The sequence below is a fragment of the Simochromis diagramma genome, unplaced genomic scaffold (assembly GCF_900408965.1).
Source record: "Simochromis diagramma unplaced genomic scaffold, fSimDia1.1 OVJJ01000603.1, whole genome shotgun sequence".
NCBI classification, from domain to species: domain Eukaryota; kingdom Metazoa; phylum Chordata; class Actinopteri; order Cichliformes; family Cichlidae; genus Simochromis; species Simochromis diagramma.
Window position 1 is genome coordinate 10,996,814 of NW_024387414.1, and position 265,255 is coordinate 11,262,068.

Here is a 265,255-nt window from a genome sequence, read left to right on the forward strand (position 1 = left end):
ATGTGCGTGGGTGTGTGAACGCGCACGGACACACTCACGCACGAGAGTGTTGCTGCTGGCATAAAAAAACATCTTATCTGTGAAAGTAAACTTTTCAGTGGCCAATAAAAATAGATATATAGTTTTGTGTTGAGATTTTAGATTTTTTTTTTATTACAATGTGAAAATTTACTGTTACATGATTGTGTTATTTTTTAAAATTCTTTTAGAGGATTATAAAAAGCGCACTTTTAGCTTTAGCCTTGGTGAGCTGCTGCCACTGGTGCCTACATCTTTATAATGCTCTACTTTAAGTGACTTCCTGAAGGAAGGGTTTTTCCTATGTAAGTGGGTAAAGGGAGCATCCACAAGGAAATACATTAAATACTCAGAGTGAACTGTTTTCTTCTATGGTCTAAGGTGTTGAATGTAGACTTTAGGGATTTCTTGCTTTCTACAGGGAGTGCAGAATTATTAGGCAAATGAGTATTTTGTCCACATCATCCTCTTCATGCATGTTGTCTTCATCCAAGCTGTATAGGCTCGAAAGCCTACTACCAATTAAGCATATTAGGTGATGTGCATCTCTGTAATGAGAAGGGGTGTGGTCTAATGACATCAACACCCTAAATCAGGTGTGCATAATTATTAGGCAACGTCCTTTCCTTTGGCAAAATGGGTCAAAAGAAGGACTTGACAGGCACAGAAAAGTCAAAAATAGTGAGACATCTTGCAGAGGGATGCAGCAGTCTCAAAATTGCAAAGCTTCTGAAGCGTGATCATCGAACAATCAAGCGTTTCATTCAAGATAGCCAACAGGGTCGCAAGAAGCGTGTGGAAAAACCAAGGAGCAAAATAACTGCCCATGAACTGAGAAAAGTCAAGCGTGCAGCTGCCAAGATGCCACTTGCCACCAGTTTGGCCATATTTCAGAGCTGCAACATCACTGGAGTGCCCAAAAGCACAAGGTGTGCAATACTCAGAGACATGGCCAAGGTAAGAAAGGCTGAAAGACGACCACCACTGAACAAGACACACAAGCTGAAACGTCAAGACTGGGCCAAGAAATATCTCAAGACTGATTTTTCTAAGGTTTTATGGACTGATGAAATGAGAGTGAGTCTTGATGGGCCAGATGGATGGGCCCGTGGCTGGATTGGTAAAGGGCAGAGAGCTCCAGTCCGACTCAGACGCCAGCAAGGTGGAGGTGGAGTACTGGTTTGGGCTGGTATCATCAAAGATGAGCTTGTGGGGCCTTTTCGGGTTGAGGATGGAGTCAAGCTCAACTCCCAGTCCTACTGCCAGTTTCTGGAAGACACCTTCTTCAAGCAGTGGTACAGGAAGAAGTCTGCATCCTTCAAGAAAAACATGATTTTCATGCATTACAATGCTCCATCACACGCGTCCAAGTACTCCACAGCGTGGCTGGCAAGAAAGGGTATAAAAGAAGAAAAACTAATGACATGGCCACCTTGTTCACCTGATCTGAACCCCATTGAGAACCTGTGGTCCATCATCAAATGTGAGATTTACAAGGAGGGAAAACAGTACACCTCTCTGAACAGTGTCTGGGAGGCTGTGGTTGCTGCTGCACGCAATGTTGATGGTGAACAGATCAAAACACTGACAGAATCCATGGATGGCAGGCTTTTGAGTGTCCTTGCAAAGAAAGGTGGCTATATTGGTCGCTGATTTGTTTTTGTTTTGTTTTTGAATGTCAGAAATGTATATTTGTGAATGTGGAGATGTTATATTGGTTTCACTGGTAAAAATAAATAATTGAAATGGGTATATATTTGTTTTTTGTTAAGTTGCCTAATAATTATGCACAGTAATAGTCACCTGCACACACAGATATCCCCCTAAAATAACTAAAACTAAAAACAAACTAAAAACTACTTCCAAAAACATTCAGCTTTGATATTAATGAGTTTTTTGGGTTCATTGAGAACATGGTTGTTGTTCAATAATAAAATTATTCCTCAAAAATACAACTTGCCTAATAATTCTGCACTCCCTGTATGTAGTAACTTCTGTTTGATTCATCATGCGCTCGTCTGTGTTCTTGCCCATCCTGTTTCCCATCTCTAATCAGTTGTTTGTCATTACATCTTTTATGCTTCTCTGTGTTTGTTCCCCACATCCTGTTTGCCTCCAGTATAATCTGAACTATTGTTCAAGCACCTTTTGTACTTGATATTGTAATTACAGATTCACTCTTTTGTTATGATAGTGTGCATGGTACAACTTGCGTTTGGGTCCTTTGGCAGCAGCTCTTGAGATTTCCTGTACAGATAACAAAGATACAGTTTGTATATTTCAGTGCTTCATACTTGTGTTTTTAATGCCAGAAAATATACACTAAAATTACATCTATACAGTGTTTTTTGCATTAGACTTTACCTTTATATCAGTCACGCCGATCCCTCATTTTTATTGAAATCATCTTGTGAGCTTCAATAGTAATTAAAAAAGTACATTTAGCAGCTGTTTTACATTTTTAATCACTTGAGGTTTCCATATAAAAACTTATCAGCCATGAGGACTCATAACAAATCAATCACATGTTCATAAACACATGGCAGGAATAACTTTTTGGCCTGCAGCAATCTGTCGCACAAAAGAAGTATGAGATCCGTTTCGGTGCCACCCCGATGTAAGTAATGGTCTCAGCCTCGCCACCTCTATAAAAACTGTTTGGCTCTGCCACTGAGTGCAGCTTGTCTAGTAATAAACTTTACCCTCACACTTGTATTTATGGAAATCACACAATCACATATAGTCAATTTGGGATAATAAATTTTACGTTATTGTAGTTACTAAAACATTTTCAGATGCATATTTCCAAAACTGATGATGAGTAACATCATTAATAATAGGTTGCAACATTTGTTTTGGAGCAAATCTCTTTATTAAATCAGGTGCTTTTGTTTCTTGCAGAGCCAAAGTGTTATGGCATTGTCATGATTGGCTTTTTCTGTATTTTAGTAATGGAGTTTCTTCTGTCTCCATTTGTTTCCTCAATGGCTGTTCAGAAGGAAAAGGGCCTCATTACTCCTATAACGTGAGGTATCAAATACATACTGGTCAGCAGTTAAACCCACAGTAAATGCACAGTACCATTTTAATAGCACACATACGCACACATTTACAGAGAACAGAGACAAATGTTGCACAACACCGTTACCCCAGAGGTTCTCTGACTAGGGATGAGAGTTGAATTTACGAGCCTCGATCAGTTTCTCAAAAATACAACTAGTCCTCTGCGTCCCTGCAACCAACAAACAAACACACACACACACACACACAAAACCTTTGTTTCTTTCGCACACTCTTTTGTCCTTTTACCAACTCTACATTCAATGCAGCACACTCATAACTGCGAAAGGGAGAGGGCATGTATGTATGCATGTGTTTATGTGTAGCTTTGTGTTTTCATGTGTCAGTGTGTTTATTTGTCTTTGTCTGTGCTGTGATTGTGATGGTGTGCTTGGAGACATTGTTAGCCCCAACAGAGAATTGCTGCCGTGTGTTTCAGCTCAAGGTCTCAGCCTCCGTCTCCGGCTGTGGTCTCAGCTCCTTCCAGCTGCTCCTGAAAGCTCCACTCTGCCTGAATGAGCTGCTAACCTTGGCACCAAATCAATATCAGCCAAACTCTTTGAAGAATCACAGATGGAACTGGCCTCACTGCTCTGTGCTTTCGGTAGTGTGTGATCAGTGTGTGTGTGTCTGTAATTGCTGCCAGCCTCCCTTTCCTGCTTGGCCTGCGTCCAGAGAGCAGCGTGATGGTGGAGTATCTGCTCTCATTCATGATGGAGGGTGAGTTTTAAAGTTGGCTAAAATCCACCCACAACCCCCCATCAGTGGCACCCACAATGGTTACAATTCATGTTTTCATAAGTTTATTTATTTTATTGAATTCTTCAGTTATGCAAATCCAAAATAAGGCGGTTCTTTCTTTAATCCTTGCAGCTGCCTTTGTCCTTGGCGTAAACGTACACTCCCACACGCATGCTTCCTGTAACCCGGCCTGGTATCATCTGATCTGGGTGTTGCTGTAGCTGATCGATGGTTGTGTTGAAATATCTCAGGGTGTGATGGGAGGCTGCATTCACACAGGCACAGAAACATATCAATAACCTGAACTCTCTGATCCATCATCTGTGTCTCTAAATACAATTAAATAGCTTCTTTTACACAAATGCACTCTGTACACAAGCTAACACCTAAAAACAAATAGATACATGCTTGAATAGATTTTACAGCTGATCTACTGCAGCAATGCCGGCACTGGGATGGCAAAACACACAAAACAGACACCTGATATGACAATGTGCAGAAACTCCTTTATGGTTTTCCTCACTAAGGCATAAAGGAAAGCAACGTTTCCAATTAATGGGAGGAGAGTGTGTTAATTTTTAGATTAAGTGTGTTTTCTTTGCTGCCAGCGTGGTTTTTACACAATAGTTTTGAATATGACGATATCTGAATTACATGCAAGGATTCCTTATCACAAAGAAGGTCTGCATATGAGAAAATGTGCAGAATTTGTGAATATGAAGCATCGTCTTTATATTTCTTGATAAGAGTGTGATATTCATTAAGTCCAGCCTACTAGAAAAAATGTTTCTGAATTGCTCTTATGCTGCTCTGTGAATAACTTAAGTTAGCAGCTATTACAAGGCCAATATTTGCACAGAGCAGCAGCCTGGAAAATGAATCCTTTGTTGCGCATCTCATTTAATCAGTTGCATGAATCTTCAGTGTTTAAATGAGGAGTCACTTATTGTGGCTTTGAGTCCAGTGTTACCCTGGAACAAGGTAAATCAGAAAGTCCTTCAGAAACAGAAAAGAATAGAGGACACTTGGGCACTTTTCACTCATCAGAGGGCAAATTGGTCCGTCTTCTGACTGCAGTCTGTTGATGGGAAGGACAGCCACACAATAACAAATATATTGTGATTCTGATTGTATTCTGCCATCATTTTTCTTTGTCTCCTTCTTTCTGCTCTCCTCTCTCATTTTTTCCCCTTTTCTCCTGTCCTCATTATTTATCTTTACTCTATTCTATTACCCCCCCTCCCCCAGTTCGTATGCCTTCCTGCCTTCTCGTATTGATTTTCATTTATAGGTTTTCATCCTTTTCACTCCCATTTCTCAGCACTGATGGCACCTTGCAGCTTGCCTCTCACTCTGCCTCTTCCCTCACCTCTCCACGAGTAAATGCCTTTCACGTTCTCTTGCCGTTCTTTTGTTATAATATCAGATACTTCTGGGCTTTTCAATACAGAGAGGGCAGGCTGCCACAAAGAGCATGCACCACAGGTGAACAAGTCTTGGTAGTCTTATGCTATTCAAAAGCCACAAAGGTCACCCACTTTCCTTATACATTAATGAAAAGAAGTTGGTATGGATCCAGAAAGCTTTCAGAGAAAAAAAGGTGCCACTAGCTATCAAAAGATTTATTATAGAATATATTCACTGCAGTATAGTCTGCTCCATGGATGTTGATGTTACTCATATCAAATGTTGGCTGTGAGTTATGAGCCAGGAGACGGATTGGCTCAATAAATACATTGTTAGGAAGCACTGTGCCCGCGTTGTGTATTCTGTAATCACAGAAAGGTGCCACAAGGGAAAAAGTAAACAAAAGTGGGACTTGTCATACTGTTCCCCAGCTTCTGGGACTGGTTATTAAACAAACCAGATTTCCAGATAATAATTTGCAAAAAAAAACAAAAAAACAAAAACATATATAAAATGAATATATTCATAGCCTAAATCACTGATGTTTACTCATAGAAGACAAATCTCTTAAGTGTTCGCTTATTTCAACTAGGACACATGTTCTAACATAATCAGGTTATGTTTCACATTCAGGATTAACATAATCAATGCAGGAACAATTCTAAAATTAAGGGACAACAAGAATTAGGAACATTGCAAAGCTGACATAATTAAAGAGAGCTTTAAATGGGTTGACTTCACATGTTTTTACAGTGCCTGCAAGTTGTTTCCGTGGTCCAAAGACATGTCTTTTAAGTTCATTATTGATTCCAAATTCGTCATAGGTGTGGGTGTGAGAGTGATTCTCTGTCTTTTGGTGAGTGTGAGCCGTCCTGCTGGTGTTAGCTGGATATTCTGATATTCTCCATCTGTCACAGCCTTTCTAGATTAGCGATTAAGGGTACAAATGATGTTCACTGAGAATGTTCACCAGCATAGTGTCCAACATGAAGGTGCTAGAGTTGACAGCTAAAACAGACTGAAACTAGTTACATGTAGTTAGACACATATATACCGGGGCATTTTTGCTATTTCACCAGTTTACCAAAACATTCAAGTCACAGTTAATAGTATCTGTAGTATTTCCACTAAAAGGGACTCATTTTCCATAGAGTTCAGAATTCAGTCATTTTCATTGGATTCTTCTCCTGAAAACAGGAATACAAAGAAAAGAAAATACTTTCCAAACCTCAAACTTTCCCTTTTTTTGTATTTATACATAGATATTTTTTAGGTTATAACATATTTAACACCAAAGACAAGAAACCTTGTTAAATCAGTTGCATCACACCTCAAACAACTTTAGATTCCTAGCATAGTGTGAATAACAGTCATTAAAAATACCAGATAGCATCCTCATCCGGACTTCAAGACTACAGAATACTGTTTGTCCCGTGTATTACATCCATGCTGAAAGTACATAAGAAGACAAAAATCTACAAAGCAAACATTGTTTACCCAATTAGATGGATGGCTCTGTGATTGTGTGTAAACTGGACTCCATGTTTGTTTTGACTCTCCAACCAACGAGGAGAAGCCTGAGTATCAATGGAGCGAAATGTCAACTAAGAAGAGCGATAACGAGATGGCGTCGGAAATGTATGCCCTTACTCTCTTGCGCCTTACACAAACATGCTTATATCGATGTTGGTTATTAATTGACCAGACAAAGAGTCATCCAAGGAAACGGGCTGTTTTTCTCTGATAACAGACACAACCTCTAATTCTGAAAGACTCTTTGTAGTTAAAGAAATCAAACTGAGGATGATTCTTCTTTAAAATAACAACTAAATTCTTTATTAATACAAATAAATGAAAAAAATGACTTTAAGGAGTGAGAATAATGCTTAATGTCTAACATTTTCCGTTAAGAAAACAGTCTAATGCTAGCTAGTTATTATCTTTTTAAAATTATGAAGCCAATCAGAAATATTAAGATATTCCAAAACATTTCACTACAAAAAAAAACAACACAACAACAACAACTGCTGCTATATTTAATTTATCGCATTCAAAATGAGCTCACATAAGACTGATAAATGCAAAGTTTTGCTGATCTTCTGCTAAGTCCAAACTTGTATTTGTCTTTGACTGTTGCAGCCCTGAAAACAAAAACAATAATTGCAAAGCTATTAGCAGTCACTTGTCAATCCCCAATATCACCCGTCAGCACAACTGTAATGAAATCTGTCAGTGCCAGATAAAACTCTCAGTGTGTCACAGTATACCACCATTATAAATCTGGTGTCTGTGATACATTTTATTTCGACCAGTAATGAACCAAGTGTATCGACTGAGGGTAACCAATTACATTTAATGTGGTGGAAAACCTTGGAAGTGTCTAAAAAAAGTTGTTGAGAGAGGAGTGAGGCGTGCAAGGCGTACAGTGATGTCTACATTCTGCAGGAGTACAGTGACAGTACAGTAACTTTTCCTTCTAACAGTGAACAGCAGCAATGTGACAAACTGATTGGTAGGTTTGTGCATTAGAGATCTGAAAACTAATGGAGAACTCACTCTTTTTTTATTCCTTTTACAAGAACAAAGGCACGAGGACAACAACTATCATGAAATGACACTTTCACCAACCAATAAAAACCCAATGAAAATATTCTGGAGAGACAAGAAAGGTAGGACAAGTTTGGAAGTGATCTGATCAGATGCCTAAATTTAGATGGCTAAATTGTGATTAAAACAAAATAATGTTTAATTCAAAAGACTATCACTAAAGCTAGATCAAAGTTTGCTGTCAAAATTAACATTGCTGTGGAGGAATACAATATCAAGCATGCTTCAATACTCTTTGTGTGGTCACTCCCACTGCCACAAGGGGGAGAAAAATGTTTTGCACTGCAGGGTTAATAATAAAGCTAAAATGCAAATTTAAGAAAGGAAACATCCCCTTCCACTGCTCCAGCTCCTACATTTGAACTTATTGGATATTGGAAATGCTACTGCCTGCATTGATACTGAATGTCAATTGCAAGTCATTTAATGATCTGATGCTAATGGAATTGCCAAGAAAAACTCAGTTTGGGGGATTTAAATGCAAGATCATGTGCAACCTTGATACAAATACATTTTCTAAGGTGTCTTTTGAAGTTTGAAGAGTCACAGTTCTGATATAGAATGTGAAGAATTCATGTCCTCTCTGCTGACATATGGCATGAATATGATTACTTTCAAACAGAGAGCTTCTCCTTTCCCTTTTGCCCCCCTGCAGGTCCTCACCTGTGGCACTACTTTGCTATTTTCCTCTTACTGATTGAAAAAATCTAAAAGTGTTCAGTAAAACAGGGGTCTTTGCCCCTGTAGCCTGGCATTACCAAGAGTCGTATTATCCTCAGTAGTAGCTCTGAAACACACACACACACACACACACACACACACACACACAAACAATGGCACATCGATCACACATCACTACATTCTGACATCCTGAGGCCGCCCGTACATACACACACACACACACAGACCTACACATACACCTACCCACACACACACATACACTTACACACACACAGTCACAACAAAAACATTGATTTGCCCCCCTCCCCTCCTTCTGCAGAAAAAGACTGCCAATCTTCACCAGGCTGTAATTTTATGGCACAACAAAATGAAAGGGTAATTTTAGCAGGATAGTGAGGGAGAGGCACAATCGGAGATAAAGGGACAAAGTTTGGTGTCTGAAAGGCCGGTGATGATGATAGCAGCCGTGCAGCGAGAGAGAAAGGAGAGAGAGAAAGGCCGTTTGACAAGGCTGACAGCCTCACGCCTCGCTACCCAGCTCAGCACAGAAAGACAGGCGCTAAAACACTGCAATTTAGATAGTTTACTGGCCATTGTCAAAACACTAGCACAATCTGTGGAGGGTTTAACGGGTTTAAAGTCACTCAGTGGGACCCCCCCCCCCAACTCTACTTATTACTTTCCAATGCTGTCTTCTGTATACCTATGCTGAGCATACTGAATAGTCGACCTGCTGACTCTCTCGCTGCAATGTAAATTTGAGTTTCAATGAAAAACTTCAAATTAGTAATAACATATGTATAACTATATTAAATTATGATTCGCTGTTACTGATCTACTATGGATATTTTTCTTTGCTCTTTATTTAGAAATTATTTATCACAGCGCAAAGATGGAGACAAACAATACACTATGAAGTTTAAAGTCACTTTTTCATCTGCCCTACCCTTGGCTAATAAATATAGTCTTTGAAAACCACAAGAGAACATTATGCCAGAATTGGTACCGTAGTATATGAGTGTGTCCAGAGGATTTCATTGTGATTAGTCACCGCTGCCTCTTCTTCCTCGCTTTGTCCTCCTTTTGGGCCAGATGGTATCAGTTTATTGTGTAGCACTGATGAAGACAAGCCATGCCTTTTATTCAGTTCGAAGGAAGGCCAGTATAGATTGATATTGATAACTTCAAACGGAGGCTTTGGTCTGTGGTTTGCAGAGTGGAAGATGTCCAGCAATTTCCACTTTTTCCCCATCCTTACAGACAGGAAGCAGTGCTGTATCTCTGTTAATAAATACTCTGACAAGTCAAGGAGTCTCTGACAATTAGTGTTAGTTAATGTTGAACAGTTATTTTGCTCCTCAGCACCATCACTTTGGATTTGAAAGCAGTTGGTGTAATTGAAATGCTGACTTTCAGGTTTAATTCAAGCATTTAAACAAAAACAATATTGCAATTATTATTTGGGAAGAGATTTTCACATGCTACTTCATAGAGATGGGAATTGTAAAGAATTTGGCAATTCCAATTTGGTTGTCGATATCAGTTATTGATTCTCACTGGGCTTTCACTGGCAGTACATAACGTAATTTATCCCATGAGAAAGTAATTAATTATACTACTCATAACATTACTTTGGGGTTCCTCCCTGAAAAGACATGAAACACACTGTCTCACAATTACCAGTTAACAATATAAACCTGAGGCTACTGTACCCACACACCAACACAAATTCCCATGCTAATAAGAACACACATAATCGTCTTCTTAGTATTTAGGTATGAACACACAGCAAAGGTGAAAACTAAGACAAAGAGGCTTCAAAGTGATCACCACAGTGATTCCACTTTAGAAATTTCAAGAGGTAAAAACAGAGGCTGCAGCCCGACTGCTCATCAGTTTGTTACCTGTTGAAGTTCAAGCTCTGGCTGCTGGGTTTGGGTCGGCATTCACTCAACTTTATTATCACTCTGGGTTCTTGGCTAGCTTGGCATTAGCACGTTGTCTGTGCAGATGCTTGCAAAGACCTGAAGTTGTGTTGGCAACATACTGCGGTTGTTTCTGTTCTGGATGCAGTTTCCACTTTACCATCATGCTTTCATCCTTTTGTGCAATAAAAAGAAAAGTAATGTCCATATCCAGGCTGTAGGCAGCACCACTATTTTCCTCCTCAGGCACAGCTGATTGTAGTGCAAATGGAGCAGATAAATCAATCTACTGGGAAGTTCTCGATTCCCGTCCGCTTGGTCCATTTTTTTGAGACTCAAAATTGTTTGTAATCAGTCTATGCCTGAAGTCTGCAGTACTATTCAGAACTAATTCTGCTACCTAGCAGATATATCCTCAATACCACCCACTCCAGCTGTACATGATGACTTCCTTCCGCTGCAGTAACACCTGCTTTGACCTGTATTGAGTTTTCATTTCAAAAAAAAAGTTACCAAATGCAGATTCAACACTTTAACACATATGAAGAAAACAGTTCTCCTCTGCCCATGAAACACTGATTTGTACAAATACTTTAAAGCAAACTTTGAAAATAGAGGTGCTTTGGGGGGGGTGACGGGGGGGCCACGTGTAATTCCAAAATTCTTGATTTAATATTTTTGCTAAAGTCCTTGAATTAAAACTCTAAGTCTACAATTCAATCACACCGTGATTGATTTTTTTTTTTAATCCTCTCACCATTATACTGATTTGCAGATACAAAACTATGAACCTTATTGTTGTAAATGGAGCATGTCTTTTTTAGGTTAAGTTCTTTACTTGTATCAATTAATTTTGATGTGAGATTACACAAAAAGTTGCAGTAGTGAACACTGGCTTAGAACCAGAGCTTGTACACCAACAGCAAGCCTTAATAAGATTTAATCTGGCCCAAGAGCCAAACAGGAGAGAAATGCAAGACTAGGCCTGTACAATTAACTCAGTTTTAATCTCAATCATGAATTTGGCTTCGAACAATTAAATGAATATGTGTCAGTAATGTTTAAAACGTGTGCTTCACTAATAACAAAAGCAATCACAGCTGTGCAGCTTGACATTTCCTTGACTATTATGGACAAGAAACACTAAAGACAAACACAACAAAGAATTTAAATGTGTGGCACAGCAGAAGGTGAAGAGCTTCTCCTCCAAGTGAATTATCAGCCATTGTTTGGAAATACTCCAGATTAAGCTCAAGTGACGTTCACAGTGAAAGAATCATATGCAAATAGGGCTGTAGAGCTGTGTGTGGACTGACTCTCGAATAAGGAAGACCAATTTTATTTTGATATAAGGTTAAGTTTGTTTGCAGAAATGTTACACAATGTGGATGTGAAAGCAAAGCAGTGTTATGTTTCCATGACAGGACAATAAAAATATTTTTTCACTAAAATCAATTCATAATTGTGATCTCAATATTGATCAAAATAATCATGATCATGGTCATAATAGCCCTTCAAAGATAGATAGATAGATAGATAGATAGATAGATAGATAGATAGATAGATAGATAGATAGAACATTTGGGGGAGGGGGCACAGTTTAGAGGTCGTAACCTTGAGTATTGATCAGGTTTTGCCATTTCCATGGTGACTGGAGGCCCTCTCTCTGACCTGCTGGAGTACATCAGACCTGAGATCCATAACGCCTGTTTGTTCTCTCTTTTACTCTCTCTTCCTCCCTCTCTCTCCTTCTCTGTCTCATGCACATACTGAGACACACCTACACAGAGGTGCAAACACACTCATCAGCTCACACATACACACGTATGCACACACACATGCACACAGCTGCTCATCCAAGCACAGGAAGAAACTGAATTAAACCTTAAAAAACAATCTGAGCCTGCAGAGAGGACAATTCATCATGATCTGTGTGTGTCAGAGGTGTGTGTGTGTGTGTGTGTGTGTGTGTGTGTGTGTGTGTGTGTGTGTGTGTGTGTGTGTGTGTGTGTGTGTGTGTGTGTGTTGCTGTTGCATGGAAGGGGGGATTGTGGAGTTGGTACAACGGGGTAACTGCAACGCTCGAGCCCCTGACCAGTAGTCCACAAACTCACACACAAGCAGTGCTCACTTCACAACACTGATCTTTAAACACTCATCCACATTCCAGCCAAGGTCAGCTAGACTGTAAATGAAGCTACATATCTGGCCAGGATTTGAGTGAGTCAGAGAAAGAAGCTGAGCCAGTGAGAGAGAGAGTGAAATGAAAGACAGAAGTAGAAAATGAGAAATGAGAAGAACATATGACACATATAGTGGACGCATGTTAGAAACTGGTTTATTTAACACAACCCCAACTTTTTCTTCACTCTCACTTAATGGATATTTAATGCATTCTACCAATTTACAGTAGTGGTCTTGTTCCTTTGTTTAGCATTAAAAGATGAACTCATGCCTTGTTTTTTGCTTTTTCTTCTTTAGCATTTGCTCCATTGGCTCTCTCTTGTAAGTTCCTCTGAATGGACTTGTCTTTTTCTGATTTGTTGCACTCACTGTGTGTGTGTCACTACAGGAGGCAACTAAAACAGAAGAAGGGCTTTGAGTTTGTCCCATAGGCTAGCAGGGGCCCGCAGAGCTGAGAGGCTGCCTCTTTGTGAGGAAATGATTTTCTCGGTGCTGAGGAGGACACTCCAAATCATCTCCAGCAATCTCAGTAATGGCCCTGAGACGCCGCTGCCTTTGTCCTGTAATGGTGACAGATGACTGGCTGGGCAGACGGGGGCCATCCAGATGCCTAGCAAAAACCTCCACGCGCGTACACACACAAACACTTGCATAAATTGCCACTCCACCAGCAGCCGGTGTGATTGCGGGTAATTGTCTCTTCTCGGGCTGTGGTGTTAGTGGTTATCCTTAACGATCACTCACAAAGAGGAGTTCCAACTATCTGTCCTTTCAAAGGAAAGATGATTCCACTTTACAGAGTCACGCCTGAGCACCCCAGCAGAGCTGCCTTCAAATATAAGACCTATGACAATACAGCTTTTAATGTTAGTGGATTAAAAGTGTTTGGACTTGTTCACAGAACAGATGACATGTTGGTTATGTCAGCTAACACAAATGTGCATAAATTATTGTCAAGTCTACTGCAGAACAATGCTATTACAACATCATTTATTTCTGAGGTGTCAAACATAAAGCTTGTGGATGAGAACCAACCTCCTGGATGGTTTTATAGAAAACAAAAATTGCACAGGAGGGGCTGATCAGAAGTTTAGGACCACATACCTTTAAAAGGCCAAATCTGTGCAAAAATGTGGATTCATTGTCATTTTCTGTCAGGTAGTCAGACGGTCATTTCGTTCTGATGGCAAAGGCAAAAAAAACTTTCCCTTTATGAACGTAGTCGGGTTGTTGAACTGCATAAGCAGTTATTTGTAATTTCTTAAATGATCCTGAAGGTTATGGAACAAAACGTTCAAGTCGAAGACCCAACAAATTTTCACCAGCACTAAGCCGGAGGATCCAATTGGCTGTTGATCAAGACACTGGATGATCCTCAATGCAAATTAAGGCCGCTACTGGTGCCGACTGCAGCCGCATAACCATCAGACAGCATCTGAGACTGAAGGGCTTCAAAAACAAAAACCTTCTTCAAAGGCACTTCAAGAGAGCACCAAACATGGGACATTGAAAGGCGATAGAAAGCTTTATTCTCTGATGAGAAAAACAAATGTAACCTTGATTGTCCTGATGGTTTCCAAGTTTACAGGCATGACAAGCAGATCCCACCGGAGATGTTTTCTACGTGCCACATTGAAACAGTCTGGGTCAGTCTGGTCTGGGGTACTTTTTCCTTCAGTGGAAAAATGGAGCTTCAGGAGGTGCAGGGGTGTCAACGGGCCACTGCCTATGTCCAGATGTTGCAGAGAGCATCTGTCATGACTGAGGGCCCTCGTCTGTGTGGTAGCAACTGGGTTTTTCACCATGCCCAAAGGACAAGGGACTTCTTCCAATAAGAACAGCAGAATAACATCACTCTTTTGGGCCATCCTGCATGTTCACCTGATCTAATCCAATTGAGAACCCTTGGGGATGGATGGCAAAGGGAGTTTACAAAACTAGACAACAGTTCCAGACAGTAGATGCACTTCGTGCAGCCGTCTTCACCACTTGGAGAAATGTTCCAACGAATCATGGAAACGCTTGTAATCAAGCATGCCTCAAGGAATTTTTGAAGCGATCAACAATAATGGTGGAGCTACTCATTACTGAGTTCATGTTAGGAACTGTTCTGGGAGGGGGGGTTAAGGGGTTTTTTTTGGAGGTGTGGTCCAAAACTTTTGATCAGCTGTTTCAGTTTAAGCATTGTTTTCAATAAATTGCATGCTCAAAAAAATGTTTTGTCTCCCTCCCATTTCTTCTTGTTGCAGGTTGAAGGTCTACTTGGAACCTGGTTAAGATCCAACCATGCAAAATATGATTTTTTTTTTTGTTGCCATTTTTCAAGTGGCCTTAAGCTTTTGATTGGGATTGTATAAGACCCATTTTGTATTTTTTAGTTTTAATTCAGTGGAATCTCTTTTTTGTGTTTCAACAGCTGGAAAGACCCCAGTTTGCATGCTATTACATGCTTTTTTGAGTAAAATACGTTGGAGAGAAAAAGTTACAAGAGTCACTGGTAAAAACCTGCATGGTACAACAAGAAAATTCAAAGCTGAAACAGATTAAAAATACCTTTAAAACCTCTTTCATTTGTATGTTTTAAAAGTTTACCTGTTCAAGTTTGGTGTTAAAAGTGCATTGCATTAACTACACCTTATGCATCGCTGAATCAAAAAGAAGACCAAACCTTTTTGTTCTGGTATCACTGTTTGGGAATCCTCCGACTTTCAGCAGGATGTGAAAGGACAATTTTCGATCACAGGGGTTGAGAACATGAATTAAATGGTTTGATGTGACCTAAAGTTCGACTTTTAGCCAAACAAGTCTCAAACACATGTTAGTGACAGAATCAATGGGTGTAAATGGAGAAAGCCTGTTGTCTTGTTCCATGCCTGGTAAAGAAGAGGTGTGAGATGTTCTGTTGCAGTCCCAGTGGTCTGGGGTGTTTGCTTCACTTTAACTTGTTTGAGAGCTACCATATCTCTACTATGTAAAGTGTAGGAATGATCCAGTTAAAGTATTCAGAAACTATCCATCAGGGTTTGAGGTGTTGATGTATTTCTCATTGACTGGGCAGTTTTTGTGCTTTCTTTGTCAAAGTGGGACGACTTTAATCTAAGGACAAAGGAGCTAACAAGACTTTCTTCAGAATGTGGATGTAATAAGAGGCTTCACCGTTGTTTTGAAATGTCAGTCATGTAAAACTATTCTAGCAGAGTGAAAGAATAAAAATATGGAGCTGGAAATGTGCAGAATGCACTGAGTACTATTGGGACAGAAAACATCATTTTAATGAGGGCCTCTATTAAGTTGTTTCAGACCCTCATTTAAATTGTTTTCCGTCTCAATATTGCAGCTATGAGGATAATGAAGAGTGGAAAGGCAGTTAGTCCAGATGTAATACCAGTGGAGGTATGGAGATGTCTAGGAGAGAAGACAGTGGACTTTTTGATAGGACTGTTTAATGTAATTCTTGAGAGTGAGAGTATGGAGGGCAGCCTGAGGAATGGAGCAGCGTACTGGTACTGATTTTCAAGAACAAGGATGATTTGCAGAACTGTACTATAGATGGATAAAAGTGATAAGCCATACCATGAAGATATGGGAAAGAGTTGTTGAAACTAGGTTAAGAATAGAGGTGAAAATCAATGAGTGGTATGGCTTTATGCTGAGAAAGAGCACTACAGCTACAATATTTGCTTTGAGAGCGTTGATGTTATAGTATAGAAAAGTCAGGAGGAGCTGCACTGTGTATTGATGGATCTAGAGAAAGGTATGAAATGGTGTGAAGAGAGGAACTATGATACTGCATTAGGAAGTCATGAGCGGCAAAGGAGTTTGTGAGTACTTCATAGTCATAGGACCCTATAGTGTGTCCTGGGTGTCCTGTAGTGACAATGGCGATGAAACCTTTGGGTCCTGTGGGTTGCACTGTTGTGCTTCCATAGATTCAGGTTGTTACCCTCAGTACAATGGATACTCTGTTAACTTGGGAACTTTTTAAAATATTGTCAGGTTGCTAGAGTTAGGATGCTTTAGGACAATTTATTTTATTATAGCTGAATTATTTTGAGGTTTCTTTTACAAATTCATGCCACTTTTTTTTGCACTTCCTGCTGTTCTCACTCAAAGTTTGGCAACATGAAGGGAGATACATCATCGGTCTGACAACAAATACTATCTTAAAGTTTAAAGGTATGTTTTTACTTAATTTTACCATTGAGTCTGTGGCAGTACATGAAATTCATTGATTTTTACAAACAACACACTAAGAAAAACATTCCTTTCTTAATAAAAAATAAATTGCAATTTTATTTCACAGACGACGGACGTTATTGGCGTTCTGGTGTAGGTTAATTTGTGTATCTGCATGATGCTTTGCAAGGTTAGTTAGGGTCCGAACATGTAAAAACACTGAAGCGTTTTATGTATCATCATCAGCAGAATGTGCAGACTCTTATTTGCAGAATCTAGCTCCATTTCAAAACAAACTATCCCTAACTGCTTACCCAGGTTATTTCTTTAAACATGAGAACAAAGTGTGGGAAACACTCTTACTCTGAGCAGTTCTTTGCATTGTGTCTTGCTGTTGGAGTCCTGCTGCCATGTGGAGGTGTGCTTGGTCTGGTTGCATGAATCGTTTCCCAGCATAATACTGAAATATAATGAAATGATCAATGTTATTCACCTATCAGTGGTTTTAATATTGTTGCTGATCGGTGTAAATTTAGTACTCATTAGCAGAATAGACCACCATCTTGCCATCTTAAAACTGCTCCAGCCTTTTTTCATTGATCTTTCATTCCAGAGCTGCAGAATCCTATTAGTGTATGTCACCAATAAAAATCAGTAGGCAGAGGATATATTCAATGGCCTTTCCTCATTAGGAGATGCCCACCAGCAGGCCTCAGGGCAGATCAAAAGGGCTGGTCTGAATATCGCCTTCAGGAATAAAGATGTTTTTTTTCTTTAAAATCAACTCCAATCCTCATGTTTCACTGCGTGAGGCATGCAGAAGTAAAACTGTGTGAGGTTTAACAGACAGAGTGTCCTCTGGGTCTGAGTTTGGCTGTTTGTCTTCCTGCCTTTCAGAGGTGTAGTCTTTATGGCCTACGAAGCTATCTCCAACTGGTGAAATAATAATTTGCACTTTCTATTGTTCAGATGGGTACAAAATAAAGAAAAATACAAAAACTAACATGTGGGATTTAGATGCTTCTTTAATGGGGAAAAGGGGCTCAATGGAAGGCTGATTAGTTTGATGCGAGCCTTATTCTATGACATTATGCTTCCTATCGATTTTCCTAAAAAGTCTGTCTAATGGCTCATGACCAGTAGACACAAACACAAAAGTGACCAAGTGAGCAAACCAATCAGTAAACAGTGAAAAAAGCCCCTGTTTGCGATAAGGATAAGGATATACACATAAAGATAGACACGAGGATAACCCAGGTCTGATAGTGCCGTTGTATCGCATAACCGTACTCAAGACCACACACTTTTAAATAAAATGTCTTTTTATTGGAAAACTTTAGTCCTGTGATATGCTGAGCTGTTAAAAAGTAGAATAATATGATACAATATTTTAGATGTATCATGCAGTCCTAAGTGTTGCTTTAACCTTCCTGGAAAACTGAGCTGAATAAGAGCCTTCTCAAGAGAACGCTTACTGTAGAAATGCCTGGATTAACTGCACTTACAGTATGTAGTAAGGCTGTGTGAATGTTTGTGCGTGTGTGTGTGTGTGGCAGGCCATGCGTAAGGCAGCCGAAAGTGGTCGGAGCCAAATTGCTTTATCGTTTGTGGATGAATTGAATAAAGTCATATCTGGCTTTTTGGAATGTTACCACAGGGTTCAGGAAAATTGGTTAGTGGAGCAATCTCGCTGAAATTTCCAAGATCCTGTTACACACTCACGAGGCACTCAGTGAGGACGGTTACAGAAAAATACCTGATGGGTTTGGACAAAGGCAACTTCACTCAAAATCTTCATCATCTTTTACCCAAAAACATAGCTCAAGAGTCCAAGTCAAGGCAATTTGAAGAAAAGAAAAAAGCTGGTGTGTGAAACACCAGTGGTACAGATAGGAAAAATAAAGTTTGTTTTGTTTTGTTCAGTAGATCACAGAGGGGTAAGATTCATTAAGATTCCAATATTGTTCTTTATTATCGATAATAAAAGGCACAAGTGTGTACAAAGAAGAAAAAATTGCTTTTGTGACATTCATTCATCATTAACTGTGGCTGGAGGATAAGATAATGGTGCTTACAAAAGGGGAAAACACACTCTATCCGGTTGTTCAGTCTGACGTCACTAGCCGTGTCTGGGTCTAAACTCCGCTGCAGGTTCATATATCAAACGATCACTATGGCATTACTGAGAGTTGAAAAACTGTCTAAAGTCTTTCATCCTTAATAAAATGATCAGCGTTCTGCTCTACCAGGTGTAACAATTGAGTTTAACATCCAGGCACCCATGAAAACGGAATTTATGACATTTAACGGAGTTAGAAGTTAGCAGGGAGTTAGCTCGCTAGCTTCTATCTAAATACAATATAGCATGTCCTGACTGCGGGGTTTTGGAAACAAATTAAAACGTACAGCTCTGCTATCACTTCCAGCATAAATGAAGACAGAAAACTAAACAGCAGTGACGTTTGTAGGGTTACTGAAGTTTGGCTAGCTGGTATATAATGATGTGCTACGTGACCGCTAGCGACACAGTTATGTTAGCATAATATAAACAAGCTAACTTATTTTCCACTCGATAAAAGTTAACGTGAGTGTTCTCGGTGGTCAGGAACAAATGTAATCACATGGCAGGATGCTGTAAAAGGACCAAACTTCAGCCAGGAGAACAACTGAGATAATCCATCCACAATACGAGGTTAGTCATTCATATACTGCTGCATGGGCTGGGCTGTAGTTACATCCTAAGGTTTTAAAAACTGAGCTTAAATAAATGATTAGTGGTAATAAAAGCCGAGGGAGGTCAACAGTGATCACTGACTGTTTTAGGAGCTTTTTGAGATCAAATAGAAGAAAATACATAACATTAAACATGTTAACAACACAAAAGCCATATTAAACACAGACTACTTTAGACCCGGAAGTAGAATTCGTCGCGTCATCACTGAACAACCGGATAACTTAAATCTCATCACTTTTCTGCAAGATGTTGTCTTTCAAGATGTTACCTTTGTAAATATATGATACATTTTCAGTCTTTAAATTCTGGGGATTTGTTTAGATTGTACCCTGCCTCTCACCCTATGGCAGCTGGGATAGGCTGCCTCGCATGATCCTAAATTGGATGTACTCAGATGAAATTCTGGGGCAGTTATTGGTGAATTCCACAATTTATATCAAAGCATTTTGAATTTATCACTACTTTGATTTAGAGCTTTGACTGAGCTCTTCTTTGTGCATTCTAGTCAGGCTAAAATGAGAAAAGCTGAATATATTATCATTAAATTGAACATTTTAAAAACTATTTTCACATAATCCTAAACATCAGACTCTCCTGTTGTGAAGCTGTATTAGCACACAAAGTCACCAGCGACTTCATTAGAACTACCTGTTAAACTGTTTATTAATGCAAACATCTAATTAGCCAATTGTATGCCAGAAATTCAATGCTGGTATGTAGAACTGGTGAAGACCACCTGCTTAAGTTCAAATTGAGCATTTGAGTGGCAAAGGAACTCATATAAATACTTTAGTGTAGTTTGTTGTGATAGAGAAGTATTATCTTGGCACACTTTGGGCCGCTTTGCACCAAATGAGCATCATTTAAACACCACAGTCTACCTGAGTTGCTGACCATGTCCTTGCCCTTATAGCCACATCAACCCTTAATCTGATGGCTGCTTCCACCATGTCACAAAGTTCAGATCATGTCTTTTCACCTGTGTCTCATGTGCAGTGGTTGTGTGAGTGAATACAATACAGTGAATTTTGGAGCCATCAGTATAGAGTTTTTGATGTGTTTGAGGAATATGGGTAAGTTCAAATCTAGCCACAGATTAAGGTGATCAAATGTAGCATACTCCAATTCTAGGTTCTAGAAGACCCATAGGTATTATGAAACATAGTAAGAGGAACAGACGAGTAAGTGGGAGGTGCCATTCAGGTGCAGTAGGCTTATTCACAAGGTGGTGCTCAGCCAGAGAGACTCATTGGCGACATAATTGGAAGTTCAATAACTCCTTAATGTTTTTTTGCACATGCCACAGTATGTTTCTGTGTTCTAAAGAAAAGCTGAAGCAAATACATTTCCAGACAGTCAAATGATTTGTGATAGATGAAAAGCCGATTACTTTGATCTGGATTTTTTTTGTCCCCCACAGGGATGTCATAAGATTTTATTATAACTGAAGTGTAACTGAAGTGCTGCTTGATATACTGCTTTATATTTATTGTATGAACTGAAATTAGAGCATTTTGTCAAGAGGCACAAACCTGTAAGTGCCTGGATTGTGTTGACATTCTGGTATTTCTTATTTCTATATTGCTGTGTTTGAGTCTAATTGTTCCCTTTGTCCCTGAAGCACTAATCCTAGTTAATTATTTTAAATTAATGTTTCCTTTTTTAGATAATGTGATCTGTATTCCTGGTTCTTCTGCCTTTCTTCAGGGCTTCCCAGTAGCAACCTGAGCTGACTAAGCGCAGAGTGGCGTGGGATGGCACTTGTCTTTTTAGTGGAATGATGTGCAGTGATATTTGGGTAGGATAACTTATGATGAGTGGAGAAGTCAATACTTTTCCAACCTCTGGCTCCTCCTGTTGTTTATCAGAACTGCTTGTATGCTGCATACCCTGACTACTACTTTTTCTTAAATGAAATCTATAACTATTTTCCTAGGTAGTAGTTTTTAGACTATACTAGCAAATTAAATGTACACGGGGTGACTAAGATCCCAAAATCAAACTGCTAAGAGGCCCAAAGGGTTCTCTCTTACCTTTACCACTTTCAATTGTTTTGTTTTTTTTGTTTTTTTTTATTTTATTCGTGAACATTTCTATCACAAAGTGGTGATCAACACATCAGTTTGTCATGTCCTTAATTATGGTGCAAAAGTTTAGACAATAGTGAAGAGAGCATGTGCATGCTGCATCTGTTTGCCCTCAGTATGTAGTTGTGTATATTTGTGTGTGGATGTGTGTGTTCATCTTTGCAACGTGGGGCAATTTGATAAATGGCACCAAAGTAGAATAGACTGGTGTTCAGATGGCTTCAGCCTTGTAAAGATGTGACAAATGACGGAGCAGAAAGTATTGATTCCAATCTCTCTGGTGCAGTGTTTCACTGTGAAGGCTGCGCACTTGCAGACACACACATACTCACACTATACATACAAACATGGCTGGGAAGAAGCACAAGGACGGTGCACATGCAATGAAAGAATTATGTGTGCATCTGTGCGTGCATATGTGTGTATGAAAGTATGTCTGTGTGGGAATTAAAGGACACGGATTTCAAAAAAAGACTGTACGTGTTTGTGTGCTGGTGACATAAATAATGTGCTGTACCTTGTTGGTTTGTGCTAGCTGTGGTCTTCGAGCATGTGTAAGTGTGTGTGTGTCTTTCTTTGACCATATGTGTGTTTCTATTGTTAGTTGTTAGTGTTTGGATGCCAGCAGGAGTCCCTGGTCACACACATTAAAGTCTCATCTCACTGTGTTTTAAACCAGCTGTGTTTCTCCACGCTGTCAAGAACATTCAGTGGCCCGGTTGATATCTCTGAGTGTGTGTGCGTGTGTGTCAGCTGTGTGTCAGGGCCATGGACGTGTGCGTGCCATTTTAGCATGATCACATAAGAGGGCAGAGGTCAAAAACAGCTAACCAGAAGTAGAGAGGAAGGGGAGGTAAGGAGCTCATCAGAGGGAAGGGAAGACCAGGAAATAATTAAACAGAAGGGAAGAGGAGGATAGCTGGTCACATTTCCTCAACAGACAGATAGCATTCTTGGAAGGGCAGGAATGGAGACCCAATGTCCCCTTTTTTGTCTGTTACATGAAGTCACACATTAATTATTCAATCAACAGTGTCCTGTGGTTGATTTAAAAACAACCTCCTAGCCTTTCACTTGCCACAAAGAGTCCCCAGAGTCACAGTCAGTGGATTGTTGCTTTGGCGCAGCAGTGGTATGGATATGTGGATAGATAGCTGTGTTAAAGCTTAGTAGTTATTAAAAATGCATAGCCAACAAAATGCCAAAGAACATATGCAACATTACAGGAAACAGGCACCTCTCTGTTACTGCAACGCGCACTGCAACCCTGAATTTGAGATTTGCTGTTTCAGCAAAAGCAGATGTGCTGTACAAGTAGAGTGATGTGATAGTGATCTTGAGTAATTTCTATTGGAAGCACTTCAAATATTGTTGGATTAGAAGAAACCAAGTGAAAATACCTAGAGCTGGAAAATTAAGCTTCCACTTTATTATCCTAATATGGACACTTTTACTTCCAAACCAACATGGTGTAGGCCGAAATGCTGAACCTGAAGCTTTAAACACAGTCACAGGTTTTGCATCAATGTTTCATTTGCAATCAGTGGAAGACACAAGAAATCATTTATTTAGGGGCGATCGTGGCTCAAGATTTGGGAGTTCGCCTTTTAATCGGAAGGTTGCCAGCCTCGCCTCTGTCAGTGCGCCCCAGGGTGGCTGTGGCTGCAATGTAGCTTGCCATCACCAATGGGTGGATGACTGGTTGTGTAAAGCGCTTTGGGGTCCTTAGGGACTAGAAAAGCGCTATACAAATACAGGCCATTTAAATAATGGGAAGTAATGACTGGATTTTTACAGATTTTGCACTGCCGGCCAGTTAAACAGAGAGCAAATAACTTTTGATCTTATTTTTTAAAAATAATCATTACATTTTATTGACTCTGGGTAAGGATGATTATATTGTATCACTGTCCATGACTGCGTAAATACATAAAATTGGAAAATTTGAAAATATTCACCAATCAGAGACTCAAGCAAAGAAAAACAAAAGAGCTTTTGCATTATGGTCGATTGTTTTAGGCTATCTTGTTCCGGCAGTTCACAGACTATTTTAAGGGTTGTACAATTTATGCATGCAGCATTGATTTAGCGAGACAGATAGAGATAGATAGATAGATCAAAACAGTCTTACAGCAGTTTGTGAAGCAGTCACGAAATGTCATCTATTGATTTGTGTTCAGGGACACAAAATCCTTTTTTTTTTCAGTGACTGCCACAAAGTCTCAGGGCAGTTTGTGAAATACTCTCAAAATTACATATATTGTGTATATAACATTTTCATTTGCTATTTATTTTTACATTTTCACTTGCCACCTAGTTCGGTTTGAGCAAAAAATTATTTTCTTAGGTTTACAATTACCGTTGCCTGTTCATTTAGAAGTTGGGCTGACTGTGCAGTGCACCTGAATACTCAAGTCTTTAGATGTTTTTGTTTGTTTGTTAAATGTGGAACTATATGCCATCTCAGCTAAGAAATGTGACACCCCTTACTTTCTCAGCAGTGATCTCCATGCTTAATTTCACCTCATTGTTGCCAAATTTGACTTGTAGTTGCACTTTAGCAACTTGGAAAGAAATGTTTGACATTTTGCTATGAAAATTAAAAATGCAGTGATATATTTTAAAACATGTACAAAAATGCACAGAAATATATGTAAAGCAAAAACTAAATCCTAGCAAACTTTCAAAAGTCAATATTTAGTTCGACCAACTAGTTTATTCTTCATCACAGCCTTAACTTTACCTTTTTTGTACTTTCTTGAAGTACTCTTCAGGAATAGCTCTCTGCTTCATGAAGGACTTTCAAAGCTCTTCTTTGGATGTTGGCTTTTTTGTTCCATTGTCTCTCAAGATGATCCCAGACTGCTTTAATAATGTTGAAATCTGGGCTCTGAGGAGGTTAGTCCCTGACTGATTGTGTTGCATTGTGTATTTTTCTATCCAGGTATGCTTTCACTGCACTGATCGTGTGTTTGGGGATCACTGAAATGCTAAAATGGAGATTTAAACCTTGAAGGATTTAAACATTTACTGATGCACATCTCTCCTCCCACCATACTGACAGATGAAAATATCAAATTTGGTCTAATGGATCACTTTATAAGACCTGTTACCTGTTACCATTCATTTTCAGTCCAGTTCTTGTGTTGGCATACGTCAACCTTTTCTTCCTGTGCCCCTCCTTAAAAATGGCTTCCTGGCAGCCAACCTTCTTATAAAACCATTCTAACCAAGCTCCAGCAAACAGTAGATTAGATCAACTAAGGAGCTTGATGGATCTCGAAGAACTATTGCTCAAGACCACTTTAAAAAATTACAAGAAAGTCTATTTCCATCTATTTATGCCTGAAACCATATGAAAACAGTATTTGTTGAGTGCTAACACTTGTACATACACAAACGCACACTAACACAATCATTACTGTCAGTCAGGGGGGAGAGCATTCAGCAGGGGGTCAGTGCAGAGGTCAAAGGCATTCAGAGGACCAAACACCACCCTCCTCCTCCTCCTCCTCCTCACCTCCTCCACCCCTGCAGCAACGCCTCCATCATCCTCCCTTACTCCCAATCAAGCCCTTCACTCTTACCTCTCCCCTTCCAGTCTAAGATGTGTGTGTGCGGCACCCAGACATCCTCTCCCTGATACGCCTGCTCCTGAAGCTGCTGTAAGGGAGCATTACTTCCGACCTCTGACCTGGGGAGAATTGACTCTTCACCAGGCCTTGCAGGGTCGCTCACCCCTGACCCTTGAGGGCGTCTAGTCAAAGCCAGCCAATCACAATTCTCTTTGATTCACTTTCTGACCCTCTGCTCTGGGCGGAAAAGGTTGGGCTCGTAAGCATGGGGGGAGCTGGCCATAAAAAGCATACCACCCTGCTGTGATGGAGCATATGTTGTAGCGTCTGCCTATCATGGCAGATCTGTAGGGTTTCTGTCACAGCAAGCGTCAGCTCCAGTATGTGCATGTACGCCTGTGTGTACTAAACAGGATCATAATGTACTAAGTAGTACGAGCTGAAAAGTACATTTAGAGGACAGGCTGCTGGACTAACCACAGCTTTGTCTAGTATTAGAAATGCAGCAAAAGTCCAATATTTGTATATATTTCAGGCAGAACCATAGAGTACATTCGGGTAAGGATGAATATCCATGTCCTTTAGCCTCCTGCTGCTCTGGTGAGGTCTTGGACAATGAAGTTTACTGGAAAGTGATGGAGAATTCTTACGGTCATGACCATTGGTGTAATCTAATGACTGTTCTCTCACAGCAGGGAGGAGGAGGATGGGAGATAGTAAAGGCTGTGGAAGTAGTGGACAGGAGGGAAGGAGATGACGGGGGGATGGTCAGGAGGGATGGAAGATGCTGTTTAAAAGCAAGGTGGGGGTCTGTCCTCAGGACTGGCTGTCTGGTGTTGACCTCTATTCAATCAAATCAGATAAGCAGCTCTCAGTCAGTCAAAAGCACTGTCTTTGTCATGTGCCACCAGAAGCATAATTCAGATTCAGATTCATTCCGGTGTGTTTGCGTGTTGATAATGTTTAAATTATCCTCTACTTTTTAAGTGAGATACTTTTTGTCGTGTATGTGTGATGAACTTTGATCTGCTTCTGCTGCTTAAGTCAAATTGCCAAGAATGCAATAAAATAAATATGAAATATGAAATCATAGTCAAGATTTTCTGTGTCAATATTTTGTTATTATATATTTGTTTATTTTAATCATTTGTAGCGTATGGTGCATGTGTCTGTGTGGTTAGCCTACTGACCTCCAAGGATTTATGGGATGCAAGTGTGAAAGCTTTGTCACAGAGATATATCTTCAGGACCCATTGTGTTAATGCAGTTTGTGTTGGGTTGGCCTCGCTCCCTCTTCCTTATTCTGTGTGTGTGTGTGTGTGTGTGTGTGTGTGTGTGTGTGTGTGTGTGTGTGTGTGTGTGTGTGTGTGTGTGTGTGTGTGACAGGGACTAATTCCATTAGTGGTCTAGTGCTACGGGAGATGAGCAGGGATTGACAGAGCTGCAGTCGTAATGAATTGGCTCTGGCAGCATCACTCAGCCTATAAGTTCGCTCTCTTTCTCTCCTCCCATTCCTCCCTTCCTCCCCCACTTCTCTCTCTCTTAGTAACACTTTCATTCCGCTGCCTCTCAATAAACACACCCTTGTTAGGGCCTCGCTCCCTAATCACAGCTCTTCATTACAGCCACATTCTCTTAAATAGCTGGTTTCATTACAGCTGCTGTGTGTGCAAAACCCCATCCTGCATTTGCCAATTTCCTCTTTGTATGAGTCCCAGGCCGCGCTCAAAATCCACTAATTATTCCATAGTCATCATACCGTATTTATATAAGGGCATTGTAAGATTTTACCTTTAAAGATTTTTTTGCCATTTGACTAAAGTTTGCCACGTTGATTACATAATCATAGGTGTTGCCCAAAAGTTTGTGATTGGCCTCAATCACATAGGTCAAAACTGGCTAGGGAATATGAGTATTCTCTGGCCATTTGCAAGTGATTGCTTGAAATTACTGTGAAATCAAAAGCCCCAGTTGGTCATTTTATTGGTATTTTATTGAGCAAAAGGACGAGAAGCACAGTGATAATGTAAACTACATCCAGAACAGAAACAACTCCATTATTCTTCTAACACACCTTCAGCTCTTCACAAGCACCTGCACAGACAGCATGCTAACGCTAAGCTTGCCAATAGTGGTGTGCGGATCGATATTGAAATATCGATTCTTCCGATACCAGTAATTTATGCTCTAGAATCGATTCTCATATTAAAATATCAATATTTTAGTACTTTGGGGTAAATTTGTAGTTTATCATTAACAGGATCACAGCGGAAAGAAACTATATCATTCGGATCATCTATATTGGAAGGAACTACTTCCTCTTACGCCTTTCATAGTCATATGCGAAATACGGCCGTATAAATGTGTCGCAGCTCCTTGGCGTGCACACGCACAACAATGGCTGAGCGTAAACAGAGTCATGCGTGGACGTATTTTACCTCCACAAACAGCCGAGACGCAGTTTGCGATACATGTGGCAAGACAGTGAGGTGTTGTGGCAACACCACTAACCTTGTCAAACACCTCAGAGTAAATCATATCACAGAATATGACGAGCGTATGTTGAGGCGAACTGAAGAGGAGTAGAGGGACAGGTGCTGCTAGGGCGAGACAGACGTCTCTCACGCAGTCCTTTAGTGCTGCAGGCAGGCAACGTGTTCAAATAGGCACAACTTCAAGTTTTTTTTATTTCTATATGATAATTCTGCATTATTAAGCAATAAGAACAAGTAGTCTGATGTCCTGTAATCATTATGAAGCTATATTATTATTACAATTACATAATAAAATTATATATGAAATATAATAAAACAGTTTTTGTACAAAGTAATAATAATACATTTTATTTATAGGTGCCTTTCAGACCCAAGGTCACCTTACAGTAGCATGTAAACAATACCATAAAAACATAAGAAAAATGTGTGTGTGTGTATATGGCCTAAGACAGATCAGGTGTATGCAATTCTAAACAGATGGGTTTTGAGACGTGATTTAAAAGTGGTGAGACAGTGTGTGGTCCGTAGAGCAAGTGGAAGTGCATTCCAAAGTCTCGGGGCAGAACAACTAAAGGCTCTGAGTCCCATGGTAGTCAGGCGAGCAGGTGGAACTGACAGAAGGGAAGCTGAAGAAGAGCGGAGTGTACGAGGGGGTGAGTATGTATGGAGAAGATCGGATAGATATGGAGGAGCAAAGTTATGAAGCGCTTTGAAAGTGAGAAGCAGGATCTTGAAATTGACACGGAGGTGAATTGGGAGCCAATGCAGCTGTTTAAGAACAGGTGTTATATGTTCAGTGGATCTAGTTCTGGAAATAATACAAGCAGCTGTATTTTGAACCAACTGCAGTTTATGGAGGGATTTATGAGGTAAACCATAGAGAAGAGAATTACAGTAATCCAGACGAGATGTGACAAGAGCATTGACAAGTATGGTGGTACTGTGTCGTGTGAGTGAGGGACGAAGACGGTTAATATTACGGAGATGAAAGTAGGAAGACCGAGTGATATTATTTATATGTGCTGTGAAGGACAGAGTGCTATCGAGAATGACACCAAGACTCTTAACCTGAGGGGAGGGTGTGACAACAGTTATCAATGGATAACGAAAGACTGGTTGGAACTGTAGTCAGTTTTGATCTGGTGCCTATTAAAAGGAATTCTGTTTTATTGCCATTAAGTTTAAGAAAGTGGTGAGGAAACCAGACCTTGATTTCACTTAAACAGTCAGAAATGGATGTGGCTGGGAGAGTAGCTGTGGGTTTGGAGGATAGGTAGAGCTGGGTGTCATCTGCGTAGCAGTGAAACTGGATGTTATGCTTCCTAAAAATATTACCTAGGGGTAGGAGATGGATGATAAAAAGTAAAGGACCCAGGTCAGAGCCTTGGGGTACACCGGAATTAACTGGAGTAGATACTGATCTGTGAGGGAGTAACTGAACAAACTGTGAGCGGCCAGAGAGATGAGAAGTAAACCAGGCGAGTACTGTACCATTGATGCCAATAGATGCTAATCTGTGAAGGAGGATGCGGTGGGAGATACAGAATCAGCTGCAAGCAAAAGATCATTGGTGATTTTTACTAGGGCTGTTTCTGTACTGTGACATGAACGGAAGCCGGACTGAAACGGTTCGTACAAGTTATTTCCAATGAGATGATGATGAACCTGTGCAGCCACTATCTTTTCAAGAATTTTTGCTAGGAAAGGGAGATTTGAAATTGGCCTGAAATTATTTAGATTGGAGGGATCTGAACCATTTTTTTTTTCAGTATTGGAGTTATTATTGCAGTTTTAAGAGAAGAAGGAACAGAACCAGATATAAGAGAGGAGTGTACGATATTAGCAATCAGTGGGGCAAGAGACGGGAATGAGAGTTTAACAAGATTTGTAGGCAGTGGATCAAGTTTACGTGATGATGACTTTAAGTTAGTAATTATGGAAGATAGCTGAGTTATTGTGGGAAGTTCAAAATTGGATAGAGAGGATGACAGCTGAGAAGGACAAAAAATGCAGATAGAACAATTGACCATTTCACAGTACGAGGGCAATTGTTGATGAAGATTCTCAATCTTGGTGTTAAAAAAAAAATCCATAAATTTGTTGTAAACGGTGGCAGAGTGTGTATGTATGGCAAAGGTATCTGGGGGTTTAACAATATTATGCAATGTAGAAAACAAAGTGCGAGTGTTTCCTTCAGCAGATTCAATAACAGAGGTGTAGTAAGCAGATTTAGCAGGATGAATAGCTTCTTTATAGTGTTGTATATGACTGAGATACATGTCCTTGTGAATAGTAAGTCCTGTTTTCCTGGGGAGACGTTCTAGGCGGCGTCCAGTAGCTTTAAGTTGGCGAAGTTCAGATGAGTACCATGGCGCAGAGCGAGAGAAAGAAACTGTTCGAGTTTTTTGGGGAGCCAAGGTATCTAAGAGGTTGATAAGTTCATTGTTATAGTGAGATACCAGGTCGTCTATGGAAGCTGAGGCATCAGTGGTAAGTAAGTTATTAATGCCATGGGAAAGAGCTGATAGATCAATGCCCCTAATATTTCTAAAAGTAATTGAGCGGTTTTGTTTATTTTTGTATAGTGGGAGACTAGCATTGAATAAAACTAATTTATGGTCTGAAAAAGGCATGTCCAAAACAGCACAATTCTTAGGGGTGACACCAATACAGCAAACAAGATCCGAAATGTGTCCTTTGGAGTGTGTGGGAAAGTATCAGTATCGGATCAGTATCGGATCAGTATCGTCGATACCGCCCTGAATTTTACTTGGTATTGGATCGGAAAGGAAATCAGTGGTATCGCACATCACTACTTGCAAAGAGCCCAGAGTGATGTTAAAGCCGCGTGAATGCCGACCCGAGCCCAGCAGCCAGACCCTAAACTTAAACAGGTAACAAACAGATGAGCAGTCAGGCTGCAGCCTCTTCTCTGTGGGACTATAGCTTCAGGTTTATGTTGTTAACTGATGACTATGAGACAATGCAGTTCACATCATTTTATGAAGAAACACAAAAAGAAATGTAATGAGTAGTATAACTAATTACTATCTCCTGGGGTTAATTAAGTACCCTACTGCACTACACTACAGGAAATTGGTCTGTGTAAAATGTGTAATACATTACTTTTTTGAGTAATGACCTCAGCACTTATGGTAAAAATGGTAGATGGACTGGTTCTTAAATAGCGTTTTTTACTTTGTCTGAGCACTCAAAGCACTTTATGCAACTTGCCTCATTCACACCAGCACTTTTCCCTGTGCTTTTTCTGTGTAAGTGCCTTCTATCTAACGTTCACACACATTCATACTCTGATTGATGCATCAGAGAGCAACTTGGGGTTAGTATCCTGCCCAATTCGCCAAATCACCAACCTTCCGATTAGAAGATGACCTGCTCTACCTTCTCCATCACAACAAAGAAAGGAAACACCTCCAACATCCACAAACATTTGACCACACAGTGTGCAATGAATTTGCAAGAATGTAACATCTTTGAAATGTTGCTTAGCGATGGTGGTGAGAAGCCAATGCCAATCTCAAGAGAATCGATGAAGGAATCTGAACCACTAAATTCCAATATTACTAAATGCAATTTTCCTGATGCAACATAGTATTTTATTATATTTTATATAATATGTTATTCTATTTTATCTTATTCTATTCTATTCTACTCTATTCTATTCTATTGTTTTGAATCATCCCTTAGTTCTAGACTGTTTTTTCACCACTCTGCATTTAATCTTTTGTTAGTATTAATCTCTGGCTCTCTACCAAAGCGTTCTTAGTCCTTCCTCCTCTCACCCCCAACCACTCATGATAGCTCCAAGAGCCTGGTTCTGCTGGAGGTTTCTTCCTGTTAAAAAGGAGTTTTTCCTTCCTACTGTCGCCAAAGTGCTTGCTCATAGGGGGTCATATAATTGTTGGGGTTTTCTCTGTATTATTGTAAGGTCTTTACCTTACAATATAAAGTGCCTTGAGGCAACTGTTGTTGTTATTTAGTGCTATATAAATGAATTTGAATTGAAAGTGTGAAATTTGGGTGTAAAGGGATAAACAATGCTGTGTTGAAAACCTCAGATTGTTCTGTTCAGCTGTATTCTTCATGATTTTTTCTTCAAACACTTGCCGAGCATTCATTAAGCAATGCTCCCACTGTGAAAAGGACACCATAACATTTAAAGTAAGAGATGTGCCCTTTGAAACATGCTACCTTGAAGGCAGATGGTTTATGTTGCCTGTTTGGTTCACACATTTTTGAGTTTTTCTGCTTGTCAGTATTTAGTTACCAAGTTACCAAGCATGTAAACTATGGGAAACTGCAGCAATCTGCTAGCAACCAAGCTAATCCCCTGTAGGGTTTTGGTGCAGCATCCTCCTTGAGACTGATTCTAGCCAGCAACAGCCGAGAAGCTCCAGCAACCACTTTCCAACAAGTCAAGGAAAAGCGTATTTTTTTAGATCCTGTACTCTCTGGCAGATTTTGCAATCAGAATTATGATCTGAAATCACTGTCGTGCCAAACACACTTTGCTTTTCCAAGGTCAGCTCCATAAATTCTCTACAGGCTCCTCTTGTTCAGGGTTTATCTGTTCATGTCTTCATTTGTATTCGTGTTATCTAAACTTATTACATTGTATGTGGTCTAAAGTATGACAATGTATAAGACAAGACAGGCAGGAGAGGGGAAGAGGGGGTAGGTATATTAAAAGGACAGAGTAGAAATAGAAATGTATCTCCAACTGAAATGAAATCAACAATCTTCTTGTTGGGTGTGTGTGTGTGTGTGTGTGTGTGTGTGTGTGTGTGTGTGTGTGTGTGTGTGTGTGTGTGTGTGTGAGAGAGAGAGAGAGAGAGAGAAAGAAAGAGAGAGTGAGTGTTGTGAGTCAGTGTGTATGTGTCTTTGTCACAAAATGTATGTGAAAGTGATAGGAGGTTAGGAAGCCTCAATAACACCCCCCAGGAGCCAGAGACAGGCAGAGAAGGATTCAGGAGAACCAGGCTATTCGCAGCCTCCCAAGAGTACCTTTGATATCTGTGCACCCATCCCAGCAGGAGAAGGAGAAGGAGGGAGGCCCTAGATGGGGAGCCCACAGCCAACGGGTGGAAGTCCCAGAGAACCAGAGGCGACGGGCAGCTGACTCTGTAGAGGCCAGGCGCTGTGGTGTCAGCCTCCCTGGGATCCAGGCGCCCCAAAGTACCCTCAGATGACAATTCAGTGCCTTTATCAAAACTCAAATATGTCTTAGAAGAATTATTTGTTTCATCCCCCCCTAGCAGAATCAATGCCATGCTGCATTAAAAGTGGCCCAATACCTTTCTAAAAGATCATGATTTTTTTTTTCTTAGAGTTATCACCTGCCTGTATATCTGAGTTCTAGCTCACCTTCCTATCCCAACCAAAACAACACCAACATCACTAACCCCGAGCCTTCCAAATTCCTCACATGAATAATGCATTGTACAGTTGCTCTTGTTTGAAGTTATTCAGCAGAGAGATGGACAGAGTACTGAAAGCCTCCAGGTAACATCACTGACCTTTAAGTGGAGAAAGTAACTGCTCCTGTAGTGGGGGAACCCTACTGGTTGTTACAGAGCCAGCCAACCCAGTGACAAAGGAAACCAAGGTGACGGGGGGCTCTGAAAGGGCACACAATGTCGATACAGGAGGAGGAGTGGTCTTCTGGACCCCCACCAGCATAAAGAAGATGAACACACTTGGGTTCTGCAGGTCTTTATCTGAAAGTCTTGAATTGTTGCCCTTTGTGTGCATTGTGCTGTGATTGAATGTGATCCCATGTCCTGATCACCAGGTCTGAATGAACTTCACGCCTGATGACACTTGACACAGATGGTACTTTTCTTTTGGCAAAGTGTCTTGTGCCATCCAGGGAGTTCTCAGAGTAATTGGTGAGATTGTTTAGCTGGCTAACCACACAGACACAAATGCAGATGAAAGGAACCAGTGAATCCCGCATCCCATTCAAGCCTCCTAAATCAACATCTATCGTGTCCAATAGGACAGATGTTGGTTAAAGGTGCTTTCTTACTCTTTCCTATTCAATTTACATTAGTAAATGGTGTTTCCTAATAGTAGAGGAAACATGGATGTTCAAACTTCCATATTTTAAGGTATTATATTAACTGTTTGTCCATATGTATATAGTATATGCTTTTGTCACTCAGTTTAGTGAGTGGCAGGTTTCAAATTTAATTATGTAACACTATGGACCCTAATATGACATGCACATCTAACTGTAAAGCAAGAGAGAATAAACCAACTTTTCTTCTATGCTACAACTTAAACTAGCAGTAGAGTGTATTGGACTGTGCAGGGTTTAAATGCACAGGACATATGCACTTTTATCAGTGAAGTTAAATTGAATCAGTTCAGGTACTTTGTGCATTATTTTTATAGAGAATACACAAAAAACACATTAATGCGTTTTATATTTTTTGAAAATACAGGTTGTTCTTCTTTTTGTCTGTCAGTGCTTTTGACTGGACCCATCCTCTGTTACTTCTTGATGTTAGCCTTTCTTCTGATCTTGTCATTTATTCTTTTATAAGGACATTGATTCTGTAGGTCATGTCTGCTGACCAGTTCCCTCCCCCCCCTCGGAGAACTCTTTCATGTTCGCAGCAGTAAACTGACGTCTTCTCTGGCCACCAGCAGTCAGCTTCCATAATGCATACATCACAGAAGCATGCACATGCACATAGAAACACATATAGGTGCAAATAGTGAAGTCACAGGTTCTCTCTTGCAGTATAAACATAAAGACAAACACAACTTCAGCATTTTAATACACCTCAACATTCCGACACATCCCAGAGACTTTTCTGCTTTCTATGGTACAAATTCATTGTGGTTGTTGTGTACATATTATCCAGTTCCAAGTTATTCTCTTTGGACCTAATCATAACAAGCTGTACGGCTTCAGAATTATACAACTTTGCAGGCCATCTCTTTTATTTTGCTTTTTACATTGATTATCCAGAGTATGTGTTGCCTTTTACGTAATGTATGCTGATATATAATTTCTTGAAAATGAGTATTGAGATGGAAAGAATGAAATGAATATTAGACTGAACTGTTACACTGTACTTTGCTTTCAGCTCATCATTAATGCTTTCCTGAAGGCACTTCTAAGATGAGGGTTATATTCAGTTACGCATGTGGAAAGTTGTAACTGCAATGTGTAGCAATCATTAGATCTTTGAAGTCTGCTTGAAGTCTTACTGAAGGACATGTGCATAGTTGGTGCATTTTAGTATAATGTCTTTGTAAATAAAACATGCTTAGAAAATTCAGAGGCACATGGATATTTGCACAGAGCTAACCACCTCAGGGGAAAATATGCTCTTGGGAACCATGCCTTTTAAGGGTTTCAGAAAATCAAATGTGAATTCTCTCCATTTAAAGTTGAAGTGAGTAGATGCACTGATATGATGGCACCTCTGTAATTAATTGTACGCCATAATAGTTAGCTAATGGTTCAATTAGCTAACAGTATATTTTTGTAAAACAATGTTCATTATTAATAACTAATTTTGTATTTCTTCCACTATTTGTTCAAAGGTAATTCATTGCATAATTATCTCCTTACATTTGTATTTATTCTTTGCTGCACTCCTGTGTTGAACTGATAGTGTGTCCCTACTGATGGGGAATTCAAGCAAACAGTTCAAATTGTAACTGGCCATTCATTCTGGTATTAATTTAGTATATAATCTACTGTTTGCTGTTTATGCTCCTGCAGCAGAAATATTCTGCAGGGTGTCGAATACATTTAATTGCAAAAGCCCTTTTTAGCTGTTATTGTGAAACAGTCACAGGAAGTGTGATCTATATTAATGAGTTGTCGGTTCAAATTCGCCATCTGACTGAGGCCTTTCTGTGGGGAGTTTGCATGTTTTCCCACTGTCTCTATGGTTTCTCCCTGGGAACTCTGGCTTCCTCCCACAGTCCAAACACATGATACTTGTAGGGTTGCGCTAATTGGTGATTCTAAATTGACCATATGTGTGAATGTGAGTGTGAATGGTTGTCTGTCTCTCTATGCTGACCCTGTGATAGACTGGCAGCCTGTCCAGGGTGTACGCTGGCTCTTGCCCTGTGGCAGCTGGGATACACTCCAGCACCCCTGCGATCCTGAATTTGGTATGTGGGAGAAAACATGGATGGATGGACTCTAAAATTATTCATGTAAAAGAGCGAGAAGGATTGAATAAGAAGACTAGCCACTACCCACATCCTTAATTTCTATATGATATTCTAATGCTGAAACACCATTTATTACAAAGCAGAGGTGAGGTAAAACCAGAAAGTCAATGCCAAATACACTTTTCCTTTGACTAGTGATTTTTTTTTTTTTTGCCCATAGCAATACATAAATGTTTCCAGAGGTGTTTTGTATTGCTCTCTATGCACTTCGGGTGTCTAATAAAAGTGATGATTTATGCTAATTATTTGCGGGCTTGGATGCTAAACTTTACTTGCATTTCCATGTACACCCTCTGCTATGACGTGAAGCACCAAGAGTCCAGGAAGTAAGAGCAGTGGGAGAGAGTGAAGACTCTTCCTGGACATTGTATCACTGTGCACTAATTGTCTCTTTAACTATACTTTCCGGTGGTGGAGCAGGTGTAGAGAAGGGAGCCTCGAAGCTGATGGTCTTCCAGCAGGTCCATATATGAAGTACCTTGTTAAGCTAAGGTGGTCGATAGTGTCGGCAGTGTTTGTGTGTCCTCATTAGCTGCAGGATGTCCCTCAGTAGGCGAGGGGAGGTAAGGAGGCCCTCATCGATGATGAGGTTGTGAATGTGTGTGTGAGCATTTGTGTGTGTGAACCATCACATTGATCGATCCCACTCATAATCTCCCATGACCCCCTAGGCAGCAAGAATTACACCAGTGGGCAGTGTGTTTGGTGTGTGTGTGTTTGTGTGGCTGAGCAAGTAGGGGGTGGGGGTCTCCATAATTACAGCAGATGGAGATAGTATCTGAGGGACCTATGCACAAGGGAAGCTGAGTGAGGGCAAGTGGATTAACTCAAGAGAAAGAAGATGAGTGAAGATGGTTCTCGTGTACTCAACTCTCCTCTGCAGCTAGACAACATGCTCCTCTCAAAAAGACTGGTCCATATGAATCCTTTAAATCCAATATCATTGGACCATTAGTGTATAAAACATCAGCAGCTTTGTTCTATCAACAGTGCAGTTTTTGGTGTGATGCAGGAAAGCGTGGACTGGAGCTATAATGTTTTGGGAGAATTTGCCAGCTGGACTGCACTATGATGTTGTTTTGAGCTTATCCTGTTTTCCTTGCTTTGGCACTTTGCTGATATGTAGTCATCAAATGTTGTAATGCATGCACTACAGGACGAAATATACTAAGAGTAGCTGATGTAAACAGCATTCAACATATAGGTTTTGGAATTAAATTAAATAACACCTCATTCTCATCATTCCAGTCTGAGAACAAACAGGGGATCTTTTTCACAAATGATATTTACACAATTTTTTTAACAAGGCGTGATCAAATAGTTCCACCCTTAAAATGCAGGTGTAGTAAATTTTGGAACATATCTCATTCTGGGTTGTCTCCTTGTGCACGTCTGCACCACATCCAGCTCTCCGGCTGTCATAAGATTCCTCATTTCTTGCACCTGCATCCACAATCTTTCCATGGGCCTCAAATTTGTGCAGAGAAAAATTAAAAATTTTGTTTCAAACTAACCTAAAAAAAATCAAGCTTATCAGTGCTGATAACAGCTAGGTCTCCTACTATGACCAAGAAGACAGTGGCAGAGCCTGCAGAGTCAAGGACCAACAAATGAGCATGTTTTTCTCTTATTTTCTTTTCTTTTAAATATTCCAGGATTTGGCATTGTGACTTTGTCCCCCAGGGTCACACTTTCAACATGGAGATCTACAGAAACATCTGTGGCCATCTAAGGAAGAAAATTCAGCAAAAAACAACAAAAGCCTCAATGTGCAGAATGTGCTCCCACATACTGTGTTTTGAAAATGGGAGACTTTAATTTTTAGCCACATTAACATGATCTTTACTCACCACCCACCTAACATTCAAGCTGTGGTACGCTTGATTTAAAGCAGATATATGGTTGTGCGCTTGTGTCCGTATTTGCCTACAAACAGCTTTGCAGACTGACGGCTTCATGCTGTAGCTGTTTGCTCTCTCGTCTCTGCTCTTTGTGAGCGCTGCCTCGCAAACAAATCTGTGGGCAAGTCTTGATTGTGCTGCTGTTGATCTTTCACTCAGCCACAGAAAAGAGCCAAGTTCTAACACACAAAAACATGCAGTGAAATGAGCTTTAAAAACAACAAGAACTGCCAACTGCAGCCACTGTCCGTCCTTTTCGTGCTGTTCTTTTTAATCATTCATGTTTTTTCCCCGTCCTGTCCACTTTTCAGTTAATTGGTATTCGACCTACGCACAGAATCGTCCACTCTGAGCTGCCTGTTGGGTTTTTTTGTGAGGTTTTTTATACATTCAAGCATATTTGTATGGGTTGCATACCCCTCTAGGTTCTGCGTAGGGGAAAATCTACACTAATGAACACATGCTCACTACTATAAATCCCTCATCAGTCCCAGAGAGCTGTGTGGGTCAAAACAACAATAATTACAATCCAAAATCTTTCACCTATGGTGGAGGAGCATCAAGTGTGCTGCACTGCACCTTCTCTGGTTCTAGGGGCTTACTTAAATTAATCACATGACAATCACACCAAGAATAATACATAGAACAAAAAATAAATTTAATTATGCTTTTTCAGATTCACAGCATTAACAACGGCAAATTATAATTTTCAGGCAAGAGAAATCAAATCATTATTCTTATGAAAGAGACAGAAAAAAGGTTCAAGCTCACAAAGTTGGCTTTATTATGGTTCATTTTTTATGAGACAGGCGCAACATCTCTTCTCTTTCAGTCCTTCAGCCCTAACTGTTAATTTTCTTGGGGAGGAAAGAGGTTGGAGTTATATGAAGGCTGTCATATGAGTCGGCTGATACATCAAACACGATGACCTTACCCCTGGTGACAGTCAGGACAGGACAGTGTGTGGGTATCATAGTGTGTTTTTGTGTTGGTGTGAATGTTCATATGCGCGTCCTGATTTTTTAGATTATTTGGCTTGTTTTCCTGCATCACAGGTCATCGTCTTCCTTTTCTGGGCTAGCACATTACGTAGAGGGAATATGCAAATCAGGATGCATGAAACGGTAAGCGAAACGAAGAAGGTGTGGATGCACTAAGGGATCTCCTCAGGTATAGGATTACATAGGTTCAAGATTATTATTGATTTGCTCATAGAGCTGTCAGTCTCTGCTCAGCTACCGTTTGCAGGGTGACTGACAGGGACGGGGTTGGGTGGCCCACAGCCAACCAGGAGGAACCACTCTGCTGGATGGGCAGGAAAGATGGAGGGAGATTGAGAGAAGGATAACACAGAGGGATAAGGGTAATTGATGATTGTTTCAGCAACGGAGAGGGAGGAGGGAGAGCAGAACAGGGGGCAAGAGAAACCTACACAGAGAAAGAGAGTGAGGCTGATGAATAGGAGATGGAGGAGAAATGACTGAGGGCAGAGAAAGGTAGGTGATGAGACAGACAAACTGGGAGAATTTGGTCTGCAAAGAGGAACGAGCACTACAAATATTTTCTAGAATTTTTAACTTAACAGTGAGGAAATGTATGTTTTGTGAAGGTTGAGACTTTTTTAGGGCTAAAGTTATGATAACATTCAACATATTTTAATAGTTAAAAGTGGGCCATCAGATGCATTTTGTCACTATATGTGTTTTTATACGTTAAAAAACACATATGTACACCGATTAGTTACTTCAATTTGTCTAGCATCACTCACAAGCTCTCCATAGTATGTAGGATCTCTATAGTTTGTTAGCAGGGTTACTCAAAAGGTTATTGACAAATTTGTATGAAAGTGTTACCAGATGTAGCTGCTGCTGTGGATCCAGGATTTGTTGGAAGCTTTCTCTACTGTTGGAAGATTTCACATCAAATCTTCATAAAAGAAGGCATCAAATAAAAATAAGAACATGTTAGGCACAATACTCAAGAGAATATCACAAACTCATCAGTGAATCAGTTCAATTCAGAAAATAATCAATTCCTTCAATGCATGGTGTGGAGAGGTGCTGACTATCAGACTGCTTTTGTTTTTAGTTTTGATTGTGCTGTTGAGCCCCATGAAAATCAGACAGTGTGAACACTACTCAAGCAAGCCTTAATAAGCAGTGCTGGGCAAAGGCCTTTTACACAGCAGTCAAAGCTGCTTTTTCATGTATCTTCACAGTACATGATGGTTACAAAACAGAAATCTGTAAAAAGGAAAAGAAATTAACAAGTCTCAAAGAAATGTGCAAATAAATTTGTTTTTCTAGAGTGTATATATTTGGGAGCAAAGCAGAATGTCAGACATTTCAGTGTTGCTTGTTGGGAAGGTTGAAATTTCCTTTTAGTCTCCAAAACTGCAAAACATATATATATTCCTCATGGCAGACAGCCTGCCACTTCTTCAGCTCAAGAAATGAAGACTAATTACCTTTCCAGTCAACACGACATTGTTTTTCTAGGCTTTTATTTTAATGACTACTCACAAGCAGAGAGGTTAGACACATCCTGAGCAAAGACGCAAAGGTTGTAATTGTGGACTCAAAGGAAATGAACAAAAAAAACTACCCTGGACAAATTTCCTCTTATCCTCTAATGACAAATTATTACACGCCTTGCACATCTACAGGTGGTTGTTATGGCTAGTTGGTATACCTGCCATATTACCACCACTCTCCAAGTTTTGACAGTTTTAATGTTAAAGAGTTTTTCTCTTTTTGTTGCCTAAATCTAACCACAGAAAAGAGGATTGAGTCCTTTTTACACCCCTATCACTGCCTGCAACTACAAAGCTTCTTTGATTTGGCCTGTTTTGGTTAATAAACCTTAATTTAACTGCATAAAACAGACAAGTCTACAGACAAAGTTCAGTGCAGTTCAGTTCATATAGGGCCAATTCCTAACAGTCACGTCAAGGAGCTTTAGATTTAAAGGTAAAGACCCTGGGATATTAGAGAAAAGCCTCAACAATCACACAATGCCCTATGACCAAGAAGAAAACACAAACTAAAGGCACTGGGTAGTAAAATGCATGGCAAGTGAAAAGGCAGAGTGAAAAAGAAGTCCACCAACAGGCTAAAGTAGCAGCACCACTAAGAGATGGCTCAGGATCACCTTATTCCAACCCAAACTACGGGTTTTATTGTGGCGGGCGTGGTGGGCGTGGCACAGGTTCGGAGAGGCTGAATCACCTGAGCTGCATCAGCTCCGCATGCCTCCCCTGCCTATAAGAGCAAACCAGGTCCTGAAGGATGTTGTTGGTGGTGTGTATGTTTGACTGGCAGCTGAAAAGCTGCAGCCATGTTGGAACAGCAACCATTAGAGAATAAAAGACAATGCTGAAAAGCATCAAAAGGTTTTGGCTGTGTGATGTTTACATTTATCAAAAAGGAAATTTTTGAATTCTGATCTTATAAGCTGAGAGTGTGGCTGTCTCCTGAATCCAAAATGAGACCTGTTTTTACAGCAGTGGGCGCTGATAGCTGAAGGCTCTGTGTCCCATTCGATTTTTAGAAATTCTCCGAACAACAACAGTGTCTGCAGTCTTAGGTCCTTCGGAGTCTGCAGGACTCTGTTAAGGACATTCTATGACACTGTGGTAGCATCTGCTCTTTTCTATGCAGTGGCCTGCTGGGGGAGTGGATGCATGGACAGGGACAGGAGCAGGTTTGACAAACTGGTGCGGAGGTCTAGCTCCGTGCTGGGATGTCCCCTGGAGTCTGTGGAGGTGGTAAAGCTGACATCCATCATGAACAACCCACATCACCCACTGCATGAGTATGTGAGTGGGCTGAGCAGCTCCTTTAGTCAGAGACTGAAACACCCTCGCTGCAGGAAGGAGCGCTTTCGCAGATCATTCATCCCACAGCAGTTAGACTCTATAACTCCTCAATCACGATGTCATAAGTCACTGGACACTGTGAACATCCACGGTCACCACTTCATGCATAATGGACCTTCCATGTGTATGGACATGTGCAGGTATATATGTATGTATATGTATACATATGTATATTTAGTAGGGGTGCAACAATACTCGTATCAATATTGAACCGTTCATACAGTGCTTTCGGTTCGGTACGCATATGTATCGAACAATACAAAATTTTTTATTTATTTTATCAACTTTTCTTCTGACGATGTCTGTGTTGAGCGCTCAATGGATCTGCGTTCGACTACTCCGCCTAGGCTGTACTGTCGAGTGCAGATCCACTGAGAGCAGCACAAGCTAGCAAGACAGAAGCTAAGCTCGTTGCAACATGGCAAATTGAACCTCCCCCACCCTCATTCAGATCTGGCGTTTGGAACTATTTTGGTTTTCATGTGAAGCATGACCCTGAAGGTAATCGCGTCATGGACAAAAGTAAAACAGTATGTCGGATGTGCTACGCAATGCTCAATTGATGGGAACTAGTGCGTTAGCGCAGTTAGCTCGTTAATGTGTTGACGCCGTCCAGCCCCACGCACGGGGCGATTCGCGGTAGCTCGTTAACGGAGATTTGCGCGTTATGGCGTTAACGTCATTTTAACGAGATTAACGCTGACAGCACTAGTGGGAACACAACGAATATGACTGCACATTTACGCCGACATCACCCTAGTGCAAAGACAAGTGGAAGCAGACAAAAACAACAAGCACGCATGCTACAAACTTTACCCGAGTCATTTAGACAGCCGTTAGCACATGATTCTCTTATGGGGACCTGATATGTTTAATATGCTGCTGAGAGTATACCCCAGAAGAAGCATATAGTATAGCTTTTATTTTGGAAAGAGCCATTTCTCTGTAATAAACTCTCTTTTCCAAAGATGAGTGATTCCTCGATCAGATAGATTTATTTTTTTTTATTATTATTTTGTTGTTTTAGCAACATTAAATTTAAAAACTGTACTTTTTAGTTAAAATATATATTTATAATTTTAATAAATGACAAATTAAAAAGGCATGAATATTTTTTGTATCGAAAAAATATCGAACCGTGACACCAAAGTATCGAACCGAACCGTGAATTTTGTGTATCGTTGCACCCCTAATATTTAGTGTGTACATGTGTTTGTGTTTGTGTGTACATGTCTATAAATAGGAATAGTAGTGGTACAATAGTTATGTCAAGCTATATAGTTTATGTCTTCCATATTTCCAACCATATCCATAATCACATACTGTGTATGCTACCATTGTATATAGTCTATTATCTTACTTCTTTTCACTGATTGTACTTATTTGTATTTTTGTATTTCCTTCTGATATCTGTACCTGAGCTGAGGTGACGCAAAAACTTCCCCATTGTGGGATCAATAAAGTCTTCTCTTCTCTTATCTTCTCTTATTTTTATCTTAGAAGTGCTCTGTTGGGATAATGTGATACTATGAGGTCCTTTAGATCTATGATGGGACATGATTGGTTGCAGTGACGTTGGATTAAAAGCAGCATAATTAACCTAAACTGAGAAAGTAAATTAGACCTGTGCAATTTTACAGTGTTTTTGTTTGTTTATTTGTTTTTAACAAAAACAGCAGGAATTTTGATATTATATCAGGAAAGTACAGGTTGAATTATTACCTGGGTAGGTAGATTGTATGATGCCGTTTTCAGGCTGATAGCACATCCTGGACCCATTGTGAATGCATAACTATGGAATTTCAATCAGCCTTGTAAGAGTATCATTTCTAACAACAAATACTATTCTGCTGTTGGGGAGTGGTTCGCAAAAGATTTATGCAGAGCTGCAAAATGCAAAGACAACAAGCTCTCAGACATTTAAACTGCAAAACAAACAAAGAAGTCTAGCGAAAACATTAGCCCATAAACATTACAGTGAGAGAGACGGCTCACCCAGACAAGGTGGGATTGTTGGTGCCAGACAGTGTGGTTATTCCATCTTAGAAAACAGACGCTCTAACTGGATTTTCATGCACTAAAGTGTCTAGATCTCTAATAAAATAAATAAATAAACAAATAGCGGCAATTCTGGCATTTTTATTATATACATTTGTGGATGTTGGACAGACAGCATTATTTACATTTCATACATTGGTGTTGTTTTCTAAAGTGCAAATGCAAGCATAAAAGGATCGGTACAGGTATGAAATATTGAGAGGAATGACAGCTACATCTACTCTAGAGATACTTGGTGCGTAAATCTAGTTTGTGTGATGCCTCCTGTGTCTCATCTTGCCTGCTCGCAGCACTTTAATCAACCCCCACCTACAAACATGCATACATAGAAATTCCAAGATAGATAGATAAACAGATAGATAGATTACATGTTTCTTTTTCATATGCTCGCCTTCATCTACTTCAACACTCAGTCTCTTTGTATCTCTTTATTTCACTCGCTTTTTCACAGTGGTTCCCTAAGACTGCAGATGCAGGCGCAAACAGTCACTCTGACATTGTTAGACGTTGCACTTTAGAAAGCCAGATGATTCATGTTTTTTATTTGAGCACCATAAAACAATAAAGCATGATTGCTGCGCCTGCTCCTGCTGCAGCTTCCTGCCGCTTTACAAGACGGAGACCAATAAATGACAGCGTTGATTTCTGCCCACACTTTGCTCTTTACCACGTAAAATTATCCATATCCATCTATAGAGACACAGTGAAAAAGGCTTTTAATAAAACACTGACATATGTGTTACACTAATGAGCCTTGATAAACATGCCAGTGCCACATGGGAAGTGGGAAGAAAATGCTTCCACATAACGTGTAGTTGCACAGAACGAAACATATTTCAGGTTGGCCGACATGGAATTAGAACTTAATGTAATGTGTTTATTGTAAAGCATGAATTTTCCATGAACTGCTCAATAAACAGTAATTAAGTAAGCTGCACATTGCAAGTAAACACTGGAAGTAGAAAAAGCTGAAAACAACGGACCAGAAGTGGGAAGGTGGGCAGATTTGAGTGTTTCCTCTCAGAAAGCTGTCTTTTTGTGTACAAATGCATGCGCTAGCACTGTTAGTATATTTTCATGTGATGATCTCGTCCTTGTTTCCCTCCCCTTGAGGAGAGGTATTCCTACTCAGTCTTATAAATGAGAGCCTGATCCCAGTCCCAACTCATCACATACAACCTATTGAGTGGTCACACTTTAGCATTATTTGCAAGATTTGGGCGTTATCTTGCAAACAAATGCATTTTTACCAAAGCTAGTAACTTATGAGGGAGTGACCGAAAATAAGTCGTCAAAGTAAAACTGGATGCAAGTAACAGTCTCTGGGCTGATGGTCCTGTTGCCACTTGAACCTCTCCTCTTCATGAACAGTTTGTGGCTCTTTTAAAGACGAGGGTTTGGCTCTGTGCTGTTAACGATTGCTCCTGTATCACAGCACAGACACCAAAGGATACCTTGTGCATACCTCTGAAACAATGTTTTAGTGCACATGTAGAATGGCTTTAACAGGGTCATACATATAAATCATGTTTGTAATTAAAGAAAGAAATCCACTGTAAAGAGTATGAGATAAAAAAGGTTTTTGAGGAACTGTGAAGTGGTCAAAGCTACTATAGTGGATCTTCAGCAACAAAAAAATGAACACAATAAGTCCCCTTTAAATCTCATTCACACACATGCTTTATTCAGAAGCATCCTTGGCAGTCCCTATAGCACTAAGTCTTATTGAGTTTACTTCTGTACCAGAGTAGCTTCCTTTTCACCACTCTACCCTCAAGGACTGACTAATGGGTGTGCTACAGCTTTTTCCTTCTCATCATAGCATCTGGAGGTTTTTCAGACAGCCATTGGCTGTTTGGTTTCTTTTTCAGTTAAAATTATGTACAGAGAGTCCTGGTCTCTAAGCCTACAAACTTTTAAACTTCTTTCATTTTCAAAGGTGGTGGGGACAGGGCTCTTGGGAACTTTTGTTGCTCAAAGTTTTTGCACAACACCACGCTCACCCCCAAAATCTGCTGGGAGTTCTTGGCTTGGGCTTTGCTGTGTTGGGTCATCTCTTTCATGCAGGAATGCAAGTCCACTGGATTAAACTTCCTGCAGCTGGACTCAAGTTTTTTGACAGACTGATCCAATAACGCATGCATGAAGTATCGCTGTAATAAATGTTTAAAATACTTTTTGTCTTTTTTTGCTATTTTGATGTTTTTTGAGTCATTTCTTCAACATAATAATATGGTTTTTTTTCTTAAGTTAAGCTGTTTTATACATATAACTGTTTTCTCCAGGTTTTGACTTTCCTTCTCCAGCACACATTATTTACAGGCAGATGGTGGCTGTCTGCCACACCTCAAGGTGCTTGTGTCAATGCCAAGCACATGCACCACACACACACACATACAGACACACACTAAAGCATCGCTAGCCTTGATACACACACAACTAACAGCGTGTCCCTGTCCCCTTGTCACGCCACCCCTGGCCCCACCTCACTCTGTCCCCCTGGCCTGCCACTTCACCAGCACCTCCCTCCCTCCTCCGTGTGTGTGTGTGTGTGTGTGTGTGTGTGTGTGTGTGTGTGTGTGTGTGTGTGTGTGTGTGTGTGTGTGCTGATATACTGTTTGCCTCAGTATGTGGCTTAATGTGTGTGTATTGGACCGTGAGTGCACACACGTCTCCTTTTCCTATCTGAAATATGGCTGTGTCTGGCCGCCTGTATATCTTGACTTGTTCCTTCAGTAGAAAACCTTGGTCGCTGCTGATGGAAGAAGTACCACCACAAATAGCTCAGAGAAGCATCTCTAACAGGTCACTGCCAAAATGAAGGCGGCATTCACTTTATGACATGCTTTCATGCACCCCTGATCAATTACTCAGACAAGGAAGATGCCGTATCTAACTATAAAAGGTTGTGTTTGTCACAAGGATGAAAACATTAAATCTAATAACTAGTGAATACCCAGTGTGGTTATTATGTCTTTGGAGAGCTCCTGTCTTTTTGGGCTGTAGTCCAAGCCCTGGTGTGTCAGTTGGTATTTTATCATAATGACAATAAATAATATGATATAGTAATTATATTCTTCTAAAACTCAGTTAAAAGCCAATTCAGAGATAAAATGATCTAATATGAATGTCTGTTTTTGGCTAATCCAGTATAGCTGAATAAGATATGAAAATAAATGTCAAATCAGGGTACTGAAAAAGTCAGTTAATCCAATTTATAAAAAAGTCCTGCACATAGGACATTTCCTACTGATGCAATAACTTGAAATTAGTATGCTCAGTGCATGAAATTTGCATTATTTTCTCTAAGCTAACAAACACTCAGGCACTGCTGAAGGACTAAAACCAGAGCTGACCACCAGAAGCAACCATGCTGTAAAGGGTTTCGTGCATTTTAGCATAAAAGGAATTTTTCTGTCTACTTCCCCATATGGAAAAGATATAAAGATATATATAAATCTTATAAAGTTTGTATCTGTCTTGTGTGAAACTTGTATGAAAAGCATATAAGAGTGAAAACAGATATAAGATCCCTTGAAAAATTATATAAATGAAACTTGTATGTTTTGAATACTTACAAAAACAATATATGAAAGTGGCCACTTTCATGAGTAAATCATATAAGCCTTATATGATTCACTATATGAAGTAGGCCACATCTCATGCAAGACTTTTATAAGTTTTTTTATTTCTCCTCCATATGGGTCCAGTCTAAATTGGATTGAGTGTCATTGTGTATTTTCCCAATTTGTTGCAGCGCTAATATATAACACAAACTATAGACCCATTTTGTCAGGGATACAATCTCCATTGTTTTTGTTGTAGATAGTTTTAGTGTTAATGTGCATTTGGGGGCGTTGCACCCCAGAACCTTCAAAGGTTTTCAGGGTTATCCCCGTCTGAATGGTATGTTGGGAACAGGCTCCTGTATGTGATGTGACTAACTGTTGACGTCTCAGAAAGTGCTCAAACGTCCTGGTAAAGGCTCTGAGTTTCCAAGTATCATTATCCTGAGGTTATTATTTAAATGCAAAGTCAATGAGATTACACTTAACCAATGACAAGGTGTGATCGAGATATTTAGAAGGTGCAAACTGCTGGTTACACTCAGGAAGAGGAAGTCCAAATTAGACTTTTCCGGAAAACATCTAAAAAAAAACAAGCTGATGAAAACAAGATTAGCTTCTACCAGAATGAGGGTAAACAAAAAACAGCTAATGATTCGAAGCGTGTCACATGTTCTGCTAAACATGGTGGAGACAATGTTGTGTTATAGGAATGAATGGCTCCCACTGGAACCGGGTACCTAGTGTTTATTGATGATGTGATTGCTGATATAAGTTGCAGAATGAATTCTGAAGTGTTAAGGACAATACTCTCTATTTAGAGTATGCTGCAAATGCTGCAAAGAAAGAACTTCACAGTGGAAATGGATAATGATTCAAAGCATACTACAAAGCCAACACAAGAGTGTTGGCTTTGAAAGAAAAGGGATATTATTCAATAGCCAAGCCAATCGCCTGATCTCAACTTAATAGAGTATGTTTTCAGTTATTAGATTCAAAGCTGAACGGAGAAAGACTCACAAGCACAACTGAAGGTAGCTGCGGTAAAGGTCCAGCAAAGGAAATACAGCATTTGGTAATGTCCATTAATTCTAGATTTAAAATATCGCTATATTTAACATTCTGTTAGTTTATCCATTTTTTTTAAGGCTCTGGAAATGGGGGATCATATTATATAGATTTTTAAAAAAATACACTGAAATCTGCAGTGATGGAGTGTCTCAGTTCAGTTTATTGAATTCCAACAGTTTAATCAAATTCAGTTTTGTTTACATAGCACCAAATCACAAGACAATCGCTTCAATGGTGAAATATGTTCAAGGATTCAAAAACACAAGACTTGTCAAATATTTTCATGGACATTGACAAATTGGCTCATTCTGTAACAGTATTTCAGACATTTCTTTGGATATTGGATAAAATACCCTTTTCCTACTCTTCCATCACTGACATAAACTGAAATTCAGAATCATTCAAACTCCCCACAGCAGCTGATCTTTATGAAGGACTAAACACTTTTCAACTCCCTCTGCAGCCTACACAGAGGGTGACTGACCTTTGCAAAGATTTTAGATGAACATTGAACGTCCTCTCTGTGACTGTAGTTTCCTCCAGGTGCTACATCTTCCTTCTATACACAGGTTAAGTGAGCTGAAAACTGACTCAAATTAAAGTGCAAGCTCAAAACCGTGTGAAAGTGTGTGTTTGTTTGGGAGAAAGCCTGCCTGTGCCAGAGAGATCTATTGGAATTTTCAAAAATAACTTTAGGAAATGAAAAAAATAAATAATTTTCTTAGAAATTATTAAAAACATGTGTATGTTCTGTCATAAAAAGTGAACTACAGCCTTCAAAGTAGTTATGTGGTTCAGATATCTCTGTTACAAGACCTTAATTCTTTCTGTCTTGAGCTCTATCAGACTGCAATAACACGTGACAACTGGCTCATCCTGCTTTAAAACAGTTTCACAGCAGCAAGGGATTGACTTTCACTTCACTCCTTGTATGCACCATTCCCTCATTAATGCCACCACAGCTTGCCAGGGCTTTGTTCAAGAGCACTTAACAGGTCACTGAGTGTTAACATCTAATGACAGCATTGCACAGTAATCTTTAATGTGTCACACCGGCACCTCCAGTAGCACAATGATGACTTGAGGATGATTGTAGAGGATTATGTAGAAAATGGATCCACTCAGGTAAAGTCCCCTCCAATCTCTCATTCTCTGCTCCAAGTGGCCAACAGCCTCATTGCTTGATGAAATCAATTATCAGTTTCCCTCACTCAGATCACAGTCTTAACGCCGATGGTGAAAGACTGAAAGACTCGCGTCTGTGAAGATTCCAAACAAGCAGAATCAAGGAACAATGAATTATTCCATTAGGAGGAAGAGAGTGGGATGTGTGGGATGTGTTTAATGAAATGCAGGCGCTCACAATGCTCACACACACACACATGGGGGTTGCCAAGATATCGAACCAAAGAGGGCTCAAATACCTCCCATGGCTGCCTCAGAAATAGGATGCCCCAATCAGCCTCGGGCAATTCTCTATGCATGTTTGAGTCTGACATTTGTTTGTGTTTGACACTTGATACCATCTGTGTATGCATGTCTTGCATACATGTTCATGCTTTTATCAGCTTGTATATTATATTTTAGAGGCACATAAAATAATTAGATGTTTTTTGCATCTTTGTGCGCAGTGAAAGGATCTGAGGTTTGTTTTTTGCTTTTCTATTTTTTGAGTGTTATTCCAATTTAGAAGTGCTAGAGGGAGCTCTCCTCCATTTTACCCACAGACAAAAGTCAAGGACTCCCCCACAACCACACCACCCACCCCTCCTCCAGTCACCCAACAGGGCCAGAAGGCCAAGGCCAGTCCAGCCCTTCAGCCTCAGAGATGGACTTGGACGCCCCGGGGGACCACAGGGAGACCTGCTGGGACCTGAGCCGTGGTCAGCCACAGGGTGAGACAAAGAGTGAGGATGCTGAATGCAATCTGACCCTGTCACTCACTCGGAGAGGCAGGGAGAGAAAGTGGAGAGAGGGTAAAAGTAAAAAGTAGGAAAACAGTGAGAGAAAGATGGGGGGAAATCACACAAAGATAGAGAGCAAGACAGAGGTCCTGCCAGGGCTGAACGGATCCATCAATACAGTGAAATGAAAGAAAAGAAAAGATTCAGGCCAGGAATTATTTTGGGTCAGTACAAAAAAGCCTCGCCACTTTGCAGATTGGGTGTTTAGTGTAAAAACCCAAGGTCTAAAGCACGGCTGTAGTCTGGGCGCTGAAAAGCCATTCTCTGAATTCTGTTCTTTAAATGGGGAGAAATATTGATCTGGCTCAGCTGGCCCTGTAGTGCTCCGTGTGCATGTGTGTATATGTGTGTGTGTGTGTATATGTGTGTGTGTGTGTGTGAGGCTTTGTCTTTTAGGACCCAGTGGGGGTGGCGGTGGGGTGTTACCATGGATACGGCCTCACCCCCCCACCACCACCAACACCCTCCACCATCTCCACACACACTCACACGTACACACATCTTCTTTAAGGCCGCTGGTCAAAAGATGTTGAAATTTCTTAAGGCGTATCGGGATGTGTCACACTCCTGGACGTCCAGATAAGGATAAAAACTGCTCCCCCAAGGCTACACGAGCATCGAGGTCCAAGGAAACAGACAATCACAGTGGGGAAAAAAAATAATAATAATAAAAAACCTGCAGAACACTAATGTGCAACACAGACTCATCGCTCATCATTTCCTTTCAATTTAACCTCTTTGTCTCTTCCACCCTCTAAACACTCCTTCTTCTCTCATGAACGCACACACTCACACCATTTTGTGCTCCGGCCATCATATCCTGCAATCTTCTTATAGATCTACACATTTATGCGAACTTAGATGCACGCACTAACACACACCGCCATATAGCAGGCAGGTCCGGATAGTTGGTGCATACAAATGCAGCTCAGACACACACCTGTCTCGTGAGAAAAAGACATGAGAAGAGGAGATCAGAGTGGTTTAGTGCCAGGTAACTGATATAAATACCCCTCATTACTATGGTGACATGAGCTTTTTCTCTCCTCTGGCAAAATAACATCATTAGTAGCACTCACACGCTTGCACACATGCAGTGGCAGCAACAAACACGACACACCTGCAGATAAACAAAAACACACACCTTAACGGGGGGGGAAAAAAACCCTGTTGATTTTTAGGCAGGTAAAAAAAATATGGATACATGCAGGAAAAAAAAGACAACACAAGGTACACAAATGCAAATACATGTACACAAATGGATAAATATGAAGCTCGACACTCTTTTTCTCCTAAATGATGATGTTGATAATGATAGATAGCGGAGGGTTTCATAGGGTCGTTATAAGGCAGGAAGTCACAGCGCTAGCCTGCACAGGAAGATCAATACACCCAGGGTCAGTTACAATATTTAGGGTCACATGACTCCAGGACCAAAATAAATCAGGATGTGAAATATTGTTGGGGTGGCTGCCGGGATGGGGCTGCGAATGAAATAAGTATGAGCGAGACGAAGGAAGAAATGAAAGGTGAGAGATATCAGGAGCGTAAAAAAGTGAGAGACAGAAAATAAAAATACAGAATTTGGACAACACATTCTGTATTTTCATGATTTTACTTGAGGTTTGGGTGTAAGGGGGGATCATTTTAAACGCACTATATGAACAACTATTCATTATTAATACGCTAAAAAAGAGTGCATACAACATGCATGCTTCTTAATTTCATCTGCTGCGGTTGTTCTCTCCCTCTATCTAGATGTTAGTGGGTATTACTTCTGTGGAGAGACTATTTAATAAGTCATAAATAATATTATGTTTACTTGAACAGTAAACATAATATTATTTCTGAGACCATTTTAAGCAAGCTACTTACTACAGGAGCGTATTTCTCGCAGAAAACCCTTTAATAGTGGAGCACATGGAATCAGATTACACTGATTAGATTAGATGTTGCGTATTAATTTCTCTGATGAGCACATTCAGTGTTTTGCTGAGTAATGCCGTTGCTGTCCAAATGGAGAGTGCAAGACAGCAGAAGGGAAGACAGATGAACAACAAAGACAGCAATTGTATTTCCTCTTTATAATAAAGCTTTTAAACTTTTAGCTGATTCAAACATCCCCCTCTTCTGTCTCTGCGCTGCTGGAGGAAGGGGTGCGGAGAGAGTGATAGATGGACCCGCAGATACATTGTTTAAGGCAAAAGCTGAAGCAGAGAAAGCTGCTGTTTAGCTCGTATCTGTTAAGACTGTTTACAGATGCTGCGCTTCCCATTTGTCATTGACTGATTGTCGATTCACTGCCCGCGCAAAATTATATCAATTTCTCTTTGGCATGCAACGCCGTGGCTGTGCACAAAAACATTGATCAGCTTATAATAGACTCTCCTATATGCTCATACATGCGTTTGTATGCAGGCATGTGTTTCTGTTTGCGTGTGTGCTTGCCTAATTAATTGAGGATTTCTGGATCTATTCAAGAAAAGCTGACCTCTGACCTCCTTAACAAGTAGCAGCTCCGCCCCCCTCTGGCCCCGAGTCTCTCAATCTCACACTGTGTTAAAGGAAATTAGTCACACACTTAACCACACACACCCTGCCCATTGTTAAGTGACTCCTAAAGTGTGTCAAAGAGGTTTCATGGTTGCTTTAAACAGCTCTCGTCTCCCTTCCAGGCAGCAGGCACGCTCAGGTTCAACACATAAACTCTCCAGCACACTACAGATGAGGCACTCAACCTTGGCCCATGACCCTTTATTTAAATCATGCTACATGCAAATAAGAGGCTTCATAAATTGCATATAAATTCTATGTATTGTTTTTTTGTAGTATAATCTTCTTGGTGTCCTCCAAACTGAATCATGGTTATCTCAGACAAGGCCTGAGATTTCATGATGTGGAATCTGGGGATTTACAGTCTAATGAAAGATATCTGCTGGGTGCATTTGATCTGACTCCTGTCAATGTCCTGACCTAAAGGAATAACTTACTGTAGCACGCAGCTAGCTGATTTCAGATAATGATATTGTGATAATGAAGGCTGCTCCAAGAGACGCAGATTTTACTTCTTGAAAACCACCAAAATTCAAATTCAAATTCAAATTCAAATTCAAATTTTATTTGTCACGTACACAGTCATACACAGTACGATATGTAGTGAAATGCTTGGACAACTGCTCGTGACCTAAAGAAAACAAAAAAGGAAAAGGCTATGAAAAGGCTATGAATTCCAAATTCCAAAGTAATCATCACAGAAGTTGGAAATTATGCGCTGTAATGTAACTAAATTATTTCAGCCTTCCCCAAAAACATCCCGTGTTGTATTAAAATGTGTTCTTAATAATTTGGCACTCTAGCTTAGCTCACAATCTTGTCCAGCCCTTTAAAACATCAGTTTGGGGAAGTAAAATTTGGGGAAGCTGAAATTCAGTAATAAAAAAATGGCAGTGCATGTCAGTGATTGTTATTATTTTTTTCATAATAAATCTTGAGACCCAGTAAACAGAATTCTGTGGAACAAATATTCTTCTGTTTTCTCAGTCAGATGAAATAAAACGCAGGAGAATAATGCATTCATCATATTTATTTAACATAATATTCAAAAGTGATCAACGCGTTCAGCTAAATCAACACGCCGTCTGTGTGTGCACGGTCCCACACATAAATCTATGATTGTGTGAATTTCTGATAGCCACACACAGATGATCCCGGTGATTGAAAGTGTCTGCCGATTATTGATTTCCCGCAGAGAAGTTGCTAAAAGTCTCGCAGCTAATCCTGGCGGGCTGAACACGCTGTAGATAATGACGTGTAATGAGCTAATGACTTGCTGAAATATTTAGTAGCGCCTCAATAAGGTTGCACTATTAGAGGTGGAAGAGGTCATTAGAGGACCGTCTGAGGGACAGCCCTTCGATTAGTAACACCCAGGGTCTTTGTCTCTGTTGGTCCTCAGAGCTGCGCATACACACAGGCAGGTACGTGCGTGATTAAAAGCATACACACCTACATACATACACAACACGCTAAAAAAGAAGAGACGAAAAAGCATGGCTGTTAGGAGTTAGACCATTGATCGGTCAGCTTTTAAGAGAGTGACCTTTTGCAGAGGGCCCTACTGGCCTTGATAAATCTGATCTGGGGGCCATCTGTGTCTGGGTGGGAGCAGCCTCTTTAGGATGGGACCCCAGAGAGGAGAGAAGAGGAGAGGAAAAGGAATGCAAAGGAGGACTGGAGCAGAAAGAATAGAAGGAAAAGAAAAGACAGGAGAAGACGGGCTATGTTAGAGTGGAAAGGTCAAAGGGAGAAGAAAAGCAAGGAGAGGAGAGAAGCAGAAGGGATAAGAAAATAAAGTAGATGAGAGGACAGTCAGGAAAGAAAAGTGGAAGACATGAAAAAAGGAAATTGAGATAAAGCAGATATTTGTTAGAGACAGTTAACAAGTTGCTGCACGGTGATTATAAATCTGACAGTCCACACAGCTGCCCCGCAGTTTATAAAGGCTGTGCAGAAAGCCATCTAACAGCCTATCAATGCAAACAACTTAATTGCACAATGACTATTGACAATAGCTTTAAACATCCCAGAGTTCAGAGCAGGCTAATAGAGATCAGTTTGTCTAAGTTGCCACTTTCTAATGCTTAAATTGCAGCCCAGTGGTTTCTAAATACAAAGACTGAAATGCCGTGAGTGCAAATGAATGTACTGTTAGTCCAAAACGATACAGCCATCACACTTCTCACACACACATGATGCTTTACCGATGTGTTTCTGTTGAAACTGAAAATTAGATTTAAGGAATTTTAAATGTTTTTGTAATTAATGATTGAAAACAGCTTGATTTAGTTTCAGCCAGTTATGTTACTGCTCCAGTTGTCGGATCAATCTGATATTAGCAGAAATCAGTTTTTGTTCGAACTTTTGAGTTTGATTTGGATAACAGCAAGATGCGTTTGATCCAGGTACAGCTGCAATGCAGGTCATTTCCAACTGCTGCACTTGTGCAACTATGCAGGATTTTTACGGCATAGAAATGGTTTTTAAATTCTATATTTGTGCACATCAGTGTCTGGTATTAGCTGATGTTAATTTATAGCAATTGGGTGGCATTTATAAAGAGAAAAATACATGAAGTATCAAGCACGCTTGCTCTTTTGTAGTTAAAGAAATTGCTTTGCAAAACACATGTGTTTGCTTTCTTTCTCAAAGTCAAAAAGACTGAAGGATACCAGAAGACCTTCTAAGTGGGAGACCACCCACTCTCAGTTATTCTGCTTACAATGGGGGCAAAGGCAACATAGTCCACAATGAATGTGGCTTTTTACAGCTCTAGGCCAATAAAAAAAAAACATTAGAGGGTGATTTTTGTCCTTTTTGCAATTTTAATTATGCTTCAAATTGGGAAGAGACATTAATTACTGTAGTTCCGTTTCTAAATTTTTTGAAACCTTTCTGTAAATATCACACTCTCTTAGCCAATCATCCAATCATTTTAATTTCACACTTCAAAAAAAACAGCAGCAATCACCAGCTTGCTGCTGATACACACAAGTAAGTTTCTGGTTTTCAACAGCTGACAACACTCTTCTTTTGTTCCTACTCTTTGGAAATGAGTGCAATCAAGGGAGTATGTGCTGTTGTACACCCATAATCAATGAGTCAGCATGCATTAGCATAATGCATTTTGTGGGAGGAATCAACTACACTTTATAAGAAAAACCAAAGGATATTTTGAATTTCTGTTCTGACATAACTAATACTGGCAAAAATGGAAATGAAAATGATTGTTGAAGCAAGCCTAAATACTTTATCAATTCACTCCTGTTCATTGAGAAAACATAGCCACGGAGACAGGGGAACAAGCAAGTGCACTCTTAGTCCTAAACCCAGATAACTGGTGAATGTTTTGTCAAGAAAGACATCCAGCGTAAAATCTATGCCAAATCAAACATGCAGATTTCCATATCTGACTGGCTGAGATCTATTCATTGAGGACTGTGTGCTTTTTGGTGAACTGCAACCAGTGTCAGTGTAATGGCATCAATAGGAAGTGATATTAAACTAGACCCTATTATCGTTTGTTGCTTATCAGCATAAAGACTTGATGCACACTTGCTTTTTTTCTTTCTTTTTTTTTTGTCTAAAGGCATCACATTTAGATGACAACTACTTGTCATGGAAGTGTTTAATTTTTGTTCTAATCACAACTAAAAACCAAAGTGGAAAAAGAAAAGTTACACACTCTTTTGCACATTCAGTTTTTCCTCTTTGGTTTATGGTAAGATTAAACCAACAAACAAGCAACTTTTCTACTCTTTGTTCTTGCTTATGTTAATTTTGAAAGGGCATGTCAGAGTATTAGCCATCTTCGCATCAGCGCCTCAGCAATAAAGCAAATAAGCTATAAACAAGTTGGCTATTGTTTTTAGAGCTGTGAGATCTGCTATGCATGAACCTACATGAGAAAAAGTTCATTTGAGGGAGGAATTCAACAGAAACAGTATTTGATCTGACTATCTCTTTTATTTAACTTCAACATTTCTCCTGATGTGTGTGGAGCTCAGCAACTATCTGCCTCTCAGTCATTTGCACATCAAAGCCATGTGTACTGTAGATAAGAAATGCACACATGCTTAACAAACACACACAAACTTTAACCTCACCTGCTGCAGTACTACCATGTTAACTACTGACAAAACCAACATGCTCCTTACAAACTAACCACTCCTACTGCACCCTCAAAATGTAACCTTAACACACACACACTCACAAACACACACACACACACACACACACATGCTCACACACACCATTACTCTTTCTTTCTCTCTATCTGCTACATTTAATTCCCTTTGGAAAAGACAGGTGCAAACGTTGATTGAGCCTGAGCCAGATTTAGCCCCAGCTCTCAGTGTGCGTCCAGCTGTACTCTCCAACCCACTGAGATCGATGTCCAGCCAGCCAGGCAGCCAGCAGGCAGGCAGCCAGGCAAGCAGCCAGTCAACCAGGCTGCACCCAGCGGGCAGAGGGGGCCTACGGCTTCCCCTCAGCCCCAGATACAGCCGCGCTTCACTGGGCTCATTGGGCAGACCACAGCGGGGCATCGCGCAGTGCCAAGCCCAATCACTGCACCACTGATGCAGGATGTGCTGCAGGCAGGACTGGGAGGGGACCCCAAAAGCCTGCTGGACTTCCACCCATTTTCCCTTTACAGCTCCCGCTAACACCACCTTTCCTCCACGCACTCCTCCCCTCTTCCTGCAACCTCCTCTACACCTACACCTCTATTGAACCCTTGCTCCCTCCTCCTCCTCTCCTTTTCTTTCCTCGCTCCATCCATCTTGGAGCTACTTTGATTCGGGTCTCTCTCTTTTCCATCCTCCATCCTCCCTGCCCCAGCCGTTCTCCAGCCAACCACAGTTTCCTATTGATTTATTGATTGCTGTCTGCCTGTGGGAGAGCGGCCACAGTCTCCCTCTGCTCTCCCCTGCATGGATTTGTCTTCCCTTTCCCCTCCTTTCTTCTCCCTCTCTCTCTCTTCCTTCACCCTCTCCATCTCACCGTCGATGCAGCAGCTCTGAAACATGAATTAGAGAAAGCAGGGGAGTCCAATTTACCAGGAGAAATCGGATTCATCTTCTCCTGTGCTCATTTCTTCTTTCTCTCCCTCACTCTCTTTGGCTTATACCTGTCTTTCTCCTTCATTTTCTTCTGTGTATTTGCTTTTCTCTGTCCATTTTATCTGTTGTGTTTTCACTCTAATTCTCCCGCAGGTGAACGTTAATGACAAGACACTTGGCACAGTCATTTAAGATGCTTTGCGCTATGGTTAAACAATGATAAGATATGTTTTACATTTAATTCAGTAGTTTTAAGGAAGTCAAAATATTCCTACTAATTCTCCAGCCTCACTAAATGTCTACTTTATATATTGTTGCAGGTGTTCAGCTTTCGGAGGAGGTCAGAGAGAGGAAAAATAAGATTCAAGACAAATTATTATGCATCCTGTTTTACACAGTTTCATCCCATAAAGTAATATTGACTGATACGGCTTTTTTCCCCCATACACAGGCTTTCCACATTCATATATGTATTTTTTTGCACCATAAAAAGTACCAGTCTTGCTCCCTCTTTGTTTCAGGTCCACTGCTGCCAGCATCTTGTGTGCAGTTGCAGAGTGCTGTAACTCTAATTATCACTCATAAGGCACCACAGCACCCTGTATTACATGGGCTTGTGCTCCAAGCTGAGGAGAAGCTTATACCACACTGTCCCACTGAAATGCAGGTTAGTGCCGGTCACTGAGAGCAACATCTGATTATCTGACCTCTCGGGTCAACTCGCAGCTCTCAGGGTTTGGAACAATAGGATCAGTTGTAATGGATGGACAGAAAGATGGGGAGAAAGAAAGAGTATGAGAGGGAAAAGAACCCCCATTTTATCCAATTTAAGCTCTAATGTCAGTCATAGAGTGCATAATTTTTATATAGTTTAATAGGTCTCCCGGTAACATGCACATAGTACACAAGAGATGGAAAGTTAGCAAAAAGCACATACTTTTACTAGGGCATCAAACTGAAAGTGCGAGTTCACCCAAAATACAAAAAAAAAAAAACATTTTTTCTCACATTCTTGTGGTCATGCAGATAGCTTTTCTTTTGTTTGCCCTGTTTTCAAAGATTTTTGCCTCCTCCGCAATACAGTGGAGGTTACTAGAATTCCATTTGTTCAGATCAACAGCAATATGCCAACAACAATGCCCCTTTATTATTACCAAACATCATCATCCACGGTTTTTATTTGAACTATTTTCTTTTGAAGTAATGATCCTTGTGAAAATGACATGTTCTTAAAGGAAAACTATCTGCGCAGTTTAAGGAAAAGTCACAACATTTGTTAGTTTGACAGTGTTGTACTTTGTGTAGCTAGTTCTATTTTATGCATTTATTACATGCATAGGGGGAAAAACAACACCTTAAAACTTTTTTTGATGGGTGCACACATACAGGATAAGAGATTTGCCTCTTTTCCATAAACTGCAAAGCCAGGGCTGCGACTTGCATTTGAGTACATTGACTTATTGCTCTTTTTTTTTTTCTGAATACTTTCCAGCTCTGCTGCAGCTGCCAAAGTTGCCTAAGCTTGCTCCTCCTGCCAGAGAAAACTCTCTGGAAATGATGTTTCACATCCAGGAACAGAACTCTATATATAAGGGCAAAATCCCATATGGGATGAGAGTTGTGAGCAGGGAGGAAGGGAAGGGGTTGATGGTGGTTGACAGCAGCTCTTCAAGAAAAGACTACATCTCTGATTATTGCACCGGTGCAGGACACTCTTTGTATTGATAAAATCCATACTCCTGAGATACGTACATCTGTGTGCGACAGGGAGCGTGAGATTAGTTTCCTGACTGGAACCTAGTTAATTCCACGGAGGAAAAGGCACTCCGCACCTGAGGCCCTGGAAGACGAGGAACACAGACAAGCCGACTGCACAGGGAAGGCAACTTATACGCACACTGTAGACACATAGAAACAAATGACCGTACGCGTAAATACGCACCGTCACACACTTCTCACGCACGTGACACTAGTGCATACACACTAACACGCAACATGCACGTTCCCCCGGCCTGACGCCACCACCCCGGCAGGAGCAGAGTGGGGATTTAGGTGTCTGCAGGCCAGAGAGTGGCAGCACAAGGACAGACGTCTCCCTGGCTGTCTGGCTGCCGACAGGTCTGCTCGATCAATATGCTGACTCTCTCTCTTCCTCCTTCTCTTCCCTCCTACCCTCTTTCCCTTTTTTTGTCTTTTCCTCAATCTTCATCTCGTTTGCTTTCTTTCCTCATTATCCAATCCATCCTTCCCTATGTTTTCTTTCTTTTTAAACATTTCCCCTCCTTCTCATTAGATGTTTTTTCTCTCTCAGCTGTTTTTCTGATCACTACCTATTGACCGCTATAACCCCCAACCCTTTAGTGTTGCTCCTTACGCACACCTAATCGTGCTCAACCTAACCTTCTCCTCCTGTACCTCTCTTAGCTGTTCATCACTCACTTTCCATCATGCCAGGGAGAATAAGCAGGAGTGTGTTTTTAACACACTCAAGGCCTTCTGCCACCTGAGCCAAAGCACCTTGCACAATGCAAATCTATTACTGGAGAAATTATCGACCATAATCTCCATCAGCAGAGCTATACAAATGAACACACTAAAATAAATGTAAAGGGTTGAGCATGCCACTCTGACATTGAAAAACATAAAGTGCACTTTAAAATGTAAAAAAATAGCTCTGTTAAGAAAGGTCTCAACACAGCATTGGTCTTCTCAGGAGCTCAGCAAGAACAGGACACACAATTGTGAAAGTGTCTTTTATATTCAGCCACGCATTCTTCATTTCCACTCCTCTTAAATGCAAGTTTCTCTAATGTGTCTTTCAATCTTTATTTAAGCATGTAGTCCCATTGAGATCAAGAGCATCTTCTTCAATAGAGCTTTGAAGGATAAAAGGAGGACTAAAATGTTAGAGTCCAAAAAAAGGGATATGAGAATTTACAAACTGTGGAGGATCAGACCAGACAGCTTTTAACACTTTCATTCATTCATAGTGGTGAACAGGGGCCTATTCAGAGTTCAGTTTGAACATGAATGTAGTTTATTTGTTTTGTCAAACTTGTTTTAACAAATTTTCACATATATGTTAGCCAAAGCTGTTATTTTGTTTCTCTTTGCAGATTGATATAACTAACGAGACATGTTATCATTTTACTTCTCACTGACACTCAGAGGCAGTCACTGTTCACTGAGTGTCAACCGAGAACAGCAGCGTACAGCCCGTGTGCATGTGCGCGTTTGTGTGCGTGTGTTCTTGGGTTTTCGGGGGGCTATTATGTGCAGTTTGGTGTCTGTGATGGTTTTTTGGGCATGACCTCACCCACCGAGGAGTGCTCACACGTCTCTAATCTCTTTTAGATGGCATGCCTCTCTTTCCCATCATGCGTTTTTTCCTTGTGGCCCCTGGGTAATAAATCTAATGCTCTAAACTTCTACTACATCTCATTGCCATTTCTCCCCCGCCAAAAAAGGGAAACTCTGCGCTTTATGTTCTCTTGAACTTCGTTACGCTGTGCCAGAAAGGAATGATTTCACAGGAAAATGTATATATCGGCTTTGATTTTTGTCTACTTTCTCGCAATATGGGCCTGCTCTAGTGGAATAAAAATTGATTTTTTTAAGCTTTTTGTGCATTAGCTTTTAAATTTGAGATTGTATTTGCAGAACCTGTTTGTGATCAATGAGAGAAATCAAGATTTATAGCCGTGATGTAATATACAAGGAACAGCAGCATCTGCCTGCATGAGATGAGTATAACATCCTGTTTTGACAGTGTGCCTTGGTTCTGTACAGTATCTATCTATCTATCTATCTATCTATCTATCTATCTATCTATCTATCTATCTATCTATCTATCTATCTATGCTCTTATAACTGCAGCTGAACATCAGTTCATCACATCATCATCCCATTTTTTGCTTTGTGCTGAAATTATCTTCACCAGTGGCATCTATCTACTGTGCCTTATCAGTTTTGCTGTCAATATATCTGTAGTCCCGGTTCTAAAAGGTATGATTGCTTAAATTTGCACAGTCAAATAATACGTGATGAAGAGCTTGAAGATTAATACTAAATTTTTGTTATTTTCCTTCACTTAAAGGCAGGATAGATGTAAAATATCAACTTAACTATTATTTCAAACATCTTTATCAGTATCATCCCAGAATTTTATAGCGTTTGCACCCCTACTTAAGACTTTCCTTTGGCCTTGAGGAGCTAAAAGAGATAAAAGCAGTGAATCCATTTCCTCTCATGTCCTCCTAATTACTCCTCTTCATCATCATCTTCATCGCCTGCCTCTTTATTTATGTGAAAGCCTCTTTAATGACTAGGTTTGATGTCCTGGCTGCCTGTCTCCAACTTTGGAGAGCTTCCTTGAAGACTAGCAAGTGGCCTTTCATAAATACACATACAAATACTGTAAGCTTCCCACCCCACCCCTACACACACACGCGCGCGCACACTGCCCTTGCTCCAGACTGTCCATTGTGTGTATCTGCAGCCTTGAAGAATCTTGAGGAGTGTCTTAAAAGCATGAAGAGGTTCTAAGAGGGGCACACAAACCAACACACACTCTAATGGCCTCACATTAGCTGACAGCACCAGGGGATAGACACACACACACACACACACACTTCACAGGGTTCTTTCGTCTATGCAGTCTTTTAAGAGAAGAGGGCAGTTTTTGGGTCCCCCTAAAGACTCCCAAACAGAATAATCTACTTTTTAGTTATGTTTGGAGGGAAAGTCAAAAATCTGTGAATCTCTGAAGCCTTTATGGTCAGTGGCTCTGAACAAGCGTATGAATGCTGGATGATTTAAATCAGAACAAAATAAAAATCAAATGGACAGCACATAAGTCTGTCAGCATTCCAAAGTAGATTCAGTAAGGTGCTATTTTATGACAAATTATTTGCATTGTTTAATTCAAATACTTCAAAGCTTTTAAAAATGTTTTGCTTCATGACTTCTTCAACTTATGAGCAACAACTATGAAGAATTCTTTTTCCCCCCATGCACTTCAATAAACTTACTTCTGCATTCTTTCAAACTCAGACAAGTGACAGTGTTTACGTGACAAACAGAGGCTAATAACAAAGTTCCTTCACCTTCTTCCAAAGTGTTTGCACAAAAGGATAAAATCAGAAGAAATTAAAGCTCCAGGAACATTTTGACTGGCGCATTTTGGCTCATGCCATGACCCCAACAAAGGCCTCAAGCCAAAATATGTTATTCAAGCAACATCACTGTTCTTTGAGTGTCTTTTCATTTATCTGTATTTGTTTCTAATTGATCAATATTTGTTCTCTATTGTTTTCTCGTTTTTAACCGATTGTAAAGCACTTTGGTCAACTCTGTTGTTTTTAAATGTGCCATACTATTCTGTAATGCAGGTAAGTCATCTGTGAAAAGTGAAAAGATGTGGGTAAGGTGAAAGCATTGGGAATATTTTTGTCTGATGTAAAGGAATCAGACAGAGTGAGAACACATATAGATGTTGTTGCACACTCAGTCTTGTCATTGTGGATGTGCTGTGGGGGGCCAGGCTTTTCCAAAGAACTTCACTGCACTTATCAGCTGAATCGTACTGATATTCTTTTACAACGATAAGAGAAATTAAACCAGGATTCAGTCTGAGAATTTCAGAAATTTCTGATCTTCTGGGATTTTTCCACACAACAGTCTCTGGGGATACAGAGGTGTGAGAAAAAGAACATATCTAGTGACCCTCAGTTCTCTTGCTGAAAATGCCTTGTTGATATCATGGCCATTTAAAGAAGTCCCCCATTATCCTGTCAATAATTAATAACTGTTAGTTATTCATTTTACAGTTGAAAAACATGGGGTTAGTCATCTTCTCCCAGGTCTCCACTTATTTAAATTTCTTGACAAATGTCCATCTGATTATAGAAACCTGCAAAGGTGGTTAGAGGTCTATAATGATATCCTTTTGATCTAGCAGGACTGAGCATGAAAAGACTATTCTAGACAGGCTGAGTCTTCCTGACTTGATCATGTGGAAGGTTTTAAAACTCTGTTAAAAAAAAACATAAATAAATAAATTCCTATGTAGGGAAAGTGTTCAGTAGCTTAAAAAACTGCTGAGAATTTGGGGATTTCATCAAGCAGTACATAATATCATTAAAAGATTCAGATAATCTAGAGAAATATCTGTAAGCAAACAACAAGGCCAAAAACCATAATCAGGCAGCACTGCAGCAACAATAGTCACAAATAAAAATCACAGCATGGGGTTAGAAATCCTTCTGAAAATCAATGTCATCAAACGCAGTCTGTTGCAGTTATAACAAATACAAACGAGATCCTGAAACACCCCCCTCTTCTCTGTGCCCAAACTCACTTCAGATGGACTGAAAGCAAGTGGAGAAACTACCCCGTGGTATAATTAAACTTTTTCTTCTTCGGCTAGTTTCTTTAGGGGTCACCACAGCAGATCATCTGTCTTGATCTCACCCTGTCTGCTCAGCTATACCAACACTCTGCATGTCCTCCTTCACTACTTCTATTCATTTTGAGGTCTTCCCTCTTTTCCTCTCAGCAACATCCTTTCTCCAATAAAATCCAACCTGAGCTGTACCTGTGATGTGCTCATTTCTAAACTTGGTCACTCCAAGTGAAAATCTTAATATCTTCAAATCTGGTTGAAGGTTGAAGCTTGGCTTCCAGTATTTTTGTCAGTGCCACTGTCTCGAACTAAACATACATTTAAACTCACCTTTAGCGTCTCTGGTGCTTTCCACCCATCTCCCTTTCACGTGTATTCTGTTTTTCTTCAACTGACTTTGATTCTCTCCAGAGGATACCTCCCCTCCCCAGACTCTAGGGGGGGCAGATATATCCATATATTAGGTCATATATTAGTGTCGGTACTGGTCTCAGATCAATATTAGAATACATACTTTAGTTTGTTTCTTTTCTGTAAGTTTGATACTTTGCTCATGTTCATCAGACAGGTGACATGTCTGTGTAAACTCTCCTCATGAAGGTATTTATATTAAATACCTTTTTAAGGTATTTGATATATGAACACTATTCATTTAATACTGTATATTTAAACGTTAAAGGTTTTGTCACGGTCGGCTGTGTGGCAGTGAAGGCAGAACCCAGAGACAAAGGGTGAACTAAAGAAGACTGCTTTATTTTTGGACTTAAAAATGCAAACACTCTGGCTAAAACTAGGAAGCTTCCAGATTACAAGGGAAACACAGAACTCACGTGAACAACACAACACAGATATACACTGGAGGGCATTAAGGCAGAGTGGACACAACTGGGAACCCAGCTGAATAGAATCAGACTGACAAGAGAGGGGAAGCAAAACTGAACATAACACAAACAAGACATGAGACTCTCAGAATAAAAAAGGAATTGACACATACAAACACAATGAGACTAAGATAAAGACAGGTGAACTTGACAGTAGGACTGGGGATAAACCAAATGGAGACATGGCAGACTGGGGAGACAAGGGGGCGAAACAGAGAAAGATAAACAACATAGGGACATAAGAGAAAACACAGGGACAGTACTACAAATGTATTAACCTGACAAGACAGGGACACAGACAGTCACAAAGATGGAACAGAGAGAGTACCATTTAGAAACTCCTGGATATTGTTCTGTTTGGATTAGACTAGCTACCAACATTTCTGTTTTTTTGATAAAACTTGGCATATTTGCTCATACCTGCAATAATTTAAATTTAATGTTAAGAAGTATTCTACATATTTTATTTTAAAATATTGCATAATTTGACTCTATACCATTCAGAAACTGTCACTAGTTGTCTTTTGCAATTTGTAGTTTTGGGGACTTTGCAGGAATGCTGGACTTCTTTTTCATATTTTAACTAACCAATACTTAGATTTTTTTTTACAGATTCTGATTAATGTTGATAGTGATAAAGAGGAGTGAAAATTTCAGGTTTTTCTGATTAATAATCTTTAAGATATTCCTGTTCAAAGACTGCTGAGATTTCAATGTTTGGAGAGAAAAAGAAAAGCCTGAAACTGGATAGATTTTTCAAAATATATGTATATATCGTGAAAAGTATTTGATATACAAAGCTAAAAATTCACAGCAATCACAAGGTTTCTACCATACATTTTTGATGCAAATTGGAAACGGTCAAGCAAAAGGTTTGGTTGAAGTTCAGATGGAATGAACCAGTAATTTTTGAAACCAGGGTGCATGCCTAAATATAATGACTTCTATGACACACTCTCGTGCCATCTTAATATGAGTGGCTAATTTTAAGCTCATTTTAGCTACTACTATCACATAGATATACAGTCCCGATCAAAAATTTAAGACCACTTGAAAAAGTTTTTGCATGGTTGAATCTTAACAAGGTTCAAAGTAAAGCTTAAACATGCAACAAGAAGAAATGGGAGGGTGACAAAACATTTTTGAGCATGCAAAAAACGACACTTAAGCTGAAACAGCTGATCAAAAGTTTAGGACAACACCTCCAAAAAGAAAAAAACCCAGAAATCCCCAAAACAGAAATCAAAGTTCCAAACATGAACACAGTAATGAGTAGCTCCATCATTATTGTTGATCACTTCAAAAATTTGTTGCGATATGCTTGATGCAAGCGTTTCCATGAGGTGAGTGGGAACAATTCTCCCAGTGTTGAAGATGGCCACGCAAAGGGCATCTACTGTCTGGAACTTGTAACAGCCACTATGGTGTGGTGTCCCTTTAAGACACCCAAGTCGAGGGTTGATGGTGTCATCAGTTTGTGCCACTGCTCTGCTCTCTCTCTCTGTGATTGTGTGGACATGTGCTTGCACGCTAGTGCATGAGGAGGGACGGATTTTATGTTTTACCTCTCCAGACACCTTTGTTTGCAACGTTATGGGTTGTACGAACACTGTGCGCTATGTTTGTTAAGCTGCAGCTGTTGAACCGGGCTTATATGGTTGATGAAGAGAAGGTATATTAAAGAACACACTGTGGAATTCCCAACGCCAGCGTGAGTGTGTATTCTTTTGGCTACCCTGCTAAGTGTTTTGCCGCCTCCTCTCAACCACTAAACGCAACCCGACGTTACAAACTGTTGTCCATTTTTGTAAACTTCCCTTGGTCCAAAAGAACATCTGGACATAGCTAGTGGCCGTTTGACGCCCATGCACCTCCATTGTTCCACTGAAGGAAAAAGCACCCCAGACCATTATGGCGCCCCCTCTACTGTGGCGCGTAGAAAACATCTCAGGTGGGATCTGCTTGTCAAGCTAGTGACAATGGACACAATCAGGACCATCAAGGTTGTTTTTTTTTCTCATCAGAGAATAAAACTTTCTTCCACCTTTCAATGTCCCATGTTTGGTGCTCTCTTTCAAAGTCCAAACGGTCAGTTCTGTGGCGTTCAAGGAGACGAGGCCTTTGAAAACATTTTTGTTTTTTGAAATCTTTCAGTCTCAGATGCTGTCTGATGGTTATGGGGCGGCAGTCAGCACGAGTAATATTTGGGTCGAGGATCGTCCAGTGTCTTGATGGACAGTCAATTGGATCCTCCGGCTCAGTGCTGGGCTAGTGAAATTTTGTTTCGGTCTACCACTTGAAATTGCAAATGACTGTTTTACTGCGTCCCACCTCAGCAGCAATGGCGCATTGCGAGAGACCCTGCATATGCAGTCTTTTCAATAAATTGCATGCTCAAAAAAATGTTTTCACTCCCATTTCTTCTTGTTGCATGTTGAAGCTCTACTTGGAACCTTGTTGAGATCCAACCATGCAAAATATGATTTTTTGCACTGTAATAATAATACAATATCCATGATTCATCTGTTTAAGCAGTCACATTATAAGCAATAATCATATCCATAACAAGTTAGAGGAATTGCATTTATGTATGCAGTTGGTATCATGACTCACCTTTGTTACAGTGAGATTAAGATGCTTTATGCAAAGTTTCACAATATTCATTCATATCCAAACTGGCAGTGGACTGTTATTATTATTAACCTTTATTTAACCAGGAAAGGTTGTAACAAAAGACTGTAACAAAACTAGACCAACACAAAAGAAGTGCACCACCAAAAAACTTGTAATTCTATTTAAAAAAGTATGTTTTTACTTCTTTGGGATTTTTGCAACAAAAAAACACACACACACACACAATACAATACAATAAATAGAAAATACAAGTTCAACATAACAAAAATGGGTTGGAGTAGTTTGATGTTGCTCACCCGTGTGAAGCATAGCGAGCCTCTGATGGTATCCACTCTCCATCATTGCAATTTTACTGTATTCTGCTACACCATTGTTAACAGTTGAAAGTCCACCGCAGAAGCATTCAAAGACTTGAATTCACTCATTGTGTTATAGCTTCAAAGCTCATTTATCCTTTGTCACTGCTCACTGGCATACTTTGTATTCAACATTTGTGCCTTACACAGCACCTCTGCATTTTCTTTTTCTTTTTTTTGGGGGGGGGGAATATATTGCTGACCTGTTCAAGCAAACACACTTCCTCTGATCACAAAGACCTGCTCAGAGATGTGAAAATATTTCACACTCTTGCTCTATTTGCTCACCGAAGGCAGCTACACATGTCAATATATCCTGCACGCACTGGTCAGAAATACAGAAACTAGAACACTTCTCAATTTTAACCTCTCAGTATCAGCGTCTTTTCAAGCATTTTCTTGCTGTTAAAAGATAAACCGGTGTCCACTTCCACTTCACTTAGTGAAAAGAAAATCAAATAAACAGATTTAAGTCACAAGGGCAACTTATTTTTCTGTTTTTCTGTCCCCCACTGTCCGTGTATGCATGTGCTGGCGTGTGCACTTGCATTGCGGCAACCTGCTAGGCTGGGACTGCTGTTGGTGATGAGGGACATTGATTTTTTTCTTCTCCCCCCTCTGTTTTCTCTGGGATTTTGACAGAATCATAGCACCATGGAAACAAAGAAACTGCTTTGTGACAGAGGAAAACCTTTCATTTCAGCTGGAGTGAATGGCGGCTTGCTGCTGATAACAGCATGGGTAATCATACACACACTCTTACAGAGATACGCACACATACTACACCTGTAAGGTACTACACAGCACTCACATATAAGGTTAAGGAATGATTGTTGCACATGATTGTGAAAATAAACAACTCAAAGGTCCCTTTTCACTAAACTGCAGCTCAGATACACAATAACAGCTATTATCGGCTTCTGCAGGAATAGATGTCAGATTCAGGATTATTTCCAATCCAAAAAAAAAGAAGAAGAAGCGAGGGGGATGTATATACCCAGTGTTTTTGAACATGTTCGGTTATGTAAGCCATACACTGCTATAGTTTTTGTGTGAGTTTATAATTTTCCATCATTGATTTGGTAATGAGTAAGGAAGAACAAGAGGCAACCCCTGAGCCAAAACCGAGTCAGTCTCCATAGCACCCCATGTTAAAATGCCCAGCTTTACAGAAAATATCAATATTTTGATAGATAACCCATTCATAATAAATTAGCTGAACAATCCATAATTCACCTGCTGTCACACTCTGTCACCTCGGCTAGTTCAAGTCACAAAAGTGGACTTCTTCTTTGTGGTGTTAGTGGCTTTTGGACTTTTGGAAATGCAGGAATTCTGTGTGTGTTGCTAAATATACCACAGTAGCAGATCTTCCAAGATGTTTGTGCTCCAGTTTTGGTGTATGGTGTTGTCTGTTAGAACTAATTAACAGGAATGTGTGCCTGTGTTATGCAGTCACGCAGGCACATCCAAATTGTTTATCAATCCAAATGAATGCAGCTTGCTAACTGAAACTGTTTGCCGTGGCTGAGAAGCTTACACCCCAGCCCGGTGTACAAGTAGAACCAGGGGTTCAAAGTGGGACTTTACAAACCAGTGGGTTATATGGCTGCTTTCATATCTTATATATAGTCTGTGGAAGAAAGTTCAGACTCTTTCAGTTGCTCATAATGATTCAATTTTTTTACCCATTTTTAAACTCAAGTTTACATTTTTAACTAATTATTGTAGCATCCAATCACAAAAATGACACAAGTTTAAATTAATGATAAATATTCTTTGTTGACATACAGGCCTTCTTTTGTACAGATAAACTGTAAACTATCACCTGACTCCATCAGAAAACATTGATCAGGGGTTACATGCCTTTTGTCTTGTGTTACTTTCGAAGATGTGTTGTTGAATGCGAGGGCTACTGCTACTTTTGATTTTTCCTTTTAGATTACAGATTGTGTCATTTTAATGCAACAAAGCATCTGGAAAAACAACATCCTAATAGATAGCATGCAGTATGAACGGCGAGAGTACAGAGTCAGATTGCTCTTCATTAAACGATTTGACCCCAAAATATTAGATTTCAGAGATTCTATTGCATTTAGCATCTTTTCTATCATTATTGAGATGACGAGGGATCAAATCGATTCTGTGTCAAATTAACTTGAAGAACACCAGACTGCCAGGCTTTCTTTGTGTGCGACTGTTTGTGTGCGCATATTTCCAGATGTGTTTAGGTTCACTAACTGAAATTAATGTCTATGTGCAGGCATCTATGATATCACTTATGCTTTGCTTTGATTGTAGTGTATGTCATTAAATATTAAGGTGAGGACATGGTATAAGGTTGGAGGAAGGTTATTTAAAGGTTAAGGATGGACTAGCAGATGAATATAGTTATCCTTAGAGTTAGACTAGGGCTCAAGGAAATAAATGTAGTTATTGTACTGTCCTCTGAAGTGATGGAAGCACCACTATGTATGTGTGCCTGTGTGTGTGTGTGTGTGTCTGCTGCAGCATGCTGAGTTTGTCTCTATTGAGCTGTTGGTGTAATCTGAACAGCTCTACTGAGAGGCTCCTAACCTGCAGCAGAGCAGACGAACAGCAGTCAGTGGTCACTAAGAACAGACAGATAAAGGGACAATGTGGTCTCAAAACATAACTCATCCAGCAGAGATTACAGAGGCAGGACTGGAATACCTTTCCTCTACCATCAGCTTTCCTCTTTGAAGAAAAAAAACAAAAAACAGTCTGTATGATTTTGAGCTCCCGCTCAGTGATTGTAGCAATATGCAATCGAACAGGGTGAACTTAATGTGACCAAAGGGACTTGCCCAGTCAATCCCCTCTATCTCCCTACTTTTCCTGTCTCTGTGTGAGTATTAAGCCAACAAATGAATATTATATGTTTTTCTTAAATCTATATAGATTTAGGATTTTATACAGTAAAATTAAGATATGGTTCAAAGGTTGGAAAACTCTGTAAATGTAGTTGTACAACTGTTTATGTGTAAAAGCCCAAAGAAACTTGACTCATTCAAGCTCATCCAAAAAGACACAGATCATCTCAGTTGTCATAGAGCAAGACATGAGGTACAGTCTGGACAGGTTGCCAATCCACCGCAGGGCTAACACAGACAGACAACCATTTACACTCACATTCAGACCTGCCAAATTATAATTACTAGGTAACTCAACTCCATGCATGCCTTTAGACCTGGGGTGGAGAACTCCAGGCCTCAAAGGCCGGCGTCCTGCAGGTGTTATATGTCACCCGGGGTCAGCACACCTGAATCAAATGATTAGTTCATTAGCAGACCTCTAGAAAACCAAGACATGTTGAGGAGGTAATTTAGCCATTTAAATCAGCTGTGTTGGATCAAGGACACATCTAAAACCTTCAGGACACTGGCCCTTGAGGCCCTTGAGGCCACCCCTTCTTTAGACTGTGGGAGGAAGCCAGTACCCAGAGAAGTGGATTCAAACCAAGGACTATCACGCTACCCTGAGTGGATAATAGAAGAAAATTGACAGATAGATCATTCAAACTTCTCTGTGATGTGTAATCTTCAAGAGCAAATTGTTTTTGTTTGGTTTTATATTTTACGGTGCCCTCTATCAGAAAACGTCATACAGTGTTTGTGTAAAAGTTAATAAGGAAGCGAGTACAAGTTATGATTGTAGCATCTTTTTAGATGAGGAACACAAAGTGCTACAAAACAATAATGTCCTACAAAGAAGCACTGAGCTCCTCTTTTAAAGTTTCGATCGAGTCCACAGATCTCAGTAATGGTTGTGCATTTTATAGTTTAGGCGCTGCAACCTCAAACACACAGAGTCCTTTAGCTTTCAGTGTAGGACACTCACTAACCTGCAGGAACCTCAATGACCTGCATGTATGGATGCAAGTGTTTGCTAATCTTGCAGAGCTCTGAACATGATCAGCAAGATCTTAAACTGAAATCTGATCAATCTTGCACAGCTGACTGTCACTTGACTTTATTGTCTTAGCATCTGATGCAAAGTTGTTTACATGAAATTTATTTTTAGTTTCATGCTAAAAAATGTCACAGAATCTATACACAATTACCTAAATTCTAAAAATGAAAGTCTACTTATGTGTCTAGCTTTCTCACTTTAATAGTGTTTCCTCAAGTTTATTGGTTCCTGATTATTCAAAGTTATTTTAACTTTAAGTTCAAAATCACAGCTAGAGATTGTATCTGTTTTCTCATCAAAAAATGCTAAATCATTTATTTTTACACGAGGATTTATACAAAATCATTGCTCTGTTCATTGTATCTGATTATATGTGGGATTTCCTGAGCATAGACAACAGTGCCAATGTTCACTGGAATAAAGAGCAATGTCTGCTAGTTCATTTGTGGACGTGTTTGGGCCAATAATGATGCTCTATAAAAGACATTAGTTATAACTACGTAGCTATGTTGCAGGGATTTCACAGATAACAAGAAAAACATGAAATATCCTTCGACTACACTTTTATGTTTCATCAAATTCAAGAAATCAGTACCTCAGATTTCTTGGTGAATGGTGGATTCTTCTTTAAAGGTCTGGACAGCATTTGGTGTTTTGATGTGTATTCACTGCATCTGCCCTGGCCTTTTGAGGATGACTCGTCTCATCCGAAGCCACTCACAGCTAAATGTCCCATCTGGTAACATTTCCACGTTTCTCCGCCTTAAATCAATAGCAATAATTTTCCTAAGACCCTCATACACACACACACAATGCACACACTGAGACACATGCACAAGGACACATGGCTATCTCCACTTCTTTTTGTTTCAGCTGCCATTTAATTTGATTGGCATTTGTGTGGCTTGCTGTCCTTTGAACAATTGGCTTTGGATGTGCACTTCAGTTAGAAACGAAACGATATGCTCGTTTCTTGATGCACACCGCATATCCTTCTCATATTCTCGTCTCTCGATGAATTCATTGATTGTTTTACCGCCAATATTGTTGATTTGCGGTTCATTTTTTTGAGCGTTTTGGTTTTCTGAAAAAATCTATACACCAATGTGATACTGCAGAAGCACAGAAGCCGGCACACACATGCATCGGTCTCCATTTTACCTCGCTGCAGCTGCAAGTTGGGGCTGCGTGATGGCCGACACTCAGCTTAGAGGTGAAACTCATGGATGCCTACACGACGCATACATGCTAACACACAGAATACATACACACAAATGCAGGCGCTGGCTTTCTCTCTTTCGCTCTCGCATGCAAACACACTTGGCTGCGCTCTGTGATTGATTCAGGACCGATGGAGCCGGGGTAACGGTGAGTGATGCTTCGTTATTAATGTATCCAGATGAGATAATTACTCAGCCCTTCTGCTCCTCTGCTGGTCAGCCAGTTAGTTAAACACGCGTCGGGGATTATGATGTCAGCCAGATTAAATGATCAATTACACACACACGGCAGAGTGCAAGCTCCCTCTCCCTCTCTCTGAAAACACACATACATACACACAAACATGGTGTGTAAATATTGTGTGTGTGTGTGTGTGTGTGTGTGTGTGTGTGTGTGTGTGTGTGTGTGTGTGTGTGTGTGTGTGTGGCTGTATGTGTATACTGTATGTGTGCATGCTGGTCAGTGGCCGGTTGGTTGGGGGGCCCTGGCTTTTGACCTTGAGCTCAGGGGTCAGGCAGCAGACGGCCAGCCAGCTGGACATTTCCATCTGAAAGACCCCAAGGACCCCTCATCTCACCCACACACACAGACACACTACCTCTAAGATCCCCTCCTTTTTTACTTGTATCTCATTTTCTCCTGCTGTGGATGGTTGGATGGTTTATGAGTGCGGAGAAGCTACAGCCATTCATTTCTCCCTAACTGGGGGTCTAATGGAGAGGTCTACGCTGGAAACCTGAGCTCTCCCTGAGTAATGAGTCGCCCTTTACTGTCTTGTGTGTGAGTAGCTTCACGCACATGTTTTCTGCGTATGTGCACTGCCCAGCCGGCTCTGTGCGGCCAAGCTCTGACCCTGTAAATGATGTCTCTCCTCCCTTCATCCACAGTGGCTCTTTACTGCTAATAACCTCTGATCAGATCTTAGATGGCAGAGCCTTCCACTGGGCTTGGACTACCTCCAGCCCAACAGGCTGCTAATTGGCTCCAATCAACCGTAGGCCTTTCTATTGGAGGTTGATACGCAGGGATCCACGGCTGGGATGGGTCACAGCCAGCGGACCCACGTAGTAGCTCCACAAAGCCCCACTGACTACCTCTGCTGCCATCCCCGAAAGAGCAGAGGGGCTGAGAGGGAGCAGAGGAGCAGCAGTGAGTAGGGGGGAGGGAAAGGGAGCCAGCCACTTCTCCACAGTCTAATGTAGTTAGGGCAGGGCCAATCAGTCATCCCGACCAATACTAACCATGTCGCTGGGCATCTCCTCCCATCTTTTCCACACAGGAGCCACAGAGAGCAGCACTGCACATTTACCTGCAATTAGATTTGCCCGAATATCCTGCTGGGAGTGATGGAAGCCCCTCAGACCTGGAGATGGCAACAGCACTGATTCTTTGTGTATTGTATACATATACCTACACAACATGTAATGCACATGCTTATATTAGTGTGTGTTTTGGCACATGTGTTATCAGCAAATTGTAATTCTCATAGCGTGTGTGTGTGTGGTTCAGTAACATATTAAGGGATGGTGCTGCCTTGTGACAGCCCAGTAGTGTTTGTCTGGCCCTTTGAAAAGGTGGTGGATGGATAATGATTTAACCATTAAAGATTAGTGATTGGATGAATACAATGGAGAGGCTGATAGCTACCTCTGTCTGTTTGCTCTGTCCCTACTGGGAACAAGACAGACCATACACACACATCCACACACGTTAGTTCAATCCCCTGTTGTAGAACCTAATGCTAAACTTACTGTAAGCATGCACGTGTCACAGAGACACCTTAACTACGGAGTGAGAGCTCGGGGCGAACTGTGTGTGCTTGTGTGTATGAGAGAGACTGTGTGTGACTGTGTGAACCTGTGCTGTGTAAACACATCTGCAGTTTCGAGGGAGGTTCTCTCTGCTCGTCAGAATGCACACACACAGATTCCAAACACTCGTCCCTGAACCTCCACTCCTCCCTCCCCTCCTTTCATCTCTTCTTTTCTCTCCTCTCCAATCGCTCTTTTCTTCACCTCCACCCCTCTTCCCCCCATTTCTCTGTGATTTACAGCTCCTGGCCCCTCCCCACACCTCAGCAGCACATTAAGAGCATTTAAACTGTAGCCGTTGCTAAACAGGAGTCTTTATGGAGCCGGTCTACACATCGAAAGCCCATTACAGCTACATCAAAGCGGGATAACAGTGACTAATGAACAATAGATATCATGAGAGACTGTGCCAAATCAGTATTCACTGTTATACAGATGGTGGTTGTATGCGTGTGAGTATAGTGGGCAATTATAGCTCCATTCATTCATACATTTGCTCATCTTTTGTGTGTGCCTAACACTTATAAATATCATTTTAGTTGTGTAACAGGCTTCAACTTGTCTGCATGTGTTTGTGGGCCTGTCTGGGATTAAATTGTGTTTTCTGTCTCCAGTGTTGCATCTCTTTGCTCACACCACCTTGACTCTCAGAGAAACTAGGCTGTGACCTATGTAGAGCGAACACTTGGCTTAAACACTGCGATCCAAACATGTGATAAACCTCAAAGTTGCACTCCTGACATGGACATGACCGCCTTTGTTCCCTTTCTTGTTGATGTTTTGAGCGTGTACAAGTGTGGTGGAGCTATTCTGAAGGCTTCACCCTTCATTATTGCAGTGTTGAATGGAGTAGGTGGAAGTGGCCTTCATAATCCTATAATGGTAGGTACATGATGACAGGATGAACCTGTGTAATCCTCTTTTAGATGCAGCTATCATTGTCCACGCTTTCCCTACTAATCTCACCAGTCTCCTCTCACCCCCACCCTCCTCCCTCAAATAAACCCCCAAACTTACATATCCAGATATTCAGAGACATAATTACAGTTCATCTATAACTATGCTTTGCTCGAGATAAATGTACAAAACTAATTAACCTGATTTCATCCTCAAACATTTATTTGCACTGACTCTGGAGGACATGGAAGCAACATGCCTGCAAGCAGTCAGAGTGAGCTCAACACACTGAATTTCTCTGCAAGTTAATGATTCACCTGAATGTCAAAACCTGAAAAATATTGTGTTTCTTTATGACACTCAGGCACTTTAAAATAAATGCTCAAAATCTGCTACTGGGCAAAGAGGACAAATAATAATATAAAAGGCGGTAAAAAGGTTAACAAGAGGACTGTAAAATAATAAGAAACACTTCTGGAATCACTGTAGTCTTGGCCTCGAATTTCATGTTGAAAAAGGTATTAATTCAATATTTCTATGAAGGCTGTGAATTGAAGCATTGTGATGGCTATTGTAGGTCCATGGAAAGCCAAATTGAAAAATGAATCCCCTGTCATTCCAAAGTTATTTTATTTATTTAAAAAAAAAAAACATATCCATATTATTTCAGACATGTGATTTTTAAATTGTGATAAATATCCATACTAGATTATTATGGCTCTGACCAGCCTAATATTAACACTGGTAATCTGCTCCAGGGAAGTTGTTTTCTTTTTCTGCAACTGACTATTGAGGAACTGCTATATTTCTCTCTTTAGACAACATTTGATAAAAACCACAAGCTTACAGTTGGCATAAAGAAGTTTCTATATAAAAGTTTAAAGCACACATCCTCTAAAATGAAGTCAGTTTCTTCCTGCCTCACAGAGATGTACACATGCCATCAGAAACCTATTGTGCACAATGGTAAGCCACTCGCAGCCAAACACACACACGTGCACACACAAAGAAAAGGACAGTCTGTTGTTGACATGAAATATATAATCCTCCCCCTTTCCAAGGTATAGATTTTCAGACACAAGTAAAAGACAGCAATCCTTGACCCAACCACTGAGCACCTTGTTAAATCTGCACACACTGTGTGCTGCACACACATTGCTTTTAACAGGTGGAGCTTAGTTATTAAATATAGCACTTCCGATAGTGTAAGTGGCTGAGAGGATCTTAACTGATCAGGAGGGACGCTCCTGTTCAAAGCATTATTAAAGTTTAAACACTGATCTACACATCTGAGCTTTTCAGCTTCCTGGGACTCCATTTGCTTCTGCTGCACTTCTATAAAATCACAGGAACTAATTAGCTTTCATAAATAAATCATATTTTGCATCTTTGTTGTGAAGGTAATGTTCTTTTAAAACTTACTAGTAATTGAGATGCATTTTGTCTACAGTTTAGAATGGCGTGTTATTTAATTTTGAAAAGGTTAATATAAATACACAAGGAATGCCTTGAATCACATTTCTAAAAGGTGAAATAAAATCATAAAACACATGTATGATGTATACATACAAGAAAATGTGTTTTAAGGACTCCTTAAAGTGCTCATATAAAAATGAAAATTCAAACAATGAAATATTACATGACTCCAGCTGCTGGTGACAATCATGTCATACAACTGAAAGCTCCAGAATAGCCATTAAATTGACCTGGAAGTAAAGTTGTTGGTCAACAAAAAATGAAATATTAAGTAACCTTTTTATGTCTTAATTTGTGTTATAATGCAATGGACGTAGTTACTAAAAACCTCTTTGAAAAATCTTATAAACAGGAGACTTCCGCCTGATCTAGTAAATGGAAACAATCCAAATGTATTTTGTTTGAGAATACAATTTCTCTGTGAGCAGAATGGTATGAGGACCTCACCACTTTTTATTTACCATCCTCTCTCTGGTGTGTATCTGCCAGTGCACTGACCACTGGCCCTCAGGCCCAGGGTTCACTGACCCTTCACCCCTGACCCCCTCAGCTGGCCAAACTCTAACCCTGGGACAGATGGATAACGGACTCTATGCTTTATCTCCTCCTGACCACACTCTCCTTCTCTCTGCCCTCACCATAGCCTTTCCTTTCACCTTTTAGTGCCCCTTCCTCTCTTTTCCTTCATCATCCATCTCCTGCTCTTGATTACCTGAATTCATAGATCCACTCAAGTCTTCACCTTTACTCCACCCTCTTATTTGCCTCTCCCTACACTTCTCCCCTCTTTGCAGAGCTCATATATTTTTACCCCCCACTTATTTTACAATTTAAATTTCTCTCTTAAATGCACAGTTACAAACGTGTTTCTTTTCCATAATGTTTTTTTTTCCAAAGCACTGCTGTTCTGCCCTGCAGGTTAGATTTAGTGAAATATTAGAGTATATATTAGTAGAGACAGAAAACCATACATGACCGCACTGACAGACCACAGAAAGCTATTTCAGTCCAACCACGTGATGCCAAAAAAGTAAGACAGTAGTTAGCTCATATTTGTAGTAGATTATTTCAAGTGCTTATTTTGAGATTGCAAAGATTAAACTTGTGCTGTAATGCTTCAATCTCTCTCTCTTTATTCTAAATATATGTATATATTTGTACAAATATAAGCATAAGTGAGAAGAGAAAAATAAATATTGATTGAATATTAATTGTAGCCCATAAATGCTTCAGAGGGACTTATACACTCTGATTGTACTTATTGTGGGAGTATTTCACAAATAAAATATGTTTAAGTCTTAGTCATAGAGGCTCCGTCTGCTTCCTTAAATTTCCCATTTTTTTATCCTGAAAAAAATATTTGATCTGCGTCTTAATAATACTACAGTTTGTTCTCTCATCTGACTGTGGGTTAATATATGGGATCATTATAAACATTTATGCAGCGAAGGAGCTTCTCGTGCCAAAGGGGCTGACGCTCAGGCGGATCGAACCTTTCGATTGATACTGAAACAATTTGCATACTGATTCTCTTTCAGTGCGCACGGATCCATAACAACACCGGCCAGCTATTCAAATGCGTCTGCATCGAGAAAAGCACGGGGAGATGCACGGTATCGCTGCAGGAAAAGAGAGGCTTTGTACGGGGAGACGAATTTGCGACTGGAAACGAGGCGCATGCAGCGGCTAAGGATCTTTACCTCGGTCAGGATTTGGGACTCTGGCAGCTCTGGAGAAAAACTGGAGGCTTGGAGAGCCGGAGGAGGAGGAGGATGAGGGAGAGTAAGGGACGGGAAGGACATAGATGGAGGAGACGCGAGGATGCCAGCGCATCCTCAGCTTTTTGCAGCTTGCATGTTGGAGTTAAAGAGCTTATGTAAATTGATGTTGAGGCTCTGTCGTTCTGTGCGCTTCTGTAAGGCAGTGAGCTGGAAGGATGATAAAGATGCATGACAGAATAGGATCCTGCGTTAAAGTCTGGAACTACAGTGTGTGTGTGCGTGCGTTGGCCGTGCGTGTGCGTGTCTGTGTTTATGTGTGACGCAGAAGAAGAAGTTTAAATGCACACATTTGGAGACTGGCACCCTGTTGAGAAGATAGGTGGGAAAAAAGAGTGCTTTCCGAATCTGACGCACACAAGCTGAGTGTTTCTCTGGCGCATATGCGCACAAACTTAAAGCAGCTGCGTCACATTTCAGTCTATAGTATCTACACAAGGGCATCAATTAAAATGGTCTTTTCCTAGTTAAATGTTGGTTTAACTGTACTTAAAATAATACAATTCCCGCACTGCGTGGCCGATATTACCGGCTTGCTTCATAATTAACTGAAACTGCTTGAGATTCGACTTCGTTTCTCAAATTTTCATTTTATCTAAAACATCAGAAAATAAGTCCCAATAGTTACGAGTTCGTGAGGCAATGTACCCACCAACACACGCATAAATATTTCAGAATTCAGACGTTTTTGGTTGCACACACAGTTCGCATTAATTTGAATTTCTAAAGAGAAATTGATCATTTAGATACGATGATAAGGATGCACCTGTAAAGATAGTTAAGCTGGCCAGCATGCTGTCAAATCTCTTATTGAAAAATATACCCACACTCCTGTTGTTAATGCATGGATAAAATGCATAGATTTTATCCAAATCTGACGCAGTGCTACAGATATTAATAATAATAAAATCCTTAGTTATTAAACCTCAAATTATAAATGTTCTAAATCAGCAGATACATCTACATGAAGACAATAGTTTCGATTTTTGTTCAAATTGCAGTTTATAGAAATATTTAGGACATAGTGTGCCAATGTGTATTCTGCAGCTTTGTATAGTCTGTTTACTCATGAGCTACTTTTATACGTGTTAACTGCAAATAATACAAGACACTATTTACAGGTTCGCTATTAGTACAGAAAACCATAATTAGGATCAACTAAAATAGTTAAAAGGAAAAGCCGAGAGATTGTGCCTACAAAAACACGGCAATGAGCAGGGGTTTTTTTTATTACATTTATTTATTTCAGAAATTTGGAAGAAATTTTCAATTTCCCTAAACTCGTTATTGTCGCCTCCAAAAGCCACACAGGCTGTTTGTGTACGAGGTCATTTGGATTTGAAGCGCACATTTAGTGGGGCTGGTTTGGCTATCGTTGACACGGTTTTGTTGTCATAATTGGAGTCTTACCAAAGTTACAGGGAGTAATTGGGCGGCATATGGGCACCTTAATGTAAAGTGATGCCTTGTTAATTTCACATGAGTGCACGAATCAGAGCAAGTGACGCGGAATAACACAAGAGGCAGTTAAGTTACCCCTGAGCAAGGCAGCAGGTCCGGCATCTGCTGCTCGGCCATGATGGCATTTATAATAATTAGGTGGGGAAATAAAAAGTAAATTCCTTAATCTGGGATGAAATTTTAAGCCATTTTACATCACAGCCCCAAGGCGTGTGTGTTCGAAAGTTCTGGTTATTGGGGAGGAAAGAAAAGAAAAAACTTTCAACAAAAACTTCTTAAAATGATCTTCAAAGATCTTTAAATCTTTAGATCGCTCTTTAGCTTCATTTCATCTAAGTTTACCATTTCCTACCAGGCTGTATTATGTTATTCATGTGACCTGTTTTTATTTTAATTATTATTTTTCTTTTCAACCTCAGAATAAAGCTGGCCTACTGCCTTAAACTAACGTAATTTCTACACTTTTAGTACTATTTCAATTTTCCATAAGACGGCGTTTGTTTTTTGTTTTGTGTTCTTGTTTGTTTGTTTTTTAAATAACCCGGTTGCTCATTTAAATAATCACATTATTCAAAGAGAAAATAATTACCGCCTGCCTAAAATCCCACAAACAAATTACGCAAAAAAAAAAAAACGTATATTTTTAGGTTGGTTTATTATAACAAATCGTAGGCCTTAGCCTGAGTCCCTCCAGGAATTATAATTTTATTCAGTATTGATTGGCGCGCTGTGGTGTGTTTTCAAGGCCTGTTCTTTTTGCTCTAAAGGACAGCCATCAACGCTGCAATGCACATTTTCATTTTAAAAAAGGGAGAAATCTGTTCATATGTTTTCAGATATTTAGGCTTTAATATATTTTCCTCTGTTAAATTCCCGATTCAAATAAAAAAAATAATCTAAATGTAGAGGAGGACCCATTTATGGATCTCGGGATTTTAGAGGTGAAGCAGTAAAATCAATTCATGGGTTCAAACCTATAAAACAAAAGCGAAGTGATTTATTTTCAAAAGGATGATTCAGTTTCCGAATGTATGCGTCGTTATATTGCAAAGGGTCAATGACCATACTGCTCAAAATCAAGTAGGCTCATTTATAAAAGTTAAGTTCCACCAGATGCCATTTAGCAAAGGCTTATTCTTAAACAAGCCGTAATTGTCATTTTGAGCATCTATAAAGCTTGCAACGCTGTGTCATTTTGCAGAGCTGCTGAAATATTGATCCACCGTCCTCTCTGCCAGACATTATATTGTTGCTGCTCGGATATGCTGCTGTGGGGCTTCATGGGAATTATGCCCCTGATTAATAATCAGTGTGAAACCTACATTTTGCACTTTCAGTGCCCATTCTCTGGATCAAGTTTTCCTTGGCGCACACTATTTCATAAGACTTGATCAATATAATATTTTTTCCCTCCAACTCGCCGGTATTTCTTCATCCGCGCATGTATGGATCTGTGGCACACATTGGTCTCTGCTTCTGTTTCTTTTGTGCTAATTGAATTGAATTCCGCTTGAAATGTATCCTCTTTCAGAAGTGCTCAGAAAACCGTGTCCCTTATATTCTCTGCAAAGCAAATGTCACAGCCTCGTAAGGTTTGGCCTATCTCGGCACAATGGCCACAGAAAGCCAACACACATAAACACACAGCTCAGGTCGTGCAGACATGGCAGAAGCCTATCGATCCGTATGAGAATGTGTAGATGAGGTTTGCTTCCAAGTAAGGCCAAACCTTAGCCCTGTTGGATCTCGTTTGCTTGTGCGAGGAGAGCGCATCAAAAATAAAAACAGACGCGAAAATATCAAAAGTTTTATTGGGAGAAATTGAGTTTTTAGTTTACAGAATAAATTGTATTTAAAATTTTGATCAAAATGAATTAGAATAAATTCTGCTTGAAATAAAACCAGATGCCTCAGTGTGGAATAAGTTGGTGCTATTGTTAAATTAACATAATTTTATTTAGTGTTTTTTGTTTTCCTGTCGTCAGCTCTATTTTCCTCCCTCCAAAGTCTATTATGTCCGCAGGTCTGCACGGTTGGACAGCCACACTTCGAGGAATTAGTGTCCTTTTGTCTCGACACACGTCACACACACGCCGTTGACATTGACTTCACATCAGAGGCAGTTTAACTTCTCTCTCTCTCTTTCTTTCTTTTCTTTTATTTAACTCGTTCAACCGAGCGCAGGGTCTATTGTGGGGGCCCTGACAGATGCGGGGCCCCTAGCAGGTCCATAACAGGGAAAAGTCTGAAAGGTTAATCTGTCCCCCCGCAGATGTTGGCTTTGGGAGTCTTGAAGCGTCACCTTTGACATGTCCCTCATTCAGCAGGGGGTCCAGAAGGACACTGACCGCTGCAAGCTGTCACCTCGGCCGGCTGAGGACGCCCTGCGCTACCGCTCTATTAGGCTAAACGGCCCTTGACGTGTAACTTAAATGTAAGCGGGGGCGGGCTCTTGTCAGGCTGCAGGTTTGAGGGGGTTGGACACTCATGCAAAGTGCACCACAACATCAACAACAACACAGGGACACGTAGTCATGTTACGTGTCAGCACGTGATTTCCATCGGTGGGACTGGATTGTACACAGCTGCCGTGTATGCGCACGTGTGTGTATGCGTGTGTAAATTTCTGAGAAGTTTCTGCAAATAAAAAACAAATGTTCTTAATTGACTAAATAACATGTGGGTGTTGTATTTTTATTATCACCGTTTAATGGCCATACTATATCCTCAAATAGTTCTAAAGCACAAGGATTAAATATGCCCCCCACACACTCACACATGCACACTCATGCACACATGCTGGGCTTGGTTCGTTAAGCCTAATAGTTGGACAATAGACACATCTGCTCATCTTTTTCTATCAAAAGAGAAGGTACTACGGTCTTCGTTTGGTTAAACTGCCACATATTTGGCACGGTTGTGGGGGCGGGTTGGGGCAGCTGACTAATAATGATAAAAGAATGGATGTATTTGATGCTTATGAATATATACAGGCTGTGACTTTATTGACAGCCTTTTAAGGGAACAATTAACTCATCCTGCTTTGATTTCTGTGGCGACCGTTTCTGCTTCGTCGAAAGGAATTAAGTGTCGTTGTTGTTTTGTTTGGGAGTTTTGGAGGTTTTGGATCCCAGACTCACCGGTTAAAAATCAACTCCATATGAACCCGGAAGTTTACTTCATTTGCGGTTAATAGTTTAAGGAGGACTGAATGTGAAGCCTCATTACAGCCTTAATGAATTTAACATTTTCTAAATAAGAGCTAATAATTAACGATATAGCTGTGTACTCAGTCAGCATCCATGAGCAGATTTCGTAGGGCTTTGATGTGAGCTCTCTCTATTAGCATTATTAGCATTTGCAGCTAAAGGGTCCTGAATATTTCTAATAGCTGTGAGCAGCTTTTCATACCATCCTTCCTTAATAAGGTACCTGACGTCAGAGAATGGGGCGGTGTGTGCACGCGTGTGCCTGAAAGAGAGAGAGAGACAGAAAGAGAGAATACGAGTGGAGATGGGTGTCCCCTTTGCGCATGTGTAGACAGTGAGCTGTGCTGCGGTGGAACAGGGGCTGGAGACACACTGCTAGAGAGATGGCGCGGCACCCGACCGGAGCGCAAGGACAGCTGGTTGGTGGTGGGGGGGCTTGAATTATAAAGAGAATCAGAAAATTAAGAGAGTAATTATTTAAAAAAAAAAAACTGTCAAGCAAAGGGGGATTCGGAAGAGGAGTTTTCATTCTGCAAAACAGCGTGCGAGGTAGGGGAATAATGAAATAGGTGAATGTAAGGACAGAGAAGAGGCAATAGCAAAGGAGGCTACTGCAAGAAAAAAACAACAACAAAAGAAATTTGAACTTTTACTGGACGTGAGGACTTCTGGACATCAGCTAACTGGGGTAGGTCAGATAGATGGTTTGTCCACAGCGCTGCCCGGATCATGAACGCACAGCTGTCGATGGAGAATATTGGCGACCTGCACGGAGTGAGCCATGAGTCCGTGTCCGGTCACGGAGAGCTGCTGAGTGGCCACAGTCCACATTCCCGTCCGAGCCCTAGGGGTTTAAGCCACCGTGCTATGGGCATGGCGACCCTGCTCGACACCGGAGACTATCACCCCAGCCACTCTGGACACTTGCATCCAGCCATCAGCATGTGTGAAGCCCCCCCTGGCATGAGCGCGAGCAGCACTTACACTACCCTAACCCCCCTGCAGCCCTTACCCCCCATCTCCACCGTGTCCGACAAGTTTCCTCCCCATCATCATCACCACCACCATCCACATCATCCTCACCCGCACCCGCACCAGAGGATCCCTGGAAATGTCAGCGGCAGTTTCACGCTGATGCGAGAGGACCGGAGTCTGGCGCCTATGAACAGTCTGTATCCCGCATATCATCACAAGGATCCGTGCATGGGCCAGAGCCTCTCCCCGTTATCCGGTTCCGGTCTGGCCAGCATACACACGTCCCAGGCCGGCATCCCCCCCTACGCTCATCCTGGTGCCGCTATGCCTGGTGAGAAGATGCTCACCCCGAGCGGGTTCGAGGCTCACCATCCGGCCATGCTCAGCAGACATGCGGAGCAGCACATGAGCTCCTCAGCTGGTATGGTACAAATCAACGGCCTCCATCACCATCCGCACGCCCACCTTGGCGCGCAGGGCCACGGCCAAGTGCTGGGGAACGGCCGGGAGCAGGCCTCCGGGCCCGGGCAGCAAGGGGGCGGCGGTGGAGGGGGTGGTGTTTCTGGGGGACAGATGGAGGAGGTGAATACCAAAGAGGTGGCGCAGAGGATCACCACAGAGCTGAAGCGCTACAGCATCCCTCAGGCCATCTTTGCCCAGCGGGTCCTGTGCAGGTCCCAAGGGACCCTGTCCGACTTGCTGCGAAACCCCAAACCCTGGTCCAAGCTTAAGTCCGGCAGAGAGACCTTCCGCCGCATGTGGAAATGGCTGCAGGAGCCTGAGTTCCAACGCATGAGTGCGCTCAGGCTCGCAGGTGAGCGAAGCCTCGGTAAAGCCCCATTTTTGCTTTCATCTTTTCATTGATTTCCAAAGAAAAATAAACGATCGGCAAATGGCTGTAATTTGGCACAGAAGGTCACTGGCGCTGAATGTTATCTTGTGCTGAGCAATGGAGAGAGGAATTGAAACTGGGCTTGTAGTTTGTTTTTTGCTATACTGGAAAAAAAATATAGCAAACCAACTGTAAGACATTCAAATTCACAAAAGAGTCACATTCAGGACTGGCGTTTCCTCTGTGCTGGATAGGTCTTTAAAAGATATGTATAACTTGTAATCTCTCTACTTGCCTCCAGATGCTGGAAGTCAAATGATATCAGCTTTAGGACGGAATCGGGAAAAGTTGGCCCTGGTTACTATTATTTATGTTGAGTGGTTAAATTCAACATACAGTCAGATAAACAACAGGAGGAATTAGAGCCGAAAACAAACTTCACTGAGCTTAAGACCGTGCAGAGACTGGCCTGACATCAATACGCATCCCTTTTCTGTCTCTACACTGATTTTGGGGCTTGTGTGGAACAAGTACTCATGTCATTTTACCTCAAAATATCGACCGCTGGACTGTGTGCGTAAACTGATCCTTCTCCCAGAAATCGTTAGGAACGTGTTTATTTTGGTGTAGATGCAACCGATCAGCTCCTTTTTTGGAGTTGCCCTTGATGTAAACACAGAGTGTGTGTGCACGTGTTCCTGGGAGTTTGTCATAAACCGAATCCGGAGTCATGCATTATTTAGTTGGTGTAAAGACGTTTGGAGCTCTCTTTGGCAAAATTAGAGACTTCAGTTCCTCAGCAGAAAAGAACTGAAAAGAGCACGTGTTCGTGTTTAGCTGGTGAACAAACCCTGACTTCGTTGAAGTTTCTCTAATTAACTGGTAGACCTCTGTATTAATTTGTCCCTGTGGTACGCACGAGTCAATTAAGGCGCCCAGCGAGGCCCAAATAGCACGTGCGCGTTCACATAGACCCAATAGATTTTTTTTACGTTTATAGGCCCGATCAATGACCTACAAATGGGGCTTTTGTGCTTTTTGAAAAGTGAGGCAACACGGTGGAAAGTGCGCGCTTTTGTGCACGTGTATGCTCGCGCGTGTGCACATCAGTGTAATCACAATTGATTATTTTTCAGTTTTCCCATCTGCTGCTACTGATGTGTGTGTGTGTGTTTTGAAGATGAGATTTTATCAGTGGAAAATGAGTGAAACACACACGCGCACACACATATTTGAAGCACACACATATTTGATATTGCATTTGCATCATTTTATCATTAGTGGAATGAGCATATAATTAAAACTAAACTCAGACCAGCAGCATATTGACTTGTATCGTTAAAGCTCTGATTTTATTTTTCAGAGAAATGGATATTCATACAGTGCAGGGAAAATGTAACAGGCCTGCTTCAGTTATTGTTGTATTTTTCTTTGTCGATGTTACCTAACTTTTAAAAAAAAACATATTTAAACTGTATAAACTCTTGTTTTTGTTGATTTTTTTATTTTGGGGGGGTTGGCCAAAAAAGTACCAAAATATCAATTGCGAGTTTTATTTAGAAAATGTTAGATAAAGAAGATGGATAATGGAGAAAGAGGGGGAAAATAGAGTTAAAAATTAAATAAATTCAGAATAAAATAGTCTGAGCACCATTTTATTGATCCGTTCGTTCCTGTGTGAACTGGATATGTGATCTTGTGCTGAGGTAGATTTGATCTGTTCATTGATTTTAGGCTTCTGAAATTAATCTTGGGCCTTCTCTCGTTTTCCCACGTATTCAATTACCCATCTGAATATTTGTATGTGTAGAATGGAACAGAATAAAATAGAATACAATGGAATATAAAAGTGAGGAGAGAACCGACTCCAGACAGCGCATCAGTCAGGAATTCATTACAACTTTTTTTCTTTTTTTTTTTGTGGAAAGAAGCTGTGATTGCATAGACCTTTCTTGATGGTGGTTGTGTTTTCTTTTTTTTTTCTTTTTATTATTCTTGGTGACTAATTATCTACTTCCACTTAATCGGGATGTAGATTCTTGAAATAAATACACGCTGGGCTAAATCTTCGCTGCGTTTTCAGCTCAGATGTCTGTTTGTTGTTCTCTGTACGGTTATGAAACGCGGGGCTTTCGTCACATTGTGTCAGTACACGCTATGTGTGCAGTCTGTTTCAGTGTGTGGAGTTATCTCGTGTTTGTAATGATTAGCCGGGAGCAGCAGCGGTGTGTGTGTGTGTGTGTGTGTGTGTGTGTGTGTGTGTGTGTGTGTGTGTGTGTGTGTGTGTGTGTGTGTGTGTGTGTGTGTGATTAGCCCGATAACGAGGCCGTTGTTATGTTCCCATCGGTCCTGGGAAAGCTCCCTGTCTTCGCGGGCCTCCCGTGCGGGGTCGGGCTTCTCTGTGCTGGCTCCTGCTGTCTGAGTGGCCTTCACTCGTGCTGATTTATTGCAACCCTTACACGAGGAGCTCCGGCCCTCTGTTAATATTTACCTGTACTGGAGACAACGGGCTGCTCATACTCACAATTATAGGCCCACTCCACTTTATGGTCATGCTAACAGGCCGCTTCGCTGTACTTTAGCACATGCTGAAGAAAGTGCTTGAAATTAGAAATCATGTATCATGTGAGATCTCGGCGGGGGGGAGGGGGTCCTCTTTTGATTTTATAATTCTAATCGTTTTTAAAGTATCGCGTAGTGTTACTTAAGCTTTCATTTGGAGATAATACATCAAAACTAAGAACAACAAGAGGAATAAAGTAGAGTTTAACGACAATATGTAGTGCTTTACTACAATATAGAACGGGAAGTCATTTTATTAGTTTATTAGTGTAGGGAAACACTTACTGTAGTTGTTCTCCTCTACATATCCCCTTTTTTTTTTTTTCAAAAAAGGTGTCTAAATTTGGCAGATCGAAGTTTTCTGTTTTCAGCACGTTGTCTGGGGTTGACTCATGAAATGCGTTTGTTTACTCCGTGCACTTTGCAAAATTAATCGGTGCTGGTCGGAGAATTGTTTTGTGGTTGTGATGTGTTGTTCATTAATTTCCCCAGTGAGCCCATATTTGGTCTCACCTTAGCAGCCCGCGTCTGCCCCCTCCTGGTCTGACCTCACTCTCTGTTTAAATGACTGGAGCTTGAGGTGTTAATAAAAAAAAAAAAAAGCTGTAGCCATGTAGCAAAGAGTTCAGATTAACTGAAGTTTGACTTTTTATCAGATGGATTCCCAAGTTTTTGTTTTTCCAGTATAAAATCATCTCCAGGCCATTTTCTTTATTTATCTACGTCACCTGCGGGGGACATTGCTTTCAGCACCGTGGACAGCGCTCATTGTTCTGGCATGCTTCCTGCTGATTGCTCTTCTTCTGGACCCACGAAACCTTTGGTGCCTGAATCAAAAGAGGCTCTATGTGGATCTATGAGTCTAATTTTGCTATTATATCCCATGTACCTTTTTAAAAATCTGAAATGAGGAGTTTTGAACAAAAATAGCACTACTTCCAACAATCAGGCTGTGTGATTCTTTCAGAGTAAATGATGCAAAAACCGTAATAGAAATGTGTCTGTGAAAAATGTTGATAAAACCTTTCAATTACCAGTTCTACTGGTTTAGTATCCACTAATGTGAAATATGAAATAGTATCCAAAAATTTGCTTAGACCAGCGAAGACAGTTTACTTGATTTCACCAAACTCAAACCACACACAAGCTACATCAAACATAAGGAAGCTTTCAAAACAGGCTGTGCATCGTTTACATTGAAGGCTAATATTTTATTAGAGCAAGCATGAAACACAAGAAAAATATATGTTTCTAGGAATTAAAGGAAATTAAAGAGATATGCAAATAAGAACTTGTGTATAATTTGGTTCTTGATACAACTGAATATTCTTCATGTTGGCATCACTAAAAACAAATTTCAGCTGCATGTGTATCCATAGGACCTGATAGGTCCATATCAGAGTAGATCCAAATTGACTTCTGTATAACATTACACAGTAAAGAGGCTTGGATTGGCTTTAGATAATCACATTAGTTTAGCACATTTAGTCCCTAGAGGATTAAGTACCCCTGACCCCAATCCTATGTTATCAGAATATGTAATTTTTGTATTTTGAACAGGTCTCAGGTCTTGACAATCAGGATACAAAAGGGAAAAATACAAATTGTCACATACAAAACCTCTGTTTTACTTTTTATGAAGATAAAACAACATTTTAGCATTTGAAATACTTGTGATCATCACTGAGGACTTTGCAGAGTTAGAGTGGAAACTACAACCTGCCTCCCCCAGCCGAATATTGTGGAAAAGAACCAATTCATGGTTCAGGCCACACTCTTTACTCAGGACTTTTTAAAATCCCAGGATAAGTTGTGATTCTCGTTTTTCTGTCTTCTGCCCTCTCTCACAAATCCCCTCTCTCTCTCTCTGTATGTCTCTTTGCTGAAATCTCCACAGCATGTAAGCGTAAGGAACAGGACCACGGCAGAAGCGAGCGGGGAAATGTGACCAAGAAGCCCCGGCTTGTGTTCACAGATGTGCAGCGGCGGACACTCCATGCCATCTTCAAAGAGAACAAGCGTCCATCCAAAGAGCTGCAACTCACCATTGCTCAACAGCTGGGCCTCGAGCTGGCTACAGTCAGCAACTTCTTTATGAACGCACGCCGCCGGAGCCTAGATAAGTGGGTGGATGACGGCTCTGGTCACTCAGCCAACTCTGGCCCCAACGCCTGCACCAAAGCCTGAAGAAGGACTGATTTGACCAACTCATGGACTGACTCAACCTCGGTGGAAAAGCTTTAAAACTTAAGAGAAACAAAGAAAACTTAAAAAAGACCTTGAAGCAACGTTTTGCCCTTAAACCTGTACTATATTGATATTTATAGTATCCAAAGATGAAAAAACAAACCAAAGACTTCTCCTTTGACCTGCTTTACAATGTTTGTTTTAGCAACACATTTATGTGTAACATACTGCAAAAAGACTATAGTTTTACTCCCCCTCACACACACACTCGCTGTCACTGGTCTCTAGCTTTATTACACCCTCCCCTCACCTCCCCACCCAGTATGAATCTATCATTCGCCACTGTTATCTTTAATCTGATTGGTTGGTTTTGATGATGGGTCCCTAAACAGAGGTTTAATCAGCCTCTTGACAGTCTGATCTGCAGTTGTCCACGGCCTCAAAAACAGCCAGAATGTGGAGCTCCAGTGGGATTGGCCAATCAACTTTAAAGAAAAAAAATCCCACGGGAGAGACTGGATTGTTGTGCAACCTTGTTCGGATCAGTGGAGCGGACTGTCTGACTGTTTGTCCAACTGTCTGTCTTTCTATCAAGCATTCCAGACAGACAGGGAAATGTCCATGCGTAGACTGCTAACCCTAAAACCAAAAGATCCAACCCTAAACCAAACCAAATAGAAAAAATGCCTAACATCAACCCACATGGTAGTGCTTTCTTCCAACATGCTGAGGCATTGAATAATTCAAAAAAGAAAAACCAAAGCCTTCTACACCTTGAAGCCTCTTTTGCAGTTTAGAAATCAAACCACTTAAGAACATCCTATGAAGTAATTTGACCAAAGAATATATTTTGTAGTTGATAAAAGTATTTTTTACCTGTTTTCCTCCCTTACCTCCTGAGACAGACTGTTAGTGTGCTCCACGGAGAAGGAAATCATACTTGTCCTTCTCCACAGAACATTTTGAGTCACGTTTAAATATTTGCTCCCTGCAAACAGAAATACTCTATGGTATAACCCTAAAAATTAACTATTGATATTCGCCTTATAGATGCCTTCTTGGAAAGAAATAGACTATACCACTTTTAACTTCGCAGACACTCTCCTGAATTATGATCATTGTACTCAATGTTAAGGTTAGTCATTACAGCTACATCTAATCCTTCTAATCTGCTTAGCTAATGCCGGCAGGTTTAGTTCTACTTTATGTGTTCAAAATCCAGCACCTGTCAAAGACAAATCTCTTCAGTTTTCTATGTAAAACACAAGCTACTGGATCTATGTGTGGTTTTGACACTGTGTGAGGGAGAGTGTCAAAACCACAGTGCCTCTGGTGGTTTTAATAAGCACTTCATATGTATTTGATTTTATCTCCTCATCAAAGATGTTGGGCGGAGGAGATGATATCAATGATCAAATCACTTTCAGGCACTTACACAGCAATGTCAGCTTGTCACCTGAATACGAAAGCACCCCCGCTCCCTGCCTGCTGCCAATCCACCCTGCACTTCCTCCCCTCCCTGCCTCCACTCTCCTAGTAAGCTATGCATTTCAGCACTAGGAGGAAAGCACTACACAGGGCTGGCCCAGGGCAGCATAGCATTAGATATATTACGCTGGCCCCTTGCCGTCATCCTCTTCATGGCCAGGGTTAGCAGCTCTACATTCATCAGAACAAGCGCTGAAGGAGAGGCAAGAGAGAGCTGCTTTTTCTTTATCTCTGAGAGAAAAACCAAAAAGACGACAAGAAACCAAAAAAAAAATGTGTCAAGACCTGCTGATGTTTTATAGTGTGAACCAAAGATGCTACCTCACTCAAGTTCCATACGTGATTTTTATCACTTTGATGATACCAAAGATAACCAAAGATTTTTTCTCATTGCACGGCCTCTATGAGTGGTGTTCAAAGATGTGATGTATGTGTCCCCTCCCCCCTATCTCCTGTCTCTTTTTCCCTTCTCCTTTCTCCTCCTCTTTCTCCCCCTCCCACCTGCACTCAACCCATGCACCCCCGCTATGCGTGCTCTTGCTTCATCTGTGCTCTGATTACAGCTCCATAGATAGTCATACTGATGTAGCTATAGGCAGATGTGCTGAACTAGCCTTAGATACACACAATCAGCCATGCTGGTGCCTGTGGGGTACAACTACCTTATTAGTAATGTGATCAGTGGTTGTTCATAACAGAAACACATTACTGTCTACCGCTTTGTTGACAGGAAAGGCTTTTAGTTTGGTTCATTAATGATTTTAAATTTGCATCTGAAGCCTTACCCCACCAGAGCTCTCAGTGTTGCAGCTTTATTTCCACCTGGCCTGCCTGTTAGTGTGTATCTATAGGCTGATAATATTGATCCAACAAATAGGTCAGACATCTTCACCTTACAACAGGCAGACAACCTGACATAGCCATGGGCAGAGTTGATGACTCAACTATAGGCAGACATGTTCCTGAAAGTAGAAGCAGACGTGTTGCAATCTTTCTAAAACTCCCAGGACGAGTGCCTTGCTTGAACCAAAGTGTTAAACCGCTGTTGACCTCTCACCTTTGACTCTGTGAATACCTCAGCCTGTAGAAGGGCCACTACTGAAGAAACAATGAGAAGATTTTTTTCTTTAATCACACCGTGGTGCTTTCGCCAGCGCAACCATGCAATGAAAACATACCAAAGGAATTTTTGTTGTCCACTTCTACAGTTTAAACCAAAGGTCTTTGTTTATCCTCTCCCCTGCCCGCCCTTCATCCCTCCATCCCTCTTTCCCTTAACCTTGCTTGTCTCTCTGCTGTGTGTAGGAAGGTCCAGCACTCTGGCCGTGCATGTCTTTACCAATGTGTCTGAATACCTCATAGTAATAATTCCTTTGAGTTCTGCATTGAGACGTCTATCTGTGAGTTAGGCAGAACTCCACTTGTGTGGTAATTGTTATTGTTACTTCAAAAAGCTGTATGATTATCTATTTTGAAGTTGCTGTTTTTTGTTCTGTTTTGTTTTTTGGCAGAAGTGCTCTGTTTCAAGACATGGAGGACAAGTTTCAGGGTTGATGTAGGAAACTTTTGGGATGGAGGGAGAAGCGTATTTTTTATCGGACACTGGGTTATGCCAATATTATGATGGTAGACTATTGCTTTTACAGGGTAAAACCAACTGCTGTGATATTGTGTTCATATTTTCCCTTTTCTCTACTTCTGTGTTGTGATTTTAATTTAATTGCATTTTTGTATTGGTTAACCACTACTTTAATTTATGCATTTGTAGAAACTCTAGATTTGTATATAGTAGGTTTTTGGAAAAAAGAAAAGAAACAAAAAAGACCATTTATGTTACAGCCTTATTTCCCATGCTTAGATATAACAAAGGAGTAGTTTTTATTCTTCTTCAGCTAAATCCTAGCCGGCATTTCAATGTGTGTTTTAAACACTGCCAGAAACCAAGACAGTTGATTTGCCAATGCAGACAAAGTTATACAGGAGCTACTTTGTTGAACAGTTGGCAAAAAGCAGTGTGTACGTGTGTGTGTTTTTCTATTCTTTTGACTTTTTAAAAACACTTATTTTATGGGTATTACTGCACATCCAAAGATTTTTAAAACAAACCAAAAATTGGAAAAAAAAATATGTATAATGTTGAAAAGCACTGGCATTTGTGAGGTAGACTTGTTGAGTTTTGATTTGCCATTCGCACGGGTATAGAATGTAGAAGGCGTAGGGCTATGTAGGCAAGCTTACTCTACCATGTGGGGAATCTCCTGTTCAATGTACAATCTGGAGCATTTGAAACGAGGGCTGCAAGCCCCGCTCACTTTGCTGTCTCATACACAGAGTGAGGTGGAGTTTAGGCTGGGCAGCCGGTCTGCCAGGGGCTGTGCCGCGGAGCTGGGTCTGTTTTTATTGCCGTGGCACCGCCGCCTTGCTCCATCTAGTATCTGTTCTTTTGGTACGTACTCGTGTAATGACTATAAGCAAAGTCTAATAAAACTGCAAAGAATCTTACCAAGGAATCCGTGTGCGAGTGTGTATGGGGACGATTATTCGGATTGCTCTTCTGTTTTTCTGTCTGTGAATGTGAGCGTGCGCCTCAAATGTCAAGTACTGCTGAAGTATGCAAGTTTGTATGTGAGCTCATTTGCATGCATCTCTTTGATTCTGTCGTTGCCCATTGTCTAATGTGTTTGTACTGCATATTGTCAAGCTTTTTGCTGATGTGTATGCATGTGTGTGGCTGACTGGTACATTTTAAAACAGTAGGTCTCTGGGTATCAGAGGCCGCACTGTTAGTACTGTTTCCTCTCTGTCATGCTCAGACAGCACAGAGTCTCCACGGACTAAGGGGTCATCACCAAAATGTCCATGACAGATTACATCAGGATGTTATGCATTCATTGTGTCTTGAATGAATAAGTACAGATGCTTTAATTTTACATAAAAAGGCCTGTAAAGTGAACAAAAGGATAATGCAGCGTGGGCCTATGTTTTCCTGTTTCCTAATTCATCTCTTGTTATTTGTTTTGCCCATAAGGAGTTCCCATATGATGGGTAGCTTGGCTACAAGTCTCATAATAATACTGCAGCACCTAAGACAATCATCTGGATCTCTTACGCTGGGGAACTAGTTTCCCACCCGCAGAGGGGTGTCCTCCAGCTATTCATATACAAAGATGCTTGAAGGGTTTTGATAAACAAGCATATTTGTTGTCATAGACATTTAGGAATAAATTACAGTAGAAGTTCATTTTGCACTTGCATTTCAAAATGAAATCTCCTTGCTCTTGTCAGCCTTGTGCTCTTGTCAGACTCGATCTCTTTCTTTTGACCTCCTTATCAATTCACAGTGCTTCTTCGGTTTTTAGTCTGCGTGTCAGTGTGTGTGTGTGTGTGTGTGTGTGTGTGCGTGTTTGTGTGTGTGCGTGCGTGCGTGTATGCCAGAGAGGCAATACTGTCTGTGTTACTCTCAGATGTAAAACTCCATGTCTCATGACTTGATTTGTCATTGCTGTTTCCCAGGCTTTGCTACTGCTTTCTCAGTGCCGTGCAATATCATCTGTTGTGATTGCTAAGCAAATGATAAAAAAGAAAGAAAATTGAGAAGCAAGTGATGATGTCATTCAGCTTTTTTCAGTGTTCAAATGTTTCAACATTTCTGTAGTCACAAAAAGTAGAAAATAAACTGTTGGTATTTCCAGCTTCTGAATCTTTGCTGTTGTATTATTAACATTGTTACTTTAATTTTCTTTTTACTAGGTTTTGTCTTTTCTTGCTCAGACAGACAAATTGAATCAATAAAACTTCAAATTGAATCGGCATGTAGGAAACATCCAGGTATATGAGTCTGTCTTGGATGTCAACCTGCATGACAAGTAGTTTCAGAAGATAGATCCTCAAGGTTAGAGGCTTCATTTGCACAGGCTTTCTCATCTACAAAAATATATGAAGTTGTGTTCCTAGAAACATCTAGAATGTATGCACACATGTTGCTGCAAATATTAAAGAGTTTAAACGAATTTACTGTGATACAAGCAGCCCATCTGATGCATCAGCATTTGTACCGTGGGATGAGAACATGATGGATTACACACACACACACAGAGTAATTTTTACCTCTAACAAATGTGGATTGAAGGCTTTTTTTGATAAGGTGGGGCCAGGTTTCACAATGAACTCACCCGAAACTCTGGCTGATTGGGACCCACACCCAGTTTCACACCTTCGCTCAGGCGATTAGAGGATCATCAGGGGGTCCTTTTGTCCCTCTGTGGGGGGATACTCCCACTAAGTTTATATCTGGGACTCTCCACCATTTGACCTTAGAACTGAAGAAGCTTCTCGGATGAGAGGTGAAACGTCTTCAAGCAACTTAAAGAAGTCCAGACGCTTTTCTTTGCAAGCTCCTTTGACTACGATGACCTGGATGACTGAGAACCTTCACAGACACATTGAAGGCTTTTAATTGACAGATAAATTGTTAGTCTGGAAAAGTTCCAAAATGAATCACATTTCCACAACAAGTAAAGTATCTCAACCTGAAAGCTTCTGTTTTAACAAACCTGTATAACCTTCATTTTTTTCTAAATCTCCATGAGCTACTAACAAACAGGGGTCCGTCTTTACTATAAAATATGTATAACGCCAAAGAAACTAGAGCCACCAGTTTCTTATTGCTAAAAATGTGAGTCACATTTAAGCAGCCAAGTGCAGAAAAACAAAATGTAATTGCATCTGGGCTATCATTTTAACTTTCTCAGAGAACTACACGTGAGTCTATTTATCTACTCTGTAGCCCACTACTAATTTAACTGAATGATCTCAAAGTGCAACAATAAAGTGATTCCCTGCATACAACAATGCTCGTCAGTACTTGTCCAGGACGTGACCAAAGGTTTACCTGAAGAATACTTTAACGTGATGAAATGATCAGTGCTTTTAACTACCAGGGGTTTTAATCTTGTAGCCGACTGTTTATTTTTTTTACTGCATCACCTGTATCCTGTCACTAGATGGAGCTGTGACATGAATTTTCACAAACAATCATTATTTGCAGTTACCAACATCTTTAAAGGAAAAAGAAAAAGAATGACAAAGATTCAGGGTACTGTATATCCAAATACTCAGCAGCACCTACGAAGATAACTATCCCCATCACACTGAGCTGATTTTCTGACCGTGGGCTAAGACGATAAGGCAAATGAGCGTTATATGCATTCAGAAAATGCCCCCATTAGAATCAGCAGGAGCTTTGGAGTAGCTTTCTAAGACTGTCTACTATTAGCTTAACAGTTTATTGCTAAATCACATCATCAAACAAACTACAGGCCTCACTGTGTTGCTGGTGTTTGAAGGTAATTAAATTGTGCAGCTCAAAATGTCTGTTGACTTTCATTTGGTTTTTAAAAATAACATAGCCAGTTTTCTCAGGGAGAACGGTGATCATAGTGTATTTAAAGAACATTGCAACTTTATGAAGCAGTTTTGTTCTGTAAGATGTCAAAGAACAGCATTTTTTTTATTCAGATGTGCTATATTTACATGTTTAATTTTACTGACCACAATTTATGGCTATTGTGCAGACAATTGCATGGGGGATGCCATGGTTTTAAAGAAATGTGTATCTTCAACCATGTGATATGCAACAGCTCCTGGGGTTTTGTCAGGATGGGATGCAGAGCTCCACTATGTTTGACTCAGCACAAACAACAGTTAGTGTTGTCCTCATACATATGTAAACTTTGCTCCTGCTTTGTCGATAAAAGCCCACAATCAATTGGTAAGTGTTTGTTTTATTGTGCAAATGACCCACATTCTCTGGGTCACATGCATCTGGTATCAGAGAGAAAGCACAAATCAGCTGAATTAAAATTTAAAAGGCTTGCAACTAGGAGTGGATTGATTGTCAAACTCTGGGTTGATACTGATACCAGCATTTTATGCAACAGTCTGGCTGGCAGCCCATATGGATACTAAAAAATTGTTTTATTTTATTTATTTTATTATCCCCACCCTTCATGCAAGAGAAACAAATAAATCTTAGTTTAAAAAAATACCCAAACTTATACCTTTTGGACATGCCCCAATCTTCATAACTATTGGGTGTCTATATTTAACACTCTGTCAGAGATGTATAACGTTAAATATGATCCTTCTGCTCTAACGGCTATCTTTGGGGTGATACCTCAAGACATCACTTTGCCAAAATACTATTTGAATTCTATTGCCTTTGCTTCACTTATCGCAAGGCGCCTTATACTTTTAAGATGGAAGCAGGAAGCTCCTCCCACACATGAACAGTGGCTTGCGGAGCTCATGAGGTTTTTACATTTAGAAAAGATGAGATATACACTGGCAGGTTCAACCACCAAATTTCTTAAGGCATGGCAGCCATTCCTGATGTACATGGAAACATTTAAAATGACCACCTTATCATGACCGGATGCCATATCTCTATATCACTATCATAGTTAACTGTACACTGAATGTCCCTTATACATTTTATTTTTATATTTGTCTGTTGTTGTTTGTTTGTTTTTTGTTGTTTTGTAGGGGTTTCTTTGGTTTGTTTGTTTGTTTTCCTTCTCTATTTCTGTTATCTTTTGGGGTATTGTAAATACTGAACAGCAAACTACTGTATGTTCAATGTTTTGTTATTAACATGCTGCTGTGACTGAAAATAAAATTTATTAAAAAAAATAAAATAAAAATACCCAAACTCCTTTACAATATTTCAGTCAAAGCCATTTTATTCAACACAAAATTTCTTTGACACAATTGACATTTGTTATCACACCCGTTATCAGATAACCGTGGTTATGTTTGAACTAACATTCCTACTTTCAACAAATAGCTTCATTTTTTTAGTTTGCAGTATCTTACAATATTTTGCTATCTTTGTTCTGTATCCCAAATAGTGTAATTTCACTAGCAAACTAAAGCCAGGTCTACAGAGTCTGTTCATGAAGTGAATTGTTATTGTTGCCTTTAATCAACACTGTGTTTCATCACAGTGTTGATTAAATCAGAGCATTTTCCCATTTGTCCTCTATTTTCCACCAGAAAGTCAACACACCACATCTTACATGTATCAGGATAGGAATAAAAAACGCTGCAGGTGAGACTGCAACAAAGGAATGATTGCAAAACTACTGCTTTCACTTAAAAATATCATTAGTTTAATGTATAACATCTTCCTTGACATTGAATGTGAAATTGCTAATCCATGTGAATAACCATTCAGATTTTATAGCAAATTAACTGATTTTCAACACAGAACTTTTTTTTTTTAAATCAAGTGTGCATTTGTATTACCATTGACACTGCTGAAATGCAACTTGTAATTTCAAAGAGCAGTGTCCTGGGTAAAATGTGAGGCATTTAATCTATGCTAATTTCAGACCCCCATGGTGCTCCAGCTGGCTAAACAATGGTTGAAATGGGTGGGGTGGTCTTAACACCTATTTTAAAAGTATTAAAACTATCCCCATGATGACAAAGAAAAACAGTTTCCCATGTCCTTTTTTTTTGGGATTTTTCTTTTCTTTTTACTTTTTTTGGGTGCCAGGACAGTGGGTGAGAAAAACATGACTACTCTTGGGGGAAATACAATTACATTGTTCTTCTGTTACTGCTTCTACTGCACATTTTCTGACAAGAGCTGACTCAGATTTAAAAGTCAGAGGTGGGAGCTTTTTGACCTAGATGAAGACCTTAAAACTGCTGAAGCAATGCACAATAAAACGACTAAGATGCATGTGGTCTCAATTTAGATTTTTTTTTACTCTAATTGTTATAATTTACCCCAGGTTGTGTTACTACATATCCCAGCAGTGAGGCAGGCTATGAACAATAGAACTCCTTGTGTTATGCATCAGGTAATTAATTGCCTGAGAAAGTTGAACAGGTTACAAACATTTCTACTTGCAGTGGGTACATAAGGCTATTTTATGCCAAAGTGTAAGAATCGTGGCACAAATATTCTGCGAGCTGTAAGTGTTACAATCACCCCCAGGCTCCCCTACTGTTTTTTTTACTTCATTTTTACCTACTCTTTGGATTTCTTGCCTTAATGCCTAAAGTCACCTCTCATTACCAGCATCTGACTGTGGGGAATCTTCAAGTGTTATCCATGCCTTATAAAATGTTTCGCTTTTAACCTTGAAACTCTCAACCTATAGCTTAAACATTTCCAGCTATTTAAACAAAACAAAAAATCAAGTTCTATTAACCATCGCCTTTGTTTAAAAACACCGCAGGGGAGTTTCTACGAAGGAAAAAGACCTAGTGTGCCAAGGGTTACTGTTTTCCAGAAACTTCTGAGTGAGTTTAGATGACTGTCATCCAGTTTGTAGCCAACTAACATATAACAGCATCTCCAAAAATAATCTTGGCCTTGTTTAGGTTGAAGCCAGAACAAAATGTCCACAACGGAAAAAAAAGACGAACCCTCACGCGCGCACGTGAACGCGCACCGAATTCCTCTGACCAATCAGCTTTGGTTGAGAAGCCCATCTCTTGTGCGTCCTTGTCTCCGCTCGGACTTTTTAATAGCTGTTTGTCTTTCAGAAGTGAAAAGGCACGCTGCTGGGCTTGTGTTTTATTTTTAAATCTACATTTTTTAGCCACACATGGCGCGACTTCCTCAGAAGTTTTGGTACCACTTCTAAGTTGGCGGTTGCTATGGCTGCGAGTTCATGCGAGGCTGGTAGAGAGGGAAGTGACGAGAGGCACTGTTGTTGGGACACGTGACTAGAGCTGCGCTGATCTGTTTTGACAAGCAGCGGGGAGGGAAGTGAGGCAGACTGTAAAGCATCACGACTAGGAGGACTCACTGTTCCTTTCATCTGCATTTCGCCTGAATAATATCAGTACCGACCTAGTCCTCTAGTTTTAGTAGTCAGCTGGTGTCAGCGCCCTGACAACAACGGTTGCTCCTTAAAAATAGAAAAAAAGCTTGTGGGAAACGTCGCCGTCGTCCCCGAAGCGTTCGGTCGGAGTCGGACTATTTGTTGTCGGTTTGAAAAGTTTTAATGAGGATCACAAAGGAAGTCTGTACAGGTGGCGTTTCTAACGCAAAGTAGATGGCGACGATTCGAGCTTTGTTGACGGGCAGAAAGTGCACTATGTCCGTGTGATTATCGCTGGTTATCGTTTCGCGAGAGGAATGATAACGCTGAAAATGTTCTCGTCTTAGCAGAGAAAAATACCGAGACCGCCCGTCATCGGTATTAGCAGCTGAGCCGTGGCTACCTGTGCTACATTACTGAGGGGTTGGGGATGTTTGCGAGGTCGTCGTCACTAGCACCAGCTTAACAATACAGAAACAGTAGGGGTTATATAGTTGGTTGAGTTTGCTTTCTGGATAGCACTGCTGAGTTAGCAAATCCCCCGCGTCTTGGTAGTTAGGAGCCAGCCTTACACAAACGGGGACACCGAAATGAACCACGACTTAACTACGGTTCAGGTGGTGGAATTTGAGACTAGCTGCAAGAGTAGCCGGCTTGCTAGTTAAATTATTTGCAGTCAGAACGGCTAGGCGCTACCAAGCAGACTGACAATCCTTACGCTCACTGTAAGTGGCACACGCTATCTGTTATCTTTGTGTTTGACAATACAGCGCGACTGGATGGGAGCAGACAGTAGCATGCTAACAAAGCAATGCTTTGTTGTTGGATAGGGGGCAGTTGGCACCAACACGCAGGCTTCACAGCTGATATTATTGCTTAGGTAACGCAGCAGCTCTCAGTCACAGAGAGGGGGTTTAAGGGGGACAGACGCCCGTTGTGTGTGCTGTCCAGCCTAGGTGTGTTAGGAAAAAAGAAGACTGGGAAGATCTCTGCAGGAGCACCTGAAGGCAACCTGATGACACTGGACAACATGAAGCCCGAGCGAGGTATGTGTGCCACCAGAAAAACACGCATACACAGACATATATTTATGATGTATCTCCCTGGGATGGTCAGTGTTTGGGTAAGTTGTGCATTTCCGGCTTTTTAGTAGACTGACTGTACCCATTTCCCCGAGAGAAGAATCAGGTCAAAGAATTATGTAACAGCTGGTCAGCCTGGTCACTGGTTATTTGAATTAACAGATCCTGACTTGGGTAAATGAGTACGTTTGTGTGCAGTAAAACACACATTTGTTGCTCTAATTTACAATGTTAACCCTGTCAGCTGTTTTATTTCCTCATTTTTTGCATCAGCATATAACCTGCAGCTCTTGTTTTGGTAGTCTCTTGCACTGGGCTGCTGCAAAATATTCTTGACACCCACCCTGTTGTGGAAATAAAGCTCCTGCCTTATGCTCTGCAACCTGTTTACAGCTCACTGTATCTGCAGCAAGAGGTAAAACAGGGACGGAGGGGGACATCCTTGTTTGTTTCAGTGTGATTATGCTAATTATACTATTGCATCAATTTGCAAAGGGTAACTCGGTGCCTAAATCTCTGCCCTCAGACTGTTAACAATAGGTTTTGTGTAAGCTCCTTTATTATGTTAGTTGAATTATTCACTAACTAAATGATTCATTTGGTGACTGAGTGGTTGTTTGTGACCCAGAGTTGTGGTTGCTTGAATTTGTGGAAATTCCAAAATAGCACCATACTTGGGAGCAGTGAAGGCTGACTGTTTTCAGTCAGTTATAGTCTTTGTGTTTACATATGTTGTGAAACTGCAGACAGGCTGCTGACTGGTTTGAGTGGGCTCTTACTTAAGCACGATATGCTGATAATAGGACCCTTACACCGCACAGTAAACATGTGCCCCACAAGGGCATAGGCTTTTAATCCCAGCCTTACCTTTCCTTGCCTGTAGGATCCTTTATATAGAAACACAGAGCCAAACATTTGTGGGATGTGCTTTGCCAGAGTAAAGGGCACACTGGTTGACATGGTACAGTGTAATTATAGCCTAATAATGCAGCACAGCATACTAGGTCAACTAAACAGCCAAAAACAAACCTGCTGGTGCAATTGATTTACAAATAATCTGTATGCGTCTTCCTGCCTTGTGCAGGCCAGTAGATTGAGAGCTGTTGGCCTAAGACACATTTCTACAGTGCGTCTGTTCTTTACCCTTCATGGATTATCGCTGTCATGTTCTAATTATGAAAGCCTGTGCCAGTAGAAGCTGCACCACAGCAGCAGCTCACCGTTTGACTGGCAGATACCGTGGTGCTATTGTTATTTTGAACATACTGTGCTGTTCTTGTGGTGGAGATGCCAGATTGCTTATAGGCTAGATGCCTTCTTTTTCTCGCTTCATTTCTCAGAGAAGGGACTGCAGTGGAGAAGAGAGGAGCTGTTTACTCAAGCAGCGTTTTCACACCTGAACTCTGGACACTGTCAGAGTAATTAGGACAGTCACTGTCCACAAAGCTGCCCTTTATCACATGAAGGAGACAGCATGAGATAGTCTCTGGACGTTTACCTTGGGGATGTTGTCACATGGGCTCAGAGTTTCATCAGGAAAGCTGCTTATTGGGATTGGGATTTATTTTCTTAAATGCACATCAAATGTCTATAAAATAAAAGTTCAGTGATATAGCCCATATTAGCTTTAAAGGTGATCTACTAACAATGGAGAGAGTAGCACAAATTAGTCAACTTGATGAAGGAGCAAGTAATCTACTGTCCAAAATAATGCATGCTAGCACAGGTTTTATGCATTACCTCGGTTACTGTGCATAATACCTGCATTGTTCTGGATTTTGTTTTTGTTTTTAACCTGAATACCTTGGGAGGCAGAATCAGACATTAATCTGAAACACTTTAATCCATAAATAAGTTCATTTGCGATGTCGCAGAGCTGTGTGTGCATGTGCACTCCTGAGAAAAACCACACAAAGCATTGTGTGAGCTCTGGAGTTCTCATGAAGGACTCATCTCTGCATGGCTGAAAACCTGAAACTCAGTGACAAGCTACAGGGAAGCTTTGGCACCACATTTACATCATTAAGCCATTTACTCATGCCAGTACAAACTCATTCTGATAACATTTCTAAATGAATTACTCTGAGCATCATCTATCACAGCCACATCAGGAGAAAAAATAAGACAGTGTCACAAACCTTATTAAACAACATTTGTGTGGTACATTTAAATAAGTTCTTAGCAAAATTTTGCACTGTGAAAGTCAAACTGTTACAAATACACGGGCAATAAGGCAAGCAGGAAAATCAACCGTGTCCATGCTTTTCAGTAACAAAATTTATACTGCACCTATTCGGTAAATGCTGACACTAGCTTTTTACTGGTAAAAGAGGGCTTTGCACCGCTGCTGATTGTCAGTAAATCTGGCCCCTTGTGTGGGGAAAGACCTTCAGGCTGCTGAAGGTCACCAAGGTCAGACTGAGAGTTCCTAGGAGTGCCTTGCTTTGTAAGTCCAAAAGAAAAAGCTGAACAAGTCCAGACACATCTATTTCACACTGCCTCAAGTTGTACTGCCTCTGACCTCCTGATCAGCTTGGTGGAGAAAGTCATACCTTCTGGGGAAATGATAAGATGAAAAAGAAGTACTCTGCCACATCTTGCTCCTTGCTTCACCATTAACCCTTTTGAGATGGAATTAGTGGACTTAACAATGGTCAAATTCAACATATCAGACTAGTCTTTGTGCTGAGCAGACCTATCAGATCCCATGTAAGTTGGATGAAAATGCTCCAAATTTTGCGTTTTCTTATCCCTTCATGAGCTTAATGGATTCATGCACGCAGGAGTGCATGTTTTAAATTTAAAACCACAAAAGAGCACTAATGTCAGACCCTTTCTCAGGTATCAGTTTATCAGATCTGATATTTAGGGGAAAGAAGCAGAATCAGTCTTGGTCTTCAAAGAGCCCAGCTCCCAGATAATTTGGACTTCCAAGAAAAAAACCCAAACTTTTCTTAAAGTTCAGCATCTCTTTGGGGCCTTAGTGAAGTGTGCGTTTGTTATTTATGAAAAAAGGAGCACTTATATTCTGCTCCGGGGCCTAACCAGAGTCATCTGACCCCCTTGTTTTTCTGTGAGTTGAGCTATGAGTCAGGACACCATGTGTGTGAGTGTATGCGGGTGTGAGAACAGAGTGAGTGTGGCACAGTATTCAACAGATTGCTGTTGGCCCTAATAAGCGCTGTACCGTTGAACCATGTGGCTCAACTGACAGCTTTTACAGGTGCCATAAAGAACAGCTTTGGAAAACTCCAGGTCCATTTACACTAGTCGGGGGGAAAATGGCTTTTTGTATTGTTCCAAACTGCTGCTGCTTAAGTGTGGTAAAGCTGGGTTTTAAAAAGACATAAGTTTTCTTTGTGTAGCAGAGGAAAGCACGATTCAAAACCACTTTGGAATTGTTTATGGTATAAAATCCTCCGTTTTGCTCAGCTGTGGCCTTTTTCACTCTTAGATCAGTGGAGGCTCATTACAAATAAAAGCTGATTTGCATTAGATGTTGACTAGGGATCATATAGATGAGTAATGAGCAAGTTTCCTTATGCCCTCAACCACAGCTCTCATTGTCCACTTTTCAAACAGTATAGTCTGAGATGATCTCAGAGCTAGTCATGTCGGACTTAGTCAGCTGGCAAGCCTCAGTTCTGCATTTGTGCTCTCTATAATGCTACTTGGTGTGCTTGTACACCAGTGCTTCCAGTTGAAAGAGGAGTCGAGTACAAGTCCACCTTCCCCCACCCTCCAGGCTCGCACCACTGCCTGCCTTCTGCCATACGTTCAGCCAGATTACAGCTGCCTCGAGATGTCCCCAACACTTGCCAGCGGATCAGCGTCTACACTCTCACTGATGAGAGACCTAGATAACCCCGAGCGACATGCACTGTTGTCCCGTATAGCACCTGTCTAGTCTCGTGCTGTCTTTGCATCCTCCTCAGCTGTGATTTACCTCCACAGCAGGAGGCTGACACAACAGGTGCTCTCTTCTGTTTTACTCCTCTCACACAGTTGGAGCCATCATTGTCTTTTTTAATTTATTTACTCATTTATCTACCGAGCTTCTGTTCTCAACATGTTTTAGCTTCAGTGAAGTCCAAAGTTATTTGGACAAAGTTTCTGTAATTTTTTTCTCTAAACACCATCACAATAGACTTTAAATAAAGCAATTATGATGAGATTGTGTGGAGAAGTGTAGATGTCTGGCTTTAATTCAAAGGGTTTAACCATTTAATTTCATTAAATCAAATTCAGTTTTATTTGTATAGCACTGAATCACAGCAATCGTCATCTCACTTTATATAGTAAAGTAAAAAAGTAAAAAAAAAAATTCTGGCCATTTATGCATTATCCCTCCTGATTGTAAGGCACCTGAAAACTAAAAATATGAATATATTCAATACAAAACTACTTTATTGTTTTTTTTATTTTAAGGAATATTTGTTCTCTTTGTCTGTTTGTTGTTGTTTTTTTTTGTTGTTTTTTTTTGTTGTTGTTTTTTTTGTTTGTTTGGTTTTTAACCTGGGGATATTTCTTCTGTCAAAGTCTTGCAGCTGGAATTAATTTTATCTTCTAAGTGCTTTTCCATATTGCCTTTTCAATACAACAAAACAGCCATTTGCTGACCCAGCTGCAATGAACATGGATATTGGACTGCCCATTGTACACCCAGCTTTAGAGCTGCCTTTCGCAACGAATACCATTCAGCTGTGAGTTACTATCCTGGTCCCTGGAGTAATCAGCCTAAATCAGTGCTGTTGTGACAGGTTTCACTGTAAGTAGCCTAGCCTAGCGGTCGTATGGGATTGGGCACCCACTCCTCCCAGACCAGTAATGCTCTTACATAATGCTTGAGCATTTTATTAATAAGAACACTAAACCTTTATCTGGACTTAAATGCAAGTGTGCTCTTACCTTGTATGTACATTCTGTGTGTGCATATATAGACGTGATGTTTAAGATTACTACTTTAAAGAGCTTTATCCTCACGCAGACATAAAAGCAGGAACACTTAGCCCAGCCACTTTTTTAACCTGCACTGTTAACACACTTTTTGGACAATCAAAAATACATAGTCCACAATTGGCCCTGGACTGGCTGAAGCAGTACGTAGCAGCATGGGTCATATTTCTACTGCCAGTGAGTGATGTCATTGCTTGTTTGTTCGTCACATCCTCCCGCCCCTGTGGCTCCTCATAGCCAACCAGCAGTCAGCTCTGCAGGAACAGGAAGAGCCATCTGGGCCTGGTGATTTTTCTTGGTGGGGGTGGTGTTGTGGTGATGGTGGTGATGTCTGTGTCTCTTTGTCTCTGTGCATTTAGTTTCTTTGTTTTTAGTTCTATCTGTCACTGATTACTGATCTGTTTAGTTTGTCTCCCTTTTATACTTTTAGGGTTTAAAAAAAAGAAAAAAAAGAAAACTAGATGAATTCACTAAAATCTAAATTTACCCTTTAGTATAAGCTTTTGAATTGATGGAGACAAGCTAAACAGCATTAATGCAGTAAACAAACCATGTTTCTATGTATAGGAACTTAATCTCCATGAAAAATCAAATCTGGGTGGTGCATCCTTCCTTCCACTTCAAGTTTTAATCCCTGATGTGACATAACAACCTCGCTGTTACACTATAAGCTCTGCGGGATGAGCCCTGTTAGCTTGAAAAGCACAAAAATACAAGGCACTCATGCTTGTTAGAAATATTTAGAGTATCCATTCATTGGTTTCTGAGTTATTTCTGGAACTGAGAAACCAAAATGACAGCTTCTTGTTAATCTCAGCAGTGTTTGGAGAGAGTATGTTAAGGGATGTGTGATTATTACTCTTCTGCCAGGTCTGAGAGGAGGGAAAACCTCCTGGCAATTACTTTTCTTTCTGACTTCCTTGCTCCACTGGTTTTCTTTTACTTCTCCTATCTCCCTTTTCTCTCCTCCCCCATTTTCTCTCCACTCCTCTGTATCATATCACATATAGACCTCAGCGTTTAACACCCCCACCTCCACTATCTGCTGATAATATCGAGAGAAAAAACATATTGACAGAAATAGGGCTACCTTGACTCACTATTTTATACACAAGAACTAAATACCTGACAGTGTACCATGTATCTTTACAGGCTTCTCAAAGAAGGCATTATGCAAATATTTGTGTGTGTGTAATAATGCAGGGAGTTCAGGAAAAAGTCATCCTATTGACTGGCAGTCAGAGTGACTGTGTCATAAAGCAAATGCAAATTAAATTTGCATTTCATGCCGATATGACCAGAAAGTCAAGAGTGGCCGATGAGTCCAAATCTAAATTTTATCTTTATGAGAGCTTCTGTGTGTAAATTACATTGTTCGTATTCCAGGCATTGCATATAAAAACATTTTCACGACTGTGTTTCATTTAAAGATGTGCTGGTCAAGATAATTCCCATTTGTGATACAGTGCAAACCTGGGGCTTGGGTGTCTGCTCACAATCCAATGCCAGTATTGCATTTGATAGCTGTTTTTCCTCATTGTAAGAGACAGGGAATCTTTTATATGTTTTAAGGCAAAATCAGGATCAACCTCAACAGCGCTGTTTTATCTTAATGAAATAAAATGTGAGGAATGAACAGATTTCAAAGTTTGTTCAGAGAATGTATTTATTTGTAAGTAAATTAATAAATGACAGCAGGTCCATGATAAATGCAGTGGAGAAAAAAAGGGGTGATATTCGCATAATTGATTAACGTAGTCTGATTAGGCTTCTAACACACATGTACATAACGTGGAAATGATGGGAAACAGCTTAAGTGAAATAATGTTTAATCGAATCCCAGCATGGGTTGCAGTGATCTAGTGTTCTTCTTGCCTCTACTTTATGTAACTTGTCTCAGACCAAACATAACAAGTGGAAATGAAAATTAGTAGAACTAGTAGTAGTAGTAAGTTAAAAAAAAAATGCAAAAGTACAAGTGAAATGCCTCCAAACTGCTTTGCTGTTAGCTTCTTCTATGCTGTTAGTTCTCCTGATAGCTCCTGCTGCCACATTGCAAAGTAAACACAAAACAACACAGAGCACTGAATAGTTCAGCCCAACACGTCGTCACCAATACCTGATCCAGCTAAGATCCAATCCAAATCTTATAGCAGTATAAATATTCCATTCTCTAACCAGTGTTTATAAAATCAAAACCACTACTGTCAGTTGCCATCATTTTTGTTTTGTTTTGTTTTTCGACTGGTTGATGTTTAATATAGCCTCAACAGTCCAGAGTGAATCAGAAGGCTGTTGAATCCTCTTGAAGGGTTTAATTTCTGTTACCAGACACCACATATCTTTGGTTGCAAAGAGTCTTACATAAGCACCACTTTAATCAAGTTCACACACCACACACCTCACCGGCTTCTCTGTTCCCATGCTCACTGTGTGCTGTTGTGGTCAATTACTAAAAGACCAAAGTAGGTGACTCAGAAATGAAATGTCAGATGACACTATTAAGACACAAGATACAAGAATAAAATAAAAGATATGCACTGTTTTCTGTGACTGTGATTCTGTTGACTTATCAAATTATTAGGTGCAACTTTTTTTTTCTTTCTTTTGTAGATTTAATTGGGTTCTTCTCTCTCATGTGACCTCTTCTTTTAGAGTAATGAAATAATAGGTACACATACACAAACACACAGACTCCCGGTGTCTGTTAATGGAGAACACCTTCGGGGCTCTTTGTGGAGGCGTTAAGCACATTGTTTATTAACCACAGTGTTAGGTTGAGTTAATTTGAAACTCATCACAACTACCCCCTCTCCTTAACTCTATCGTCTCATCTCAGTTCTTTCAGGCCAACAACCAGGCTATCCAATGAGTCAGGTGATTCCTTATCACTCCAAACATTGCTTCATCCTCCCAGCAAACCAGCTGACAGTCACTCTTTCCTGCTCAACTGTGTTATTGTTCTTTTCACCTTTGCTCGACAGGCTTTAGTCGTTAGATTTTTTTTTTTTTTCATATAGGTATATGCTTTTAATGAATGCTGTTGAAATTTGCTGTCAGGAGCTGTAACCTTGCCCTTTCCTACCAGATTAATCATTCTGTATAACCCTGCCAGGAGTAAGGCAAAGGTATAAAGCAACTGTGTCAGCTTTAGCCTTTTGATTCTTTGTCCACAGCAGCTAATTCCAGTCTCCAACCAAATCAGTCTGGCCCACTTTTTACACAGCCTTTGGAGCTACACTGCTCGGGTTGCTTAATTCAGACCCCCCTTTCTAGAAATTGACACTAGCAGCACAGGAGGGGTCAAAGGCCTGTGCATTTGCGTTAGACAGGGTAGCTCTGATTACAGAGAGAGGCTGGGTTGTCCCACTGCCCTAGTGTCCTGTCGCTGCCAGCATTCAGCTTGCTGAAATTTAATAGTGGTCTTATGTGGAGTGAATATAACCGTAAAAATGACCAGGATTTTGTTTTGTATTTTAAATTTATCATAAAAATGATAATGTTTTCATCTTCATTCCAGCACATCTAGTATACTATCAGGCTGCGTGTTTGTAGTGTTTGGGAAGTAATGCAAGATAAGAATCCGAGTAGATGTAAAGTAGACTCTATAGTGTACATTTAAAGGCTACGTTAGAGAGGTCTACTTAACTGTTGGCCCCACTGGAGCTTAGCAATTCTCACTTTGACCACTGCCCACCTTGTCCACTATTGCTGTACTTACTCCACTCCAGTTCAGGTTAGATAACAGATATTAGTTAGACAGTGAGGTTGAAAAGAACCACTCTTGCTTGAATAACAGAGGCTTTGTGCCTCACAGCTCCAGTGTGTGCAAATAAGGTCAAACAGGATACTGCAGAGAGTTGAGGTCAAAAAGGGCACCATGTGGAAGGGTACACCGGACCTTTAAAGATACTGTTATGGATATTTCAGGTGAAATCGGGGGGGATTTGGAGACCTCCAGGAAGAGGTGATTAATTATTATTACTAAATGTCACAAATGCCTGTCTTTTGTTAAATCTCGTGAAATTTTACTGTACTTTTCATTCTGCTTAACTGTTGTTCATTCTGCTGCATTTACACCAGGAAGCTGCCCAGTGTAACCAGTCTTATACAGTTAGCTGCCAAGCAACTCATTTGAATAATAAGGGGTTTAAGTACCTTACTTAAGGACTTCAGTTGCTATGGTTGTCAAAGATGAAGGGAACATACTGCATCTCATTTTTAACCCTGGATGTCTGTACAGGATTTGAATTTACACATTTGTATTCACTGGCTAGCCAAGAGTGTGCAGATTTACAGTTCAGAAAGGCTGTAGAAGCTGAATTTGCCAGTCGGTATAGTTAAAGCTGCGTTAATTACTGTGGAGTTTCAGTGAAATCCTGCAGACTCATTACACTCCATCAATTGCAGTTACCTAACCACAATAAACTGCCATTGTGACTGGTTCTTTCATCATCCAGTATTGACCTAATACTGTAAGAAAGCTGAACAGATTTGTGTGTATGAACAGAAGTTTTCTTGGTTTTGAACTCAGTGACATACAGTTTTATTCTCATTAGCCAAATGAGAAATATCCACCTTTAAGTTGGACATGGAGATGAGGATATGTAAAGTAGCAAAGTCGAATAGTAGCAGTTTAGACAAGATGCATAGCTCTTTATAGCTCTTTTATAAAATAAAAAAGCCTGAAGTTAACCTTTTGCACCTCAGCTCAGATTAGGTTTGTTTGTTTAGTCCTTCGGAGTCCAGTTAAGCTTCACAATGGTGATTTTTTTTTTTTTTTTTTTCCCATGAGCTCAGAGGTTGTTTATCATGTAACATCAGTAGTATGTTACTCAGCTACTAAACAACAGCGCTTGTTTTATGTCTGACAATAATGGGTGTGATAGAGAGGACAAGGTGGGGTGCCAGTCTGGGTTGTGCATGTGTTTGTGTGTCATTTGTCTGTTGGCAGTTGGAGAATAAAAGCTGAGTTCACAAAGAAGGGTTCTCCTCAGCTGTAGTGGGACTAAAGTCCCTTAGCCAATCAGAACTTGTTGCTATGTCTCATGTGAATCTGCCCCTTTGTGTTGTTAGTGGGAGAGGGACACACACACTACAGAGTCCATAGTTTAAAGGAAAGTGGGAGCGTTTTCAGAAAGGCAGAAGAAAATCCCAATATAGTCTTTGTAAAACTAGTAGTTGTCAACAGAGTCCAAGGTTTAGTGGTGAGATACATTGGCAGCCAGCTTATTGATGAAATTTAAACTACCAGGGTCTCTCACTCTGTTAGTAAAAAAACTAAAACAACTGTGATTTGTTTTGTTTTTAAAATTGAAGCTGGAGTTCTTTCTTTATGAGAGATCTTTACCATTATTTACAGCCGCTGGCAAAAACATGCCGGTTTCTTGGCAGACTTCACCACTTCCAGTGTTTTGTAATCTTGTAACACAAGGCAGACAAAAGCAGGAAAGGTGAGCTGGCAGTGATGTGTGATTCGTGTTTTAAAACGCTATGGAAACACAGCTGACCCTGTTTATTACAAGTGAAGTTAAGCAAAGCAACAGTCCTCTGCTGTTTTACCGCAGAGATGGAGAGTAAAAGCTCTGTCTGGATAGCGATTCACATTAGAGTACCATAAACGCTGAGGATAACATGCACAGCGACCTAGAGAGGGCTCAGCACTCACAAAGCGAGCATGATCACATAAACAGCTTAACTGTCATAACAGAAAATCATAATGTGCAAAGCAAGGCCGTGGCATAGAGCCGGAGCACCTCACTGCACCCTTACAGAGCACAGCTGAAGCGTTAACTGTCACTTGCGAAGACACATATTGGCGCAGATCATTGCTACACAGAGACACTCTTCAATCACCGTGACGGGAATCTTTAACACAATTTTCCTGTTGCCTTGGTAACACGTGTCCCACCCACCTTTCTTCCCTGGTCAGCAGTTATGATCATTGATCAGTCTTCTTCCATTCCCAGGTCAGTCAGCCAGGGGGAAAATGACTAAGACCATATCTGTTTTTCTTCCTTTTGTGTTGGAAGTTGTTTTTGTTTGTTTGTTTTTAATAAGAAAAGCGGAGGTTATTTATTGCTACAGAGCCTGTGTGGTTATTGCTGGTTCTTCTTTTACAGGAAATTTAGCAAGATTGAAGCTTTTAGATTCCTTACATAGGTGCACTGTGTTCGGGAGCACTTTTAAAACTGGCAGATGTTGAGAAATAGATATAGTAAAGCTTCTTATTTTTCACTGGTGAACCTCTTTAAAAATTTTGTCATCTGTATCTGATAAATGTTGTTAATTCAGTTGTCTGAAACCATGTGCATCACAGTGTTGTTTCCTTAGAATTTCCCACGATGTTACAGTTTTTGGTGATACACTAAGCTTCTTGTTAGCTCGTGATATGTGGTACATGGCATGGGGGTGGTTTTTTTGGACCAGCTTGTGAAGTTATACAAGACTGTTCCCTCTATCCAGATGTTTGACTTTTTTTGTTTTTGTTTTTTGGCTTTAACTTGTAGCCCGGTCCTGTGGTTGTGTGTTACTGTCCCAGTGTGAGTACTGGTAATTTTAGATGAAAGCTGTAAACCAATATGCTGTCCCAGTCAAAAAGTGATAAAGTTTTTGATCTACAGTAACTAAAATTAAAGGTTATTATTTTGTTTCATGGGCTCGTTGGGATTTAGTGGTAGTACTTTTTGACTGTGTTGTGTTGACTGGCAACAAAGTGTCAAAGTATTTGGGTCAACCAAAACTGTTTTACACGCACTCCAAGTGTCGTAATTTAAATCCAAAGTCCTGTTTTTGTTCAGCACAAGTATTTTTTTTTATAACCAAATTCAAGCATCAGCATTACAGGATATATCATAGTTTCGCAACACTTCACCAATTTAATGTCTTTAATGCAGAGGAATAGAAACAGTCGTTGGTACTGTGGATTTTTGATGAGTTTTCTGACAGTTTACTGGAGAAAACCTTTTTAAAAAAAAAAAAAAAGTGCAAGGGTGACATCACCATGTGGAATAAGTGCCTGGTCCAAACAGCCTATATTATATGAAAGGTCTCCTTTTTACCTACATCTTGATACCCAGCTCATTTCTAGCTGTGATATTCACTATACTACAGAAAGGCCTGGTTCACAGAGGATCTCTGGATCTCCCTTTGCAATTTGTTGCCTGTTCAGCTTGTGTCAGTTTTCTTTTGGCATAAACTAGTAGGTCCCTCTTAATCTCTTACAAAGCTTTAAAGTGGAACATCTGTATGCCGTGACAGTTGTGTTCAGTGCTTTGTTCTCATTTTCTAACTCATACATGAATTATTCCTTTACTTGGAGACAGTTGGTCGATCACATTGTGGAGATCATCTAACTCTAAGACAACATTGACGTTTTTAACATGAGAGCTTCATGACTCATGTAATGAAAAGTCGGAGCTGACTACAAAAACAGACACTTCCTTTGTGACTTCTTGTTTGGGAAGAATAGTGGAAGATCTGTTTTGGTTCTTTTTTGTTTTTTATATTAGATTTTGGGACAGGTAGTTGTGATCCTTCAGATGTAAAGCGAAATAGATATAATTAATTTGGTCCTGTAAAAACCACCTGGTCTCCAAATATAATCAGTCACACTGCAGAATTATGGAACAAAAGGTGTGGGGGACAGCCTTGCAAACAATTCCCATAGTGGTAGAAATGCATTCGCAAGAGCTGCTGACATTTCAAAACTGCCACCTGCTTTGCCACCAGTGCATTTGTATACTTTAAGGCTGAAAAGCATGCCTTCATTTTTTTTTTTTTTTTTTTGAGGTAGTTGCACAGTGGACATCAGGCTGCTTGCATAAGCATAGCTTTGTGGTGGACTTCATGGGAGTCCCTGTAGAAATAGTCCACAAAGTTGTCTGTAGTGTGATACTTGTACAGAGTTAGCTCAGCATAACAGCTATAATATGTAGAAATCAAAAGGAACAGAGAACTGCATGGATGTCAGCATTTTAACAAGTAACTTGTGGCTGTTAGAACTTTTCTCACACTTTTGAAATACTGATGATTATTCTTATCTTTTAATAGCGCATGACTTCAGGCACTCTCTACTTTAGCAGTTTCTAATATGGGTTTTCATAGCAGACACCATTACAAAGTCATCAAATAGTTGGTTGTGGGAACCTTCACTTTGAAATAAGAGTGAGAAAAAAACAGAAAAGGAGTGCTTACCAAGTTGTGTCTATATTTATCACACTGGGGGCTGCAGTAAAGGCATTTAGCATAGAAGAACTGTCTTGTAAAAATGCAGCTGTGAGTGTGTCTTTATATCTCTATCGGGACTGCAAAATTCTTGATTTAAAAAGAGAGCCTTGGTGTTTTTTACCATTCAAAATCCAGAGGACAGTTGTGTCCAGATAATGAAAATTTGCATTTTGTAATGTCTTTTGAGCATTGTTGGGTTTGTTGAGAAGCAATGATGGTGCTTTGTTAGATGAAGGTTATGCTGTGCACCAGTAGTGCATAATGTCACATGTTGTGGTGCTGCTTCCTTTGGTTGTTGGTGTTGATTGCTCTTGCAAAGATGACAAAGAAGATGTGATGTATGCTGCTTTTTTTAATCTCTCGTTTCAATGAAACTGCATTCAGCACAGTAGATTCTCACTCGTATTTTATGAGTGAAACAGAAACGAGTGTTAGATTTGTGTTTATTTATTTATTTTTCCTCTACTGATGCACAGTTAAAAGTCATGTGACACGAAACCAATGCTTTGTTTTATTTTAATCATCCTTTCAGTAATGCATACTGTACATGATAGAAGTTTAGTTTTTCTGAGAAAAGCTTTGGCTTAAAAATACAACTGCGTATATATTGCAGCCCTTGAGCATTTGGCACTATCTGCTGTGTCCAGTCCATGCATGATTGAAGGTGAGCTCATTACTGCATCACATTTTTAATTTATATTTCATGCAGTGATGACTAAGAGGTGCAAGTGCAGCCAAAAAAAACCCAAAAACCCTTTACTTTGAACTGTTCAAGAATCAAGGACATCCACTGCTGTACCCGATCATAATAAGTAATTTTGCGATAGGAAAGACTGAACCTTCTATGTTTGGCTCCATTCAGAAGGAGTTAGATATCATTGTGTGTTAAGCTGACACACCTCAGTGAGCCCAGCAGACTGCTGCTGCACTGAAGCTGCCTGGAAATTGCCTTAATGCACTGCCTCCCGGCTGGCTGGTTATCTGAAGTCTGCAGACCCAAAAAAAATCAAATGTCTTACACTTATCAATTTAAAACCTCAAAAGATTTTAAACATCAGGATTAAGACTGGGCATTTGAACTTTTGTAAGTTGCAAATACCCACTTGTGTCTTTGTTTCCTTGATTTGTCTCCAGAAATGGGTCCACTTGTACAGATCTTTGTTCAGAGTTTTATTGCATAGTCATCTTGAGAAAATTGTCTCAGCCTGTGAGAGCAGTCAGAGCTGTAGTATCTTGTGTGGATGAAAATCAATTATTACTATGAGATATTTATTATTTTTACAGCATACTTGTGCTCTTAAACAAAGCAAGTGTGTGTTTACTGTTCCTTTTTCTCTTGCTTCTAAGTTTATTCTAATATTAGACATGGATGTTTTATACAAAGGCAAGTGGAACACCCACTGATAGATCTTTGTTGTTATGTAAATGTTGAATCATGTTTGGGGGTTTTTTTTTCTGGTTTTTTGTTGTTTTTTTCCCTATATTGCAAAATAAGTGTTACACTCACTTAATTAAATAATTAAAATAAAATTAAGGAAATCCCCACTGTAAAAATTGGACTCTCACAGTGCATAGGGTATGTGTTGAAATGTGTTGATGCGCTGTTCTCATCTATAAGAGCTGCTTCATCTCCAGAGTCTTTTATTTATTCTCGGCTGAGATAAATGTCACATAATTTGCTTTATTTTTAAGAAATTTTTTCCAAGGTTCAAACATTTGAATGAAATTCACTTGACAGACAGTTAACTGAAAACATGGTTAAAATGACTTCCTGTCTCCCCTTTGAACTAACTGTAGGTTTCCGCTTTCCCCTTCAGTCATCTGTCTCCTTCAGTATCTCTACAGACCTTCTGTCTTTCTCTTTGTGAGCTCTGGCTGCTGCCCTGCAGTATATTATCCCCCCTCTTTTTTTGAGTGAGATATATTCTTTCCTTGATAATCAGTACCCCAGCTTTAGGTAGGTGAACTCTGCATTGTTGAATTCCCACTGTAACTTTGATCTGTGACTGATCTTGCACCAGCTTTTGTCTCCAGTTACCTCCATCTCATTTTTGATAATGCAGCGAATATTTTAGTTAGTTTTTTGTTTTTCTTTTAAACACAAACGCAAAATAGAGAGAGCAAACAAAACTTCTGTGCATCAGATTTTTGAAGATGCCTCTTTGGTGTGGGAACTGTTTTCTGGCATTTCATTAAAAATGGATTCTAGAAAAAATTGTTCATTGGTCAGTAATGAAAATAATTATTAGTTAAAGAAAACAGAGCTTTGCATATTTCACAAATCAAAATAATACAAATCTAGCTTAGTTATTTAATCCTCTCTGTCTAAAACGAACTGTTTCGCTTGCTTCTTCTTTTAACCCATCTTTCTTCTGATTGGCTGCCCCTCATAGTTGGAAGGCTTGAACAGTGGGATGGGTGGGGCTTCTGTGCTCAAAGGTGGAGCTGTGTACCTGAGATGACTATGTTAGGGATAGCCCTTCTGATTAACATCATACAGAACAAAGCCTGAGAGAATGATTTGAATTGACTGTTAAAAGCATATGCTGACCTAATTTATTTAAAAAACCCACCATTGTAACAGTGTTTATATATCGCAGGTCTCTTTTAACCATGCTACTCTGGAAGAGGCACAAACCGGGTAAAGTAATGGCCGTACAGAGGAGGATGAGAATGGTGGACATATGGGTACTTACGCAGCATTCTAATTAGCTGTGAGTGTATGTGTTTGAATGTTTGTATGTGTAGAGAGCAGAGAAAGAGGCACAACTATGCAGTGATTGTGTGGCCATGGTGCGCGGATTAATGGGTCATCTTATCTAAATGTGTGTCTCTTACATTCTGTCTTTCTCTCCCTCTTTCATGCCATCTGTTTGTTTTTAAACAGCTACTGGGTACACAGTGTAAATGCTCTACTACACTAAACGCATTTACATTGTATAATTTATAAAGACAGAAACAAGTGTAAGAATCTGTTGCAACACATGCAACAAAAAAAGGCACACTGAACAGGTTGCTAAGGCACTTTACTGTGACGACAATGTTGGCTATCGAGAATGACCCCTATGCTCTTGTCCTGGAGGCCTTTTTCCATCCCACATGACTCTATACTGATCTTTTGGCTCGAGGAGATGGACACAGCTGAGAGGTGTGTATGTGATTGTGTGCGTGTGTGTGTGTGCTGAACCAGGCGATCTGTAGGCGGATTCAGGCTGCTCTTGGTGGCAGGCGGTCATAGGTCTAATAATAAGACGCCCGAATCTTAATCCGACCTGTTACATAATTCACATCACACATGATCAGGAGACAGATGAGAGATCACATGCACATGGAAAAGAGGAAAATAACATTTTCCATCATGTGTACATGTATTACTGTTTGGGTTTGCTTAGTGCAGCATTTATCAGTGAAGTGTCACTGGACCTAAACACAATTGTTTTCTGTTTGCATTTCTCAAGCACTGTTAGTAGTTGCTTATGGTAATTCTTTCAAACAATTTAAGAGGTCTAATGTAAACTGAAGAACATAATTTACACACATAGATGACCCAAAAACAAATTGAAGGAAGAAAGGAATAATGTATCTCAGACAAACATTAATTTAAAGTGTATGCATACAAACATATCAGCTAATGAGAGACAAAACTGCCCGTTTGAAAAGATGGAGAGGCAGGAATTAATCAGTCATGGTCCAGTGGGTAAACGGAAGATGAGGGGAAGGAAAAGGCAGGATTGAACGTTGAACTTGTAGGCTTAATGACAAGTAAACAACTGTTACATAAATTTTAAAGTGACATTAACTATTTCTAGGTATGATTTAAAACATTGTTACATGCCTCTAGCTTTAGGAAATAATTTTAACATATATTTATTAGCTTAAAATGATATATGAAAAAAAAGCCCTGAAGTTTTCAGGTTTCTAAAGGTCACATGTGCGTGTGAGAGCTAGTCAACTAGATGTTGAAGCTCTGCTGCCTTCCTTGTCCACACCAATAATACTATTCAGTCAAACTAATTATTCAGATTTTATAAATGGAATTTGGATTAATGCAATGATCAGACACTGCCCAGTCTTTAACCTGCCAACTCTTGTGTATTATGTGCACAGCCTCTTCCACACACTACTCAGACAGCTCCCTCACTGTAAGCAAAATTTATTGTGCAACATTTATGTCTTTTGCGTAGGATTTCGAGTATACAACCTACACAGACATGCTTGTGTGCTGTAGTGCAAAAAGCCAGCACATAGTCTGGCATTTCTGATAGTTTAGAAAGTTGGTTTGATAAGTAAAGGGAAAGACAGCCGAGTTTTCCAAGAAAAGGAAGGAGTTATGAAACCATTAAACACGAAGAAGGTAGATGTGAAAAGCACTGAAAGAGGCTGCACTCTACAGTTTTCATTGTTTGGGGGTTTTGTTTTTGTTTTTTTTACACTTGTTTTCACTTCAAATACATTATTTGTTTATGAAGATCTAATTTGGTCTTCTCCACAGCAGGGGCTAAGCTAAAGGACCAACAACAGCGCATCACAAGCAGAAGTAGACTACAGACCTGCTGTTTCACATAATCTTGACACTGCCCATTGTTGACAGTACACAGCTACAACATGTAGACTTAAGTCTGAAAAACTTGGTCTCAGGTCACCACCCAATGATGCTGGTCCCTTAAAACACACAGTGTATTTTCTGTAGTGTGAATGCCTTTAAAACATTCACGGTACAGAGAGCAGGACTTTTTCCTGCCACATGCTACATGTGAGAAGGGAAAATATACCAACCTGTTTCTCCAGAAACAGGAGAGGGTTGAAAATAATTATTTTTCTTAAGATACTGCATTACTTCCATCAGTCATTGAGTTGAGCTTTCTGGATGAGAGTTTTTCCCATGTAAAAGGATCAGTCTCTGTACCAGCAAGATGAGAAAAATGCCTTACTCTGACTTTTGTTCTGCTTTTAATCATTTCAAGTAGCAGAAATCGGACACAAATGGGATTCATCTGTCCAAAGGTTTTCTTCGCCTTAGCCTCTTTTGTCTTATTCTGTATCTTGATTACCTCCTAACTTTGATTCGAGTTGTGTCTCTTTGTGTGCGTGTGTGTGTGTGTAGGCTTCATAGGAATGCTCTATTCAGGCGCAGTCCTTTAATGAATGACAGCTCTCATCTACACATACAGAGCCTGGGCCCCTTAACCAGAGCCTCCACCACTGGTCCTTTGTGTGCATGTTGTGTGTCATGTTGTCCTTGTTTGTTAGCGTTCATGTGTGTTTTTGCAATATGTGCTTTAGGGGTGTATGTGTTCCCGAGTCTGGCTTTCCCTAGAGCGAAGTAATCTGACACCCACTGTGCACATATGAATTGGGAGCTGTGTGTGTGTGTGTCTGCTTTTGGGGGTTAGCAAACCATTTCTCAGAGGCTGTTTTTTCCCTCTGCTCACTTAAGTGCTGTCCCCCCCCCCCCCCCCACGCCAATTCATCAGCCCATGCTTCATTTTGTTCCCAAGTGTCACCTTTAGCCCAGATCCCAGTAGTACCAGGAGCCTCTTTGACCAACTGGGAACATCAAACCTTGGTTGGAAATCAGCCAGCCAGAACCCACCATACCCAGTGTGTGCAACCAGCCCTCATGTAAATACGAGAGACGGTGTCCTTGAATGCTGACCTTTGTCATACATTACCCCGTTGCTCCTGTCTCTTCTCTCTTGTTCTAGCTCACTGTTGGTCTCCTACTCCCTTTGTTCACACAGTTCTGATTCAGCCCATAAAGAAAAGGAGATTGTCTGTGAATATAGCCTCCCTCTCCATCTCCTTTACCCTGCTTTTATTCAGCCTACAGCTGGCTAACAGACCCCCTCTTCCCCTCCCTCCCTCCTCATGTTTTGTATTGGACTGCGTCTCTCTCCACGTGCAGCACCAGCTCAAAGGCATGTAGGAGGAGTTCCCTGAGTGGAATGTGTGCGACTGGCTGGCTATGATATGCATGCACTCACACATATATACAGCAGCAGCTCATAGCTCACACTTCTGCATAGCCAGCTGAGAGGGACTCTATTCTACCCAGCCCCGCTGTGGTGGGAGGAGGACAGGGTGTGTTTATGTGCTTCTGTACTTGTGTTCTTGTGAGGACCAGCACAGTCATAGTTTCAAAGAAGAGAGAGAGAGTGAGAGCAGTGTTTTCACCTAAATTTGACTTGCTGCTGGCTCACTTATTTAGACCTGCAGAGGTTATATGTACAGGCAACTCCTGTGCGTCAGAAGAAAGAAAGCTGTGATTCTTTGTGCTGCTGTGCATCAGCTGACCTCCTGCGGGATTCTGGGAGTTTTCTCTGGAGAAGAGCAGGAGATGGAGAACTAAGACAGGCTCTTCAGCTGTTTGCTAAAAATACCCTCCTTAAGGTCTAAGCTCATTTATAACACAAACAGCAGGATTTGTTTAATTTTGTTGTGGCAGGAGACACGCGAGCTAGTTGACTATCATCTTACTGACCCAGCTGCACCTTTTTGTAGTTGAGAATCAAATACATTTAATGAAATCAAATACTTAGCATAAGCTGTAATTTTACTGTGACGTCTAGTTCTCCTTTGTGCTCTTGTATAGCTGTTAGTCAGAGGGGAATAGCGCCGTTAAAGGTCCTGCTCTCTCGTGCCAGCCCCACCCACAGCCCCTGGCCAAACTGGTGGAGCATGCACTATGATTTCTCTTGAGTGATTTCCTCGTGTAACTGGTTGATCTTTTGTTTGCAAATGTTTTTCCAATGAATATTAATGATGTCATCGTCAGTGCGGCTGATGTTCATGTGCACGCCACATAGAGAAGAAACAATCTGTGTGGCTTCACCCAACAACTCAGCTGACATGGATGATCTAAATATATTCCTTTGAAGTGGCCAAACTGGAAAACTTGTGTCATTCACTGCATTGCCCCACACCCCTTCTCTAAACAAGTCTTTCCAGCCCAAGTTAAATGGCCATTTTCAAGCATGCAACACTGAACAGGCAGAACAGGTGGCTTTCTGCCGTGGGTACATTACATTTTGTTTTTGTTTTTTTTAATTGATACTTTTTTCCAGCTGATCCCCCCCCCCTTTTTTTTTTAAATTATTATTATTTGTTCGTTTGAATGTGCACTGGTCATATAGCTACTGCTGACCCTTTGTTTCTTTGTCTTGTCCAGATGCAACAGAGGAGTTTTTTGAGTACGATGCGGAGGAGTTCCTGGTGTTCCTGACCTTACTCATCACAGAGGGAAGGACACCAGAGTATTCTGTGAAAGGCAGGACTGAGGGGCTACATTGTCCGCCAGCCCAGTCAGCCATGCCTCCTCTTCACAAGCATGAATGCAGCGACAAACTACCCCAGGTAAGATTTATTTCATACATCCAGGCAAGGCATAAAGTTATCTGGTACTGTACCCTACATTTAAAGGCTTGTGTTTTTTAAACTGTTCCACATTAAGAATATGGCTGCATGTACATATTGAAAGGAGCCCTATGTTTTGTATTCGTAAAATAGTCCTAATTTGGTTCGCTGTGGGTCAGCAGTTAGTGGTAGTTACGTGGCCTCGAGGGCTGTTTCATGTCATATCACCTGCACTGATAGCGCTACAGATTTTTACATGATTAAAAATTCCATGTGGAGATATTATTACTATAGTCATGCTATGGACACAATTATCAAACAAGCCCGGGCATGTCTGAGAGCTGTGCGTCACCCTCAGATGATGATTTAGTACCTAAAAAGAGAACTACTTCAACCAACCGCAATGCTTTGCAAAATGTACAAGAAAACTGTTCCCACTAAGCGTGGAAACAACAAACCATTAAGTACAACTGGTGATATGCTACCCAAATGTAAACAAGTGACTCTACTGAGAGCTGCAGCACACGGCAGTTAGAGTCCATCTGACCGGAAATGCAAAGGGTGGATGGAAATTAGTGCTGTGGTTACACGGTCGAAGAGCGTTGCTTTAAACAACTGGTTAAAAAGCTTGACCTACAATATAAAATTTCCTGTGTAGTATGTAAATCTGTGTGTTAATTAGATATAATAATATATATATATATATATATATGGATATAGTATTGTATATTATATTAAGAATAGATATAATAAATAATATATTTTTTTTTTTTTTCTTTTAATCTAGAATATCATTTAATTTAATGTTTCTGAGTGAGTAGAGTGTGACTTCATGCATTTATCTGCAGTTTGGATCAACCTTACATGTAAACATAAGGGGATCACATTTAATACAATTATATTGCGTTCTTGTCTTTCTGAAATGGTTAACAGGTCGATACAGAGCCCAATCTCCATGTTACGTGTAGCCAAATGATAGATCCACCTCAATTTTAACAACCTGCACCATCCATCACTTTAGTAAACATTTTATCAAGAATTGAGGTGTAAAAGGCACAAAACGCTGATAACCTTCTGTGGGATGACCTTCCAGTCCCCCTTCAGGCACAGAATTTTTCCTTGCTTTAAGCAATGTCAATGTACACAGTTACTCATGCAGTCTGTGTTATGTAAACTAAAAGTTGACTTTCCTGAGGCTGGGCGGTATACCAGTTCATCCAGTTTATCTGGTGTACTGCCCTGAATTCCTTTTAAATTTTGTCATACCAATCCACAGCTGACGTTTTGAGCGCTTCAGGTATAGATTGTCGTATCCATTAGTTGCGCACTAATCTTACAGTTTTAACATCTCAACATAATAACCCAAGACAGACAAACAAACAAAGATAAATTGGAAAGTGGAGATGTGCGGGAACTGAGTCTGCTGTCTCAAAAGTTGTGTTCAAAACATAAATAAATAATAATGTTTTTTGCAGTGTTGTGGGTTTAAGCTCAGTGACAGAGGAGCACCCAAGAATGTAAACAATGCGGTATGCTGACTTCATTCAAAAACACCAACAATAAAAAGATATACACATAATTTCAAAGCATAACAGGTGACCTGTTAAGAATTAACTGTCAGCTGAATTTATTGTTTTAGTTTTGCATTTATAAAAACCAAAACAATAATATTTAAACACATTCAGTTGTTGTTGTATGTTGTTAACTCCTGACAGTTGAAAAGTAACGTATTACGTAAGACTAGGTAACAGCCCTCATGCAATAAAAGCAAAAGAAAAACTGCTATCATAAAAAATTAAATATTCAGAATGAAATGTAACATGTTAACAGGATGTTTCAGTGAGCGGTACCTAAGCTGCTCTGATTTGATGGTATACACACTGTACTGATGCATTAGTAAAGATAATGAATATCTTTTTTTTTTGTAAACTCAGAGGTTAATAGCAATATTTACTCTCTACCTGCTGTGCCCCTAACTTTGGTGTTGACATTCACTAATGAACACTAACCGCTCACCTTTGTCCACGGATGTGTGTGTGTGCCTAGTGTCGGCAGGCGAGGCGTACACGTTCTGAGGTGATCCTACTTTGGAGGAACAACATACCCATTATGATCGAGGTCATGCTCCTTCCAGACTGTTGCTATGGCGATGAGTGCCCCCCAAGTGATCTCATCAGTGACCCGGTCATCAAACAAGATGCTCTGCTGTTGGAGAGATGGACCTTGCAGGCTGTTCCTAGACAGTATGACACACACACACACACCATTTTAAAGATGGGGAATGCAAGAAAATGTCTATTTTGTTATTTTTCGTAACGTACACTGTCCTCTTTTACTATACAAGAAGCATTATCTCTCTGCTTACTTTAATGTTCGGTTTTGCTGATGAAGAATCATCTTAAGCACAAAGAAGTTGTTGTGCAGGCAGATTTTTCTAAAAAAAAATAATAAAAATAATAGATTTGACAGTGTTCAAGACACTATTTGCTCAGGCTACTAGAATAGTCAGATTTTTCAAAGAAGAAAAACAACACAAACATAACTTGTTTACTGGCTCTCAGCCCTGTTTGATCTTGTTGAGACTAGCTGAAAAAGCACTTGATTTATGGAAAACAAAATTGTTATTACTGTCAGAGCTATTCATGCCTTAATGATAGGGAAATGATATCAATAATCTTGTTACAAATGTTTTTTAACTTGACTGGACAGAGCCTCACGCTCACAATCTGAACATAAAACTGACATCACTCTGAGCCAAATGGACAACAGCATACTCACAGATGCAGAAACTTATAACACGTCTGTAAGGGTCACTGCAGCTGCTAAACTTGAAAGGATGTACATGGTATGTTGGGTCTTTAAGTGTAATTAACATGTGCTTGTTTACCAGCAGACTTGTTGCACATGGACCAAACATGGGGCATAACAGTCGTCTTAGTATGACATCATGTGTTTTACAAAACTGCTGCATTAAAAACTGCATTTTACTTTATATTTGGGGGACAAGGAAAACCTTCACCAACAACAACAAAAATTTGAAAAATCGTTAGTTAAAAAACAAAAAAAACCCCAAAAGGACAGAAAAACAAAGCACAGTTAAAAGCTTTAAAAGAACTAGAAAATAAAACAATGGTCAAAAATCCAAAAAATGAATAATAAAAAATATATATAATTGGTGCGGTACTCAGGGAGTTAATTAGTCTGACATATTGGCCTACTTTCCTTCTCACATGTGTAGGAACAAGGAACACTGTGAAAGATTTAAAAAATACACATCGTTTTCTCATTAACCTGACATACTGGCACACTTCCACCATATTTTTTTTCTCTTTTTTTCTAGAAGCGGCGACCGTTTCATTGAAGAGAAGACCCTGCTGTTGGCTGTTCGTTCTTACGTCTTCTTCTCCCAGCTCAGCGCCTGGCTCAGTGCCTCACATGGCATCGTCCCCAGAAACATCCTGTACAGGTCAGATGTAACACTCACTGAAGACTTTAACAGTGATGAGCTGAAGACTGTTCAGTCAAGCTTCCACACTAGTGCTAGTTCCACACTAAAGCGAAAGTTATGTTAGTTGCACATTTATATACACATGTGTAAGGTTTGTGTGCATAGCTAAAATGTTATTACAGCCCAGAACGTTCTTTCAAACTTAACAGTTAACGGGACCCTGTTTATTGAATCAGGATTTTTCCATCCAATAGGATCAGTGCTGCTGATGAAGAGTTGGTGTGGCAGTTTTCCCAACCACCTTCAGAGCACATATTCCCAGTCCCCAATGTTTCCCAGAGTGTTGCACTGCAGGTCCGTGTCCAGTCGCTCCCCAGACAGCCCACCTATCCCACCCTAGCCTGCAGCATCCATACCGGCCTTCCTCCGCTTTACAGTAAGACTCCCAGCCTCAACCCAAACCTTAACAGCCATGGTGGCCTGCCCACCCTCAAAAAGAACCAGGACCCCAGTAAGGACAACCTCCTCAACAACTCTAATACGTACAGCAAGAGCTCCAACTCAATGTCCAGCCTTCTCCTCAACGGCTTACCCATTCCCAATCTCCCCATCAACAACATCCCCATTAACAGCCTTCCTCACACATCTGTGCCACATCCATACAGCAAGAAGAGCCAAGAGCCTGGTGAAAATCACTCGTATCAGAACGGAGAGCTCCCACAGGGCAACGCCCCCCAACGTCAGGGCTCCCCACTCTTCCACAGGCCCTCTCACTCCCCCACGCCATCCCGCTCCCACTCCCCCTCCCCACTTCCTACAAGTAAAGCAGGGAAGTGGCTGTACTCAGCTCTCAATGGTTCATCTGAACCCACACAGGTAGAAGACTATGGTTCTTGTACCAGCAACAACAACGAGAGGTCAAAGAGTGCACTCCCCGAGCCTCTGAGAGCTTTTAAGAATTTTTCCATGGCCGAGCCACCCCGCTGCCCCTCCCCGAGGCCTGCTGCACCTGAGACAAACCCACTGATTGGTTCCCTGCTGCAGGAGAGACAGGAAGTTATTGCCCGTATTGCACAGAGGCTCAACTTTTGTGACCCCACAGCACCCCCACTTCCTCCCGGCCTTTTTGCTTCTGACAACCCTCCCAAAGCCATGTGGGGCAGTAACCATGATGATATAACTGCCAGTAAGACCAAAGAGCTTGAGGTACCGCCCTATGAGTCTGTGGGACATGTGTGGCCCACCCCGTTTAACACACCTGTGACTGACACTTCTTTCGGGAAATGGGAAAGCTCCTCCCCTAAACCTGCAGCCTGCAGGAGGCTAAAAATGACTGAGACAAGAGACAGAGAAGAGGAGAGGAACGGGGAGAAGGAGTCAGACAGAGAGAAGGAGAAAGACAGGGAGAGGGATACAGACAGCTCTCTGATTGCCCAAGCAGTTCAAGACATTACTAGGCTCATCCAGGAGAGACTGTCTGTCCCCTCTCTGTCCCCCCGGCACAGCAGAAGCGGCAGCCCTCTGCACCATACTCACACAACAACAGTGACACACACAGTCCGCACATACTCGCATACCACACACATCCCACATGCCCCACACACTGCCACCAACGGCTACACCAACGGCCACATACCTAGCCACGAACCTCACAGAGGCAGCACGCACACCGCTGCCACACACACGCCTGTTTGCACAGACAAGCCCCGAGTTGATCGGGGTTCCGAATGCCATTCTCCCCGGGCCCAAAATGGTGCTCAGTCTACACTTGAAGAACCCTCATTCAGAGGCCAGTCCCATGCACAGGCTGGTCAGCGTTTACGAACTCCTCCAAAGGAAAAGCTCAGAGTCAGGACACCCAGCAGCCATGAATCCCCCCCTGCCTCCCCCCTCATCGAAAACCGCTCCTGGCAAGCCCAGATTTCGAACTGGACTTGCGACTACGCCAGCCCAAACATGAACTGTAACAGAAGCCACGACCACAGCAAGCCTCAAGCTCAATCCCAGATGCAAATGCAGATGCAAAACTGCAAACCTGCCCAGGCCCCGACCCTCCAGGATGAGAACCAGGCACCCTCAGATTCTGGATGCTCCAGCACATCAAGTCTAGATATGACTCCACCTTCTACTGTTCTCGTAAGACAATTCTTTCTCTAATGAGCATCTAATGTCCAGTATGTGTGATACCCTTTTTAGTCATCAATAATGTATCACACCTGTGCTAATCACAGTTTTATATGTAAGACAAAAAAAAGGTAACAGAGTAACATGCTTTATTCTAAGTTCAGCTGGGGTAGGAAGATGATGTAAGTTCACTTGTCCACTTGCAAGCTGTTTTAATGTATTCTCTCTATACTCCCAGCGTACTCAGAGTCCCTCCCCTCTGCGTCCCTGCAACAGCTGGAAGAAACAGAATCGCCACTCATTAGACGCTACAGCAACCAAGGCCTTCCACCCCTGCACTGGCCTGCCTCTGCTCTCCAGCCCTGTAAGTAACACACAAGCACACACACATTCATGTACAGTAGCTTCATGTCTTCTAACTGAAACAGTTCTCAGCTTCAAAATTGAACATCTGCGGAAAAGACACTTGAGTCAGATGCAGGCTTACCTAATGTTTTAGCTATGCTTTAATAGTCACTGTCAGAGTCCATGCAAGTCTTTGTCATAACACCATGCTCACCACCTCTTGTTGAAGCATTACTCACAGTGCTTCACCAATGAATATACTACAGTACTTTAAATGTTGATGATTAGGATAGCTTTTTTTTTTTTTTTTTGGCTGCTGGGCTACTGAGTAGTTTTTCAGCGTTGATGTGCACACATGGCGATACGTAAGCTAAATGACTCATCAGCATCTCAACAGTCACAAGTTTCATCATCACAGTTTCCTGTCTTCTGATCACTTTTACACATACTGTACACACACATTTAAGTCTCACCAGCAGCAAGCTGACACATGCAGGTCATGACACTCTCTCTATAAAAATATAAATAAATAAAAATATGTGTTGATGGTGTCCTGTGTGTCTGCTACAGGTTCCTCAGAGGAAAAGTCAAACAGGATACTTTGACCTGGACACCTCTGTGGCTGGCTGTAAGGGTTTGCCTTGGGCCTCTGGGAAAAGGTATACATTTTCTCACCTGGGATCTGTGTTACTATAGTTACTAGTTTCCAACTCATTTTGTACAAGAAACTAAGTTTTGGGCGCTTTAACTAGTTACAATGCAGTCTTTTGTCTTACAGTTACCTCCCACATTATCTGATGATTACAGTACCATCTGGATGTAGTTACTCATACTTTTCATCATGATTTTTAAAACCTACATGTTTCGCTCACTTTCCAGGCTCACAGCTTTTATTATATGTAACAAATATCGAGAAAAACTTGAAGATAGAGGTATTTTGTTTATTATACAGCTTATATTGTAAAGTACAGAAGATTCAGATCCTAATCACACCCGAACCCTTGGATACAAAAGCCTCAGATAAACAGTTGCATAAATCAGGCTGTGTGAGAAAAGATGAGACCATAGCAGCTTCACAGAGGGCTAAAGCTGGGTCAGCCCCATTCTGCTGACTTTTCCTCTCACAGTGCCACCTGCTGAAGCTCTGCTGTACTGTGACTGCATCTTGAAATGCACACACGCAGCTCAAAATGGCAGACAGCACTGAACTGGCTTTATATACACAGAGATTCATGGCTCTGCCTACACACAGCAAATGTGGGTGGAAGCTCAATGCTGCTTTTTTGTACAGCAGATGTTTGAAGAGTTTGGTATTCGGGGGTGAAAGGTCATTTTAGCTGTTTAAAAGAGCTGTTTTGCTCTGGTTGGTAAAAGGCACTATATGATATTATTTGTTTATATTTCGCCAAAAACATATGGTTGATTGAAAGAGTCATATGTAAAGTTTCTATGTTGTGACCTGTGGGCCTGAACACTTTATTTGCACTTCGAGTGAATTAGGATTTCAGAGTAACCAACATTTCAAGTTGCCACTCGTGTTTATACACAGATGGAAGCCGGTTTGAGATAATTTTAGCTCACCTGAGACGCATATCTATTAAGGCACACTAGAAATGTGTGCCATGTAAATACCTTTAGGCATTTACATAACGCATTTAAAAACGTGTTGATCCAGCATGTGTTTTTTTTTTACTACAGGGTGTGTCTAAAGAGAGAGGGGTACACGGATGAGTCACAGCAGCTGTTCAGTGCTAGTGCTCCACCTGCCAGTCTCAGCCTGCTGGGAAACTTTGAGGTATAGCACACAAACACAGAATCATCTGTTCTCTTCAGCTATTGTTTTTGACATTAGCTCAAGTCCGCTTCTCCTTTTTGGATCCCTAAACTGTCACATTCTCAAAGGTATTTAACTTTGAGCAACCACCATACTGCAGGTTGTACTTTTTTTTTTTTTTTTTAAAGAAAAATGAAAACATAGCTGTGAAACATGGTCTAACAAGTCCTGTTTTTAAAACTTTCAAGTGAAAACCAAAACTGTGTCAACCTGTAGAAAAGTAAGACATTTTTAAAGCTGAACTTATGTCCCATTAGGAGTGTGTGCTGAACTACCGCCTGGAGCCTTTAGGGACAGTGGAGGGTTTCACAGCAGAGGTCGGCGCCAGCGGATCCTTCTGCCCCAGTCACCTTACCTTACCTGCAGATGTGTCATTCTATAGTGTCTCTGATGACAACGCTCCCTCACCATATATGGTAAAATTTCTTTTTCTATAAAGTAATAATAAAGCCCCCTAAGCCTAGAGATAAAACCATATTAGCTCATGTGTGTTACTTCTGTTTGCCTGTTTTTGATTGTCATGTGTTTTCTGGCAGGGTGTGATAAACCTGGAGTCCCTGGGAAAAAGGGGCTATCGTGTACCTCCATCAGGAACCATTCAAGTGGTGAGCATTTTCTTTCACAGTTGACAGTAGACATGTTTTCAAAATATAGCTACATCACAGCGTGGCTGAGAACAAAGAGCAGATTACAGTAAGTAACAAAAGTGAATGGAGACTCCTTGTGGGTGTAGAGGAAACTGCATCATTAAACATACAGGGACCTGTTCAAGGCTATGTTTTGTTTCATTTATAGTGCAGAAAGCTCTTATCTCCTTAATACTCGGATTACATTGTTGGGATTGTAGGTATAGAGGAATAGTCATATTATGTATCTTGATCACAGCATGTAAAGTGTAAAAAAATATTTGCTATAGTTAAATGAAAGACAGTGTTAAAACGTATTACAAAGCCTGACTTTAAAATGGTTTTAACCCTGCCATGCTCTCCGGTTAAACCCCTCAGACCTTATTCAACCCTAACAAGACAGTGGTAAAGATGTTTGTTGTGATGTACGACCTACGAGCCATGCCAGCTGGACACCAGACCTTCTTACGCCAGAGGACCTTCTCTGTTCCCGTCCGTCGTGACACAAGCAATCAGACCAGCAGGAAACCCCTCGCCCTGGGCCAGGGACGAACCTTGCGCTACCTCATTCACCTGAGGTGAGATGGCTGTTATTTTTGTCTGAACACTCAAAGTGGAGCATATCCAGCAGCACCCATGTTTATACTCCCATTTTCATGCTTTTGGCCTGTCATTTCATGCTTTTCTCCCTCTCCCAACCTCTACCAGGTTCCAGAGCTCTAAGTCTGGGAAGATCTACCTCCATAGGGACATCCGTCTGCTGTTTTCCAGGAAGTCCATGGAGGTGGACAGCGGTGCTGCCTACGAGCTCCAGTCCTTCACAGAGTCCCCTGTTGACCCGCCGTACTCTTCCCGCTGCTGAGGCCTGAAGCCCTCCCTCCTCCACCCGGCAGGCCACTACTGAAACATTAGTCACAACTTGATGCCAGCGACAGACTCAGACCGTTAGTCCATTTGAAAAGAGACGAGGTTTAAGGACCAGAGTCAAAAGCCTCTCATGGTCTGTCTCCACAAACTTATGTTTCATCCCCTGTCATCCAAAACTGGCAAAGGGGGCAGCAAGCTGAGATCCTAGGAGACTCATCAGAAATAAAAGCTTGTTCTCTGTTAAGCTTACAGCTTTGGTGCACAGAGGCTGAGTCAAAAGTTTCGGTTTTAGGATGTATTTCTGATGTTGTACTCCTGGTCAATATGTTTTTAACAGATTTCATGGGTAACATGCTTACCTTCTATTGTGTGTATCCCCTCCAGCGTCTTGCAGGAGAGTAGACACACATAAAGTTAGACAAAAAATTGATTTGAAAAGAGTCGAGGCGTTAAATCGAAATGTTAATTAGACCTATTGAGTGTGAAATAAGAAATAATTTGTTTCTAATTGAATGTGATGGCCTTTTAATAATAAACGATTCCGATTTTAAATTTTTGAAGATTAGATTGACCCAGCTGAACGTGTACTCAGTTTTCTCTCTGTGATTCCTGAGGTCGGAGCAGAGGTTGTGCATATAGATGAAGAACCCTATGGCAAACTGCGATGCAACATATACCATGGACCACTGAAAGAAAAAAAAACAAAACGGCAACAACAAAAAAAAAAACAGTCAAACGAGCAATCAAGATAGACTTACGTGAAAGCATCACAGCAGAACATCAGAAGTGCACTGTGGATTTTTTTTTTCTCAATGTAACTGGAAATGAAACAGAAAATAGAAATATTCTAATACTTTTGTACTGTTACAAAACCACTTTATTGGAAGTGTTGCAATAGAAAGAATAACCTTAGTTTAGTGTTTACACATTCACTTTCAGTTTACTTACCATCGGTTTATTTAATATTTAAATATTTCAGTTATTACTTGTGACGTCTGCCATGCTAAGATGATGTAGTGCAAACTGTATATCATAGTATGTATTTTTGACATTAATATTCAAATCTGAAAAAATATATCTATATATCTTCTAAAGCAATCTGGAATCTGCTGCGTCTCTTTGTGGTTTTAATTCTCACACCATATTTCCTGTTCTGCCTTTTGATGTGTCTTGATGCTCACCTCCGTCTTTATGTGCAAACAGTAACTGGTTTTCTGCTAAATGCAAGATAAAAGGTGCATAAGAGAATGTGGGAATGGCAAGAATGATGTGTGGGGTGTGATAGCTGATTTTCAGCTGTCACACCCCCACACATTTTTTTTTTTTTTTTATTTTAAACATTGGCCAGTAGTCACTGACTCATCCTGGTGCAAAACAACACTATAAATACATGTGTTGAGATCTGTTACTGACAGCCCTTGTTTTTAGTACATTGTTGATGTTTTTCAAACACAGACAGCATAGCGCACTCTTTGGGATGAGTCACAAGCATTCCTTGTATATTAGGCTGTAATCAGTAAAAGTATATGCACATGAACCATTTTAATCACAATAAGAGTAAAAACGGTATATCTGAGGTGTAAGTGAGAGTTTAAACATAAGTTAAATTGCTTCATGTAATTACAGAAATTTGTTTCGTTTTGTTTTTCTCCGGTTCAAAACAGTCTTTGTTACCATACACCCCAAATGCATTTCAGATAAATCAGTTATTTTTTTTATCAGTCTCTCAATTTGTAAAACTGAGAATAGGCTAAACTTAACCAAATTTATAAAATAAATAACTGCGGTGTTTTTGAAAATCGTACATTTCTGATGAAAACTAACTTTTTCTTTTCTGAAAAAGTTAAATTTTAGAGAACCCTGATCAACTTTTATACTGTTTCCAGAGCTTTTATTTTGAAAATCAAACCAACTGAATAGTTTCCTATATTGGAGGACTTTATTTTGAAAATTACATAATTTTTCATATTTTTTATTAAGAAACTGGGGGCTTGTATTGTATCTGACACACACCTGTTGGGCACTGCCAGGGTCTGGGCCTGTGGTCTGTTGTCCTTCAGTGTGTGTCTGAGAAAGAGGAAAGGAAATTGTGAATGGCATCTGTGAAAACTTGATGTTAAGAGCAATGTTGCCTTATCTATCTATCTATCGATCGATCGATATAGAGCCAAATAATAAATGGATCGCACCAAATTCTTTTAATTAACTTGTTGAAAGAATGACTTGACATGACTTCCAGCTTACATAACCACCGGATCCACCATGCAAGGTATTTCCAGGTATTTTGCCTTTAAAATGATAGATTTCTGGAATCTGAGGTATCATAACAAAGATTAAATGACTGGTCATTTACAGCTTGAAGGATCCTCTTTGTTGTCAATACAATGATTGGAGATGACTAGAAAAGTTTTACTTTTGATACAATAAGATCCTTTCGAAGGGGTAGTGTGAATATCATTGATTTTAAGTAAAAGGGTTTAAGAAGTAATGCAAGTACACTTGTTCAAGTACACTAGTTTAAACTTGTTTCTTGGCACACTGTGGGGGCCCTTAGCATGATCTGAGCTAAATCCCACATCCAACGTGTTGATTGCTGCTGATCGTGTCATCCCTTTATGGCCAGTGTACTCATATTCTGATGGCGGCTTCCAGCAGCATAACACATCATGTCACAAAAACTCAAATCATTTCAAACTGGTTCATTAAACATGTCAATACATTTCTAAAAAATGACAAATGGGTTCTGAAACGTTAATCGTTTACACTGCACGTGCTCATATTTGGCTTTTTTTTTTTAATCAGAAGGAAAAACAAATTACTCTGGGGGTGGGTATAAAAAGAAAACACTTTATTTTGTATAGCTGTATTCCTCTTGGTTTTGTGCAATGAGATGTAGTGAGGAAACGGAAAATAAATCGGCCAGCATTAAGCGGTGCCGGGCTCTCCATCCTCCAGATCTGCGGATTATTTTCTGAGATCTGGATTTGTGACACAGCACATGGACCCAGCAGCTGATCTTTGTGTCATTATGCAACCTAAATCTGAACTCCGTACCCAGTGCGTGTGCACGGCGGGAGCGCGCGTGGTGTCTCCGCATGTGACGTAGAATTGTGTGCGGGAGTGAGCGCTCGGCAGCTCTCGGTTGGGTTCGGTGAGTCAGAGTCGAATCGGGCGAGCAACACGCGAGCGGGGGATTTGTGGAACACTTGTTCGGCTGGTGAGCGGTCTCCTGACAAAAATCACGACTGTTTAAACATGTCGGGGGATAACGAAGAGACTCAGACAGCTGAGGAGACGCCGGTGGAAGAGAAGGTAAACGCGGGCTTTTCCTCACGAGCCCCGGGGACGGTTGCTTCGTGGTAACCTAACACTGTAGCTTAGCTTCTCCTCTTCCTCTATTTCGTTGTTGACATATAAATCATAACTAGCTACCGAGACCCAGGTAGATTAATATTGTTCATCGGGTATCCTAACGATCTTCTATTACGTAGTAATTCGCGCTTTGTCTTTCAGCTGGAAGTGTTTTGACGTTAGCTGACGTGACATTCAAAGCGTCTATTAGCTTAGCTGCTAAAAAAAATAGCTTAGCTCATTCAGCACAGTGACAGTTCTCTTTGAACTAGAAGTGCTAAATCAGGGCCTGTCTAATTAACTGTCTTGCCAGTCTGGCTATTGATAGCGTGATTTTTTTTTTTTTTAATTTTTATTTATTTATTTTTTTACAGAAACGAGAATCCCAACCGGTGGTCCAACCTACACGTTACTGGCTAGTAGGATATGCTAATGCTTCTGTCTAGCTTGACGTTAATATGCGGGAGCGGTGAATTTAAACGCTTTTCCATGGAGGACCACCCTTTGCCACCAACGTATTCAGTAAAGTTGTTCAATAAGCAGCCTTCAAACGTCATTAGATAGGTTTTATTCATAGTTTTACGGGCTTAAACGTCTGTGTAAGTGTGGTGCTGTCTGGGGCTACCAGCTGACCGAGAGCTGATTAATCTAATCTTATGCTTCTGTTTGTTTACAGGAGGTTCAGGAAAAGACGATCAGCCCCGAGAAGGCAGAAGAGGCTAAACTGAAAGCAAGATATCCAAATTTGGGAAATAAACCCGGAGGGTCGGATTTACTTCGGAAACGCCTTCAGAAAGGGGTGAGTAATCTCATGTGTTTGTCTTCAAAACATAAAGGGTTCACTTTAGGATTGTCCTTGAAGCTTTTGCTATTTTATATAGGTGCGCTACACGGTCCTGACTCCTGACTAGCAAGTTATTGGTGTTGGACATAGTTAATAGAGAAATATGTCCAGCCCAGTTTATCAGGAAATTAAACTGAGAAACTGACACATATTGGGGGGTTTCTGTTTTATTTTTGTTTGGTTTTTTTTAACTTATAAAATGAGTACATTTCCAGAATTGTCTTCCATAGAAAACAGTTCAGTCTTGGTAAAATCGACTTTGATTGTAGATGCAATTTAAGGATTTTCTGCTTCTGTCATGTTGTAAAATCTGGGACAGCAGAGAATCGAAAATAGGTTTAGGTTTAAATAACTTATGATTGGCACCGTAATAATTACTTGACTTTTTAAAAGTAATCACCTGTCAGTAGAAGACCATCTAATATCTGCTGAAGGGCTTAATAATATGTCACAGTGTGATTTAACCTGTGTGGTCAGCTTCCAGGAAATTTTCCATTCTTTTTTAGAACATTTTAGTAATCATGTTTGTTGTGATAATAATACACTAACCAAGATTAATTTTCTTTGAATAAATAAATATTTTTCTTGTACTTCTCACAAGAAATTACCTGCTGCAGTAATTTCTTTTTGAAAAACTGATGTTCCCTAAAATTATTATTCGCAAGTGATACTAGTTTCAGTCATTGTGCAGAAGTACTGTTTATAAGGGTGGGGAAAACCTGCAGTGAGCTGAAACTGAAGAAGTCACTTGGATGAGTGATGAAACTTTTCTCCCACTGAAAGCACTACGTCCAGATGAACAGAATCAACTTTTTGGGATTTCCTTACCTGGATGATTAAGCATGCATCAAGACACTAGTTTTTTCTTTTCCTAGTTTTTGCATTTAATTTGCTGATCAAGATTGTTACTGAGTGTATGTGTTCTAATGTTATACTGTGTGTATTTCTTATAGTGGATGTTTTTTTTCCAGTGTTTGCATGGTCCTCTCTGAGGAAAGTTTTTCTTGGCAATTTGGCATTTATATTTCCTGTGTGATACCCTGAGAGACCACAGAAAGCCTCCACCAGTTGTCAATAAGAAAAAAGAAAGACCTGGTTAAAATTCCTTAATAAAATCTCAGGAGTGTACCTTTTTGATCTACAGGGTGGGCCATTTATATAGATACACCGTAATAAAATGGGAATGGTTGGTGATATTAAAGTCCTGTTTGTGGCACATTAGTATATGTGAGGGGGCAAACTCCTCAAGATGGGTGGTGACCATGGTGGCCATTTAGAAGTCGGCCATCTTGGATACAACTTTTGTTTTTTCAATAGGAAGAGGGCCATGTGACACATCAAACTTATTGGTAATGTGACAAGAATAACAATGGTGTGCTTGGTTTCAATGTAACTTTATTCTTTCATGAGTTATTTACAAGTTTCTGACCACTTATAAAATGTGTTCAATTTGCTGCCCATTGTGTTGGATTGTCAATGCAACCCTCTTCTCCCACTCTTCACACACTGATAGCAACACCGCAGGAGAAATGCCAGCACAGGCATCCAGTATCCGTAGATTCGGGTGCTGCACATCTCGTATCTTCACACCATAGACAATTGCCTTCAGATGACCCCAAAGATAAAAGTCTAAGGGGGTCAGATCGGGAGACCTTGGGGGCCATTCAACTGGCGCACCACGACCAATCCACTTTCCAGGAAACTGTTCATCTAGGAATGCTCGGACCTGGCACCCATAATGTGGTGATGCACCATCTTGCTGGAAAAACCCAGGGAACGTGCCAGCTTCAGTGCATAAAGAGGGAAACACATCATCATGTAGCAATTTCAAATATCCAGTGGCCTTGAGGTTTCCATTGATGAAGAATGGACCCACTATCATTGTACCCCATATACTAGGGCTGTTCGATATAACAATATATATCGGATGACGATATAAAAACGTCTATCGTTTCATTTTACGCTATCGTTTGTTTCATGGGGTTGCAAAATAAACTGTTTAAGGCAATATTTTTTCACCGTTTTGATGGTCACTGTAGTGGCTATATTAATTTCTTAAATTTCTCTCTTTCTTATATTTAATATAACCACACTACGGACGGACAAGCGCCTGTTTTTATGCGTTGTGGTTAGCAACAAGGACGGTAACACCATTGCGTGTCCGCTTGTTTATGTTCCACATAAACCTTTCACAATAAAACTCAAGATCCTGTTGAGACTTTTTTCAAAATAAACTGAATCACGTGAAAGAGCAGGTTATTTACGGATGAGAAGTTAAAAAAAGAGCCGCCAGGTGCTAAAAAATAAACCTTAGACTCAAACTCATTGAGATGCTGCAGTAGCTGGAGTTTGTAAGGATGCCATTTGTGAGTAGCTAATATCCGCCGAAGGGATGTTCGACTAATGCCACTCTCCAGTGACATGCAGTGAGTGCTACGCTGTGGGCTCTTGCTGAATGAAGCTAGGACAGCCACTGATGTTTCTTCAATAGTGACAGTTTTCTTGCGACCACATTTTGGCAAATCCAACACTGAACCAGTTTTATGAAACTTAGCAAGCAGTTTGCTAACTGTAGCATGGGAGATGGGTGGTCTCGCAGGGTGTCTTGCATTGAAATCTGCTGCAATGACCCGGTTACTGCGTTCACCAGATATCAACACAATTTCAATCCGCTCCTCACGTGTTAACCTCTTCGACATGTCAATGGCTGTGAACAAAGAGAAACTTGTAAATAACTCATGAAAGAATAAAGTTACGTTGAAACCAAGCACACCATTGTTTTTCTTGTCACGTTACCAATAAGTTTGATGTGTCACATGGCCCGTCTTCCTATTGAAAAAACAAAAGTTGTATCCAAGATGGCCGACTTCTAAATGGCCACCATGGTCACCACCCATCTTGAGGAGTTTGCCCCCTCACATATACTAATGTGCCACAAACAGGACTTTAATATCACCAACCATTCCCATTTTATTACGGTGTAAATGGCCCACCCTGTAGATCGCAGTTTGTGGGATTTACTCTGACATTTAAAAAATGAGACATTTTTAAATTGGTGTCTATTTTCATTGGTGCCACTTTTGTTTAATTTGAATCTTCTGTTTTTCTGCAGCAAAAGTACTTTGACTCTGGTGACTACAACATGGCAAAAGCGAAGATAAAGAACAAACAGCTGCCAACAGCTGCACCAGAGAAGACCGAGATCACAGGGGACCACATCCCCACCCCCCAGGACCTGCCCCAGAGGAAACCCTCTCTTGTGGCCAGTAAACTGGCAGGCTGATGTACACGCAGCCTCAGATGGCCCCCTCAGCACCTCCCAGCCCCTAATCCTCTCCACTTAAGTCTCAGAGATTTAATATTACCTCTCCTATGTCTCACTTTATCACTCCACCCTCTCCACACTGGCCTGGGCCCCACCCAACTGGATTCCACACCTCCAGGTCAACCATGTCAAATCCTTTTTTTATGTTTGTTTTTTTTTTGTTTCAACCCACCCTTTGGCTTTTTCTCTACTGCCACCACATCCTTTCCTCTGTTATTGTCCTCCTACATTTCCTTCATGTCTTGTCTTTACCTCCATGTTTGTCCATGTACACTGAAGAAACAGTCTGTGATGCCTCTGAACAATGGATGGACAGCAGATATGACTGTTTACGAGCTGAAGTGAGGGGCGAGCAGCAGAAGCTTGCATCTTGTGAGGTTTGGGCGTGGGGGTGATTTAGTGTGGTGTTCAGTCTGGAGATTATGATTGTGTGTGTGTGTGTATGTATCTGATATATATTTGTCTGGCACAGGGGCAGAATGTTTTACATCAGATTTGTATTATTCACTGTATGACCTTACTCTAAATTATGCTGTCAATATGCTTGAATGATTGAATATAGTAATTCAGAGGCCAAGTTCCGTTTTATTAACACTATGATTGTGTCTGCATTAAAGGACCTTGCAGTAAAGGCTGGGGTGTCACTTTGAACTGCATGTGTGATGCTGGGCTCCCAAAGGTGAAGCTTCACATACTGCATTTTTATTCATCAAGGTGCACTGAGCAGATGTTTAAAAGAGATGCTAAAAAGCTTGGGTGCGGCTCAAATGCTGGTAGCAGGTAGTTCCTTCAAGAAGTGTCAGAAATAGATCTTCTTCTTAAAAGAGCAAAATGCAGTGTTTTTAAGTTTACACTGTGTGCTGCTCCATTTTATATGCCGACACAGTCCTCTCCTAAGGATGGAGTCATCATGAATGAATCAGGTTTTAAAGGGTTAGAGGGGATACAGGACCTGAAGGGTAAAATCCTTCAGAGGGACCAGTCTTTATGCTGTATACATTGGTGGACAAAAACAAGGAACAAATAGTGTAAGTTTTGGGGAAATAATCTTGTGTAATCATGACTTAAAGTAGTTTTATCTTTAGCCCTGCATAGTGCTTTTCCAGGGGTTTTTACTGGCCAGATGCAATTTACTTGTGGTGTGATAAATCAAAGCTAGGACATCTGTCCAAGTTGTGCATGTACATGGCTGCCCTGCTGTCACATTGTGCCATTTTGTTTTGTAAATAAAGTAGTTTTGCACAATACTTTTGTGTAATCTTTAAAGACCTACGATGTATTTCAGGTGCTTTCAGATTGCTAATGTTTACATGGTAAATCTAATGTTTACATAGTAAGATTTAAAATAGTTTATTTTCTAGAAGTTAGAATATTTCTGTGTTCCAGGAGCCAGAATTTAAGTACAGCTTATAACAAAATAGTTTAAATAAGAATAAATATTCAAGCATCTATTTTCTTCTGCTTACCTTGGAATATGGTCACACAAGCAGAGGAGCCTAAATGTTTAGGCATGCCAGATTTGTCCAACTCACCACTAGGTGGTGATAAGTTGACAGCTCAGTTCCTCTCTTCACCCAAGTGTCCAGAAGATATACTTGCAGATCTGATGATACTGTTACAAAATCCACCCTCGACATGCAACCAGGGTGTCCTGGTGCCATGTGCACTTAGGGGCACCCTTCTGTTCGAACATGGTGTTTATAATTGATAAACTGTTATTTGCCCAGAAATCTAATAACACAACATTAGGCAGACCGTTCCTCCCAGTCACGCCCCACCAGGTGTCAGTGTCGTTTCCCCTGTAAGCATTAAAGTCCACCAGTAGGATGACAAAGTCACTAAATGGAGGACACTCAAGAGCCACACCCCGTCACTCCCAGAAGGCTGTGTTCTCTAAAATATCATTCGGTCCATAGGCACAAACCCAGTCACTGGCACAGGTAAGCAACCCCCTCATCCATGGGCGAAAACCCCCCAGGGTGCACACAGCAAGCAATAGCAATCACTCATTACAACCAAGGTATGCAGAAGAGCATCTCTGGACACAACATGTCGAATCTTTGAAGCAGATTAGCTACAGCAGCAAAAAAAAGTACACCAGGTGCCACTCATGGGTGGTTTTAAACAACACAGCCTACCTGAGTATTGTTGCTGACCATGTCAGTGGATACACCACAGTGTACAGCAGGATAACACACATTGTCGCAAAGATCAAATCATCTCAAGTCAGTTTCTTGAGCCTTCAGTTTGTGCCAACTCTGGGGACAAATGTGTAAAATATTATGACAGCCAAGAGAGCATTTGTGGTTTTCATGCATTTATGATAATGATAAGGAGGAAGGAAGCACACACATACATGCATAAGTGTTAACATTAGTATATTATTAATATTAACACAGAGTTTTCAATGTGAATTTTAAATATTAGATTCTGATCTAACAGATGTCTAAACTCATCTGTTGTTAAATTTCAGCCCCACTTTTCATATTTGTTGTCATTCCAGTTGTGCCCTGGCAGAATTTGTGATTTTTGGCCATTTTTCAGAGAATATGAACGACAATACAAAAACGTTTCTTTTACTCGTGGTCAGTGGTTGTGTTTGCCCTTTTCAAATCAGAATGACACTGATCAGAAATTTACATACCCTACCAAAAGTTTACATACCCTAGTTCCAGCACCAGATCCCCGCAGAGCTGCATTCCCAGCCCCCTACTGTACACCCTGTACACCTATAACGGCACACCAACCCAACCTAGCAGTGGCTGCACTTCCTCGATGCCCTAAGGAAGAATAAACTGGACCGGAAGCTGCTGCTGACCTTCTAGCGCTCCTCAGTGGACAGCGGGCTCTCCGATTGGCTGGGTTTTTGGTACAGGGGCCACTACTAAGAACAGGAAGGCTGTGCAGTGGGTACCCCTCTGAGACCATCACCACATACTCTTGTCTCAGAAAAACCAGGGCCATCACAGGTGACCCCTTGTACCCCTCTCACCACCTGTTTGGCCCACTGGCCTCTGGTCAATCAGGTCCCACACCTCCAGACTTACAAATAGCTTCTTCACACGCAGACTCAGACCAAGTCTTTTCTTTGCATTACTTCTAAGCACTTTGCAACCATTTTGTTCTCTGATTTTTTATACACACACACACACACACATTACAAGTAAACAGATCACAGGTGAGGAGGGTTACCTTTAGTAGTCATTTAAACCTCTTTGTGTCAACTTGTGTGTGTTATCATGCCAAAACTTTGAGGGTATGTAAACTTTTGATCAGTGTCATTTGGGTAGTTTGTGTTGTTATTATGCTTTAAAAAGGGCAAACACAACCACTGGCCACGAGTGAAAGAAAAGTTTTTGTAATATAATTCCTATTCTTTGAAAAATGGCCAAAAATCACAAATTCTTCCAGGGTATGTAAACTTATGAGCACAACTGTACATCAAACTTAGTATTCACCTCACCCTTACAGGGTGTGCACAGCGGGTTTTATCACATCAACAGAGTGAGTGACACAACAGTCACCTTATGTGGTTAGCATTATACATCACAGTCACTGCAGAAAATGTATTTTACTGACAGAGAATGTTTTTTTAATCGTCATTATGATCAAAATTATTTTAATAGGGACAATGCAATTTAACAATGACACAATACAGACCTTGACAGTGACGTGCTGCAAAGATACAAATATTTTTAATTTCCAGTCCTTGTCCCTAGGTGGGTTTTTACATCGACAATACACAAATAATATATGACTCGCTCAGTTAACCAGAATATGTCACCTAAGGTTTTTGCTATATGTATATACAATTATGAAAATGAAACACAAATATATACCATTAAGGAGGCATTGTCACCAAGTGTATGAAAACTCAAAGAGGTGCCTGCATTGCTGAATGCAATAAATGCACTGAACATGAGTAGGTTTTATATCTGCCTAACCAATTGCATCAATGCCATTATATTATATATATCCCTGATGTTGGCTGCTGGGTGTGTGGAGAGATCACTTACTGTTTCCTTACTTGTCTTCTTAGGCACTGATTTTTCTGACTCACGCTAGGGTAGTGCACACTACATGTAGATTATGTATCAGTTATCTGTCCTATATAAGTCGTGATTCTGACTGGATATTATTGCCATTGGTCTTGTGAACTATCACAGGTGATTTAACATGGCGCTGTCCTGTGTTTCATTGTCTGATGAAGAGCTGGTGTGCTCAAAACGTCATACACCACGAGATGCAATAAAAAACATTATTTTAAAAAAGAAACTGGAGTTCTGCATTGTGTAAATTATCGATTGTTTACTATGTTTAAATATTTCTGAGCCCGTGTTTCCTTTCCTTTTCTTTCCTGCGTTCCTTTATGTGTAGTATAAAGCCTTGACCATTAGGGGGCGCCGTTTCCCACGCGGCAGCAGTTTTCCTCCGTTTGGCTGAATCATTTTATCCATCATCATACCCAGAATGCAAAGTGAGAGACAGCGAAACCTCGGCAGCCTGGAGCCTGTTGGGTTATCATGGCGATAAGAGGCACGTCTTCCCCCTGAGTCTCCGTGGCAACAAACGCTTTGCTTTCCCGCTACATGAAAACACACGCTGAGCCCCGAGCAGCGCGGGGACCTGCCGGACTTTCAGCCCAGATTGGAGGAAGGACATAGCGAGTGACCGTCATGGCAGCGTCGGAGGAGCTGTACACAAAGGTAACGCGAGTGTGTAGCTTTGTGTAGGTGCCTGCTTTTTGTAGCCGGTCCGCTAAATAAATGTCCGAATCGTGGCTTCACCTTCTAGGAAAAATAGCTAGGTTTCCGCCCGACGAACAAAACGCTGAAAGTTTGATTTTTGCACCTCGGGGAATGTGCAGGCTCGGTGTCCGCGGCTGCAAATGAATGAAAACGGGGTTGAAACCGCTTAAATCTCGTGTTTAGGTGTTTACATGTAACCTTGGATGAACAGCTGAAATGGGTGCAGCTGACAGATGCAGCACAGAGTCGTTTCCTCGCCTCTTCCTCCTCCCTTCATAGTCCTCCTTTGCGTGCAGAAACATCTTCCAAAAGATTTCCTTTGCCATTGGATCTCCAAAGAGAAAAACACATATATTATTTTTTACCTTCATATTTTAATTTTACATTTTACTCTCTGGAAGCCAGGGGGCTAGGATGATGCAAAGGCGGTGCCAGCCAACATGGAGGCTCTGCTTTTTCGGCTTTAAACCCTGTTATTTAAGCTTTAGCTCAAACCTTTGCATCGACATATTTTAATGTCAGAGATTACTTTGGATTTAGCTTCTTGGCTCAGTTGTATGAGCCCTTTCTTTATGTACTCTTGGCTCATGCACATAAAGACCGCCGCATCCGGACACTTTAGCATCCTTCCCCTCAGCATCCAGGATGCTCAAAGGCCCTGAAGCCTCGGTGTGGCTGTGCAGACCCAAATAGTCCCTGAAGACACCATGATACTGCTGCTAGAAAGAGGCCTGTGTTGCACTTTTAACTCTCAAGGTCATGCTGTTGTTTTGCTTTTGCGTGTTGGTTGTTGTAAATGTGAGGCAGAGATGCAAGAAAGTGGTGTGTGTGCTTGTGTGAGGGAGAGGGAGGGGAGATGAGTCACCCATCCCCCTACTTTGACAGCTGGTGTCTTTAGTGTGAATAACGTTTGTGGTACAAAGACGGTGCAATGATTTCAAACCTGGACTAAACTCTTCTTTTAAGTGAATCTCTGGACCTTTTTGCAGTCTCTGTTACCTAAACAAAGCTCCAAAGAGGAGACAGTTTTAAACCTTTGGTCACCAAAAGGACACTGAAGTATCCTCAGGGCTGTTTTTCTAGAATCAGTTAAAAAGGCATGTGTTAATTGCTGCATGTAGAGCTAAAGCACTGATGGGAAATCATCTGGAAAGAATGACACTTCTCTGCATTGATTAGATCCTATTTAATGTCAACTTTTGCTGGTTAGACTTGATCATGTTTGAATTTTGTGCACCTATTGTTCCTTATCGTAGACTTCGATTGTATTAAGGTAGTTTTGCATGATTTAAAATAATCCCCATTGATCTTGTAGTGAGCCTTTGTTCAGCCCTTCAGTTCATCCAGTGTCAGAATTAACTGTTTTAGCTCCCTTCATTTTTTCCTTTAAGCCATCTTTCTTCTAATTGGCTGCCCCTCACAAACAGAAGGTTTGAATGGCAGGTGGGTGGAGCTTCTGTGCTTTTAGCTTAGAGCTATGTGCCTGAATTCTCTCACTGACATCCGACAGAGCAAAGAATAGAAAAAAAACTGTCTGAAACCTGAGCTTTGGGCTCATAGGAACAACTTTTTAGGAAGAGCACCACCATTCAAAAGTATCAATACATAGAAGAAAATAAGGAAAAGCAAAATAGGTCTTTGCAGACATCCTTCAGAACTGTCACAATTTACTGCATTTTCTTGAGATTGTGAATTAACATGATCAGGCTTTTGCAAAAGGGAAAGAGTGTTAAAGGATGTCCACACAGGAAAAGATGAGCGGCGATATGGCGACCAGAAACCAGGAATGTAAATGAATTTTAGCAGCTTGAAATAACCATCATTGATTCAGAAGGGATGGATCTAAACTTTAAACTCTAATTTTTTTTCCATCTTTTAAGTGAGAAACTCAGGAAACCACTTTGAATTTCTGTCATTTAGCACTTTCCTAGAGGTCATGAGGATTTCAGGTTGCTAGAGATTTCCTGAACAATCTCTAGAGTGTGTCTGCGGCTTTAGAGGGCTACCTATAAAGCCTGGAATGTTCCCAATGACAACCAGTGGGCTAAAAGTCTTATGCAAAAAGCGAATCACTTTGTATCTGGACAGGGATTAAAGATGTCACCTTTCCTTTTCTAATTTTGTTTTTTAAACAATAAAGTGATTAACAGAGAAATTGACTGGAAGATTATTAATTAAGGGTTCTGCTGGGATAGAAAAAAATACACATGCATGGATTCTGCTTAAATAGCACTTAGGTGTTCGATTACAACCAGCTACCAATAGATGCTGCTGAGTTTGCTTCCTCTGCCAGCAGGATATGGCTTATAGCCATGCATCGACTGAGCTGCCTGTTTCCATAAAAATCTGTTAAAGCGGTGAAATGGCTTTAAATGCAGGTGAGTGTTTGGTCGTATGTGCTTGCATGGCTGCTGACAAGAGTTCGTTTCTGCTTTGAATGGCACAGTGTATTTTAGGAGGACTCTCTATGTGATTTGCTTTTCCAGCACAGGGGCGGGAAACAGTCTGCCCTCTGTGCACACGAGTCAGCCTTATAGGAGCTTACTGTGCATATGTTATCACAAACATCCACACACACACACCAGCAATCTGTGTTTGTCTCCTGCGTGGCCTGACTGCTTGTTTAAAGAGAGGTGACTCAGGGGTGAAGTTCTTTGCTTTAAGACTCTAGTCTGTGTTTGGGGTTTTTTTGTAACTCGGACCAACAATATAAAACGGATCAAGATCAAAACTAGTAAGAGGGAAAGAGAAGCAAAGAGAGGGCGCTCTCGTGGAGAGGAAAGCAAGCTGCACCTTAAAAAGATGACTCAGAGCTGAAAAGGCCTTTTACCGCACAACTGAAGCTTCAAAAATACACTTGAGTGTCATACAGCTGAGTGTTTGCTGCACTATAACAGGCACATGTGCTGTGTTTTTAAAATAGCTAGACTCAACATTGATTTGTAAAACTAAACTCAGAACTAGGGCTACCCCGCATAGCATTTTTTTTTATTTTATTTTTTTATTTTGAGCTGAGGTGACCAAGAGTGAGCAGTTGAGCAAGAAGGGGGCGTCTGAGAATATCATAAAGAAAGTTAAAAATATCAGCTCTGCTACGATTACTCAGAAAGTTACAAGCAGTGTACCTATACAGCCACTGGACTTTACAGGAGGAGGTGTGGCTCTTTTCCAGCTAAAGCAAGAGCGCCATAGATTTTTTTTTGCAAAGTTGCTAAGTTTGCAGTGAAGTGAAGTGAAGATTGAAGTTCTCTGCTGAGAGCAAGAAGGGTGTCATGCACTTTGAGCTGAGATGCTGGGTAGTTTTCATATTTAAACAAACAAACCAACAAACCAGTGAAGATCAGAATCGAAAAGAAAACGAACGTGTTCCAGGCCACACTGAAACAGCTTCATGATTCGCCGTGTCGGAGAGCTAAACATGGTTAGACTTTTCTTACCATACATTGTTGCATATAATGCAATAAGAAGCTCAATAAGCAAAATGAAAAAAAAAGCACTCAGTAAGGAACAATCTAAATAAAATACAAAAGAAAGTCAGGTAAAAAGGTCAGTGTAATACAACACAAAGTCTTTCTAAGTTGTGTTTATATGGGCTCGTTGAATGATCCAGCGTAAGATCCAGTTTTTCCTTTAATAGTAAAAGATAGTAAAGGTTAAGTTGCAAAAATGGAGGAAAAGATAGGCATGCTAATAGTAGGTTAGGTCATTACTGCTATTATTTCTTGGTTGATTATGGTAGCATCACACACAGGCACTTATAAAATATGTGATTATACTACGAGGCGGTTACAAAAAGATCTCTCTGTAGCTGATTAGAAAATTATTCCCACATGAGGTTTTCACAACGCTCAAATTAGTCTGCATATTGTATATTAATTACAGCACAGTATTTATTTATGCTTTTGTTCTTTTCTAAGATAATTTTTTTGGATAGTGAAGCAATGACAATATGAAAGTGGGGGAAGATGTACAGCAAAGGGCTGCGGGTTCATAATTCAAATGTCAGTTAAAATGTAAAAGTTTTCTACTGTAGGAACTTGCAGCGAGCTTTAAGGTAGTGTGTCAAACTGCAGGAACTGCCCGTTCTTTCAGGGACATATCAGAGCACAGTACTTGTTTCGCAGTAGGTATATCTGATTGGCCCTGAAAAGCTGCTGTGTGGGGCTTGACGCTGATTGGTTAAACCTATGCTAAAAGCAAAATGATCAACAATGTCTCAGTTCCAGCAGTTGGTATAATTTTTTTTCATTTGTAACAATATTTGCAAAATTGTTACATTTAAATCACTGTTAAGGATTTATGTCATTTAAAAATTTCCTGATTTTTACATTTTTAGATTACTTATTATATATTTTTAATCTTAACTGTTGAGTCACACTTAATTATATTGTTGTTGTTGAACTCAAGACTTGTAGTGGCTGGTTTTTAAATTTTATATTGATATTTTAATTGTAATTTATCTTTCGAGTCTGAAATATTGTTTACACTGAATGTTTTTGTAAGGGTTTTTGGAACGCTGGCTTTAAAAAGGATATTTAACATAAATATTCTTCTTATTTCTATTATAATATTTATTATAGGGCACGTCAGACCTACCCAGCATTGCTGCAGTGGAAATGTACTTAAAAAATGTCATATTTTTATTCTCTGTATTGCTTTTGTGATTGTCCAGCTTGTCTCACCTCTAAAAATTCTCACTGTCTCAATTGACACGGGTCCTAAGCTCAAAGAGCTGCAGGTTGTTTCAGCGAAAATGAGAGCTGTATGATACGAGATAACCTGTTGAGCAAGCTGCACATATGGCCACATGCTAGTTAGTGAAGTCACACAGTGAGAGTAGTCAGGAGCAGATGATGGAAGGGAAAACACCTGCTGTTACATCACTGGTTGGGGTGTTGCCAGCATGTCTGACCTTTTCAACCCATTGACAGCCGTGCATTGTTGCACTTCTGCCATAACTGAATGATCATTTTGTCTCATTTATTCTGGTATCAAGACGCAGACTACCTAAGAGACCTAAAATGTGGACAAACCTTTTTTTGAAAATATTATTTTATGACCTCAAGTCTAAGAATTAATTCATTTAGTGGAAAGAAAACCATTAGTTTGCATATTGTAGCTTGATATGCTGATATCCCTAACCCTTATGGCATTAGCCTGAACTGACCTAAACTTGGTATCAAAGCCTTTATTTCTTACATATGTTTATTACATTTTTGTCAATCTATGGAGAATTATAACTAGCAAACACGCTGCAGATGTTAGTTCGACAGAATATCGGTACCTTCATTTTGCTCTAGCCTGTTTCAGTGGTCTGAACATGGCAAGTCAGTGATTGTACAGGATATTAGAAAAAAAAAAGTTCACCTGTTTAAAACACTAATTTCTTGCATAGAGTTGCCTGCAAATAAAAACAAAAAACAACAACAACAAAAAAACAAGACAGCGCCACAACCTTTAGTTTTGGCTGCTTTTTTGTGCAGCTGTGTATTAGCCACCATGTTAGCTTGCAGGTTAGTGTGTTTGTCATTATGCACACTTTAGCTGCAAACAGGTGGCCCACAGTTTACTGAGAACCTAAAGTGATATGTTGGACTCCAGTTTAACATTGATGCAGATGACTTTCTGTTTCAGTTATTCACAGTACTGCAATACCATTGTGATACTATAGTGGTAGTATTGTATCGCAGTCTGTCGTGAGTTAGTGTAATTGCCACCCCTATTAAATGTGACATTTTTAATGATACGTTAGCATGCTCGTGTTACAAAACCCAGTTTGATTTAAAAAAACTTCACGAATAGTCAGATCTGTAGGTGTTTTTCCAACTCGTCAGGTGGCAGGTTTTATATTATTCAACGTCATGGGTTTATTTTTTCCCCTTTATCTGTAATTGAGAGCATGTGCATTCAGTTACTGCCATGACCTGGTTAAAGTAATTGCGCAATCATGTCGTACTCATTCATGCATGAGGTCATTGCAATCCAAACCAAGATACATGGTAGTATTCTATGGCTGAATGTTCGTGACTAAAATAGCGAGTCCTTTTAATGTGACTGTGTTGATGTAGCATCTGATTTTGACCAGAAAGCATAAATAATGACCAGAATTCAATGGTAAAAGAAATAAATAATTACAGAATTTCAATGTTGCTTTACGGGAAGATATTACGTTCCTTGAATAGGCTAGCTCCCTTCATGTATCATCCAGGTTCAGTTTTCATCTTTGCAGCTCCCGGCCTGCAGTTGTTTTTCAGAGCGGCTTGTGAGACGGTCCTGTTTACTCGCCGTCTGCCTCGTAGCTCATGTGATCAATGAAGGAAGCTGAGATTTTTGTTGACAGACAGCTGGGAAGGCCAGTCGTCTGCCACGGGGCAAGGAAGTTTGGAGAACGTCGTTGAACGCCGCTTGTGTCTGCAGACACAATGGGAAGATTTCATCTGCCAGCGAGCTTTGGAGCTCACTGCTCGATCAGTTAGTGTCTGGTCTTGTGGCGCGTGTGGCTGGAGGCATCCACAAAACCATCAGAGTCACAGCATGAGCTAGAAGCTCGCTCAACAGTCAAAATGAACCGGGAGTTGGAGTATATGTTTCTGAAAGTAAGTTTTTGCTCCTTTTTAAGCTTTAAAGAAATTCCTCCCCTCTTGATTAAATAGTTGTGTCATTATTTTTTAAGGAGATGGATGCTTTTAATGATAAACTGGTGTTTCTCTTTATGTCATATAAAGAACCTTTCTATGCTGTGATTTTGAATTTGGTTTTATTACATTGCCTCTGTAATGGTGGCTGTGGAGCCCCAATCCTGACACGCCCTTTGAAATGGTTATGTCACTGAAATCAGAAGGACAGTAATAACTTCCACTTAGCAACAAATCAGATTTTAGCCTGTGCTGAGTTTTGTTATCGGAGTAACAGCAACATCTTTGTTACGGTTTGACGAAATTGAATCAGTGGAAGTAGCTTGTAGTTTTTCCTGCCTGTTTTGGATGCACATCTGGCTTTGCAGGCTTCAGTACAACTTTGTTGGTTGGATGGACCAGCAATATGTTCTTCTGGATAATTTATCTAGCACTGTCATTGCTATCACATAGATTTATTTGCTTTTTATTGACTATTTTAAATAACAGCTGGAACTGTCTTCCACTTACTCTGTTGGTGTGTTATGGTGTTGTAAATATAAGAGAGGACAATTGTGGGTCCCATTCTCTGTTCTTATATAGTGCAAAGAGGCAAACAACACTACTCCTACACTATGCCAAGAGTCAGCACTGGCCAAACTAATGTGATTAGATGCTGATCAGCGTCACAGCCTCTTAGTAAGAGATCTTGGGCAGTCAGTAGACGATTGGCACGCTAGTTGTGCCAATGGTCTAGTTGGGAGCGCAGACAATCAAGGTTCCTTCCTACCAAGCTCTCCAACAGCGCTGAAATCTCTCTAAATCTTGGCGTCATGCTGTGTCTGCCCAGCTGAGCAGAAAAACAGCAGATTCTCACATGAGTGGTATCATGTGATGAGGTTTCTGCAGTCTCCATTGACCGCTTTACTGAGAATATGTGAGCAAAACACTTTTTCGCATACCGCTGCGGCTGTCTGGAAGGTCGCCTTTGCCAGTCTGTGCTACAAAATATATTAAGGTTTTCATCCATTTCCGCTTGACTTACTTTTATGAGGTGCAGTGTACTTGTCTAAATTCCTTTTGCTCCTCTGTTCGGTCAAAAGAACAACATTGTCTCAGTCACTAGACCGAGGAATAGATATTTTATTTGAAGACAGTTTAGCTGCGTGTTTGATGTTTCAGGTTGTTCAGCCATAATCCTTCTGAAATGGAAAATTATGAGAATTTGAAATATAGTTTTGAAGTTTTTTGCTCTTTTTGTAGCAGGTAGATTACACCCAAAAACCAAATACCCAGAGAAGTACAGTCATTTGGAAAATTGTAAATATCACAAAAATCAATAGATTTTCAGTTACATTTGCATGGAAAAAAAGTATAAATCATGAAGGGATTTTTCCTGGCTCCAAATAGGCAGTTAGGGGTGAACCTCTCATGATAAGCATGATTGATCCATAGATAGATAGATAAAGAAGTAGGCTTGTGTTACCTTAGCAAGTCTATGACTCCTTAATATTTTTGCCTGCAACTGCAGTATGCAGTAAATGTATCACTTTACTGAAGAGGACAAACCCAGCCATGCAGGCTCTCACTTTATGAGAAGGTGAGTTATAAGTGGGGAAAAGAGACTTGCAGTAGGCCAAAAGGTGCCCACTTCTAGAGCGAAAGCTCAGAGCTCCGTATTTGCGTCTCTTTAATCTGTTGTTGACTCTGAGCAGAGAGTAAACACTTCTGATGGATGCCCCGCCCCATCGCCACATCCTTGCAACCCCAAAACGGTGCGCTTTACACACTCCCAGCTTCCTGATCTCTGTGACATTGAAAACCTCCAGTACACCTCCAGTTTCTGCATTAGCAGAAATTATTTAATACTGAGAGGCGTTGCAGTCGAATACGGAAGAGTTAAAGCTGAAATGACTTTCAGGACGTCTGCAGGTCTTCTGTGATAACATCAGTTCTGTCATATTCAAAAGGTACCACAATGGCTCCACAGTGTTTGGTGGAAGAGGTTTAATCTTCATCTCAGTAGTTTCTTACTTCTTTCATTTGTTGAGTTTTAGATGCTAAGAGCACAAACTTTGGCCGTCATGTAAAGAAGTTGCGGTGTAATTGAGTGAAATACGATTAGCTGGTGTTAAGCCAGAGGTAGCCTAATCAGTTCCTGATCCTTTGTCTCAATTAAACCAGGATTAGCATCAGCTCGACTTGCAACTTCAAGACCTTTCCCTTCTGTTAATTGACCTGCTGACCCCTACTGTGTACTGAAAACCTTAAGTACAGGAAGAAATCATTTTTGAGATTGTAGCCAATATGAAACAGCTGAAGCATCTGCTATGCTTTCCCCCCCGTATATATAAAGTATATATAGTGTCAGCTAAATTGTTGGTTTATGAGCCAATCATCAATGTTTGGAGCAGGGAAGGGAGCTAAAGCAACATCTTTTAGACGGCAGACGATATAAGAAGCTGCACCAAGACATAGTATGAGATAAATATGTTACTTTCATCCATGAAGTCATGCAAAGCTGCTCTAGTAGTCCATGTGGTATTCAACGAAAGCTATACTACAAATCTATTTAAAAACAAAAGTAATTAAAATAAAGTTGACCCTGAGATACTTCCAGAGAAGTATCCTCTTCCACTTGGGGTAGCAACTCATTCCCATCTTGGAGTGGGCGCTCCACCCTGGGTGGGCTTTGCTCACTCTTAGATATAAGGCCTCAGTCATTTAGGAGGAGCTCAGAGTAGACCCTCCATAGCTCCACTTGTACTAGCTTGATTTATTATTTTCAGAGAGCGCTTAAAATGGGGAAGGTTCATTTTAGAAAAAGGTGTTATGTCTAAAAAAAAAAAGTGTTCCCTTCATATTTCATACTTACATTTGTATACATGGAAAATCTTCCTGCATGCCAAGGGTCAGGGGCATAAACCGCCAGTGGAGGTCATTTCGCTGTCTCCAAATTCACGAGAATCTATTTCACGGCAATTTGCTGCTTATTTGATTTTATTTTGATTCACTGACAGTCAAAGAATGACCGCCAGATCAGTGTACGGACGTATTATGCTCAATGGATCTGGAATTGAGCACAATATGTTCCCTTTAAACTGTTTTAATAAACAAGTCAGTGACTCTGTCTTTTCCTGAACTGTAAGAAAATAAACTGGATACGCCAGGATTAGTTTCAAATTAGAACAACAATGAGGGACAAATGGAAGTTAATGCTGCAATGTTTATGTGCTGGTTATACTGTGATATTGATAAGAGATGTTGTTTTCTCTTTAGGAGTGAACACATTTTAAATCGCCACACAGAAAACATTTCATCCTTGCTTTGCTGCAACCAAGTATGTGCTGCATGGACGTGTCTTGCATTCAGCATATGGGGGGAAAGTAGAGACACTGTAGTCACATGATTGCTGATGTCACACATGCTCTGACGTCTTTGCTCCTTTATTGTCATGCCTCCCCTCATTGTCTGCCACCCCAGAAGACACCAGCCTAGCTTAACCAGCCTCCATCCATCCCTTCCACCATCCACCCGTGTCTCTCTGTCTGTCTTTGAGGTAGACAGTCGCTGCACCCTGACTCATCACATTTTTCTCTCCAGCATTTAGATGCTATTCTTTTCCAGCTTCTTTTTCACTGTGGACGATGATGTCCTTGAAACATGTAGATGTCTGTCAGTTTCTGTGTGTGAATGCGAGTGTGTGAGAGAGACTGCGTGGTTTCAACCTACATCTCTCCTCTATTTCCGAACCCAGGGGAATTTGTTGGACTATAAATATGATTCATTACCTCTGCAGCTGTACTACAGTGCTGTCTTTCCTTTCCCCCTCCATGTATTCTGCTAATGTGCAAATTGGGAGCATATTTCAGTGTTAACTAATTCAGGATAATCGTGCCTCACACCTAGTGGTGTGTGAAACAAGTGCTCTGTGTGTGTGTGTGTGTGCTTTTTGTGACAATTACCAGGATCAGAAAGTGTGCAGCTTTGCCTCTGTGAGGTGTGATGATGCTCAGAACTTGCTGTTGCTATTTTTAGTCTCCATCCTCCTCCTCTTCTCCTCCTCCTTCTCGTTCTTTCTGCCTCTTTGTTGCCATGAGGCTGGCTGCTGGGATGGTCTAACGCAGGGAGTGATGACATGTTGGAATGAGGAGGAAGATGGTAAAAGCCTATATTCACCTGCATATATAGAGCTTATAATTCCATCCAATCTGTCTCTCTTAATTCCTTTTAAGTAGCTTTATGTGTATAGAAATCATATATATTAACAACCACTTATGAGTGTTTTGTGTCTTATTTATCTGTGATTGCCATGCCAGTGGAAAATCCCTTCGCTCCTACTTTGAAATTTCAGTTGCTGCTAACCAAATAGACTCTGCAGAGAGTTTTTCATACTGCAGTTGAACAGGCTCCAACTCCACACTCATGGACTGCAGCTGGAAACGGTAGCCTTTGTTTGGGTCATCTGAAGATCCACTTTTACACTGGAGGATCACTTTAACCAGAAATTTAATCAGGTGAACAACTGGTTTATGTACAGGTACGCCAAACTCACCAAGGCTGCAGAGGAGACGAGGCAGTTTGAGTCTGTTCGCTGGATGAGGAACTCACTATAGAGACAACGTATTGTTGCTCTGTTATTTGTTACCAGAGTATGCAGTGTGATATAGTTTTGCAAGTGACACAGAAAAAAAGAAATGCGTAAATTACATTCTCATTCAAATCCTGCTCATTGAATACAGCTAATTATCAAAGGACAGTGTTGGGTGGATGTTACTGAAAAACTTTGATTCTTGTCTGTATCAGGGGTACTTTTTTTTTCTTGGATTAATATTTTTGATAAGAAAAAAGACTTCAATAAGAGAAAATACAAAGGTTATGGGTTCAACAAGCCCCTGTTTATTTTCTAGAATAAAACTAGTCCATAGTGAAAAACCTTTCATCATTTCCTCCTTTTTTAAAATATTCTGTTTGGCTGATAGAAAACTTACATACACTATCCTCCCGAGATCCAGCCTATGCAGTATGCCCTCTTATTCCCACTTTTTATTCCAACAAACTTTCCTCACAAGAAAGTTACAGCTGCCAACTTTAAAGCCACAACCAAACATATCGACCATGATTTAATGATGGTGGTCGTTATCTGGCACAAAGCAAAATCTCTCTGAAGTTGGAAGGAAAATGGTGGAAAGCTTTTTATGCGTTTACATGAGCTGAGCATGGAGGAACAGTTTCTGCTGTACGGGCTGGTAGAGTAAGGCCAGTTTTCCAGCAGCTATGCCAATAACCGGACCTGTAATATTAGGATCACAATCTTTAACATGACATAACATAACAGCCTGTGCTGCTTTGAGAAGACTAAACGGAGAGAAAACACCGATATGAACATGAAAAGAACCTAAACCTTCATGAGTAAAAGCTTAAAAAGGACGTTTCATTTAAATCTACCTTCTTTCTTGTTTTAGGATTTTTGTGCCGCTCAGTCAAACATGCTGTTTGATAAGTTTTTGCCTTGCAGAGTGGTGTTTATACTTGTCTTAGGCAGATGGTTGCCTCTCCGTGAGCCAGAGGTTTCTTTTTATAGTCTTTACCTTGCAGTATAAAGGTTTTGAGGCCACTGTTGTTGTGATTGTGTAAATAAACTGGATCAAAATGTCTGGAGAAAGCTTGGTAGGGGCCATTGGCATGTCGATGAATGTTGCTCTATTTCATGCTTTCATTTAAGAAAACATGCATTTGATCATGTCTGATTTTTTTTTTTTTTCCCCAGTAATGAACATTAAAAGTGGCTCATCTGAAGCGACGTAGCAGAATTTACCAGCAGCCTCTCTAAAAATGATCTCAGCAGCCATCCCAAAAGCATGTCACTTTTACTAAAATTGTTCTGTTCTCTTGTAGAGAGTTATCTATTTATTTAATTTTGAATAAAATTACTGTAAATCCACTGGAATTCAAATAACAAAGTGTCTCTTATGAGAGATAAGGCAGGATGTTTGATGCTGCAGATGATAGCGAGCATCGGTGTCAGACAGTAATGTGGTTGAGTCCTGTGGTTTGATCATTTGGGCGGTGTGTGAGAGCTTCTTCCTTTTAGCTGCTGTTTCATGTGTAACTCGGCACAGACGCATAGATGTGCAGTTTCTCCGTCTCTCATTGTCTTCAAACATACTGAATACAACAAACATAACACTTATTGTCTCAGTATTAGATAAACTCAGAGTGTGATACATAAATTAGCTCATATTTGTAGATTTATCAGCTAGTACTGGCTTATCTAAGACAAGCTGGTATTGCTATAAAGTAGGTGCTGGTGAGTAATTGCAGTACAGAAATGCAAAAGATATCCAACTTTAAAATGTCACAACACGGGGACTATAAGGCACTTCAAGTAAAGATTTTTTTGCTACTGTAGAAGCAGCTGTTGTGCATTTTGCAGACTTTAAATGGTCATTTGCAGGCCTTTAAAAATCCAACTTTGGATCCACTGTCACAAAAGCATTTATATACTTCTTTTCTACTAATAGATTGCTGCTGCATATCCAGGCTTGGTGCTGTTTGGAGAACCAGTCCACATGAGAACTGTAATTTCTGAGACTGTAACGAATGTTAAAAATTGATCTGTTCACTTTATTGCGGCTAATTAGTCCCTTTAGTGTTTTTTTTTTTTTTTTTTTCTCTTTCAAATGGGCTTGTGCCATTCAGCAAGCAGCAGCACCCAGACAGAGTTGTGCACTCCCTGTGTGACATTGTGTTGCCTCTGCCTTTCTCTCCAAGTGTAGCACATTGTCAGACAACATTGCTGTTATCAAATTTGACCCCGCTACCCCCTTAGTTGGGCAAAGCTTTAAATATTTCCTATTTATTATCATTATTAACTCTCAGACATTTAAAAGATGGTATTCAGGACAGCCCTAGTAATTTCCACCTGGGGGATTCTGGGCTGAATCTGCCAATCATTGGTAGGTGCCATTGGTGGTTTAACCTCGTAGGCCACCTATACAAGTTCTAACTTCATCCCAGTAATTTTGTGATCCTGCACTGGTTCCCTTTTATATGGATGCCAAAACCTGGCAGTTTGGGTAACAACACTGCTTCAATGGAAGAGTTGACTTTTAAGAGTTTTAGTTTTTAACCTCTTGGGAACACAACTCACTTTATTCGTTTTTATGTGATAGTATCCTATTTTTACACACCTTAAATATTCCCTATTTACTGTGTTCCATGTATATCTTTTTTTTTTTTTTTTTTTTTTTTTAAATTTTCTTCATCCTCTAACTTACAAAGATGCTCGCTCATTTCTAAGTGCCATTCTCATTTTTCTTAAGTGCCACACTATACATAGCCTAACTATACAAGTCACAGTGTTTAGTGTTTCTGCACCAAAAGAGAGAGAGATAGGAATAATGTGGATAACCTGAGGACTTGATGGATCTTCCATCCATCATCTATCCCCATCTCTGTCTGGGCCATGGGGCAGCATTCTCAGCAGCGATGGCAGGCTCCCTCTCCCCGGCAATCTCATTCTTTTGGTCACTACCCAAGCTTGGGACCATGAGGTATGAGGGGAGGACTTGGATCGACCGATAAACCAACAGTTTTGTTTTCACACTCAGCTCTGTCTTTACCAAAACTTACCAGTGCACCTGAGGTGGTTTGCAGACAATTGTGACGGGGCTGGAATGAGAATCAGCACTTTTTTTTACTGGTGAAAAAAACCCTAATTGGTTCACAAGGCTCTAAAATATTAAGACTCAACAGTTTCTCTGCTAAAGCTGCCATTTCACCCCCGCCACTCTCATGCACTACGAAGGGAGGGTTCATGAGGATTTGTGTGACTATGAGGTCATGATTCAGATGATCGGTAGTGAAGCAGCAGACAAAATTAACCACTTATTCTCCCGTTATGCTCCTCTACAGTGAGGTCTTTGTCTTTTGCTTCTGTGAAATCGTCATGAGCAGTTTACGTAATGAAGGTTAAAAAAAATCCTTTAGGCCTGAGAGCGTTCCTGAAAGTTCAACAAGGATTTTTATCGTCATGTGCTCATTAGATGCTCTGGAAAAAATTGGCACTTTAATATTTCTGTATTAAAAGTTATTCCTGTTCATTTTTCCCCTTTTGTAATGTTAAATATACTCTAAAAGAAAAAAAGCTAAACACATGCACTGTTTAGCTTTTTTTCTTCTGCCAGGCACTCTGCGGTCACCTTGTCCCATCACACTGTGGTCCTATTAATGCCCCAGTCACTGCATGGTTCTCCAGCTGACTCCTATACAGTTGGGCTTCCTTGCATAAGTGTGGGCATGTGTCACCATTTATAAGCTAGTCTCTTCAGCCATGTGACTGGCAGCGTCCATCACTGTATTCTCACATTTCTGTGATCAGCTGATTGCCTCCGGTCACATGTATGTAAGGCCTGAAACACTTTTCTGGTGATGCCTGTGTGTTTGTGGGTTTGAAGTTATCATCATGCAAGATCCACTGCTGCTTTCTTTAGTCAGTATAAGCTAGTGTTTGTTCAGTTGTTTGTTCCTATAACTTAACTGACCATTAGGAGCTGAGTTCTCATGACTGTGAAACACAGAACCCAGTGTTTTCTCTGAGGTCATGGATATTAAAAGGATATATTGGATATATTAAAAAGGAGGCGTTTTAGTAAAACTGTCCTGTTGTCCTCCTCCATTTGAATTGAGCAGAAGGAAACCTAAGTGATTTGTGTTGGCATGGAGCATCAGGTGGAGTGGGTTTATCCAGAGATGTGAGAAAAGGGGAGATATGTCACTCAGTGAATCGGGAGTTCAAATTTATGGAAGAATTCTGCAACAGCGAAGATGGTTATATGTGTATAACTTCCAGGGAGGAGAAAAAACCTTATTTTGTAAAAAGGGCAGAAAGCATGGGTTGTTTTTGTTTGTTTGTTTCTTTTTAAATTACACATAGAAATGGCCCATAGCTATGAATGTGAGTGTAAATAGTTCAAATCAAATCACTTTTATTGTCACATCACATGTGCAGGTACATTGGTACAGCACATGTGAGTGAAATTCTTGTGTGCGAGCTTCACAAGCAACAGAGTTGTGCAAAATACAATAAGTAAACAAGCAAAATACAAGAATGCTACATCTGAAACTAAGAAATATATGTACATATAAATAGTATATGCATTCTGGTGTATACTAAATATTTTTCTACGTGTGTGTGTGTGTGTGTGTGTGGTACACATATTTTACAAATTAAATAGAGTAAACAATAAATAAAATATATAAAAATACAGAGTTGAGACAATGTGCAAAACAGTGGCATTACTGTACAGTATGGAGTGCATAATGCTGAAGTTCCAGTAGTGAAGCTGAGGGGTCTATGACGTGTTCAGCAGTCTGATGGCCTGGTGGAAGAAGCTGTCTCTCAGTCTGCTGGTACGGGACCGGATGCTGCAGAACCTCCTTCCTGATGGAAGCAGTCTGAACAGTTTATGGCTGGGGTGACTGGAGTCCTTGATGATCCTCCCCGCTTTCCTCAGGCACCGCTTCCTGTAGATGTCTTGGAGGGAGGGAAGCTCACCTCCAATTATCCGTTCAGAGCACCGCACTACTCGCTGGAGAGCTTTGCAGTTGTAGGCGGTGCTGTTGCCATACCAGGTGGTGATGCATCCAGTGAGGATGCTCTCAATGGCACAGTGATAGAAGGTCCTGAGGATGCGGGGGCTCATGCCGAATCTTTTCAGTCTCCTGAGAAAGAAGAGGCGCTGCTGCGCCTTCTTCACTGTTTTGTTTGTGTGTACTGACCACGTAAGATCCTCAGCCAGATGTACACCAAGGAAGCGGAAGCTGCTCACTCTCTCCACAGCAGCGCCGTTGATGGTGATGGGGGTGTGTACTTTGTCTGTCTCTCTGTGTTAGCCCTGTGACAGACAGGCCACCTGTCCAGGGTGTACCCCACCTCTTGCCCTACAATAGCTGGGATAGGCTCCAGCCCCCCCGGCGACCCTGTGATAGATGGATGGATGGATAATTTCATTTAAAAATTATGGCTGGGAAAACGATAGAAATTTGGATGTCCATAGAAACGGTCCTGTGTTTAATACTATAAACGCAGCAGCATCTCTGCAGTTTTTATGCAAGTATTAAAGCACTTTATTGTGTACCTGATGTGAAATAACATGTCTGGTTTCTAACTTTATCTGTTTTTGTTTTTTGTGTGTGTTTTTCTGTGTCTCAGTGTGCTCGGGTTTGGATCCCTGATGCAGAGGAGGTGTGGAAGTCTGCTGAGCTCACCAAGGACTACAAAAGTGGACATGTCTCCCTGCAGCTCATGCTGGAAGATGGAAAGGTGAGGATGATAAGAAGAGGAGCAGGGTGGGGGAAGAAACAGCCTCTTCCTCTTTGTTTTCCCCCCCCTCTTCTTTCTCTTGGTTTTTCCGTCTCACTGCAGGATTCCTTTATGGAGAGCGCTAATGATAAAACCAATAACCACTAATGAGATGTAGCAGAAGCAAAGATGCCCCGTGGAGCATTTTTAATGTATCTCAGTACATTTAATTTGTTGGCTTAGAATAAAAACAGCTACCAGCATGAAGCTATTCCTTACCATGAGGCACTCATTTAAATGAATGCCTGATAGTGGCTGAACCATTTACTATATTGCCCGTAGTGATTTAAGATTTATGCAGTCATATTTAAAAACACAGACTATTAACAAATCGAAAGAAACACCAACATAAAGTGTCTTGAGTGTGTTGAGCCTCTGCTTCCTATCAGAACAGCTTCAACACATCCTAGTATCGATTCTCCAAGTCTGTGGAGATGAAGCATCATTCATCCAAAAGATGCTCCAAAATTTGTTGTTTTTATGATGGGCATGAAGAATAGGATAAAGGTTTTGTTCTGTTTAGCTTCTCAGCTGCTTAATATCGCTAAAACTTCAAACATTTAAAATTTAATTTGTTGAAAAGTGCCAAAGAACAATCAACAGATTTTGGGAGTCAGTAAAGGTCAGATGGAGGTTCATGAGGTTTTTTCCTTTTTGTTCAAGCTAAATGTCACAAACTACCTATCCCTGGGCTTTACGCTGCCATAAAAGTAGTAACAATCCAGGTTAGCCAAAAATAAGATAAATGTATAGAAGACGTCTTCTGTCTGATGAGGCAGATGTTGTTGTTGTTTTTGAGTCACCTACCCTCCATATACCCTCCAAATTAACTAATTAACAAGACTAAAGTCGACACTAAAACAAAGCATTTTCAAAAAAAACCCCCAAAAAAATTAAATGAGCAAATCCACTCAAACCGAAACAAATTTTTTTTTTTCAAAAAGCAATTAAAATATGCAAAATGATAAGAATTCTGATTTTGATTAAATTGAATAGTTATACAGCTTTGGTGCAATATGCTCATGTGTGTTAGATGACCTCTGCTGATCATAATAACTCAATTATTCTGTGAAACATGTAGCTAATCTGTCTCAATCTTGATATTGTTTTCCTGAAGATTTCCTCTTACCGAACCAAATATCCTTATCAAACAAGTATCTGAAATACAGTACATCCATCTCACAAAGATATAAAAGGAGCGCGCACAGGATACAAGCAGAAGCTTTCACACAGAAAGAGGGGAGCGAAAATGAAAACAACATTTATACTCTCCTGCTTTGAGTGGTGGAAAATCAGTAGCCTGTCTCATGACATTTCTGAGAACGTGGATATGAAATAGTGTTCAAATACCCTGTTAGTGTGGACCTCTGTTAGTGGTTATATAAATGATCTGATCTCTTCAGAAAGCCCCAGACAGAAGACAGCAGCATGGAAACAGTTTAAAGATAAAATCTCTGAGTGGATTTTATTGCAGGACTTAATTTAGTTTGATGTTAGCAAAGCAGATCTTTTCTCCTTTTAGCAGTGGGTTAAAAAAACATGTTCTCTTCTCATCATTTGATCAGTGGGCATAGTGAGTTTAATGGTGACATTGTATTGTATAGGACCACATAATCTACTTGGCTGGTAGTTCCTTATTATTGTTAGAAACAGCACATTTAAGTGCTGTAAATCTTGTAATATAGCTTATATCGCTCGAGTCCCTTCATTTTTTTTTTTTTAGTCCTACTCGAATATTTGTGTCTTTGTTTTTTTAACTGAACCCAGACGTCCAAATGAGGTTGTCTGGACTCAGAGTTTGGATGACAAGCTTTTGACGAGTCATTGGTGAGACAGGGTAGAGCTGACATACCTCCACATCAAAAGAAGCCAGTCGAAGTGGTTCAGGCATCTGACTAGGATTCCTCCCGGGTGAGTTGTTTGGGTCATGTCCAACTGGGAGGAGACCTCTGGGCAGACCCAGGACACACTGGAGGGATGTTGCAGCTCTGCTGGGCTGGAAACATTGCGGTATCCCTCCAGAACAGGTGGAAATGGTAGCTGGAGAGAAGTAAGTTTGGGCATCACTGCCCCTGTGACCTGGACCTTGGTGACGAGTAGAAGATGGGTGAACGTTTTTCTGCAAGTTCTAACAAATCTAAAGTCTCATTTTAAAATTTTAACCCAGGATTTTGTACCAATCCACCATCTTTTAATAAAACGAATACCTTGTTGTGCCATATTTTGAATAATGTGCTGTTTCTTGATTAAGTCCTGTTCTTGTGGTCGTCCTCAGAACATTGAGCACAAGCTGGACCCTAAGACAAAAAACCTGCCTTACCTGCGAAATCCTGACATTTTGGTGGGCGAGAATGACCTCACAGCGCTCAGCTACCTCCACGAGCCAGCAGTGCTGCACAACCTCAAAGTCCGCTTCATCGACTCGAAGCTTATCTACACTTACTGCGGTAAGCAGGTGCTTCGTCTATCAAAGATGCCAGACTGTATGTTTGCAAGTTTAAAATTACAGCTTTAAGTAATGGTGTCATTGAAGGGATAAATATTGAATTGTCACAGAGTTCCTTTTTAAAGCTGAAAGTAATATAAGCTTTATTTCTCAGCTTATTTTAATCACCTTAATAATGGAAGATTTATTAATTTAAATAAACAAGCTTTGTCTGCCTTCAGCATTTTAGCTACTTTATTCCATTATCCTCACTGATAAACTCGAGACATGTTTGCTATTATTGTAAGACAAATTCAGTTCACATGAGATAAAAAGATAATTAACTATATTAAACATTTATCATCATAACAGCATAATTCCTCTTTATGTGGTCTTGCTGCTGTTCAGCTCATTCTTCCGGTTTTTTTTCTCCTCGCGTCTAGGAATCGTGCTTGTGGCCATTAACCCGTACGAGACGCTGCCCATCTATGGAACAGATATCATCAACGCCTACAGCGGTCAGAACATGGGCGACATGGACCCACATATCTTCGCTGTAGCAGAGGAAGCTTACAAGCAGATGGCCAGGTTTGTCTGAGCATGTGTGTGTTACCTGAGCAGGCTTGGCTGAAGTCTCCCTGTTGCTCAGCCCTGCCTCTCTCAGTCATTAGAGTTTGTAGGTCAAAGCGGAGCCAGAAATAGCCACACGGTGGTCTCACTGACTCTCCCTCTCTTATTTTAATCACATGCGTAGCCCACAAAGACTCTCTGCAGGAGCCAACTAGTAGATCTTTGCACTCTCCTGGTGGGGGCTCATATCATTAACACATTGAATATTGACAGGATGTTGCACTAAGTTTACTCAGACCACAGGGCAGTGAAGGAGGGCCAGAGGCAGCAGCCACAAACATGTCCACTATCTCATGGTTGCAATCATTAAATAATCATATGTTTATTGAAAACTAGGGTAAGTCTGTAGGTTAGTATTCTATTCAAGTTCTTATTCAAGTGAAATTTGCACAAAGCTTCAGAGTCCTAACTGATGCAACATGTTTGAGACTGATTGAAGTGAAACTAAATGTATGTAAACTCAAATCAGAGTGAACATAAACTTCCCTTAAAGCCTGCAAAAAGGATAAATGGTGGCTGGAGGTGGAGTAGGATCTGCAACTGGAACTACAGAAGAAAGGTGATGCCTTAGGAAGTAGCAGTATGTAAGGATTATGTCTCATGCATAGAACAAGGAAAGTGACCTGCAGATACATTAAAGTGTACAGACCTGCGATGCTTGTTCTGTCAGCAGGCTGAAAAAGTGTTGATGATGATAGCATGTGACACTTCCTATCTGGCTCCTGAAATTGTGTGTGTCACACTTTTAATTATGAAGCTATATTTAATTTGGACTGAAAGCTGTAGCAATTTGCATCCAACTTTTTCCATTCTCTTAACTGGTCTGGTCTGCAAAAAAAACAAATCAGCTGCATGGGATATTTTTAGTAAATTTGATGATTTTTAGGGTGCTGAATCCAAAAATGATCTCCTTTTCCCTCCGTCATGTATTTTATTACAATTAACTATGCATAATTTTTCTTATAATTGAACAAAGAAGTAAAAAAAACGATTCCTTTGTGATTATGTTTAACACTACATTTACTCTTTTTGTCTGTGAAACCTTTTCTTCTTCTCTTCGATGCTCCTCTGAACACACTTTTGCTTCATTTCACTTGATTCTTGCTCTTAGAAATATTAAATTAATGTGCGAAATCATTATTGGATATGTTTTTTTGACTCAAGTATAAGATACCCGATTTCAGTTTTAAAAAGGGAAATTGTATGCTTAATTAAACTAAAAATATGAGTTTTGCAAGAAAACCTGGAAAAATGGAATTTAAAAATATTTCCTGGTTTCAGTGAGTAAAAATCTGAAACAGTCAAAAAATCCTGTGCAGTTATTTGGTTGCAGACCTGTGTTATCGTTTCATTTAGTGACATAAAAAAACATCCATATGATCCCAACACTATATTGTAATCTACAAACTGGACTTTATCAGCATCGTTATGCATGAACTATAAAGGCTGTTTTGTTTCGTTTTTTAATTTCAGGGATGAGAGGAACCAGTCGATTATTGTAAGCGGTGAGTCTGGTGCAGGAAAGACGGTGTCAGCCAAATACGCCATGAGATACTTTGCTACGGTCAGCGGCTCAGCCAGTGAGGCCAATGTGGAGGAGAAAGTCTTGGCTTCCAACCCCATCATGGAGGTGAGGACTCGATCCTGATCGTTCACCTGTTTTCTATTTAATTAAATTCACTTTTGTTTATATAGCGGCGGTTCACAACACCAGTCATTTGACAGCATTTTACCTTGTAAGGTGAGGACTTTGTAATAGTAAGAAAATAAACACCATGATCAGATGATCCTTTGGGAGCAAGCACTTGGAGATGATGGGGAAGAAGAACTACTTAGACTTTGTTAACTAACTTAAACGTGACCTTGTCTAACCTGTATACTTAAAATTACAGATCAAAACACACGTTGTGCTTCCGCACTACAGAGTCTTACAAAGTTTAAGTTTATCGTTGGAAGCTAGGTTCCTTCCCCTTCATAACAAGAATTTTCCTGTTTAGATTATTCGAATCTTTGTCTCTCCAAAACTTTTTTTTTTTCAGGGATTAAAATTTTCCTTCAGATTGTTGTTGTCTGTCTGTGTTTCTACTGCAGTGAAGACCTGTGAAGCTTAGGCAAATTAGTCCTGACAGCTGTTTTTACGCACGTAACAGCCAGGTTGTATCTCGGCTGTCTGCGTCTGTCTTTTCTTTTCAGTCTGCACCAGAGCTTCAGGGCAGTGCAATGGCCGATATAAGCACGCACTTACACACATCAAGCATTGACAGCAGACTGGAAGAAGCCTTCTCTTCATTTAGAAAAAGCACCTTCCCTTGGGTATATGTGGAAATATGAATATGGTGTATTTATTAGTGATTTGTATCTATTTTATATCAATCACAAAAATAGTGTTTTATTTCTCTTATTTACTACTTGTTTTGCACTGTTCATTCACTTTCTTCCTCGGTCACCCACAGCCGTTTGTTGTCCCATTCTCTTTCACTCTCTTTGAACAGTAAGTTTAAAGCTGCCATCATTTTCCAATTTCAATTTTTACTTTTCATCTGTTTGTAATTTAAATAGTTGTCTTCAGCTTTAAGCCTCACCCAAACGTTTTTCTGGGCTACTTCCCAGAGTAGGTACGTCTTTCTCCCCTGAAAAAAGTCTTAGACAGAAGTCCTGTCAGGGAGGTTTTCACTGTGGTCACGCAAAAAAGAAAAATCCTCTTGTGGAAATTGTGATGGAAAAGGGCCTCTCCTCTTCCTTGCTTTCATTCTTACTCGTATTTACAGACTATTTTGTTCTGTTTCTTCACCAGACTGTGGCCTCAGGCTGCTCTGTGCTGTGATAACACAGGTTTTATCCTTAAGTGTGCTTGTTTGTGTATTTGTTCCCATGGACTCATAAGTCCAGGAAGGTTGCAGAGCTCTTTTCTGCCCGTATGCCACTCCTTTAACCCACCCCTTCCCCCACCTTATCCGTTCTTTCCTACCCGTCTGCTAACATCACTCTCCTCGACCACTGCTGCTCTCCCCTTCAGCCAATCAGGAACAGGCTGACAGAATGAATAGAGAGCTTTCTTCTTTTGCTGCGGTGATGTCACTTCAGCCTGGATGCAGAGTAGATTGTTGCATTGATTTCACAGAACCTGTGTGTGTTTGTTTGTGTTCGTGACAGAGGGAGAGTGTTTGAACGAGGTGTTTGTACGTGTTGGCTGATGCAGGCAGAAATTGGAATACCTGCTCTGATAAAAGTCCCTCTGTCTGCAGTGAAAGACTGTGTTTGACCTTAATTCAACAAGAACCCACAATTTAACTACATTTAACGGAGCTGGTTCTTAACTTTGTTTTGTCTCTGGGCAGCTTCAATGGTCTATTTACATCAATATGGCTGATTGAGAGCTTGATGTACTGTTTTGGTTTTAGAGTAAGATGAACATAATACAGAAACTTTGGTCTTTATGTGCAAGTTGTAGATCAGCCTTTAGGATGAGAGAACTGACGTCGCCAGCAGTCAGAGCCAGCTTAGCTGTTTCCTATCAGAAGGTAACAACAAAACCTGCCTACTGATTAACACCTGGTACAACTCATTGTGGCGTTATGGGGTAAAAAAAGAAAAGCAATATCAGTCAAAAGAAAAGAAGAGTTTAGATGCAAGAGCCTCTAAAAGCCGCCTCTGTGAAAACCTAGAAAATGTGTGTGCTAAATCCCACGCTGAGCCTCCTCCAAAACATGGTTTCCTGGCAGAAACCTCTCAAAGTCACTTCTGTTCATCACAAAAAAAGCTACATGTCCACAACACCACCAATCAGAAGACGCAAATCAGATCATCAACTCTGTAACATTCAGACGGATCAGTTCGCTGACACTGTCACAGTAATGTTGTTTTCCAGCTTCAGACATTACTTTGTACCTTAACTTACTTGACATGACAGCAGTTGCTTTTTTTGGAGTTATATGTGCACAACTGTAGAAAAGTGTCATTTAGCCTTTTAAGCCTAACACTATTTTTTTAATGTACATATTTTCACCAGAATGTCATCTAAATGGAGTCATCTGCAGAACTGTGAGGCCAAAATGAAAACCTGAAAGAAGCTGTCAACAAGAGACACATAGGAGATGATGATGATGATAATAATAATACATCAGTTGTCAGCTTTTTGTGGAAATTGCTAGATAGTACCTCCTTTCCGATGATCACAAATATGTTGCAATACATAATTAATCAGGGATCAACATTCAGCCCTTACTGTACTTACTGGCCTCTTTAGTAATGATGCTGCGCTTAGGAACCATCAGAAGTGGTGGAGGATGCAGTTTTATAACAGGTATACTTTGCATCTAGTGCTGGGTTCTCCAGGTTGTAAGATAAATGTGTTTTTCCTGTTTTAACCACAGTAAAAATGACTGTTCACTCTGCTGTATATTTTCTTTTCTTGTGTTTCCTTGCTGCTCTAATATCTACCCAGTCAAACTCTGAGCACTCTTAACATGATTGGGGTTCTTCCACTATCCAAATGCACAGACTCTTTGCATTTACAGTGCGCGGATCAGTTGTGGTTATCTGCATAGCCTCCCCTAAAGACGCACTTTGTGATGATTGTTGGTTGTGTCTGTCTTCTCTTACCCAGGCCATCGGAAATGCAAAGACCACCAGAAATGACAACAGCAGTCGCTTTGGGAAATACATCGAGATCGGCTTTGACAACCGTTACCGTATCATCGGTGCCAACATGAGAACATATCTGCTGGAGAAATCGCGAGTGGTATTTCAGGTGAGTGCACAAAGTAAGCCTATGCTGTGTTTGTTGTTCTGTGTACTGATTCGTTCCCTCATTACGTTTTTTTTCAGCAGTCACCGATTAATGCTCAAAAGTTAACCTTTAGACATTTTCAGTTTCTACTCTGAATTTCCTGAATGTTTTTGAGCATCACTTTTGCTTTGTTCTGGGTGAGCATCTTGTCGTTAGCTTGCTTCCTTAATATTAGGGGTGCTTTGGGGAAAAGCTTGTTGTCGGCCTTTACAGCATTATAATGAAAGGTGTTGCCCTGCTAGAGTTACAGCAACATTCTTCAGGTCATTCATAAGAAAACTACACTGGCAGTAAAAAAGTCAGGCCCTTCAAAAAAACTCACTGGAAGGATTTTAATAATATCATCACTTGAGTAGTAAAGTCTCAATCATTGATCCTACAGCTTATGTAACATTAACCCTGCTGTAGTGATACAATGGGTAGACTGTGAAATGCTGTTACACAGGAGGATGGTACTCTTTGTAATGCAGTCACTCCTCAGCAGCTTGTGCTACGTAACATCATTAGTGGTGATCATGAAAAACTTGCCCTGTAAGTACAGAATAGGTATGCAACAATCATTTCCTCCTTCACAAAGACAAAGGAAACCAAGTAAACCCGTCCTTTTACTGCTCATCTGTCACACTGGGTGACAGCACGGCACTCCTTTCCTCCTTTCCTATTCCTTCCATCTCTTTGTCTGGGCTGGCTGACCACTGGGTTTGGAAACTGTGGAGTCCGATCAGATGAGCAGTGACCTTGCGCACAAAAGTCAAATCAGTTTTGTGTGAAGTTGACTTTTGTTGTGTATATAAGCTTTGTAAGTTTGATGTTCATGGCAAAATCACAGTGCACACAGTGTAAGTGGTCTGAATTAAACTTCCAGACCACTTTTCACAAAATTCAAAATAGCAGCCATACTGGAACCTGTCTCAACATACCCGAGCAGATGATCCTGGACTAGAGATTGGCCAGCTCATTTCAAATAAGGATTTCATTTCATTTTTATGGGCACATTCCGGGAAATACTTCATCATACCTCATAAAAGTTTACTGAATACTGTCTTTAAATATTCTATAAATAGAGTTTTTCTCTTATATAAGTAGTTATCTTTCTTTCTTATATATTTAATGCGCGTGTTTTCTTACTGGAGAAGCCTGTAGAGTGGCATCTAGATGATAAAAGAACAAGGACATTTAATGCCTCTCTCACTCACTCACTCACTCACTCACTCACTTTCCCTCTCTCTCACATGCACACACACACACACACACACACAGAGTTATTATAGACAATGCTACTGAGGAATGAGGATGTTGGCAGAGAAACGTGATTACTTTCCTCCTCACATTTTTCACATGCTTGATTCCAGTAACCCAGTTGTAGTAAGTGTGTGTGTGTGTATTCTGTGGTGTGGGTGTAGTCCCGCTGATGTGGAGCACAGGTAAGACTGCAGATCTTGATGGGGGTTTTTTTTTTCTAGATTAAAAGCACCTTTTAAATCAATTTATTTTTCACTACATATTCATCTGTAGCTTGAGTTATTGTATTTCTCACAATGTCACATATAGTCAGTTGTCCAGTAAAGGGTTAAACACAGGTAGGTAACACAACTCCATGTTAACTGGGAAGAATTTCCAGGGCATATCAGGAAAATTTCCAGGACATATATAAGGAATTAATTCCTTATATGTCTCAAGATGTGAGAGTGGATAGTGGAATGAATAGTGGAATTGTAAAGCACTTTGAGGGTCTCAAAAAGCGCTATATAAATGCAATCCATTATTGTTGTTGTTATTATTATTATTATTATTATTATTATTATTCACACCTGACTCCCTGACATCTGCTATTGTCCCCTTGAGCAAGGCACCGAGTTTCCAGCTGCCAGCCTGTGGAGCTTCCATGTTAGGCTGTCAAACTGTATAATTGTAAAGCAGAATGCAATATGGAAAGAAACAAGCAGCTGATTTTTCTTGTCCCATGAATGTTAGCTGTAAAAAAGTAAAAAAAACATATCTGAATGATGATTAACTAATTTAGTGAACATTAATATTAAACCATTTTATTCATTATTAATTAAGAAATATAATATCTTTATTGATTAATCAGATATGATCTTTCTGCTTTCTTCCAGGCGGACGAGGAGAGAAATTATCATATCTTCTATCAGCTTTGTGCATCTGCACATCTGCCTGAGTTCAAGGCTCTGAAGCTAAGTAAGTCGGTCAGATACACGTTTCACACACACACACACACACACACACACACACACACACACACACACACACATGTGTATATGTATGTACTTATATGTATACTGACAATGGAATTAAATACAAAAGCTCTAGCTGTAGAAGTGCTAAATTCATTTGCAGCACCTGAACACACATGGCTATTAATGAAATGCTTTAGAGGTTCAGACTTTATAAAAGTTGCCATCATGGTCTCACTCATTTTGAGAGCGCCAAACCAATGACCTGTATGAAAGATGGATGTATACAGGCCAAGAAGTATAGAAAGCTATTGGTTTGCACTATACATTTTGGAGCCTCAACATCAGCATTTAACAATGTCAGTGTTTTTAAAGCCAGAAGGTTCCTAATTTAGACAAGAGGTTAGAGTGCTAATTTGCAAGCTAATGCTAGCTAGCTTGATTAGCAAGCTCATGAGCTGCATGAACTGCATGCAGTCACATAAATATATGCAAAGTAGTGCCAAGCAATAGAGTATTAAAAAAACAAGAATTTCACCAAAATGGAAAGACAAACTTCTTGGATGGTTTGTATCACAAATCAAACCGTATTATTAGACAGACTGTGCCATTAAAAGCCCCAAAAGGCACCAATAGCACAAACAGAGAAGAGAAATCCAGTCCACTGTTCAGCCAGCACAACTGAGTCTTGTGTTGTACATTTGCCAATCAAAGTGGCCACACCTCTTAATTAGATCTAAATAAATAAATAAATCGCTCGCTGAAGGGGGAGGCTATCCATAGAGACCGCAACTGTTTTCGTACCAGGGTGTAAGCATGTTTTTAAATGCTTTAATGTGGGGCAATTTAATATGGACGTCTGTGGGGATAAACTCACTTTTTAAAGCAGCCTTGAAGTGGAGGAAGCAGAGGAAATGCAGTTTATGGCACTTCAACGCTTCAGTGCTTTTTTTTTTTTCTTTTCAGCCCCAGAGGTTGTTACTTGTTTAGACCTCATGAAAAAAACATTAAGTGCCACATAAGACTGATCTTTTTCTTTTTCACTTCAATTTTAGATGCAAATAGATTTCACAAGCAGTCCAGACCTCTAATATGAGTCATGCTGGTGGTGGCATTGGACTCCTGTAAATATGTTACAGAACAGAAAACTAGGAGAGGCCAAAAAAACGCTCCCTGTTCTAAGCACCGATCACCAGATGAGCACGTGCGTACACAGCTGGGATTCAACCTCAGACTACTCACTCAATTCTACATTCTACTCCTAATCTGATGATGCCTAAAAAAGATCTTATGTTAGACAAAGTCAGCATTTAAAAACGAGGCAACAGGAGGCAAGTGCATAATTTACAATATGCTGAAAGGTTATGGGTTTTTTTTGTTTAAGGCTACGAAAGACCAGCTGTAACTAGAACTAACTTCCTTCCTCATTCGTCTGTTATATTTTTGTGAATGAAACTTACCCACAAATAGAACATAATGGTTAGACTTTCACTTTATGCTGTAAAGTGAAAGCATTTCATTAAAATGACTTAACAGACAGGGGGAATTTCCTTTCCCAAGTGTATTTATTTTTTTGGCTTGTGAGTCACTCTCGCTGTAGACAGTATGCCAGAACGGTGAAATCCATTGGCTCAAGAAGTCACTGACTTTGTAATGAGCAATAAAATTTAGGCTTAGATTGAAATTGCTTCTTGATTTTTATGTGTTTTAGAGCATTAAAAAAAAAAAAATGAAACGACAAATGCAAAGCATCCTGCCCAAAGATCTAGATCTCGTTTAGATATATATAGGTTCAGGTTAGTGTAATGGTCTGGCACTAGTATGATTGGACAAGCAGTTGATGAGATGAGTGAAACACACATAGATGGACAGTCAGAGATTTCTCTAAATTATTAGTAAGATATCAGCTTAGATGCATCAGGCAAAGTTCCTGCTGTAGGAACTGAACTGTGACTCATTGATTCTCTGGTTCATCAGGCTCCCTTATAGAGCGCTCCCACTGTGGACCTGCACCTGCTCATCCTAGTCATGGACACACACTCTCTGCTGGCACCGCCATTTACTGCCACTCACTTGGCACTCTTTCTATCTCCTACACACACACACACACACATACACACACACACGCAGCTGCTGTCTTTTCCTCTCCTGCTAACTTCCTGGCTCAGTTAATGGAGTGGTTGTCACAGTCATGTCACTGACTCTTGTTGCCAGGCAACAGACCATGCCCTAATTCGGTGTTGAGTGTGTATAAAGAAACCGATTGTAAGAAAGTTGGGCTCATACGCAGAAGAAGCGTTCTTGATTTTGTTTATTTCTGAGAACTGAGAGTTTTCCATGTTATCAGTCTCCTGATCTGACAGTGAACAAACACCCAGCATCACTCTGAGTGAGTCAGTGTCACAGAATAAAAACAGATTATGATCATTTCTACCTAAACTCAGGAAGATACAGTGAATAAGTTGTTAATAACAATGAAACAAAAACAAAAAACTTCAGCTCAGCAGAATATGACGTATTACCTTAAATAGAGACGAGGCCTTTAGAAAGTAGAAATAGTAGGGCCTGTAGAAAATCTTCTGAAATCTGACCATGAGATTCGTTTGATGACCACAATTTTGTGTCCTTGTTTTATTTGACCCTTCAGTTCAGCAAACCAGGATTGCAGCTCTGGTTAGTTGCAAGGTTGCACGTTGAGTTCATTCTGGACACAATGTCACAGCATATGATTGTAATACACACCTTCCTAGTTAGTGGCTGAGGTTTTAGTAGCACACGTGTCCAAGTAGCACAATGTAAGACTCACTGTTCCATGTTTTGCCCCTCTGTGTCTCTATTCAGGCAGTGCAAATGACTTCCTGTACACGAGGCAGGGCCGCAGCCCCGTTATCGACGGAGTGGATGACACCAAGGAGCTTTGCACCACACGCAATGCTTTTTCCTTGCTGGGTAACTCACACACCTAAAAATACACGCAGGTTGAAATCTGTATGGAAAAAATGGAAGTAAAAACCTAAGGATGTGTTTGTGTGTCCTCTGCAGGTATTAATGAGTCCTATCAGATGGGTTTGTTCCAGGTTTTGGCTGCCATTCTTCATCTGGGAAATGTGGAGATTAAGGACAGAGATGCAGACAGCAGCGTTATTCCTGTGAGGATACTCTTCATACTGCCTAAAGAAAAGGGGGAGCGTATCACTGGGCTGTTGCATAAATAAGTGTCGTAATTAGGAGGGACTTTCTCAGTTCAGCTCCCTCAGAAATCTTTTCTGTGACCTTTTCCTTCCCACTTTTAACTAACATCAGTTTGCTTATGGTGTTACATGTGATTATTAATCATATTTTAGTCTCATAGAATTGGGTGTTGGTCAGTGGGTTTATTCTGCATTTTCTGGGAACTGGCTGCTGATCAGAGATAGAGAAGTTTGCATGATTATATCCTTCGCTTTAAGGGATTGTTGAAAAGGAGAAGCATGGGAGGATATGATTGGGATTTCTATATATATGGACATAAAGTTAAACATATGTATGTTATATACACGTTATAACGTATATATGCTTTCACGTCCCCATGTTTCAGCATTAACATTTCAGCAAAATGTAGGAAAACATTTGAATTTAAATGGAAACAGTAGTGCACCAAGTACATTGAACACTACATACTGATAAGATACTCTGTTGAACTCAGGGATGTCAAACATAAGGCCCACGGGCCAGAATCAGCTCCACACTCCAGTTCCTTGAAAATATATAGTATGGCAAGCTAAGAAGCTTTAAAATTAGTAAATAGGTAGAGGCAGAAATGAGGCTGCAGCTTTAGTTGTTTGGATTAATTCCACTGGGATCTATTTTTCCTTTTGTTTTATTGAGAATTTTTTAATAAAAGCCACTTTTTTCCTCACTTATTCCTCCCTAAAGATGCATTTAGTGGCCCCACATCATATCCATCTGTGATATGGAGCCACATCATAGATGGATCACTTTTGTGTTGGATAGTGGAGATGAAAACTTCTTCTTTCTGATGTAGTCCAACAACCGTCACCTGATGGCGTTTTGCGAGCTGGTGGGCGTGACCTACCAGGATATGTCCCAGTGGCTGTGCCACAGGAAGCTGAAGACGGCCACAGAGACGTATATCAAGCCCCTCCCTCGTCTGCAGGCCACGAATGCCCGTGATGCTCTGTCCAAACATATCTACGCCAAGCTCTTCAACTGGATTGTGGAGCACGTCAACAAGGCTCTGGTGACAAATGTTAAACAGCACTCCTTCATCGGAGTCCTCGACATCTACGGGTATGTCTGTGTAGTACTTTCAAAGTATGTAGTAGTTACAAAGGGGTAGCTAATCAGTCTGAGCTTTTTAGCATCAATCTTTTGCTGGATTTGTCTGAGTTTGCTCATCAAATTAAAATACAGCAGTGAAAAAGTGTGTTTCAGGTCATTAACATCACTCTTGTTCTTCACAAGGTTTGAGACATTTGAAATCAACAGCTTTGAGCAGTTCTGTATCAACTACGCTAATGAGAAGCTGCAGCAACAGTTCAACATGGTAAGCAGCAGCAAAAAGCAAACGATCAATAACTGCTCTCAATCAAAACGTGGCAGTTCACAAACTTCAAAAGCATGTCAGTGGTGGTTCTGAACAAAATATGCAAATTCCATGAAAAACCTCAGAGTTTAAAAATAGAACTAAATAATGGACAATTTACATGAAAAAAATCAATTCTGATTTACTTTCTGCAAAATGTAAATAATTTATAAGGAGCAGCATAACTCTTGTTAAGCCACTCCTTATATTTAAAGGTTGTAAATACTATTAAAGTTAAATACCTAACTGTGTGTTTCTGTCTGCACAGCATGTGTTCAAACTGGAGCAGGAGGAGTACATGAAGGAGCAGATCCCCTGGACTCTGATCGACTTCTATGACAATCAGCCGTGCATCAACCTCATAGAAGCTAAGATGGGCATCCTGGACCTGTTGGACGAGGAGTGCAAGGTACGTCTTATTTTACCCGACAAATAGTGTATGCAGAACGGGCACAACATTGAAATACTTGGTTCCAGTTTCTTAGGTTCGAGCTAATTCGATTTGTAGAGTTCCTGCTAGTTCTGTGAGAAGTAAATCATGGGAGTTGAATCTGTGGGCTAGGTCTGATGATAATCCCTCCCTTAGCCACTGAACTCTGAACCTAGCAATTCTGTGGTCCCATGCTGGTGCTAGTTTGTACAGGTGTCAGTGTTTTATTTGTAGAAATGCATAGCACTGGTTCTAGATTAGCACTGCGTGGGTGAATACAGGGTAATTGTTGTGTTCCCGAGCAGTTTCTGTGGACTGGCTTGTGCATCATCCTAATACAGCAATGCTGTGGTTGGTGCTACATGTTACTTTAACAGCAGTTTTCCCAGCAGAGCGTTTCATTTTTACAAGGCGATCAATCTTGTTTACTACACCGATTGATTACTTCACCGGTGTATTTCAGATCAGTTATATCCCGGTCAGCGATTCTGTTGCTTAGGTTGCATCATTCTTCACGTTTGTCTTCTATTTGAGCAGTTTGCTCTTCATGCAAAAGTTTTTAAGAACCGACTTTCTCCAACTACATATCTTTAAAGAAAAAGAAAGGAATTACATTACATAAGTTACTTACATAAACTTTCCCATGAATATAAACAAGCAAAATAAAGTAAACTGAGCCTGTGCTGCATGTTAAGCAGAGGCCTGTGGGTTTCTTCATTCACACCCACATTCTGCTTTCCATTTTTTGACGTCAGCCTGCAGCTTGTCATTGCCTCCCACCACACACAAGGCTAAAGTCACCAATACCTAAAACTGAGAAACCCAAAGCTAGATATTAACCACAGCTCTCTTTTTCTTCTTTCTCACTGTGAAACTAAACAAGAGGCGGACGTGAGGTTGTTTTTAGTTTATGTTCACTCATGTTAGTGAGACTGGAATGAAATATTGAGCGTGTATGAAATAAACAGAATTGAGCTTTGTTTTAGTTAATGCTGTGGCAGCTGTGATATTAAAGGCTCCAGTTTCTTGTCCTGTGTCTGTTGAGCTTATCTCTCTGTCGCTCTCAAACTCTGCAAGGTCATTTTACAGGCTGTTGACATTTGAGGTGGGAACGCATTTCTCACATTATGGCAAGGACGTATGTTTGTCAGTATGCAATGAATGACAAGAAAAAGTTCAATCAAACAACTGAAATAAACATTGTAATTTCTGAAAAGATGAAAATGCATTATTCATGGTTTCTTTCTTTCTGTAACAGATGCCTAAAGGTTCGGATGACTCATGGGCTCAAAAGCTGTACAACACCCACCTAAAGACTTGTTCCCTGTTTGAGAAGCCTCGCATGTCCAACCGCGCCTTCATCATCCAGCATTTTGCAGACAAGGTGGGTCTGTCAGACTGTATGCTTTGTGTTTCCACACTGTTACATACAGTATTAGGTTGTTACATTTCTTTTTTTTTTTTTTTTTTTTGTGTATCATAAGTGTTTGTGTACATTTAAAAAGGTTGATTTAAAAGATTTAACAGCATGAGGGAACAGATTAACTGCACGTGTGAGGTATTTTTAGGGTAGGAAGATGGACTATTTAAAAAAATAAATAAAAAAAAAAAAAAAATTATCGATGCTCTAACGTAAATGAGCATTTTAGCAATGACATGTTCGCGTAGTGGTTTTTTGTCCTCTAATGAGATGCTGTGTGACAAAGCATTAATTTTCATGTCTGTTTTTACAGCTTCACTATAAGGTTACTGAGAAAGCGGATTAAAAAAACCAAATGATGTTATATTAGGATACCTAGAGCCATATAAGTCTAAGGATTTCCAATATTTATACTTTTTGTATAAGATGAAATGTGCTTTCACTGTAGTTCAGTTTGACTCATTACCAAGAGGAAAAATACATCCTATAGCTTAAGTTCTTACAGGAGTAACTCGGGCTGAACAGATCCAACAAATAAAATAATTTTATAATAATTATTAGATATTATAAAATCTCTTACCATAATTATGACACACAACTCTACATATCAGTGTCACCACATGATCATAGAGCTTGAATAAGTCTGTATAGCTGGAGTTTCTAAAAGAGGTTCTAAAAAAATGGTTACATTTTTAAATCAGGCCAGAATAATTGTGGAACAACACATTTTCAACAGACCAGACAAAGTCTATTACCATTTAAAAAACAAAAACAAAAAACAACAAAAATTAAAATATTCCTCTCTAAAGCATATACAGAAAAACTTTGTGCGTCTCCTAAGACAGATTTAAAAAATTTTCACTAAGCACTAAATGATCTCCGACGACATTACACTTCAAACATACTTTACAAAACATGTGGAACTCTCAGGTCACCAGGAAGAGGTCACCTATGTCGCTCCCAGAATCATAGCAAACCAAAATAAAACTGAATAAGTTTGGAGTGCTTCTTCAGTACATTTATGTCTTGCATGATTTTTTTCCTTCTCTCTCCTTCTCTTTTCTTCCCTCTGTAAAGCATTGCCTTGTGTTTGAACAGTGCTATACAAATACATTTGATTTGATAAACTTAGTGCATTGTGTAAGTCAACGAGGAACACAAGACTAATGCTGACAAGTGATTTGAAATGTTGACACGAGCGATTAAACAGTAGACAAAATTACAAACAATGCAAACTATAGGTTTGATTTCTGGCATGTAAAGGACAAATGCACATCATTGTATCCAGATACTCCTCGCTCCCTGTATTATAAAACTCTTAGCTTATGGTAATCATCTGTGTCTTTTAATATCTTTTTCTGAGCTACCCGTTTCTTGTCAGACACACATGTACACCGTTACTCCATGTCATTATTCTCACCTCATTCAAAAACAATAATATATAGAAAAAATCTATTAAAGCAAAAATAATTAAAGGCTGAAAATTTTGAGAATGTCTTTCCATCAGCTTCACACACTCACATGTACATTTTAATAGCTTTTTTGTTCTATTTCTATTTATTGATGCTAGTGTCATTCATGATGATTCACTGAATAGCTCAGTTTCCCTGTTGAGCGCCACTTAAGCAGTAAAAGACTGTGACTTGTTGACCTGCACTTGACCCATGATGCAGCCTTCCCTGCTTCCCTTACAACCGTTCATAAAAGGTGTCCTCCATGTGTGCTGAGTTTTGTAAACTGGACCATTTTCTCAGTATGTGGGTTGGAAATGCTGTGCAGTGCCACATAAAGTGGGGCACCCGCTCGTCCTAAGTGTAACACAAGCTTTGCTGTGTCGTTGGGCAGGTGGAGTACCAGTGTGACGGCTTCCTGGAAAAGAACAAGGACACGGTGAATGAAGAGCAAATCAATGTGATGAAAGCCAGCAAGGTGAGACGCACAAACACCAACAATGAAAATATGTTTTGTTGTATGTAATCAGCCAAATGTAAGCCTTTAAAACACATTGGACTTCAAGAACTGTGAAGCATCCACTGACATATACGTCTGCTGCTCCTGTAGAGATGTGCCACCTGGTCTCTGTGTGGAAAAAATAGAAAGTTGTTTATTGGCCAAACATGCTGTTCAACTTAAAGTATACGGGGAACAGCGCCCTCTACTGGTGAAGAGGATGGTGACACTAGCAGAGATAAATTCTCAGTTGTGTAGGTTTTTACTTGCATGTGGCACAAAAAGCTAAATGTGTGCCACACATTTATCCTGAATGCAGGATAGATTCAAGTTTGACACACGAAAGACCTTTCTGCAACTTTATACCTGAGTTAAGGACTTCAGTTAAATGTAAGTATATGTTATAGTAGATCACAAAACCTTATATATGCAGCAGTACTCAGAGACCCAGTTTTTCTACACACGGAGCTGCAAGTCCAAGTTAGTTAGATCGCAGCTGAATTAACGTCACGTGTGTGTGTGTGTGTGTGTGTGTGTGTGTGTGTGTGTGTGTGTGTGTGTGTGTGTGTGTGTGTGTGTGTGTGTGTGTGTGTGTGTGCGTGTTTTGGTCTTGGCTGGAGATCACTGTGTAAAACCCTGTTGGGTTAAAAGGGGCCTAAGCCTTTAAATCCTCTTCGCTGTTTTGGCTACACACACACACACACACACACACACACACACACACACACACACACACACACACACACACACACACACACACACACACGCAGACTTTATTGAAGTGTGTTTGTTTAAAATTCTCACAGTGACCTTCGGCTGTTCCTTTATAGACCTTTTCAGCAAAGCCAGAAGTGGGTAAGGGTTGAAATATAGATATAGTCCGCTCTAACATCTAACAAGACCTTTTCACTCTCACACACAGATTTGTACTCTTATAGTTGCCATGGAAATCAGGGGCATTAAAGCAATTGGGGTTGACCTCTTAATGAGATTTAGTCAAATTAAGGTTCTCTGCCAAGCTTATCCCATCATTCTTAATGTTTCTGTGTGTGCGTGTTTGTTTTTACTGAGCTAATACTTAATATGAATATGAATACATATTTATAATATTGCAATTAACTAAGGATCACGCTGTCTAAAAAACAGCCTTCTATCCATCTGTAATATTGTCTGTATCTGCGTCTAAAACCAGCTCTTAAACCAGCCCTCAACAGCCAGTAAAACTGAAGTGATTCATAAACATTTAGCTGCTAGCTGTTTGTGTAGTTTAACACATTAACAGATAAAGTATCATAAAGACTCTGAAGAATCTGCATTTCTGCTTTAGGTCTCTCATCCAGAAATGCGCTCCGGCACACTGAATGCCATCTCCTCTCCAATCTTTCAGAAGATTTCAGGCTCTTCAACTCTTAAGCATAAATTCCTAAATTATTATGGCCTGTGTCTTACTCTCTATTTTTATTGTTTTGTCGGTATTGACAAAGTTTTGATTAAAAAAAATTAATGAATTCAAAAATTGGATGTTGTTCTACAACAAAACAGTTGAGAAACGTGTGCGCACAGCATCAGATAAGCAGCGTTTGGGAAAACTTCACTTTTTCTTCTTTCTCACTGTGATGGGGAAGCCAGTTTCACGTTACATTTGTTTGCATTTTTTTTTTAAAAGGTGTCATCTCTTAAACTTTCATTTTCCAAGCAACCCAAATGAGATGTCTTTGCAGGAATTGGGTCTGAATGCAGCCACCTTTCAACCACAGATGTGTTTTATACTGCATGTCTCCTGGGTGTCAATGAAAATGTTTTCGTTTTGTTTGTTTTTTAAATCACGGTTCCTTCCATCCATTTCAGCTTCATTTGTCTTCCTGGTTTTCTTTTCCTTTTCATTTGAATCATAATTGTGTGTGATTGCTTTGGATGGGGGAAGATCGTGATTTAGAAACTGACCTTTAGGATTTTTTGACATTTGGCTTTCCTTTTTAACCTTTCATTGTGGGTTTTTTTTTTTTGTTGTTGTTTTTGTTTTTTTGTAATTGTGTCTCCATATGTTGTCCATGTATGTTTGGTTCTGTCCTCATCATGACAACCTTCACTGCCAGCAGAAGGTAAACACAAGCGTTCTTACAACGCTAGTCTGCCTGTAGCTCTTCATTTAGCTCCTTTTTCCTTTGACTTTCCTCCTTCTTTGTCTCTCTCTGTGAGTTAATACACTCTAACAGCACTGAGGAGATTTGAGTTTTGTGTATGCCTTTGTTTGCTGCATGGAAAGCACTAAAAGGGGGGATTCAACATTGAAAATAAAGGGATGAAGGAAGGAAAGTATTTTTATCTGAGAGCGAGCAGCACGTAAAGCCTTTGTGGATGTGGCTGTCCTGCTTAATGATGCTGGTTAGAAGCAGCATGGCACTGCAGCGACACATAACACAGCATCCTCCTCATATAACCTTCATGTCATATGGAACATGACATGTTTGTGATATTATTTCATGGCATAATGATGCCGTACACTCATATATGGCCACTGCATACTGTCATATATGACAAAACTTAACCTTTTAATTACATTTGTTTGTGAAGCGTTGTAACAACTCTGACTGTGACTGAATTTAACAAAACTTATTAACAAATCAACCAATCTTTTCGCTCTTCTACTTAAACTCTCAAACTGCGTTCGAGCTGTTTTGTTTTGGTTGTTTTGTCCGTAGAAGTTTTAATTAATTAACTCACTCTGATGTCTCCACACTGCATTTGTAAATTGAAAACATACAAGTCCAATTCCAAAAAAAAGTCGTAAATAAAAAGAGAATGTAATCATTTGCAAATCTCATAAACCCATTTTTTAATCAGCCAAAACATATCAAATGTACCAGTATAAGAAAAAACACAAAGTTTACCACAACGGTCTGTAAGCGTCTGCGAGTCCAGGGTCTTCTTTGGTGTATTTTACACTTAATAATGCTCAAAGTGTTTTCAGTTGGTGAAAGCTCTGCACTGCAGCCAGGCCAGTTCAGCACCAGGACTCTTCTACTACGAAGCCATGCTGTTGTAATAACTGTAATATGTGGTTTAGCATCAGCTTGCAAAAATATGCAAGGCCTTCCCTGAAAAAGATATCATCTGCATGGGAGCATATGTTGCTCTAAAATGTGTATAAACCTTTCAGCACTGATGGTGCCTTTCCACATGTGCAAGCTGCTAATTTCACTGGCTGTACCGCACCTTCATATTATCAGGGAGTGCTGAATAAGTCAGATGGCACGTCTCCGTTTTAGTTCGGACCGCAGAACAGTTTTCCACTTTGCCTCAGCCCATTTCAAATTAGCTTCGGCCCAAAGAAGACAGTGGACTTTATGGATCGTGTTCACATACAGCTTCTTCTTTGCATTATGGAGCTTTATGGATATCACAGACAGATTTCTGGATGTGTTCCCGAGCCCATGCATTGATTTCATGAGAGAATCATGCATGATTTTAATGCAGTGCCGCCATAAGCATCCAGTATTGATATTTCTGGCTTTGTCCCTTGTGATTTCTTCAGATTCTCTGAATTACTTGATATTATGTACTGTAGATGATGAGATATTCAGTATCTTATGTTGGGGAGCATTATTCTGAAATTCTTCCAGAATTTGTAGAAGCATTTTTTTGTAGAGTGGTGAGCCTTTGGCCGCTTTTACTTCTGAGAAACACTGCCTCTCTAAGATGCTCATTTTGTTAAATACCTAACCACGTTGCTGATCTGATCCCAGTTAACCTGATTGTTATTATCCTCCAGCTGTTTCTTTTTAGTACCACTTTACTTAACGGCCTTTTGCTGCACCGCTTCCAACCTTTTATAGACGTGTTGCTGCCATCAAATTCAAAATGAGCCAATGTTTTTTCACGATATAGTAAAATCTCTCAAATATCTAAACACTTCATATGTTTTATATGTTCTGTTGTTTGTAAAATATGGGTTTATGAGATTTGCAAACACAGTGTCCAAACATTTTTCGGTTTTACAGTAAGTGCTCATAGTGATGGTTTTCAGTGTCGCAAAAATAGAGCTGCTGTCCTGCTTTGTAAGCCAGTATGCACTGCACGGTAAGTAAGAAAAATCAGAACGCATGGCAACATAAAAAAAATCATTTGTGATTTGTAGGAGTTGAACTAAAGCCTAATTACTGAAACAAAATGAAATATCAGTAAGTCAGAATTATCTGCAGTGTGTGATGCCATGCACAAATGTAGGAATGATGCATCATTGCAGGCACCGTGTTCCTCAGGGGGAGCTGGACCTCCTAAAGTACGTTTGTCTATGGAGGCAAAGGCAGAGGCTGTTTGGTTTGTTTTAAATAGTAGACGTGTGTTTACAATATTGGACACTGCTAAATTAGAATGACCCAAATGCTTATGTTAGATATAAGCCTTTGTTTATGAACTTTAAGTCATCTAAAAAGAAGGATTGCTTATTGTGATATATTAAATTAAACATATTGAGGACAGTAAGATTTCAGACGGTAAGATAAGTTCTCACATGTTCAACCTTTATTATCTGTGTTTTTATTTATTTATTTATTTGTTTATTTATTTATTTATTATTTCCACTGGGACATTGAAAAGCAGCAGAAAAGCGTGGTATTGTTTATAAAACCACATCACAACCAGTAATCAGAATCCCTGAGCAATATGGCAGCAGCAGAGATGCATCTTATCGTTTAGGATTCATGTCACTATCAGCTGGTAACTATGAGTGGGCTGTTGTTTTTAGTTTGACCTGCTGGTGGAGCTGTTCCAGGACGAGGAAAAGGCAACCAGCCCCACTGGTCAGGTCCAGGGAACCGGGGGCCGCACCCGTCTCAGCATCAAACCCGACAAGAGCCGGGACAAGAGCAGCAAAGAGCACAAGAAGACTGTCGGCTGTCAGGTGGCTGTCTCACTCTTAGCTGGACTTGTGTAACTTAGACACTCTGTGTGGTTTTTATGTGGGTGTCTGTGGGCATTAGGCGTGGACACGTAAGTTTGTGAATGCGATAACTCCAGAACGAGGTGACGTAAGAGTTTCAAGTTGTTATCATAGACGTATCTACTAGGAGACGGAGGCGAAGCACAAGCAGTTGCCAGTATTTTATCTTTCTTATGAGTTTATTTTGGGAAATCTGAAGCCTGTTAATTGTGACTCAATGAACTTTAAAGACTTTCATCTTAATTTTACAAAAGGGATTTGGGTCATGATGATGATGGTGATCCTCTCTTGTAGTTTCGTAACTCTCTACAAAAGCTGATGGACACTTTGAACGCGACCACTCCTCACTACGTACGCTGTATCAAACCCAATGACTTCAAGTTGGCCTTCTCGTGAGTTTCAGCGTTGTTTTATAATCTGCTGTTTTTGTAGGAAGATTTATCTCTTTTTCAAGTTCTCTGTTTAAATTTTATACACCAGTAACACTGCATGTTTATGCAGTGTTTTATTGTACAAAACTGTGTATACATGATTCACATTGGCTGTGGTTATTCGATATTGGCAGGTTTGATCCCAAACGTGCGGTGCAGCAGCTCAGAGCCTGCGGCGTCCTGGAAACCATCCGGATCTCTGCTGCAGGCTTCCCATCGAGGTACTGATGCACCCCAGCAACACTGTGACTGACTCACACTGTAAACGTCTAATTATTTAATGTGTGTTCATATAGAAGAAATATAACATTTGCATAGCAGAAGGCCAGTGCAAGCAGTTGGATCAGCTGAAGTGATGAGTACTGAATTAACTCACTCAAATAGACATAGACACGGTGAAGAGGCTCAAAAATGCTGTCACTGCTCATCTCACCGTGAGCTTCCCCAGTATGTGCACAGTTCTTACTTTCCCCAGAAAATCCAGGAGACGTGTAGAGGTAATAATAAAGGTGAAAAGCAAAATCAAAACCAAAACATAGTGTATTAAATACATTTTAAAGTAAAGAGACGACTATACAACGAACAGCAAAACGTCACACACCCAGCACTACTGAATAAATTGTTTTACATATCAAAATGTAGACAGTTTAGTACCATCTCCCTCAATGTGATGCTCAATGCAAAAAAAAAATTCAAAATAACTTCTTCTTAGATCAAAGAGTCTGCCGAACAAAACTCCAAATACTTCAAGTACCAAAGGCTGGAAAGATTTAAGTATTTCAGAGGAAAATTTGATAAATTGAAAGGATCAGATTGTAAGCGTCTGTGTTTGTTTGTCAGATGGACGTATCAGGAGTTCTTTAGCCGTTACCGAGTGCTGATGAAGCAGAAGGACGTCCTCGCTGACAAAAAGTTGACCTGCAAGAACGTTCTGGAGAAATTAGTGCAGGTCAGATAGTTGGTCCCTTGCTTCATTTTACAGTTCTGTGTTATAAAACAACAGATTAAAACAACTTTTAAATCATGATTGAGTTTCGTTTCACCTCTGATCACTGCTTCTTTTGTCCCTCAGGATCAGGATAAATATCAGTTTGGTAAGACTAAGATCTTCTTCAGAGCCGGTCAGGTGGCTTACTTGGAGAAACTGAGGGCAGACAAGCTGCGTGCCGCCTGTATCCGCATCCAAAAAACCATCCGCTGCTGGTTGGCACGCAAGAAGTACCTGCGCAAGCGCAGTGCCGCCATTACCATACAAAGGTTCACCAGAGGATACCAGGCCCGCTGGTGAGAACTGTGGCACTTAACATTTTATCCAGCTAAAAACTAGAGGTGTACAGAATTTGAATCCTGACTCTTGCTTCTCCTCAGCCTGGCCAAGTTCTTGCGCCGCACTCAGGCAGCCACTATCATCCAGAAGTACCAGAGGATGTACGTGGAGAGGAAACGCTACAAGCAGAAGCAGGCAGCCGCTCTGGCCATGCAAACCATCCTCAGAGCTTACATGGCCCGGCAGAAGTATCAGGCGGTGAGTCATGAAAACACTCCTGTTTTTAATATTATATTCTGTTATTCTATGTTTGCACAGTTTTCAGTGGACAGAAGGAAGTGTAATTTTTCTAAAATTCACTTTAATGTACTCGTATTTCTTTTCCTCTCTATCACTGCCTTTGTATGTGGCTGTAGCTGTTGCGGGAGCATAAGGCGGTAATCATTCAGAAGCACATTCGTGGCTGGTTGGCCCGGTGCTGGTACAAGCGCTGCCTGGAAGCCATCGTCTACCTGCAGTGCTGCATCCGCAGGATGAGGGCCAAGCGTGAGCTGAAGAAGCTGAAGATTGAGGCTCGCTCAGTCGAACACTTTAAGAAGCTCAACAAAGGCATGGAGAACAAAATCATGCAGCTGCAGAGGAAGATCGACGAGCAGGTAACACGTTGACCTGTCGTGTTATTTATTTATTTATTTATTCATTTATTTATTTATTTTGTTCTCTAGAGGGTTTTTATTTAGCTTAACTTTTATCCTGTACACCCAGAGCAAGGAAAACCGGTTGGTCAACGAGAGGCTAGTCGGCCTGGAGAGTTCCTACACAGTGGAGAGCGAGCGAATGCGCGGCGAGCTGAACCGGTTGCGCGGGGTGGAGGAGGATGCCAAGAACAAAGCCAACCAGGTGTCCTCTCTGCTGGAGGAGTTGGAGAGGCTGAAGAAGGAGCTGAGTGCCACGCAGCAGGAGAAGAAGACCATCGAGGACTGGGCACAAAGTTACAGGGACGAAATGGAGAAAGTAAGACAGGAGCCACTGACGCATCTCTGTCCACCATGAATATTTAGCATCTTCATATTTCTCTTCATTGTCATTCACTTCTTTCTCTTCCTTTATTAATTTCCACATATTTTGGTTGCATACTGAACGCTCGCTTGCTGCGGATGAATTTAATCACATCACTTTTCTTGCGCCGCCTCTCTTTCCCCTCCTCTTTCTCATGTCTCTCAGACTACTTCAAAAATCCACATTATTAGTTTGAAGCTAGAATCAACAGTGACCCCTAATAAGTAAAGTCCCCGGTAGTCTCCAGGAGAAATATATCTTGTTTATCACAAAACTGTGTGTTCTTTTTTGCTTGACTACACATATTGGCAATTCAGGAGCCAGAGCGAACCGGGGGGAGAGGGGCACATGGTGGGCTCAGAGGGCAGTATTGCCCCAGGGCAGGTGAGCACAGGAGAGTAGTGATTTAGTGAGACAGCTGGTGTGTGTGGTTTTCTCTAGTTTACATTGCTTTGTCTTTCTTTACACTGTTGCCAGTGAAGGCTATTAGACTGAAGACCCAAAGAGTTGTGATAGTTTCGTATTTTTAATTTTCTTTTTGCTCATTAGGCCAAAGTACTGTTAGCGGGCTGAGCTACTGTATCAAAGATACATATTTTTGTTATTGTTTTTACTTATGTTTAGTTTCCCTTAGAGTGAAATCCCTCCAAAAATACTGATGTGCTTTTTGCAGGACATAGATTTAGGTTTAAAGGGACGTAAGTGTTGGAAATGTTGCTTTTAGATAGAAAAATAACCCACACCACTGCACACAGTTGAGTTGACTCCCCTGTTGCAAAGAGACATTGGAGAACAGCACAGACCGAGTCAGACTCATTGCCGCGCTATCATAACATCTCTCATTACATTTCATTTCATGAGATTATTCTCACAAATCTAAGAGTCTAGTTTAAAAAAAATCTCAGCAACAAATGTGTCCCACACAGTATGTTCTGTAAGAAAGGTTTAATCATTTGTGATGTAAGGATCACATTTGTGTGTTTTTAGATGGTGGCAGAGCTGAAGGATCAGAACGGGCTGCTGAAGAAAGAGAAGGACGACTTGAATCGGTTGATTCAGGAACAGAGTCAGCAGATGACAGGTACGCATCACCGCATACATTTAAGTTACATCCAACAGCTCAGTTAATTCCATCTTTGCAAAGTTTGAAACGACTTGTTCTTTATGTTTTACCCCTCAGAGAAAATGACTCGTGCGATAGCAGAGGAGACTCAACAGCTGGAGACCGACCTGAACGAGGAGCGTTCTCGCTACCAGAATCTCCTGAGCGAACACCTTCGCCTCGAGGAGAAATACGACGACCTCAAGGAGGAGATGGCTCTTTCTTCGGTGAGCAGCACATTTGCTCATGTACTGCGAGCAATGAGCCACATTTCTACACCTTTGTTTAAATGTTAAGCTTCCAGAAAAGGTGAGAACAGCAGAAATACTGACTCTTCATAGACTCTGTGGAAGGCAGATGCTTGGTAGTGTTCAGTGCCTAACTGCACTTTTAATCTGCAAGCGCAGCAGAGTGAGTGCGAGTCAATACTTGTTCAAATTAAAAGGCTTATTTCTTCTTTTGTCTGCAGAACGTCTCGAAGCCTGGCCACAGGAGAACAGATTCTACCCACAGCAGCAACGAATCAGAATACACGTACAACTCCGAGTACGCCGAGTTGGAAGATGGTACCCGTGGCCGCGAAGTAAGAAAATTAATTGTGATCTGAAGATGGAGTTTCAACTATTAGGGAAACAAATCATTAAAGTTAAAGTGAAGCATAACCCTAACTGGAACACAAGTTAGGAGATGTTTAATATTAGTGTTTGAAAATGTTATTATAGTTGATGTTTATGTGCTTTAAGCATTTGCACTTCAATACGTTCATGTGGCACATTCGTAATCGTTCTTCTCACATGCAGGATGTGACACGAGGAATCGACACCTCGCTAACTCTCAAGCTGCAGAAACGTGTCACAGAGCTGGAGCAAGACAAGCAGTTGCTGCGCAACGAACTGGAAAACAGAGAGGAGCAGCTGCAGCGGGCTAGTGCCATGGTACCTTCACCCATTTTCACTGCACTCACTGAAAAACAGATGATCTAAAACCAAAAGTTGAAAGGTCTGTTAACATGCAGTTCAGTCAGATAATGGATATTTGAGATGATATAGAATATAATTAGAGCTTGTTCAGGTTCAGGTCTTCCTCAATACTTATAAAATAACTTTGACGGTTATGGTAAAAAAATACAACTCAGACCAAAATCATCTACATGAATAATTATCACTACAGATTAAAAGTATATAAACGTGTTTTCGTTTCAGGCTCGTGGGGCTGAGCTGGAGTACGAGTCCCTGAAGGTAAGTAACATGACCATAGGTGTCCTAACCTCCACTCACTCCTCTGAATGACATCATCGATGCTTCTTATACAGCAAATGAAAACAAAGTCAAATTTTCTGCTCGTATTTCTGACTGTAACTTCATCTTTCAGCGTCAGGAGCTCGAGTCAGAGAACAAGAAGCTGAAACATGACCTGGAGGAGATGAGGAAAAGTCTGCTCGGTAACGCTGCCACAGGCGCCGGTGCTCCGGGCTCGCCAGCTTACAAGGTGCTCCTGGAACAGCTCAACGCCTCCTGTGAGGAACTGGAGGTCCGCAAGGAGGAGGTGCTGATCCTGCGCTCCCAGCTGGTCAGTCAGAAGGAGGCCATGCACCACAAGGTAGCACTTGATATTCTTTATTTTGTTCACATTCAATTAGAGAAAAACAAACATGTGTTTGGCATGTTGTCATGTTTTACAAGGTCTCATAACTGTGAAGGTGGATGAAATGCTGCTTTTTTTACATCCACCTTCTCATATTTGTGTGTTTTCATCTCTGTCTGCGTTTGTTGTTGTTGTTGTTAGTAAGAAGATAACAAAAAAATGGGTCAACTCTATTGACCCAAAGAATTTTTTTTCTAATTTTAAGTTATAACTCTTGTTGTGTTTAAAACTAAAACTTCATTGAGATTAGATCGTAAAACGAGTCTTTATTTATTCGACACGTGAACTCTTTTTGGGGGTAAAATCATTGTTCACACTGCGTATTGACAATGCTTCAACCTGTCCATCGTGCCTAACTGCCCCGTCTCCACCTTCTCTCCTCCATTCATGCTTCCCCACAGGATGAGAAGGTACAGTTGAAAAATGGCATCAACCACGAGTATTTGACATGTTTTTTCATGGTCTGTGCTGTGTATGAAACATCCTCAGGCATCTCAGTGAAACACAGAATTACAGCATTTATTCTGGTTTCCATTTACAGCGAGGACTCTATCAGCACTGAAAAACAACATAAAACAACTGCTTTCCTGATTCAGTTGTGTTTTATTGTCTTTTATTCTGCATTAGTTTAACTTTTTGGAATGAACAGATGCGACTCGCTGCCATTGTCTGCTTTCACACACTCAGTGAAACACATTAAGTCCTGTTCTCTTGAAGCTGTGTGAACATTTGTAACCTAAATTGAAGACTAAAGTAGAAAGGTCAAAGAAGTTACTGATATTTCCGTGTGGAGCAAGTATGACCGGTTATAAAATGTTGTAATACAAAGTTAAGTAAGTGGGTAAGAATCTGAAAATAAGTGAGAAATCCTTTGCTAAAGATAACTGAATCAATGTAGCTTAATATTGGATAGACCCTCAATGGCCACTTTGTTAGGTACAAAGATGTTTAACTGCTTGTTAATCAAATATCCAACAGACCGCATTACAGCAGCTCAGTGCCTTTAGGGGTGTAGACATAGTCAAGACAGCCTGCTTAATTTTAAGCTGATATACGCAAATTTACTAGTGAAAATACTTTATACTTTATTTTAATACCTAATAAAGTATAATACTTTATTAATCCCAGAGGAAATTATGTTCAGAAAATTCTGAATTTGGTGTAAAATAACAGGAAAGCATGTACCCATTGTGCCTTGTATCAACAGTTCAGGCTGGTGGTGGTGTGCGAAATATATTCTCTTGACACACTTTAGGCCCTTTAGTACCACTTGAGCATCATTTAAATGTGTGGCCAGTGAATCTGTGATCAGTATAGATGTGCTAAAAAGTAATAGTTTAAGTAGACATAAGTAATAGATTTTAAAATTTCATATTTGGCTACAATTACATGTGTAGAATTAGTAGAGCGTTATATAATATATAAATATTTACCTGAATATCATGAATATCATGAATATCTGACTAAAGCATAGAGGTTCTGCTTTTAAATGTTAATATGAATTCAGAGTTTAAGCCGCCCTTAACTCTAACTGTTCAATACAACATAATGAGGTGTAAACAGATCTAAATCACTTTAATATCAGATCAAGTTCAGATTTATGAGGAGACTGGGGCTCATCTGACACCAAACAGTATTTATGTGTATTTATTTATAACTCAAATTAAAGGATACGATACTTTAATTACAAAATTAAAAGAAAGGAAAAGAACAGATAATTAAAAGAAGTAAAATTAAAGAGTCAAGACATAATAGTCATATTTATAATCAGACACTGTCTTCACCTGTGTATTGTACATTTGTCTTGTCCTTTGTCTTTGTGTGTGTGTGTGTGTGTGTGTGTGTCTGTGTGTGTGTGTGTGTGTTGTACTTCAGTATGAAAGCTCCCTGCAAGTTGAAATTGTGGTTTTTGAATAATATGAGTTTGTCATGAATACTTGAACAAAATTGATTGAAGGTTGTTTCAGATGGTTTAAAAAAAAAAAAAAAAAGGCGATAACAGCAGTACTGCAGATGCAAATATTATATGTATCAGATATACATATATTCTGGCTACCAGTGTCTCATTAGGTGAATGGTTCTTAGTCATGTATCCCAAAAAACATCAAAACTTTTGATCACAAGTGACAAGTATTGTTTCTCTATTGTCTCTTTGCTTATTTCCAGGAGACCATGACGGAGCCTTCAGTGTATAAAGATGACGTGTCCAAACTGAAGGACGACGAAGTCAAGCAAGCTTACGTAGGCCTCAAAGACACCAACAGGTACTTTCTTACAGCCACTTCTCTTCCTCACCTCCATGTCTTTACTCATTGTCCTCCACTGACTCACATCAACCTTTGTATGCTCTAGTGCCATTATGATACCGTGTATGTGTGTGCGCCGTGTGTGCGCTGTGTGTGTGAATCCCTGTTTGTCCTGTCAGATCTCCTAGGTTCATGCGTCAGCAGCTGGAAGTCAGTGATCTCCTGAGTAGGCTGAGGTAACCGATGAGACGTGGCCGATGCATCGTGGAGCAGAGCATGCATGGCCACGCTGTCGCTGAAATACTGGGTTCTAAATGACAGATGTTACTGCAGCTGATTTCAGTCTGTAGTGCTGATGAAAGCTTGAGCGGCAGAGCGTAACATTTTTTTTGGCCCTAAAAGCATGATGAATAACGCGCCTATTTTCATTATCACGGCGTCAAATAATGCCGCCGGCGTGTCTTACCCAACTCATCGTTAGTTTTTCCTAAAACTAATGTGTTCAGTGTCTAAACCAAATCTTCCAGTAAAACTGTAAGGGAAAGATGAAGGAGAAAAGAAAAGTTCACATCATTTTGGTATATTGTGGGCCTGATCTGTAATTTTGTCTTACTGATTGGAAACTAGCTGACTGATTAGGTTCAGTGTTATTTATTTGTGAAGTGTGCCGATTGGATTTGAAAAATATGACGGATAGAAAAATGTTACAGAAATAATTGAACAAAAAAAATCCTTTAATCGATTAAAAATAGTTCCAAAAAAATGTGTGAAATTGAACATTTGAACTTCCTTCTGGGATTCAAAACATTTTGAAAATGCTGAAAAAAATGGATGGATGTTAATTTTATATTGATTTTTTTTGGTTTTGAACTTGTTTGGAAAATATAATACTGCTGCATCTGTCTGCCCTTTAGAGTAATAAATAAACAATTATAGCTCATGAAGACATTTTCATTACAATGAACTATGATTAGGATGAAAGAACTTTATTAGGATAAACTAATCTAGTCCCCTAATTTTCTGTCTTTAATACTATATGCATATGACTGACTTCTAACGTTTAAAAAAAGAAAGTGAAAAAAGGTTTTAAAAAGTGAAGTAGGACGTGAAGACATTTTCTGGATGATTAACCCTTCAGCTTCCTAAAGCAGGTCTTTGTAACTTCTTGTACATAATGGTGGACAGACGGCAAAAACGGCATATTTGACGCGCAGGAGTGAGAACACGCTGCAAAATAAAGTATTAGATTCTGTTTTGGCCTAACAGAAAGAGGACATTGTGTATATGTAGCTGTACTTACTGACATCAAGAATATTTATGTGGCTCATGAGGGAAGTGAGAAAATGGTTTGCATGGGTCAAGAGTTCTGTAACTTTAGTGGCTCTACAGTTGTTGTGACTTTATCTCTGTATTCACGGTGCTGTAGTTACTGCAGGACCTGCTTCACTTAACAGCATGAAACTATCTGAGCAGCGAGGGAGACGGCTTTGAGTTTCGGTTTGACTTTTACGCCCAAAGTGACTAACCGTGCCACAGTTTAGATCCCGATGTAGAAGAGCTTCAGCCTCAGCTTTATAGAAGGAGTTTGGCATGAATGGTGCATGAAATGATTCATTTATGTTTTAATTGTTTTCATTATTACGCTAAAACAGCGATGCACAGCGTACTTGTAAGGAAGCGCGCATTTACACACAACCACAGACTGTATATAAAGGAGGGAGGCAGCAAGGAAGGAGATGCAGAAGAGGTTTGCAAACATTTGACTCCTGTTTGCAAACAAAGTTACTGTAGAGAGAAATCTATTGGAAAATGGCCACATGAGCACCCTTCTGATGTTTTTTGTTTTTTTTTTTTGTCTCAACACTTGGTTCGAGTCTTATTATTATTCAGACCTTATATGCTGCACATGTTGTATCACTGTGATTTCCCCACTCCACTCTCCAAAAAAACAAAATTAATTTACAAAATACATTGCACGAAAAAAATACCTGATGTAGCAAATATGACAAAAATTAAAGCTCATGTTTGCAAATTAATATTTAATTTATAATCTTTTTAAAAATTTTGTCACAAAGTTCAACACAGAATTTTCCATTTTTCAAAAAATGTAAATTTTCTGGTAATTATTATTTAATGGTTCAGGCTTTAAAGGGTTAATTAGATTTGACCCCTGCTCATCCAATTTCAAAACACGAAGATAGTAAAGTCCAAAACACGTCACAGCATGGCTTCCATCTTTTATATACAGTCTGTGTGCACAACTAAAATGGAAAAGGGTAGAAATGTTACAATCTCTGTATTTTAAAATGTTAAGTCAATTTACTTTTCCTCATAATAATTTTACTGGCTTCAGAACAGTGCAGACATTAGGCCTCATTCACAAATCTGCGCTTGAACATTTCAAACGTTTCGTGCAGAAATCCCAAATTCATCCATATTTTTTTTCCTGAAAGCTGGTTTACAGCAGCTTCAGACTATCATGAGGGCCTTTCTGTCTCACACACATTTTTGCCGAAAGCGTAGCATATTAGGGTGGCTTTATTAAAAAATAAATAATCCAAGCATATTTGGCACAATTCATTTAATAGAGATCATCCTAATTGACAGTTAACATCGCTTCTTTACTAAATGCTACTTCGGCATAATAAATGGCTTTGGGTGATGGATCAGGTGGTGCTCGTCCTTCACCCGTTGCCTCCTTTTTCTTCTCGTCTGTTTCCAAGTTTTCACAGCAGCTCTGATGTCGAAACTTTTGCCCGTGTCACCTTTCGCTCCGAGTCTCTGGAGACACAATATTCACTGCCTCGGCTATTGCAGTCCAAGCTTTTCACTCCTAAGGAAACACTTCAGAAAAGTGTGCCTTCTCTGGCTTCTACCTCAAAGCTCTCACTCCCTTTACTTTTTTGTTTTGTTTTTTTAGCAACCGTGCTTCCCTTTTCACTCTCGACTTCATAGAGAAACGGAGTATGACAGTTTCTAGACAGCAAAAAACAGCCACATGCCATTCAATATAGAATGATTTGGATTTGCACACGGAGGCGGCGGGAGCTAAATTTGAAAGTAATCTTGCAAGTTTAAACATTACTGTGCACAGTAACACGTGCACATTTTATTGAATGAGGCCAAATGTTTGACAGCTGATAAGATCAATGAGATCAGATTATAAATATCTACAGCGACAATGTTGTTTTACAGTAGAGCTTCCCTAAAAGTTCAACTTTGTATCGCTGCATTCATCCCTCTGTTTGTGTCCCCATTTCTTGACCTTTTCTGTTCCCACTGACTACAAAGTTCAGTCACTGGATCACTCAGTAAATGCAAGAACAAACTCATTCACTCACACACATATAAAATACTGCTAATTCACATCAGTAGATTTATACCACTGTTACCTGCAGTGGTTGAATAAATGATTAAAGTGGACTTTTTCTTTATTTTCTGTTGTGCACATACTGTTACAGTAATGAGGTCTGCATATGTCCATCTCATCTCTGTCAACCATAATCTCAGGTTTGACACTAAAGGCTCTGTTCCAGATGTTCCTTTGTCTTTTTTACTCTTTGTGATCCCTGTGAAAGTAGTTATCTCTAATTTGGTCATTTCAGGCAGAGAAGCGCCACCTGCTGTTCTAACCTTGTTAATGAGGCGGCAAGATTGATGCAGCTGTTGTAAAAGACAGAAGGGGTTAGAAACGAGCGGAATAGGTCCACTTTAATGTATTACTGAAATGCATTGAGTCAGAAATAGGACTTCACACATCATCAGTACATCAGGTTTTACAGATTTTCTTCCTTTAACTTTATGACATCACACAAATTAGTATTATTGTTATTTTGTGTTGAAGACCAGATGCAGGATGTTATCACACCTCAGAGAAATATTCTTGCTCATGTGGTCCCGCTCACCCGATCACGTTTCTTTGTGCCATTGTAATGTTCATGTTGCTTTGTGTTGTGTGTCGGTCAGATCTGCTGCTCCAGACTTACGTAAGCTGAATGAGGACGGAGAGCTGTGGCTGGTTAATCAGGGCTTGAAGGAGACCATCAGGTTTAACAGTGTTTTTGAGCATGACACGTTTGCCTTTTTTCACGGGAAAGGATGTGACCCGTTGGTTTTCTTCACTCACGTTTCTCTCTCACACTTCATTTCTCTCACATCAGTCTGTTTATTTTGACTGCCTTCTGATTATTTGTCTTCATTATTGTTTCTGCCACACACTTCGCAGGGTGCTATAATGTAAAACTTTCTTTAGGTGTTGTGTAATGTACAGTCACTGATGCAAAGCTTTGGTTTGAGTTTCTAGATTTATTTCTGACAGTGAAGCAGGATTTGTCTTCGTACTGTACTAACCATGTTTTATGCAGCTATGAAAGCTTGTTAATGTCAGTTGACCTTGGAATTTTTCTTCCTTTTATGCTGTGATGCCTTCGGCTTGTGAAGTTAGATGGGCTGAAATTTTTATCCACTCAAGTGTTTCCTCAATAACTGCTTACTATCGTTAAAAAGCTGTGAAAAAACTCTTAAGTGTTGTTCACAGACATTGACTGAGGTTAATCACTTTCTGCATGCTTTCTATTTTTTACAGTGTTTGCCTTTAAATTTTGAGAGGTCTGGTAGTGTCATGGAGCAGTTATTTTTCTCTGAGGGGGTTGCACTGTGATGTGTGTGCGTGCAGTACTTTAAATACATAATAAAGAGTTCAAACACATCCAGAGGAATATTTTAACAAGTTTTAGAAATAAAACCCAGACTACTATAACCTTAAAAACGGTTTAGGATCAGTGACAAACAGGCGGCTGCACACGAGTTCAATCCCCACCAGAGCCGATAGCCCCATATTCCCAAAGCACAGGACACCTCGAGGAATGTGGGCGAATGTCTTCTCCAACCAGTCAACACATGTAGACCGGTTGGACAAACTCTCAAGAAGAAATATCTGCTAATCATCTTCGTACAGGTGTATTATAAAATGATTTATGCATGCAGAAAAACAATTGGATCATAAAAACTAGTAAAAGAATAGAAGTCATTGTATAAACTATAGTGCATAAAATGACTGATCCCTAAAAGGCATCAGCAAGAAAGGATTGCATCAGAGAAATTGATGGAAAAACAGAAAAACAATGTCTATCCACCAAGAAAGGCAGTCAAAGTTCTTTTTTAATAAAGCGTATGAAGTGCTCCTGTTGTACTAACTGCTACTGTAGTTTTCATAAAAAAATAGAAATACTGCATGTTGGTTGTTGAATGAAAACTGAACCTCTGTCAGCTCTACCTGCTCCGTTCCTGAGCCTGATCTCTGAGTACTGATTTGGCTCGGTTCAGTTTTCCTCAGAGAAACTTTTACTCTGAAGAGAGGAGGAGAATGAATGAGCGTTGTGGAAAAAGTCGGACTCTGGGCTGCTGGTAGTGTCTGCACAGCATGCTGCTGCTGTCCTCAATCACCACTTTCTGGTGGAAACTACAGCTTCTCTTTCCCTTCTGCACTGGGCGTCTCACTGCCTTTCTCCCCCTCACAGTATGATGCTGATTTCTGTCTCTTTCTCTCTTACCTCTCTCAGGCTACTGGAGCACCAGCTGCAGACTCAGCGGAGGACTTATGATAATGAGGTGGAGTCGTTGCGCAGCGAGCTGCAGAACGTCAAGGAAGAGAACAACCGGCAGCAGCAGCTCTTAGCCCAGAATCTGCAGCTGCCTCCAGAGGCCAGAATCGAAGCCAGTCTGCAACACGAGATCACCCGGCTCACCAACGAGAACCTGGTACGCTGCAGCTTCCACACACATATACGGGGAGGAGCTAAACTTTGTCTCACAAATTCAGCATAATTTTTAAATGATAAAAATAAAAACAACACACTTATACACACACCTAAGAATGGATTTTAGGTGTGTGTATACACAAACTTTTCTTGATATATATCCATATAACTACTGACAGCTACAGACAATTCGTATATCTTACACTCATATTAAATCTGCAATCACATTATTTATTATCAACAGGCCAAAAACCCACAGAATAATTTTAATTTGCTGTAAATACATTACCACACACCACTGAGAAAAGGTCACACCCCCAACCAACACTTCTGAAATAATCATTCCACCCCACGGTTTGAGAAAACAGGGACTACGAAGACTTTGGGGGACGGTCAACAGTGTGGATATTACACTATCCGTAAAGATGGCCATAGCTCATCTGACTAATACGTTACATCACTAATAATAAGACCACGGCTAAAAACTCTTCCAGTGGTAGAAATGTGAATAACAGCATTTCGACTGTGTGATTTGAGTCACTTTCATGGCCATACATACACAAACTAAACCAGCCGCTACAGAGCTGCGTCCCACACGCTCATTTGTGTGGATGGTGTCACCTGACAGGAACTCATGGCAGACGACCCCACGGCATCCCGAGAGGCTCGAGTCGTCATTTTACGGCGGATGGTTGTATGTAGAGACCGCGTGTGTGTTTGCCTGCATGTTTGCACGTTTCTGACTAACTGAGATTGTTCTGAATGAAATGCTGCAGGGTGTCGCTCTAATTCTCTGCAACAGTGTCTTGTAACTCACAGCGGAGCAGCGCTGCGCCTTCTTCTTTTTCCTAACAGCCAAAAAAATCCTGCAATCTTCCTCTGAAAAACCCCCCAAAACAAAAACCAGTACAGCAGCACTAATGTTGATTTATAAATCACACCAAGGATGTTTTTAAATTCTTTTCTCTTCATCTTCTAACCTTTTGATTTCCGTGTTTGAGCTGATGTCCACTGCAAAGCCACTAACAGAAGAGTAGGATTCCTCCTTGTAGCCACTGGAGGGCGACATTGCAAAGCGGTCTGTGTCTGATGATGCTGTCTGTTAGTCCTCACTGTTCTCTCCTCTGTGTCCCTCGCTGTGTTTTTAGGATCTAATGGAGCAGCTAGAGAAGCAGGACAGAACAATCCGAAAGCTCAAGAAGCAGCTGAAAGTTTACTCCAAGAGGATTGGAGAGATGGGAGGTAAAGCGAGAAAAACCGAAGCCTGAAAATCTCTATTCATATATGCTCGTTTCCACCACATGTCAGCTGACTGTCACATGCCATGCTTCTTCCAGCCGGTCAAACCGAAGGCCAGACATCTCCGGGACAGATGGTGGATGAGCCGATCCACCCTGTCAACATTCCTCGCAGGGAGAAAGACTTCCAAGGAATGCTAGAGTACAAGAAGGAGGATGAAATGAAACTGGTTAAGAACCTCATCCTGGGTAAGAATTTAGAATTAATGATATAGTCCACTATCTAAAGCGTTAAAGTAGATGGAAAGGAGTCCTGAAATTACTGAAACTCCCTGGAAACTGAAGCCTCAATTCACGGTTTGCACAAAATAAAATCTACAAATAAACTCACCCCTCCTCCATCTCTCCAGAACTAAAACCTCGTGGTGTAGCAGTGAATCTGATCCCAGGTCTGCCAGCCTACATCCTGTTCATGTGTCTGAGACATGCAGACTACGTCAACGATGACCAGAAGGTCCGCACTCTGCTCACGTCAACCATCAACAGCATTAAAAAGATCTTAAAGGTACCTATGCTTTTAATATTTGAATGAAGTTCACATTTTGCGTTTCCAGCTCCTTTGTTCTTAAATTAAATTTTTGGATGTTTTTTTTGCGTTAGATAACTAAAAAAGGTTCTGCAGTGAACACAAACTTCTGCTGATGTTTTCTTCTTCATCAGAAACGAGGAGATGATTTTGAGACCGTCTCTTTCTGGCTGGCCAACACCTGCCGCTTCCTGCACTGTTTGAAACAGTACAGCGGAGACGAAGTGAGGCCAACAACAATACACAAAACACAGAAAATGTCCCATTCCAGTACATACAAGGTTTTTCTAGTCAGTTCAATAAGACATCTGGTATCACTGTATTTAGATATTCGGAAAGAAGGAATCTCTTTTATTATCTTGCTGTTACAGTCCTCTATATACTAATCTGTTAAAAATGACCAAAAGGACAAAAAATATAAAGCTTGACGTAACAAGCTGTTGTTTTGATTGTTTGTTTGTTTTTTGTATTGACTGACTGTGTCGTGGGTTAATATTGACATCGTTCACCTTCTCTAACACATTGTTTTCTGTGCTTGTCTCAGCAATTCATGAAACACAACACGTCGAGGCAGAACGAGCACTGTCTGTCCAACTTCGACCTCGCAGAGTACAGACAAGTGATCAGCGACCTGGCCATCCAGATCTACCAGCAGCTGATCAAATGCATGGAGAACATCCTCCAGCCCATGATAGGTGTGTCCCTGTACATGTGATGTGTGTGTGTCACTTGATAAGTAATTTCCTGCTCCTTTGGTTCTTTTATGCAAACAAGCTTTAAGATACCTTTGACAGTTAAATATGGTCCAAAGTAGTCACTGTATCTGCTCTTACTGATGTTACAGTTGCGCATCCATGAAAAAGAGGATTTACGAGGTGCAGTTAGGAGTTAGCCATAACTGTAAGCTATCAAAATAAAGAAAAAATGCTAAATTCTAGCTGGGGAATTTCTGAAATAAATCCATGTGATACTATAATTTTACTGCTATAAATGTAATTATAGATGAGGATTTAAAAATAGTAAGATTTTAGATGGTTGGTGAAGTTAGGAAGTTGCCATAAAATGTTCAGGCACCCACAGCTAGCTACAGAGATGTAGTTGGGCTAACATATAGTTTTCACAAGACTCGATGCAAAAGAAGTAAGTACATGCTGAGAGGGTTGAACTTATAATCAGGGTCGGTTGGTCATCATTTAACAAGCGGGTAGAGCACATGTACTTATACACCTCCTGTGTGCGTGTGTTTCCTCAGTCTCTGGCATGTTGGAGCACGAGACCATTCAGGGCGTGTCGGGAGTTAAGCCCACGGGTCTGCGTAAACGGACGTCAAGCATTGCCGACGAGGGCACCTACACCCTGGACTCCATCCTGCGACAGCTCAGCGCCTTCCACTCCACCATGTGCCAGCACGGCACCGACCCTGAGCTCATCAAGCAGGTGGTGAAGCAGCAGTTTTACATCATCGGCGCTGTCACACTCAACAACCTGCTGCTACGCAAAGACATGTGCTCCTGGAGCAAAGGCATGCAGATCAGGTATGAGGTGTCGCTGCTCAGAGAAGATCTCCAGAGTGAGGCCGGATGCGTTATCTCATCATGCGTGTTTGCAGGTACAACGTGAGTCAGCTGGAGGAGTGGCTCAGAGACAAAGGTCTGATGACCTGCGGAGCCAAAGAGACGCTGGAGCCTCTGATCCAGGCCGCTCAGCTGCTGCAGGTGAAGAAGAAGACTGACGAGGATGCAGAGGCCATCTGCTCCATGTGCCACGCTCTCACCACTGCTCAGGTAAAATATTTTTAAAATTATTATCAGCTAAAGCTTCAGCTAAAACCTTTCTCTTTCTGTGTTTTGTAACTTTTCTGTCTTATGTCTTTCAGATCGTAAAAGTCCTGAACCTCTACACCCCCGTCAACGAGTTTGAGGAGAGAGTGTCAGTCGCATTCATACGAACCATACAGGTAATTTCTTTTTTGGCTAAATCAAGTCTATACTGCTTTATCTTCAGTGTTTTGGGGTCATTTTTTTTTCTGGTTCCAGGCAAGCTGCAGCTGAGTGAGGCTGGCTCTGCCCGGGTTATCTTCCTGTTAAAAGGAAGTTCTTCCTCAAAGCGGTCACTCGTAGAAAACTGTCTGATTGTTTGGGTTTTGTCACTAATATTGTGAGGTCTTTGAGACACCTGTTGTTGTTAACTAGTGCATGTACCGTAAAGGCAATGAATGTGTGCTGCTTTGAAAAACATCAGCATTTTTCTGGCGTTTCTGGGCATCTGATAAACAGAAACTTCTGTTCTGCTTGAGTAACTAAAACGCCAAGCAACACAGCTGCAGAGATGAATGCATCCAGTGTCAGCGTGCATGTTAAGGTCAGCATTGGATGGGGATGGCTTTTATATTCAGTTTCCTTTGTGCTAATATATGTCATGTGAGAGAAATGTGTCAGAAGTAACGTCAAGTTAAAACTACATTCGCAACAATGCTGGTGAGGAAGAGAATGATATGTAGCTACAGCTCCAAAACCACAACTGCTAGCTTTGACTTTGCCTAAAGCCGTCGCTCTGATGGAAATGAATGCGCTTGTTTATGTGGTGGAGGGGGTGCTGCCAAGATCGACTCACTGTGAAGTGAAGTAAAGTCGATGTACAGTAGCTGGATAGATAATTGCAAAGACGGTGTTTATATAATTTATTTTTAAAGTAACAGGTTACTTTTTAGTGGTAGCTATCTTGTAATAAGAGAGCTGTAAATTTGATAACAAGTACAGTTCCCTGACACTTCCCATAGGCACTATGTTGAGCTCAAGGGTCCTCTCAGATCTGAGTCACTGCACTGATCGGTATTTACGAACTAAAGTTCATGCAATCGATTCTGCACCAAGATAACTTTTCTTACTTGTCGAGTCTTCAAACAGACTGGCTTAATATATTTTCTGTCTACTACCTTTTTTTTTTTATCCATCATCTCTCTCTCCAGACTCGCTTGCGGGACCGCTGTGAGAGTCCCCAGCTGTTGATGGACACGAAGATGATCTATCCCGTCACCTTCCCGTTTAACCCTTCTTGCCTCGCACTGGAAACCATCCAGATCCCCAGCTCGCTCAACTTGGCCTTCCTCACCCGTGTCTAATGCGAGCCCACGAGAGCACTCTGAGCCCTGCGGCGAATTTGTCTTAGTGGCCACAGTCGGATTTGCAAGTCACCGTCTCCCCGAAAAATTTAAAACCCCACAAACACTCGCAAATTTCACTCACGTTAACACGATTTGAAGTCATGTTTAAATAAACGGGTGAAAAGGTTCAGCAGTTTCTCTAGTTTAAACTCAGACATGCACGCACATACATGAAAAATGCAGACACGTCACATCTGTAAAGTACTTTCATCCTCCGAACGTACAGACGCACACTCGCCTTCTCTCTTTCACGAACGCACAGATACGCACACATGTGGTTATTTCCGCTGGTTTAAATCTGGCCGTAAGCCCTGAGCATCATCCGCTGCTTGTACAAAACGCCTGCCTCTTAGAGAAGCCACAGGACCAGATCAATGCCTCCAGTACTCGCCATCGATCCTTCATCTGCGTTTCCAGTAATCGTTAAGATAGTTGTTGTTGTTGTTGTTGTTGTCTCGATACACGAGAGCAGGCCCACCAGGTGGAGCTGAAGCCTCAAAACAAGTTATGAGTTGTCAGTCTAGCAGTCTGCCCTCATGTTGGGTGAATTCTGAGCTCCTGTGTGAGGGCAGCTGAGGTGAATGAGGTGAAAAAGTCAGCGCTCTCTCCACCCCGTGTTGAGGTGACCACTGAGCAGATTTCACTTTGTACGTTTTATTCTCTGAACACATCAAGCCAAGACAAAATTCATCATCTGTACTATATTATTTATACATAAATAAATATCTATATAAATATGAATAATATATATCCTGTATTTTATTTATTGCACTTATAGCTACATCCCTTTTTAAGATTAGAAGCTTCCCCCTTGCAGCGAATGTGTCCGAAGTGAAGGATGGGACCACTCTTTCCCACGGCAAACAGCTTCTTAGAGACAGTTTTAGTTGCTTCCTTGGCTATTATGTCAATATCAGGTAAATATGTAGTATCTTTAATGAGTGCCGGCACAGATAATTATTTGTTAGGTCGCGTCTTAAACCTTGAGATGTTTTTTTTTTTTTGTCATGTTTAGCCTGCATGTCTGGCAGATGAAGTGTAGCACAGGTTTTATAGGCGAGGACAGATTGAGAAGGTTTAAGGTTCAAACTCTGCAAAGGGTTTAACCTGCGACAGTCTGCACCGTTTACAGCTGTGACCAAAGCAGAGCGTCACAGGAAACACTGACATGAACACATACTGTATGAGTACCAACCTTACACTCTGCTTACTGTTTTTTTTTTTTTTCTTGTCTTCTGGCTCAGAGCCATAAAAAAATGTTTTACTGTTGTCATTGTGTGATTATTTACTTTGTTCAGTATTGTTATTTTCTTAAGATAATCTAAAGCCATGTATTACTGAGCAGAATAGATGCAAAAGGCTGCAAAAATCTGTTGAGCTTTACATTCCCTCTGCTGCATCCTCTCACAAACACAGCTCTGTTCGACTCCTCTTACATCTCCTACCCGTCCACCTTCACTCAGCATGTCCCAACGTGGACTTTTATTACCAGAAAAACAGAATGTGTTCATTTATTCCTCTTTTCAGTTTCACAGCTGGGTTAAGGGTGACAAAGAAGTTTTGTTTTTTGTCATTTTGTTGTTGGTGCACATGTTCTTTCAGCTCAGATTGTTTGCTTGCATGCACTGCTACTCCTGCTGCCCCCACTTAAACTGCATGGGTTTGGCAAAATCCAAGTGCATGCTTTTGATTTTAAAGAAGAGAAACCCAGGCACAGGTGAAGTGTCGGACTGTCTGGTAATCTGCCCATGTTGTTATTGAAGTAGTTTTCACACATGCATCTGCTGGATTTGTGAGAAGAGTTGCATGAGAAATTTAATATATTTAACCTGCCAGCTCACGTTAAAAAAAAGTGCAGCTAATTATGGAGCTAAATGGGTGTATCATGTCCAACCTCCTACATTACCCAGGTGGCATCCTCACCTAAACAAAATCCCCTTTTCCCACCTACGTGGGCAGCAGTACTGGAACCAGTGCTGATGTGAAAACAGTTCCGAGAATAAGCTCACATTTCAGCAGATGTGAGAAACCGTTATTATGCAGTGTTACCAGCAGATTTTGGGTCATTTCCATGTGAAGAAATCAGGCCAGTCATTGGTCAGTTTCTTGTGATAGCCCCTCCTATATTCACTGACATCACTGGTTGGGGTTAGGCACAAGTGCTTTTTGAGAAAACGTATAAAACCATTTTAGACTGGGCACAGTGGAAAAGAAGTAAAAGGATGCAGTGACCCGATTCACCAGCCATTATTCAGAGTTTGTGTGTGAAAACAGCTTTTCCTTCGTTCGCCGCCTCTTCTTTTGGCACTTCTAGTTTACTTCTTGTTGTACCGTTAGTGTTAAGCTGCCTCTCGCCTTGATGTGAACCTTATTTTGCACGGTGACCTTACCCTTTCAAAAAACACATTTCACTTTGATGGAATATTTTCTCCTTACACACATGAACTGGATTCTGCAGTTTTGATTGAAATTTTTCAAACCTTTTCAAGGATGTAAAATTTACATTCAGAGGGGGAAAAAACTATCAAGGTGACGTACGAATGCCAAACTCTGATTTTAAGTGGAGTAATTATGTAAAGCTATTTTGTGTTGCACTTTCCTGGGACCATGTTTTTGTTATATTGGTTGGATTTGTAGTTGGTTTAGTGTATGTCGTGTGCAAAGAGAACATATCTTGTAGTCGTAAGAAAGATGGTTACTGAAGGAGTTAATCAACTATATGAATGTTTAAAAACGTTGAAGTGTATCATGATTTTTAGCTGCACATTGTAGACCAAGCCTTATCTGAATCACTTGCTATCTGAATGACTTACACACATGATCAACGAACATTATGGCATTGTTTTGTTCTGTCAGTGCAGTATTTTTTTTTTCTTTCACTGTAAAATGAATAGAAATGTGTTTTTTATTTTGATTCCGTGTCATTCGGTCCTGCAGTTGGTGTCACAGACATCAAAATGAACTTTTTTTCAACACACTGCAGAGGAAATCTGATAAACGATAGATGGGTATGGACTGGAAAAAGAAATCCATCAAACTTCCCCGTTCTTTTCACACAAGTGCAGCCTGTTGACCTTCCTCTAGGTAATGTCCTGACTGACTAACATCTCTTTGTTAACATTATAAGTTGATGTGTGGCACAGGTGTCAGAGATGAAGCTCAGAGTCAGAGGACACTGCAAAGGATTAGCTAGTTTCAGAGTAAAAACAAAAAGCATCTTCATTCATTCAGTGGTTCGTGTTACTTTCTTAGTTGAGCAGAGCTGCTGCAGCATCTTGTTCCCCTGGGCTTCTCTTGGGCTCTCAAACAGGAGAAATATGTCATTCATTCACTCTGCATTTCCATACTAAAGAGAGAATCGGCTGTATGATATGACTCAGACATTATAAATTACCATTGTTCTCATCAGCACTAGCATAAATTGTGCCGTTTTAAAGAAATGTTCAAAACTAACTTAAAAAGAGATACATCCCCTCCCCAGCTCTTGAGGTACTGGTGTGAACATGCTGAAGCCGGTACCAGATGTTTCCTCTCCGATCCCATGTGTACATTTGGAAAAACTGGACTGTTTGTAGTTTCTGGTAGCTGTGCTTAGTGAATGTGTTCACTGTTAAGAAACTTGGAATAAATTGTCAAATCTGTAAAAGTAAAATAAAAGAATTCCGCACTGTTTGGGTTTCCGTGTTTCTTATTTTTGAGAGTTTTGGGTTGTTTTAGGAAAAATTAATCGTGAAACAAAATAAGATGTGGAATTTTTGTTTTTTTCTTTTGGGGGGTGAAGCAGTCTGATTTCTGAGGTAAAGCACAAAACCTGAAAATTGGAAGGTTTACACACAGTTTCCCTGACTTCATTTAGATGTTATTGCCTTTAATCTGTTGAGGGTACTGTACTTTCTGAGCTTTTGATGAACAAAAATGTTTATTATTTGAGTTTAAACTCAAATAATATATTTTGCTGAACAGCAGATTTCATTAGTTACACCTCGCTAGTACCCGCTTGGCTTGGTTTTCCGAGCGGCCTTAATTCTCTGTGGCACCGATTCAACAAGCTGCTGGAAACATTCCTCAGAGTTTGTTTGATATTGACATGATGGCATCACATCATCACACACAATTTACTGCAGATGTCAGCTGACCCGTGGTGCAAATCGGTTCCCAAAAAGTGCTCTACTGGACTGAGATCTTGTGACTTCGGAGCCCATTTGAGTACACTGAACTCCCTGTCACAGTCTAAAAACACTTTTAAATGATTTGAGCTTCATGACACAGTGAGTCAACCTTCTGGAAGCAGTCATCAGAAGGTGTGTTTTCACTCTGAAATAAGTGATCAGACTGTGGGTTTAAATGATGGCCAACTGATACCAGCTGATACTGAGGGCCCCTTCTGCTTCAAAGTTCAACACATTGAACATTCAGACGTGCTCTTCTGCATACCTTAGTTGTAACGTGGTTGTTTGAGTTACTGTTGCCTTCCTATCAGCTGGAAGCACTCCAGCTATTGTCCTCTGACATTAATGAGACATTTTCACCCACAGAACTGCTGCTCACTGAAATATTTTCACTTTTTCTGTAAAACCCTCTGCAAATCCGGTTGTGCTTATAACTGGTAAATTGGTGCCATAAAGTAATTGTGCAGCTGGTGGTGATCCAAAAGACTAATGCACTGGGGTTACACAGTAAAAGTAACCTCCCAGGCCTTACAGGTAATGCTGCAGGAGTGTATAAAGCATGGTGGTAAAAGCAGAGCAGAGTTGGGGCTTAAATGCTTCACTAAGAAGCTTACCATTCCCTCTCTGTCCTTCACTGACAATCCTCTTCACTAGAAAACATCCACTTAGATCTCCAGAGACAAGCACCTGCTCTACAGAGGGGAAAAAAGTATTTTGTAAGGTAAGATTTATTGTTATTTGTTGATATGGCAGCTATCTGTGTGGACTGACTGGAAGCTGGTGTTTTAGATGTTTGACTCTGCAGTTTAGATAAAATCATCAAAGACCGTGTTGGGTATTTAAATGTATCCAAATGATTAAGACACTTGATACAAAAGATCATATGAGGACAACTTAAACAGAAAGTTGATATGTGATGTAATCACATATCAACATATCAACACATATCAAAAGGACAGTAAGAAGTTCAAATGAAAACTAACTTTTTTGAGTTTGTGTGCAAACTTCTCAATGCAATCTACCAATATGACACTATGCTGTTCTATATATACATTATTTACACATTATATGAGTTATACTGTCATGGAAAGCCAATGACATGAAATGATAATTCATTATAAATGAGGGAAACTGTTTGTGTTTCAGTTTAAATGTATATAATTGTGTAGGGAAGCGATAAAATGTTGATCCATATTTTGGATGACCATATTTAGTTCAAATTTGGAATTCCTTTATCATGCACTGCTGTGAACTCGGTGTTGCTGGATGTGTGTGGTTCCCAGAATAGCTTCTCTCCTCAGAGGAGGATCAGTCTGGAGTAGATTACCAGCTGCTTATCTTCTGTACAGCTCCACACACACAAACGCAAAACAAGACAAGTGGTCAGAGCTGAGAAAAGAAACCAGAAGAGCCACAAAGAAAACCCTCCAACATGTAATCCTGATGATTAAAGTCATCTTTATGTGTGTGTCTTGTGGGTTTCTGCAGGTGTGCTGGTGATCCTCTGCAGCCATGTGTGACCAGACTTTCGTAGCGGCCACTTTTGGCCCCTGCGACAGCTGCAGTAAACCGAGTCCTCTGATGAACATCTACATTAAGAACGAGGCCACCAACTACTGCTCCCTCTGTGTGGAAATGGTAATGTTCTCCTTTCATTTTCATTGCTACACCTCCCCTCAAAAATCAAACAAAAGGCAGCATTATGCTAATGAATACCATTGTGAATGATTGTAATGAGTGTGTACTGCTGTTTACCTGAAATACAACAGAGCATGCACCACTTATGATTGTTGTGGCAGTCTCGAATTATTCATTACCATTATATAAAAACAGCCCGAATCCATGTTCATAACATAATCATTCATTATTGGCTCATGCAATGCATACCAATTAACAAGATGTAGCCTAATTTAAAAGCTGATACTGCATTTATGTAAGTAATCTTATGATTGTGCAACAAATTTATACCTAAGCAGTCAACATTTTCTAACAGAAGGTTGTTGTTTTTAGAGAAAAGGTCTTCGCCCTTCAGGGCCGGCAAATAGCCTTTAAGCTAATCAACCATGTCTACTAAATTTATTAAGTTGAACATAAGCATAGATGTCATGTGTAGCCCTTGTGAAAAAAAAGTCCTCTGTCCCTGATTTAAAAGCTTTATACTTGAGCAGCTACCACCTAACAACATTCACATGATGTCTGTTTCTGCAATACTGGCAAAAAATGCCCGGAGTATTCCTAACTCACCAATCGAGGGATAATATGGACAGCTTGGTATGCTCAACAGTGCTGCAGGATGTTTTTGTCACTAATGCTCGTTGCCTCCAGCATCACTAACATGAATGCTACAACCTTGCATATCTGAAGGCAGATATTCTGCTACTCCCCTTTAAATATAAAAAAATGTGTGAGTCAAGTATTATCTGCATTTAGGGAACACATAAATATTGTTTAGCTCTGTTTGAGCTTGGTAGCTTGCTCCATTTTATTAATTTAGTTGCCTCATTCTGCAGATGAACTGGAGATTTTTTTTTGTTAAATATCGAAACAGTTTTATTACTTTGAAATTATTCACTTTACAGAGCTAAATGCCAGTGTTCGTAGTTTTGACAGGTGGAAACCAGGTTAGCTCACCTGTCCAAGTTACTGTACTTCCATGCTGGAAAGAAATGCTACTATTCTAATATGTATTTTAATTTTATCACAATATTAAAGCTGTAGTAGCAGATGGGTGTAAACAAATTATTTGCACTTGTCTGTAAAACAATTTCCTTGCTGTTTTTTTAAAAATATATATTTCTTCCTGTGGCTTAGTGTTAGGGTTAGTGGTAAAATCAGGACGTGCTTCTACATGTGAGGTACATCTTTAGTTTGAAGACACTCACACTTTGTGCAGCATCTGTTTAACTAATGACCCATCGCTCATCAGCACCTTTTGACACACACACACACACACACACACACACACACACACACACACACACACACACACACACACACACACACACGAAGTGGCTCTCAGCTCACTTGACACCAGTGTCCCCTGTGATCATCTCCAAACAAGGACAGAAATACACTTCCTAACATGTACTTTACATAATATTAACATATCTGCTTCAATTAAACAAACAATAGATCTGTAACAAAGGATCAAACTGCCTACTTTGATTCTATTCAGGTTTGATGTAATGATTATATTAAATAACATTTGAATGGCCAGTGTGGGAAAAATTGTCAATTTTATTTGATATTCACTTGCAGAAAAGGACACACAAACATGTTAATCACTATCAACATGGCACAGTATTGAAACTGCAGCATGTTTAGACATGCTGTATCATCACCTGCTAGGTAATTCATCAAGCTTTATGTGTGCTGCTGCTGTTGTTACAAGAATGTATAGGTGCTATCGCTATGGGTTTAAAGTAAACTTAGTTTAATAAATAAAAACAATGATTAAATTCATTTAAGTTGTAGTGCACAATCATCACCACCACTCATTAAATTCTACTAAAAAAGCTATTAACAGAATGTGAAGAAACAGCTGCTCTGAGCTTAAGTCATAGAAATCTCTTTATTGTGCTGAAGAGACATCAGGCAAAGTTAAACAAGGGCTGGGCTATACTTTCATGTAATACCATTTATTACCTAAAGATGGCGCAGGAAACAAACTGACCAGTAATAATTTTACCCATTTAACCTTTTATTTAAAAGCAGCCTGAAAGATGATGTCTCCAGAGAGAATATGATAAACAAACTAAAAGAAATATAAAACTTTTTTTAGCATCAGTAAGAGCGAAGCGAACCACTGAGCCATGTGTCAGGGTGCAGGGCGGCAATATGGTAAAGGGTTACCTAGGCAACCAGAGCCTGGAATCTCCAGTAGTGGCAAAGTGATGCAAGAAGAGCGACTCACTTCCAGCACTGGCGCTGAGAAGTGTAGAAGAAAAATAAGAGCTGTAACTGTTTTACTCTGTTCTTTGTTTTACTGTGAAAGCTTTGTTTGTCTGCACACAGGTTAACGTAAATGGGAGTGTATAAGCAGTGACCCTTTGCATGTGCCTCAAGGCGAGCAGAGCAGCTCTGGTTTATGCATCTTGCATCTGTGTTTAGGTCAATCTGGCTTCACTCTGTTAGACTCCAGCCAGCATGCATGCGTGAGAATCAAGCTTTAAATATTGAATCACTTCTTTGTTCGTGGCCACTCGTTTGCAGACTGTCTTACCTTCTGTGATGAGTTGGTCCCTCTGCAGACATTTCAGTAAATAATATATAAAGACATATAGAGGCTCACAATTTTATTTCTTTCAATTTTCCACCACAAAAAATAACAAATAAAAAAGTATAACAACATTTTCTAAGATTGTGGTGGTTTTTAATTTTATTTTTTTATAAGCAGGCGCTTGGATAGATTTACAATAGCAGTTTATATAGTCAGAATTATGTATAATATACTTCGTATTTTTTAGATATTTCAATGTGAATTTAGACAGTCCTTCAATCGGACTGTCTAAATTAACTTTAATTAACATGTTCCAGAAAAAAACTGATGAAAAACTAAAAACTCAAAATAGGATTTAGACCTACCTTTTTCAGAATTGTCCCACAAACTTAAACTGAAGATTGAGTGTCAGCTTTCTCATATATAATGCCTCATCATTATTTAAACATCTTAATATTTTCTCATATAAATTTTCTTGCATAAATTTTTATGTTAAATAACAACGCGTTTTGAAAGCAGCTGTCATGCCATAACTGGAATATGGGAATAAGACAAAAGGTGGAGACTGAGGAGCTCCCGGTGAACAGCGGTGCAGGGAGCAGAGAGGGGGAGGAGGCTGAGCAGAGCAGCGGAGTGCAGCACGCGCAACAGCATCACAGTCGCGCTCGAGGACTATTTAAACAAACCTCTAACCGCCAACCACCCGCTTCTCCCAATTCTCCCTTGTTTCCCGCTCCCTTCCTCCCTCTGCTCTCCTCTTTTCTCTGCTCTCGAAGATGGCTTGTCAGGGGCTCCAAAAAGGGGAAACCCTGGAGTCACTGAAGAGGGAGAGCGAGACTCTGAAGAAGAAGCTGGAGGAGGAGCGAAACAAGCTGAACGACGTGGAGTGTAAGTGATGAATTAAACAAACAGCAAAACGAGCTTCAAGCACTCTGCTTCTCGTTTTCTAATGAAACATTTTCTTATCTGCTTAAAATATGCAGCTGCCAGCTGTTGGACTTGTCTCTGAAATTTTACATGGGGTGGAAAAGGAGAGGTTTTGTGCAGGGGCGTTTCCAGGATTTGTTATTTTAATTGAGGGGCAAAGGATGGGAACCTTAAAAAAAGAGGGGGGGGGCACTAGATATTTGATCATGAATAAGTCTGGTATAGAAAACACTGGAAATATATGGCTGTTAGTTAAAAGTGCTGGGGAATGAAAAACTTTATTTAACAGATCAGAATTATTAATGTTTTTTTTTTTTTCACTTGAATGTTACAACTGCCTTTATATATAATAATCATAATAATTTAGGGCTACAGTCTATGAAGCTGACATGCAGAGGCAACAGTGCGCCTGCAAGGACAAACTCTTTAGCGTTATGCCCACTAATGCTGTAATTTACTGGCAGAGCTAGCAATGATCTAATAACAAGCATATTTGAACTACAAAAACATTACATGACAGCAGTTTTGAAAGCCAAGTTTACTAAATATCTATCTGATAAAAGCATCGCCTATCGACAGTGATGTTCACCGGCAGAGTGAGAGCATCAGATCATTGATATTTAATAACAGGGTAATGTGCATTTAAGTGAAATGTACAACAACAGAGCATTAGCAGTTGAGAAATATAAAAAATATCTTTATCTTTTTTTAGATAAAGATTATTTTGATTATGAAATTGTTAGAAAAAACAGCAAAATGCACAGATTTCTACATTCATAAAAACCACTTGTTTTACTTATGTTTTCACTTCCTTTTCACTGGTAAATTGTGCATGCGTGTGTGTGTGTGTGTGTGTGTGTGTGTGTGTGCGTGCGTGTGTGTGTGTGTGTGTGTGTGTTTTACACCTCAGTGCACCAGGTGGCAGAGAAGGTTGAGGTGTTGAGTGCTTTCTCCATAAAGACCAGACGTGTACTGAAGGGTCACGGGAACAAGGTGCTGTGTATGGACTGGTGCAAAGACAAGCGACGCATGGTCAGCTCATCACAGGTATGCACCTGCTCACACACACACACACATACATCCATACACAAGATGTAGTATCTAAAGATAAATATTGTGTTGTTTCTATGACACAACAGTGTGTCTGTTATTCTGTGTTGTCCTATTTGTTTTTGTGCGTTTATTTTTCCATTAAAAGACTTCATTTCTCTACCCTAGGACGGAAAAGTGATCGTCTGGGATGCATTCACTCTTAATAAGGTGTGTAAACCTTTATGTGGCGTTTTTGTATGTGTAAGAATTCCTTGAACTTTTAGTGTATTTTTTATTATTCTTGCAAAATTACAAAAAAAACTATGAATTTCATGTCTATGAAATTTGGGAACTTGGAAACATCATGTGCTTTTCCTCTCCTTGCAAATTTCTGGAAAGGAAAAGAGGAACATTTTACGTCAGGGGCTTGCAAAATATGACAATCTGCTGCTGTGAATCTTTCACGCTTCAGTCCAAATTGTGTCATCTCAAGTTGCAGCAAAAATTACATTATAGGAATCTTGTCCCAAGTTTAAAAATAACAAGTTTAATTTTTTGAGTAAATATAACACATAATGCATACTGTTACAGCACCATTAATGCTCTTGCATTAATGCTAATGCTCATGTTTTCAGACTACCTTAATAATTTCCCTCAACATAAAAAAAAGATCAGAATCAGTCTCCGTCTGTTATGTAAGTCTGAGTGATTTTTCTCTTCCTCTGAATGCTCAGATGCATGTTCCATCACCATATGTGCTGGTGTTGAGGGTGTGAGTGGGCCATCCTATATCCTCAAAGAGAGAGAAAGAGGACTTGACACGACTATATGGAAATATGAATTTAAATATTATCTATCCATCTGTCCCCCGTAATCACTCAGTGTATGTGTCCGGCCTTAAATGATAGCCAGGATTCAGCTTTTCTAGCCGTTATGCCTCGTGACGAGGAGGCATAAGTACACTGAATTTAATCCTCATTAATACACACCACATCCAGATTAAACCACAGCTGTGCACAAGCTGCCTTGCTTGATTTTATGTTAAAAAAGAAGATATGTGTTTTTTTTAACCATAATAACCATTTTTTTTCTTTGCGTATGTGTGTTTATGACGTTCTCTGTTGCCCACAGGAGCATGGAGTTCCCCTGCCGTGCACGTGGGTGCTGGCGTGTGCTTATGCCCCCTCGGGCTGTGCTATAGCATGCGGGTAGGTGGAAAGATCTTTGTGTTTAATCATGAATGGTTATCGGTGACTACTTTGTCGCTGTAACTGGGGTGAAACTTATTACTGAACATTTGCTTTCTCCCAAAGTGGGCTGGATAACAAGTGCTCTGTGATCCCGTTGTCTCTGGACAAAAATGAGAACTTGGCTGCGAAGAAGAAGTCGGTTGCTATGCACACCAACTATGTGTCAGGCTGCTCCTTCACCAACTCTGACATGCAGGTGAGCGGCGCATCAGCTGGTGGAGCTTTTAGGGGATGTGGTCCTCCAGGCCCAATCCAGGCTTCTCAAATAGCCAGTAGAAGTACATGGTAGCATATTCAATGCAGCCAACGAGTGCAACAAGGATTTTTCTTTACTTTGAGCCATGATAGCGAGAAAAGCTTTTGTAGCACTGCTAAATATAAAGAAAAAAACATGGCATAATTACCCGATCAAGCTGCTCATCGTATGAATGTTTCCCTTCCACCTCCATCCCTCCTTCATTACATCTAATCAGTCTTGTTTTTTCAAGGAATAGTGACAGTTATCTTCTTCATTTTTCTTTTAAATACTGGCTTCCATATGTTGAAAGTTAGGGGTCTTTTCTGCGTTTACCCCAGCAGGAAATACAGGTAGGGAGAGGAAGAGAATCAAAAAGGGAACATGAAGGAGACGACCTGAAATATTTGGCATTAATAATTTACTTCACTTTGGCCCTCGGTGAGGCACAGGAACACAGTGGGAGTGGAGGTAAAATGAGGGCAGGAGAGGAGAAAGGAGATGGGTGGCAGGGATGAGGAGGGGCCGGAAAGAGACGAGGGGGGGGGGGGGTATGATCCTCTCTCATGGGTGTATTAATAGACACTGAGTGGCTTTTATCTAAAGAAGAGTGGAGCACGGTGACTTGAGGGCAGAACATTTAACACAAAAATACACACATGCATGTCGTCTTCCTGTCTGTCGTCTTTTTTCTCCCTTCAACACACTGTCACGCATGCCAGTCTTTATATTTTTTAAGTTCCCGTATATTTTACTGCAGCAGTGTGTAGGAGACTCAATTGAGCAGCTTTAAAATCCCTTAAAGTCTAGATTACATGCTTTGATCGTGTAGTATTTGTGTATATCCGTGTGTTAGCTCAGGTTTTCAGCTGGTGCTGTTGTGTGGTTTCACTGAGTAATAACGAACCAACCATGGAAGTTTTAAGGTCAGGCTGGTGGTGCGTAAAGTGATGCAAAGGCTCTCCGTCAGATCGCTGAGATTTCCATCTGTGTGTGGGAGTAATTGTGGCTTACTGATAATTATATTCGTGTTGAAACTGGAGTTACCGCTTGGTGCAGGCAGGATGTGTGGTGTTTTTTGTGCCTGGGGTCATCCAGCAGGAGCTCTCTAATCCACCAGCCGGCAGGGACCTCAGATGTCTGCATGTGTCTCTAAGTGCCCGTAATCTGTTTTCATTAGAGGATTTGTTGACATTTTGTCTGCTTCTTTGTATTCAGATACATAGTAAGAGTTTTTGTAACAGAGAGGATGTACTCTTCTTCCCCACATTGCCTGTTTGTATCATATGCAACTCACTTCATGTATTCTGATGACGGTTTCTCGATATTTTGTTTTGTTTTTAATTTTATTTCATTCATGTATTTATTTTTTTTATTATTAATGTCCTTTTAATGTTTATGTAAAGCCCTTTGATTTGTCTTGTGCATGAACTGTGCTATAGAAAAAAAAATCCTGCCTTGACTAATAAATAGGTAAAGGTTCCTCTTTAGGTCAGATTTCCTTGCAAATTAACTGACAACCCCTCAGAGCAATCCATCTATAAAAGCAGAATAAAACAAGCCGAACACTTAATTTAAAAAAAAAAAAGTACTTTATTTGACCATAATTGCGTAATGATTAGGAGCACACTATCTAGTGTATTATCTGTTTCATTTCTACGTAATTGAACTGAGAAATGAAACCAAGCAGCTAAAAATACTTTTAAAGAAGGAGGAAAAAAACCCAGCAAAGATAAAACCACTAATCATATGTCTGTGTGGGTGTTTAGGGTAAAGAAACCTTCACTTCTCTGAATTAATCAAGTGCTAGAGTTAACAGTCATGTGAAAATGGACACCTCATGATTCAGTAGTTTTTAGAACCACATTTTGCAGCAAAAAAAAATCAAAAATAATCAAGGTGCTGCAAGGACAGCTCCTTGATTATTTTATTTTTCAGCCATTCTGCTGTAGATTCGCTGGTGTGCTTGGGATCATTGTTCTGTTGTGTATCCCAGTTTCAACCAAAAAATAGACTTTCCAAACTATTTTAATATTTCTAAGCTTCCTTTTTGTTTAGTTTCTATGGTCTGGGTTTCACTGGCTTCAAGGTTCTCGATTGGGCAAAGATATTTAAAAACATTTCCCTAAAAAACATTTCTAACCTCAATCAGATATTGGAACGTGCCTTTGTGACGTTTCATGCCATGATTACTTCAATCTGCTTCTCCGAGTTTTTACAGCAACTCCCCACTGCTGTGGAAAGGACTGTATTTATTTCTGACTGCTAACATTTAGTTATATTTCAGTGTTTTACAATATTACACATCAACAATTAAAGCTTTGTGTATAGTTAGAACAGGATGGAAAAAACACACTGACGATGGTGTCATATTTTGGTGTTAAAATTATACTAGCATGTAAAAATACACAATTGTACTACACAATTCACTGAAATATACCTTTGGGTTAAAAAAAATTGTTTTGTAAAATGGCAATTGTCTAAATTATTTAGTTTCTGCAGTTTGTGCTTTTAGTTGAAGTTTCCATAAAATATGATTGGGTCATAAATGATGCTTATCGTTTTAGCTGCTAAAGTAGTTGGGTTGCTTAAGGGTTAAACAAACAGACATGAGTGATAAAAAGTGTTGTATATATAAAGAAGATGCATGGCCTTGCTCTTATATTCATGTATCTCTGTACATTTGTGTCTGCTAGCTCCTGACCTCCAGTGGCGATGGCACATGTGCATTGTGGGATGTGGAGAGCGGGCAGCTGCTGCAGAGTTTCCACGGTCACACAGCTGATGTCCTGTCCCTGGACCTCGCCCCATCTGAGACTGGAAACACTTTTGTCTCTGGGGTGAGAGCGAAAGAGAGAGAGAGAGAAATATTCTGTGGATTGGTTTGAGATTCATGTGGTCTTCTTCAGGGGAAACCCTGTAATTCACTTCTTTGTGTTTAGTTTTCATTGAACTATGATGAAGAAACTGGGATTTTACTGGAGAACAACAGTATTTTCTTTGTGCGCCTGTGTGTGTCTGTTTATCTGTATGTGTGTGTTTGTGTTGTCAGGGCTGTGATATGAAGGCCAATGTGTGGGACATGCGCTCTGGACAGAACATTCAATCTTTCGAGAGCCACGAGTCTGACATCAACTGCGTGAAGTGGGTCCTACTCTTTTAAAAAGCTTAAGTGAATCACAGTTTCTTGATTTTACAAATGAAAAATGGATAATTTCTTTGACAGACATTAAAAAGCTGTAGCCAAAGGGAGCAAATTGAATAAATCAAAATCCATGAAGAGCAAAACCACATATGTTCACACATTGAGTGAAGACAGCTGCTGCCTTTTGATGTTGAGAGAAAAACAATTCAACAAAAATAAATATAATAGTTTTAATTTATTTCTGAGACATTATTTTTACATTTTTGTATTTTCTTATAGATATTTTTTGAGTGTGTGAACAAAAGGAGAGTATTGAGAAACCAACACATTTTTCATTTAGAAGACTTGTTTGTGTTCTTGTGTTGGTCATACAGACTGAGCTCTGTGATGCAGATCATGCACCAAAATAATTTACTTACTTCAAAAGAAAAGCTTAAATTAAAAACAAAATCTGTCAATTTCCTCTTCAATGGAAAGTACATCATTACCGCATCATTTCTAAACCTGCTTTTGTCTACTTGTGCATAGGTACTACCCCAGTGGAGATGCATTTGCATCTGCCTCTGATGATGCGACGGTGAGTCCTGTCATGTAACCTGCTCATCTGTTTGTTTTGATGAGCTCATGTCACTCTGTGCCATCAGTGATACAATACGATACGATACCTAAATGACTGCCTCAGTCCTGCGTGGAGCAGTAATATTGAGTCACAGAGCTCCCTCTGATTTATTTTTGGAACATTATTAAGCTTTATTGTGAACTCTGTGATTCGCTTTTTCTTATCAAGGCATTTATAACAACATTAATAGTTTTATTTATTATAAAGGTGCTTTAAAAGCAACGCTACAGAATAGATACATTAAGAGTACAAAACAAGATAAAAATGAGTATAAGCTTAACCTTAAGGATGACATTAAGATAGAAGTAAAAAGAAGAAACATACCAAATGCAGAAAATCAATACAGAACTATCAATAAGAGACTAAAAGCAATGACAACAAAAGACATTGAGATGTTATTGCATTAAAATATTGTACTTTAGGTTGTTTTTAGTCACATTTTTTCAATCTCGACATCATGTAGTACTCAAGCCAGACACCCAAAGTTTTAAAAAGCACATTAGTTATTAATAGCTTTATTACCCTTAATAAGGTATTTTTAGGAAAAAAATGCGTAGGTCAGTTTTAAAGTGCATAGTTAACTGTTATTAAATACATTTTTAAAAATGTGGTAATATCATTAAAGTAACAAAAAAACATACAAATCCTGTAAGGTATTATGAGTGTTTGTGATCTTATTATCAGCACTTATTTAGACTTATTAAGATGTAAAATTGTTATTATCGATTAATTACTTTAGTATAAAGACTTATTGTCATCAGTAAAATTCTTTCTAAAACAAACTGGGACTCAAGCTGGGACTGGGATGAAATGATTCCTCCTTAAACCTGGAAAGCGTGAGAGACTTCATGTTTATGGAAGAAAGCAGGACTGCACTGATACTCTGACCTGTGGTTTAAAGCTTACACCTGGATAAAATTGTACAACTACATTAGGTTTTATATTAGCAGACAAGTGGCTGAGACGAAAGGAAAAAGCCATTGATGGGAGAAATTTTCCTTCAGTGCTTTCTGGCAGAAATACCTTAAAGCAGGAAGACTTTAAGACGTCAGGCGAGATAATAGAAAGTGCAACGAGGTCACAATAAAGAGCAGATTGTCCCAGATTAATGGATCCATTTCCCTTGGGAGACTGGAGTTATTGTCTCTGAACAATAGTCGTTGTTGAGATTGTTTTTTTAAACTTAGCTGACTCATTTTCCAATTTCGAATTTCCTTTTTTTCATCTTTAAGTTGCATTTTGAGGGTTTTTTTTTTTTTTGAGACGAAGAAGGTCCTTTTACAAACATTAAACATGTGTTACATTTTTACTAACAGTTGTCCCATGTACATGTACAGAGATGTGTAGTCTGTGTCATGAAACATGTTTAGTTTTATGCTACCTCTCAGGTTGGATTTAGGTTAAGTGTTCATTATTTTTCCTGTCTCCCTGTAATTTGATTGGTCACATTAATTAGGGCGTGGCAGAAACAACGGCAACATCAGTTTAGCTCTAAAAGCAACCTCAGCCTCGTAGCTGTGATTTACTCTGATAATCTGCACTGTAGGCCATTTACTGGAATAACCACCGTGGTATGTTTTTACATACTGGTTGTTTCTATGTTTTCTGGTTTTCCAAAGTGCCGTTTCTATGACTTGAGAGCTGACCGTGAAGTGGCCGTCTACCAGAAGGACAGCATCATATTTGGCGCTTCCACCTGTGACTTCTCTCTGAGCGGTGAGGAGTCAGTCAAACACTCTTTAAATTGCTGTAACAAATGTGTTCAGTACGTTTTGGCTCAAGAAAGCTTGAGAACGCTTTGGTTCTCTGTTCTGTCTCAAATTTAGATTCAAAAGGAATTTCACCTTATAATTTGTGAGTGTCCGCTTCCCTGGTTTTCCCACTTCCTTTTCATCTATGTCTCCACCATATCTTTCTCTTTCTTCCACCCTCAGGCCGTCTGCTCTTCGCTGGTTATAATGACTACACTATCAATGTATGGGATGTTTTGAAGGGCACTCGTGCCACCATATTGTTTGGTCACGAGAACCGTGTTAGCAGAGTGAGAGTGTCACCTGATGGCACAGCGCTCTGTTCAGCTTCCTGGGATAGCACTTTACGGGTGAGCTGGAGTTTCTCAACAGGATCAAATTATATTTCCCGTTTTATAAAACTCTTGTTTTGGGTAAACAGTAGGCTTGTTTTGGAATTTACTGTGGCTTTTTAATTTAAAAATATACTTCATGTTCTGGTAGGGAATGAGTCATTTTATAAATTCACTAGCCACTTTATTAGGCACACCTTGCTAATACTGGATTGGACATTTGTTTGCTCTCAGAACTTCTTTAATTCTTTGTGAGATGATTTGAGGTTTGTAACATGGTGTGTTATCCTGCTAGAAGTAACCATAAAAAGATGGGTACACTGTAGTTATAAAGAGGTGGACATAGTCAGCAAGAAAACTCAGGTTAAGTTGTGGTGCTTAAATGATATTCAGTTGATAGCGAGGGACACAAAATGTGCCAAGAAAATATCCTAAACACTGTCACACCATCACCAGCAACCTGAACTGCTGAAACGAGTCAGGATGGATCTGTGGTTTCATGTTATTTACAGTGGGGCAAAAAAGTATTTAGTCAGCCACCGATTGTGCAAGTTCCCCCACCTAAAATGATGACAGAGGTCAGTAATTTGCACCAGAGGTACACTTCAACTGTGAGAGACAGAATGTGAAAAAAAAATCCATGAATTCACATGGTAGGATTTGTAAAGAATTTATTCGTAAATCAGGGTGGAAAATAAGTATTTGGTCACCTCAAACAAGGAAAATCTCTGGCTCTCACAGACCTGTAACGTCTTCTGTAAGAAGCTTTTCTGTCCCCCACTCGTTACCTGTATGAATGGCACCTGTTTGAACTCATCATCTGTATAAAAGACACCTGTCCACAGCCTCAAACAGTCAGACTCCAAACTCCGCCATGGCCATGGCCATGACCAAGACCAAAGAGCTTTCGAAGGACACCAGGAAAAGTATTGTAGACCTGCACCAGACTGGGAAGAGTGAATCTACAATAGGCAAGCAGCTTGGTGTGAAAAAATCAACTGTGGGAGCAATCATCAGAAAATGGAAGACATACAAGACCACTGATAATCTCCCTCGATCTGGGGCTCCACGCAAGATCTCATCCCGTGGGGTCAAAATGATCATGAGAACGGTGAGCAAAGATCCCAGAACCACACGGGGGGACCTGGTGAATGACCTGCAGAGAGCTGGGACCAAAGTAACAAAGGTCACCATCAGTAACACACTACAACGGCAGGGAATCAAATCCCGCAGTGCCAGACGTGTTCCGCTGCTGAAGCCAGTGCATGTCCAGGCCCGTCTGAAGTTTGCCAGAGAGCACATGGATGACACAGCAGAGGATTGGGAGAATGTCATGTGGTCAGATGAAACCAAAGTAGAACTTTTTGGTATAAACTCAACTCGTCATGTTTGGAGGAAGAAGAATACTGAGTTGCATCCCAAGAACACCATACCTACTGTGAAGCATGGGGGTGGAAACATCATGCTATGGGGCTGTTTTTCTGCCAAGGGGACAGGACGACTGATCCGTGTTAAGGACAGAATGAATGGGGCCATGTATCGTGAGATTTTGAGCCAAAACCTCCTTCCATCAGTGAGAACTTTGAAGATGAAACGAGGCTGGGTCTTCCAACATGACAATGATCCAAAACACACCGCCCGGGCAACAAAGGAGTGGCTCCGTAAGAAGCATTTGAAAGTCCTGGAGTGGCCTAGCCAGTCTCCAGACCTCAACCCCATAGAAAATCTGTGGCGGGAGTTGAAAGTCCGTGTTGCTCGGCGACAGCCCCAAAACATCACTGCTCTCGAGAAGATCTGCATGGAGGAATGGGCCAAAATACCAGCTACTGTGTGTGCAAACCTGGTAAAGACCTATAGTAAACGTTTGACCTCTGTTATTGCCAACAAAGGTTATGTTACAAAGTATTGAGTTGTATTTTTGTTATTGACCAAATACTTATTTTCCACCCTGATTTACGAATAAATTCTTTACAAATCCTACCATGTGGATTCATGGATTTTTTTTTCACATTCTGTCTCTCACAGTTGAAGTGTACCTCTGGTGCAAATTACTGACCTCTGTCATCATTTTAGGTGGGGGAACTTGCACAATCGGTGGCTGACTAAATACTTTTTTGCCCCACTGTATGCTAAATTCTGATCGCACCATCTAACAGAAATTAAGACTCATCAAACCAGGCAACATTTTTCCAAGTTTGGTCACCCTTTGTGAATTGTAGCCTCAGTTGCCGGTCCTTAGATGACAGGAGCATTCTCTGTGGTCCTCGGTAGCCCATCTGCTTCAAGGCTCATCATATTTCCACTCAAAGATACTCTTTTTCAAGTTATTATTTGAGTTAGTGTTAACTTCCTATCAGCTGGAAGTAGTCTGACCATTCTCCTCTGACTTATCAACAAGGGATTTTCACCCAGAAAACTGCTGATCACTGGATATTTTCTCTTCTGGACCTTTCTCAGTAAACAATTGATATGATTCTGTGGAAAGTCCCAATAAATCAGCAGTTTCTGAAATACTCGGACTTAAATCATCTTTCTTCCCCATTCCAGTGCTTGGTCAAAGCATGTCTACATGCCTAAATGTTGCTGCCAGGTGATTGGCCGATTAGATATATGTGTTAACGAGTAGTTGAATGGGTATCTAATAAAGTGGCTGGTTAATTTTTTTTTTTAATGTAGCTACTGACATAAAAATTTACGTTTTTAACTCTGCACTTCTGTCTCATGCAGGTTTGGGCCTAGAGTTTTTATCGTGGTAGTTTCCAACAAAGGTATCTACATTTGGTGGCCAATAATCCCAAAGCCCAGCCTGAAATATTAGCACTACTTCAGGTGTGTATTGAAGAAACCTTCAGTCAGCCAAGCCCTCAGACGTCTCTGAATGAAAATATTCAATAATATCTATAAAGTGGATATTTGTTTAAGCAGAAGTTGGTATTCCCAGTCTTTGTTATTGTTACCCTGATGACTGATGCTAAATAAATATGTTATTTTTTAACATAGTGTGAAATATGTATTCCTGTAAAGAGCCAAATAACCTTTAGAAATCATCTGCATGATCAAACTTGTGTGTCATACTGCAAACAATATTACCGATTGTCATGTAAATAATGCCCACTGTCACTTTTCTTAAGAAGCTGTAGTTGCACATGCTGTTAAATGTGTTGTGTATATTGTCTCTACTTTTTTGGTATTTTGCTGTAGCTGATGTCATGATTAAACACAAGAAAAGAAATTTGAATAGAACCTCAGTTTTCTTATTTCAAAATGCATATTTTATTGTGGGGAAAATACAAATTTTCATGTAGGCTACAGCCACTTCTACCCTGGCCCCTACTTGACACACAGGATACTATATATATCCTTTCAATGCACTCATGTCTAACTGCACTCTGAAGATGCAAATGCCAAAACATATAAGGTTGACCTGATATGGCTTAACAAAGCATACAGCAGCATGTAAAGACTTTTGTAAATCCCCTCATTTTAACTGATTGTGCCTCTCAAGCTGCATTCAACTTCAGCCTCCCGGCATTCAGGATGACCTAGATTCGGTTCCAGTGGCTGAAATTTGCATTTCTTCTGTTCTGGGAAGGGGAGAGATGTAAATAAGCAGAGATCTGACAAATCTTTTATTGCAAGGTTATAATTGGTGAAGTCACTGAAGCATTTAAACCCCCAAGTATGATTTTTGGGAAAGTTAGTAGAGAGAAAATGAGAAGGAAGTAGACAGAAGAAAATGCGGTCTTCTTTGGTTCCATTTAGTGGCACTAGGGGGCGTTTACACTGTATCCCAGCAGAAAGACGGTAGTGCAGCAATGAAAAGCTCAGTAAAACTGAGGTTTTTGTTGGCTTTTTTTTTTTTGCTTTTTGGTTGTTTTTTTAAAAAATATAAATTAATGAATGATTTCATAACAGTTCCTGAAAGAAAAAGATATTGGTTCCCTGTGCTAAAGATCAGGACAGGATTTTGTTTGAATTCTCAAACCTTGTTGGACCATTTCAGTCGGGTACTTGTTATCACAATTATTCCTACTCACATACCATGCCAGATTGCTTTATAGTACACAATCTGTTTGAATGCACTGATTTATATTGTCTGTTTTATTTACCTTATTTTATTTTTTTCCACATACCAGACATTTTATGATTGTCTGACAATCAGTTAACAGGCACTGAGCTTGTTGAATTACGTAACTGATCCACAGTAAACATAAAACTGTCTGGCTCTGCAGAGGATATGGAGATAAAAAAAAAGATTCGACACTTGACTTTGTTTGGGAATAAGGTGACCATATATCAAAAAAGTAAATGGGAAGCAAAACGTATGCTAGAGGGGGGGTCAAAGCAGGACATTACTAATGCTGACAGGATGTTTGAAATTTTAACATAGTGCTAAATCTTATCTTTAGTGTCATACGAACTGCAAAAACAGCTGGAAAATAACACAAGCTACTGACTAAAAATGTGAAAGCTGTAGTTTTAGCTTAGCACATCTACCCTTTTTAAACAACTCCATCTAAACTGCAACGCTTTTATATCTGGATTTGACCAAAATAAACACCAAAGAAAATAATAAAGAAATACACAGAACAAAACAAATGTTAACCATCTCACCAAAAAAGATACACTAACTTTAGTTACTTTAACTTTAAGTTACTGGTTTGGTATTGGTGTGAAAGCCAAATATATATTTTATTTTGAATGTAACATTCCTGACTCCCTTGCTAAGTAAAACAATAAGCACACATGGAAGCTTTTTTATGGTCTTATATGAGAGTCTTTGTAAAGTTGGGTTTCCTTTCTTATTGGAATCCCAGTTAAAACTGTTAAGTTAAATTTTCATCTGGTAGTTTGTTTGTTTTTTATTATCGAGGCATTTCTAGATTCGCACATCTCTTCCTGTTTCTGATATTTGATTTTCATGGACTATGACGATGAAGGGTGAACAATGGTTCTCTTTATGGTAGGGAAACAAATGCTGCAATGCAGGAAGCATGTGCAAAGGTCCACGATGACGTAAAGTGTACATAATTTTGGAAGAAAAAAAAAAAGAGTTTTTACGTCAGAACGATAACGTTTAAACAGCATTTTGTAACAGTGACATTATTCCCCTGAAGGAAGCAAACATATTGTTTCCATATAAAATCGCCCTGTGGTAATCTCCTGTGCTTATTAGGAGGGCTCAAATTCTGAGAAATATCAAATGAATCAAAAAGCCTCAAATTTTTATCCATCCCTCCAAGTTTATGCATCAAAGCCTTGCATGGCTTCATTAAATAGCTTAAGAGACAAAGAATAAGCTGATTCTGAGGGCGTCAGGTGGGAGACGCTCACTGACTTTTCATGTCATGACCCTCTACTGTTTGTTCAGTCTCTGACCTCAAAGCATTGTTGATGCCGTTCTTACACGTCTCTGTTTTTTCTAAACAAAGGTCAAAGGTCGGCCACCCCTATCCACATCATCACTTTATGTATCTAGCGACATGTTTACCACAATGCCACTAAGTCCAGTCAGTACAGCAGAGGAGGGAGGGGAGGGGGGGGGGTGTTTCTGCTGTAGGAAGGGCAGCATCCAACTTTAATAACATAACAGCTGCATCACTGTGTTTCTGTGACATCGACCTTCTCCGAAAGCCACTAACTTTGCATTTCAGATGATTGAACTTATGTCATAGAAAACATGCACTCTGGGGATTAGGTTGCTCTGTTTTATGTGTGTTTTTTTCACTTTCGTTGCTAGCCTGCATTCAGATTGTCATAAATTTATAGTGGGAATCACCCAGGGGGAAACACCAGTGTAGACAGAGAAAGGCCGTGATGTAGGGAAGGTGAAACGGAGATTGAAGGACAAGCATACAACGGGTATTACCATGAAGTGAAAGTCCCTAAAATTAACACTGAGTTTATCATCATAGTGATTATATGCATATCCTCTGTATGTTTCGCTTCCTCATGCTGTTCATGGATTTGGAACGAGTAACAGATGTCACTGTTTAGTGGCGAAAAAGAAATGTCCATAAACCGCAAGTTTGCTTTCTGAGCCGTGGGAAATGTTAACAATTAACTTAATTAATCCTTGCTATCAAAATTACACCTGTAGATTTACCTGGACTTTTTAAGCCAAAAGACAAACCAAGCTAAGGAAAATGAGTTTTGTGACCTCTGTGTCATCACAGTTTATGATATCCTGGGATTTTTAATGACAGCATAATGAGGGGGTTTGACTAACAGGCAACATTGACTTTTTTTTTAATGACGGGGACTGCAGCTTCCACGTTTTATGTCAACAAGGGTCCAAAAAGTCCAATGAGACTCGTAACTTCAATTTCATAGGATTTCAGAAATATTATAATATTTTATTTGGTGGAGAGCAGGATTTACCAACTCCTGTTTTCAACGAATGCCGACACTTCAGGAGGCAGAGGACTGAGTGATGCAGAAAGGAATTTTCACAGAATTCTTGAAGGAAAGAAAGACTTCCTGCTGTCAGCAGATGAGATGGAGGAGCTCCAGACATTAGAGCAGGAAGGTGAAAGCTCAGAGGACATACCAATTTTTAAAGAGCCTGTGCAGGGATGTCCATTGTTTTTTTTAGACACAATGTACGACATCCACCGTCCATTGCATCTAAGAAGCAATGTGTAAGCTATAGGGCGTACACACTGAAGAGAGAACAATATAACATCCTCGACTTCACCAAAAAGTAAAATTGTTAATTTTTTTACTTGCTGATCTCTCTGATAGACATTAAATCCCCTCTGTTAAGTCCCTGCTAGTAAATGATTTAATAATTGAAAGCTACAAGTCAGAAGTCCTGGACTCCCTGAAAATCCATACACTTGATAACCAAATTGCATGTTAAGTATAACAGTTAAAATAAACTATAAATCCACTTTTTTGCTTTTTAATAAAAATTTTGTTGACATGTCTTTTACAATTATTAAGTGACATTTTAATCATCAATATACTTTAACAGAAGTCCACAAGTGTTGTGGGACATAACTTGCAGTATATAATTACTGTTCTTTAATGAAACCTATCTAGTTGGGAAACAGAAGAGAAAAAACTTGGAAAAAGGAAGTGACATAAGTCATGTGCTAGTGGCAGTTCTCTGAGGTCAGTTCTCTTTGGCATAGTTTGTAATACTTGGTGTCCAGAAGACATATTAAATTCAGTTTCCTTCCTTTATTTATATAACTACACTTATTTATTTACTTTCAGCTCAACCTTTCTCTGAGAAAACACCAAGACTTACTGATCGCACTGATTTGTAACACTGCTATCTACACACCCTGTTACCATGCATATAAAACAAGTATTATACACTTGTGTAAATTATGATAAATAATGCTAGATTATATATCTATTCATCCATGTTAATTTGTGCTAGCTTGTTTTCAAACGTTGATATAAAACAAGTTTTATCTAAAACTGAGTATTCAGTATGATGGTAACTTCCTTTAAATTAACGGTCAAGATTATATTGAACTATATTTTTAAACTCTACTTTATAAGGTTCTGTAGTATGGCATCTCAAAAAAATGTCACTTTGATGGTTTATTATTTGAGTTTCTTAACGGACAGCAGAAAATGTTAAAACATAGGGTTAATTAAAAAAACAAACAAACAACATTTGAAAGCCTAAATTGTCCCCGAATTGTAGAATGATCCTTTTATGTTCTGATCATGTCAAGTGTTTTCTCGTCTGGTAAAACACAACACCAAACAAGTTAACCATCCAGTTTTGTTTTGTTTTTACAATAACTTTCTACATTGTATTTATGGTCTCCATTTGTGGCAATGTAAATTTAAAAAATACCTAGGCACAAAGACATCTTTCATGACAACTACTTAACGTAAAACAATGATTTATGGATTATTTGTCACCCTTTTTTGTACCATACCAAACCATGACCACACTTCCGCTGGTTATTCCGTGGCGGTGGTGTCTTCTTTCCACAGTCCACACGACGTTCCCAGCACAAAAATCATGTCGAGAGGCGGAGTCACACATTCTGCATCAGCTGAAGGGAAGACTCAACTGTACCGACGCTCTCCTTCCGCCGTCTGTATGTGCAGAGAGCAGTCTGATATCGCTGGGAGGGTGAGTCTTTGTTTAATATATTTAAGAAAAACGTGTTTATTTTGCTAATTTGTGTCTTGTTAGAGAGATACAGGAAAATGTCCACACTGGAGTGTCTTTTTTTGGTCGGTTTAAACCGGCTTTTACTGCGTAGACGTGGCTGTCGTAGCTGAGCTCGCTCTCCGTTCGCGAGCGCTCCTTTGTGTCCTCCATTGCTCTGGTGACAGATCAACGATTACTCAGCGAAGCTAAAGCCAACAACCCGGCCGACGGCTAGCCGCTACAGTAGACGGTCACATAAAGTGACCCCACTCCCAAACTACAATCTGTTTGATCTGCGTGTCTGTTCGTTACTCTTTAAGTGGAGATAGCTGTGCGTCTTCAGCATCGCTGTGGCTTCCGTTAACAGAAAGCTAAAGCTAAACCGCAGCACAGCCTACGGAAATACTCTGCTAACACCACAGTTTCTCTTTGCCTGCGTTTAACGACACCTGACGCGGAAACCGAAGCCTACTCACAGGTCATAGTGTTTGACTTTTACGCATTTTTATGTCGAGAATGGAAAAACCCTTACGTTAGGTTGGCCGGTGTTAATATGAAAACAGCTGCGGGTGCAAAAGCAAAGCTGATGAAACTAGTTTGAAAGACCGTCTGTTGTTAATCACACGATTGAGGTAGCTGGAGGCGAAAGCTAAAGGATTTTGCCTTCATAATTTCATATTTAGGTTTTATACAGAGGCTGTAATCAGTTAAGATGACTCTGGGAGATGTCAGCAGCCAGTATTCATTATTTATATGACATCAGTTCAGAGCTAAAAGGCTTTAAAACCGTTTAGTTACTGTAGTACAGAGAGGGAATACAGTACAAAGAAGACAGTTTGGTAATTTGACCATGTCATCATGGTTGTTTGAGTCATTTTACCATATTTTTTGGTAGCTTTTATACACATTTTTTAAAGGGGAAAAAATGATCGTGTTTGTTTCCCTTTGCCAGAAGGTGAGTGTTAGCACCTTGTTTTAAATGCCGGGAAAAACCAGTGTCACATTTTCACTTTTCAAATGAAGAAGGTACTTTCAGTTGCTTCCATATTTCTCAAGGGAGTTGCCACAGCATGGCAGATCAGATGCCCTTCCTGATATAACCCTCCCAGTTATCCAGGGTTGGGATAACTGTGAGGCTTTGTAGTTGTTAATTATACAGAACCAAACACACAGTTTAGGAAAAAGTCGGCAGATTTACTGATGATAAAACCAGATCATCAGCATTTGTTCTTCATAGTAGTTCAGTGTCTCGATTGGCAAGTTCCTTAAGCTCGTCTTCTTTTTCCCTCACTTGTAGAAAATGAAATTCTGTGGGCTGTGGAAAGAGACCCTGGTTTTGGCCGAGGACTACCTGTCCTTTTGCTGCACGAGTCCACATCAAGCCCCTCCACCTCCCAGCGAATCAGCCGCTGCCATGAGGCGTCTAGGCTGGGACATCGAAAGACAGCACCAAGCTCGCTTCGACAACCTCGCTCAGACCTTCCTGGTGCAGTGTGGACCGGACCACTGCCTCAGCCTCAGAAAGGTGATGAAGGAGCTGGTTGGAGATGGACACTTGAACTGGGGGAGGGTTGTTTCTCTTTTCGCCTTTACTGGAGTGCTGGCCAGAAAGATCCTGGAGCAGAAGCCGGGGCTGGACCCTCGTCAACAGCAGGAACTGGGACAGGAGCCCATGAGCTGCAGAAGGCTGGCAGAGACCATAGCTGATTACCTGGGAGAAGAGAAGAAAGACTGGCTGTTGGATAATGATGGATGGGTAGGTGTTCCCTGAAACTGAGTCAACACAAAAACTGAAGATAAGGGAGGCTTTGATTATGACAAGAGCAAAACAGTGGATTCAAAGTGGTAGTTGTCTGGGGGATTTTTGTGTTTTGTTTTTCTTTGAATTACTGTCACTGGAAATCACCAGTCTGATAGATTGATCTGTTGTTTAGGTTTATGCCATAAGATACAACCAGGGACAAATCTCTTAGATTCTTTCTTGTTTATTACTTTGTTTGGCATCACAATGAGTGTTGAGACTACTGTGATTCTGGGAATTACAAAGTAATTGTAGACAACATGCTGGGGAATTTATGCTAAAACAACAAGATCTCAATAATGGTGGTAGGTAAAAAAAAAAAAAAAAGTTTGTCTAGCCAAGAAATCTAAAAGATTTTAAAGTGGAGAAAAAGAGTAATTAAGGCAACTTAGAAGGATTAGACTTAGAGGAAAATTTAAAAAAAAGAAAAATATAAAACATGTTCCAGTAGCAGAAGGTTAGGGTGATCACAGATGATGACTTAGCAGGGTTAAACCTGCTGGGAGGCTGCTTATTTACTGGAAAAACGTGAACTATAATGCCCTCTGGCTGAGTCCCAAAAGCCTCAACTGAACATCAGATGCTGGCTTTTATGAATGGGCTTACCCAACACACACACACACCCACACACACACACCCCTCCTTTCTTTGGCTGGCAGCTGGTTTCAACAGACACAGCCAGATGGACTTTTTGTAGTAACAGTCAAAGCTTGTGTGTGTGTTGAGTTTGGCTTTAGCTGTATTGAAAGTTAGCGTGGTATGACTAGAAAAACAAGCAGCTGTCGGGCAGCGAGAACACCTGGAGCTGAGAGCAGGTGCACTCGCTGGTCAGAATGTATGTCTTCAGTCTGAAAACACGATGGAGAGATGCAGCTGTAGGACTTTCCCTGTTTTTAATGCTGGGGATGCGCTGATCAAGATTATTATTGCTCATTAAAACAAAGTCAAAACAACAAAACTCGAAGCTACAATAAAATAAAAACAAATGATAAAATAAGATCTGACCAGAGCCCACTTGACAAGAAATCAATACAAACAATTTTAAATATTGAAAATTCAAATTCCAACATACTACTTCTGTTGTTGTACATTTATTTGAGTTTTATACACAAAGATGTACTGATATCAGCCCAAACAATTAGGATGACCTCTACTGATGGCAGTAGCCAATATTTATCATTGTTTATGCCTAAATTTGTTCATATTTAACATAATAGGAATTTAGGGTCGACATTGATACTTAGGCAAAAACAAATCAGCCAATAGATTAAAAATACATATATATTTTATACTTTTTTTTTTTTTTATGTCCTCTTTGTTTCTGGGGAAACAAACAAACAAAAATGAATCGATTTTGAAGACTTTGGCTTTCATACCCTTCAACATTTAGCCAGAACAAAATTGATGCAGCTGGTAAATTTTGTGTCACAAACATCACAAAGCCTCCTGATTCAAGTTGTTCTAGTTTTCACACCTAGTTTTAGTTTTAATGTACCATAACAATCATCATAAAACATTAACAAATGAAATGATATCGATGGTATTAAAGTTGGATGTCTGACCAGTAAACCAGTGACACGGACGTGCTTTTAAACCCGCATTATGAACATGGAGTTCATTTTGTAAATTTGGGTAATTCAGAGAGTTAAAAGGAGGTTAAATCCAGGTGTGCTCAATGGTGTGTGGTTTGGCAGACAGATCTGCACCTTGTTTGTTGTGTCTGCTTTAAAAACATAATGATGAAAACGCTCAGCTCGAGGCTTCAGTTTAGGTTTGTATATATAGCGACAAATCACAACAGCAGTTCCTTTGTACTGTCAGGTAAAGACCCAGCAGTATTGCTCATAACAAGACTTAACAAACCAATTGTTTACAGCGTGGTGGCTACCTCCATCTTTTATATACAGTCTTTGTGTGTGTGTGTGTGGGGGGGGGGGGTGCAGAGGTGTAGCTGCTTTCTCTAAAACAGTGCATTGGGGGGGATAACTGGAAGCAGCACTCGTAATAATACTGAACATGTTGTTTCTGTTTGTCTTCTTGTAGGAAGGCTTCTGTAAGTTCTCCCGCAGTGCCAGAGAAGTGAGCCAGGACTCATCCATGAAGAAAGCGCTGTTTGCTGCCGCCGGTGTCGGCCTTGCTGGGCTTACCTTCCTCTTGGTGCGCTAGCTGGCATTCTCCACACTTGATGCATCCTCATATTTTAAAATTCGGCACGATTTCGTAAACGTTGGACAACGTCCGGCGACCACTCTGCAAAAAGGGCCCTCTGTAGTGAAAGAACGTTATTTCACGATGTTACGGTAATGTTTGCACAGTCTCGGAGCCCCTTAAAACTGACATTCGTCGCTTGCCCCTAAAGATTGTAAAACCAATTTGAATGCCTTTGGAAATGTTGCAGTGAGTGAGATCAGTTTACATATCCTGGCTGATTTTTTTTTTTTTTTTTTTTTTTTTTTTCTTTTTTTTTTTTTTTTTGCAGTGAAGGTAAAAAGCTTCAGATTTTGATTTCATGATCCTCTGCCCCTCTCTTTTTTTTTATGGTATAGAGGCATTCCAGAGTAAAATGTAAAATTTAATATATTGTATTTATATGAAACCAGTACACTGCAGTCTGCCGTTTGTCCTGAATTCATATGAACTGTATAATTTTTGCAAGATCAGCAACGCTGTTCTGTACTCCCATGCAACGGTGCTAGATAAAACATTTCTTTGTCAACTTACCAAAAAGCAGGGACCATTCTCAATACAAATAGATTACTCCTGGGAAAAAAATAAAATTCCTCCAAATTATATTTTTACATTGTTTCTAATTTATTTTGCTTTTTTAAATAAAAGTGTTTATTAAATGTTGTCATGTTTTATTTTTTTCCTCCCCTGAATGTCTGTGCCGGAGGTCAGGAGCTTGACAGGGAAATGTAAATGACAGTCCCTCCTTTCATGTGCAGACACATTTTCATAAATAAGATATATCCTGCTGTCTCTCCTGTGCTCCTCCACTTAAACAACAAGGGTTCACAAAAAAAATTCATCTGGTAGACGCTCAAACTCAAATCCTGTTGTGCTGCACTAAAAAATGTTTTAGTGCAGCACTGAATAAAGAGAAATTAAAAAAAAAAAAAAAACCCCAACATTTTAGTAAAGTGACTACTCTCTGTATTGTTAGGAGAAAGAAGTAGTAGTAATGACCAGAGGGACAGAAGTTAAATCCAGACAGTATAAATAGTTGATTTCACGATCACGTGTAGATGTATAGGTGTACACAAAGGCCTTCTTTTTACTTCATATATGTCATCAATTAAAATGTATAAGTATCCTAATTCAAAGTTAAGCTATACAAAACGAGAGGCTGCTTAGTTGCCATGTTGTGTTCAAAGTAGATGTTCTGGGTGTGACTGTTGCCACTTAGCAGTGAGAGACTGCTGCAAAGTGATGCTCTTATCACTCTAAATAAGGAAGGAAATTGTAGGTTTGCATATTATCAACTTAGATCCTTTATTAATGTTTTGCAGGAAATTACATTGCCAGCTTTCATTGCTTCATCTGTTTACACAACATAATAAGCACATCCACTGTCTTCAAAGCCAGGTTCACAAACACCTGAAGGAATCACTGAACACATGGAGATGATCTGCAATGAGGCTCAAATGTAATTTGACAAAATTAATTCAAATGACATTCATAAGTTAGGTAGATAAGACATCTGGAGATCTTTTCAGGTGTGATATTTGCATCAGGAAGTTATAGCTGTGAAAACCACATGTAATGAAAGGAGCTTTCAGTGCAAAACAAATCATGCAGAGACATCGCAGCAAGTTTAAAGGGTTATCTTATTTTTCAGTTTCATAATAAAGTTTTTTGGACAACACTTATAAGAATTAGCATTACAAAGTGCTTTACAAAAACACCAAAGTGGCAAATAAATAGTTAAATGAAGATTCAGACCTGCAAAAAGGATCAATTATAATATACAAAGCAATTTAAATTTAAAATAGGCCATAGCAAGTGTGACATCAAGAATAAACAGTGTCACTAAATGATCAAGAACAAATTTTAAATAGCCGAAAAATCTAAAACGCTCAGCAGCAAAACATTAAACCTGTAGCAAATGTTTCAGTAAGGGAAAATTAATTAATTAATTATTTAAATCAAAATAAATGTAAAATAAGTAAAACTATTAAATGTCATTAAATAAAATATTAAAGTAGGACAATAAAAATATACAAATCAATGGGGCAGCTGTGCCTTGGAGGTAAAGCAGGTCATCCTCAGCATCTGCACAAGTGCACAAGATACTAAATGTGGGTGATTGCAGTTTAAAATCAGAAAAGTGCTTTTAGTGCACATGTAGATTACAGAAGTGCGTACAAAAAAGAGACGCATGCATTTTAGCAACTGCCTTGTGATCAAAACCACCCCAAGCCACCAAGTGATTAGTTGAGATTCAGTGCACTCACTGGCCAACCAAGTTAGTCATGGTGTCAAAGACACTGCCATCTTATTTCTGCTCTAGTGTGTCTGAGCCATTACCAAATTAGAAGAAGACGGAAAAAAAACCCTAACAGAAAAAAACTGAGTCGACTTTAGTGAGGCGGGACCATTGAGCAGATTCCTGCCTCAGGATCTCAGGATGCACGCCGGTTGGTAAAGGTACAACAACGTCTCAGTGCTAATTGTAGTTCATGAACTCTGCTTTCTGTGGTAATTTGTGTCAAAACTATATTTCCTGCTACAGCAAGAGAAGCGCCAGGTGAAAAAGGGGCAATAATTCCTCATGTACAATGTATAAATTGTGCATGTAGAGAGAACATTCCCGGTAAGGAAAAAAGACCAGAAAATACCTTTTTTTAAAATCTCCACAAACAGACTGAACGATGCCATCTCACAGTAAAATGCGACGGTGATTAAGACAGCAGAAGATAACAAAACTCTGTTTTAGGAATCAAAAACTCAAAGCTTTGTGATCTGTTGACACAGAAAGCGGGAAAAAGTTATGCCAAAACAATTGGTACGGCCAAAGACTGACAAATAAAATCTTAAAATTTACAGACAGCTGGAGAGTCAAACTCGAGTAATATCTGCACATTTCTTGGGGTTCTTGTAGGCTCTTTCAGTGGTTTCTTGAATAATTTCAAGTCTGTTGATTCATTTTATTTTATTGCTAAAATTATTTTTATTGCAATATCTCTGAAATGGTAGCAGCAGAAATTGCAAGCCTTGTTTACATATTTCTTAAAACTTAGGTTTGTATAGAAAAGCATGGCCATGTTTCTGATTCTGTTTATATCAGTAAGGCCCTCTCAAGATTTTAGCAAAACATGCTTTCTGGGTATGATTGCGTTCGTGGGAAACATAAGAAGTTAGAGAAAATGTCAGAGGGTCAATTTCTTTTTCTAAACTGTGCGAGGCTTTCTCAGTGTCTAATCTGAAGATCGAAGGCTTTCAAGGGAGCAGAACACGGCCCCTGAAATGGTTTCGTGGGAACTGGGAGTTGGACCAAATGTGACCACTTCATCGTGTGACAAAAAAAAGCATTATTGCCATGAGAAACAGCAACTTCAACACAGATACAGAATTCACCAAATCCATTTCCCAGGAAGGGAAAAAGGTCAAAGCTTGTGCCTCCATAGCTATCACTAAGCTTTTCTCAGTAAAGAGTGCAAATGAAAGGTAAACACAATGGTGTGGTGGGGTGAGGGAATTATTATGAATGAATGATGAATTTTTAGAATTATAGTCATTTTATGTAGGACAACAGATGGAATTAGCATGGCTATAATGGTAACATTCAGTAATTTTTTTTTTTACATAGTCATAACATGCACTTCCTAATAACAATAAATAAAAAATAATACAAATTTCTGGCTGTGTTTGTGAGTACACCCTGCTGTTAACCTAGATACATAACAGCGAGGCAATCATGGAAAGTGTATCAAACCCACAAATATTAAACTGTGGCTGTGTTACGCTCTCAGGAGATGGAGACCTCCAGTGAATTAGCTGTATACTGATTAAACAGGGCTAGCGCGGCGTGACAGTTTGACCAGACTGAAACCGAAACTTGGCCTGCACATGAATTGATGTGTTTTTTTTTTTGAATGGCAAATCACTGTACGTTAATTCAAAATAAAATAAACCAAATCTAGAAAAAGTCCCTCAGAATCTGCCGCTTTTTTTCTGTACAATACCTTTAGTGTATTTATTGAAGCCATGCAAAATTTTACCTTCATACCAAGAAATAATTTTCATAATTTTTTTGTAACGTCATAAGAACAGAAGATATCCACATGACATTTTTAAGTATGAAAAAAAAAGCTCTGTTAAAACTGCATCCAAATCAGTTTTACGCCATCAACTCTGATGTTGTTCAGAATTATTCTTTAACTGAGCGCATGATTGCATTCAAGAGCAAAGTTTCACCAGTTTAATCTCTGTGACGCAGTGGAACAGAAACAAGCAGGAACTGCAAAGGCCACACAGAAAGACCCTGTGGATTTGAAACAAGGACCTGCTTGCTGTGAGGTAACAGTGCTAACCACCGCGGTGCCCAGTCACGAAAGGTCTCAGTGGATAATTTGAGTGTCGGCCAGCAGATGAGGATACTGCACTGAACACAAGACGACTGTGACACTTTGAGTGGGTGTAAAATTGAGCCTATCCGAGCTACTATAGGGTGAGAGATGGGGTACAGATCGCCACACTGCAGGACTCACTGAACCAAAAAATACTGATAGTTAAACAAATATGTGACTCCGGGGGGAAGGGGGGGGGGCAGTGACTTTTTTTTGTGCGTGTGAAAAATGATCCTGCAGGCAAAATAGTCCATTTCTTTCTTGCAGTTGTGCTTATGATTTCCTTTTTTATGCCTGAATGACATTTAGAAGTATCTTAGTTTAAGATTCGTGAATGAACTCAATGGTTGCACTGTTAAAATTTTAATTGTGGGAACAACAAACTCTATTTCTACAAACACATACTGCTCTTGTCCCCTTGACATCAGTTAATGCTGTTTTGTTAAACTGCTTTAGTGTGTCTGATGTGCTGGGTTATGGGGTAAGTTTTTGATTTCCAGTGCCTCATTTATCAACAAGCAGGGTTATTGTTGTGAAGTTATTTGTGTGTTAACCCAAAGCATAATTTTCTATTCCTAACCAAGTGCTTTTTAGTGCCTAAGCCTAACGTCAGAGTGGGAATGACAGTAAAAAACAATCGGAAATACAAAGTAAAAACACATCATGCATCATGGGAAGTCCCCCATCATCCTGACGCTAAAGGCAGCAAAACTAAGGGATGGTTCGAGCTCATCTGATCAAGCTCTAACTTTCAGGTTTGATCATAAAAGTACCTATTCCTTTCTCCAGAAACCAAACTTGCCCACATCCTGTAATTCAACACAAAATCTGACTGTATTTGTATTATTTACAGTAATATTTGCCCTGTTGTATTCTGAACTTCATTCATTTTGCACAAGGACAATTATTTATATGGTCATTGTTGTGATATCGCAAGCTCTTTCAACCATCATAATCACTAGGAAAAAAAAAATCTGCATTATTCATCTCAGTTTAGAATAACCAGGTCACCAAACACGTATCTGTTTGGACTGTGGGAGAAACCCGTCAGGAAAGCTTGCAGACTCCTTGTAGGAACACAGAAGAAGCCCAACCAATCAGCAGGCTGAAGCTTGAAGATGCCTGAAGCTCCCCAAAACTTTGCTTTACTCAACAAGCTTCAGCGTTAAAGAGGTTCCTCCACATTATCGCAGCCATTTAACAGTCAGTAAACATTTACCAGCTAAAGCAGCTTACAGGAGCAATCACAAACAACAGGATCAAAGACGTGGAGAGTTTAGGCTTAACAGAGTGGAACTGGCCAGAAGCAGAGAATGACAGTGTTTATAGAAATCACAGAAAACAGATAAAGACCAACTTGTCTGTTATAAATAAGATGCGGATGTCTCTGCTGAGAGACACACAATTACAGCGTTAACAATAGAGCATTAATGGGGCACCGAAACTCTGCTCTCAGTGTAGTATGTGCATGTTTCTCCATTACAGCCATGACATACATGCAGTCGCACTGTTTGTGAAACAGAAAACCCTGACCCTCTGATGTGGCTTTGTGCTTCCTGTTCATAGTTTTTTTAGTCTTCCAGTGAACCCGAGCATCCAAGCAGCTGTTTACAAATCCTCAGTTATTATCATGATCTGTTTATTTTATGGATTATAAGCTACAAAGATTACACAGATGGCGACCTCTATAAGTGCTCTGAAAGTAGACCAAACAGGGCCATGGCTTTGCATTGTTTCAGCTGTCTGATGTCCTTTAAAAGATGGTGTCTGGTTATTCTTTCTGTGCATTAAATTTGGTTTTTTTTATAGATAAAATATAAATGATGGGCACTTACTGTGTTACTGCACACAAAACAATCAACACATACTATAAGAAAATAGCTGAAATAAGGTAAAATTGGAGGAAATAATGATATATTTTAGTTTATAATGTTGTATTTTTCAGGAATTCATTAATGCCTTTTATTCAGTTGTATGTCAGCCTCTCCCAGTTCCACCAAACACCAAATACTCCATCAAGGAAAATAGTTTCCAGTTAATGCGCCTTTTTTGTTCCTGGTTTTAGAAATGCCTCAACAGGACATAGCTGTTGAATTTCTGAACTGTAGAAACAATAGCAACAATAGCAAACAATAGCAAGTTGGAGTGGTTCAGTGACAATAGGAAACACCACGTCAATCTGGTGTGTCATTGTGATGCATGTTTAATTAAAGAAAAACTTGTTACACAGCAGAGAGGCGAAGCTTTAGATTTAATCCTTTCACACAGTGGAAAACAAAGACTCCATTTAAACAAATGACAACAGTGAGACTTTACTTTGATAATGCTTCATTTCAGGGTTGAAGGTGTATGATACAATAAGATTTTTAAAAAGTCATAAAATATTTGAATATATATTTGTTTGTTGTATCATATATAAACAAATATATCATATAACACAGCTTGTGTATATTTAGACTAATATCATTTATCAGATATGACAATCAGTTGAGAAAGTTTTTCCTTTCATTACAGTGACTGATAATATTATCCTGCGGATGACATCAGCCCGGGTGTGAAAATCGCTTCAATCGAGCAAATCAGAGATTCAACAGTGATTTCTTTGTTTTTATTTCATTTTTGAAAAACAGAGCTGCAAACATGAACAACAAAGCTAACGTGTTTGAAACATATATTAAATATGTGTCACTAATTCAAAATCTGTCTAAACCTTTAAAAAGATCAGATGACAGTGCACTCACCACACAGGTCTATCAAAATAATAGTCCCATGTGATTTTTTATATGTGGCAAAGTATAAAACATATACACCACATATTAAAATAAAAAATACCTCCTAGAAAAAAAAGTTCACAAAGTATCTGATGTTGTCTTAGCTTCTTTAAAAATGTTACAATGCAAGGCTCACTAAATAAAAGAAAGATAAAAAAGAAAAACTATTCGACTCTTGTAACTTCTCTTGCTTATCAGGTAATGTTACAGTGTTTCTCAAACAGTGGGGCAGGGCACTAGTGTGGGGCAAGGGTGGCCAGTTGAGAGGGGGAGGGGATAAACAGACAGTTTGTGGTAGCACTTAATAATAATAATGTTGCACTATTAAGCATTATTAAGGTATTAGCAAGTGCTTAATTCATCATTTATGAAGCATTACTTAGTATGCCATTTATAAATACACATATATGATTATGACTGTGATTATTGTTAGCAGTGATGTATGTAGTAGCAGTGTTAGCTATACAAGGGTAACAGTAACAGAGGGATAAACATTTGTGTATATAAATGACATACCAAGGCAGATAATGCTATATAAATGATGAATTTGCTATATTAATGCTTAATAGTGTGACATTATTATAAAGTGTTGCTGAGGTTGCTAATGCTACAAATGCTAATCTGAAGCTTATTTTAAGTCAAATTCAGCTTAGATATTTCTTATTCTTAATGAACGTTAAACTTTTGTGGGATTTGTGGCACAGTAGAAAGAGGTTTGAGACCCACTGGATTAAAAGATGGATGTCACTCTCATGTCTGCACCATCAATATGAAGCTGCAGCTAGCCGCTAGTTAGTTTATCAGCGTAACATAGAGAGGACAGGAAATCACAAAAACATACCATAATCAACATCTTATATTTCATTTGTGTCGAAAGAGTCCATTTGTAACCCATCATTCAGGTTTGTTTGTTTGTTTTTTTCACACAATACACTGTGAGGCACAAAAGTGATGATCAGATCTTTGTGCACATTTCAAAGATGTGATAAAATGTGTTTGGTTTTTTCAGCTACACTTCAAAACTATTTAAAACTCCCTGCACTTCCTGTTTGCTTGACACATTTACTACATAGCGCTTCAGGAATATATGCAGAGCACCACAGACGACAGGAAGTGTGCAGAGACCACAGCAGCAGATCTGAATTAAAACAGTCTGCGAGTATTCGACAGTGTTCAAAAAACCATTTTGTCACAGCTGACGTGCAGCTCGGAGTTAAAACATGACACTCGTTTATTCCATAAACCGACGGTTTCTATTAAACAAGCATAATAATCAAGGGGCTAACAAGGACTGCTGTTCACCTGTGTGAGCTATCCTAAGGCAGATACATGAGAGTGACATCAGTCTCCTCATTCACAATTATTCTATTCAAGGCACAGAAACAATGTTTTTGTTTATCTAAAAAGGGAAAATCCAAATGATGAATGTAAACTAAACTTAGATATGTTTCATAATAACCTGCGCTACACAGACCTGATGAGAGCACATCTTCAGGCCAGGGTCGGCTGAAAAGCTTCTCCAGTGGCATCGTGCACGCACCACATGCAGTTTTTAGTGTGTGCATTCATAAACAGGAGTGCAGATCAGCAGTCAGGTCCTCTGATGGGCTCCCACCAGCATCTCATCTGCGTGTGCATTCACAGCAAACAAGTTGTCTGATCTGTGACACTTTTAATTAACAAAATGTGTTAATATCCCTTTCTTTGATGCTTATGTTAATTTGTTTGGATAGAGAATAGGGAAACACACAAACAAATAAGAACATCGGTCAAATACAGTCAGTGCAAATACAGCTGGCGTTTCATCCTCCATCCATCCTCCTATTGGGTAGAGCATCTCTGTTTCCAGTTCTTTTTCGTTCCTTTCGTTTTTGGGACCATCGCTCTCACCTTCTCTGTCAGCTGGTTGAACACAAAGATATTTAACATTGATGTGTGGTGAGCTGTCAACGTGCCCCATCAAGTTAGTAATTCAACACATCCTGTTCTAGAAAGCAGGTTTAGTGAGAACTCTTGAGTTTGTTAACCCTGATTATGAGAAAAAACCTCTTGGTTTTCAGTTCCAGAAATAACCCATGGGTCAGTTACCACAGTAACAGAGTCTGTGATGCTCGTCTGCTCACTTCAACAAAGCCCGAGTTTCTCTCTAAGCCCTCCCTTCCTGCAGATGACTGACACAGCTTCACTTCCTCAATCATACAGTCGACATCAAAGCTCACACAGCTGGGGGTTCATTTGTGACCCCCAATCGAGTATCTACAAATGCAGCGCTACAGTTGATTTGTCAGGCTACTTTGCCTACAACATTTTACAGAAGTTGTAAAAAAAAGAAAAAGAAAAAAGTTTAGTTTAAATTTTGTTTCATTGTGAGCAAGTTTTTTAACTAAAGAGTCGGGACAGTTGTGTGTTATTGCAGCTAAAACATAATATACGAGTTGGTTAAATAAAATAAAAACAAAAAAACAATATCATAGAAGAAAACACACTGAAGAGGGAGTTCAGTTAACTGACATCTGATGACCTCCCTGTACCCATGATGACGAGCTCTGACACCTCCGGAAATCTTAATGAAAGTGTGGTTTGATAATCATTCAAATAGTTCCAAGATTTTTCAAGGGCAGCTGCAAAGGCATACACCCTACTTACTAACTTTTAATGCAACTCTATAAGCAGAAATGTGACAGAAACTGCTCAGTTCAGGACAAAAACTTGAAGGGTTACGCCCTGTAGGCTTTTAAGGGGTGAAGAGTTCAACAGAAACTACAAAAGGGTGAAGAATTCAAAAAGTCGAAACATAAATATGATAAAATAAAAAGCTATTAGTTTGCTGTTAATCAAATTATTATAAAGTATTATAAGTTTGCAGGCAGCAACAAAGGGCCTCTATTACTGCAATACATAACTCAGAACAATTTTAAAATCTACATTTTTAAAATAAGAAAAAACTACGAGGATTACAGAGATAAATGTACATTTGTGTGGGTTTTTAAAATCTCTTTTAATAGAAATAAGGCAAAACCATTTCAGAATCTCTCTCATATAGAAACAAAGTAACAAGTGTGATAAATGTGAACAGAACGAGGGATAAAATTAATATTGAGCAGAATGATAGTCGCTAAAAATATTTATATTTAAAGTGCATTGAGTGCGCAAGTAGAGCAGGACAGTGCTATTTACTGTTGACCAAATTAGCTTCTTCCGTTGAGGCTTAACACGTACAAGTTCACACCTCCACAAACTGTAAACCCAGTTATCCAGTTATGTATTTGCTATTTGTTACAGTTAATTCCTTTTTTAACCAGTCTGTTATCAGCATGAGAACAGAGCAATCATTGTGGACTTGTTTTCATCTTAGAATATAATCTATAAACGACATCTTTCTGTGGACTGTGAGGCAGCTGTCAAGTGTTATTAGGTTACTCTGCACTCAAACATTTCATCGCTTTAGCAATCACTTAATCTTTGTTAGGGGTTAGGTTAATGTCTCTGCTTAATGTAGACTTTTTCCCTTAATCAGAACAAACATAGACATGTAGAACAAAGCTCTGCTGCCTAAGTGAAAACACATCTTCTAGTTTCTGAAAATGTGCCTCATTATAACACGTGGCTAAAGCCTTCTGCACACATACATGACTGTTTTGGTAAATGGAGCCTTTTCTACAAGTAGCTTTGGTTCACATCTAAACAGTGTTTTAGATCACTGAGCTTTTAAAAACCTTCAGAAACCATCTTTGTCTTTTTTATGAGGCCAAACGATGCTGTGCTGTTGTTTCTAGACGTCTGATTGGCCAACACTTCTATACAATTAAGATTATATTGCTGCACTAATCAGTTTATAAAGGGATAAAATGTTCCACCGTCCACAACAGTCCCAAGTTTCTCATGTGGCCCCATGAGAAAATGAATTGCCCACCTCTGATCTAAACAACACTTATCATTTATTGCATTTTAATGCGGACAGATATGTTTTTCAAAAAGAAAGCGCAAAATCAAAATTTTAAAAATAACTCGTGTGCAAGTTGCCTAAGACAAACACTAACCCAATTAATAACTAATGGTTTTGAAGCAATTCTGATCTGCTGTGTCCTCATCTCAGGGTTATTCAATCCAGATTTCAGTGCCAAACTCAGAGTTTGTTTGATAAACCTGCTTTCGTAAACAGAGCCCAGGTACTTCCTTGTTAGAATGACACGCCAAAAGTTGGCTTGAAAACATGTGCCACTAAAAAAAAAAAAAGGAAGCTAATTTATGTTCATGAAAATCATGTGTTTGTTCAGCTTGAAAAGAAAACTGTACTTAGCTGGCTTTGTTTTTGAACAGCACAGTGTTCAAATTAACATAAATTCAGTTGAAAAAAGGGACACTACAGTCTGAATAAGATGTAGATCTACATTTCACTAACCTCTTCATTATCAGGAAACTCTCCCGTCTTCAGCTTGGAGTAGATTAGCTCACCGTTCACTGACACCTCAAAACTGTCTGCGATGGGGTGAGAAATTCACAAAAATGAAACCGTGTTCATATCATTTCACACACATACTGTCAGCATGACTGCTGGCTAAACTGTTTGTTTTTGTGTGGGGGGAGGATGCCACGTTGAAATACTGATTTATTCCTTCTACCACCAAAATACAGATCTGTGACATGTTTCATGGGTAGGTAGAAATAAGTAAATAATAATAAAAGAAAACTGTATATGTACACTTTTTTTCCCCCGCACGAAACTTAAAAAGCGACAGTGAAATATGTCTGTAATTGAAATGGCATGAGTGGATTTCCACAGACAATGTATGACATAAAGACCAGAGCAGCTTACCGTCTTCTCCTGTGAGTCCTGTTACTTTCACACCAGGAACCTGCCGGAGGAGACCAGCTAGATCCCGGTAGCGAAAAGCATAACTTCATCCTTTACTGTGCCACAAACCAACAACAAGGGAACATCAACATCAACATTTACCACACCTTTAAGCTCCAGTTTGAAATACAGAAAAAAATAAGCAACATAAACGATAAATGAAATGATGCATTTAAAAACAAAAAATCATCTCAAAGTAAAGCTACATCTTAAAAGCATAATGAATAAGTAGAAAGAAAAGCAAGCGTGCTGATACCGTGTGCACAGAATACATTAGACTTACCAGTATTCAACAGTGACTGTGGCCATGGTTTGCAGCTGCTGAGATGTAAACTCAGTGCTCAGCTTCAAGAAGTGAAACGCCTAGTCACGATCACAGTCGACTATATTAGAAGCAAACCACACCCAGTGGGAGGGTGGATGAGACTTTTTCCCCCCCTTTCTTTCATACAGTTTCCAAGTGACTCTCTGTCCTGTAATGACTGCAGCCACACCTGATGTCCGACTTGTGGGGATAAAGGTTCAGCTAAGAATGTAAAAAATGCAAATCTTCCAGTTATCTGCAGTCAAAGTTCTCCTTTCAAGTATCAAATTATGGCACAGGTGAGTGTGACCAGAGGCAGCTACACAGAGGTTTCTCTGTGTGCGGACTTGATAACAAGCAGCCGCTTCTCACCTCAGGAATCTGTGAAAACAGCACAGCTACTGTTTCCTTTTGCAGAATGACAATCAAGTATTTCTATGCCTTTCATCTGCAGGCAGGGCTGCTGGTAGCTTGAGCGCACCGGCAATATTTCAAGAGTAATTTAACCCGTGTTGGTTAGATGTGCATGCTTGGAATATAACTAAATGTCAGGTGGCAGACTTTACCATGGGAACTAATCATTTTCACTTTATCTAGAAAAGGTTACAAAACTGAATTTGGCTTGTTGTATTTCTTAGAGTAGAAATATACTTATGTCAGTAGCTCCAAACACTTACACATTCCCAGTTATTAGTTCAGGACAACTATTTCAATATTCCACTCCTTTTAGTTATGTTTTATAGACACTTTCAGCTGTTTGTCCATTTTTTGGCAACAAACTCCTTTATTCACACTATCAGTTAAAATTTCAACAGGTGGGAACCGCACTCCTGTCAGCTCAGAACAAGAAACGGTGCATTCACATCAAAACTGGACAACACAAAATTGAGAAAACAATATTACTTGGCCCCGTGAGTCTCCATTTCTGCTGCAACATTTAGTGGGTAGGGTCAGATTGTGGTTTACACTACATGAAAGAATACACCCACCTTGTATCACTAGTTCAGGCTGTTGCTGGCATAATGACGCGGGGAGATGTTGTACTTGACACACTTTAAACCTCTTAGCACCAACAGAGCATCACTTAAACACCACAGCCTACCAGAGTATTGTTGATGCCATGTCCATCATTATAACCACAGTGTATCCATCTTCTGATGGCTGCAGAATAACACACGGCACCACAAATCGTCTCAAACTGGTTCCATGAGCATGACGATGAGTTTAGTTTACTCAAATAGTCTCCAGCCGTAACATCTAAGTCTAATAACTTTAGCATCTTTGGGTTTATGTTTTCAGCACCTTATCGACTGTCTCATAAAGAATTAAGGCAGTTCTGAAAGCGAGCCCAACCCTGTACTAGCAAAATGTACCCAATAAATTGGCCATTAATTACATACAATAATTTAATCAGCTTCCAATTCAAGAATTTTAGCTGCTGGCTATAATATTGGCTAATAATTATCCAACGTTTTACTAATTAGCTACATTAACTCTGAAGTCAATACCTTGAGTTAATAATTTATAGCTTATTGCTAATTTTAGACAGCTGTAATAACCGTTAATGTACAATGTTTGCTAACGAGTCAGTGTCTCCGATACTATTATATACGAGTTTGAACAGTTTCCATAAGCTAACCTACCAGTGGCTAATAATTTCCAGCTTTTAATTAACATTTTACTACTCAGCCTTAGCTAACCACTACAGTTGGCTAACCTAAATCTTGTTAATAATTTTCAACTTTTAAGTTATAATTTTAACTAGCGGTTTCACTTTTATTTTTTCGTATTACTGATGACGATCAATTAATATAATTTGTAAATTAATTTTTGCTTTCTGGTTAAGCTGTTACCTTTCTTTTTAGGTTTGATCATAAAATGTTAAGGTTCGTTAAGGTCATTTCTCCATGCACCTGACTGGCCGTCACTAACGGCGATGCATTTAAAGTGCGTTTTAACAAACCATCTGTCTAAACCCTGAATATATTTAGATTTGTTTTTTCAGAATAAGCACAAAATCCCCATGTTCATAATTATTTTGGTTGAAAAATAATAATATCATAACTTAGAATTTAAAAAAAAGAGCAAAATATTGATGTGTACTTACTGTAAGAGCTGCAGGCAGAAACATAAGAGTTAGAATCTGAATAGAGACCACAAATGTTAACACAATGATTATTTTAAGACTTGGGCGATGTTGCTAAATCTTTAACATTTTATTTGTTTAAAATGATATCCAGTACAAAATGTATACAGTAATACCCTTATGTTTGTCACTTCCCCTGAATAAAATATTTTTATCTGTTCAGCTCATGCCAGGTAACAGTATCTATAAGATACACTAGACTGTAATTTGCTCATACAATAGTTGATGACAAAGATATAGCAATAGTACCTTTGTAACAATAAAAACTATCATCGATATTTTGCTGGACACACTTTCAATACAATAAAATTACATACATTGTTCTGTAAAAGTTGCATTGCAATCTGCCCATACTTTACATGATCTTTAATCGTGTATATGTTTTCAATAACTAAGAGACAAAACGTTTGATACAAGTCTGTAAAAATGATCTGGTGGCAATCCGCCGTGTAGCAGTGACTCGGTTTCAGCAAGCGATCTCTTCTGAAGCTGCTGTAACAGATATACAATGCACTTAGATTTGTTCTTTTTTTCTTCTTCTTTTTTTTGGTAAAACAAGGCAACTTTTCAGACTTTTTAATAAATAAATCCTTTGCAATGACACTGTACCTGTTGATATATCCAGTTTACATATATATATATATATATATATATATATTCATAAAATTGTACAAAATATTTTAAAACCTTCTCCACACCCTTCCCATGTATATACTAAAAAAAACAAAAACAAAGAGTAAGATGGTTGATTTATGTTCACACAGCATTTTGGTGGGTGGGACAGAAAAACATGACACAGTCTGCATGCACCAGTTTCGATTGAAACATAGCTATTCCAGTTCATTGCACCTTCCTGCTCCTTGGCTATGACTATAATGAATCAGGTTAGTGTCTCCTCGCACGCATCACAGCATCAGCCTCATTGATTGGCGGGACTCTTTAACGCCACCCCCGGCGCTAGGAGGTTCTTCTTGTGGGAATGTCACCTTATCTGGTGTGTAGTCGTTCCTCTTCAGATCTGATGAACATGAAAAATGGGAACAAAGTTAAAGTGTGGTCAATAAATCAGAATTCACGCAGGTTAGTGCAGTTCAAAAAGCTTCACAGATAAGTGGCAACCTAATGACGAAACATGTATGCAATAATGTAGAATAATTTTTTTTTAAAGTAGAAATTTAATTGGCTTATAAGCAGAATAAGAGTACATTAAATACATAACAATTAAAAATCTATGGATACCTAAATGAAAATAAAGTCTATTTACATTCTCATTTTACTTAAATATTAATAATATTAATATTATCATCATCAGGTGTGAGGGTTTTTTAAAAAAAACAACAACAACCATGAGTCAGTGGCCAGTAAGCAACCCCGTTTGTCACTAATTTTATTCTGTTGACGTTATAACGCGACCAATGAAAGGATGTGTACGCACAAATTGACGTGTGTGGTTTCACAGTAGTATCTTCCGTGGGTGGAGAGGTGATGTAAGGGTTGAAGGTTTGCATGTGCATTTGATTATGACTGGAACTTGTATGTCTGATATGCGTTTGCTTTTCGTTTATAACCCATTTAGTGTTACATATTCCTGCCCAGAGACTAGGAATGGAAATATGCAAGAAGCTAAATGTGGAACAAAGCATCTTTTTCTAATGTGAGAACAGCTGTTTTGTGAAATACTGCAAGGTTTAGATATAACTTCTGTGGTAGCTCCTGTGGTATTACTGCTGACTGTGTGGCAGCAGGAGGTTGGTGTACACCCATTACGATAGCACTCATCCACCTTCCATGATCCACAATGTCTGGCCAGCAGAAAAAAAAAAATACTTTATGTCAATAAAATCATGTATCAGCCGGGCTTTGGATTTTTTCTTAGCATGTCCCACCTCAGAAGCAGATCAAGTTAAATTGGACTACAATCCCCTGGACTCCACCTGTAATGGCTCCAGGCCCCACTGTTTGCGAACCACTCATTTCATGTAAGATTAAAGTGAAAATTAATCTAACTAAAGCAACAATTAAATCTCTCTCACCAGGAAGTTTGAGTTTCCGACAGCAGGAGTTGCAGTGGTGTTTTGTACGGAAGTTTCGAATAGCATCGTCTCCCAGGTTTGCGGGTCCAAATATCATATCGTAAGATCTGCAGCAGGCACGGAGACATCATTTAGGACAAACTGACAGTAATGTTAAAACTGAATTAAATATGAAGACAAATTAGAGCTATTTTGTAATATACTGTACTATTTAACTTTAACTTGCTAGTTGCTCTTCTTACATTTCCTCTGAGAAAAATAAAGTATTCTAATTCTGAAATAACATCACAGATTAAAAGGGCGACTGATTTATGTGAGAAATGGAGCACTCACCCCTTCTCACCGCTCTTTATAACTGAAGGATCCGTCAAAATCTCCCCGACACCTACAGGAGACACAAGATTTGTTTCACAGCTGACAGAGTAAAGAAGATGAGAACACCTCAGCTAACTGCTCACGCTTGTCAACTACAAGTACAGATGTCATCATTTCTAAACGAGCCCTTTGTCTTGAACTCCATAACTGATTATTGATGGATCCATGCACTAAAAGTGATGGATCCTATTGTTAAATAAATGAACTTGACAGTTTTTGAGGCATTGAAAGATGAGTTGTAGTTGTATTAGGTGGGACCCATCACATGTCCTGAGGGTGTGTGAAGACATTTTACCCTGCAAGTCGAGCACCAGTAGCTCTCCCCGGGTGTACTCGTAGGTCCAGTGGCTGAAGGCCAGCATGGTTTCCTCCAGGAGATTGGTGGGGACGATCTCATCACCATTGTTGTTGTTGAACTTCCTGAACTCGCCGGTAATGCACTCCTCTATAGCGAACCACTGTCCAGCAGAGTGGCAATACAGCAAAAAGACCTCCAGGAACCTGAAAGCATATAGCAGAACAGGCTTCATTCAAAAGCAGTTTGAAGTTGTTGGAAAGGACGCAACAAAATATATCATGCATTAAGTTTTCATTATGGAGACTTAGTATTAGTTAAAAGATGAACTGCATCTAAAGTTAAACAACCCCCCCCAAACATTTCAAATGACAGAAAGTCTTTGGTGCTCCAGGAAACATTAGTTTGCCTTCTTAAAATGCAAATATTAGCACCAGAAATGTGGCAACTGCTTTGCATTTTAATTTGGAAAGCAGCCAAGCCAGGTGAACTGCAATAACACAAGAAATATCAAGCTCACTAAATGGCTGGATCTCAAAAAAGATGATATGAAAATACCACCAAATAACTGAATGATGTGACGCTGGTGACTGAACCCATAAAGTAAAGCAATATCTATGTTAAAAACATTTTAACAAAGACTTTTAGCCCTCACGGAGCACATCACATGAGAACAACAGGAGCACTGTACAAGAAAGAAAAAGCAAAAAGATCAAAAGACGCACACAAACTCTACTCACTGCCAGTGCAAACGAAACTCTTCCTGTTTTGTGAAAGCACTGCACTGGATTAATATAAGCTGACTTTTATTTTGAAGTGGACTCAGGAAATACTGGTCTGGTTGTTGTTGCTATGACTCATCAGTGGTCAATTTTAGACATTGGTTTGAATTATTGTGACTGATGCGATGACCAGAATGATATCAGATTACACACATTGTGATGGAAAAAGAGGCCGACTGTGGCTTTAATGCTTTAATAAAAAAACCAAGAGTTTGTCCAGCTGACCAGAACTGTTAAAGCTGTAACAAACTTCAAAAAAAAGGAAGTGAAATCTTTGACTTTTATGCTTTAAGTCCTGGAAATTGAGGCCTGCAAAACTGATACAGATGAATAGTAAACAAAGGGTTCATTTGCTTAACAAATAAAGGAATGTAGACTGGCCTGTAGTTCAGACTATGACAGTAAATAAGAACACAGGATGACAATAATGACTTTATCTAGCCACCATCTTCCAACAGACTATTTTTATTATGTAGATGTACAGGGGTGTTTTTCAGTGGTTGTAAAAGTGTAAATACAAATTGTCACTATGATGCACAATCAACAAGGCTCATGAACAACCTTAAATTCATGTCGCAGATGGAAAACTTGAACAAGCTTGTAGTCAAGGTCTCAAAAATATTTGTATGGAAATATAATTAGATTTTTAAAGAACTGATACTAGTACCCAGTGATAACACAGTGACAGACATGCTCATCAAAGTGGATGTAGGATGTTGTACACCCAAGTGAATGACTGACAGAAATAAGAGGAATGGTAGGATATGAAAAATAAAGCCTGAAAGTGGTTCTGTACTTTATGGTTGAATGGGATTTCTGTGTCAGGCACACTCACCTCGGTGAATAGGGGATTGTCTTCGGCCTGATTTGGTTGAAAGCAAATGTCAGTTTCTGAGCAGCTCGTTGTTGTTGAATTTCCTGCAGTGACACAAAGCAGCACTGGATGAAAAGCTTCAAATAACCTTCACAACGCAACGTTACACAAAGCAGTGCATGTGAGGGTTGCCAACAGTGATAAACGAATAAAAATGTTAAAATATTGCCATAAATGACATTATTTTGCTACCTCCAATATGCCAGAGTAATCCACAGGTCAAAATATTTACCCTGAGACAAAGATGGAGCACAGTGTCCTCCTTGTAGATACTCTGCCATGTTTGGACCACCTCAGGAAGGAAGGATTTGACTATATACAGGTGTCCTGGTTTCAGGATGTCGTACTCTGACCAGGTACAGAGCACCTTGAGGGCCCGTCTGAGTCCTCCGCCCATCTCCTCCTTGCTGAGAAACTCTATTTTTGCACAGAGGCCCCGCTGAGCCCAGGAAGACATGCTGTTGTTGATCGTGTTCGGGGAGCTCTCCTCCAGACGGTAAACGGTCACCGGCTCCCCTGAAGGAACACAGAGCAGCGGGTGATGATTACACCTCACACTGTCACGACCTTAAAATAAACAGTAGCTTTAAAACTCATTCATGCAGGCGTATTGGTCTAATAGTGACAGGCGCTTATTTTCGACAGATTTGATTCAATGTCTCTTTAACTACAGTAGCTGCGGGTCGAGCAGCTAGTTATGCTCTATGCTCATTTTTCCAAATTTTCTAATTGTTTGGGTTTTCACCATAATATTTGTGGATTTTTACTTGAGTCAAATCTTGAGTCAAATCTTTTTGTAAATGGCATAATTTCCATTAATGCAAAGAAAAAAAAAAAAAAAAAAAAAGTACCACTTTAACCGGTTAGGAATTACAATCATTTTAATATAAAGGCCCAATTTTCAGATGCTAAAAGATCATTGGACAAACTAACATATTCTGACTGTACATGGGGGGGGGGGGGGGGGGGGAATCTGGTGCATGAGTTGCAAAAGTTTTGTCAATCTCTGCTACCACTTTAATAGATTTTCACCTGGATAAATAAGGGATGTATATTTGCTACACATTTCTCTTCCCTGTTCTGTATTTGAATACTTTAAGTCACTTTTCGATTGATTATTCTTGGGACATTTATATCAAAGAAGGCAAACAAACAATGTCTTCGGGCTGGACTTTAACTGAAGTCAGTGCAGTTACAAGATGCATCCTCGTCAGGGACTTATCAAACTTATTCTACTGAATGAGTCGGGGTTTTTCCAACTCGTGCATTGGAAAATTGGCACAGAGCTCATCTGGGTGTGTCAGTGAGAGCCTGAAAACCCTTTGTTCCACTCTTCCTCTTCCTCATTAGGAGCAGACAAGGGCTCAGGAAACAACACCCAATAAATCCAGGTGTAACAAGAACTGCAGGTTCTTGAATGCTCTTAGGCCACTTAGAGTTTACATCCACTTCTCTAAGAACCAGTATTTACATTTAGTTTGTACCAGTATCTCCATACAAAGCCAACATGCAGAACAACAAAACAGAGGTAAAATTCAACTGTAGTGACGGATTAATTAAAAAAAAAGGAATCATTAGTTTAGCAATTTGATCACATAAATTTAACAGATATTGATCAACCAACAAGCCTCTGAACAGGACATGGAAATAAATTCATACAGTCTGGTAATGTGAGCCTTGAGGCTCGATGTTTTGAAAAACCTAGTAGTAGTTTTTTACGTGATTATTTTCTTTCACTGGCTGATTTGGGAGAATAATAAAAAAACAACAAGAAAACAAAAATAAAACATATTTGGCATTCGATTAGAGATTAGAATAGGACTAGAGTAACGGTTAAAGGTTAAAAGACCATACAGACTCATTTGGCTGTCGTGCTGCATCCTGGAGGTGTTCATACTAGGACTGTTAACAAATATTCTAGATTTGATTACGGGGGTAAAAAAAAAAGAAGCATTTCTTTGTGCTCTGAGCAGCACAGACTGGAGCTGGACTTCTGACAGAGAAGCTGTGTGTGTAAAACATATTTAAATGTTCTTTGAAAGAATAGTCAAACGTGATTTGGGCCAACTCTTACAGCTGTTACAGCACTAATTCACATAGAACTTAACCAGATTTTATTTCTGAAATTTGATTAGTAACTGGCAGCATGCCTCTTACCCATATAACACATCTAACTCTACTACATACACTCACAGGCCACTTTATTAGGTTCACGAATAACACCAGCTTGGACTTCCTTTTGCCCCCATTCATTCTTTGAGAGACAGATTCAAAAACAAAGTTGCTCTACTGGATTGAGAGCTGGTGACTGCAGAGACCATCTGAGTACAGTGAATTAATGGTCATGTTCAAGAAACCAGTTTCAGATGATTTGAGCTTTGTGACATGGTGGGTTATCTTGCTGGAACAACCATCAGCAGATGGGTACACTCTAGGTATAACGAGATGGACGTAGTATCAAATGAGCATCGCTTAAAACCATAGCCTACGTGAGTTTTGTTGCTGACTAAGGTGTCCAAAGTGTCCCAAGAAAATATTCTTCACGCTATTAATCATCCACCACCAGCCTGATACAAGGCAGGATGGAGCTATGCTTTAATAAGCTTTACACCAAATTTTGACCCCGCCATCTTGAAGTTGCAGCAGAAATTGAACTTTATCTATTAAACCATTTTTTATGAAAAATGGTTATTTGAGTTACTGTTGCTTTCCTATCAGCTGCAAGCAGTGTGGCCATTTTGCTCTGACTTGAAGCATTTTCATGCTGAAAACTGGGATATTTGCTTCTTTTTTTACTATCATCTATAAAGTCTACAGATGATTGTGGAGAAATCCCACCAGATCAGAAGTTTCTAAAACCACTCAGACAAACCTGTCTGGCACAACAACCGTGTCACATTCAAATTCATTAAAGTCACCTTTCTTCCTCATTCTAGTACTTAGTTTCCACTTCAGCAGCTGTTTTGACAAGATAAGACTTCGCTTTCCTCATTTAAAATATATATCTAAATAGATTTAAGACACTCGTGTTCAAGCAGCTCTTTGATTCAAATGGACTAAGCAGGTGAAGATGGAGTGTTTTGTTGCATTTGATTCTGTGCCATAAACATGCAGTATATAAATATTTTACTAGCTTTTAAGCAAATTTGAATCCCTTTTGGCTGGTTTACTGTTTCAATAGTGACTGCTTTTGTCAGGCAGTATTAATGGCAGATAATTTGGTAGCACAGATGTGCAAAGAGAGATTTGTGACAATCGAGAAGTCAAAATGAACAACACACACAAGTACACTTATTTGCTTCACGATCAAACGACAGCTATTGCTGACCCAGCTGCAGATATAGGGTGAGGAAAAAAAGCACAAACAATACTGAAAGCAGATCTGTGATGTTCCGTCTTGATACTTCCTCATTCAGCAACTGCCTGCATCAAGCTTTCGGCTGGGATTTTCACCTTGTAAAGTACTGTTCTTACCTCTAGGTGGCACAGGGGTGAAGGGGATGCTTTGAGACAGCCTCATCAAGTTGTTCCGCTCCACAGCTACAAGAGGAAAAGTACACATGAACATACACCATGTACAGCAGCAGTAGAGGAGTGAGCTGAAGTAAAACTGCAGAAAATACTTTGTCTCGGTTACACTTTTCACCTACATTTTAGTACTGATTTTAATAAAAATATTAATAGATACAAACATGGAACAGATCTTACTGTCTAGCATCACCATCTCACCTGAGTACTGGTAGCTTTCAATGGGCTTGAATGGAGAGCCAATAGCTATGGAAAACAGAAAATAATGTGTTTATATTTGTGCAAAACATACCAGCAATAATGACTCAATGATCTTCGGAATTAATCATTTAAGACCGTCCAGACTATCAAACAGACATTTTTACCTCTGACCCTCAGTGCTATTTTATTGATAAAGCTTCTTTGCTGTAAGTCAGGGCTGTCTGATTATAACAAAAATCATTATTGTAATTTTTTAGTTAATACTGAGATCATGCTTGTTTAGTCACAGTAATGTAGAACTACAACTTCCTTGCGACTAGAACACAAAAATAAGTGCAGGACATATTTGCAATCAGCTCTTAGTATTAAAAAACTCAACTTAACTAGCTGTCAACTTGTATTCTGGTTATGTTCCTATATAAAAACACGGTCGCCAAGCCGTTAAATCACCATTCTGCAGCAACTAGTTGACTATTTGTGGGGGATTCGCGGTATTATTGGAAATAAACTGCACTGCACTTCATACACTAAAGTCACTTTAACGATGGAAGCTGACTGCGTACGCATGTTTGAAGCGATCATTTTAAGGTTAAGTTCACTGCACACTGTTGTAATACTCTGGGTTGTACCAGAGTCTCCAATAACTGTCTTCAATAATGTCACTGTAGTATTAAGAAAAAGAAACTTTTCTTTGTAATCGTGAATTTTCTTGAACTTTAATTATAATCATTTAAACCTAAATAATTAGTTGTAGTAATCCAAGTAATCCTACCAGAGAGAAGCAACATTTTAAAAAAGGGGAATAATTGCATAACATTATGCAGCTTAATAATTGTTCTATTTTAATTATCTTGTTTTAATAAATCTCCAGAACAACATTTTAAATGATAAGTTTTGGAGATATTAGCTGTATAGATGCCTGCTTTACTCGATTATTGGGAAACTAGATGGAATTTTGTGGCTTATTTTGGTTAACAGATTCAGCTCAGTTGAAATATTTCACATTTAAACCTGCTTTTAAAAAGGTTTGTGTCATGGTTTCTGCAAAGAAGCCTTGCTGTTCCTGAGTTTTTCAAATAGTGATTTGAGCACCAGAGAAGTGCCATTTATTTCTATTAAAATCAAATGAAGCCAGACCTGACACTTCCAAATTAGGGCAGCTTCCATTAAAGCAATCTCAATGGATTAAAAGTACTGCATATCCACAGTTAAACAAATAAGAAAAACGTGAATTGTTCCAACATCCGCCAGCAGGTGTCACTGCACTACTTAACAGAGGCAGAAACAGGCCCATGCTCTTTTTTACTTCTAAAAGGTTTTTTTTTAATTTAAGAAAAAAAATAGATTGAAGTATAAAAAGGTAATATCTATACATTATTAAATTTATTACAATTTCAAGCCAGTTCTTTGTTTTCTAAGAAATTCTAAAAGTCACATGTATGATCAAATATTTCACACAAATATCTTATTTTAATTTGTCATGTCTTTAGTATCATCAATTTGTTTGTATAGATATTAATAAATTATTTAAAATATGTTAATGACTGTTTGTTTTTTTTACCAACTGACACTATTCAGGGCCAAGAATGTGTTGCAGATACATTTAAATACTTGTTTTGTTCAAAAATACATAAAATGATTTTCATATATAAAGACAAAAACAACAAATGCCATTTTCCACTCATTTCAAAAGTTTGCTTTAAAACTGATTGGATTAGCCATTTTCACTGGATTAATCTCCCACTAAAGCTCAGAATAGATGAAATGACTAATGCAGATAATTATTGTGCTTTTTGGCCAGTCAGCGACACTCACAGTCCTTTCTGGGTCCGAGGTGGGTGTGACGTGGTGTATAGAGAGAAACTGCCGCTGTAACCACAGAAGAAGAACTAAACAGTAAAAAACTCATCCAGAAAAAACAAACCCCAAAAAACCCCAAAAAAAAAACAACATTAAACATTCTGCAGCAGCGTTTCTCTCTCCTATCAGATTTGTCTGCAGGTGTAGGCTTTTAAATATTAGTGAAATCGTTCCTCTCTATAACATATTATTGATCCGTTCTAGACCTTTCCTTCTCTGGAAAATGCTTCGCACAACTCTAAACACGTGCTGTGACGTGTTCTTCCCTTAAGGTCAACTGAGTTTATTCTAAAGAACAATGCTGCGAAAGACAAATCACAATTCTTCAGTTAAACATTAACGAAATATTGTGAAAATGGTATTTTAAAAAAGGGAAAGGTGTTTTTGGTGAAACCTGTTACAGTATAGATTTTATTGCACACAAAGGATGCTGAGAAAGCTAACAGATCAAAGATCATTGTGATAACATTGTAAGTAAAGCAACCGGACTAGTTAAGCCAGACAGAAAACCCTGACTACGCAGATTTCAGAGGAGCACAGATCTCACCTGTTAGTGTGTCTTCCCCAGGGGCCCGCCTGATAGGGGAAATACACAAATAAATACAAATAAGTACTAAAGCCCAGCTTGACTTTACTCTGCGTGTGTGCACGTGTGTGGGTGTGGACACTTACAGGCTGCTGGCTTGGGCCGATTTGACCTGAATTCTTTCCTGGTAAAGAAAGCAGAACTTGTTAAACAGTTACAGGAACAGGTACAAATATAGTTCAGAGTTAATCTGCACAATATATGACTTTTTCCGATGGAAAGTACACGGACTAATCTTACCAGTACTGCAGCCCTGGGGTCATCATGTGTGAGGATGTCTTCAGCAGACACTCTGCTCCTGTCCTTCTTTGTCAGAGCTAAAGAAACACAACCAGTGACAAACAACCCGTATATTTCAAAAGACGTGAAACATTGATCACATTAATATACAGTCTGTTCAAAAGTATTCTGGAACAATGTTTGTCATTTTTCATCTGGCCATCTTCAAAGTGGATTTTAGTTCAAACAATCAGAACGTGATTGATTTCCAGCGAGCGATAGCGACGTTATCGGCCTCACGAAACTGTTCTTCAGTCAATTGTTCAGTTACCTTGAGCCTCTGAAAATAGGGGACGTTTGCTGCTTTGTTACCTTGGAAACTTGAGCTGGGAGTGACGTCATACCCAAGATGGCTGAGTTCTAGTATTTGCAGCTGTTTTTGTTTTGTTCCCCATCATTCAGCCATCACTACCATTACGTGCAGCATTTCCATCTTCCCACTTTCAATGTAACGCAGTATTTGTATAAAACCAGCTATAATTCCTCAACAGTTAATGTACTACCTGAATCACACTGAAACTGTGTGACACAATCACATTGTGTGGTGGTGTACAAAGGAAAACTTACAAAACTTCTGGACCCACTGCATGTTATAATTCATCGCTGTTTTGTGAACTTACTCGAGTCTGGATGAAGAAAGGCTGGGTTTCTGTCAAACTCAGTGAAGCCAGCATAAGAGTTGACTGCTCTGATGTGAGTGTGACCTTCGGGTTGAGCCTGGGGACGACACAAAAACACAGTGAGATTAAAAAAACTAAAATAACAAAAACAAAAGCACACATGCAAAAAGTTGCATGAAGGCAAACAGTTCTTAATCACAGATCTGTGGTGAATTTGACAGTTTAGCTGTAACAGGAAAGATTATTTCATACAACCGTTAAGTTAACCTAACAGAAATTTAGCATCCCGTTTACCCATCATGTTTTAATAAGTCAGCCATCTGTCACACACCAATTAACAAGTTACTGAATGACTCTTCCGGGTTTATTTTTTGGTTTTTTTTGATTAGTCAGAACACGTATTTGCAAATTCAGGAAAAATGAGACCGGTTTGTTTTGCTGTGGTTTGGTCGTTTTTACATGCTTATTATGCAAACAGCCCAGTCAGTCATGTTAGGAGTCTACATATGAAAATGTCTGCGGAGGTCTGACATTATGAGAAGAGAAATTTTAAAATAAATAAAATACACATCGGTATAGGTGACATACACACACCTGGGATTTGGTCTGTGGGGTCGGGCTTTGCTGTTTGCTGGAGGTGGGTGTTGCTTTGGCCAAAGAGTGCTGGAGCTCCTCACTTTCTTTATGTCCTGAACCAAGAAAACATCAAGTTATATTCCTATTACAAAATCTAATGCAACTGCTCAAATTAATTCAAATTAAGACAAACAAAAAAAAACCATACACAGTCCCCGATTTAATGACACGACCAACCCCTTCATGGTGAAATAATCTCAGTTCAACATCTGATTCCTCACCCCCACCTGACAGACACAAATACCTTAAAATAATAGGGCTGTCCCGAATACAAGTTCTTTTGAGATCCGGGGGACACACATAATCACTAACTATTGTGAAATAGTGCCACATGCAGTGTAAAAATCTGTCTGGGTACTGCTGCTTGCTGGATGGTACAGAGAGAAAGAGATATGTGGTTTACGCAGAGTAAAAATGCCCATTGATTTTTTTTTTTTGTGGTTATAAAAAGCTGCTAAAACTTGCAACAATCTTAAAACAGTGAGGTGGTGAGCTAAAATGACGATCACTGCTGTTAAGGAGAACTGTGAAAACCCATAATTTCCAGGCTTGTCTCTGATATATATATATATACACACACATATATATATTTATTTATTTATTTTGATGCCTATGCAACTAAATAAATCCGAATACTCAAATATTTGGGTGCAGCCCAAAAAAACAAAACAATATAAAACAAAAAACATTCATTGCTAACTTCAATAAGAAAACCAATCACCCACACTCGTGTGACTTAGGTGAAAACCACAGAACTACCCAAGAACAAGTCGGGCAAAAGGTCCAGACAGAGCAGAGAAAGGAAAGGAGAAGGTCCCCAGCCAAAGCACTACTGCACTCCTGATCTGGAGGTGGACAGCCCCAGCACCTGGCAAATGGAGCTCAGACTGAAACTCAAACCTCTTGCTGCATTTGGCCCACTCGCCAGGCTCCTCTTGTCATGATGACCTTCTGACCAACTCTGACCTTCATAGCAAGATGTTGCTTGTTCTGACACTCCCACTCTCTTTATCCACTGTCTGTGGGGTCTCCTGGATGCCACAGCAAACGTTTCAGTGCAGCCTGGCAGTCTATTATTTCCATAGCTGTCACCCAGTGGTGATGTTAACTCGGGGTCTGGAGAGAGTTCATCATCTGTATACCGTCTACTCAGATAGCCGGATCTGCCCTCGTCGTCACTGAATGCCTCGTTTACATATCCCAAATTGGAGTCCCACTCTCTCTCCCCCTTTGCTAACCCCTCTGTGTTCTCAGGCTTCACAGTGCAAGCAGGCAAGCAAACGGGCTGAGTAGAGCCAGAAGTCTTAGACACAATAACAACAGTAGGATAGAGACACACACACTTTTCATCCTCCTCTTTTATCTTCTCATCACCAGATTCAGCCTCATTCACATACTTACCCACAAATGCCCCAAACTCTACAGAGGTGCTGTCTGACTGTAGGGGGTGCTGGTAAAGCCCAGACAGGGCTAGTTCAGGGTGGCTGGAGCCACTGGGCTGGGAGGGGGTGCTGCTGATGTGGAACTGAACCCCAGGGGAGGGCACATTAGGCAGGCTGGATGGTGAGTCGGAAGGGCCCGGCTCTTGTGGACGGGTCTGCTTAGTCTGAGTGAGCGAGTGTCCTCGTTGACGCAGCTCTGAAGAGGAAATGGGCACAACACTTTGCTCAAAGGCCCTGCAGTCGGCACTGCTTGACGAGCCAACCTCTGCAGCGAGGTGTCCAAGCCCGAACAAGCCCCTCCTCTCTGGACTCAATGCTAGGTTCAGGGTGGGGTCCGGCCCCAATTCTGATGCAGGACTGGGCCCGATTCTCCGTCGGCTTTCTGTCCCAGCCCTTCGTTCTGCGCCCATCCCAAACAGAGCATCCGCAATGGTAGCTCCTGTCTGGGGAAAAGAGGAGCCAAAGTAGGCACTGACACTGCTTTTTCCTTTCACAGATGATTTGGAGAGGGGGCCAGTGTCTGTCGACATGGGGGCAATGCTCGGGACCACATTCTTAGACAGACTGAGCTCCCGAGTGATCTGATTGTGGACCTTGCTGGCTTCTGATGCCCTCTGAACTGTGAGTGTCTTCAGAGTGTCCACGGTCAGGGCTGAGAGGTCCTGCAGGTGGCCAATCTGAGAGTCCAATGTGTGCAATGAGCGCTTTATAAAGTTCACCTTGTTTCCAACCTCCTTCAGCTGCAAGCACATGACCTCAACCCTGTAAATGACAAACAGCAGCTTTCATTACTTACAGAACAACCCAAATTACCTGTAACTTTCCTCATTCAATTCAAATCAATAAAACTGTTCAGATATTGTTATATTGTTTGTTGAATGTTGCTCTTTTCCCTTTTTGCTGAGTTTTTCCTCCTGTCCTTGGGCAAGTACTTCCATAACAGCCTTTTTATGTCCCTGAGATGACTCCTGTTATAATTTGGTGCTATATAAATAAAACTTAAGAAAATAGATTTCTTGTTTAATATTACTGGTACAATTTTCTGGGTGTTTATTAAAACAAATAAAGAAAAAGAAACTGCCATTTGTTTTAATACTTTGAAAACGTATCTTGCCTCTTGTGAAGGCCAACATTGGTCTTACCTTTCTGAAGTAAGGCGTATGCGTTCCTCACTTCCCGAGTGAAACTGATCATCCTTCTCATGAAAGTACGTCTCCACACACTGCTCCTCAAAATCATGAAGCTTCTTTTGGTCTTCCTCTGTGAGAAACAGCTCTGAAAAAAAAAAGAAGCAACAGCAACTTGTAACTGCTGTACATTTCTTTGATGACCACTTAAACTGCTTGTAATGAGTATAAAAAGTATACTTGGTCCGTAGATATTCTCCTTCTTCCTTTTTCTACACATACAGAAGAGGGAGTATATATGGCACAGTAGGATGAAGGGAGGTGGGAGGACAGGCTTCTCATGGTAGGCCATAATGAAGTGGTAACGCTGGTACTTCCACACCAGATTAGAAATGGACTTTACTTGCATATAGACATTGCTGGAAGCAGAGTTAAACATTTAACTGTCAACTGCATCAATGGCAAGATCAACAATGAAATCAGAAAGCAGTATCAGTAAATGGACAAAACCCAATATGGAGGAATAGAAGTTTAAATGTTCACATAGCTCAAAGCTGGGCAATGCTGAGGCTAAAAAGTACTTACTTGAAAAAGGCGATTAGGAGGTTGACCATCAATATGTACTGCACAAAGAGGTAGACTGCTTGTAGGAAAGGCGTCAGCCACACTCCTGCTGTGCACAGCGACTTCACCGATTGATCACTGTTGTTGGCACAAACTGTGAAGGAAAGAAGTCCATTAGGAGGGAGCAGGACAAACATCCACCAACCTTCTAATATTACAATGCACACACATGCAGGTTTAATTCATTGTCTTCTACAACTAACATTCAAAGATAAAGGAGGACAGCAAAGCTTCAACAGTGTGATGGAGATAAAAAAATGACTGGAAAAAAAATGCTCAAATGACTGCAGTCGTGTAACATTCTTCATAGTTTTGTATCAGACGTATTCATTTTATTTTTATTTCTACTGGCTACAGCTGTTTGAAACATCGTGAATTGATTCTTTAGCTGCCACAAGGTCATGATAACCTATGTGATAAATTTAGCAGCTTGTAAAATGTCAGCATACCAGCTCAGATTACGGAGGTTGGCCGAGTGTTTTGTTCCACCAAAGCTTTAAATGCACCCAACACAAATGATGACCACTTAAGCACTGCCTTTTAATCTAGACCATTAAGAGCCACATCAGGACAGTTGATGCTGTGGTGGAACAAAATGTCCTGCCCTCCTAAAGTGACCTGTTCTGGTTGCTGCTGTTTGGGAACCATGTTGTGCCAAAGAGGCTGTGGGAGCAAACGATGATTAGGATATCGTGGGTTTGATTTCCAGTGCTTGTTTTGACTGATGATTAGCTGACATGCTGTGGTGAGAAGCTTTGAACAAAACTGCCCTAACCCTCCTAATCTCCCCTACCAAGCTCATCGTCCTTACCATCGATTTCATAGGCATATACTTCCCCATACATCATCCAGTACGGCTGAAAAACCACGTCTTTGGCCAGCGTCCAGCTTGGCTCCTCATTCGGATACAGAATAGCTTTCCTAGGTACTCCATAGCTCAGCAGGACTATAGCCATTATTACCACAATATAGAACATGTTGGCCACCTGCAAGTGCATCACATCAAGTCAATGGAAAACATGATGGATAAATAATAACCATATTAATTATCCATATATGAAAATATTAGACTGCTAAAAAAAATTTTAGGGACTTTTTAGTATATATAGGTTACATCCGGGATTTAAAGTAAACTCGAATTTAAGTTTTTATATGAAACAAAAACAAGCTGATGCTTTTCCAGTTTTTAGTTTGGTTTAAAAAATTATTGATTTTAGCTGATAGTAGAAAATCTTTCCAAAGTTTGTACTGAAATCACCAGGATTATTAGTCTAATACATTTTTAAGCTGTTGAAATGCACATAATTAAACATATGTTGATTACATTCTGATTCAATTTTGCTTAATTTAAGAAGAAATCTAATAAATTAGGAAATATGTATTTGCTTTCTGGCTGAGTTGGAACACTAATACCACCAATACAACACTAATACCACTACTTTTAAATACCGTATATATAGTAGACTTTAGTCAAATATACATAGTATTTATTTATTCAAATGCCAACTACATATGAAGCTCCAGCTAGCATAGGTAGCTTAACTAAAAACAAAACAAAACTGAAAACAAGCAAAATAATGTGTCTGGTTTTGTCCAAAGGTTTTAAAAAAAAAAATCCATATATCAACACCTGGAATTGCACCAATTAGACTTCAAATTAAGTGTGATGCCACACAATCCCCTTAAAAAAAAATTTCACTTTGCAATTAACAATGAAATTATTATTATTATAATAATTATTTATTTTTAAAGGGTGTCAGAATTTAAAGGAGCTGGTTGATGGACATGTTTAAGCTTTGGACAAAGCCAGGCTAATCAGTTTAGCTCAAGTAAGTGCTAAGCTAGCTCATAATCGTTTAGTCCCAGTAAGGAAGCAATTTAGTGTTTCATCACAGAATGCCAAATAAAATGAACCAGCCTCAGAGTTTATCTCATCATTTCATCCAATATTATATTTAACTATGCCATCGCATGTGATGTTATATTTTAATAGCACAATAAATGGTGAAACTAAATGTGGCAGTTTAGGATAACATAGTGCGGTACAATACCTGCAGATGGTGCTGTTTAAATATGAATTGAAAGTGATTAAAAAAGCGAAAATAAACATGGCATATTCATCAATACACAAAAGCCAGGAATCTCTGAGAGTTTGTTTAAATTATGAACAAACTTTAGAAACAAACTAAGAAAAAAAAGAAGAAGCCAGATTTGCAGCTGGTGCTCCTTGCAGAGATGGGATAAGGAGAATTTGCGGCCAACAACCACACAGAAAGCATGGAGGTTCGAGGACAAGCCTTCTGACAAGCTATCAGGTCATTATCAGAGGCTGCTGAGAGAAGCAGCAAATTGGCTTTAGAAGACGCCGTCGTCCAGCTGGGCTGCAGTATGTCTAACATGAGAGGTAAAAGTGGGAGTAGGGGTGGGGATGGGACACCTAGCATGCTAGGTGCTATTGTTGAGGTTTCTGGGGTTTTCATGGGCCTCTAAAGGAGGATGCCCCTTGTTAACCAGCACAACAAAGGTTTTGCAGGACTAAAACACTCAACCTGGGGATAAAGTAACTCAGTCTGCAGTTCTTCATTTCTGTTATGCAGAAACTATGTCTGACAGGCCCAGGAGCCTGGAGGCAATGTTTTCCCTTTTGCGTGAGATTCACTCTGCATGCCTCAAGTTGAATTTTCCTAGAACCACATACCAGACATTGTTGTGCTTGTGGTACGAAAGTAAATTAAACAATCTCATCCTCAGTGTCACAAGTTGCTGTAAAATTTGTGTTCAAATGAATACTAAACTTAGAAAAGACTCACCATTTTGGCAATCATCATAACGTAGGGCCCAGCTTGTTGATTAA

General features: G+C 40.0%; 7 protein-coding genes across 18 annotated transcripts in view; 6 read left to right on the top strand and 1 right to left on the bottom strand.

Annotated features, from left to right (window-relative positions):
• The first annotated feature begins 84,086 nt into the window (after positions 1–84,086).
• onecut1 (one cut homeobox 1) lies at positions 84,087–92,313 on the top strand. 2 transcript variants are annotated; one of them, XM_040011861.1, is made up of 2 exons: positions 84,087–85,836; positions 90,299–92,313. In XM_040011861.1, exons 1-2 carry the CDS (start codon positions 84,762–84,764, stop codon positions 90,586–90,588), a joined length of 1,365 nt encoding a protein of 454 aa, XP_039867795.1. In that variant the 5' UTR covers positions 84,087–84,761; the 3' UTR covers positions 90,589–92,313. The 2 variants fall into 2 exon arrangements, with proteins under 2 accessions (XP_039867795.1, XP_039867796.1); XM_040011862.1 differs by having other exon boundaries at positions 84,087–85,821.
• Positions 92,314–100,578: 8,265 nt separating this feature from the next.
• fam214a (family with sequence similarity 214 member A) lies at positions 100,579–132,538 on the top strand. Its single transcript, XM_040011548.1, has 12 exons — positions 100,579–101,962; positions 122,352–122,536; positions 124,583–124,779; positions 125,877–126,002; positions 126,239–128,120; positions 128,347–128,472; positions 129,024–129,112; positions 130,152–130,248; positions 130,545–130,703; positions 130,824–130,892; positions 131,292–131,491; positions 131,622–132,538. Exons 1-12 carry the CDS (start codon positions 101,932–101,934, stop codon positions 131,773–131,775), a joined length of 3,315 nt encoding a protein of 1,104 aa, XP_039867482.1. The 5' UTR covers positions 100,579–101,931; the 3' UTR covers positions 131,776–132,538.
• A 2,497-nt stretch (positions 132,539–135,035) lies between these two features.
• On the top strand, positions 135,036–139,258 carry arpp19a (cAMP-regulated phosphoprotein 19a). Its single transcript, XM_040011499.1, has 3 exons — positions 135,036–135,092; positions 135,808–135,930; positions 139,088–139,258. Exons 1-3 carry the CDS (start codon positions 135,036–135,038, stop codon positions 139,256–139,258), a joined length of 351 nt encoding a protein of 116 aa, XP_039867433.1.
• A 4,483-nt stretch (positions 139,259–143,741) lies between these two features.
• myo5aa (myosin VAa) lies at positions 143,742–206,559 on the top strand. Of its 10 annotated transcripts, none has more exons than XM_040011539.1 (43): positions 143,742–144,006; positions 160,879–160,989; positions 163,304–163,475; positions 163,897–164,041; positions 165,557–165,713; positions 168,690–168,833; positions 170,990–171,071; positions 173,909–174,016; positions 174,110–174,216; positions 175,092–175,357; positions 175,532–175,613; positions 175,921–176,061; positions 177,341–177,466; positions 179,348–179,431; positions 181,552–181,554; positions 184,200–184,355; positions 184,689–184,786; positions 184,960–185,046; positions 185,666–185,774; positions 185,898–186,109; positions 186,194–186,350; positions 186,509–186,748; positions 186,858–187,106; positions 188,139–188,232; positions 188,332–188,480; positions 188,723–188,836; positions 189,054–189,188; positions 189,456–189,491; positions 189,625–189,852; positions 190,299–190,307; positions 192,064–192,161; positions 196,110–196,190; positions 197,705–197,903; positions 198,531–198,596; positions 199,051–199,144; positions 199,240–199,389; positions 199,551–199,705; positions 199,861–199,950; positions 200,271–200,421; positions 200,979–201,261; positions 201,336–201,510; positions 201,603–201,683; positions 202,695–206,559. In XM_040011539.1, exons 1-43 carry the CDS (start codon positions 143,977–143,979, stop codon positions 202,845–202,847), a joined length of 5,607 nt encoding a protein of 1,868 aa, XP_039867473.1. In that variant the 5' UTR covers positions 143,742–143,976; the 3' UTR covers positions 202,848–206,559. The 10 variants fall into 10 exon arrangements, with proteins under 10 accessions (XP_039867473.1, XP_039867470.1, XP_039867474.1 ...); XM_040011536.1 differs by lacking the exon at positions 143,742–144,006 and adding an exon at positions 148,599–150,644; XM_040011540.1 differs by lacking the exons at positions 143,742–144,006; positions 190,299–190,307 and adding an exon at positions 148,600–150,644.
• A 105-nt stretch (positions 206,560–206,664) lies between these two features.
• gnb5b (guanine nucleotide binding protein (G protein), beta 5b) lies at positions 206,665–224,051 on the top strand. Its single transcript, XM_040011549.1, has 13 exons — positions 206,665–207,779; positions 208,547–208,696; positions 212,054–212,165; positions 213,115–213,251; positions 213,423–213,464; positions 214,368–214,444; positions 214,550–214,682; positions 217,418–217,561; positions 217,774–217,865; positions 218,395–218,443; positions 220,105–220,201; positions 220,420–220,586; positions 223,296–224,051. Exons 2-13 carry the CDS (start codon positions 208,571–208,573, stop codon positions 223,305–223,307), a joined length of 1,188 nt encoding a protein of 395 aa, XP_039867483.1. The 5' UTR covers positions 206,665–207,779; positions 208,547–208,570; the 3' UTR covers positions 223,308–224,051.
• Positions 224,052–228,540: 4,489 nt separating this feature from the next.
• bcl2l10 (BCL2 like 10) lies at positions 228,541–233,344 on the top strand. 2 transcript variants are annotated; one of them, XM_040011550.1, is made up of 3 exons: positions 228,541–228,672; positions 229,991–230,449; positions 232,538–233,344. In XM_040011550.1, exons 1-3 carry the CDS (start codon positions 228,559–228,561, stop codon positions 232,658–232,660), a joined length of 696 nt encoding a protein of 231 aa, XP_039867484.1. In that variant the 5' UTR covers positions 228,541–228,558; the 3' UTR covers positions 232,661–233,344. The 2 variants fall into 2 exon arrangements, with proteins under 2 accessions (XP_039867484.1, XP_039867485.1); XM_040011551.1 differs by lacking the exon at positions 228,541–228,672 and adding an exon at positions 228,732–229,171.
• A 13,841-nt stretch (positions 233,345–247,185) lies between these two features.
• LOC120721282 (transient receptor potential cation channel subfamily M member 7-like) overlaps positions 247,186–265,255 on the bottom strand; it is a 38,598-nt gene continuing 20,528 nt past the window's right edge. Inside the window, exons 8-27 of the mRNA XM_040011500.1 lie at positions 265,212–265,249; positions 263,213–263,387; positions 262,363–262,495; positions 262,018–262,196; positions 261,793–261,925; positions 260,109–261,412; positions 259,167–259,261; positions 258,573–258,669; positions 257,914–257,990; positions 257,760–257,797; positions 257,635–257,663; positions 257,043–257,096; positions 255,228–255,272; positions 254,973–255,038; positions 251,731–252,014; positions 251,460–251,542; positions 249,843–250,048; positions 249,506–249,557; positions 249,173–249,279; positions 247,186–248,157 (exon numbers count right to left, since the gene is read on the bottom strand). Coding sequence (XP_039867434.1) covers positions 248,045–248,157; positions 249,173–249,279; positions 249,506–249,557; positions 249,843–250,048; positions 251,460–251,542; positions 251,731–252,014; positions 254,973–255,038; positions 255,228–255,272; positions 257,043–257,096; positions 257,635–257,663; positions 257,760–257,797; positions 257,914–257,990; positions 258,573–258,669; positions 259,167–259,261; positions 260,109–261,412; positions 261,793–261,925; positions 262,018–262,196; positions 262,363–262,495; positions 263,213–263,387; positions 265,212–265,249 — 3,308 coding nt within the window. The 3' untranslated portion in view covers positions 247,186–248,044. The remainder of the gene's footprint in view (positions 248,158–249,172; positions 249,280–249,505; positions 249,558–249,842; positions 250,049–251,459; positions 251,543–251,730; positions 252,015–254,972; positions 255,039–255,227; positions 255,273–257,042; positions 257,097–257,634; positions 257,664–257,759; positions 257,798–257,913; positions 257,991–258,572; positions 258,670–259,166; positions 259,262–260,108; positions 261,413–261,792; positions 261,926–262,017; positions 262,197–262,362; positions 262,496–263,212; positions 263,388–265,211; positions 265,250–265,255) is intronic.

Bases quoted from the DNA above. Each gene is read 5' to 3' on its own strand.
- myo5aa (XM_040011536.1), top strand. From the start codon at position 150,612: ATGAACCGGGAGTTGGAGTATATGTTTCTGAAA. The intron at 185,047-185,665 runs GTACTGATGCAC...TTTGTTTGTCAG, and splicing joins GCTGCAGGCTTCCCATCGAG to ATGGACGTATCAGGAGTTCT. The intron at 201,511-201,602 runs GTAAAATATTTT...TATGTCTTTCAG, and splicing joins ACGCTCTCACCACTGCTCAG to ATCGTAAAAGTCCTGAACCT.
- onecut1 (XM_040011861.1), top strand. From the start codon at position 84,762: ATGAACGCACAGCTGTCGATGGAGAATATTGGCGACCTGCACGGAGTG. The intron at 85,837-90,298 runs GTAAAGCCCCAT...AAATCTCCACAG, and splicing joins CGCAGGTGAGCGAAGCCTCG to CATGTAAGCGTAAGGAACAG.
- fam214a (XM_040011548.1), top strand. From the start codon at position 101,932: ATGACACTGGACAACATGAAGCCCGAGCGAG. The intron at 124,780-125,876 runs GTATGACACACA...CTTTTTTTCTAG, and splicing joins TTGCAGGCTGTTCCTAGACA to AAGCGGCGACCGTTTCATTG. The intron at 131,492-131,621 runs GTGAGATGGCTG...AACCTCTACCAG, and splicing joins CGCTACCTCATTCACCTGAG to GTTCCAGAGCTCTAAGTCTG.
- gnb5b (XM_040011549.1), top strand. From the start codon at position 208,571: ATGTGTGACCAGACTTTCGTAGCGGCCACTTTTGGCCCCTGCGACAGC. The intron at 208,697-212,053 runs GTAATGTTCTCC...CTGCTCTCGAAG, and splicing joins GCTCCCTCTGTGTGGAAATG to ATGGCTTGTCAGGGGCTCCA. The intron at 217,562-217,773 runs GTGAGAGCGAAA...TTGTGTTGTCAG, and splicing joins GAAACACTTTTGTCTCTGGG to GGCTGTGATATGAAGGCCAA.
- arpp19a (XM_040011499.1), top strand. From the start codon at position 135,036: ATGTCGGGGGATAACGAAGAGACTCAGACAGCTGAGGAGACGCCGGTG. The intron at 135,093-135,807 runs GTAAACGCGGGC...GTTTGTTTACAG, and splicing joins AGACGCCGGTGGAAGAGAAG to GAGGTTCAGGAAAAGACGAT. The intron at 135,931-139,087 runs GTGAGTAATCTC...GTTTTTCTGCAG, and splicing joins GGAAACGCCTTCAGAAAGGG to CAAAAGTACTTTGACTCTGG.
- bcl2l10 (XM_040011550.1), top strand. From the start codon at position 228,559: ATGTCGAGAGGCGGAGTCACACATTCTGCATCAGCTGAAGGGAAGACT. The intron at 228,673-229,990 runs GTGAGTCTTTGT...CCTCACTTGTAG, and splicing joins AGTCTGATATCGCTGGGAGG to AAAATGAAATTCTGTGGGCT. The intron at 230,450-232,537 runs GTAGGTGTTCCC...GTCTTCTTGTAG, and splicing joins TGTTGGATAATGATGGATGG to GAAGGCTTCTGTAAGTTCTC.